Source organism: Salvelinus namaycush, chromosome 22 (assembly GCF_016432855.1).
Source record: "Salvelinus namaycush isolate Seneca chromosome 22, SaNama_1.0, whole genome shotgun sequence".
Classification (NCBI taxonomy): Eukaryota; Metazoa; Chordata; class Actinopteri; order Salmoniformes; family Salmonidae; genus Salvelinus; species Salvelinus namaycush.
This window is the reverse complement of record NC_052328.1, coordinates 19,425,202-19,678,228: the sequence shown is the minus strand read 5'-3', so window position 1 is coordinate 19,678,228 and position 253,027 is coordinate 19,425,202. Positions and strand designations below refer to the sequence as shown.

Below are 253,027 nucleotides of genomic sequence, written 5' to 3'. Positions count from 1 at the left end.
GACAAATTCGTGCCAATGACGTGTCTTTTCCTATGAAATTATGTGTACATTATTTTTAGCCTACGTTTCGTTTCAGGGTTGGGTTTCATTTGAACGGTACCACCCACCAGCTTGGCGTTGTTTATTAATGATAAACACCTGCAAAGTTTGCTAGTCACGACTGAGCTGAGCAATATAATAGATCATCTTTGGCTACACAAATATGGTGAATATATTAAGATAGTTGACTCAGGCTGTTTACTAGGGATGCACGATATATCCGTGAACATATCGGAATCGGACAATATTAGCTAAAAATTCCAACATCGGTATTGTCCGTTGTCTAATTTAACGTCGATGTGAAAAAACGATGTCAAAGCTGACGTGCATACCTATATAATGTGGGTACATGACATAATGACTCCACGTAACATTTTGCACTACACCTGCAACACAGCATTCCTAATGTAACGGATGTGAAATGGCTAGCTAGTTAGCGGTGGTGCGCGCTAATAGCGTTTCAATCGGTTACGTCACTCACTTTGAGACCTTGAAGTAGTGGTTCCCCTTGCTCTGCAAAGGCCGCGGCTTTTGTGGAGCGATGGGTAACGATGCTTCGTGGTGTAATATTTGTGTTGTGGAGAAATGACCAGGCAGGAGACGGGAGTACAGTTAGTTTTCGTTTAGTCGTGCTCTACAGTTCCCGGGCACACTAGTGCGCATGTGCATTTCCTATTAGGTGTAGTAACGTAACACTGCCGTAATACATCTGGACCAGCACAAATCCAGGGGATTATTCTGCCCCGAAGATGGAGTTTGTGTCCTAATAACTAACCCAGGTAATGTCCTTTTTCTTTCCTTTTATCTAGGACATATTAAAGTGTTTGTTTGTTTTACTGTCTGTTACCTTAAACAGCTCAACTCACAGGTCAAGCTTTTGAGGTGCCCTTCGCTGTCGAATAGGATATCTCCGCTCCTCCTGGGCTTCCGGTGGTGGGCCAGGTTCGGGTGGAAGGTCAGGCTCTGTCTCTCCCGTACGTCCACAGTCAGGAGAATAGTCCTGGGGGTCGTTATTGTTCTTGTTCTCTCGGCGTGTCTCTGCTGGGGCGTTGGACCGTAGCAGATGATCCACATGAACGTTGACCTGGCGATGACCAATTTGGACTTGGTAAGTCAAAGGTCCTTTGCGTTGCAAGATCACACCTGAGTTCCACAGGCGCTTGGGGTGTCTGAAATCACGTACCATCACCCTCTCTCCCTCTTTGAATTCTCTGACAGTCTTTGAGTGTCTGTCATGAGCTTTCTTCTGCTGTAGCTGGTGCTTTGCCACAGTGCTTGACAAGTCTGGTTTCAACAATGTCAGGCGGGTACGTGGTTGGCGTCTCAGAAACAGTTCAGCTGGTGTACATTCCGTTACAGTGTGTGGTGTGTTGCGGTAAGTAAACAGGAACCGGGGAAGCCTTTGGTGGGTGGGCACAGACTGAACCTCGAGTCTAGTCCAGGCCTTCTTAAAGGTTTGCACGGCTCTCTCCGCTGCTCCGTTTGATGCCGGATGATAAGGTGGTGACAGGATGTGCCTTACTCCATTGTTCTTGAGAAACATTTCAAAATCATTTGACGTGAAAGGAGGGCCATTGTCCGATACGAGCTCCTTGACTAGTCTAGGATAGGATAAAGTATTCCTTCTGACCCCCCCCCCCCCCCCCCCCCCCTTAAAAGATTTAGATGCACTATTGTAAAGTGGCTGTTCCACTGGATGTCATAAGGTGAATGCACCAATTTGTAAGTCGCTCTGGATAAGAGCGTCTGCTAAATGACTTAAATTTAAATGTAGTCCAAAGGATGCGAACAGGTGTCTGAGAAGATTGATGGTCTTCTCAGCTGTGGTCAATTGAGTAGGGAACACTTCCATCCACTTGGAATGGACATCGACGACAACAAGGAAATGTTGCTTGTCAATCTCGGCGTAATCCACATGGATGTCTTCCCAAGGTGTCGCAGCCCAGGACCATGGATGAAGAGGTGCAGCAGCAGGCTTGTTGCGAACAGCTTCACAAGGTGAGCAGTGGCCTAAATGCTGTTGAATGTCCTGATCCAGTCCAGGCCACCACAGATAACTGCGAGCGAGTGCTTTCATTCGAGTGATCCCTGGATGTCCCTCATGCAGGTCAGATAGAAATTGTGCAAACTCACATGTACTTGCCAGCCTTTTCAAAGCAAGGATGTAGTCAGCCACGGTTTCCCCTTGACTCTGGTGACGTTGGTAAAATCTGAAATGTTCTGCAATGAGAATTGGCTTAGGCTTGAAATGCCTTGAAAGAGTTTCAGTCAGTTCTGCATAGTTCAACTCCACTGCTTTTATTGGTTCAATGAGACCTTTCAGCAATCCATACTCAGTTGGACCCAAAACATTGAGAAATACGTCTGCTTTCTTTTCATCTTTGATTTCATTTGCAGCCAGCCAACGCTCAAAACGCTCCAAATAGGAATCAAAATCCTCTTTTGTAGCCTCAAACTCTGGTACTCGACCAAACTCTGGTACTCGACCAATGGTTGCCATTTTCCTTATTCCAGTTTCCTTATTCCTTGTATTCCTTAATTTTCATCTAATTCTTCACTTCGGAATTTTCTGTAATTACTTCATTCACTGCACTCATTTGTAATAATGTACACACCGTGTTACGTTCCTTCTTCCTTTTTTTATTTTTTTCTTGACAATATTTCTCCACCGAGATCGTCTAATTTCAATGGGTTCAATGACAGTCTTTTTTATTCAACCAGCAGAGGGCAGTGTCGCTATTCTGGACTCCAATAGTCTTGCTACTTGGCAGCTCCTGAACACTGTACCTGCTAGCAGTGCTTAGCCTTTTTTTACTGGCGAAAGAAAATAAAAAATAACTGACGAATTACATAATTATTTTGAGTTTCATTACTCACGCAACATTCTTCCCTTCAAGAAATGTCCGTTAAAGAAGTTTAATCACCTCGTCGCCACTGTAATATTTGTGTTGTGGAGAAATGACCAGGCAGGAGACGGGAGTACAGTTAGTTTTCGTTTAGTCGTGCTCTACAGTTCCCGGGCACACTAGTGCGCATGTGCATTTCCTATTAGGTGTAGTAACGTAACACTGTCGTAATACATCACCGCTTAGTAACAGAATAGTAACTAATATAAACAGATGTAGATCCCAGATACTACACGTGGGTGACTGTTGTTGATGTGTGCAGAGGGTCCCTGGTTCGCGCCTGTGTCAGGGCGAGGGGACGGTCTAAAGTTATACTGTTACACTAACCTAGCCCACAATGTCTGCTGTGTGGATCGAGCAGTCAACAAGTCAAGCAGTCATTTGAAAGAGTAAGAACATTTCAGCGAGACAACTCGAAGCCAAAATCCACTAACGCCAAGATAATAGAATTCATTGACAATCAACCTTTCTCTGTTGTAGGTGATGTTGGCTTTCGCAACAATCGCTTCCATAACATTTGTTTTAGGCTGCCAGCATTAAAGAAACATGTACAATAATACCATTACAAAAATGCACTGCCATTAAACTGCAATAAAACTGCAGTACAATGAAATGCTTTTTTAATTAATGATAACCGTTAGCCTTTTTGTGTGTGCTTCTAATTGTAATATTTTATGTGTTAGCTTATAGCACTGCTTATTGTGCTGCACATTTTATTCTGTTCAACTGAATGCTGTTTTGGAAGTTCTATTATGACTGACTACATTTTTTTTTGTTGATATTTCAATGTCATACTACAATCCACCAGGATTTACAAAACCCAATTTTTAGGTCATTTATTTCCATAAATAATTAGTCAACATTTATTGCACCAATTATGTCTCAGATTCGATTTTCTTGGAAAGCTATTAGTGCTATTATATGATACAATATCAGTACTCCCCAGCTCCTGGTTCATCCTCTCCACCTGCCCGATGGACTGAGGCCGATATCCGGAAGTGAGGCTGACCGTGACCCCGAGCTTCTCCATGAAGGCCCTCCATACTCGTAATGTGAATTGGGGGCTACGGTCAGAGACGATGTCCTCCGGAAGGCCATAATGCCGGATGACCTGCTGGAAGACTGCCTCAGCGACCTGGAGAGCAAATGATGAGACCAGGAAGAGAGATTAAGCGACATGACTTGGAAAATCTATCCACTACCACCAGAATGGTGGTGAAACCATCAGAGGGGAGGAAGATCGGTTACAAAGTCAATGGATAGATGTGACCAAGGTTGCTGAGGCACGGGAAGCGGCAGGAGCTTACCTGCTGGAGCATTCTGGGGGGACTTGGTTTGAGCACATATGGAACAGGAGTTGACATACCGAGTGACATCCTGCACCAAGGTGGGCCACCTGTACTTCTCAGCGATGGAGTGGATGGTGCGAGAAATACCTGGATGTCCAGTAACGACAGCTGTGTGTGCCCATGTCAGCAGCCGATCCCTTATTCCTGTGGGAACGTAGATGCACTCGTGAGAACAATTCCTGGGTGCGAGCTCCCTCTCTAGAGCCTGGCGGATGTCCACATCTACGTCCCAAACCACTGGACCTATGACTCGGGAGGATGGGATTATGGGTTCTCTCTGGAAAGGAACCTCTCCCGAATCATAAATACGGGGAAGGGCAACGGCCTTGATGTTCTTAAAACCTGGGTGATAGGTCAGCATGAAGTTGAATTTGGTGAAGAGAAGTGCCCACCTGGCTTGGCGCGGATTCAGTCTCCTTGCTGTCCGTATGTACTTTAGCTTCCGATGGTCAGTGAGGATGACGAATGGTTCCTTGGCGCCCTTTAGCCAGTGTCTCCACTCCTCTAATGCCAACTTCACCACCAGGAGCTCCCAATCGCCGACGTCATAATTCCTCTCTGCGGAGGACAGTTTCTTGGAGAAAAAAAGCACAAGGATGCAATTTCAATGGGTTACCCTGTCTTTGTGACAAAACTGCCCCAACGCCCACCTCAGATGCGCCTATCTCAACCACAAAAGGTAGCGTGGGATCTGGGTGTTTTAGAAAGGGGCGGAGGTGAAATGACCCTTGAGGATACGAAAGGCCTCGTCAGCTGCTGGAGACCACACCAACCTACGAGGCCCACCCTTGAGGAGAGAGGTGAGTGGGGCGGCGACGGCACTGAAGATCCTGATGAAGAGGAGGTAGAAGTTGTCATTAGAGGTCGGCCGATTATGATTTTTCAACGCCGATACTGATTATTGGAGGACCAAAAAAAAGCCGATACCGATTAAAAAAAAAAAAATACAATAATAATTTATTTGTAATAATGACAATTACAACAATACTGAATGAACACTTATTTTAACTTAATATAATACATCAATATAATCAATTTAGCCTCGAAAAAATAGTGAAACATGTTCAATTTGGTTTAAATAATGCAAAAACAAAGTGTTGGAGAAGAAAGTAAAAGTGCAATATGTGCATATATTTTAAGAAAGGCATTGGTGTTTATGGTTAGGTACACATTGGTGCAACGACAGTGCTTTTTTGCGAATACGCACCGCATCGATTATATGCAACGCAGGACACGCTAGATAAACTAGTAATATCATCAACCATGTGTAGTTAACTAGTGATTATGATTGATTGATTGTTTTTTATAAGATAAGTTTAATGCTAGCTAGCAACTTACCTTGGCTTCTTACTGCATTCGCATAACAGGCAGTCTCCTCGTGGAGTGCAATGTAATCAGGTGGTTAGAGCGTTGGACTAGTTAACTGTAAGGTTGCAAGATTGAATCCCCGAGCTGAAAAGGTAAAAATCTGGCATTCTGCCCATGAACAAGGCATTTAACCCACCGTTCCTAGGCCGTCATTGAAAATAAGAATCTGTTCTTAACTGACTTACCTAGTTAAATAAAGGATAAATAAAGGTGTAAAAAAAAAAACGGCCAAATCGGTGTCCAAAAATACCGATTTCCGATTGTTATGAAAACTTGAAATCGGCCCTAATTAATCGGCCATTCCGATTAATCGGTCGACCTCTAATTGTCATACCCTTGTAACCCCTTGATGGTGGTTGGGACTGGCCATGACCTCATCGCATCTATTTTCTTGTCCTGCATCTTCATTCCCTGCGGGCTGATTTGGTAACCCAAGAAGGATACAACCCCCTGATGGAATTGGCACTTCTCCGTCTTGACAAACAGGTGATTGGCCATTGGTTCCAGGACTGCTCGAACGTGGGTGATGTGATCTTCCAGGTTGGTCGAGAAGATCAGGATGTAATCGACATCACCTGATGTCCGAGCATGTCCCATAACACCTTTTTATTTTATTTAATTTTTTTACATTTTATCCCCCTTTCTCCCCAATTTTCGTGGTATCCAATCGCTAGTAATTTCTATCTTGTCTCATCGCTACAACTCCCGTTCGGGCTCGGGAGAGACGAAGGTCGAAAGCCATGCGTCCTCCGAAGCACAACCCAACCAAGCCGCACTGCTTCTTAACACAGCGCGCCTCCAACCCGGAAGCCAGCCGCACCAATGTGTCGGAGGAAACACTGTGCACCCGCCCCCCTCGGTTAGTGCGCACTGCGCCCGGCCCGCCACAGGAGTTGCTGGAGCGCGATGAGACAAGGATATCCCTACCGGCCAAACCCTCCCTAACCCGGACGACGCTATGCCAATTGTGCGTCGCCCCACGGACCTCCCGGTCGCGGCCGGCTGCGACAGAGCCTGGGCGCGAACCCAGAGACTCTGGTGGCGCAGCTAGCACTGCGATGCAGTGCTCTAGACCACTGCGCCACCCGGGAGGCCCTCCATAACACCTTTTTGATTAATTCCTGAAACACTGACGGAGCATTGGCTAAGCCAAAGGACATAACCGAGTACTCGAAGTGGCTCGAGATCGTGCTGAACGCCGTCTTCCACTCATCCCCCTCCCGGATGCGGATGAGATTGTAAGCACTCCTCAGGTCAAGTTTGATGAAGAACTTGAGCTGCTCGGTAGCACCAACGGGATACTTTGTGGTGATGTCATTGAGTCCCCGATAATTAATATAAGGGCATCCTCCCTCCTTCTTGGCCATGAAGAAGAAACCAGTCGACGCAGAGACGTGGATGTGCGGATGAAACCCTGTTGGAGGGCCTCTTGAATGTAATTCTCCGTGGCCTGGGTCTCAGCCACAGACAGAGGGTAGATGCATCTGCGATAAGGTGTAGCACCGGAAAACAGGTCGATGGCACAGTCCCAGGGGCAATGAGGAGGGAGACAGGTAGCGCGGGTCTTGGAGAATACCTCACTTAGGTCCTGGTATTCCTCTGGGATGTTGGGCTGAAGGTCAACCACAGGACTCTCAACTGACGTGGAACCACAGGGGACAGGGAAGCAGTTCCTCCGGCATTCAGGTGACCAGTCTGATTCTCATCAAGTGAGGCCGAGGATGGTTTTGTGAACTGGTGCACTGGTGATGAAGGGGATGTTCTCCTGGTGATTGGACTCCGTGAGGGTAAGTGGTTGAGTGATGTGTGTGATGGTTCCAGATCCTAATGGTTGACAGTCGAGACTTTGAACCGGAAAAGAAGAGGAGAGCAGGTAGATGCTAATGTTGAGGGAGGAGGCAAGGGTCTGATCCATAAAGTTCCCTGCGGCGCCGAAATCCACTAAAGCTGTAGACACTGTACATCAGGGACAATCAGCCAGAGTGATGGACACCATGAAGAGTCTAGCAGGAAGAGCTGAATCTGGAATACTCACTCCTGGTCCAGGGGATGGAATATCACGTGACCGTACCTCTGCTCTAGTGGATCCCAGATTCTGAAGTACTGGACACTACTGGACCTTGTGCTCTCCTTGCCCACAGTACAGACATAGCCCCAGCTGTATCCGTCTGCGTCGTTCTGCCGCGGAAATGCATGTGACCCCTATCTCCATGGGTTCAGGCTCTGATCCCGAGTGCTCGTCGGAGGGAGAGAAGCGATGAGAATGCCGATGCTCCCGGAAGAAGGGAATCCAGATGGATGTCCATCGCAATGAGTGAGTCCAGGGTGAGGTTATTGTCACGACAGGCCAGTTCCGTCTGGACCTCCTCGCCCAGACCTCTTCTAAATAGCGTGTGAATCGCTGGCTCATTCCATCCACTGGAAGATGCTACTGTCCGGAAGGTGAGCGCATACTCAGCAGCCGTCCGATTCCCCTGCTGTAGCTGAAGCAGACACTCACCTCCCTCTCTGCCCTCTGCGAGATGAGCAAAAATGCATTTAAACAGAGCCATGAACCCTTCATAAGAATCTATCTCCTCCTCGCCTCTCTCCCAGAGAGCCATAGCCCATTCCAATGCTGCCCGGTCAGCAGAGAAATAACTGTGGCAACCTTAGACCTCTCGGTGATGGGGGCTCCCAACTGGTGTGAAAAATAGAGGGAGCACTGAAGGAGGAAGCCACGTCATTTGGATGGTATACCGTCGTATTTCTCCAGGAGGGATAGACGCACACCGCTGATCTGAGCAGGTTGCTGAATGGGCTGTTGCGCTGACTCGCTAGGTAGACGGGCTCTAGAGTATCCTCCGCTGTAACGTCTCTCGGGGGTGTTCGAGACGCTGCAGACTGCGGAGAACCTCTTACATGGCAGTCCCCAGTGTTATGCTGAGTGCAAGTTGCACCTGCAAATCCGGGTCGTGGAACCATTGTAAAAAACGTCATGCTGCTTGCTTAGACATACTGCTCCCTTCCAAACCAGCTCATATCGAGACTCGAACCTCTGCCTCGCAAACACACGTGACCACCGTCCTGAAGGGTTTTAACAGGTCACGCTCCTGAATTTAATAGCGCAAGTGGTGATCCTTCAGGCTGAGGAGTGAGTTTCACATATTCCCATCTGCTACACTTAAAACTAACACAAAACCAACAAACCAAAAGGGGCACAGGAAGTGGTGCAGCCCAGGAGGCACACATCCATTTTTTTCTCACATTTCAGCTTACAAGCTCCATAAGCCATGCTCTCACCAAACAGAGTAGCGAACGTGCTCTGGAAACCAAGGATCCACCATGCCTCTGGACTGCATCACCTCCTGTCGGCAGCCACCTTGAACACAAAATGAAATGGGTTTAAAGTAACAGTCCTATCACGTTTCAGGTAAGACCCAAATGCAGACTGTGTTGAAGTAACAATGTTTATTACAGCAACAGGGGCAGGCAAACGACAGGTCAAGAGGGGCAAACAGGAACAATATGCAAAACAGGAGCAGGGGGGAAAACGCTGGTAAGGTTGATGAACAAAACGAACTGGCACAGACAGACAGAAAACACAGGTATAATGGGGAAGATGGGTGACACCTGGAGGAGGTTGGAGACAAGCACAAGGACAGGTGAAACAGATCAGGGCGTGACAAGTCCAGTGTTTCCAGATATCTATGAAATATGACCTATAATAAATTGCAATATGAGTGAAATATTTTTCCTTCCAAAAAAACGGTAATTTCTTATTTAAAAAAAAGAAGCTTTTCTGTGTTGGAATGGTACGGGTGCACCCTAACAACAGAAAGGTGTGGGCACACACCAGTCATTGAAATATAATGCGAGTAGACCGCTGATTGGCCATCTCATCCTCCTCAGGAGTATGACATCATACTCTATGAGGAAATAGCAAACATTTTTAAATTATATGTTTGAGATACAAGTTTGAGGTAGGGTTTTTGAAGACGTTTTTCTCCTATTTATACTTTGGCCACAAATACGAGTATAGGATGAGTCAACAACATTATTTGGGAAGGAGTTAACAGAATTTGAACTTTAAAAAGTGAGAATTTCACTGGATAGTTACTTAATTGAACGTTAGGGCAAAATGTAGATTTTCTGCGTAAATAGACATGCCCAAAAGTAATTGTTTTTCATGAGATAGCCATAAACAATAACTGGTAATGGTGCATAGTTTTAGAAATTTCTGGAACTCACCATTCTGATAAAAATAGTTATAAATTGCTGAGGTGTACTCACTTTTGAGGACACAAGCTCAAGTACAAAGTAAACATATTATGAAAATATGAAAAATCATATGATTTTTTCCCTATTCAACACATTGGGGCAATAGGGCTTGCAATGACTGAAATGCTTTCTAAACATAGTAACAATCAAATTATATACCACTTACTATACGATTTCACCTTTCTTATAACTGTAAAATAAATATGATCATTCTTAGTGACAGTACAATATTGGCACCATTTCATATAACTGACGACAAAGACTTTTGTGCAAAATAATCAGTTCTAGAAAATAATGTTATATTACAGCTAGATGAAGCTAGATGAAACTGCTATTTTTGAATCCGCTAGACTCTCCCATACCACAGATATGAGGTTCACAGTCTTAGAAAACCTTTCCTTTGTCTGGATAGGCCAGAACATGTGACGCGTTGCTCCCTATGCAAATAGATGATTTCCTGTGTCTGTGAACCTCACAGCTGCGCTTGCAATAGCACAAATGAATCGGGACAACCAGCGCTTTCGGGAGTCTAAACCAATTCATGTTGGGCTGTTCACAGAGTACGCTGTACACAGAAACATTGGTCGGAACTGGTCCAGACCCACTCAAAGTCCCATCTATAGGAGACTTAACATCTATTTGTTAAATACACACTGCTCCAATCTCATGACAAGACAATTGTCCAATAGCAAGGCATATTTTATTGACATGCAAATAAGTCACATCTGTGACATAACGGCAGATCAAATTTAGGCCTAGATTCAATCCGTATCGCGGAAGATCCACGCTATAGCGTGATTAAAATTTTAAGGCGATGTTCCTGCTTTCGCAAAAACTGCATTCACGGTAAAGGCTGCATAGGTTGGCTCAAATGGAAATTACCTTTACATTTCAATCGCACTATAACGCAGATCTTCGACTATATAGATTGAATCTAGTGCTTTTGCTCAAAACAAGTGAGAGGCTCTGAAAACAATATTGTAAACAAGTTATGTGTGTTCACGTGCTGCGTCAACCATAAACTAAAAGTACAGCTATTATGCTCATTAACAAATTAATAGTTAAAAATCCACATTAATAGATTGTCTTTTATAAATAATGTTTTATTGTTGCATTTTCCTGCAGAAAATGCTGTTATCAGGTAATTTCCTTAGTATGTGACGTCAGAGTTCAGAGATGATAGACAAGTTTCCCACTAGTAATTACTAGTTGGAGGGGCGTTCAAGTTCATTTCCCCCAGTCGTATGCTGCTATTTAAGAATTGACCAGTTTTTAGAACGCATGATCAATCCAGTTTTACTGACACCATTTCCAGCTACCATGTAGGTAAAACTTGAAGACAGGGCCCATCTTTTGTAAGCTCCTGCTGGAATATCACCAAGGTGTAGTCTGCAAAACAACAAACCTGTTAGCCTAAATGGAACTAGTGGAAATGAAGGGCAGAAAGAATATATTCCCTAAATGCAGTAATGTCCTGAATTACATTTTTTATTTAACCAGGCAAGTCAGTTAAGAACAAATTCTTGTTTATAAAGACAGCCTACACTGGCCAAACCCTAACAATGCTGGGCCCATTGTGCACCACCCTATGGGACTCCCAGCCTGGAATCAAACCAGGGTCTGTAGTGATGCCTCTAGCACTGAGGTGCAGTGCCTTAGACCGCTGCACCACTCGGAAGCCACTGAACACCCTCGGATTTAGAGAAGGAACAGAATGCGGAGAAGGAGAATTCACAGATATTATCTGTTTCTTATGTAACTCTGGAGAAATCAAGTGGATGTGGTTCAATCATACTCAAATCTCAAATGTTCTATAAAGCACTAAGGATATACCTGTTGAGGCAGCTGCATGTTGCCAAACAAAAAAGAACAAACAAGAAAACATACAAATATCCTTGTCTGTTTTTGATAAGAGCTCACTGCAGGGCTTTTGTTTTTCCCATAAAACTTGCAGCCCACTTTTTTTCTTTTAGGAATGTGGAATGTGGAGCCGGTCAAGTCTGATTGGTCAGAATGCCTGTGATGAAAGGGTTCTGCCCATCCAGACATAGGAGAAGAAGTGTGTGGAAGTTTACAGTCGTGAGTTATTTCGCACTCACTCACACACATACAGTACACTCACTTTCTCACAGTCTTCAGGATGAACCATCCACTGCATTTCACTCTCCTGCTCCTCTCTTTGGGATTTCTGTACTGGACCACCACCAGTGCTGTTCTTATGGACAAACTGGCAAACAGCAAAATCTGTGCAGATGAGGAGTGCTCATGTGAGTACAGATTTTATGCACCTTACCGATCAGAAGACCATTGTTGGAGAGTATGGATTTCTGTTCTCTATTCAGACATTCTGGATTTTTTGAGGGATGTGACAATACCATGCACCCATCAATCAATCCAGTCAATACTGGCTTTATATGTGATTTGACAAAAGAGTGCACAGTCAATGTGTTTTCTTATTTCATATACTGTAGGTCATTTGCTTTCATGTTGTTTTTGTTGTTGTTCCCTCTCAGATGCTCTCTCTATGGCTGTGGCTCTGGATGACTTCACCGCTCCTGACTGCAGATTCATCAACATCAAGAAGGACCAGATGATCTATGTGTACTCCAAACTCACACCAGAGGAGGGCACTGGAGTCTTCTGGTCTGGAAGTGTATGTTCTGTGATGACTGGTTTGTTTCGAGAGTTACAGAAACATTTTCATCACTATTCAAAATATGTTTTTAGAAAATGGTCCATCCAAACCGTTTTTGTCAATTCATGTTGAAATGTAAAGACCCTAGTGACATTTTCCATATGATCAATGTACCAATCAAGTCAGGTGATTCTATGCTCCGTCCAGGTATGAGGTTCATACCTTTTGAGGTGCATTTTGCTGTGCCTGTCACATTGTTTAATCATTTCGAGTTGTGGAATGTGTGAGATTTGGGCAGAAACTCACAGATATATGACTCGATCACACAAATGCATCTATGCTGCTCTTCCTAAACCTGCCCCCTAGATATGAATGTTTCTGTCATGGTGAAACACCTGAGCACATCTATCTAGCACAATGTTCCTCTCTCTGGCAGGTTTACAGTGAGCGTTATGTGGACCAGATGGGCATCCTCGGCTACTTCCCCAGCAACCTGGTGAAGGAGACTACCAAGTTTAAGAAGGATACTGATACTGTGGAGATCCCTACGGCCGTGAGTATTACCTCAACTTCCACACATTCAACACTATAGCTACCAACAACATGTTGTTTGTCTCCATTCATTCTCGCTCAGTAGGTACATTCTCACAGGTAATCAACAGATCCTGAAGTATTACTTATTGTTGTAGTTTTGATCATTGTTACATTTGTTCTCTCTTGCAGGACGTTGACTTCTACTGTTTCTGATTCTCTGGATGATGTAGGTCTCTTTATTGATCAACTGTTTAGCTTTTTTCTGGGAATTACAAAGGAAATATGCGGAAGTAGAGATCCTTATGATCTGCGGGGCAAGGTTTTTATTATTTCAAAGACTTTTATTTTATTTTGATATTGAAAATGTTTCAATAAAACCCCTTTCATCCCAATGTTTGTACGGTACATGTTGTATCTTCTCAAATCAGGGATCAAATTATCAATAATATGACGAAAACAAATGTTCTAAGCTTACTGTAGGCTATATTAAAGTTGTTGGAGTTTGGCTGAGTGGAAATTCTATGTTTCCAAGTACCCAAACATACAACAATATCACAGTGAGGGTAGGATACTGCTGCTGTGTGTTGGAAAGCCTCCTGTATATTTTGGATGTGTTTAGATCCTCAGTAAACAGGATCGCGGAGTAAGCCTGCCAGGGTTATGGGAGTTACCTTGTTTCATAGGATTAGGTGTTATGAAAAGCACCACTGAAAACATTCTGATTAAATGTTAGTGGAAGATAATATCAATTTGATATGCTTGGAAACAGACAGAGGAAGGAGAAAGCGTGTCATTGATTTTGCAGTTGATGAGGCAAAACCTCATCATCTGGCTGGGTATGACACATTTATTAGAAACAACCTAACGACTTGATATTAGGTTATAGAGTAGTAAATACCTCTAGAAGAAATATTATGTGAATATTTGTCAAGAAGATATTTTACTGATAAGCAGTGGAAATAGAAAGATGAGGTTTTTTTGCGTCGTGTGGAGCGTGAACACCAGACAAGTTGTGTATTTATCTGTGGTGATGGAATTTCTCTGGGGATGCATCCTGGTCTGTGGATGTTGAATGGCTGAAAATTGAAGTTAATTATGTTTAAGAGCACATTCTCTTCCTCCTGCTGTAGTGGTATTAATGGTATTACCTCATTTCATTTGTTATCCTGAATGAAACTCTTTGTAGCAGTGTCAAACCTGCATTTACGTAATCAAGCAAAGGTTGTTATAACCCAGAAAAAAGTAAGCATATTGTGTTTTACACAAAATATTTGAGTGTCACAGTGGAAAAATGATTAGGTCACTTTAAAATACAGTAAATATTATTTGTTTCCTCTTCCTTGCCTCTTTCATAAACATTTGCATATTTGCATATATTTTATTAACACAGTGAGAAAGGTAAACACGAAAACCAATTTTCCCAGTATACCCTTACAATGAGGCTAATTCGAAATGTGGTTGCATAGTCTTGTCTCTCGCTCTCTGTCACATGCAAGCATGCACCCACACATGCATGCACCTACAGTGCATTCAGAAAGTATTCAGACCCTTTGACTTTTTCCACATTTTGTTACGTTACAGCCTTATTCTAAAATTAATAAAATAAATAAAATGTGGAACCCGAAGTTTGTAGAGTTATACCCAAGAAGACTGGAGGCTGTAATCGCTGCCAAAGGTGCTTCAACAAACTACTGAGTAAAGGGTCTGAATACTTACATACATGTAATATTTCCGTTTTTTATTATAATAAATTAGCAACATTTTCTAAAAACCTGTTTTTGCTTTGTCATTATTGGGTATTGTGTGTAGATTGATGAGGGTGAAAAACAATTTCATCAATTTTAGAATAAGGCTGAAACGTAACAAAATGTGGAAAAAGCACTGTATGTGTGTGCGTCCGCGCACCATACACGCACGCACACACACAGAGACACACCTACACTCATAAACGCATCAACACACTGATTGTGTTATTCGGTATGAGTGAACATTCACTGTGTGTATGAGTGTGAAGGGTATGTAAAGGTGTTAAAGGCAGTGTAAGGTCATCGGAGATGTGTGGTGAAGGTGAGATACTGAGGTATGGTAATGACCCATCTGCTGCCATGGCAATGGTACTCAGGCCTACATGCTCACCTTGAGAGAGAATGCAGATCAGCTTTGGAATTCTAAACATATGAATTTGAAATGTCATGTTTTTAATTTCCTAATGTTAATGCATTTGCTTATGGGTTGGTAATGACACCCCGAGGAAGGCAGCTTCCGAAACTTTGGTGACTATTAATTAATAATTTGCATCAGAGCAAGAGTGGGTGCCCAAATCCTCTTTTGAATAGTGATTGATAAAGTCCCAATTAATACTAACTGGAAAATGGTGTGTTTTTGATAAACTTGCATCTAATATTTGAGTATTTGATCTATGTTGCTTATACATACTGTACATGTATCCATTAACCATTTGATCAGCATCAACATGATTGGCAAATTGCAACGAACAACTTGAACTGCAGTGTATTAGCGCTAGTTTTCATAAAACAATAGTAACGGGAAATGACATGCACCTGCTTGCTAAAATAGTCTTGATTCCAATGAAAAACACACAACAATTTACGAGTAGATGAACTGATCTCTCATTGTTATGGCTTCTGATACCAGACAACTGATTCTAGGTTCTGCGTCTAGGTTATCTATTTCTGCTACCAATTAAATAACGAACGTTAAGAACATCGAAAATCATCAAAGGCCTGTAATGAATTAATGTAATCATGTAATAATGGAGTATACATAATAAAATGTTTGATGTCAACATAGAATACAATTTTTGTGCAATTTTAATTAAATGTATTAAACCTACAGTATTTATAGGCTAAACAACATGAGTTTTCAATTAATACAATGTGTAGGGTAAATTGCCACAGTAGATTTTAGTGGTAAACGAGGAAATACTTTATTTTAGTTTTACAGAATGACTATCAAATAGATACTGTACATCTGTTCTTAGTCTGCTCAATTAGCAGGTTTTAAGTTAACACTGATCTCGGCTTTAGCGGGAATGGTAATACGGTGGCCAATAGGCCTAATGGTTGCGACTGACATCAGCTGTGTGGCTGGTCATAGCCCGTATTGACAGTTTAACAAGAGATGAACTTGTGGTAATACGTTAGGCCCATAATGGTTGCAATTGGCCTGATAGTTTAAACTATTTTTTAAAACTATACAGTGTTTGTTTACAGTTACATTGTTTACAAACAACGGAGTTAAACACACTTATATTTGGGTTAATGAGGGAGTTGCTCATGAGGCCAACAGGAGTTATAAGTTATATTCTTCAAGAATCAATGTACAGTATACATCATTCATTTAAAAGTAAAAAAATGTAGAAATCACAGATTGCCCCTTAAATGCAACCCTATGCCTTAGAAAATCTGATGATTCAGTTTGGAGCCAGGCCAACAGGAGGGATTTGTGCAGTTATTTCATCATTAAGAAACAAAATACGCTTTTTCTTTTTTGTCCAGGGGCCTCATTACATTTCAAAGGATAAACTCCCACACCGGAGACATCAAGGACGACTCCAATCAAAAATGAGATTAGAAATGAATCAATCATGCAGTTAACTTTAATGTTCAAAAACAAGAAAATTGAGATGCTCGTAGTAGTTTAGACAATGTCTGTTTATTAAGGAACACATCTTCACCCAGTGGGGAATCATTTACATGATGTGAAAGTAACGTGACCAGAGATCGAAATGTCTCCTTTATGAGCTCATTTTAAAGTGATAGCTCAGCGTGACTCACTTTTGAAACATGCACGCACGCACGCACGCACGCACGCACGCACGCACGCACGCACGCACGCACGCACGCACGCACGCACGCACGCACGCACGCACGCACGCACACACACACACACACAAACAAACAAACAAACAAACAAACAAACAAACAAACACACAGAGGTTTTTCAGAGAATACATGCTTTTGCATACAATGGCCTTCATGATTTAACATGCCCTGATATTTCCTTTCTCAGTTAAGACTCCCTCCTCAGGATGTGTGGACATTATTTATCTCTCCTCTCCGTTTGATTGGCTGTGAAACCTCCATGTCCCGCCCTGCGTCATTTCCACCGCCCTGTTACAGCTGGGAAGGAATTAAATTCATCAACGTGTCCATTTTCTTCAGTTTCACTTAAACACTTAAACAACAAAATGTGTTTTATGCTGTCCAAGGCTGTTTATTCCTGATAATTCCAAGATCTGTTAATTTCTTATCCTTTTAGATTTATTAATACATTTTTTTTACTCATTATTCTATTTATTAATTTGACCAGAAGCACATTGGATACTGACGGCTAACCAGTGAAGAAGAGAGCGTTGTCACAAGCAAAAATCAATAGTCTCTCCCTCTCTCTATCTGTCCAGATCAATACAAACCTGTTTATGTTCCCTTCAACTGCAAAATGTCACCAAGGGAAAATATTTATAGCTGCACAGCTATAGCCCATGGCTCTCAAAACTGGAGTATTTGCCCAACAGCATTAGACATTGGAAGATGAAACAGCACTCTCCCATATCCTTTGTTTCTCTTGATAAACATTCATCCTAAAATAAAATCCCTTACTGAAATAGGATGCATTCATTCTGAAACCTCAAACAACCACTTCAGCAGAGTAGGGGGGCGAGTGAAGTACATGGTGTTCTGGGGATATACACTGAGTGTACAAAACATGCTCTTTCCATGACATAGACTGGCCAGGTGAATCCAGCTGAAAGCTTTGATATCTTATTGATGTAATCTGTTAAATCCACTTCAATCAGGGTAGACGAAGGGGAGGAGACAGGTTTAAAAAAACTGTAAGCCTTGAAACAGTTGAGACATGGATTGTGTATGTGTGCCATTCAGAGGGTGAATGGGCAAGACAAAATATTTAAGTGCCTTTGAATGGGGTATGGTAGTAGGTGCCAGGTTTGTGTCAAGAACTGCAATACTGCTGTGTTTTCATGCTCAACAGTTTCCCGTGTGTATCAAGAACAGTCCACCACCCAAAGGACATCCAGCCAACTTGACGCAACTGTGGGAAGCGGTGGAATCAATATGGGACAGCATCCCTGTGGAACGCTTTCAACACCTTGTAGAGTCCATGCCCCGACGAATTGAGGCTGTTCTGAGGGCAAAAGGGGAGGGCGCAACTCAATATTAGGAAAGTGTTCTTAATGTTTTGTACACTCAGTGTACATGTAGTACCAGTGATGTGGTGTAGCATCTGGCTGTGTCTCTTTTCTACCATACTGTCTCTGTATGCCTAAGCCATGAATGACAAAAGCCCGGAATGAAGATCTCCAGCTATGTCCTCAGAAATGGCCGGGGTCCTATTAAGTAGTTATTTTGTTTTTAGAAACCAGGTTCCATATTTTGGCGGTGAATTTGATTGAAGTGTGTAATTCTAGCGACATGTTTTAATAGTGTAACAAATTTGGGGTATAGCCCCGGCCGGGACTCAAACCCAGGTCCAGTGACTGTTAACCCAACACCTTAGAAATTACACCAAGAGATCTTTGTGAGGTCACTAGGTGTTGGGTTAGGGTCGCTACAATATACTTCACCACACCTTTCTGCAAATTGGTCTGAGTTTTTGGAGCCCACAGCACAATTTCACTACAGAACATTTTAATAGACTTTGTCTGGAATAAAGCCAGCACTGTTACAAGTGCAAGTAGTGGCTGTTTTTAATCAGAAACAGTGTGCTCCTTTAGGAATATGTGAACGTTAGTGTTTTTCTGTGCGTGTCTCTCTTGTTTGCGTGTGTGTGTGTGTGTGTGTGTGTGCGTGCGTGCGTGCGTGCGTGCGTGCGTGCGTGCGTGCGTGCGTGCGTGCGTGTGTGCGTGCGTGCGTCTGTGAGTGTGTGTATGTGTGTGCATGCATCCGTGTATGTCAAAGCAAATGTCTCCTCGGGCCCTATGTCTATTCTCCAGTCAGACGACATTAGCTTTGGGGGGTTGCCATGGTGACAGGCAGGGCTGCTGTGACAGAAAGTCATGGGAGAACCTCACTGATTGTGTGTGTGTGTTTCTATGTGTGTACGGGCAGCAACCCTGCTCACACCTGAAACACACACACTCCCATACCCACACCACTACCACCCAATGACTGCAGAGTTTTCCAGATAAATCAATGGATGGCCTCTACTTTGTATAGCATCTGAGTCACTCACTGTGTGACAGGAGGGAAATGAAACATGACTGTGGCTTTTTCATCCCCACATTATGATAACTGCAGTCAGGGAAAGTTATTGATCCTGCCATGTGCAGTAGAGATAAAATAATATCACAAAAATATCACATCAAATATGCAGTGTAATAAAGTGTAAACATCTGGATATTATAACTGTTCCAGATTGTACTAGCAATAATTCAATTTGAGCAAATATTGTTAGACAGATGTTATATGAAACAAGCACTATGGTATTATATTATGCGTGTAAAATAAATTATAGACCATCTTTGCATGTAAACTCATGTAGGACCAAAACTCTGAGCTAGATAACACTTTGAAGGGATAAGTCTCAAAAGGAGGACTCACCTAAGACTACTACAGAGAGTCTCTCAGTACAGTAAAGAGAGGGGAGCAGAACTGACCCACTGGGCACAGACATCAGTTTTGATTTACATTTGGTTGAGTTGACAACTAACATGAATTCAACGTAAAATCAACAAAAAATTGTCACCATGACATGGTTAAAAGATTAAATGCCCTTACGCTGATGACTTTTTGCAAATTCAATCAGTTTTCCACATTGATTCAACGTCATTACATTGATTTTCTGGGGGTTGAAATGACGTATAACAACGTTGATTCAACCAGTTTTTGCCCAGTGGGGAGTCACGTCTTCCACTGATGAAAGCCTAACTTGCTGCAGATTGGATAGAATTGAAGTCGAAATGAGAAAAAGATTAAAGCAGTAGGGCAGAACATTTAAAGTGCAAACACTTTGGTTCCTGGGCCCTAATATGACCGGGGGGTGTTACTGTTGTTGAAACTGTTCATTTTTCTGGACGGGCAAACATCCCAGCCTTTGTCCCAGGAGAGTAGATATTTACTCAGGACAATGGCAAGGAGAGGACTCCATTTGTAGGTTCCCATTGGGTACACGGCTGATAAACTGATTACTAAGTAAGTGTGTGTGTGCTTTGTTTCTCATCTCATCTCTCTCTCTCCACCCCCCTCTCTCTTTCCACTCCCCCACCCTCTCTCTCTCTCTCTCTCTCTCTGTTTGTTTCCCTATCTTGCTTTTCCTGTGTGCGTGTGTGCGTGAATGTGTGTATATTGCCAGTCCTAGTCAGCTCTCCCTTGCATGGATGGCCAGGTATGTCAGCACAAATCTCCTTCAAATACGTCTTCCTCCTAACACCTGCTCCTCAAATAGCTTACCGCATCAATATGGGAGCAACAACACAGAATACAGCGTGGCTAGTATATTATCAGCCAAGTGCTCTGTGAAGATTCAGGTGATTAGATGAAGAAGTTGTTTAAGATAGAGGACCCGGCAGCCTTTTTACTTGGTGTGGCGCAGTAACAGTTCAGATATAGTCGGAGGATCAGGTGCAAAAATATGTGCCATTAATTTTACAGTGATAGTCATGAGAACACTGAATCCAGATATTATTTACAAAATAATGAAAGAAGTGAAGAAAATAGTTGAAAGAAATAATTTATTTGAAAACCAATACATTTACTTTGACAGCAAAAAGACTAAGGCAAAATGCCCATAATCTCACACATCTGAGTATATGGCAGAGTTATAGAGGGGTCGCAGTTGCATCACAAATAAACTAGCAACCACACTAGGCGCCATGTTGGAAGACCAGAGTCAGTCTGGTGGAACTTTGTTGCCCTGTGTCCTCCAATCACCCACATGGCTCGCTGCATTTTGCTACCCCGTGAAGCATAGGGAAAATTGCGCAATATTTCGTTTTCGAAGGACCAAGAAAACAGAGGCAGTGGGAGAACTTTTTCAAGCAACTAAATATATTTTGAAAATGATTTTAAAAAACGATTTATAATTAGCCAGCTAGCTAGCTAACTTTACATACTGTATAGATTTTGGAGGATTTTAGCTCCACAGATAAATTATTAGACTGTATTATTGAGGGGCGGCAGGTAGGCTAATGATAAGAGCGTTGGGCCAGTAACCGAAAGGTTGCTAGATCGAATCCCTGAGCTGACAAGGTAAAAATCTGTCATTCTTCCCCTGAACAAGGCAGTTAACCCACTGTTCCTAGGCTGTCATTGTAAATAAGAATTTGTTCTTAACTGACTTGCCTAGTTAAATAAAGGTTAAATAAATAAATGTAATACTTGGATGGCTCACAACTTCCTCCAGCTTAATCAAGAGAACACCGAGGTACTTATTGTTCGAGTCAAAGAACAGAGTGAGAATCTAGCCGCAAATTTAATTCACAGGCAATTTTTTACCTTTATTTAACTAGGCAAGTCAGGCAAAACACATGTTTTTTGCTTTGCTTTTCCTTAGGGTGCTTTTTTTCCTTCAGTTTGTGTCTGTCACGCCTGATCTGTTTCACCTGTCTTTGTGATCTCCCCCATTATCCCATGTGTATTTATACCTGTGTTCTCTGTTTGTCTGTTGCCAGTTCATCTTGTTTCATCAAGCCTACCAGCGGTTTTTCCCTCTGCTTCTATTCTCTCGATTGTTCCTGTTTTCCCGGTTTTGACTTTTCTGCCCGTCCTGACCCTGCCTGCCGTCCAGTACCTTTGCCACACTACTCTGGATTACTGACCTCTGCCTGACCTTGAGCCTGCCTGCTGTCCTGTACCTTTGCCCCACTACTTTGGATTATTGACCCCTGAACGTCACGACCAAGCATTGGACACTTTGCGGGAGCAATTCCGTGGGTTGTCTTCTAGGCAGCCTACCATGATGGTAACCTCCCAGCCCCTTAGTAATCTGGCTGGTAGCAGCCCCGTCACATCGGTTTCCCGGGAACCCCGCTTACCTCCCCCAGAGCGCTTCGATGGAGAGTCGGGCACCTGTCGGGCGTTTCTCGTCATGGAGCTGCGGCCTTCCTCCTTCCCCTCGGACCGCTCTAAGATAGCATACCTCATCACACTGATGTCCGGGAGGGCCCTCGCCTGGGCTACGGCTGTTTGGGAACAACAGTCGGCCGTATGCTTCAGTCTGGAGGGATTCGTGGCAGAGGTGACAAATGTTTTTGAGACTCCGGTGTCCGGGAGTGAGGCTGCCCGGAAGTTACTCCAGCTTCGGCAGGACTCCCTCAGTGTAGCGGACTATGCGGTGGATTTCTGCACGCTAGCAGCGGATGGTGCCTGGAACCCAGAAGTTCTGTTTGACTCGTTCCTGCACGGATTATCGGAGGACGTAAAGGACGAGCTTGCAGCCCGGGAACTACCGACGGATCTCGACTCACTCATCGCTTTAACCATCCGGATTGATAATCACCTACGGGAACGTAAGAGGGAGAAGGGGTCTGATTGCGGTCCCAATCGCTCACTCAAGGATCCCACCTTGCATCTGATGAACTCCGGAAGTCCCCGGCGTCTATGTCCCCGAGAGGATTCGAACTTACCCAAGTTCCTCCAAGAGCCTCCGAAGATTGCCGATTCACCTCTTCCCGAGCCGATGCAGCTCGGCAAGGCTAGGCTGTTTCCAGCCGAATGTGTACGCAGACTTGACACCCAGAATTGTCTGTATTGCGGTACTGCTGGTCATTATGTGTCTACCTGTCCCTTCAAGAGACCTAGCTCATTCGTTGGAGTGAGTACTCTGGTGGGTCTTAAAGATAATTGTTCTTCTCCCCTTACTCGCCCCCCTCTCCATGCTATCCTGCTGTGGGGCGACCAGTCCAAGTCTCTCCAGGTACTCATCGACTTGGGGGCCGATGTGAGTCTTATGGACGTTACCCTGATATCCGAGCTGGGCATCCCCACTCAACCCCTCTCCATTCCCATGGATGTTAGAGCGCTGGACGGGCGCTCTATAGGCCGGGTCACTCCAACTAAATCAGTGATCAGTGCAGTGAGGTTGGCCACCTCTGGTATTGTCTTTTTTTTGTTCACCTATAATTATGCTTCAGTAATAATAGCCTAGCTACTTGTTACTAAAATGTCAAAACTTTACATATGAGTTACCATACACTTTGAAATGTTATGAAATAAAGTGTTGATTCTTCGAAGTGAAGTGTTTAAACTTGGACAAAGTAGTAGAAGTAGAAACTGATGCTGCTGCAGCGTTGTTCATCTTCACAGTGGGAATCCAGTCGACATGGGTGTCTTGATAGAGGTCAGCTGGTGAACCAACAGTACATAAACAAATGAAAATCACACCTAATGTTAAAATATCACTCCTTCACGACACCTATACCATCAGGGCTCTTGATTGTTTGGTTGTGTTTAATTAATTCAGGAGTTTTAGTGTCATATAAAAATGTAATCTATTGCTGGGCTGGAACAACCAATAGTCGACACAGCAGGTTGTCCTATCCCATTGAGGCCTTTGTCCTATGCTGTAATGTCCATAAATGTTCCCTCCTCTTATGAATAAAGTTCTCAACAAACTATCATTGGGTCAGTGCCACTGGAGAGTTTTTTTGGACAATAATGTCCTCCACCAGGCTAGATGGAGGTCATATTGTACAATTTGTGTCTCCCCTTTTCGTGGACCTAAAGTAGATGGTTGGATTCAAGATGAGGTCGTTTTTATTGATCTGTTTGTCAGTGACAACATAGTAGGCCTAGGCTACCCTGTGATTTGTTGCATAAAAAAAGTATTCTGGTAATGTCTCCAGTCATATAAAGTGTAGTAGAATTGCATGACGTGTTTTTCAAAGGCCACATTTTTTTCCCGTGCAAAGGAAAGAGAAGAAACATATCTGATGTGGCTTATAGGCCTATGCTACTACACGCTCAGCCACGCACAGTGATTATATTGAGCTATATTAATAGCCTAAATTATGATTATCCAATCTACTCATCACATTAGGTATGTTAGGCTTACATTAGTCTGCAAATGCCATGATCGATACATTCAATGCTTTATTATAAAGGTGAATTTGTATGGTGAAAAAAGAGCTTCCCCAAAACGTGAAACTCGTGTGTGCATGTGTGTGCGTGTGTGTGTGTGCCTGTTAAACTGTGCTGGCTAATGTTTCTTTGGCCTTTTCACACTCATTTTGGAGACAAACAGATGGCATTGTCGATGCTGTCATTGTCACGTTCCTGACCTGTTTTTCCTTTTTCTTGTATTTATTTAGTTGGTCAGGGCGTGAGTTGGGGTGGGTTGTCTATGTGTTATTTTCTATGTTGGGGTTTTGTGTTCGGCCTGGTATGATTCTCAATCAGAGGCAGCTGTCAATCGTTGTCCCTGATTGAGAATCATACTTAGGCAGCCTGGGTTTCACGTGTGTTTTGTGGGTGTTTGTATCTCGTGTCAGTGTTCGTGCCACACGGGACTGTTTTCGGTTTGGTCACGTTTGTTGTTTTTGTATGTGTAAGTGTTCAGTTTACGTTCATTAAATAATGACCACTTTCCACTCTGCGTGTTGGTCCGATCCATGCTCCTCCTCGTCTGAGGAGGAGAACGACTATGACGACCGTTACAGTCATGTTATTACCATGGTTTCAACTTCAACTGCAATTTTTATGTGGCTACTCTTGAAAAAGATGAAATCGACTGTGCAAAACATTAGATAAATTGACTGTACAAATGGACGTTATAGTTTATTATCCACTTCCAACATTTTTATAAAGTATTGTGCGTACTTTTCTTTGCAATTCTACGCACCATTTGCTGTCGGGTGTGAAGACCTTTAAAGTGTTTCCCTTCTCGATGAAAAATCACATCTCCTGTGACATCAACACCTAACATTTCTTTCCTTTTCCTGAGTTCGGAAACGTCATAGCTGTCACCATGACGGTAATGATTTATCACCTAGAGTGCATCTATGATGTGAGTGTGTGTGTGTGTGTGTGTGTGTATGTGTGTGTGTGTGTGTGTGTGTGTGTGTGTGTGTGTGTGTGTGTGTGTGTGTGTGTGTGTGTGTGTGTGTGTGTGTGTGTGTGTGTGTGTGTGTGTGTGTGTGTGTGTGTTTAAGGGTTTCAATTGTGTAGTGGCCTTTTCTCATACTAGTCCATCAAATTGGTTTCCATGATGAACAGTGAACTATGTCACACCTGAATAAACTGCATTCAGACAAGAGCCCTTGCTCCCAACCATGCCTTTCTGTTATGAATCATCCCTATGGTTACCATAATGATTCAGGGAATTGGCATCAGGGGGTGTGGTTTAAAGGTGAGTGCTTCGTGAAAAGGAAATGGGTCAGAGTCAGTCAGAGACCAATAACGGAAGGCTCTCCTGCATTCCATTCACAGCCATTAAAGATGTTGGCTATTCAGCCATTAACTCTGGTACACAGCAACAATCCAACTAGCAGTAATGAGGTCACCAAAGGGTCAAAGGTCAAAAGTAATGTGCTGAAAATATAAGACAGTAAGAACAATTGAATGACAACCGGAGGCTACTTGGCCATATAGGCTCTCCATTTGCCTGGAGCAATGGAACAGTGCATTCAATGGGAAACAATAGAGAATAAATCAATATTATAGTGATAAGATAGGCATTTCATAAAATCATTTAAATTAAATTTCAGCCGTATTAACAGTACATCGATCAAAAAAGCTATGAAAGGGTATATTAAACTGGACTCGGTCTTAGTGCTTTGGCTGTTTGAGGTAATCATGCTCTGTTGTAATCTGTCCTCTCTCTCTCCTGAAGGACAGTGTGTGTGACAGGTGAGGAGAAATGACCGCACCTGTCTGTCAATAAGGAGTTTGGTTCAGGAGCGGCGGTGTCCTTTCAAGGTAATACACAAATCACACACAGTCCGTTCAGAATATGGATCACTTGGTTGTTGTTTGTCGGACTCCTGCCTCCCCCAAAGCCCATTCGTTTGCTCTGTAGTGACGCGTGTGAAAGGGCAAAAAGGATGGAACTTTGTGAGGTAAATTTCTCACACCCACGGCAGCCATGTTGTTGTTCTGGTAGCTTCTGGTCATTTGCAGCGCAGTTCCCTCTACATAACACCATCACAAGTAGGAGCAAAGCACCTACGTCATTATGGCGTCCATACAAGACAAAATATACGACTTGCAGAGACCTTTCTCTAACCATAGACACTCCCTGATTATGAACACCTGTTTTTTATGTATATGGATTCATACGTTTTTTTCTGATCCTCTTAGTTTGGGGATGTCTACAGCCCATGTTCAGCAGTGGAAAGGGTTGTATTGAGTGAAAGCCACAATATAATCGTGACAGGCTCCAGATAGATCTTGCGTTTCCAGAGTCTTTGACCTCCGTCTGAAGCAGGTTGTGTAACAAGCATCAGCTGGATGGGCTTTATGGAAAAATAGATGAACTGGTAGATAGAAAAACATCTGACGTTTTTCACTTTCAGAGATTTGATACAAAAATTCATGTAATGCTGTTGTCGTACAACGTACATATTGTGATTATATACTGTAGATACCGCAATTATCTCTGACAAAAACTGCAACAGAACAATATATTCAGAGCCATAGATAAAACCACCTGAATACAACAACAAGAGAAACACCAATAAACTGTCTGTCTCTAAACTCTGTCATAAATGCAGTGTGTTAAAATATGATGTGTGTGTATCTGATCCTTAGAAAGCCTCACAAAGTTCTCGCCTCAGCGAGGCCAGGTGTCTGTGACCCTGAGAAGGTAAAGAAAGCAGGAGGAAGATTGCCATGAAAATACCTATTGTATCTATAGTTCACAGTCTATTCACATAAAGGAAACAGACATCATATAATACATTACTGGCAGTCTGAATAACTGCTCATCCCAGTAGTTGACCTTTACTATACAGTACCACTATCGCCATGGTTACGTACCCTGAGAAAACTATTGCCTACATGAAAGATAGTATGTCAGCAACTGAAATCATATTTTCAGGACAACACCAAAATATGTTGAAACCTTTGTGTAAGGTTAAATGAATGTTAAATTATTTCCGATATCCGATAGTATATTTACATTGACAACTAATATTTCTGCACTCATATGTTACAGTAACAATGGTATTATTTAGATATCATTGGCAGCTGGTTAGCCAGGCAGGTTAAATGTGAATTGACCTCAGGCTCTTTGTACAATTTCCGGGTGACGCTTCAGTCCAGATCTGTACTACAGTGATCACCTGAGCCTGACGTTTCACACCCCCACAATCCCATTTCGGGTCACAATGGACCTGCCATGACCCCAAGTTAATATGGTCTGAGCTACTCAAATACATAGCCATGGCTGTGTGGTCAGGGAATCCTCAGGGAATGTCTATTCCAATTTAATAAACAAGACCACTGATTGTTTGGTTATTAAAGACAAAATCACACAATAATACAGTTTTAAGCAAGGTTAACTTTAGTAGGAATCAGACCTAAATAGCACTTCACCTTGGGCAATGCAAGTCAATCTCTTACCAATCAGACCTATGGAGGGTGGGTTTCTTTAGAGTCAGACCAATCTCTCCTCTAATGTTAACCAGTGCTTCAGCAATCAGAACAGAGGTAGCTAGACTAGAGGTACCTACTGCAGGGCGGAGAGAACAGGCAAAGAGCTGACAGAGACATGCTGAGCAATGTCAGAGAGCAGTTTTCTCTGGGCAATTCAAGATCAAATCAAATCAAATTGTATTTGTCACTTGCGCCGAATACAACAGTAATATGCTTACTTACAAACCCTTAACCAACAATGCAAAAAATGAAAGGAAAATAGAAAAATAAATTATTAAAGAGCATCAATAAAATAACAGTATCAAGCCTATATACAGGGGGGACCGGTACAGAGTAAATATGCGGGGGCAGAGGTTAGTCAAGGCAATTGAGGTAATATGTGGGTAGAGGTAAAGTGACTATGCATAGATAATAAACAGAGAGTAGCAGCAGCGTAAAAATGTGGAGGGGAGGACGACAACAATGCAAATAGTCCGGTTAGCCATTTGATTAGCTGTTCAGGAGTCTTATGGCTTGAGGGTAAAAGCTGTTAAGAAGCCTTTTGGACCTAGACTTGGCGCTCCGGTACCGCTTGCCGTGCGGTAGTAGAGAGAACAGTCTATGATTAGGGTGGCTGGAGTCTTTGGCAATTTGTAGGGCCTTCCTCTAACACCGCCTGGTATAGAGGTCCTGGATGGCAGGGAGCTTGGCCCCAGTGATGTACTGGACCGTATGCACTACCCTCTGTAGGCCGAGCAGTTGCCATACCAGGCGGGGATGCAACCAGTCAGGATGCTCTTGATGGTGCAGCTGTATAACTTTTTGAGGATCTGAGGACCCATGCCAAATCTTTCAGTCTCCTGAGGGGGAATAGGTTAGAGTGTGTTGTGTGTGTGTGTTTGTTTGTGTGTGGGTTTGTGTGTGTATGTGCACATGTTTTCCTACATTATCAGGACCCCAATGTCCTAACATTTCCCCTTAATGTCTGGGAAAGGTAAGAAAACAATAACCTTCTTGAAAAGTCAGGTCCTGAATTTGTTCAAATGCAATTTTAAACTTAAGGTTTAGGGTTTTGGGATTAGGGTTAGGTTTAGGTTTAGGGTTATATTTAGGGTTTTTGGGGTTAGGGATAGGTTAACGGTTAGGGTTAGAGTTAGGGTTAGGTGTAGGGTAGGGGTTAGGGAAAATAGGATTTGTAATGGGAAAAAAAATATACACTCCAAAAAGTCCTGACATTTCACGAAAACACAGCTGTGTATGTGAGAGAGAGAGAGTGAGTGAGAGAGCTAAATAGAGTTGATGTGCATTATCTAAGCAAACTGATGTGTCAGAACAGAGTCAATCCAAATAGCAGCATTTGAAATGAATTTGCCATGTGATGCTCATCACCAGGTTTTTCTTCAGGTTCGAGATGCTGTTCAAGTCAAGATGCAGTGCACTGAGAAGCTAAACGATCAGAATATTTGAAAGACTCCACCAGGCAGTCCTTCTCACATGAAGCACCAATACATTGACATCTCACTTACTTTTTTCTAAAGAGTGATAATAACCCATGAATATGCATGATAGCATTGACACTTTCCCCAATCATTAGGTGGCAGTTTCCCTAGCGTGTGGACTCTCCCCTCCCGCTGAATCTAAACCGTCCCCTCATACGTGACATGAGTCTGAATGTCAAGAGATAGGGCTGTTAGACATGACTGTCTCATTGCGAGTGGAGCGGGGAAGGCTACGGTAGTGCTTCGGTTTTACCCTTTATCCTCGCCATAGCTCCCCCTCAAATCGATTTACAGATTACCGGGAAGACAGGAGAGCAGAAAGAAATAGTTCATAATTTCCATCCATTTAGCTCTGGGGATGTGGCATGTTTCCATCAGAAATCGGCCCTGTCACTCCAGTGGTATTTTGGCTCCTTTTTGGCAATGGTGGTTTTGCAGCACTCTGTACATGTATCGGCTCAGTGTAGGCCTAGTGTTTGTCATGACAACCAATTATCCACTGCACGAGCAGCAAGGCTAAGTAAGGCAATTAAGTGGTGAAACAAAAGTGTATGTGAAAGGAAGGTAGACTAGCAGTTAAGAGCATTGTGCCAGTAACCAAAAGGTCGCTGGTTCAAAACCCCAGGCTGACTAGGTGAAAGATCTGTTGATATGCCCTTGAGCAAGGCACTTAACCCTAATTGCTCCTGCAAATCGCTCTGGATTAAACGTAAATATATAGTGGGTGTGTAGCTGTGACTGTGGCAGTGACTGTGGCAGTGATACAGAGTGAATGATCCAGTGGAATGGTTGAGAGAGCCAAGCCAGTGTACTGTAACCCCTACTGGGAGACAGAACCGGGTGTCAGTGTATCATAATGTAGCCTGCATGGTCAGTATTGTGCACCCTAATTTACCTACATATTACATAATGCACTTTAACGTTCATTACCACTGTTGTGCTTTGTTGCAATGGATATTTAAATTGTAAAAATGCACATGTATATGGAAAAAGTCAGAACTGACTTCATTGTCATTTAAACATTGTTGCATCCGTCATGTTTTTCTCTATATAATCCATAATTAGATTAGCTGGGACATAATTCCTACTCCTCATGGAAATTGATCATGGAAATTGATGTATAGGCGTTCAAAAAACATTAAGATATCTTAACAGAAGCCAGATGTGAGCCTGTTGGTAAAATTGAATAAATGCAGAGTCAGGCGCAGGACACAGTTCTGAGTAATAATCCAAGATTTACTCAATAAAAGGTAAGATTCCAACAAGGAACGTATACAATCAACAAAAGCACGAACAACGAGAACCCACATGACAAACAATAACGCACAAAACAGAGAGGGAAGCCAGAGGGTTTAATAAGGAACATAATTAATGGAATAGAAATCAGGTGTGTATAATGAAGACAAAACCAAACGAAAATGAAACATGGATCGGTGGCGACAAGAAAGCCGGTGACGTCGACCGCCGAACGCCGCCCGAACAAGTAGAGGGACCAACTTCGGCGGAAGTCGTGACACCAGAATTGTACCAATTTAAGTCAAAACCATGAATAAGTTCCATTAGCTCCATATCCTTGTCCAGCAGTGAGATTGTTGCCAGGCTCCCACTCAGAGGTGTCATGCACCAATTATTTAACAGGAGGCACAAAGTATGTGAGGATGGAGGTGGGGTGGTGGGGAATATAGTATTTTTCAAACCCCTGAAACATATTTTGCCTGCAATCTACAGCCATGATCATTATGCCTAATTCTATGTAAAAAATATGTATATTTTTTGGCATAAATTATCTAAGCATATCTCTTTACCTGTTCAATTGTAATTTTTATGAGTCATTCTGACTGTTGTAAATCACACATCTCAATTTACTGCACTAACATGCCAAGGATATTACATCTACATTACAACACAGTACATGGGATCATACCACACATCATCAACACAGGCACATATCATGGGCATCATAATTAACCCATTACAGTCACCAGCAAAGCACTCCCAAACCATCACACCTCCTCCTCCATGCTTCATGGTGGGAACCACACATGGGGAGATCATCCGTTCACCTACTCTGTGTTTCACAAAGACACAGCGATTGGAACCAAAAATCTCAAATTTGGACTCATCAGACCAAAGGACCAATTTCCACCGGTCTAATGTCCATTGCTCGTGTTTCTTGGCCCAAGCAAGTCTCTTCTTCTTATTGGTGTACTTTAGTAGTGGTTTCTTTGTAGCAATTCGACCATGAATGCCTGATTCACACAGTCTCCTCTGAACAGTTGATGTTGAGATGTGTCTGTTACTTGAACACAGTAAAGAATTTATTTTGGCTGCAATTTCTGAGGCTGGTAACTTATCCTCTGCTGGAAAAGTAACTTTGGGTCTTCCTTTCCTGTGGCGATCCTCATGAGAGCCAGTTTCATCATAGCACTTGATGTTTTTTTGTGACTGCACTTGAAGAAACTTTCAAAGTTCTTGACATTTTCTCTATTGACTGCCCATGTCTCAAAGTAATGATGGACTGTCGTTTCTCTTTGCTTATGTAACAATTGCTTAACACTATTATATAACACTAGTATGTTTAAGCTTAAACTCTATTGGACCAGTTAGGTTCACTACTGGAGCAGTAGGGAGAAATGAAAACCGCACATGTGAATAATTTAGGAAAAGAACACCGGCTTGTATTTTGTAAATAAAAATACTTACAAAAAATCATTCACCTTGAGTAAATATTGATATGTGAAATGTGTACAATGAGCTCAATATGAATGAAATACATCAATAGTACAATATACTTAGATATCTGTTACGTGCCTCCTGGACGAGAGGTGCACGTGGTGCACGTGGTAAGCACCAGATCTCCAGTGCTCCCCCACAGCCTGGTTCATCCTGTGTCTCCTCTAAGGACCAGGCCTCCTGTATGTCTCCCCAGCCCGGTGGGCCCTGTGGCAGCCCCACGCACCAGGCTTTCTATACGTCTCCTCCCATCAGTGAGGGTCCCCAGTTCGGAGTCTCCAGCGATGGTCCCCAGTCCGGAGCCTCCAGCGACGGTCTCCAGTCCGGAGCCTCCAGCGACGGTCTCCAGTCCGGAGCCCGCAACGAGGGTGCCCAGTCCGGGGCCCGCAACGAGGGTGCACAGTCCGGGGCCCGCAACAAGGGTGCCCAGTCCGGGGCCCGCAACGAGGGTGCACAGTCCGGGGCCCGCAACGAGGGTGCCCAGTCCGGGGCCCGCAACGAGGGTGCCCAGTCCGGGGCCCGCAACGAGGGTGCCCAGTCCGGGGCCCGCAATGAGGGTGCCCAGACTCGGGGCCCGCAATGAGGGTGCCCAGACTCGGGGCCCGCAATGAGGGTGCCCAGACTCGGGGCCCGCGACGAGGGTCCCCAGTCCGGGGCCCGTGACGAGGTTCCCCAGTCCGGGGTCGGCGACGGAGGTCCCCGCACCAGAGACGCCACCAAAGTGTGGTGAGCCAGAGGTGGAGCGGGGTCTACGTCCCGCACCAGAGCCGCCACCGCGGATAGATGCCCACCCAGACCCTCCCCTATAGGTTCAGGTTTTGCGGCCGGAGTCCGCACCTTTGGGGGGGTACTGTCACGCCCTGACCTTAGAGAGCTTTTTATGTCTCTATTTCGGGTTTGGTCAGGGTGTGATTTGGGTGGGCATTCTATGTTCTATTTTCTATGTTTTTGTATTTCTTTGTTTTGGCCGGGTATGGTTCTCAATCAGGGACAGCTGTCTATTGTTGTCTCTGATTGGGAACCATACTTAGGTAGCCCTTTTCCCTCCTTTCTGTGTGGGAAGTTAACTTTGTCTGTGGCACTAATGCCCTGTAAGCTTCACGATTGTTTCTTTCGTTTGTTGTTTTGTTGGCGACATTTCTAAAATAAAAGGAAAATGTACACTCACCACGCTGCGCTTTGGTCCACTTCCTTTGACGGCCGTGACAACAACGACCGTGAGAAAGAAAACCCTGTGGCGCAAACACGACCCCTAACATAGCAACAACAGCCAATAATCCCGGACAAAGAATAGCAGGCAGCGGAGCCACCGAAATCATAGGACACTGGTGTAAAGAAAAAACAGACAGACACAAACGAAAAGGAAAAATGGATCGGTGGCAGCTAGTAGGCCGGCGACAACGACCGCCGAGCACTGCCCGAACAGGGAGAGGAGCCACCTTCGGTGGAAGTCGTGACAATATCGGCCATATATCCTGCCTACAGTTTACTAGGGTGCACCCAACTCTATCTTAATCTGAGGGTCTCTCAGATTTCAATGTTCAAAGTTCAATAGCAATACAATAAACATGAATCCACAGGAAAAACATTAACCAATTCATAAATACTGACATAAACCAATATGAGATGGAATCAAATGTGAGTGACTGTGCCTATCAATAAACACTACAAGGTGTTTAAGTGTAGCATGTGCTTATAACAATCCCACTGGAATGTATGATGCAATGATGTCTTGCAAGAAAAATCCTACCCCACCGTAGCATGGCAGTGCCAATTCAGTGTCCTCCAAGGAAAATAAATATTTGCATGCAAATCATTTTATCAATGTCCTGGATTCGTGCGGCTCGCCATCCTTGTTGGAACTGAATCCATACTCCAAAAACCTGGTCTGTTTTATTTTCATATAACCATTAATATAGTGCTTAGCTTTAATCTCTTACAGGACTAAGAAAATAAAACCTAGTCAAAATTCTTTACACTTTAACTACAACACTAGGATCATGTGGACTGAACAATAACTAGCCTGGGCAATGCAAAGGACTTTACACAACTACAGCACCAGGCCCACGTGGACTGAACAATAGACTAGCCCGGGCAAATGAAAAGTACTAGTGCTTACACCTACACGTAATTTCTTATAAAGTCATCTAAAACATAACAGTGTACAAAAATGGATTATGATACTAACTAATCACATTTGATAAAAATATGAAAAATAAAATAGTTCGCCATGCATGATTAGCATGATCACTAACGTTTGCTATTTCAATTGATTGATAGCTGAGCTAGCCTAAATGTTAACGGCTTGTGCGTATGCTTGGTTCAGTATGAACACGCACAAAATTCTAGCAATAGCTTAGCTAGCCTAATCACTTGCATTTCGTTCTCCATACGAAAACTCACCAAATCCTGGCGTCAATCTTTCCCCCAATCCCTTTACAGCACATTGGAATAGATACGTGAGTGTTAATATCCAGTTCTCTCTGTTTAGTTCCATTTTATACAACTTCTCAACAATTTGAAACTTTGTTTTTCTTCCATGGAATGGCGGTAGCTCTTCACGTTCCATTCTAGCTCTTTTTCAGCATGTTGGCGCCGACTGGTGTATAACGAAGATGTTGATGCCGACTGGTGAATAACGTGAGGTTAGGAGAGGGACTAAGAGAATATTGAGTTTTGATTGGCTCAAAATAAACTGCTCATCATGCAGCTTCTGACAGCTGATTTGTAATAGCTGTCAACGTAAATATATCAATAGCAATATAGTATAATATGATTGGTTACTGGAATCTCACCAGTAACGATTTTATTCAACATCTAAAGTATTCAACATTAGTTGACCTGCGTTACACTTATTTGAGCTGTTTTTGTCATAATATGGACTTGGTCTTTTACCAAATAGGGCTATCTTCTGTATTCCAAACCTAACTTGTCACAACAGTACTGTTTGGCTCAAACGCATTAAAAAGGAAAGACATTCCACAAATTAACTTTTAACAAGGCACACCTGTCAATTGAAATGCATTCCAGGTGACTACCTCATGAAACTGGTTGAGAGAATGCCAAGAGTGTGCAAAGCTGTCATCAAGGCAAAGGGTGGCTACTTTGAAGAATCTCAAATATAAAATATATTTAGATTTTTGGTTATTACATGATTCCATATGTGTTATTTCATAGTTTTGATGTCTTCATCATTATTCTACAATGTAGAAAATAGTACAAAAAAAGAAAAGAGGGGTCAAAAAAGTAGGCCACACCGTTTGGATGCTACAGATGATCATGGTCTGACAAACATCACTCTAGCTTTGTTACCTTTCACCGCCTAGGCAAAAGTGCTACATCGGCGGATGGGGTGGATGTCGAGAGAATTATGTTCTCAATGTTCATAAACCAATTCAATTAAACTACTCAGTCTGCTAATCAGGATTTGTAAGATACTGATTGAAATGAAACAGACAGAGGACCAGCTAAAATAGTCAATAAGGTTTATTCACGGGAACGTTCTAAAGTCAAGAATACAAAGACATCCATTTTATAGCTACGCACATACATTTGCACACAAACAGTAGGTATCTTACGCCCACACTGTCCTGCTACCCAGCCGACAAAGATTAGGGACCGTGAGAACACCGTGAGAATCACTCCCTGTCCTCTCCCCAATCTCTCAGTGGCTCCTAGCCAAGGTAGGCCCCGAATCTTGCTCAGACAGTCTGTGTTCAAGACACTATAATAGACATATTGTTTGACTGACTAAAATTACACACATCATTATAATTTTATACATTCTAATCAATTCCATACAATTACATGGTTTCAGGGTGGAATATTCTAATCATTCAATTAACAGATAAATCCCATTAACAGTGGATTGAGATGCATCCAATGCAAATAAACAGATACAGTGCATTCGTAAATGTTCAGACCTCTTGACTTTTTCCACATTTTGTTATTTACAGACTTTTTTTAATCAATATACAAACAATACCCCATGATGACAAAGTTCAACAGTAAAAAATTGTAGCAAATTTTTTCACAATTATTAACACTTACATGCTTATTTACATAAGTATTCAGATCCTTTGCTATGAACTCGAAATTGAGCTTAGGTGCATCCTGTTTCCATTGATCATCCTTGGTAAATTCAATTGATTGGACATGATTTGGAAAGGCACACATCTGTCGATGTAAGGTCCCACAGTTGACAATGAATGTCAGAGCAAAAACCAAGCCATGAGGTTGAAAGCATTGTCTGTAGAGCTCCAAGACAGGATTGTGTCGAGGCACATATCTGGGGAAGGGTACCATAAAATGTCTGCAGCATTGAAGGTCCCAAGAACACAGTGGCCTCCATCATTCAACCTCTACAGAATTGGTCCCCCCCCCCCGCGGGACGTTTGAGCTAACGTAGGCTAATGTGATTAGCATGAGGTTGTAAGTAACAAGAACATTTCCCAGGACATAGACATATCTGATATGGGCGGAAAGCTTAAATTCTTGTTAATCTAACTGCACTGTCCAATTTACAGTAGCTTTTAAAGTGAAAGAATACCATGCTATTTCTTGAGGAGGGTGCACAGTTATGAAAGATAAAATGTAATAATTAACCAATTAGGAACATTTGGGCAGCCTTGATACAACATTTTGAACAGAAATGCAATGGTTCATTGAATCAGTGTAAAACTTTGCACATACACTGCTGCCATCCAGTGGCCAAAATCTAAATTACACCTGGGCTGGAATAATAAATGATGGCCTTTCTCTTGCATTTTCAAAGATTATGAAAAAAAACAAAAAAAACAACATGTATTATCTTTTACCAGATCTAATGTGTTATATTCTCCTACATTAATTTCACATTTCCACAAACTTCAGTGTTTCCTTTCAAATGTTATCAAGAATATGCATATCCTTGCTTCAGGTCCTGCGCTACAGGCAGTTAGATTTGGGTATGTAATTTTAGACAGAAATTGGGAAAAAAAGGTCCGATCCTTAAGAGGTTTTAAATGGAAGAAGTTTGAAACCACCAAGACTCTTCCTAGAGCTGGCCGCCCGGCCAAACTGACCAATCGGGGGAGAAGAACCTGGGCAGGGAGGTGACCAAGAACCCGATGGTCACTGACAGAGCTTCAGAGTTCCTCTGTGGATATGGGAGAAACTTCCAGAATGACAACCATCTCTGCAGCTCCCCACCAATCAGGCATTTTATGGTAGAATGGCCAGACAGAAACCACTCCTCAATAAAAGGCACATGACAGCCTGTTTGGAGTTTGCCAAAATGCTGTGGGGATGTTTTTCAGCAGCAGGGGCTGGGAGACTAGTCAGGATCGAGGGAAAGATGAACGGAGCAAAGTACAGGGAGATCCTTGATGAAAACCTGCTCAGGACCTCAGACTAGGACGAAGATTCACCTTCCAACAGGACAACGACCCTAAGCACAAAGCCAAGAAAACACAGGAGTGGCTTTGGGACGAGGCTTTGAATGTCCTTGAGTGGCCCAGCCAGAGCACCGTCTTGAACCCGATCGAACATCTCTGAAGAGACCTGAAAATAGCTGTGCAGCAACGCTCCCCATCCAACCTGACAGAGCTTGAGAGGATCTTCAGAGAAGAATGGGAGAAACTCCCTAAACTACAGGTGTGCCAAGCTTGTTGCGTCCTACTCAAGAAGACTCGCTGCCAAAGGTGCTTCGACAAAGTACTGAGTAAAGCATCTGAATACTCATGTAAATGTGATTTCATTTTGACATTTTAATGAATCAGCAAAAAATCGTTTTGGGATTTTGTGTGTAGATTGATGAGGATTTTTTTTAAAGTAACAAATGGTGAAAAAGTCAACAGGTCCGAATGCACTGTGTAACGGCGTTCCTCCTCCTCTTCATCCGAAGAGGAGGAGCAGGGATTGAACCAAAATGCAGCGTCGTGATATGACATGATTTATTAAAGTAAAGACGAAAAAACACGAAAACACTTTAACAAACTACAAAACAACAAACGACGTAGACGCACCTGAACATAAGAACTTACATGACACGAAGAACGCATGAAACAGGAACAGACTACATAAACCGAACGAACGAACAAACAAACCGAAACAGTCCCGTGTGGCGTAACATACACAGACACTGACACAGGAGACAACCACCCACAACAAACAATGTGAAAACACCTACCTTAATATGGCTCTCAATCAGAGGAAATGAAAACCACCTGCCTCTAATAGAGAACCATATCAGGTCACCCATTAACCAACACGAAACACATAACATAGACTGCCCACCCAAACTCACGCCCTGACCGACTAACACATACAAAATAACAGAAAACAGGTCAGGAACGTGACACACTGTATATCTAGCTTAAACTGACAGATTTTTATGGGGATTTTGGTATTATGCTAATTTGATGTATGCGGGGGCGCAGACATGGACCAAACATGCTGACCAGACCGGACACATCCCGTGCGCGAGCGTTGCAAAATACATTTAGAGATCCATGTTATTAAATTATTATATATCCACACTGCTCGCGCGCACCAACGAGCGTCTGCGTTGCCAAGGGCTAAAATAGAAGTCATTCCTATTTCTGACGCAGATCGCGCTGAAAGTCCTGCCTCTCCCATCTCCTCATTGGTTTATAGAAGCAGGTACCCACGTGCCATCTCCTCATTGGTTACACCCACGTGGGTGATTAAAATACTAAATGTTTTGCCAGTTGTCGTGGTAATACTATGAACGTGTAGATGCCAATCACCATATAAATTCAAAGATGAAAAAGCCTGGAAGGAGGAGAGATGACTAGAAACGATTCGGTTGTACGTTTTATGTGTGGATTAATTATCGGAGTAGAGCACCTTGTGCATTTCAGGTAAAATAACAACCTAATGTTTATATCCCAGGACAAATTAGCTAGCAACAGCAAGCTAGCTAAATGGGACAAATTCGCTAGCAAGTGCAAGCTAACTAGCTAAATTGCCATACATGTTAAATGCTTTTCGACCTGTCCCCAAATTAATGTCATTGGTTCAGAGTTTGTATTGATATTTTAACCTACGTGTTGTGATCGCGTTTGGTGTAGGGGGACAAAATACATTTATGCACGATGGCGCACGCGCGCAGCCGGTTTGAGTTCCGTGTTAGGGTTAATTGAGTAGTATTTGCAACAACTGTTCAATCAGATGTCAACATAAATCCAAATATCAACCAAAATAAGCCGTATTTTTCAAACAATGCTTGCAGTACCACGGTTGTATCACTATGTTTTCCTTATATTTATATTGCATTTTAGTCACCCACTTGCCGTCAAATCCTTGCCTTCTCCATTCTTGTTTCCTCCATTCCTCACCTCTCCTTCAAAGCACATCAGAGGAAGAGGCCCGAGGGGAGGTACCTTCAATCCTCTCCCCCAATGTGCTTTGAGAAGGAGGTGAGGAATGAAGGGAAGAGGAAGCAAGAATTTGACTGTTGTGTCTAGACAGGGCCTGTATATCACAGCTACACTCTCAGGCACTGTCTAAAAATGGTACTAGCAGTCAGACTTTTGTATCACTATGTTTTCTTTATGGTTATATTACACTTTACTCACCCACCCACTTGCTTTGAAATGCTTCCTTCCTGCCCTTGTTTCCTTCATTTCTCACCTCCCTCTCAAAGCACATTGGGGGAGAGGTTTGAAAGTTCCTCCCCGCGGACCTCCTCCTCCAATACACCTTGAGAGTCGAGGAATGTTGGAAACAAGGATGGAGGAAGCGAGGATTTCACCGCTAATGGATGCGTCAAGAAACACTTAAATTTTTGTGACAACTACATCTTAAATATGTAATAGAAATGGAGAAATATCACTTCATCTTGGAATTAATAAATGAATTAATAGCTATTAATAGATGGTAGATGAATACAACGACGTTAAAAGGTTGAACTGTTATTTTGAAGGGACAGGAAGTGTTGGTTGTTCATTTGGCCAATGACAGGCATTCAACATTTAACCCCACCCACTTGTGCAAATTGAAATATTAAGTGTTTCTTTTTCGTTTATATGCAAAAATCGAGAACAAAAAAATACTTTCCTGTTTTTCCGTTTTTGGAATAATAAAACACGTTTTTCCTCTAACTTATTCTGCGCCTCTATGGTACAGTTTCTTATTGCTATCTACAGTATCTATACTGTTAGTCCTTCCATTTCATTTGTTAATATGGACTCTTTTGTTTTAGAGATGAGTACTGAATTGCATGGCCTCTAAAGGCACATTTAAAAGTGTCCTATACAATAAGGGGATCTGCTGTACCTATGTTATGTCGGAAAAAGTAAGTTATAAATTATTTTAGGCTTTGATTAAATTCCTCGCCCACGTGGAAATTCTCCCACCATAACAATAGTCTTGTGTTGCTTGTAGGGTTGATAAATTATTATATATATTTTCAAAGATGCATGAATCATTATTATTTGGACCATATAGGTTAATGATGTCACGTTCTGACCCCAGTTCTTTTGTTATTTCTTTGTTTTATGTGTGGTCAGGGCGTGAGTTGGGTGGGTTATGTATGTTCGTTTGTCTATGTTGGGTTTTTCGTTTGGCCTGGTATGATTCTCAATCAGAGGCAGGTGTCGTTAGTTGTCTCTGATTGAGAATCATACTTAGGTAGCCTTTTTCCACCTGGGTTTCGTGGGTGGTTATTTCCTGTTAGGTGTTTTTGTGATTCACCTCTCAGGACTGTTCGTTTGTCGGTTTATTGTTTTTGTTTCAGTGTTCAGTTTTATTATTAAAACATTATGGATACTTACCACGCTGCATCTTGGTCCTCTTCTTCTCCTCCAGACGACGAACGTTACAGTTGAGCCATATCTGTTTATGGTCCAATAACATATTTAAAATAATGTAAGACCTTGAGGATCTGTTTGGACAATTTGCACATTCGGATAAAAATTGCTGTTTATTAATATCATCACCCCTTTAGAATTGCTTTGCCCATGGGAGAAATGTATTTACCCCCCCCAGTCCTTTTTCCACACAACTTCATCTAAAATTGTTGAATGAGTTTCCGGTAAACAATAGATAGTATATTCCTTCTCTTTTAGCCAGGTAAATACTGATGGTCTTTTCTTATTATCTGCTAAGACATTACAATTACAACTGGCTATTCTTATTTCACCATTTACCTTAATGAGATACGCGTTTCAAATCTATTTATCATAATACATGTTTGTAAACACAGTGCCACCCACAGAACAGAAGCAGATAAACGGTCAAAAGCATCCTCCTTCACTCATGCTGCCAAACTTACCCTAGTAAAACTGACTATCCTACCGATCCTCGACTTTGGCGATGTCATCTACAAAATAGCTTCCAATACTCTACTCAGCAAATTGGATGCAGTCTATCATAGTGCCATCTGTTTTGTTACCAAAGTGCCTTATACCACCACCACTGTGACCTGTATGCTCTAGTCGGCTGGCCCTCGCTTCATATTCGTCGCCAGACCCACTGGCTACAGGTCATCTACACGTCTATGCTAGGTAAAGCTCCGCCTTATCTCAGCTCACTGGTCACGATAACAACCCCCACCCGTAGCACGCGCTCCAGCAGGTATATCTCACTGGTCATCCCCAAAGCCAACACCTGCTTTGGCTGCATTTCCTTCCAGTTCTCTGCTGCCAGTGACTGGAACTAATTGCAAAAATCGCTGAGGCTGGAGACTTACATTTCCCTCACTAACTTTAAACATCAGCTATCTGAGCAGCTTACCGATCGCTGCAGCTGTACATAGTCCATCTGTAAATAGCCCACCCACCCAATCTACCTACCTCATCCCCATATTGTTTTTATTTACTTTGCTGCTCTTTTGCACACCAGTATCACTACTTACACACCATCATCTGCTCATCATCATCTGCTCATCTATCACTCCAGTGTTAATCTGCTAAATTGTAATTACTTTGCTACTATGGCCTATATATTGCCATACCTCCTCATGCCATTTGCACACACTGTATATAGACTTTCTTTTTTTTCTATTGTGTTGACTGTACGCTTGTTTATTCCATGTAACTCTGTGTTGTTTCTGTCGCACTGCTCTGCTTTATCTTGGCCAGGTCGCAGTTGTAAATGAGAACTTGTTCTCAACTTGCTTACCTGGTTAAATAAAGGTGAAATATATATATATTTTTTTAAATCTCCATCGCCCTCACCTCGATTTGCATTATATATAGCTATTTAAAAATATATATATAAAAATTCCATAATTAACAAATAATATGCCTAATAATGTAGGCAGTTCATGCAAATGATTGTTACCTATAACCAGGATTGCATTCATTTTTGGCAAGCAATTATTATTTTAGCAAAGAATTATTGTGATTCATCCAATATCCTACTGATCCTCAACTTCGGCAATGTCATTTACAAAATAGCCTCCAAAACTCTACTCAGCAAACTGGATGCAGTCTATCACAGTGCCATCCATTTTGTCACCAAATCCCCATATACCACCCACCACTGCGACCTGTATGCTCTCGTCGGCTGGCCCTCGCTACATCTTCGTCGCCAGACCCTCTGGCTCCAGGTCATCTACAAGTCTTTGCTAGGTAAAGCTCCACTTTATCTCAGCTCACTGGTCACGATAACAACCCCCACCCGTAGTAGGCGCTCTAGCAGGTATATCTCACTGGTCATCCCCAAAGCCAACACCCCCCTTTGGCCGCCTTTCCTTCCAGTTCTCTGCTGCCAGTGACTGGAACGAATTGCAAAAATTGCTGAAGTTGGAGACTTATATTTCCCTCACTAACTTTAAGCATCAACTATCTGAGCAGCTAACCGATCGCTGCAGCTGTACACAGCCCGTCTGTAAATAGCCCACCCAATCTACCTACCTCATCCCCATATTGTTTTTTTATGTACTTTTCTGCTCTTTTGCACACCAGTATTTCTACTTGCACATCATCATCTGCACATCTATCACTCCAGTGTTAATTTGCTAAATTGTAATTACTTCGCTACTATGGCCTATTTATTGCCTACATCCTCACGCCATTTGCACACACTGTATATAGACTTATTATTATTATTTCTATTGTGTTATTGACCGTACGCGTGTTTATTCCATGTGTAACTCTGTGTTGTTGTTTGTGTCGCACTGCTTTGCTTTATCTTGGCCAGGTCACAGTTGGAAATGAGAACTTGTTCTCAACTAGCTTACCTGGTTAAATAAAGGTGAAAAAAATATATATATTAAAAAAATTGTCCCTATCATCATTGCCCCCTAGCAACAGATGTGGGATGGAGACACACACACACACACACACACACACACACACACACACACACACACACACACACACACACACACACACACACACACACACACACACACACACACACACACACACAACCCCTTTGCCCCACAAACAACCATAAGCGCAGATGCTCAACAGTTGTTCTGTTCCTGAGGCCAACTCAAGAAAGGACTTGATTTACGAATGCATATACTGTACAGTTGCAGCTGTTTGAGAAGGCATGCAAAAATGGGGAGATTTGATTAACCATTGTCAAGTCCTAGGTGAGATCAGATACACCCATATCCCCTGAAACACACACACGCTGGTCCCACCTTGTGACCATTTCCCCAAGCATCTCTGTGCAGTCAGACCTTTGATTATTTTGTGAAACCAGGGCCACAATAATATGCCCCCTCTCTGATTGTCCAAATGTGACCCCCTCCCCATGGGTTACTGCAGCTAGTGTTGCCAGCACTGTCACTACCTGGTGGGGTCACCCCACCAGAATCTACACCAGCTAGGTACAAGGTTGTCAAGGTTTCGTTAGCATCTTTGAGAATTTGGTTTCCATGTTTGATGCCATTCCATTCACTCCATTCCAACCATTATTATGAGCCGTCCTCCACTCAGCAACCTCCTGTGCTGTATCTGTATTTAGACAGTCTATATTAAAACAAGTTGTTTAATTCACCATCTTTTTTAGGTCTTATCAATAGTGAATGTAATCGTACGTATTGACAAAGTTTGGCTAATGCTATGTTTAAAATATTTTTTTTCTTCATATTGAAGCCATGCAATTAGCCTACTTAGAACAATGTGGACTGCAAACATGTTTAACATATTTAGCAAATATGGGATAGGCATACATTTTTTTTTGTTTTTGTTTCTGTAGGCTATTTGTAACAGAATAGCATTTGAATTGGCATTGATATAAAAAAAAAAAAAACAGAAATACACAACTTGAACAACCACATATTTAGCCATGGAGCATCTTCTGAATGGCCACTGAAGTGCCAAGCCTCAGACAACTAATTTATTCATCAAAACGCAGCCCTTTCGCGCCACCGCCAGCTATTGCTATTGCCTCCATGTGAAAATCGCTAAAATATTTCAGACACACCTCTGAGCGTATAGCGCTACCGCCAGCGCTAATATTTACCATTGCTTTAGGTTTGTTAAAATAGAAACCCAAATATTGAAGTGCCCTATAGAATACTATATATCACAATACCATCACCAAACCCCTCCTGTTCCAACTGTATGAGTAAACCAGGATCCTATCTGTGTGTCCCTGGGTATTCTGTTGCTCATTTACAGCCTTCTGCATGGCAGTTTATGGATGAGCTGGGTTTAAGCCTAATGGACCTTGTATTGATTAGTTTGTGTATCCTTCCCCATCGCAGCCAGGGATTGAGCAATGGGATTCTTATTCAACATATCCAGACACAATCCAGACTCTAGTTTTATTGGCCTCCTCGTAATGGATAATGTAGGGTTTGTTTGGAGTGCCGTATATCCCTCTGTGTTTGTGTGTCCGTTTAACAAGGGGACGATGAATCTTAAATAGTCTATTGGATAGATTATCTCTCTGTTCTAACAAATATTAGACAGAATATACCAAATCGAATATACCAAATAAGTTCATTGTTGGTTTATTTTCTCTGTTGCTTGTTTATCTGAACATTGCAGGGTCTATTATATTAAATCAAGGCAACATTACAAAAGGCCTATAAATTGCAGCCTGGGAGATTGGTAAACATTCTCCACACAGAAATGTAAGACTATAAGTAATTTGAAAACCATGGTCAAAATACCTATAGTCGATAGGTAAAACTTTTACAGTGGTATCAGTTCAATAGCACTAAATAAAGTGCATTCGGAAAGTATTCAGACCCGTTGACTTTTTTCACATTTTCCCTTATCAATCTACACACAATATCCCATAATGGCGAAGCAAAAACAGGTTTTTAGAAAATGTTGCTAATTTATATATGTTTTTAATATCACATTTACATTCAGACCCTTTACTCAGTACTTTGTTAAAGCACCTTTGGCAGCAAGCACAGCCCCGAGTCTGGGTATGACGCTACAAGCTTGGCACACCTGTAATTGGGGAGTTTCTCCCATTCATCTCTGCAGATCCTCTCAAGCTCTGTCAGGTCAGATGGGGAGCGTCGCTGCACAGCTATTTTCAGGTCTCTCTAGAGGTGTTCGATCGGGTTCAAGTCCGGATTCTGGCTGGGCCACTCAAGAACATTCAGAGACTTGTCCCAAAGCCACTCCTGCATTGCTCTTGGCTGTGTGCTTAGGGTCGTTGTACGGTTCGAAAGTGAACCTTCGCCCTAGTCTGAGGTCCTGAGCGCTCTGGAGCACGTTTTCATCAAGGATCTCTCTGTACTTTGCTCCGTTCATCTTGCCCTCGATCCTGACTAGTCTCCCAGTCCCTGCCACTAAAAAACATCCCACAACATGATGCTGCCACCACCATGCTTCACCGTAGGGATGGTGCCAGGTTTCCTCCAGATGTGACACTTGGTATTCAGGCCAAAGAGTTCAATTTAGCAGACCAGAAAATCTTGTTTCTCATGGTCTGAGAGTCCTTTAGGTGCCTTTTTTTTTACTGAGGAGTGGCTTCTGTCTGGCCTCTCTACCATAAAGGCCTGATTGGTGGAATGCTGCAGAGATGGTTGTCCTTCTGGAAGGTTCTACCATCTCCACAGAGGAACTTTGGAGCGCTGTCAGTAACCATCGGGTTTTTGGTCACCTCCCTGACCAAGGCCCTTCGACTTGGTGGTTTCAAACTTCTTCCATTTAAGAAATATGGAAGAAGCGACCTTCAATGCTGCAGAAATGTTTTGGTACCCTTCCCCAGATCTGTGCCTCAACACAATACTGTCTCGGAGCTCAACGGACAATTCCTTCGACCTCATGGCTTGGTTTTTGCTCTGACATGCACTGTCATATGTGGGACCTTATATAGACAGGTGTGTGCCTTTCCAAATCATGTCCAATCAATTGAATTTACCACAGGTGGACTCCAATCAAGTTGTAGAAACATCTCAAGGATGATCAATTGAAAGAGGATGCACCTGAGCTCAATTTCGAATCTCATAGAAAAGGGTCTGAATACTTATGTAAATAAGGTATTCCTGTTTATTTTCTAACATTTTTTTTGTCATTATAGGGTATTGTGTGTAGATTGATGAGGAAAAAATTGAATTTAATAATTTTTTGAATAAGACTAATGTAACAAAATATGGAAAAAGTGAATGTGTCTGAATACTTCCCGAAGGCACTGTATATGACTGAAATGAAGAGAAAAGGTAATATATAAAGCCACTATATACATTGGAGAGCTCATTGTGTTTGCTACCATCCAGTGTAGGCAGGCTCTGAGTCACAGAGAGACAGTGACCAGCAGTAATCCAGAGGGGATCAGTGTGTATGTTCTCACCTCTCTGCTAAGAGCCTCTCCTGTTAGTGCACCTTCTGTCTCTCGTTTCCATCAGACCCATGGACAGATGGACAGAGGGTGCTGACTGGAGGCTAAACCCACAATGGGACCATGAGGAATCAGAGAAAGCCAGGGGACACCATGCCATGGAAAAACACACAGTTGCACACACACACACATACACACACAAACACACACACTCACACACCTACAGCAACGCAAGATCTTTCAAGGCGTGTATGAAATCAAAGTGGTGACAGCTCCTCAGATGTAGCTACGTGAGGCACAATGTTTGACTGGTGGCACATACATTATCACATTGTATTATAATTTTTCTCACAGCTGAAATGCAAACGGGATGTTATTTACCTTGCTCTCGTCTTTCTTGCCTCTGTCCACTTTCTAACTTTCCATTTCACCTTTCTATTCCTTCCATCTACATGTTTATCAGTGGTGTTAAAAGCCTGTGTTATCATCATACTTACAGCACCATCACAGACTGTATCCCAGGAGTCTGGTTTAGCCATGTTGACCCTCGATTCTTACCTATGAAAAATACCTGCTGTTTACTTTCCTAATGGACTGTGCTCTGTGGCTGCCTGGCTACTATTTATGTGGCGGTACTGGAGAGAAGATGGAAAGCTTGGAGATACCATTACCATCAGGTCTAATGTCCTTTTAAAAGGGAAAGACCATCAGGGCCCACACACAAACATGCTGCTCTGCGTGCTGCTTTGTGGTGATTGCGTGATGCGGTACTATCGTCATCTCCTTTTGTACAAGGTCAGCTGCCCTCCCGGTTCCTACCTTCGTCAGAGCTCTCTCACATGAGCAATTAGCCACTTGGCAGAATGTACACTGTGCACTGTATATAAGCTTATGATGAGGCGTTGGGTAATGTAAATAGAACATTCCAGACCAAGTGTTTATTTGCCCTTGTTAGCTGTGTAATCATTCTATTAGCCCACTGAATAATATGTCTTTGTGGACTAAGTAGAAGCAGGTGTCGCTTGCTTTGTGGCTTAGGCTGAAAAGCATACACACACACAAATATATATATATGCACACAAACACCTACCTAACCGTCAGGTCTTGACAGGTGGTCTTCAGCTGGTCTTGTGGCATGATTGGAAAAGCTCACACCCATCTGGGAGTGACAGACAGATGTAGCAGTAGACTCCCCAATCTGCCATTAAAATACAGATATAGTGGGTATCATAAGTATTCACCACCTTGGATTTTTTCAAATTCTGTTGGAATAGATTAAATTGTGATTTTTGTTGTTGTCATTGTCCTACACAAAATACGAATAAAATTGAGTAACTAAAATAGAGTTCTTGCATAAAATATTCAATCACCCCCTTTGTTTAGTAAAGCATAAATTAGTTCAGGAGTAAAATGTGGCTTAACAAATTACATAAGTTACATGGACTCCCTCTATGTTAAATAATAGGGGTTGACATGATTTTAAAAAAAATAATAGGGGTTGACATAATTTTTTAATGACTACCCCTTCCTTTGTCCCTCATACATAAAACATCTGAAAGGTCCATCAGTCAAGTATTGAATTTCACGCACAGATTCAACTACAAAGACCAGGACGCCTAATAAAGAAGGGCAGTGATTGGTAGATGGGTAACAATAACAAATCAGACATTGAATATCTCTTTAAGCATGGTCAAGTTAATAATTATGCAGTGGATGATGTATTAAACCAACCAGACACATCAAAGACACAGTCGTCCTTCTGAACTGAGCTGCAGGACAGGAAGGACATTGCTCAGGGATGTCACCATGAGGCAATTGGTGATTTTCAAACAGCTACAGAGTTCAATGGCTGTGATGGGAAAGAACAGAGGATGGATCAACAACATTGTAGTGACTCCACAATAGTGACCTAAAAAAATACAAAACAAAAATATAGTGCCAACAAGGCACTAAAGTAATACTGGGGGGAAAAAACACGGCAAAGGAATACACTTTTTGGCCTAAATGCAGTGTTATGTTTGGCACCAATCTCTGCCTCCTTATTTTCAAGGATGGTGGTGGCTTCATCATGCTATGGGTATGCTTGACATCGGCAAAAACTGGGGAGTTTATAGGCATAAAAAGAAATGGGATGGAGCTAAGCATGGAAAATTCCTAGAGGAAACCTGCTTCAGTCTATTTTACACCAGACACAGGGAGAGGAATTCACCTTTCAGTAGAACAATAACCAACAACACAAGGCCAAATCTACACTGGAGTTGCTTACCAAGAAGCCAGAGGATGTTCCTGATTGGCCAAGTTTATACCCAACACTTTGAGAGCTTGAAGAAATTTGAAAAGAATAATTGACAAATATTGCACAATCCAGGTGTGCAACGCTCTTACAGTAAGCCTTGTTCACATTGACAGTTTGAAGTGACTCAAATCCTATTTGTTTGCATATCTGATTAAAATATTTTTCCTGCAGTCTGAACAGCTAATAAGCACATATAATCAGATACTTCAAGCCTCATTTCATACAAATCCGATTCCTGGCCATGCGACTTGTGTCGAAACAGTCAAATCTGATTTATTTGTCCTCAAGTGGTTTTTAGATTGTTATTTGGCATATCTTGTTGCTTCCAATCTGCTGTGTTGACAGTTTGACATTAACACGTTGTAACGTCCTGACCAGAGTTCTTATGTGTTGTGCTTGTTTTAGTGTTGGTCAGGATGTGAGCTGGGTGGGAATTCTATGTTGTGTGTCTAGTTTGTCTGTTTCTGTGGTCAGCCTAATATGGTTCTCAATCAGAGGCAGCTGTCAATCGTTGTCCCTGATTGAGAATCATATATAGGTGGCTTGTTTTGTGTTGGGGATTGTGGGTGGTTGTCTTCTGTCTTTGTGTTCTGCACCAGATAGGACTGTCTCGGTTTTCACATTTGTTATTTTGTATTTTGTATAGTGTTCACGTTATTGTCTCTTCGTTATTAAATCATGTTGAACACTAGCCGCGCTGCATTTTGGTCCTCTCCTTCACCCCAGGAAGAAAGCCGATACAGAACCACCCACCTAACCCGGACCAAGCAGCGTGGAAACGGGCAGCAGCGACAGCAGCAGCGGTACCAGGAGGAATGGACATGGGAGGAAATCCTAGACGGTAAAGGACCCTGGGAAGAGCCAGAGGAGTGTCGCCGCCCCAAAGCGGAGCTGGAGGCAGCGAAAGCGGAGAGGCGGCATTATGAGGCGCTAGCAAGGCAGAGCGGCTGGAAGCCCGAGAGGCTCACCCCAAAATGTCTTGGGGGGGGGGGGGGGGCTAAAGGGTAGTGTGGCGAAGGCAGGTAAGAAACCTGCGCCCACTTCCCATGCTTACCGTGGAGAGCGGGAGTACGGGCAGACACCGTGTTATGCGGAAGAGCGCACGGTGTCTCCTGTACGTGTGCATAGCCCGGTGCGGGTTATTCCACCTCCCCGCACTGGGCGGGCTAGATTGAGCATTGAGCCAAGTGCCATGAAGCCGGCTCAACATATCTGGCCTCCAGTACGTCTCCTCGGGCCGGTGTACATGGCACCAGCCTTACGAATGGTGTCCCCGGTTCGCCTACACAGCCCAGTGCGTGTTATTCCACCTCCCCGCATTGGTCGGGCTACGGGGAGCATTCAACCAGGTAAGGTTGGGCAGGCTCAGTGCTCAAGGGAGCCAGTACTCCTTCACGGTCCGGTATATCCGGCGCCACCTTCCCGCCCCAGCCCAGTACCACCAGTGCCTACACCGCGCACCAGGCTTCCTGTGCGTCTCCAGAACTCTGTTCCTCCTCCACGCACTCTCCCTATGGTGCGTGTCTCCAACCCAGTACCTCCAGTTCCGGTACCACGCACCAGGCCTACTGTGCGCCTCAGCAGGTCAGAGTCGGCCGTCTGCTCAACGCCGCCCGCACTGCTCGTCTGCTCACCGCCGTCTGAGCTGCCTGCCTGCCCAGTGCCGTCTGAGCCATCCGTCTGCCCAGTGCCGTCTGAGCCATCCGTCTGCCCAGTGCCGTCTGAGCCATCCGTCTGCCCAGTGCCGTCTGAGCCATCCGTCTGCCCAGTGCCGTCTGAGCCATCCGTCTGTCCCGAGCCATTAGAGCCGCCCGTCTGTCCCGAGCCGTTAGAGCCGTTCGTCAGTCAGGAGCCGCTAGAGCCGTCCGTCAGTCAGGAGCTGCCAGAGCCGCCAGCCAGTCAGGAGCTGCCAGAGCCGCCAGCCAGTCAGGAGCTGCCAGAGTCGCCTTCCAGTCATGAGCTGCCTTCCAGTCATGAGCTGCCTTCCAGTCATGAGCTGCCCTTCAGTCATGAGCTGCCCTTCAGTCATGAGCTGCCCTTCAGTCATGAGCTGCCCTTCAGTCATGAGCTGCCCCTCAGTCATGAGCTGCCCCTCAGTCATGAGCTGCCACTCAGTCATGAGCTGCCACTCAGTCAGGAGCTGCCCCTCAGTCAGGAGCTGCCCCTCAGTCAGGAGCTGACACTCAGTCCGGAGCTGCCACTCAGTCCGGAGCGACCATTCTGTCCTGAGTTGCCCCTCTGTCCTGAGCTGCCTCTCTGTCTTGAGCTACCTCTCTGTCCTGAGCTACCTCTCTGTCCTGAGCTACCTCTCTGTCCTGAGCTATCTCCTCTATCTAGGGGGGGCCTTGGTGAAGGTTCCTAGACCAAGGTCGGGGGCGAGGGTCGCCACTCAAAGGACGCTAAGGAGGTGGACAAAGACAATGGTGGAGTGGTGTCCTCGTCCTGCGCCGGAGCCGCCACTGCGGACAGATGCCCACCCAGACCCTCCTCTTGAGTTTTAGGGGTGCGTTCGGAGTCCGCACCTCAGGAGGGGGGTACTGTAACGTCCTGACCAGAGTTCTTATGTGTTGTGCTTGTTTTAGTGTTGGTCAGGACGTGAGCTGGGTGGGAATTCTATGTTGTGTGTCTAGTTTGTCTGTTTCTGTGTTCAGCCTAATATGGTTCTCAATCAGAGGCAGCTGTCAATCGTTGTCCCTGATTGAGAATCATATATAGGTGGCTTGTTTTGTGTTGGGGATTGTGGGTGGTTGTCTTCTGTCTTTGTGTTCTGCACCAGATAGGACTGTCTCGGTTTTCACATTTGTTATTTTGTATAGTGTTCACGTTATTGTCTCTTCGTTATTAAATCATGTTGAACACTAGCCGCGCTGCATTTTGGTCCTCTCCTTCACCCCAGGAAGAAAGCCGTTACACACGTGGTAGCTAACTATTTTGTTAATTGTTTACAAACAAATACATGAATGTACTAGAAAGCTAACAGCTAGCTAGCTAGTTGACTGCTGTGGCTAGCCAATAAGGACTCGTTTTGAAAGTTGGGTCATCTTACCCTTTGAGGCTTTAAAGGTGTTCTTACACTATGATTTTTAACATTCAAAGCAACTAGGAAACATCCATAGCAGGCATTGTTGTCCCTTTAGCTTGCTACTTAACTTCTGAGTGCTAGGAAGCACGATCATCACCACCAATTAGCCTACACCACTGCGCACGCACCCGACATTACTACGACAACTAGCATAGCCATGTCAGAAAATGACTGCTGTCTGAACACACACATTTGATTTTGTCACATTTGATTTGCTGTTTGGACAGTCAGTATTCCAAAACTGATTTAAAACAACAAAACTGATCCGAGCATTACGGCCTGCAGTGTGAAAAAGGCTTTAGAGACGAACCCAAGAAAACTCACAGCTGTAATCGCTGTCAAAGGTGTTTCTAACATATATTGACTCAGGGGGTGAGTAGATTTATCTAATCAAGGTATATTAGTGTTTTATTTTCATTTATCTTTTTACATTCATACTTTTTCTTTGACTTTGACATTATAGACTATTCACTGTAGATCAATGGCAAAAAAATGACAATTAAATCCATTTTAATCACACTTTGTAACAAAATGTGAAGATATCCAAGCGGGGTGAATACTTATGATAGGCGCTGTAGAAGAAAATGAAATATACCTCTCTAACTGACAGTAAATGCTGATATAAAAAATAAAAAAAAGTATATATTTTATATATATATATACATTATTTTTTATATTTTGAAGGGTAAATGAAAGTAATATCTACATTTACTGTCATTATCATGATTCTACATTTTGTGCATGTCAAGCAAGTCAGTGGGGAAAGCCAGAGCAAGCCTCACACCAGAGACCCTGCAGTCATAGGTCAAGTGCACTCTTTCCTGTGACTGTCAAGACATCCCTCATGTGCCATTAAAGGTCGAGACCTCTTCTCGGAAGCCACATAGATACAGGAAGGCTACACATTGACACCTTTCAGCTGGTAATTGGCCAGAAGGGCTAGGATAGGTGTGATTGACCTATGCGTTAACTAGGCAGGTGCTGGAATGGGTGCGTTGGCATGAGAGTGCCTATTTCAGTATCAGAGGACCTCATCCAGCTCATAGAGTAAATTAGAAAAATATTTGGCTAATTAGAGCTGGGCCTGGTATTCAGACTCTGAGGAGCTTGGCAAGCAGGGGCACTCTGTATTCTCCACCGGTAATGGCAATTAAAACAGACCACTAATAACCCAGACGAACTCCCTGTCTGATGACAATGGGTAGCAACACCTTCCACGGTCATTTCACAATGCTTAAATAGTGATTGAATAATATGATAAACATTGATTATAAATGAATGCCAAGGATATAGAGCATTACTGCCCAAACAAGGTTCGTGACAAGGGATCCCCTGTCAAACATTGTAGGCTATATGGATGCCTCTCCACACAGGTTCAATACACCATCTGTACTCAAGTCACAGTGAATCAGCCAAAGTGAATCAAATCTGACGATGAACTGTCTTTAATTGTCAAGCTATAGTAATTTTATTTTATCTTTACTGTCATTCTTCCCATTTCTCTCTCTTCTTTATCGCTGCCTTCTCTGCCTCTCTGTTTCTCTTATTTATCTCTGCCTACTGTCTTTCTCATACTGTCTCTTCTTTATCGCTCTGTGTCTAATCTCTCTCTCTCTCCAGATCCCACTGGGCACAGACGTCAATTCAATGTCTATTCCACGTCATTTCATTGACGTGGAAACAACTTTGATTCAACCAGTGTGTGTGCCCAGTGGGATGACTGATTCATTCCCTCTCTTGATTTGCATGTCAAGGTTTTTTCAGAGGAAGTTAATTCATTAAGGGACACAACGTATTCACCTCTCCCGCTTGTTTCTCCCTTTCCAATTATCCTACATTCGCACTGAGAGTGTGTGTGGAATAACAATGGCAGGATTATATCTCTGTCTCTGTCTTTTTTTGCCACCACCTGTCTTCTTCCTAACTTCCTCTATTTATCTTTTCTCTCCCTCCACACTCTCTCCTGTGTTCCTCCTAGCTCCATCTTTCTCGCTATATCTCCTTTCTTCCTACTCAAACCTCTCCATTTCTCCCTCTCCTTCTCTCTCACTTGTATTTCTTTGTCTACCTCTATATCTCTTACTCTCTCTCTCTCTTTGCCTCTCTCTCTCTCGAACTCTGTCTCTCTCTAACTCTCTCATTCTTTGTCTCCCTCTCTCTCTGTCGGGGGAGAGAGGTTAGGTGAGAACAGCACTGCTGCTGGGATGCGTTGGCGGTTGTTTGCTGGAGATCATTAATAATGGAAATTGTTTGTGAGACGGAGGTTTTCGTTCCAGACGCAGGGCTATATTGATGCTAAGCCTTGGCATGGCAAGAGCCAGTTTACGTTTCATTTACACTGATTTATAGGAAGGCAGGATAGAATGAAGAAACCAATGTGGTGGAGTTTTTCACTCCCAGAAAGGAAAACAGAAGTCATAGAGTTGATCTTGCTACCCGTTGGGGAAAATAAAGCAAGAGTTACAGGCATGTCAGGTGCCTCATATACACTGAGTTTACAAAACATTAGGAACACCTCCCAAATATTGAGTTCTACGCCCTCGTTTGCCCTCAGAATAGTCTCAATTTGTCAGGGCATGGACTCTACAAGGTGTCAAAAGTGTTCCACAGGGATACTTGCCCATGTTGACGCCATTGCTTCCCACAGTTGTGTGAAAATGGATGGATGTCCTGTGGGTGGTGGACCATTCTTGATACACACGGGAAAATGTTCAGCATGAAAAATCCAGTAGCGTTGCAGTTCTTTACACACTCAAACCATTGCGCTTTGCACCTTCTACCATACCCCATTCAAAGGCACTTAAATATTTTGTTTCACACATACACAATCCATGTCTCAATTGTCTCAAGGCTTAAAAATCCTTCTTTAACCTGTCTCCTCCCCTTAATATACACTGTTTGACGTGGATTTAACAGGTGACATCAATAAGGGATCATAGCTTTCACTTGGATTCACCTGGTCAGTCAATGTCATGGAAAGAGCAATTATTCTTAATGTTTTGTACACTCAGTGTATATAAAGCCCATTTACACAGTATTGTTCTCCTTTGGTATCACAATTAGATTCAACATCCATTATTAAACTGTAAAAACAGCAAAATATGAGTATTTTTGTTGCAAAAATATACTTGTTTTGAAGTTTATGGGAAATAGTACATGATGTATTGAACAAATAATTCACAAACAGATTTGGTGACAAAGGGTTTTAGACCGACATTGACTAGATTGCTGCTTTACGGTAAGAGTCATCGGTCTTCAGCAGAATGATCTTCATTGTGAATACAGTAACAAGACATGTCTGTTCAATCCTCACACTAAGGCAATGAAAACATCACAGCAGAGGTGAACATGACAAATTAAGTCCCAGCGGGCTATGACAACAAACCAGCGAATCACCCGCTGGACAAAGGAATCTACCGGCCCTCAGTCTGTCTCTGACCTGCAGTGATGAATATGAATAGCACTTACATGATAGCACAACAATTACGTTTTCAAATAAGAGAGAGAGAGAGGTGGAAAGAGAGAATAAGAAGATTTAAGATAAAAAGAGAGAGTGAGAAAAAGGAGGGGAAGAACAAAGAGAGAAACAGTCAGAGAGAGAGTGAGTGATGGGTTCAATTTACTCTTGTTCAGTGCCTAACTGGGTTCCATTTTAAAGCACAGCAAAGTTAAAATGGGAGTACAATGTCATATATTGTTTTTATTTATAAAACAGTCTAATGTATTTTCAATGCACTTCGTATAATAGCAGAGAAAAATGACCTGGATTGCATAAGATTACAAAAGTACACTGAACAAAAACATAAACGCAACATGTAAAATGTTTCATGAGCTGAAATAAAAAATCCCAACATTTTCCTTAAGCACAAAAAGCGTATTTCTCACAAATGTTGTGCACAAATTTGTTTACATCGCTGTTAGTGAGCATTTCTCCTTTGCCAAGAAAATCCATCCACCTGACAGGTGTGGCATATCAAGAAGCTGATTAAACAGCATGCTCATCACATAGGTGTATTGTGCTGGGGACAATAAAAGGCCACTCTAAGATGTGCAGTTTTGTCACATAACACAATTCCGCAGATGTGTCAAGTTTTGAGGGTGCATGCAATTGGCATGCTGACTGCAGGAATGTCCACCAGAGCTGTTGCCAGAGAACTGAATGTTAATTTCTCTACCTTAAGCAGCCTCCAACATTTGGCAGTACGTCCAACCGGCCTCACATCCGCAAACCACGTGTAACCATGCCAGCCCACGTCCTCCACATCCAGCTTCTTCACCTGTGGGATCTTCTGAGAGAGGAGGGGGGGGGGGGGGGGGGGGGGGGGGGTAGGGTGGTGCTGAGGAGTATTGATGTCTGTAATAAAGACCTTTTGTGGGGAAAAACAAATTCTGATTGGTTGGGACTTGCTTCCAAGTGGGTGGGCCTAGTCATGGCTGTACACCTGCCCAGTCATGTGAAATCCATAGATTAGGAGCTAATGAAGTTATTTTATTTGACTGATTCCCTAATATGAACTGTAACTCAGTAAAATATTTGAAATTGTTGCATGTTGCATTTAAATTTTTGTTCAGTATACTGTACATGGTCTAATTGATCAATGCTGTTCGAGATTCTGCACAGATTATTACAACAGTTGTGACCTGTGATGACCTATGCATGCTATCTTGAACATGCATGCTTTATATGAGTACATAATAACAAATGTATAGTTACAGTAACTTCAAAATGTGGCCATGGATGTGTTGCTCATTGTAGGGTTGAACATTAGTTTGTAAGATAGGCATAACTTCAGGTTATTTACTGTATTAAAAAAGTAATATTATATTGTGTTTGGTTGACAACACAGCCAAATATCAACGTTTTAAAGGATAGGTCGCAACAAAGCATCCTTCAAACATGCTGCCAAACATACCCTCGTAAAACTGACCATCCTACCGATCCTCGACTTTGGCGATGTCATTTACAAAATAGCCTCCAACACTCTACTCAACAAATTGAATGCAGTCTATCACAGTGCCATCTGTTTTGTCACCAAAGCCCCATATACTACCTACCACTGCAACCTGTACGCTCTCGTTGGCTGGCCCTCGCTTCATACTCGCCGCCAAACCCACTGGCTCCAGGTCATCTACAAGTCTCTGCTAGGTAAAGCCCTACCTTATCTCAGCTCACTGGTCACCATAGCAGTACCCACCCGTAGCACGCGCTCCAGCAGGTATATCTCACTGGTCACCCCCAAAGCCAATTCTTCCTTTGGCCGCCTTTCCTTCCAGTTCTCTGCTAGCAATGACTGGAACGAACTGCAAAAATCACTGAAGCTGGAGAATCATATCTCCCTCACTAGCTTTAAGCACCAGCTGTCAGAGCAGCTCACAGATCCCTGCACCTGTACATAGCGCATCTGTAAATAGCTCATCCAACTACCTCATCCCCATGCTGTATTTATTTATTTATCTTGCTCCTTTGCACCCCAGTATCTCTACTTGCACATTCATCTTCTGCACATCTACCATTCCAGTGTCAAATTGCTATATTGTTATTACTTCGCCACCATAGCCTATTTATTGCCCTACCTCCCTTATCCTACCTTATTTGCACACACCGTATACATACTTTTTCTACTGTATTATTGACTGTATGTTTGTTTATTCCATGTGTAACTCTGTGTTTGTTGTATGTGTCAAACTGCTTTGCTTTATCTTGGCCAGGTCGCAGTTGTAAATGAGAACTTGTTCTCAACTAGCCTACCTGGTTAAATAAAGGTGAAATATATATATATATAAAAAAGGTATCTACTGCTTAGATAGTTCTGTCTGAGCCAATGGCTTTATCCCATTATTTAACTTTTATTTTTGGTTGAGTTGGAGACGTGAATCCAACATATCATTTGGTACCTTTTTGACAAGTTAATATGTTATATATTGTATTTCAATAGTGATATTGAATTGTGTTTGGTTTTCAATATGAATCATCAATAACTATCCAAGCAGAAGATACTCCTTCAAATGTTGATATTTACATTTAAATCAACTAGAGCTTGAAACTCTAGGCCTATTGTATTGCCTATCTTTGCCTATTTTTAGTTGAATTCAGGGTTGAAGTGAAACAATAGCTGTTGATGACTTTGCAAATGCTATATAGGCCTAAATAGCATAATTGATTATATATGAGTGACAAAGTATGGACACATTTCTTTATTTTTGATAAGATTATTATTATTTGTGTTTTACAACACATAACATACAACCGACAACATCACACAAACATTGACATCACACCTGCCCAGACCCACATGCTCACATCTCTAGTGCCCACATTACCCTCTGTCATATGGCCTCAAACTGCTCCATTTTGTTTCTCTCCGTCGCCCACACACTTTCAACGCATTGACCTTTCCATTGTGTTAACGACAGAGGATTGGTTGATTTCCAGTTTTAAAGTATACCTTTTTTCAAGATGATTGACGAGAAGAGCATCGTCCAATCCATCAGATATCTCACTTCACCCTTATATGCCATGTCTTGAAATATACAGACAGATGGATTAAATTTAAATTTACATTGTAATACTTTCTAACTCCGCCCATAACTTTTGGACTTTATATAATTCCCAGAAGGCATGGATTATTGAGTCATTGTTCGTTTTACACTTAAGACATGACTCTGGCGTTGTGCTGTAGAATTTGGGAATTTTGTCTCTTGTATTATATATTCTATACGTTAGTTTATACTGGATTAAGCATACATTTTAGTTAACTGTAATTGTATTATTTATGTTCCAACATTCCCTCCATCTTGTGCCAAAATCAGTTATTTTTAAGTCTTGGTTCCAAAAGTTGGTATTTGTTTCTAAGAGATAGTCAGTTGGATAGGCTCTCTGCAAGATTTTGTGTAGCTTACCTATCATATTTAATATCCTTTTCTGACTCAAATAGGATTCCTTTAAGATTGCTCTAATGTCCGAAAGATTTCAAATCGACATTTTGGGATATAACATTTTTAAGTTGCATGTATTTTGAAAATATCTACATTGGTCAATCCAAAATGGCTTATTAATGCTCTCATGGAAATAAATTAATTTCCTATTCCCAAAATTATGGGTGAATTCGGAAATGCTATCCAAGGATTGTTCCATAGGGTTATGTTTAGGGAGTGATATTGGTACTTGTACAATATGTTGGATTTTCTTCCATGTTGTTATAGAGTTCTTAACTATGAAGTTATTCATGTTCTTATCTTTATCCTTTGAAAATAGACACATGAAAACATTCTGGGGATGATCATGTGCATCTTCATTAAATACCCATTGTTCCTCTTTAGTGTATTTAACTATATGTCGCAAGTAAAAGCCTTGGGCGGCGAGTTGATACAATTCCAAGTCTGGAAGGTCACATTTCATTTGCTCTGTTACCTACCCTTTGGAATGATTTTGATAGCAACAGTGAGCAAATACATTTACTTTTAAAGTGGCGATCTCTCAACAATAATTCTCACGCTAGCACATTGGTAATAGTCAGTGACAACCCACTGGGCACACACTGGTTCAATCAACATGGTTTTCACGTCATTCAATGAAATTACGTTGAACCAATGTGGAATAAACGTTGAAATGATACCTGTCACCAGTGGGAAATATCATAGCTAAGCAGGGCTGGGCATGGTTAAAACCCTTGATGGGAGACCAAAGGGTAACTGAAGAGATCAATTCTCCAGTAGGAGGTGCTGCTCAGCTCACTGTTTATTTTCTGGTAGTGGATATAACATTGAAGATCTGACATTGTTTTAAAGGTACGAATTCTCAACATATATTATACAATGTTTGTCGATGTTGAAATTTGGTTACCATGATGGCATAATTCTGTGGTTGAAATTTCACCCTCTCAACAAAAGTATTTTCAAATAAAATGTATTTTCCATTTAGATTCCAGGTCACAAAATGTTGACAAATTACGTTGAAACAACGTTTATTAAAGTGGGCTGTGATTAACCAACACAGTGTGTTTAGAGGCAGATAACCCTGACAACAACACAGGTATTCTTGGATTAACTAAATATGTGCTTTAAAAAAAACGTTGTTGTGATGCTATCACACAGTGATGTGTGCACATACCACTAAACAGAGGATAATGTGAACTTTACCACTGTTAGTGTTCCTTTTTGATCATAGAAGGAAATAAACAGTATTTTTCCCTTCATTCAGATTACATCCTCTGACTTTCAGGTTATTTGAAAATGAAATAATCTCCAAAATATTGTTACTTTTAAAACAAGCAATAGAAAGCTGGTTGCAATTTCAGTTTAATCCACCAGAAAAAAACAGAACAAATATGAGAACAAATATTATGGTTAAACTCAAATATACTAATTGATAATAAAATTGAAAAAAAAAGGGTATAATCTTTCTAAATTATATCATAAATAGACCTGGTGGAGTTAAGTCACAAATGCAGTTAAAAGTTTAATTTAAGGACCCCAAAATGGACAGCTCCACCATACAGCTGGCAAAATAGTTGGGATGAGATTTTTGATGTACCGATTTCATGGCACATGGGTCATGAACTGATACACAAAATGACGCCGGATTCAAAACGTAGAGTTTTTAAAATGTAAATTATTATACAAAATTCTTGCAACCAATATGATGTTATATATATATATATATCTAAAGGCTCCTGTATATATATATATGGGAGATACAACCATCCCAGCTCTGCAGATTTTGCTGCGAAGAGACAGAATCATTAGATCACTTATTTTGGTACTGCCCATATGTAGCTTGTTTTTGGTCGCAGGTTCAGGAATGGCTATTAAAATGCAACGTTTACTTGGAGCTAACTCTGCAATAGCATTGCTGAGTGATTTGATAAGTCACTGTCAATCGATCAATATTATAATAATACTCTTAGCAAAGGTTTTTATCTTTCATTTACAATCTGTAGAAACTATGAGAATAGAAAGGTTCTGAACTTTTGTGAAACATCACAGCACAGTGGAACAATATATGACAGCTAGAAATCAAAACTGTATGGTCTTCAGAGATAGATGGGAGGGGTTGAGGGTAGCTGAAGGCTGGGACTAAAAATGAAACAAAAGGTAACTAATATAAAATACACCGTCAGTGTGTGTAGTATGTATAAGCTGGAAGTCTAAACCTAAGGTTTGATGTCCGTTTATTCCAATTAAGGGAGGGGTGGTAGGGTTAGGGGAAAATAATAAAGAAGGAAAATATATAACAAAAATATATGTTAAATATTATATTGACAAAAATATATATAGGGGATTGAAAATTATGCAGACGATTACATCGACAGAAGCCACAATCTATCTAAAATATTAAAGCTGATCCACCCCTAAAAAATAAATAAATAAATAAATAAAATAAAAAAGAACAGTCTTGGAGAGCTGCAGGCTAGGCAAACAGTTAATCGAGGTCTTTTTGATTTAGCTGAATGAGGTGACCACTGATCTAAAGGCTCCTGTTCTGTTGATGCTCCAGGATACTGTAGTAGTTAATGACTATGTCATTGTCAGATGCAATCTGAGGGGCTTTCCTTCCCACCCTCAAGACGTGTATTGAAATCTCTGACTTTTCCCTATGTCCACAAACCACCGCAAACATCAGATATCTAATCTCACAGAGTCTGAGGCTGTGGTTTCCGAGGGCGAGAAAGAGAGAGAGACAGAGCGAGAGAGAGTGAGAGAGAGCAAAACACCATCGGAATGTGCAATTCCAGTGGCACTTGTGGCCTAGTAATCAATGCATGTGTGATACCCATGATCATCCCCTCTACCCTAACGCCCCCTCGTCTGCTTCACTACCCGACAGACACAAAGAGCAGTTCACACATTGTTTTTTGTTCATCTTTGCTTATGCCTCCTCTCTAGCTGACAGTCATAATGCACTTTCATCTGGGTACTTTTATATTTGGAGGGTTATTCATGGTTTCTCCGGCAACGGAAATGAAATAGTTTGATTATTTTGACTTCTCTTTGGTGTGTTAGGTGCTTTTCACTATGAGTTCAAACAGCAGTCAGTCATGTCTGTATGAAAAGCAGAGAAGCAGAAAACTCATAATATGGGGTGCAGAAGCTATTGGTAAACTTCCATTTAAAATATTTATCCTTTGGGGAAGTCTTAGCGACACCTTGTAGATAGACAGGTAACATTTTAGAGTTATTTGTGATATTGAAACAATATTTTAAGTGTTTGATGGAGTAATGTCTGCTTTTTAAATCACCCATTCAAACTTAATTCTCGATAATCGAGAATTTCAATAAGCATTTCTCTACGGCTAGCCATGCTTTCCACCTGGTTACCCCAACCCCAACCAACAGCTCTGCACCCCCCGCAGCAACTGGCCCAAGCCCCCCCAGCTTCTCCTTCACCCAAATCCAGACAGCTGATGTTCTGAAAGAGATGCAAAATCTGGATCCCTACAAATCAGCTGGGCTAGACAATCTGGACCCTCTCTTCCTAAAATTATCCGCTGCCATTGTTGCAACCCCTATTATTAGTCTGTTCAACCTCTCTTTCGTATCGTCTGAGATTCCTAAAGATTGGAAAGCGGCCGCGGTCATCCACCTCTTCAAAGGGGGAGACACTCTAGACCCAAACTGTTACAGACCTATATCCATCCTGCCCTGCCTTTCTAAAGTCTTTGAAAGCCAAGTGAACAAACAGATCACCGACCATTTCAAATCCCACTGTGCCTTCTCCGCTATGCAATCTGGTTTCCGAGCTGGTTACGGGTGCACCTCAAATACACTCAAGGTCCTAAACAATATCATAACAGCTATCGACAAAAGACAGTACTGTGCAGCCGTCTTCATCGACCTGGCCAAGGCTTTCGACTCTGTCAATCACCGTATTCTATTCGGCAGACTCAACAGCCTTGGTTTCTCTAATGACTGCCTCGCCTGGTTCACTAACTACTTCTAAGATAGAGTTCAGTGTGTCAAATCGGAGGGCTTGTTGTCCGGACCTCTGGCAGTCTATGGGGGTGCCACAGAGTTCAATTCTCAGGCCGACTCGTTTCTCTGTATATATCAATGATGTCGCTCTTGCTGCGGGTGATTCTTTGATCCACCTCTATGCAGATGACGCCATTCTGTATACATCTGGCCCGTCTTTGTACACTGTGTTAACAAACCTCCAAACAAGCTTCAGCGCCATACAACACTCCTTCCGTGGCCTTCAACTGCTCTTAAATGCAAGTAAAACTAAATGCATGCTCTTCAACCGATCGCTGAGATTTGACAAATCAAGCCTGGGAGTTGTTTGGATGTTCTGACTTAGAATATGTGGACAACTACAAATACCTAGGTGTCTGGCTAGATTGTAAACTCTCCTTCCAGACTCACATTAAGCATCTCCAATCTAGAATCGGCTTCTTATTTCGCAACAAAGCGTCCTTCACTCATGCTGCCAAACATACCCTCGTAAAACTGACCATCCTACCGATCCTTGACTTCGGCGATATCATTTACAAAATAGCCTCCAACACTCTACTCAGCAAATTGGATGCAGTCTATCACAGTGCCATCCGTTTTGTCACCAAAGCCCCATAAACTACCCACCACTGCGACCTGTATGCTCTCATTTGCTGGTCCTCGCTACATATTTGTCGCCAAACCCACTGGCTCCAGGTCTTCTATAAGTCTTTGCTAGGTATAGCTCCACCTTATCTCAGCTCACTGGTCACCATAGGAACACCCCCCCCCCCCCCCCCCCCCCCCCCCCCCCCCCCCCCCCCCCCCCCACCCCCCCCCCCCCCCCCCCCCCCCCCCCCGTAGCACGTGCTCCAGCAGGTATATTTCACTGGTCATCCCCAAAGCCAACAACTCCTTTGGCCGCCTTTCCTTCCAGTTCTCTGCTGCCAATGACTGGAACGAATTGCAAAAATCACTGAAGTTGGAGACTTATATCTCCCTCACTAACTTTAAGTGTCAGCTGTCAGAACAGCTTACCGATCGCTGTAAATAGCCCATCCAACCAACTATCTACCTCATCCCCATATTTTGTTTTTGTTTTTCTGCTCTTTTGCACACCAGTATTTCTACTTGCACATCCTCATCTGCACATACTGTATATCACTCCAGTGTAAATTGCTAAATTGTAATTACTTCGCCACTATTGGCCTATTTATTGCCTCACCTCCTTACTTCATTTGCACACACTGTATACAGATTTACCTATTGTGTTTTTGACTGACTACAGGCAGGTGCTGTAACTCTAGCACAAGGGACATTATCCACCATCATGCACTGCCATGCGAGCATAATTTTACATTCATTCAGTCGGATAACAACTCTCCCAGATAGGATACAGTACACAGATAGCACACATGAACATGTGTGACGTATGACTGTAACAATATCATTAATTTAAAAGTAAAAAAATGTGTGTACCAATTGTAGATTGCTCCTTTAAAAAAATTAATGTGTGTACCAATTACAGATTGACCCTTTAAAAACGATCTATAGTCTGTCTGAAAGGTCAAACCTGGAGGGTTCTAGTCTTGAAAACAACAGCAGGGGTTTTGGTGTGTGTGTAGTGTGTTGCAGGTCTGGGGCTCTGCTCTTCCTTACGATCGAAGGCCAGGATTGCCAGGGTGAAACTCCCCCCCCACACACCACAGACGCACGTGCAAACACACACACGCGCACACGCACACACGCACACATACACATACAGCTCCACCAAATACAGCCATGCCCCAGAGCTAGCATCTGAAGTGTTGTTGTGAGGGAAGCCATGCATTTCAATGACATCATACAAGTTGTATGATCTTTTTGGAATGACTTGGGCCGTGTTGAGGCTACACCCAGTTAATAGGCTAGGGTTATAACCTTGCAATGTTCATACGATGCTCTCTAATGGAACAGTAAAAAAGTTATGACTCAGTCATTAGATAGCATTATATGTTCTGCATTATCTTCTCTATGACGACATCGTTGGCATGTTTTATGCATGCTTCATTACGCATAAAACGTCTCTTTGAGGTGGTGAGTTTATTCACAGGACTGAGTTCTTTGGGGAAGGCTGCATTAGCCCCCCAGCTTAGCTGGTCTCTGAAAAAGTATAGCCTTTTGAGACTTAGGGCACGATTCAATCCGTAGAGCTGAAGTTCAGTATTATAGTGCGATTGAAATGTAACGTTGAGCCAAAATATCCAGCGTTTACCGTGAACGCATTCTCCGCTAACGCGGGAAGCCAGGAACATTGCCTTTACATTTCTATTGCGCTGTAGTGCAGCTCTTCAGCGCAATGGATTGAATCAAGCCATTATAGTATATGTAACCATCACACACAGTAAGAGAAAAGCCATTTGGCCTACCTAGAGAAGAGGTCATGGTATACTGAAGTCATCCCCAGAAACAAATGTATTTCCAGAGGTGGCATGAGAAAAGATTTGGGAAAGATGAGAGAACTAGGCTGTCATGTGTTATGTGACTGAGGCTTTGCATCCATGGGGATGACGTCTTATCTTCACCTTGATTAGACATGAATGAACACCCCCACGCAATGTTAATTGAACACTGTATTGTTGTCATTATAATCAAATAGCTTTTTTAATGAATGGATTAAGGGATTTCATTCATCGATTCAGTCTTTTAATGAGAAATAGACTGACATTTTGTGAAACAAAAGAGTCAAAGAGTTGCTATTTCAGACCTACAAAACAGAATGTACTGTACTCTCCCTGGCAGGTTTGTCAACACTGGTTTGCAGCTGCCTAGTGTGCCTAGTGTGTGACCAATAGTACCAGAGGATGTGCCAATCAAAATGAAAGTGAGCATCAATCAATGAGGAAACCAAGCAGGGGGGTTTTTGCCGCAGGAAGAAGTAAGGAGGTGTAACGGGTGCGTACTGGCCGCAGAGAAGTCAGGCGCAGGAGAGCGAAAACTGATTTACAACGGTGTCTTTAATAAACATAAAAAACACCGTAAACAGAACAATCAATGAATTTGTCAAACAAAACCCGGTATCCACCAGCATAACGTACACAAACACTACAAGAAACAATTCCGGACAAGGACATAGGGGGAACAGAGGGTTAAATACACAACATGTAATTGATGGAATTGAAACCAGGTGTGAGGGAAGACAAGACAAAACCAATGGAAAATGAAAGGTGGATCGGCGATGGCTAGAAGGCCGGTGACGTCGACCACCGAACACGGCCCGAACCAGGAGAGGGACCGACTTCGGCGGAAGTCGTGACAGGAGGCTTATCTTGTCTGGCTAAATAAATCATTGTCTCACCAATGTAAAAAGGAAGGTGTGTGGAAGGGAGTCTGCAGGGATGATGGAAACACTGATTAACGGAGAAGATCCTATACTGTATATAAAAAATAAATAAAAATTAGTAGGATCTAGTTCTTTCTCTATGATGATATCAGGCCAGTCTCTGTCTAGGACAATACTGCATAGGTATTCCTTTTCATGATCCATCGCGCCAACCTTTATGTGACATGTTGCTTTTTAATGGTATCTACTGTAATTGCCACAGCTTTACTTTAACCTTTACTTAAAATACCCATCCCGGATCCGGGATCCTCCTCATCAAAAAAGCTGACTAGCATAGCCTAGCCTAACGGGACAGGGATATCATATAATATAATTTTCATGAAATCACAAGTCCAATACAGCAAATGAAAGATAACCATCTTGTGAATCCAGCCATCATTTCCGATTTTTAAAATGTTTTACAGCGAAAACACAATATGTATTTCTATCAGCTAACCACAATAGCCAAACACACAACCGCATATTTTCACCATGTTTCCACCGCATAGGTAGCTTTAACAAAACCGACAAAATAGAGATAAAATTAGTCACTAACCAAGAAACAACTTCATCAGATGACAGTCTTATAACATGTTATACAATACATTTATGTTTTGCTCGAAAATGTGCATATTTGAGGTATAAATCATAGTTTTACATTGCAGCCACAATCACAAATAGCACCAAAGCAGCCAGAATAATTACAGAGAGCAACGTGAAATACCTAAATACTCATCATAAAACATTTATGAAAAATACATGGTGTACAGCAAATGAAAGATAAATATCTTGTGAATCCAGGCAATATTTCCGATTTTTTAAGTGTTTTACAGCGAAAACACAATATATATTTCTATTAGCTCACTACAGTAGCCAAACACACAACGCAATTTACTCCGCGCAAAAAATAGCTTACACAAAACCGACAAAATAGAGATCAAATGAATCACTAACCTTGAACAAATTCATCAGATGACAGTCTTATAACATCATGTTATACAATACAATTATGTTTTGTTCGAAAATGTGCATATTTAGAGCTACAAATCCTGATTATACATTGTGAATACGTAGCATCGATTCACCAGAATCTCCGGAGATATTTTGGACACTCACCTAATCTGACCAAAGAACTCATCATAAACTTTACATAAAAATACTTGTTGTATGGCAAATGAAAGATACACTGGTTCTTAATGCAACCGCTGTGTTAGATTTAAAAAAATAACTGTTATTGCGTTATTGCGAGACAGCGCTCACCAAAACGGCGGAGAATAGGACTCAACGTTTTACACAGAAATACGAAATAACATCATAAATGTTTTCTTACTTTTGATGTTCTTCCATCAGAATGTTGTACAAGGAGTCCTTGGTCCAGAATAAATCGTTGTTTGGTTTTAGAATGTCCATTTCTTCTGTCGAATTCGCACCACAATGCTAGCCAAGGTTGCTAATATTCCCATCCTCTCTTGACGCAAAGAACGGAAAACTCCAAAAGGCCCAATAAACCTTGAATAAACTGATAAAACTCGGTTGAAAAAACCTACTTCATGATGTTATTATCATATGTATCAAATAAAATCAGAGCCGGAGATATTCGCCATGTAAACCGAACGCTTTTCAGAACACAATGTCGAGCTCCGCCGCGCGCCTGAGAAGACAAAGAAAATTCCGGACCTGTCACTCCAAAAGCTCTTGTTCGGCCTCAGATCAAGCTAGACACCCCATTCCACCTTCCACTGCCTGTTGACATCTAGTGGAAGGCGTATGAAGTGCATGCATATCGATAAATAAAAGCCAGTTGAATAGGCAGGCCCTGAAACAGAGCCTCGTTTTCAGATTTTTCACTTCCTATATGGAAGTTTGCTGCAAAATGAGTTCTGTTTTACTCACAGATATAATAACAGTTTTAGAAACTTGAGAGTGTTTTCTATCCAATAGTAATAATAATATGCATATTGTATGATCTAGAAAAGAGTACGAGGCCGTTTCATTTGGGCACGATTTTTTCCAAAGTGAAAACAACGCCCCCCTATTGACAAGAAGTTTTAAGTGATCGATAGAACACCTGTGTGATGATGTAATAGAAAGTCAAAGAAATAAGATTATAGCAGTCCAAGATGACACGTCTGGTTTCCTCTGTATTGATTCTCAGAGAGCCTATACCTTTGGGATGAGGTCACTGTACTTGAGAGAAATACTGCTACAGATATCATGGAATCATTCAATTGAGAATCATGACACACATTTCGGATAGTCCTTATTTAAGATTGTGTCTGCGAATTGTAATGAGAGAAGTAATCATCGAGTAAGCTTGCAGAGCATGAAAACCAATCGCCATTCGGCGTGCGCTCAACTCCAAATATCCCCAAACATGCTCAGCAGATAATGCTCTCTCTTTGAGAAAATCGACTTTTCCATTGGCAGTCACATTGTGAGATGTGGCCAATTATAAAGCAGTGTGGGATGTCGTTGATCTACGGCATGTCGTGTACAACACAGCTCTGGAATAATGTGCAAGATATGGTGAAAAGATTGCTTTGACCGTTTGTTGTGATGTTGCAAGCTCCTTACATTGCCTCCATTCTCCTGTTGATTCCAATGCAAGGCCAAAGGAGCACCATTTTGTCTGCCCTTGGCTATAAAGAGTCAAAAACCTGATATGCTCTATCGACCGACAAGTGTCCTTTCAATGACATGTAATGAAAACAACCACATTTTCATCGCTGGTTTTAGATGATTCACATCATCTTTTCATTGCAATGAATTGTCTACATGGTATTGTGTTATGGACTCAAAGACCTGTACCCTGGTTTGGTTTGGATCCAGACCTACAATCAATGCCCACTTTAGAGTGCCGAATGGCCAGTTGTGGTTCATATCACACAGCAGAAGATATAGCATGGGACCCATCACACAGCAAGCAGAGAGAAAGGGAAATATCATCAGTCTGTATCTGGGAGCCCAATCTCAAACACACATTCACAAATCTCCTCCACACGTACTTGCACTGATATCTACAAAGAACTTTGACACCAGATGGGCTATGTATTTCAAAAAAACAAATGTGATCATATTTTTTTCTTTGTTTCCTTTTGCTTCTCATTGCAGTCTTCTCTTCTCTGTTCCACCATTTTCATTCCTCCCTCTCTGGTGCTCAGCTGCAGGAGAAGCTGTCATATTCCCCTGTTTCTAAGAACCAGCTGCTCACATAGAGACCACAGCCCTTCACCATATTGCAGTAAAATATGCTGTCCATTCAAGTATAGGCTACAGTCTACATCCTTGTGCATAAGACAAATAATTGAGGCACTACCTTTTTTAAAACCAAGGCTACAAAGTCTATATTGGCTGGCCTAGCAGTTAAGAGTGTTGGGATAGTAGCATAGCAGTTAAGAGTGTTGGGATAGTAGCCTAGCAGTTAAGAGTGTTGGGATAGTAGCCTAGCAGTTAAGAGTGTTAGGATAGTAGCCTAGCAGTTAAGAGTGTTGGGATAGTAGCCTAGCAGTTAAGAGTGTTAGGATAGTAGCCTAGCAGTTAAGAGTGTTGGGATAGTAGCCTAGCAGTTAAGAGTGTTGGGATAGTAGCCTAGCAGTTAAGAGTGTTGGGATAGTAGCCTAGCAGTTAAGAGTGTTGGGATAGTAACCTAGCAGTTAAGAGTGTTGGGATAGTAGCCTAGCAGTTAAGAGTGTTGGGATAGTAGCCTAGCAGTTAAGAGTGTTGGGATAGTAGCCTAGCAGTTAAGAGTGTTGGGATAGTAACCTAGCAGTTAAGAGTGTTGGGATAGTAGCCTAGCAGTTAAGAGTGTTAGGATAGTAGCCTAGCAGTTAAGAGTGTTGGGATAGTAGCCTAGCAGTTAAGAGTGTTGGGATAGTAGCCTAGCAGTTAAGAGTGTTAGGATAGTAGCCTAGCAGTTAAGAGGTTTAGGATAGTAGCCTAGCAGTTAAGAGTGTTGGGATAGTAGCCTAGCAGTTAAGAGTGTTGGGATAGTAGCCTAGCAGTTAAGAGGTTTAGGATAGTAGCCTAGCAGTTAAGAGTGTTGGGATAGTAGCCTAGCAGTTAAGAGTGTTGGGATAGTAGCCTAGCAGTTAAGAGGTTTAGGATAGTAGCCTAGCAGTTAAGAGTGTTGGGATAGTAGCCTAGCAGTTAAGAGTGTTGGGATAGTAGCATAGCAGTTAAGAGTGTTGGGATAGTAGCCTAGCAGTTAAGAGTGTTGGGATAGTAGCCTAGCAGTTAAGAGTGTTAGGATAGTAGCCTAGCAGTTAAGAGTGTTAGGATAGTAGCCTAGCAGTTAAGAGTGTTGGGATAGTAGCCTAGCAGTTAAGAGTGTTGGGATAGTAGCCTAGCAGTTAAGAGTGTTGGGATAGTAGCCTAGCAGTTAAGAGTGTTAGGATAGTAGCCTAGTAGTTAAGAGTGTTAGGATAGTAGCCTAGCAGTTAAGAGTGTTGGGATAGTAGCCTAGCAGTTAAGAGTGTTGGGATAGTAGCCTAGCAGTTAAGAGTGTTGGGATAGTAGCCTAGCAGTTAAGAGTGTTGGGATAGTAGCCTAGCAGTTAAGAGTGTTAGGATAGTAGCCTAGCAGTTAAGAGTGTTGGGATAGTAGCCTAGCAGTTAAGAGTGTTGGGATAGTAACCTAGCAGTTAAGAGTGTTGGGATAGTAGCCTAGCAGTTAAGAGTGTTAGGATAGTAGCCTAGCAGTTAAGAGTGTTAGGATAGTAGCCTAGCAGTTAAGAGTGTTAGGATAGTAGCCTAGCAGTTAAGAGTGCTGGGATAGTAGCCTAGCAGTTAAGAGTGTTAGGATAGTAGCCTAGCAGTTAAGAGTGTTAGGATAGTAGCCTAGCAGTTAAGAGTGTTGGGATAGTAGCCTAGCAGTTAAGAATGTTGGGATAGTAGCCTAGCAGTTAAGAGTGTTGGGATAGTAACCGAAATGTCACTGATTCAAATCCCAGTGCCAACTAGGAGAAACATCTGTCGATGTGCCCTTGAGCAAGGCACTTAACTGTAATTGCAGCTGTAAGTCGCTCTGGATAAGAGCGTCTGCTAAATGACTAAAATGCAGCCAATGTTTATGCCTGGCACTGTACTTGGATCTTCTGTACTTGGACACTGGTGTAATTCTCTGCACACCAGGGGTCTAATAAAGCAAGGAATCATACACAAAGTTATTTAAGGAGGACCATGTAGAACCAGTTGCTGTAGGTGTTTCTATTCAGGGATTTCCTACCAGACTTTTCCTACTTAGGTATTCACCACCAAATCTGACCAGAGAAGGAATTCTCCAGTGTCCTGAAAGTGTCCTACTCCTCTCCACTAAGACTCGCTAGAGCTGAGAGAGAGGAAGAGAAGAGGGAGACACACCCGCCGGCGCCGATTGGTGGAACGTCACGCGGAGAGGACCTGAACGGAGGAGCTGATAAATGATAGATGAAGAAGGAGAGAGAGCTGAGGATGCAGGTTTGGTCTGAAACACAACCACCCGTCGACTGGTCTCGTAGCATCGCCCACACAGCAAAGAGACGCTAAAACCCGAAGGACGGTCCAACTTGCACTAGTCAGCAGCCGAGGAGATGTATCCCCAAAAGGTCTGATTCAGACATCTCTTCAGAGGAGCATCCCGCCCGAAGAATTCTCTCCGACAGGCACCCCGATACAAGCCAGACATGATGCTCGGCTCTCTCAGATATGGGACAGCAGTTGGATTGATATTACTAAACTCGCTGGTTCTTGCAACACAAGCCACGGATGAAGGGATCTTTACAAATCATCTCTTGGTTCAATTGCATGAAGGCGCACACGATGAAGCTCACCAACTTGCAACGGAGCACGGGTTTCAAAGCTCCCGGAAGGTAAGTCGTAACGTTAGGCTATTATGTGCAGAAAATTAGCATCATGTAGGCTAGTTCGAATTTCATTGATGAACATGCCCAGTTTTTGTCGCTAAACTCCACTTGAAAAAAATGATATTCTCATTGTTATTTTTCTTTTCTAAATGGCCTAGAATATTCTAAATATTATTTGGGCTATTATTTTAGAAACATAAATACTTGTTTTGACTTCAGTTACATGTTTTTAATATATAGAATATTATTTGAAATATGCCTAGGCCTATTTGTTTTGTTTTTCAGACGACCGTCAATTAAGTTGATCTCGATCATTTATTTTGTTACATAATATCTCGGTTTATGTCGCCTAATCTTCATATTCGATACATAAATATGTCGTGAGCCTAAATGTCTGCTATAATCTAACATTTTCTTCGAATGCTATCACTGAAACTGTCAAACAGTTACATTTGTTCCAAAACTGCCACCATATTGCCAGTACATTTCTTGGTTCCCAGTAATTTTGTAAATTATAAATGTGGCCTGAATAGATTATGTGAATTAGGGCAGGCTAACCATCAGTTCCACTGGGATCATCCTTGAGGACTCTGCCCACTCAAGACATCATTGAAAACGAATTAAGTTAATTGATGACCTGTAGCCTCAGCCTAAAAATATAGTTGTTGTCAGTTCAAAAATATAGGTCTCTGTCAAACACTGTAATCAATCGATCAATCAATCAAATGTATTTATAAAGCCCTTTTTACATCAGCTGATGTCACAAAGTGCTATACAGAAGCCCAGCCTAAAACCCCAAACAGCTAGCAATGCAGATGTAGAAGCACAGTGGCTAGGAAAAAACCCCTAGAAAGGCAGGAACCTAGGAAGAAACCTAGAGAGGAACTAGGCTCTGAGGGGTGGCCAGTCCTCTTCTGGCTGTGCCGGGTGGAGATTTTAACAGTACATGGCCAAGATGTTCAAACGTTCATAGATGGCCAACAGGGTCATATAATAATAATCACAGTGGTTGTAGAGGGTGCTACAGGTCAGTTGCACAACTGAATTCATTTATCTGAAATGTGTCTTCCGCATTTAGACCACCCCATCTGAATCAGAGAGGTGCGGGGTGCTGCCTTAATCGACGTCATCGGCACCCAGGGAGCAGTTGTTGGAGGTTAACTGCCTTGTTCAAGGACAGAAAGTCAGATTTATCCACCTTTTTGTCTCCGGGATTCTAACCAGCAACCTTTTGGTTATGGGCCCAACACTCTAGGCTACCTGAGCTGACACACACCCAAAAAATGTTGTAGAGGTACTGACTAACGGAGGGTAACTATAAAAAGAAAGAAAGAAAGTTTCACGCTCTGAATATGCTTCCAACAATTTAATGGGTACACCTAACCAACGTATCGGCACAGAATGCCTTCTTCAGGGTTGAATAAACATACAGATATAATCTAAGGAATAAACATAAGGATTCTGATGAGGTCACTATGTTTTCACACATGCACACCTGCTAACAGAATATGTAACACTTTTTTGGGATAGTCCATCTGTAGATGCTCTACAGACTATCAGTAACATTTCAACTAACTATCTACTAACCCTAACCTTAACCCTCATCCTAACCCTAAACTTAACCCTTACCCTAACCCTAACCTTAGCCTTTAACCTTATTCTAAACCTAACCCTAACCGTAATCTTAGCAAGCAGTTGCTTATCAAAATATAGTTTCTTGACAGTATGACCATCTGTAGAGCATCTACGTATGGAAAGTCCGGACTATCCAAATAACGTGTGACCACAGAAGATCCTTTCACTTGCTATGTGAAAGCCTGAGTAAGTTCTTGTCCTTGAGCCCATTCATTGAGCTTATATTGCACACACATGTTCAATTGCTTGTGCACTGGTGCTTTGTTTTGGAATACATGCCAAGGTGTCAAGTAGGTCTACACTGCATTTGTGTGTTTGTTCCATACACTTAGACTGAGCATTTTCCGGGTCAGCAAGATGATCTAAATAATAGTCCGTTTATAAAGTCTGTATAATCTTCATACACTTTATCATAAATCAATTCACTGAATTCTCAATGTAGAAAACAATTTGATCAGAAACCAGCAGAATACTTTGTCTTCAGACATGGTGTCACGCGGGACTAGGTGGGCGAAAGAACCAGACGCAGAGAGAGAGCCGCTTGGGAAAAATATTCCTTTTTACTCTTAACCAAAAATGATAAGCCCGAACATCCAGGGCGCAGAGAAACACTTGCCAACAACCCAAAATACACACACGTAACAAAAAACAATCCCGCACAAAACAAGGGCGGGTCAAACTCCTAATTATAGGGAAGCTCATTACGAAACCAAAAACCACAGGTGCAACTAATAAGACAAAACAAACAGACAAACGAAAAAGGGATCGGTGGCGGCTAGTAGGACGGTGACGACGACCGCCGAGCACCGCCCGAACAGGCAGGGGAGTCAACTTCGGCGGAAGTCGTGACACATGGCAGTTTATAATTATAATTTTAGTAATTTAGCAGACACTCTTATCCAGAGCGACTTACAGGAGCAATTAGGGTTAAGTGCCTTGCACAAGGGCACATTTTTCACCTAGTTGGCTCTCTGATTCAAACCAGCGACCTTTTGGTTACTGGCCCAATGCTCTTAAACAGCCCAGTGAATGCAGGCCCTGTCATCACACATCAAACACCTTAAGCAGCCATTGATGTCTCAACAGGAAAAATGATCCCCCTGACTGAGCTGCCTTGTCAGATGTCAGAATAAGAGCGTGGGTGCAATTGGCTGGGGAGCAAGGCACTGAGGCGAAGCATAAAAATCGAGGTTATTGTGGTTTTGTGAATTAAGATTTTCACTTCGGCATTCAAAATAATGGCATGTCCCGCTTGGCTACTGGAGATTTGATGTGTAGTTTGACAGGGATGATTAGATACTGAATGTGTGTTGTTTTGACTGAGGTTTAATGGCAGAATCTCTAACGGGTTTCTGAAAGTGTCTGCTTGCTAGTCTTTCTCCTTGTAGACACTTCCATACAGTAGGCTATCCCCCTCCATCCACTCTTTCACTGCTTCACACATACACCTTCTCTAGATTATGTAATCTCCAGCTATGTTTGTCTCCATAGCACACACACCATTAAACAATATCTGTGCAGTGACACACACACATTAAGCCAATTCCCTAATGTTTACTTTGAATCACCAGCATTTACTGTACATAACATCCTGTGAAAAGGGAAGCCAGGATTTACTCTTGGAACATCCTCTCACATCGGCTATTTACTGCAAGTCTTACTGTATTGTACGATGGCTGAGTGCAGTGGACCCTGGTAACCATACATTACCATAGCTGCATAAACATACTGATTCACATAGATCAGACAGGCACATTAGACTGTGTTTCATTGAAAACTGTGACCTGGCACCCCTGCCTTTATTACAGCGTATGGAGGTCTTTAATCTGACTAGGGAGCCTTAGGCACTGCTCGTACCATGCATCTCATTTCTTCCCTCTGTGATTTATTGTAGTTCATTCCAGCAGTGCACACTTTCTTAAAATAGACCCTGTGATTCCACAGAATGGAGTGATGCTCTCTCTCTCTCTCCCCCTCTTTCCATTCTGCCATTCATTCCATTACTTTCTATATATATATATTTTGGTCCATTGCTTAATCTTTCCTCTCTCACCTGTCTCCTTCCTCCATCATTCTCTGTGCCTCCATCAACCGCTCTCTCTCATTCCCCCATTTTTCTTTCCATCACTTCATCTCTTTCTTTTCCCACTCTCTACCTTTCTTCTCTCTCCAACACTTTCTCACTCAATCCTTCCCTCTCTCTTTCTTTCCTTCTCTTACACAATTATTCTCTCTCTTTTCCAGCTTCCCTTTGGAGAGGGCCTTTTTCACTTCTACCCCCAGGACACCCCTCAGAGGAGAAGCAAACGCAGCCTTCGCCACAGAGAGCGTCTGGAGAAAGACCGCAGGGTAAGTAAAACACACACACGCGCACACACGCACACACACACGCATGCACACACACACACACACAACACACATGCACACACACACACACACACACACACACACACACACACACACACACACACACACACACACACACACACACACACACACACACACACACACACACACACACACACACACACACACACACAGGTTCCCATGGAAACGGGCCTAGTTCCCCCGCCACTCCGAAAACATTATTACAATTTGAGGCTAGCTCCTCAAGGGACATACTAGCCCCAAACAGGTTTAACTATCAAAGTTATTATCTTGTCTTTGCATACAGTGTTATTTTTTAAATCACTCATTCTTTTGCAGTATTAATATGATGATTAGGAGAGGCTTGGGATGTAACAAGCTATGATTAAAACCGATGTTAGTCATGCCACTTGTGTGTTTAGTGCTGAAGTCCATGTGATTTCTTATAGTAGCCCACATAATCACTTCAGAAAGCTACACAGTATTATTCCATCCAGCCCGTGCCACGAGGAAAGTATTAATTCAGTTCTTAAATTAAATATAACACTTAAACATAATGCACTTCTTTTTAATCTCATGTTTCATGTCAAACTGAGAAATTGGTTTTGCACCTTTCTTTCAATCTAGCCACGTTTATTCACATAGATATAAAGGTGAAAAAGGCATAGACAGCCCCTGGTTACTGACTTGGGTATATAATGCCTACAGAAAATAGGCACCAAAAGTAGGTTATACCAAGCATATGGTAATGACCTCAAAACTACTGCAGATTTCAATCAGAAATGTAAAAGAAGAGCAGAATACCAATACTTCTTCATGAATGGGATGCTTTTATCAGGAAGATAGCATGACAATTTTCCATCTTAATATCGCATGAAATTTCTATGTTTATGGGTGAAAGCAATTTTGTCGAAGATGACCCAAATCTAACCACAGAGTTTCTAAACCCAGAGGCGCAACCTCGCAAGATTTCCGGGAACGCTTGAGAGACAAACCAAGCATTTTGGGGGTCGTAGATAGTCTCATCTTTCCATAATAGTTCAGCCAAACTGTTCGGACGCTGCAGACAATTTTGTGAGAAGACCGATTTTTGGGATGTCTTATGGTCTGAGAAACACCGCTCTAGCTCTGTCATCTTTCACCCTAGATGCGGAAGTGCAACCTCTTAAGGATCCGCCCCTTTTTCTTCTTCTTTTTTTCCCCACCTAAAATGACATACCCAAATCTAACTGGCTGTAGCTCAGGACCTGAAGCAAGGATATGCATATTCTTGATACCATTTGAAAGGAAACACTTTAAAGTTTGTGGAAATGTGACATTAATGTAGGAGAATATAACACATTGAATCTGGTATAAGATAATACAAAAATAAAAAAACATGCGTTTTTGTTGTTGTTGTACCATCATCTTTGAAATGCTAGAGAAAGGCCATAATGTATTATTTTGTCCACTAGATGGCAGCAGTATATGTGCAAAGTTTTAGACTGATCCAATGAACCATTGCATATCTGTTCAAAATGTTGTATCAAGATTGCTCAAATGTACATAATTGGTTTATTAATACATTTTCAAGTTCATAATTGTGCACTCTCCTCAAACAATAGTATGGTATTCTTTCACTGTAATAGCTACTGTAAATTGGACAGTGCAGTTAAATTAAGAATATAAGCTTTCTGCCCATATCAGATATGGCTATGTCCTGGGAAATGTTCATGTTACTTACAACCTCATGCTAATCACATTAGCCTACGTTAGCTTAACCGTCCCGTGGGGGACACACTGATCCTATAGACGTTAAACTGACAGATGTATATGGGATTTTGTTATAATGTTAATTAGATTCCCGCAGGGCGGAAATATAGTGTAAAACCCGTAAGCTCTACATCTGGGATGCTCTCTGCTTGACATGCTCATATTTTCAGCTTTCTGTGGTTCTGAAATGGTGGGAGAGGTTAGCTGCACACTGTTGCTGCCTCTGTCTCTTTTAAAGTATTACTAGCTTATTCTCCTGTTGTGCTTTGAGTGTTTCAATACAATGGGTTGTGGAGGATGAACCAGATAGAATCCCCTTCGATTACTTTGAAAGCAATTTTCTATAGCTTTCCTTTTTGCGACTCTTGTGCTAGAGAAGACCACATAAAATTATTTTAGGTTCTAGTTATTATTCTGAATTATAAAAAATGGATACCTAAGAAAGTGCAGTTTTGTTGAATTTATGAGCCTCTGAAAATACATTTACGAAGACATAAGGAGTAATCATGATCTTACAGGTTCCTTAGAAAACCAACAGATTCTCTAGTGGCCCTATTGACTGAAGTAGAGTATTGATTCGATTCTGTTTATGTCCTCGGGTAAAAAGTGGAGGTTGGTTTATACACACAGCTCTGTTATCTCTGAGTTTTCCCTAACCACTGATACAGGATCAGATATTTTTCCATCCCTCTAATAGAAACGATTAGGATTGGGGGTAGGACAATGTTAACCTAGATCTGTGGTTAAGGGCTACTCCTTCCTCAAGCTAACTACAGACAGGTCTGTGACACATGTCTGCTTGTGTCTTCATTTTGACATTATCCCTCTTCCCTGTTCATTCATGTCTTGGTATAAACCTCTCATTTGTTCCACCTGGGGAACATGACCTTTCAGTTATAATCCATAGGGCTATATTTCTGACCATGAATATAAAAGGTGCTCTATCTTTGTACTTTATCCTCTTAAATGTAAAGGACCCTATTTGAATTTTTTTATTCAATTCAGTCTGGTATGAGAACGATCTGCAAAAGCAGGGTGTCTGTGGAAAGCGGAGTATCTTGGCTATTGATTTGTTCCTTAAAATTTTTGGTATGACTTATTAGTATATATGGGTATATGAATGTATAAGAGCAGGCCGAGCCGATGACCTCATTTGAAAATGGCTGCTACCTACATTCCGGTTAGCATTGTGAAGCATACATCAAATCAAATCAAATTGTATTGGTCACATACATATATTTAGCAGGTGTGTAGCGAAATGCTTGTTTTCCTAGCTCCAACAGTGCAGTAGTATCTAACAGTAAAGTAGTATCTAAAAATGATTCACAACAATACACACAAATCTAAAAGTAAAAGAATGGAATTAAGAAAGATATAAACAGTAGATCGAGCAATGTCGGAATGGCATTGACTAATGTACAGTATATTAGAATACAGTATATACATACAGTATCGGTCAAAAGTTTGGACACACATACTCATTCAAGGGATTTTTAAAATGTTGACTATTTTCTACATTATAGAATAATAGTGAAGACATCAAAACTATGAAATAACACATATGGAATTATTTAGTAACCAGAAAAATTTAAAACAAATCTAAATACATTTTATATTTGAGATTCTTAAAAGTATCCACCCTTTGCTTTGATGACAGCTTTGCACACTCTTGGCATTCTCTCAACCAGCTTCACCTGGAATTCTTTTCCAACAGTCTTGAAGGAGTTCCCACATATGCTGAGCACTTGTTGGCTGCTTTTCCTTCACTCTGCGGTCAAACTCATCCCAAACCATCTCATTTGAGTTGAGGTCGGGTGATTGTGGAGGTCATCTGATGCAGCACTCCATCCCTCTCCTTCTTGGTCAAATAGCCCTTAAACAGCCTGGAAGTGTGTTGGGTCATTGTCCTGTTGAAAACAAATGATAGTCCCACTAAGCGCAAACCAGATGGGATGGCGTATCGCTGCAGAATTCTGTGGTAGGCACAGGACGTACCGGACTGGGGACACGCACTTCAGGGAGAGTGCGAGGAGGAGGCACAGGACGTACTGGGCTGTGGAGGCGCACTGGAGACCTGGTGCGTAGAGCTGGCACAGATGGTGCCGGAACGATGACACACTTCGCACAGTGAGTGCGGGGAGCTAGCACAGGACGTACTGGGCTGTGCAGGCGGACTGGAGACCTGGTGCATAGAACCGGCACAACATGTACCAGAACAATGACACACTTCGCACGGCGAGTGCGGGGAGCTAGCACAGGACGTACTGGGCTGTGGAGGCGCACTGGAGACCTGGTGCGTAGAACCGGCACAACTTGTACCGGAACAATGACACACTTCGCACGGCGAGTGCGGGGAGCTAGCACAGGATGTACTGGCTGTGGAGGCGTACATCAGGGCGAGTACGGGGAGCAGACACAGGACGTACCGGACTGGGGACACGTACTTCAGGGCGAGTACGGGGAGCAGGCACAGGACATACGCGTGAAACTGGTGCAGATGACACCAGACTGGTGTCATGCTCCTCAGCACGCCCGCTCTGCAGCACTCTCATCGCCACCACCTCTCTCCGGAATCTTTCGTCGAGTTCCTCCTTCGACTCCCTGACTGTCTCTGGCTCATTCCTCGGCTCCGCCGACCACCCCGTGTTCCCCCCCCCCAAAAAATTTGGGCTGTCTTTTGGGCTTACTCTGTGGCTGTGAACCCCTGCATTGTCGCTGTCCTCCCTTCTCTCCTTGCGTCTCCCGCCAGGGAAGGCGATCCTGTCCTGCTAGGATCTCCTCCCAAGTCCAGGATCCCTTCCCATCCAAAATCTCCTATCAAGTCCATGAAACTTTCTCCACCTGGGCATGCTGCTTGGTCCTGTTGTGGTGGGATCTTCTTTCACGATCGTTTGTAGAATTAACGGACCAAGGCGCAGCGTACGTAGAGTTCCACATGTTTATTCAGATGAAACTCACAAAAACAATAAACAGCAAACGAAACGTGCAGCAAATGCAGTGCTCACAGGCAACTTAACAAAAACAAGATCCCACAAAAACCAGTGGGTTAATGGCTGCCTAAATATGATCCCCAATCAGAGACAATGATAAACAGCTGCCTCTGATTGGGAACCATACCCGGCCAACATAGAAATACTTAACCTAGATAGGAACACCCCCACTAGTCACACCCCGACCTAACCAAAAGAGAGAATAACAAGGCTCTCTATGGTCAGGGCGTGACAAGTAGTAGTTTATTAGCAATAATTCACACAGTCTCCTCTGAACAGTTGATGTTGAGATGTTTCTGTTCCCTGAACTCTTTGAAGCATTTATTTGGCATGGAATGTCTGAGGCTTGGTAACTAATGCACTTATCCTCTGCAGCAGAGATAACTCTGGGTCTTCCTTTCCTGTTGTGGTCCTCATGAGAGCCATTTTCATCATAACGCTTGATGGTTTTTGCGACTTCACTTGAAGAAACTTTCGAAGTTCTTGAAATGTTCTGTATTGACTGACCTTCATGTCTTAAAGTAATGATGGACTGTCATTTCTCTTTGCTTATTTGAGCTGTTCTTGCCATAATATAGACATGGTCTTTTTCCAAATAGGGCTATCTTCTGTATACCACCCATACCTTGTCACAACACAACTGATTGGCTCAAACGCATTAAGAAGAAAATACATTCCACAAATGTACTTTTAACAAGGCTGTTAATTGAAATGCAATTCCAGGTGACTACCTCATGGAGCTAGTTGAGAAAAGGCCAAGATTGTGCAAAGCTGTCATCATGGCATAGGGTGGCTACTTTGAAGAATCTCAAATATTAATTTGTTTAACACTTATTTGGTTACTACATGATTCCATATGTGTTATTTCATAGTTTTGATGTCTTTAGTGTTATTCTACAACATAGAAAATAGTAAAAATAAAGAAAAACCTTGGAATGACATGGTGTGTCCAAAATTTGGACCGGTACTTTTTATACATATAAGATGAATAAAGCATTATGTAAACATTATTAAAACATTAAACTAAATAAACACGGAATACGTTGATTCACACCGAAAGCCTGGACTCCACAGATCATGTGGATGTCTTTTTTGTCTGCCTGTGACCTACCGTTATTCATCACCAGCCCAGAGAGTCAAAATGTTTTCACCAAACAGCAAACATCTTACAAGATAATGTTCGATTTGGTCTGTGTTTGAGCTATAGCTATATGGGGGTGGGGGGTATGAAATTAATCCTTAGGTTGGTAGGAACAAATCTAGCCTATTGCCAGTGTTATCTGATTATGTATATGGCAACATTGAATGTCCACCGAGTGACTATATCTTTGCGCATGAAAAATATGATGAAAACACTTGGATATCCCCTGTATGTCCTCCGACACCACCACAATGTTTGAGAGAGGTTGGTGTTGTGGAAATTTAGTTTTTATAGTTAACAGTAACTTTTTGGCACATCCAGTGTGCAAAAACAGTGCAATTACCACATTCGGACACTTTGGAGAGGTTGTGTCATGTCCTGTGTGTAGGTGGCAGGGAAGTCAGGCTCAGGAGAATCAAACTTGGTATAATGGAGTAGTTTAATAACGTAAAACAAACTCCAAAACCAAAAGTACATAATAAAATAAACGTGGGTACAAGAACCCGTCGCACACCAATCCATAAATCACGAGCATAACAATAAACAATCTCTGACAAGGACATGAGGGAAAACAGAGGGTTAAATACACAACAATAAATTAATGGGATTGGAACCAGGTGTGTAGGAAGACAAGACACAACCAATGGAAAATGAAACCTGGATCAATGATGGCTAGAAGACCGGTGACGTTGACCGCCGAGCACCGCCCGAACAAGGAGAGGCATCGACTTCGGTAGAAGTCGTGACAGGTTGAAAGGACACTTGAATGTACCCTGGATACCCCATAACACCACCACAATTTGAGTGAGGTTGATATGGTAGACATTTTATTTTTATACTGAACAAATAGCATTTAGGGATTACAAATATGTAATAGCACTGGGATGATCTAATTTACATATACATGACACATTGGAGAGGTTTTGGGACACCTGGAATAGTCCCATGACCACACCTGACACCACTTACTAAAACATCATCCCATTTCTAGTCCCATTTCTAGGTCTATCAATCCTATTTTTTTTCTGATGTTATTCACATGTTGTGGCAGCCATCTGATGTGTTTCCAGTTCTGGAGATCAGTTATAGCTTGTCAATGAAAGATTACTTTTAAAATAAAAAAATAATAAAACAGGTATTTTGTGTGTGCTTGATCTTGTGTATTCTGAACTATGTGACGCCTATCGATCGTCTGATAATTTCCTCATAATCTCCCAGATGTTTTCTTTCCATATATACCATGTTTGGCATGTCAGAATTATGTAATTACACATGAATAGCAGTTACTTTTGGGTATATCTATTTAGGCGGAAATCTAAATTTTGCCATTACATCTAAAAATCCCCTCCGTTGTTAGGACAGTACCATGTTGGAAGGGAATTAATCCATCTACATGTGCTGTATCTTGGTGCTCTGAAATAGAGATGATTTAGAGAGAGCGGGAGGGAGAGAAAGATAGAGAAAGATGGAGGACAGCTCAGCCCTTTGAAATGAGGTGGCGTTTGAAGCCTGGCTTGGTGGTGCTTCTAGTAGGCAGGCAGGAACAGGGAGCAGGCAGAGAGCAGGTGGGGAGCAGAGCGCGGGGAGGGTGATTGTGCGCGGGCTCCTTCTGATGATGTGAGTGGGCGACATGAGACACTGGGTCGAGGGCTGTCTCGAGGGGAAACACCAGTGCTAGTCATATAATGGAGGGGACGGATGGAGGGGTATGGAAGGAGGAAGGAAGATAAAGGGAGGGAGGGAGGGAGGAAGGGAGGAAGATGGACTGAGATAGGCGATGGAAGGAGAGAGGGAGAGAGATGAAGGAAGATGGATGGTTCTTTTACGTTCCCTTTTACGTCACCGGGTTTAGATGGTCTATGTGGCTCCATTAAATGGCTATATAGTGCACATTAGTCCATTTTCCATCTATGTTGGACAGTTTAGCAAAAGGGAAAGGTATACAGGATAGATAACACAATGCTCTGAGTCTGAAAATTATTTTGTGACAAAATGCAAAACGTTTTGCTCGCATCTATCTGTAACATAGGATCGTCAGGGGTCCTCACTGACTGCTATATCTGTCGCAGGTACTTAGGCAGTGAAAGAAGAGATGTGTTTTATGGGCTTGGTCCCTTTTAAAGCCAACAATAAGTGTCCTCTAGCCTTGTAAAGAGCATGCTTAATGGCTGATCCCTTATCTATGGTGGTAAAACACATCGGACAATGCCTAGTCCGCTCTCCATCATGTGTGTTTGCACATGTAAGCTCAGGAAGGACTTTCTTTCATTGCATATCTGACTCTATTCAACAAGCATGCAGTTGAAAATAAAATATTGACTCAATATTATGAACTTAACATCAATGTGATAAGTAACCTAGCTGTGGTTGAATTGCTATTTGGCCAAATTGAGCCACTAGCTGCAAGCTGTTATATTTTTAAGTCTGTAAAGGGAGTTGAAAGATTTTGGAAGTCAATAGTAGTGCCGTGATGGAAACTTACCTTGACATTATGCAAAATAATGTAAATTCCATCTGAGGATGAGCTATTAGCTGGAGAGAGGTACATTTATAGAGCTCATCTTAAGACAGCACCGTGTATTACCAGTCATTCTGAGCAAGGAGTTCCAACTAAATTAGTGTCCTTGAGCAGCTAGTGACAAGTAGAGCAAGGTCCTTTACTCTCCCTAATAACTTCCAGATAGAGAGCCCTACTCCAGTCTGGAAATGAGGCTGTAGCCCCAGCTGTAGAGAGAATATAAAGCATTACTGTACAGGCACTTGATTTGGCTCTGGACACTGTCTAAGTCATCTTTCATTGCTATACATTTACATTTACATTTAAGTCATTTAGCAGACGCTCTTATCCAGAGCGACTTACAAGTTGGTGCATTCACCTTATGATATCCAGTGGAACAACCACTTTACAATAGTGCATCTAACTCTTTTAAGGGGGGGGGGGGGGGGTTAGAAGGATTACTTTATCCTATCCTAGGTATTCCTTAAAGAGGTGGTGTTTCAGGTGTTTCCGGAAGGTGGTGATTGACTCCGCTGACCTGGCGTCGTGGGGGAGTTTGTTCCACCATTGGGGTGCCAGAGCAGCGAACAGTTTTGACTGGGCTGAGCGGGAGCTGTACTTCCTCAGAGGTAGGGAGGCGAGCAGGCCAGAGGTGGATGAACGCAGTGCCCTTGTTTGGGTGTAGGGCCTGATCAGAGCCTGAAGGTACGGAGGTGCCGTTCCCCTCACAGCTCCGTAGGCAAGCACCATGGTCTTGTAGCGGATGCGAGCTTCAACTGGAAGCCAGTGGAGAGAGCGGAGGAGCGGGGTGACGTGAGAGAACTTGGGAAGGTTAAACACCAGACGGGCTGCGGCGTTCTGGATGAGTTGTAGGGGTTTAATGGCACAGGCAGGGAGCCCAGCCAACAGCGAGTTGCAGTAGTCCAGACGGGAGATGACAAGTGCCTGGATTAGGACCTGCGCCGCTTCCTGTGTGAGGCAGGGTCGTACTCTGCGAATGTTGTAGAGCATGAACCTACAGGAACGGGTCACCGCCTTGATGTTAGTTGAGAACGACAGCGTGTTGTCCAGGATCACGCCAAGGTTCTTAGCACTCTGGGAGGAGGACACAATGGAGTTGTCAACCGTGATGGCGAGATCATGGAACGGGCAGTCCTTCCCCGGGAGGAAGAGCAGCTCCATCTTGCCGAGGTTCAGCTTGAGGTGGTGATCCGTCATCCACACTGATATGTCTGCCAGACATGCAGAGATGCGATTCGCCACCTGGTTATCAGAAGGGGGAAAGGAGAGATTAATTGTGTGTCGTCTGCATAGCAATGATAGGAGAGACCATGTGAGGATATGACAGAGCCAAGTGACTTGGTGTATAGCGAGAATAGGAGAGGGCCTAGAACAGAGCCCTGGGGGACACCAGTGGTGAGAGCACGTGGTGCGGAGACAGATTCTCGCCACGCCACCTGGTAGGAGCGACCTGTCAGGTAGGACGCAATCCAAGCGTGGGCCGCGCCGGAGATGCCCAACTCGGAGAGGGTGGAGAGGAGGATCTGATGGTTCACTGTATCAAAGGCAGCCGATAGGTCTAGAAGGATGAGAGCAGAGGAGAGAGAGTTAGCTTTAGCAGTGCGGAGCGCCTCCGTGACACAGAGAAGAGCAGTCTCAGTTGAATGACTAGTCTTGAAACCTGACTGATTTGGATCAAGAAGGTCATTCTGAGAGAGATAGCAGGAGAGCTGGCCAAGGACGGCACGTTCAAGAGTTTTGGAGAGAAAAGAAAGAAGGGATACTGGTCTGTAGTTGTTGACATCGGAGGGATCGAGTGTAGGTTTTTTCAGCAGGGGTGCAACTCTCGCTCTCTTGAAGGCGGAAGGGACGTAGCCAGCGGTCAAGGATGAGTTGATGAGCGAGGTGAGGTAAGGGAGAAGGTCTCCGGGAATGGCCTGGAGAAGAGAGGAGGGGATAGGGTCAAGCGGGCAGGTTGTTGGGCGGCCGGCCGTCACAAGACGCGAGATTTCATCTGGAGAGAGAGGGGAGAAAGAGGTCAAAGCACAGGGTAGGGCAGTGTGAGCAGAACCAGCGGTGTCGTTTGACTTAGCAAACGAGGATCGGATGTCGTCGACCTTCTTTTCAAAATGGTTGACGAAGTCATCCGCATAGAGGGAGGAGGAGGGGGGGAGGGGGAGGAGGATTCAGGAGGGAGGAGAAGGTGGCAAAGAGCTTCCTAGGGTTAGAGGCAGATGCTTTGAATTTAGAGTGGTAGAAAGTGGCTTTAGCAGCAGAGACAGAAGAGGAGAATGTAGAGAGGAGGGAGTGAAAGGATGCCAGGTCCGCAGGGAGGCGAGTTTTCCTCCATTTCCGCTCGGCTGCCCGGAGCCCTGTTCTGTGAGCTCGCAATGAGTCGTCGAGCCACGGAGCAGGAGGGGAGGACCGAGCCGGCCTGGAGGATAGGGGACATAGAGAGTTAAAGGATGCAGAAAGGGAGGAGAGGAGGGTTGAGGAGGCAGAATCAGGAGATAGGTTGGAGAAGGTTTGAGCAGAGGGAAGAGATGATAGGATGGAAGAGGAGAGAGTAGCGGGGGAGAGAGAGCGAAGGTTGGGACGGCGCGATACCATCCGAGTAGGGGCAGTGTGGGAAGTGTTGGATGAGAGCGAGAGGGAAAAGGATACAAGGTAGTGGTCGGAGACTTGGAGGGGAGTTGCAATGAGATTAGTGGAAGAACAGCATCTAGTAAAGATGAGGTCAAGCGTATTGCCTGCCTTGTGAGTAGGGGGGGAAGGTGAGAGGGTGAGGTCAAAAGAGGAGAGGAGTGGAAAGAAGGAGGCAGAGAGGAATGAGTCAAAGGTAGACGTGGGGAGGTTAAAGTCACCCAGTACTGTGAGAGGTGAGCCATCCTCAGGAAAGGAACTTATCAAGGCGTCAAGCTCATTGATGAACTCTCCAAGGGAACCTGGGGGGCGATAAATGATAAGGATGTTAAGCTTGAAAGGGCTGGTAACTGTGACAGCATGGAATTCAAAGGAGGCGATAGACAGATGGGTCAGGGGAGAAAGAGAGAATGTCCACTTGGGAGAGATGAGGATCCCAGTGCCACCACCCCGCTGACCAGAAGCTCTCGGGGTGTGCGAGAACACGTGGGCAGACAAGGAGAGAGCAGTAGGAGTAGCAGTGTTATCTGTGGTAATCCATGTTTCCGTCAGTGCCAAGAAGTCGATGGACTGGAGGGAAGCATAGGCTGAGATGAACTCTGCCTTGTTGGCCGCAGATCGGCAGTTCCAGAGGCTGCCGGAGACCTGGAACTCCACGTGGGTCGTGCGCGCTGGGACCACCAGGTTAGAGTGGCGGCGGCCACGCGGTGTGAAGCGTTTGTATGGTCTGTGCAGAGAGGAGAGAAGAGGGATAGACAGACACATAGTTGACAGGCTACAGAAGAGGCTACGCTAATGCAAAGGAGATTGGAATGACAAGTGGACTACACGTCTCGAATGTTCAGAAAGTTAAGCTACGTTGCAAAAAATCTTATTGACTAAAATGATAGTGCTGCTGGCTGGTGGAGTAGGCTAGCTAGCAGTGGCTGCGTTGTTGACTTAGTTTGAAAGTGTAGCTGGCTAGGTAGCCTCGGTAACTGGCTAGGTAACCTTGACAATTACTCTAAACTACACAATTATCTTGGATACAAAGACAGCAAAGACAACTATGTAGCTAGCTAACACTACACTAATCAAGTCGTTCCGTTGTAATGTAATAGTTTCTACAGTGCTGCAATTCGGTAGACGGTAGACGTTGGCTAGCTGCTGGCTTGCTAGCAGTGTTGCCTACGTTAGGACGAAAATAGCTGGCTAGCTAACCTCGGTAATTACGATAATTACTCTAAACTACACAATTACCTTGGATACAAAGACAGCAACGACAACTATGTAGCTAGCTAACACTACACTAATCAAGTCGTTCCGTTGTAATGTAGAAACTAATGTAATAGTTACCTTTACCTTAGTTTAACTGCCTCAGAGTCGCTGAGAATGACAGGGAGAGTGAGAGGATTCAAGGCTTTGATCCATTAGATGATGTCTAATATAATATTCAGCCAGGTCACAATTTCATGTAGCAATATTGGTTATGATATTTTCAGACTCCATTTTATTAACTTGAGCTTTATATTATATTGTGCATTTTGCTGTACAGTAAATGATAGACGAAGCATGTAGATTTTAATACATTTGCCAATGTGGAGATACCTGCTTTTTATGCTTGACTGTTCAATTATTTCCTAATGGGATTTTTGGACTTAAAGCTAGAATCCTTAGTTGCTACATCCATTTTTGGATGTAAAATTAATTTAGTATTTATTTTTATTTTTTATTTCACCTTTATTTAACCAGGTAGGCTAGTTGATAACAAGTTCTCATTTACAACTGCGACCTGGCCAAGATAAAGCATAGCAGTGTGAACAGACAACAACACAGAGTTACACATGGAGTAAACAATAAACAAGTCAATAACACAGTAGGAAAAAAAATGAGTCTATATACATTGTGTGCAAAAGGCATGAGGAGGTAGGCAATAAATAGGCCATAGGAGCGAATAATTACAATTTAGCAGATTAACACTGGAGTGATAAATCATCAGATGATCATGTGCAAGTAGAGATACTGGTGTGCAAAAGAGCAGAAAAGTAAATAAATAAAAACAGTAAGGGGATGAGGTAGGTAAATTGGGTGGGCTGTTTACAGATGGACTATGTACAGCTGCAGCAATCGGTTAGCTGCTCAGATAGCAGATGTTAAAAGTTGGTGAGGGAAATAAAAGTCTCCAACTTCAGCGATTTTTGCAATTCGTTCCAGTCACAGGCAGCAGAGAACTGGAAGGAAAGGCGGCCAAATGAGGTGTTGGCTTTTGGGATGATCAGTGAGATATACCTGCTGGAGCGCGTGCTATGGGTGGGTGTTGTTATCGTGACCAGTGAACTGAGATAAGGCGGAGCTTTACCTAGCATGGACTTATAGATGACCTGGAGCCAGTGGGTCTGGCGACGAATATGTAGCGGGGGCCAGCCGACTAGAGCATACAGGTCGCAGTGGTGGGTGGTATAAGGTGTTTTAGTAACAAAACGGATGGCACTATGATAAACTGCATCTAGGTTGTTGAGTAGAGTATTGGAAGCTATTTTGTAGATGACATCGCCGAAGTCGAGGATCGGTAGGATAGTCAGTTTTACTAGGGTAAGTTTTGCGGCGTGAGTGAAGGAGGCTTTGTTGCGAAATAGAAAGCCGATTCTTCATTTGATTTTGGATTGGAGATGTTTAATATGAGTCTGGAAGGAGAGTTTACAGTCTAGCCAGACACCTAGGTATTTATAGATGTCCACATATTCTAGGTCGGAACCGTCCAGGGTGGTGATGCTAGTCGGGCGGGCGGGTGCAGGCAGCGAACGGTTGAAAAGCATGCATTTGGTTTAACTAGCGTTTAAGAGCAGTTGGAGGCCACGGAAGGAGTGTTGTATGGCATTGAAGCTCGTTTGGAGGTTAGATAGCACAGTGTCCAAGGAAGGGCCAGAAGTATACAGAATGGTGTCATCTGCGTAGAGGTGTATCAGGGAATCGCCCGCAGCAAGAGCAACATCATTGATATATACAGAGAAAAGAGTCAGCCTGAGAATTGAACCCTGTGGTACCCCCATAGAGACTGCCAGAGGACCGGACAACATGCCCTCCCGATTTGACACACTGAACTCTGTCTGCAAAGTAGTTGGAGAACCAGGCAAGGCAGTCATCAGAAAAACCGAGGCTACTGAGTCTGCCGATAAGAATATGTTGATTGACAGAGTCAAAAGCCTTGGCCAGGTCGATGAAGACGGCTGCACAGTACTGTCTTCTATCGATGGCGGTTATGATATCATTTAGTACCTTGAGCGTGGCTGAGGTGCACCCGTGACCGGCTCGGAAACCGGATTGCACAGCGGAGAAGGTACGGTGGGATTCGAGATGGTCAGTGATCTGTTTATTAACTTGGCTTTCGAAGACCTTAGATAGGCAGGGCAGGATGGATATAGGTCTGTAACAGTTTGGGTCCAGGGTGTCTCCCCCTTTGAAGAGGGGGATGACCACGGCAGCTTTCCAATCGTTGGGGATCTCAGACGATATGAAAGAGAGGTTGAACAGGCTGGTAATAGGGGTTGCGACAATGGCGGCGGATAGTTTCAGAAATAGAGGGTTTAGATTGTCAAGCCCAGCTGATTTGTATGGGTCCAGGTTTTGCAGCTCTTTCAGAACATCTGCTATCTGGATTTGGGTAAAGGAGAAGCTGGGGACGCTTGGGCGAGTAGCTGCGGGGGGGCGGAGCTGTTGGCCGAGGTTGGAGTAGCCAGGTGGAAGGCATGGCCAGCCGTTGAGAAATGCTTGTTGAAGTTTTCGATTATCATGGATTTATCGGTGGTGACCGTGTTACCTAGCCTCAGTGCAGTGGGCAGCTGGGAGGAGGTGCTCTTGTTCTCCATGGACTTTACAGTGTCCCAGAACTTTTTGGAGTTAGAGCTACAGGATGCAAATTTCTGCTTGAAAAAGCTAGCCTTTGCTTTCCTGACTGACTGCGTGTATTGGTTCCTGACTTCCCTGAACAGTTGCATATCGCGGGGGCTCTTCGATGCTATTGCAGTTCGCCACAGGATGTTTTTGTGCTGGTCGAGGGCAGTCAGGTCTGGAGTGAACCAAGGGCTATATCTGTTCTTAGTTCTGCATTTCTGGAACGGGGCATGCTTATCTAAGATGTATACCATTGGTTCTTGAAGAATATAACTTCTAAATGCCTCATGAGCTTAGTTCAACTGTCATACCCATCAAAACGCAACGCTTGTTTTACTGCAATGTTTGTAAACAATGTAAATCTGAACAAAGACTATAGCCTCAAAACATGGTTAAAACTTTTTTTGATGGATGGTCGGTCATTGAATCCATAGCTCTGTCTATGAATTTGAGAGTGGTTACACTTCTCCAGGCCCATCCCTCAGCTTCTTACCAAAACAGAGACGAGATGGCCCTTTGTTATTTTTTCAATTAAGGACTCTAGCTTTTATACGAAATAGGCTTAAGTTACATTGCCTCTAGCGAAACACACTGCCCCCTCACTAGATCATTAATGTCTCCCTTTCATCTTGAACACTGTTTGTGTCCACAGTTAGTTTATCTTGATTAGATCAGACCATATAACCCAGATATTAACAAACCACTCCTTTAGAAACACCATTGTAAATCTTTATGAAATCATGAGAAAAAAACACCCTCTGTTGTTGATCCTGTTTTTGCAAAAGTGTCCCTGTTGCAGCAGTAAATTAGCTCTTTAGTCGAAGTGTCTTTGATGATGGAAACAAACACAAGGACTTTTTCAGGCTAATTGGGGAGTTATTTTGTCTGCTAGGGCACCCTCTGAAACAGTCACTTTCAAATTCCCCTGTGTGTGTGTGTGTGTGTGTGTGTGTGTGTGTGTGTGTGTGTGTGTGTGTGTGTGTGTGTGTGTGTGTGTGTGTGTGTGTGTGTGTGTGTGTGTGTGTGTGTGTGTGTGTGTGTGTGTATGTGTGTGTTTTGTGTGGTACTGTAGGGACCCAGCTGCACGGCATGTATGATTCAGATGATTCAGACTGAGACAAATAGAATTAGCCTGTTGATTTATGTGACGCCCCCCTCCATCCCTACACTAGAGACACAGGTGGACGGGGTAGGGCATTATGAATGTACAGTGCCTTCAGAAAGTATTCATACCCCTTCACTTATTCCACACTTTGTTCTGTTACAGCCTAAAATCAAAATGGATTAAACAAAAATATATCCCATACTGACAAAGTGAAAACATGTTTTTAGAAAATGTTGCTAATCTATTGAAAATGAAATACTGAAATATCTAATTTAAATAAGTATTCACATCAATACATGTCAGATCACCTTTAGTAGTGGTTACAGCTGTGAGTCTTTCTTGGTAAGCCTCTAAGAGCTTTTCAGACCTGGATTGTACAATATTTGCACATTATTCTTTTAACAATTCTTCAAGCTCTGTTAAGTTGGTTATTGATCATTGCTAGACGGCCATTTTCAAGTCTTGCCATAGATTTTCAAGCCGATTTAAGTCGAAACTCTAACAAGGCCACTCAGGGACATTCGATGTCGTCTTGGTAAGCAACTCCAGTGTATATTTGGCTTTGTGTTTTAGGGTATTGTCCTGCTGAAAGGGGAATTTGTCTCCCAGTGTCTGTTGGAAAGCAGACTGAACCAGGTTTTACTCAAGGATTTTGCCTGTGCTTAGATGTATTCCATTTCTTTTTATCTTAAAAAACTCCCTAGTCCTTGCCGAAGATAAGCATACCCATAACATGATAAAGCCAACACTATTCTTGAAAATATGAAGAGTGGTACTCAGTGATGTGTTGTGTTGGATTTGCACCAAACATAACACTTTGTATTCAGGACATGCTGTAACATTCATTTCTTTACCACATTCTTTGCAGTTCTACTTTCGTGCCTTACTGCAGGATGCATTTTTAAAAATGTTTTTTATTCTATACAGGCTTCCTTCTTTTCACTCTGTCATTTAAGTTAGTATTGTGGAGTAACTACAATGTTGTTGATCCATCCTCAGTTTTCTCGTATCACAGCCATTGAACTCTGTAGCTGTTTTATAGTCACCATTGGCCTCATTGTAACATCCCTGAGTGGTTTCCTCCTCTCCGGCAACTGAGTTAGGAAGGACACCTGTATCTTTGTAGAAACGGGTGTGCACTGATACAGCATTCCAAAGTCTAATTATTAACTTCGTCGTGCTCAAAGGCATATTCAATGTCAGGTTATTATTATTATACATTTTTTAATATATTTTCTTAGTCTCCCAATCGGTGCCCTTCTTTGCGAGGCAATGGAAAACCTCCCTGGTCTTTGTGGTTTAATCTATGTTTGAAATTCACTACTCGGCTGAGGGACCTTACAGATAATTGTAGAGATGAGGTAGTCATTCAAAAATCATGTTAACCCCCTAGAGTCGATTGCTAGTGTCAATCTAAGTTACATAACAAAAAAATAAAGCTTGTTTTGTGCCTACCCAAAAAAAGGGGTTCATTAAATATGTGTAAAAATATATACTGTATATCTCTTGGATTTAGGACAGGCACTTCAAAACCTTGTTCCTTATGATGTATTTTTTGACTGTCCTTTTTACCATTTATGAATGTATTATTCAATAAGTTTCGATTGGCTTTAGTAGGAAAGGCCAAAATCTATATTTGATCAAAAAAAATGTATTTACAGTACCAGTCAAAGGTTTGGACCCACCTACTCATTCCAGGGTTTTTCTTATTTTTTTACTATTTTGTGCATTGTAGAATAATAGTGAAGACATCAAAACTATGAAATAACACATATGGAATCATGTAGCAACCAGAAAAGTGTTAAACAAATTAATATTTGAGATTCTTCAAAGTATCCACCCTTTGCCTTGATGACAGCTTTGCACACTCTTGGCATTCTCTCAACCAGCATCATGAGGTAGTCACCTGGAATGCATTTCAATTAACAGATGGCCTTGTTAAAAGTTAATTTGTGGAATTTCTTTCCTTCTTAATGCATTTAAGCTAATCAGATAGCCCTATTTGGTAAAAGACCAAGTCCATATTATGGCAAGAACAGCTCAAATAATCAAAGAGAAACGACAGTCCATCATTACTTTAAGACATGAAGGTCAGTCAATCTGGAAAATTTCAAGAACTTTTATAGTTTCTTCATGTGCAGTCGCAAAAACCATCAAGCGCTATGATGAAACTGGCTCTCATGAGGACCACCACAAGAAAGGAAGACCCAGAGATACCTCTGCAGAGGATAAGTTCATTGAGTTACTTGCCTCAGAAATTGAGCCCAAATAAATGCTTAACAGAGTTCAGGTAACAGACACATCTCAACATCAACTGTTCAGAGGAGACTGCGTGAATCAGGCCTTCATGATCAAATTGCTGCAAAGAAACCACTACTAAAGGACACCAACAAGAAGGAGAGACTTGCTTGCAACAAGAACCATGAGCAATGAACATTACAAATCTGTCCTTTGGTCTGATGAGTCCAAATTTGAGATGTTTGGTTTCAATCGCTGTGTCTTTGTGAGATGCAGAGTAGGTGAACGGATGATCTCCAGATGTCTGGTTCCCACCGTGAAGCATGGAGGAGGAGGTGTGGTGGTGTGGGGTTGCTTTGCTGGTGACACTGTCATTGATTTACTTAGAATTCAAGGCACACTTAACCAGCATGGCTACCACAGTATTCTGCAGCGATACGCCATCCCATCTGGTTTGCGCTTAGTGGGACTATCATTTGTTTTTCAACAGGACAATGACCCAACACTCCTTGGCTGTGTAAGGGCTATTTGTTCAAGAATGAGAGTGATGGAGTGCTGCATCAGATGACCTGGCCTCCACAATCACCCGACCTCAACCCAATTGAGATGGTTTAAGATTAGTTGGACTGAAGAGTGAAGGAAAAGCAGCCAACAACTGCTCAGCATATGTGGGATCTCCTTCAAAACGGTTGGAAAAGCATTCCAGGTGAAGCTGGTTGAGATAATGCCAAGAGTGTGCAAAGCTGTCATCAAGGCAAAGGGTGGATACTTTAAAGAATCTAAAATAAAATATATTTTGATTTGTTTAACAATGTTTTGATTCCTCCATGATTCCATATGTGTTATTTCATCATTGTGATGTCTTCAATATTATTTTAGAATGTAGTAAATAGTAAAAAATAAAGAAAAACACTTGAATGAGTAGGTGTGTCCAAACTTTTGACCGGTACTGTATATTTTGTTGATACCTAAAGGGGTCCTAAAATTCAAAATCAAATAGCTAAATAATCTATAGTATGACCTTCTTAAACAATTTCATATGTCAGCTTAGCTAATATTCCCTTTGAATGGATGTTCAGTTCAAACAAATTAAAAGTAGTTCCCTCCAATGTACACTTTGCACAGTTATGCAAATTTCTTATAGGTAAAGTGTTTATGAATGGTTTTCTTGTCTAGTCACCATATACACCTGCAGTACATTGTAATTATACATTTTGACTATATTGATTTAGATTACTATGAATATAAAGGGCTCAGGGTGTAATATTTGCATTTCCTTTCTCAGGTAAAGAATGTGTTGGACCAGGAGGGCTTCGGCCGACAGAAGCGAGGCTACAGAAGCATCAACGAAATTGACGTCAAAATTACCGACCCCCTATTCAGCAAACAGTGGTATCTGGTGAGTAGTCATCTGCCTCCGTTATACTTGTTTACTCACTGACCACTGATCACAGACATATTCACTGCTGCTCCTCCTATGGAGATGAAGTCTTCTCATTAGGCCAGTCAATATTGCCCACACCATCTCATCTCCCTGTGTATGTCAGCTTCCTCCCCCAGTGTTTACCCTAGACTGGCAAGCGTGACTTTCCTTTCCGCCAGGGCCAACGTGCCTTCCTTTGTTCCACTTGTCAGATTAAACGCTCCGCAGTAGGATCCCAGCTAAGTGCCATATCCGTGACATTTACTCCCCCTCCCTCCCTCCCATCCTCCACACCTCATCTCTTCCTCCCCTCTTCCTTAACCCTATCTTCCTCCATGTTGACTAATTATCTAATGGCCGCTCGGCTGGGTGTCCTGCGTCACGGCCTGTCTCCATATTGTTTGTGTGACTGATTAGATCAACACGGGCCAGGCTGATGGGACCCCCGGACTGGACCTCAATGTGGCTGAGGCTTGGGGACTGGGCTACACCGGGAGAGGCATCACCATAGCCATCATGGACGATGGTAGGTACCAGTATAGGCCTTACGGTTGAAGTTGTATCACTATCTATACTTATATATATTTTTTGTTTCACCTTTATTTAACGAGGTAGGCCAGTTGAGAACAAGTTCTCATTAACAACTGCGACCTGGCCAAGATAAAGCAAAGCAGTGCGGCAAAAACAACAACACAGAGTTACACATGGGATAAACAATCGTACAGTCAATAACACAATAGAAAATCTGTATAGAATGTGTGCAAATGAAGTAAGGAGGTAAGGCAATAAACAGCCCAATAGTGGCAAAGTAATTACAATTTAGCAATTAACACTGGAGTGATGGATGTGCAGATGAGGATGTGCAGGTAGAAATACTGGTGTGCAAAAGAGCAGAAAAACAAAAACAAATATGGGGATGAGGTAGGTAGTTTGATGGGTTATTTACAGATGGACTATGTGCAGCTGCAGAGATTGGTAAATTGCTCTGACAGCTGATGCTTAAAGTTAGTGAGGGAGATAAGTCTCCAACTTCAGTGATTTTTGCAATTAGTTCCAGTCATTGGCAGCAGAGAATTGGAAGGAAAGGCGGACAAAGGGGGTGCTGGCTTTAGGGATGACCAGTGAAATATACCTGCTGGAGTGCGTGCTACGGGTGGGTGTTGCTATGGTGACCAGTGAGCTGAGATAAGGCGGAGCTTTACCTAACATAGACTTATAGATAACCTGGAGCCAGTGGGTTTGGCGACGAATATGTAGCGAGGACCAGCCAACGAGAGCATACAGGTAGCAGTGGTAGGTAGTATATGGGGCTTTGCTGACAAAACGGGTGGCACTGTGATAGACTGCATCCAATTTGTTGAGTAGAGTGTTGGAGGCTATTTTGTAAATGACATCGCCGTCAAGGATCGGTAGGATAGTCAGTTTTACAAGGGTATGTTTGGCAGCATGAGTGAAGGAGGCTTTGTTGCGAAATAGGAAGCCGATTCTAGATTTCATTTTGGATTGGAGATGCTTAATATGAGTCTGGAAGGAGAGTTTACAGTCTAGCCAGACACCTAGGTATTTAAAGTTGTCCACATATTCTAAGTCAGAATCGTCCAGAGTAGTATCTTAATAGAGGTCATCACTGGGATTGTAGTTCTGGGCTGGAGCTAAAGCCTTTATACATTCGGCCTCCACCGAGGTCCAGAGGGCCGCTTTGAAAATGTGTTATATTTCCTCACGTCAAAATTTGCAATTAACAAAAAGTCAGCTATCCATGTTTTTGTGGGGATTTTTCGATTCTCTCTGACTGTTTATCTCTCAATCAGGTGACTGTTAGTGAGCTGGACCGAGTGAAGAGAATGTATAATGTCATTTATACACAGTTTCGATTTGGTTTTAATAATTTAAATGTACAGTAGATTGAGGTCTTCTTTTTGTCATACCACCCGCAGGGGCTGTATGTTTGATACCCCTACTTTATACCCTGTAGCCAGTGGTGTTAAGGAACTAAGTAAAAAAAACTTTAAGTATTACTAAAGTAATTTTTTTCTATCTGTACTTTATTTGACTCTTCATATATTTTTTTAACTTTAACTTTTACTCCACTACGTTCCAAAATAAATTCTGTACTTTTTACTCCATAAATTTCCCTGCCAACAAAAAGTACATTTTGCAAGCTCAGACAGGACCGCAATATGGTCCAATTCACGCACCTATCAATATAATGTGTTGTCATCCCTACTGCCTCTGATCTGGCGGACTCACTAAACACAAATACTGTGTTTGTAAAGTATGATTATTGGGTACTTTTTCCACCACTGCCTGTAGCTATTCAGGACCAGAGTTGGTAGCCATTCATAACAGTTGGTGGCCACTACACAGTATGTGTCAATTATAAATACAGATTTAAAGGTATTAGTCATCCACTTATTAATGTGGGTAATTATAGTTCATGACGACAAGGTATCTACACATGGTTAATGAACTAAATACCTTTTGAATAAATGACATGTACAAGTACCGACCAGCTCCACATTGGAATGTAATAAGCACAACGTAAAATAAGTGACAATTTATTGGTTGACATCTTCTTATAAAGGTCAAAACCTCCCGTCAAGACCTAAATTCCTTTGAGGAAAAATGTATAGCATTATCTCACTAATTTATGTTGAAATTATGTTTCAGGGATCGACTATCTACACCCAGATCTTGCATCAAACTACGTAAGTGCTAAATCTTTGTTCTCATTTCACAATCCTCTCCTTTAATTCCCTGTATTGCTGTTTTGACATAAATCAGGCCTTGAAATGGCACTTGTCACAGGTTTGTTGTTGAGTGCCAGTGGCGGTGCCAGGGGCAGGTGTATTCCAAGTTTCCTTCATGGTTGGCAAGTCTCCTTGAATCCTTGGAGGACGGGGAGACAGGCATCCGGCCAGCCAAGCTGTTTAATGTTAATGCGTACAGCACTGTGGCAGGCGGGATGGCAGGCCGATCTGTCACTGGTACAGATAATGCCAGGGTAGCTAGCACCGCATATTGTGATATTCCAACTCCAGAATAGTGATAATAACACCTCAAAAGACTGCCAGTGTTGCTGGCCAGAAACAAGGAAAAGACTAAGGAGTTAAAGTAGGGAACTCACATTACAAAATATATTATTTAACTATTAACACTGCAGTACTAGTGAACATCTACGGACTATGTACTCAATAAGCTCAGTGTTCAGTGTTAAACAGAAATGGCCAACTGCTGAAATTCTGAAATGGCTGTTGTTTTGACTGATAGTGAGAGTTGTGAATGTTATCGGATCTGACAGAAGCGTTTACAGCAGGGTGCCCAATACTGATACCGGAAACCAGTCATGTCTTTTGTAACACAGCACCATCCAGTAATATGTTCTTTCATAGAGACACAGTAATGAACAGTACTGAAAGGCTATGCTGCATCTCTGCTGTGGGATGCAATTAGACACACACAAACACATACACACAGTGCTTTTCCGCCATCCCTTCATCTCTGCTTCTCCTCTCTTCTCTTTCCTCTCATCTTGGAAAGATTTCAGAGCTTCAGAGAAGGTGAAAGATGAGACAGCAGAAGAGGGAGAGAGTGAGAGCGAGGGAGAGAGAGAGATGATTAAATGTAAACTATTTCCTTTCAATCGGAGGATATTGGAAAAAGGGGAATTATTTTAAGATAGGCAAGGAAACTTGATACTGTGTGCAGTTCTGTTCAGCTTTTTGACATAAGCTCTGTGGTTCCTGTGTGATGCCTGTGTGTGTGTGTGTGTATGTTTCTTGCCTGTTAACGGGGATGAGTCTTACCCCAAAAATAGCCTGTCGTGAGCGTGGCAGTCAGGATGATGCAGGACATGCATGCTCTACTGGGCTGATGGATCACGTTGTGTAACGATCTAAAACTGACTTAGTGCTATACACTTCCTGTGTGTGTGTGTGTGTGTGTGTGTGTGTGTGTGTGTGTGTGTGTGTGTGTGTGTGTGTGTGTGTGTGTGTGTGTGTGTGTGTGTGTGTGTGTGTGTGTGTGTGTGTGTGTATATATGTGTGTGCGTGTGTGTGCGCGCGTGTGGGTGTGTGTAGGAGGCTGATAAACTCATTTAGTGCATCTTCACTCTCTTCCAGGGCCGAAGCTGTTGTTGGTTTATGTATTCCTATTTTCCAGAAGACTACAAACACTGCAATCAGCCACTATTGATTGGTCTGCATTAGTATGTGCAAGAGCGCACGATTATACAGTGCATTTGGAAAGTATTCAGACCACTTCCGTTTTTCCACATTTTGTTATGTTACAGCCTTATTCTAAAATGTATAAAATATTTTTTTCCCCTCATCAATCTACACACTGCCCCATAATGACGAAGCAAAAACATTTTTTTTTACATTTTTGCACATTTATCAAAATTTTAAACAGAAATAAGAAATAAAAGGTTATTCAGACCCTTTGCTAAGAGATTCGAAATTGAGCTCAGGTACATCCTGTTTCCATTTATCATCCTTGAGATGTTTCTACAACTTGATTGGAGTCCACCTGTGGTAAATTCAATTGATTGGACATGATTTGGAAAGGCACACCTGTCTATATAAGGTCCCACAGTTGACAGTGTGTGTCAGAGCAAAAAGGAATTGTCCATAGAGCTCCGAGACAGGATTGTGTCGAGGCACAGATCTGGGGAAAAAATATGGCAGCATTGAAGGTCCCCAAGAACATAGTTTCCACCATCATTCTTAAATGGAAGAAGTTTGGAACCACCAAGACTTCCTAGAGCTGGCCACCCGGCCAAACTGAGCAATCGGGGGAGAAGGGCCTTGGTCAGGGAGGTGACCAAGAACCCGATGGTCACTCTGACAGAGCTCCAGAGTTCCTCTGTGGACTTTCCAGAAGGACAACCATCTCTGCAGTACTCTGCCAATCAGGCCTTTGTCCAGATGGAAGCCACTCCTCAGTAAAAGGCACATGACAGCTCACTTGGAGTTTGCCAAAAGGCACCTAAAGGACTCTCAGACCATGAGAAACAAGGTTTTCTGGTCTGATGAAACCAAGATTGAACTCTTTGGCCTGAATGCCAATCTTCACGTCTGGAGGAATCCTGGCACCATCCCTACATTGAAGCATGTGGTGACAGCATCATGCTGTGGGGATGTTTTTCAGTGACAGGGACTGGGAGACCAGTCAGGATCGAGGTAAAGATGAATGAAGCAAAGTACAGAGAGATCCTTAATGAAAACCTGCTCCAGAGCGCTCAGGACCTCAGACTGGGGTGACGGTTCACCTTCCAACAGGACAACAACCCTAAGCACACAGCCAAAACAACCTAGGAGTGGCTTCGGGACAAGTCTCTGAATGTCCTTGAGTGGCCAAGCCAGAGCCCGGACTTGAACCCGATCGGACATCTCTGGAGAAACCTGAAAATAGCTTTGCAGCGACGCTCCCAATCCAACCTGACAGAGCTTGAGAGGATCTGCAGAGAACAATGGGAGAAACTCCCCAAATACAGGTGTTCCAAGCTTATAGCGTCATTCCCAAGAAGACTCTAGGTTTTAATCGCTGCCAAAGGTGCTTCAACAAAGTACTGAGTAAAGGGTCTGAATGCTTATGTAAATGTGATATTTCAGTTTTTAATTTTTAATACATTTGCAAGCATTTCTAAAAACCTGTTTTTGCTTTGTCATTATGGGATGTTGTGTGTAGATTGATGAGGAATGAGGAAACATTTTTAAGCCGTTTTTGAATTAAGGCTGTAACGTAACAAAATGTGGAAAAGTTAAGTGGTCTGAATACTTTCCGAATGCAATGTATGTACAAGTGTGTGTATGTGCGCGTGTGTGTATGGACTCTTCTACGGTGCCGTAGTCATCATTATAATATGATGCCATTATCAAAGGGCAGCAGGTGTCAGGTAAAGCCGGGACAATTTTGTTTAGCGCCTCTTATGCATCGTTCAGACAGACATCCTACTCTTGATAATGTAACTAACTTAAAGCAGTTATCAATGTTATCATCTGAAGGACTTTTGACAATGTGATTTTTCTCCTATCTGGTCTTTGGGAAGTCTCTAGCAAGCTGGAGGTTTGTCAGTGCCCCTATCTGCACTGGGATGTTGCATTGGGATGTTGTTACTGCGTTATTATTGGATGTTGTGTCTTTATATTGTTCAAGGATTACTTTCTTTCCTCCAAGGGAAATTACCATGCCAACGCCCCGTGAAGTCACATAATCACAAGGGTTCATCTCGTACAGTGTGTGTTTTAGTGTGCGTGTGCATGTATTTTAGTAGGTTGTTAAGGGATTCTGAGTCTCTTTTATTGGCAAGTACTGCATGACGAAGATGGCGGGGTAAAGATACTCATGACGTCTGAGTTTAATAAGGAACCAGAGAGAACTCTTTTTATTCACACTTAGAATATCAATTAGTAGGCTATTGATGTATATTAATCTACAACAAATTTCACAGTATGTGTTTCCAAACTGGTATATAAGGACACTCGATATTCAAAAGCTTTGGGCCAAGCTTTGGAATATTTATACTTTTTTAATATCAAACGACCTTCCTTTGTTCATAATGAGAATATCATAAGTGGTACTCTGAGAGGCATGAGAGCATTTCTAGTGCATAGTTAATTTGAGGATGTGGTAATATTCAGTACAGCAGGGGATTGAAAATCTAAGCAGGGCTTTGACCTTATATAATATAAGGGTCCTATTGCAGCGAACATTGGCCAGTGTACTAACACAAGGTAATCTCTCGTTAAAACATGAATACGTGGAAAAATCACCCACACAGCTGATCTCAGTTGCACTACTTTTTGGTGTTGCCTATTCTTATTATATTTTCTAGTTTCCAATTTATGTAACCCATTAATTACATCTTGTCTTTAAAAATAAAGTTGTTGTTGAATAGTATGGTCATTACTTATCAAGCTCGGGGGAAAAAATCCCGGACTGTCCATATTTTAAATGTGTATTAAATCAAGTCAATCATGATGAGTTAGGTCTATATCATCTATTTTATTCAAAGAAAATGCTGTCTAATAAAGTTATTTCAAACAGCACACCTATTATTTTGTCATTTAAGGTGAAACATTTTAATGAAATATAGGCCTACTCCTTCTATATTCTTATACTTGAATAAGTGTACTTTTTTTACAGTTTAAAATACTCCTGATAGGTTGATATTTCATTGTGGGCGGGAGTAGAGAACCTAGACGCAGCTGTCTAGTATCATAATCACTTGACACGGTAACAGCGAGAGATCAACTGATCTCCTTGTTTATTATTGTGGGTGGTTGCAATCAAGTTTGAACACACATGTAATCTCCCATATGTAGCGTTTTAAGAAATCCAGCGGAAGCCTGCACGAGCACATTAAGTTCTGCCTGTCCTAAGTTGGACTTTTTGTGAGTGGTTTGAATACAACCATCAAGTATTTGTATTATGTTGAATGTACATTTTGTGCTGACGTATACTCAAAAGGAACACCTATGTGAGAATGATGTTCATTGACCTACATCTCAGCGTTCAACACCATAGTGCCCACGAAGCTCATCACTAAGCTAAGGACTCTGGGACTAAACACCTCCCTCTGCAACTGGACTCTGGACTTCCTGGCAGGCCGCCCCCAGGTGGTAAGAGTAGGCAACAACACTTCTGTCACGCTGATCCTTAACACTTAACACGCCCCTCAGGGGTGTGTACTTAGTCCCCTCCTGTACTCCCTGTTCACCCATGACTGCGTGGCCAAACACGACTCCAACACCACCATTAAGTTTGCTGACGACATAACAGTGGTAGGCCGGATCACCGACAACGATGAGACGGCCTATAGGGAGGAGGTCAGAGAACTGGCAGTGTGGTGCCAGGACAACAACCTCTCCCTCAATGTGAGCAAGACAAAGGAGCTGATCGTGGACAACAGGAAAAGACGGGCCAAACAGGCCCCCATTAACATTGACTGGGCTGTAGTGGAGCAGGTCGAGAGTTTCAAGTTCTATGGTGTCCACATCACCAATGAACTATCGTGATCCAAACATACCAAGACAGTCGTGAAGAGGGCACGACAAAACCTTTCCCCCCTAAGAAGACTGAAAAGATTTGGCATGGGTCCCCAGATCCTAAAAAGGTTCTACAGCTGCTCCATCGAGAGCATCCTGACCGGTTACATCACCGCCTGGTATGGCAACTGCTCGGCATCTGACCGTAAGGCGCTACAGAGGGTAGTGTGAATGGCCCTGTACATCACTGAGGCCAAGCTTCCTGCCATCCAGGACCTATATAATAGGCGGTGTCAGAGGAAAGCCCATAAAATTGACAGAGACTCCAGTCACTGTTTTCTCTGCTCCAGACTGTTCCAGGCTGTTTTCTCTGCTACTGCACGGCAATCGGTACCGGAGCACCAAGTCTAGGACCAAAAGGCTCCTCAACAGCTTCTACCCCCAAGCCATAAGACTGCTGAACAATTAATAAAATCGCCACCGGACAATTTACATTGACCCCCCCACCCCTCCCTTTTGTACACTGCTGCTACTCGCTGTTTATTATCTATGCATAGTCACTTCACCCCTACCTACATGTACAAATTACATCAACTAACCTGTACCCCCGCACACTGATGCTGTACCGGTGCCCCCTGTATATAGCCTCGTTATTGTTATTCTTATTGTGTTACTTTTTATTATTATTTTTTACTTTAGTCTACTTGGTAAATATTTTCTTAACTCTTCTTGAACTGCACTGTTGGTTAATTGCTTGTAAGTAAGCATTTCACGGTAAGGTCTACACTTGTTGTTTTCGGCGCATGTGACAAAAAAAGTTTGATTTGATTTAACACCAGTAACTTTTTGTTCTAACACCAACCTTCAGCCTCAACCCTCTCTGTATACAGAGCAGTGGAGGCTGATGGTGTCACGCCCTGACCATAGAGAGCTGTTTATTCTCTATGTTGGTTAGGTCGGGGTGTGATTAAGGGTGGGTTATCTAGGGGAATTGTATGTCTATGTTGGCCTGGTGTGGTTCCCAATCAGAGGCAGCTGTTTATCGTTGTCTCTGATTGGGGATCATATTTAGGTAGCCATTTCCCCATTGTGCTTTGTGGGATCTTGTCTATGTATAGTTGACTGTGAGCATTAGATTTAGCTTCACGTTTCGTTTGTTCGCTTTATTGTTTTGTTCTTTGAGTATTCTCTTCCTAATAAAAGGGATGGAAACATATTACGCTGCATCTTGGTCCAATCATTATGACGATCGTGACAGATGGAAGGAAGCTGTAGGAGGACAGGCTCATTGTAATGGCTGGGATGGAATAAATGGAACGGTATCAAACACATCAAACATATGCAAACCAAACGTTTCCATTTATTTCATTCCAGCTATTACAAGGAGACCTTCCTCCTATAGCGCCTCCCACCAGCCTCCACTGATACAGATGTATCAACATTTCCAGACAATCTTACTCACACTACAGCCACGGTGCTGGAAGTCATTCTCTTCACCTTGTTACCACCTTGTTACCTGCTCCACTCGGCTGATACAGCAGAGCAGCAGGGTGCAGTGTTTTGGCATCTCTTTGTCCCTCACTGAGTCATCCCTATATCCTCGCTGGGAAATGTCAGCTGGTATCTTGCTAAGGTCCGATCTGGCCAGTCCACCCGGTAAATGATCTGATGGGTTCAGCTCTATACCTCTAATGATCAACACCACACTTTCACTGCCATCTCCCTCGTGTCTCTGGTGACCGGGCTCACTGCTCTGTAAAAACTCAACAAGTCATAAATGACATTCAGACAGACAAGCTACAAATAGAGAAATGAGGGGGAATGGTGATTAGAACGACGGGGGATTTTGAATGTGACTGAGCTGAAGGAGAGAGGAAGATGAGAGAGACAGGAGTGGAGAGTTAGAGAGAGAGAGACTGTCTAACATAAAAACAGGGGAAACACAGTGACAACCCACTGGGCACAGACATAATTTCAACATTTAGTTTTGATTTGGTTGAGTTGTCACCTAATGTGAATTCAATGGGAAATCAACAAAATCTGTCACCATGTCATTGGATTTAGGTTAAAAGTTGGATGAAAAAAAGATGAAATTCCCTAACATTGATGACTCAGTTTTCCATGTTGATTCAACATCATCAATCTCTCCTTGTCCCAGTCTGTAATCCCAACATGTTTCAAGCTGACCACCATTGTCCCTGTTCCCAAGAACTCCAAGGTAAGGTAACCTGCCTAAATTACTATAGCCCTGTAGCACACAAATCTGTAATTAAGAAGTGCTTTAAAAGGCTGGTCAAGAAACACATCAACACCATCCTCCTAGACACCCTGGACTCACTCCAATTTGCCTACCGTCCCCACAGATCCACAGATGACACCATCGCAATTGCACATCACACTGCCCTTTCCCACCTGGACAAGAGGGGAAATAACTATGTGAGAATGCTGTTCATAGACTACAGCTCAGCGTTCAACACCATAGTCCCCTCAGCTGGGGACCCTGGGACTGAACACCTCTCTCTGCAACTGGATCCTGGACTTCCTGATGGGCGGGTCCCAGGTGGTGACGGTAGGCCACTTTCAGGGGTGCGGTGGGGCCTTTCGATCTGTCGAGTTAAGTGGGGCCTTTCGAGCTGTTTTGTTTCCTGACTCAAAGGGAATGATACTCTGCCATCTCCCTCAGAACATTAAAACGTATTGTATCCTTCACCAGCTCATATCTGTGTGAAGCTAGAATCAGCACTGCTCTTGTCTGCATTAAAACCAAATATCAAACCAGGTTGAATGTGACAGCAGAGATGAGATGCACACTGTTGATCACAGCCCCTGACTTCGAGAAGCTCTGACGTGACATGCATCAAGCATACCCATCTCATTAGTGGTGGTGAGATAATGATGTTTTCAAGACAACTGTAAACTCTAGGTCAAATCATGACATCAGTGATCTTCAGCTCGGAAAGTCTGCGCTTTAGAAAGAGGCCAGAGTTCCCGACTTGAAGTTGGATGACTGTTCAAATCGATTTTTCCCAGTCGGAGTTAGTTTTTTCCCCAAGTTCCAGTTGTCTTGAACGCATTGAAGTCGGAAGTCAGAGATTTACGAGTTCCCAGTTTTCAGTTGTTTTGAATGCAACAGAGACATTATGTCAGACACATTTGCAAATGACTGTCATAGCCCCACATTAAAAAAGTAAACATTGGTTGTTAATTACATAATGGTTTTCACATGGTTGGTGTTGCTAGAATTTTCACATATCAAAATGGGGTCGTGGACTAAAAAAGTTTGGGAACCCCTTGCCTACAGGGTGGAGGTCAGAGACTTGGCAATGTGGAGACATGACAACAACCTCTCCCTCAACGTCAGTAAGACCAAGAAGCTGATCGTGGACTACAGGAGAAAGAGGGGAGAGAACGCCCCCATCCACATCGATGGGGCTGTAGTGGAAGGGTCAAGAGCTTCAAGTTCCTTGGCGTCGACATCACTACAGACTTAACATGGTCCAGACACACCCGCACAGTTGTAAAGAGCAGCACCTCTTCCCACTCAGGAGGCTGAAATTGGCCCTCGGATCCTCAGAAGGTTCTACAGCTGCACCATCATGAGAATCTTGACTGGATGATTGGTATGGCAAATGCACTGCCCTCGACCGCAAAGCGTTACCCAGGACATCACTGGGGCCGAGCTCCCTGCCATCCAGGACCTCTATCAGGCGGTGTCAGAGGAAGGCCCGAAGAATTGCCGAAGACTTCAGCCACCCAAGCCTAGACAGTTAAATTTGCTACCGTCCGCCAAAGCATCAGATCTCAGACTAACAGGCTCCGAAACAGCATCTACCCCAAGCCATAAGACTGCTAAATAGTTAATGAAATGGTTACACGGACTATCTGCATTGACAATATCTTGCACTGACTCTATGCACACTTACAAGACTATACAGTACTGTATATACTGTACACACTCACACACACTACACTGACACAAAACCCATACACATTCACATATACTACATACTGTAAATACGCATACGCACACACACACACACACATAACACACACGAATACCGACAGAACACACACACATCTCCACACAATTGTACACTCATCATATGCTGCTGCTACTCTGTTCTTTCTTCTTACTCATTATTATCTATCCTGATGCCTAGTCACTTTACCATGACTTTATGTACATATCTACCTCAAATACCTCGTACCCCAGCACATTGATCTGGTACTGGTACTCCCTGTGTTACTATTTTAATATTTGTTGGGAAGGGCTCATAAGCAAGCATTTCATGGTAAAGTCGACACCAGTTGTATTCGGGGCACGTAACACATTTGTCTTTTTGATTTTGATCAGATTACATTTTTTGTTGAAGAAAATGACGTGAAAACAACATTGATTCAACCAGTTTTTGCCCAGTGGGAAGAGACTTGAAGGTGACTAGTTGATTGTTTTGGGTTGAGAAGAGTGGAAAAATAGGAAGAGGAAAATGAAAAACAGAGTGGTTTTCAGACAACAAAGTTTGAGAGAGACATCCTTTCAAGGTGGCTTCTGAAATGACAATCTTAAAGGGAAGCAAGTGGTACAGAAAAGAGGGAGGGGTGTAAAGAGAGTGAGAGAGAGAGAATAAATCATGGATAGAGATTCCTGTAATGGTTGGTGGATTTGTAGATTTGTTTGTGTGTGCGTGCCTATGTGAGTGAGTGTGGCTGCAGGGCAGGCCATTTGCTGATTATGCAGCATGGATTGATGACTCTCCGACAGATGTGCTTCTAATGCATCTGTTTTCTCCTGCTTTTCCGCTGTTAATTCCGCTCCTATTACTTTTGGCCACGTGGAATTAAATGGCGGGAATAATTGGTGTGTCAGTGTCTCAGCCGCTGTTCCCTGCTGTGACCATGCATTACCATCATATTAGTACTGTGTGTGTGTGTGTTTGTGCGAGTGCGCGTTTTTGATATTTTCTTCATATTAATCTGTTCCACGTGACATGCTTCCATCAGACTGAAAGGTCTTCATTATAGCATGTTTTTGCATGAGGACATTCTACAAGATAATTCTCGAAGCAATCAACCTTTAATTATTCAGGCAGGTTAAGAACAATTGGACTCAGTGTTGTCCAGAAAAGTGTTTTACTCACATACGTTGCGTAACTGAGAGGAAAATGAATAGAAGAATCTGAAACGTCACAACACAGTGAACCACACCCAATATACAGAGGCAGCAACAACAAGAACATCAGTTGAGTCGTTAGTAAAGCGACACATCCCAGCAGTCTAGGTTGGGTCTGGACAAGACAAGACTAGATTTGAGAAGGTCACTGCACCTCTATTGGATGCTCTGTAGTTTTGTGTTACCGTTACCTTCTTGTTTCTCTCACTCTCTCTTCTTCCTGTTGTGTCTTGTAGCCTGTCTGATTAAACTATTTGTGTTCGGTCTTTTCAGAACGCCGAGGCCAGCTATGACTTCAGCAGCAATGACCCGTACCCATACCCCCGCTACACTGACGACTGGTTTAACAGGTAAAAACCAGCTGGCCAGCCCCTCGCCCCTCTAAAGTAATCTGCCCCATAAGAATTCATCACACAGTTATAGTTTTATTACTGTTTTTCCATTTGTGTGTGTGTTTGTGTGTGTGTGTGTGTGCGCTACCTGTTAGTGTATTAAATTATATGTGTGTGAATGTGTATACTTGTGTGGGTATGTGTGTGCTACCTGTCAGTGTATTCAATTGTGTCTGTGTGTGTGTGTGTGTGTGTGTGTGTGTGTGTGTGTGTGTGTGTGTGTGTGTGTGTGTGTGTGTGTGTGTGTGTGTGTGTGTGTGTGTGTGTGTGTGTGTGTGTGTGTGTGTGTGTGTGTGTGTGTGTGTGTGTGTGTGTGTGTGTGTGTGTGTGTGTGTGTGTGGGAATGCATGAATCTGTGTTTGCAGAGGAGTGAGTTTGAGCTTAGTGTCTGATAAACTCTGTTCTCCTTGGCTTGGCCATGGTATAGCAAGTCCTCTTGTCTGTATTGATTTTGTGCTTCCCTTAACCAGCACAAAAACACCCTGTGGCTTACTGCACTAGCATCGAATAGTCCCCGCGATATGCAACTTTTCAGGGAAGTCAGGAACCAATACACACAGTCAGTTAGGAAAGCAAGGCTAGCTTTTTTAAACAGAAATTTGCATCCTGCAGCACTAATTCCAAAAGGTTTTGGGACACTGTAAAGTCCATGGAGAATAAGAGTACCTCCTCCCAGCTGCCCACTGCACTGAGACTAGGAAACAGTGTCACCACTGATAAATCCATGATAATCGAGAATTTCAATAAGCATTTCTCTACGGCTGGCCATGCTTTCCACCTGGTTACCCCAACCCCGGCCAACAGCTCTGCACCCCCCGCAACAACTGGCCCAAGCCCCCCCAGCTTCTCCTTCACCCAAATCCAGACATCTGATGTTCTGAAAGAGCTGCAAAATCCGGATCCCTACAAATCAGCTGGACTAGACAATATGGACCCTCTCTTACTAAATTTATCTGCTGCCATTGTTGCAACCCCGATTACTAGTCTGTTCAACCTCTTTTTTGTATCGTCTGAGATTCCTAAAGATTGGAAAGCGGCCGCGGTCATCCCCCTCTTCAAAGGGGGAGACACTCTAGACCCAAACTGTTACAGACTTATATCTATCCTGCCCTGCCTTTCTAAAGTCTTTTAAAACCAAGTGAATAAACAGACCACCGACCATTTCGAATTCCACTGTACCTTCTCCGCTATGCAATCTGGTTTCCTAACTGGTCACAGGTGCACCTCAGCCACACTCAAGGTACTAAACGATATCATAACCGCCATCGATAAAAGACAGTACTGTGCAGCCATCTTCATCGACCTGGCCAAGGCTTTCGACTCTGTCAATCACCGTATTCTTATCGGCAGACTCAACAGCCTTGGTTTCTCCAATGACTGCCTCGCCTGGTTCACTAACTACTTCTCAGATAGAGTTCAGTGTGTCAAATCGGAGGGCCTGTTGTCCGGACCTCTGGCAGTCTCTATGGGGGTGCCACAGGGTTCAATTCTCGGGCTGACTCTTTTCTCTGTATATATCAATGATGTTTCTCTTGCTGCGGGGTGATTCTTTGATCCTCCTCTACGCAGACGACGCCATTCTGTATAAATCTGGCCCGTTTTTGTACACTGTGTTAACAAACCTCCAAACGAGATTCAGCGCCATACAACACTCCTTCCGTGGCCTCCAACTGCTCTTAAATGCTAGTAAAACGAAATGCATGCTCTTCAACCGATCGCTGCCCGCACCTGCCCGCCCGACTAGCATTACTACTCTGGACGGTTCTGACATATGTGGACAACTACAAACACCTAGGTGTCTGGTTAGACTGTAAACTCTCCTTCCAGACACACATTAAGCATCTCCAATCCAAAATTAAATCTAGAATCGGCTTCCTATTTCGCAACAAAGCCTCCTTCACTCATGCTGCCAAACTTACCCTCATAAAACTGACTATCCTACTGATCCTTGACTTCGGCAATGTCATTTACAAAATAGCCTCCAACACTACTCAGCAAATTGGATGCAGTCTATCACAGTGCCATCAGTTTTGTCACCAAAGTCCCATATACTACCCACCACTGCTCTCGTTGGCTGGTCGTTGGCTGGTCCTCGCTACATATTCGTTGCCAAACCCACTGGCTCCAGGTCATCTATAAGTCTTTGCTAGGTATAGCTCCGCCTTATCTCAGCTCACTGGTCACCATAGCAGCACCCACCCGTAGCACGCGCTCCAGCAGGTATTTTCCACTCGTCATCCCCAAAGCCAACACCTCACTAACTTTAAGTGTCAGCTGTCAGAGCAGCTTACCGATCACTGCAGCTGTACACAGCCCATCTGTAAATAGCCCATCCAACCAACTACCCACCTCATCCCCATATTTGTTTTTGTTTTTCTGCTCTTTTGCACACCAGTATTTCTACTTGCACATCCTCATCATCACACTCCAGTGTAATTTGTAATAAATTGTAATTAATTCGCCACTATTGGCCTATTTATTGCCTTACCTCCTTCCTTCATTTGCACACACTGTATGCAGCTATTCTATTGTGTTATTGACTGTACGTTTGTTTATCCCATGTGTAACTATGTGTTGTTGTTTTTGCAGCACTGCTTTGCTTTATCTTGGCCAGGTCGCAGTTGTTAATGAGAACTTGTTCTCAACTGGCCTACCTCGTTAAATAAAGGTGAAATAAAAATAATATATAAAAGAATCTCACCACGTCATTAATATCTTTGGGCACTCATAGCTGCTGCATTACTGCAGTCCACAACATATACCGCCCAGACTAGTTATTAAGGAGATATATCATGGGAGGTAGGTACTGTGGGTTAGAAGATATTGTGTGTTGCAATTTATTCCTGCATATCTGTATGAGTGGAAGTGAAGATTGGCTGATAAATTATGGATTAACTTAGTTTGATAGCTTGCCATCTGTAGAATATTTAGACACAGTTTAAATGTACTCTTTATTTGGATGAGTAGGCAACCTTACATTCCAGTGATGTAAATCTACCTAGACAATGCACTCTGTGAGATCTTCTACAGGTATGAGAGATACATAGAGATACGGTGGCTAGATTGGCATTTGTCCACTCTCTCCTGTCTGCAGTGCTCACAGGGGCGACCTTATGTCCGATAGCGTCGTATCTTTCTCCCATCGCCAACTCAGACTTCATGACCCACTGCTGCCGAGGGCACCTCAAGGACTAGACGATTAAACATAGAGAACACCATCCACCGTCACTGCTCTCCTCTCTTCACCACACATATATGTGTGTGTGTGTGTGTGTGTGTGTGTGTGTGTGGTGTAGCGTCGCCGCTGCTGAATTAGTGCAGTGCAGGACTCGGTGGCTAATTAGCTGTTTGTTTATAAATAGCAGACTTTCTGTGGCAAAGCATGCTGGGAAAGCCGAGAGGGCTCACTGCAGCTACCCTGTGGGAAGCCCCCCACACACAAACACACAGACACATAGGCATGTGCACACACACACAACGCAAGTTTGCCTTCGTATGACCTTTTAAAATGCCATCTCCTCAAACAACCATTGGATTTTAATGCAAATCGGAGATTCTACCAATTTCTTAATCTACCATCTTGTGGTAGGAAATGTTGAAGCTAATGTTATCCAGGTGGCGCAATGGGCTGATTCCTCATTCTAATTCTTATTGATTTGTGCCCCAAAATGCCATGGCGCGTCTTCCAACCGGTAATCCTATTCCGGATAGACATAATAGGTTTACACAGAAGTCACAAAGTCTACAATAGGTGGTTAAAGACCTGGTACATTGACCTAATACATCCAACTTTAGCCCGTTCCCCAATCTATCTGTGTGTTTCTGTGTGTAGTCATGGAACAAGGTGTGCTGGTGAGGTGTCTGCAGCAGCCAACAACAACATCTGCGGAGTGGGAGTGGCCTACAACTCTAAGGTGGCAGGTATGTAGACTACTCTAATACTGTGGTAAATAACAGCTGGCTTGGATGTAAAAGTACTAGTGATCACAGTCATTTTTGAAAACTTGTAAAAGTGGCAGTCATAATGACCGGTGCAAAGCATATGGTGGAAGGAAACTTTCTCTCGTTCACACCTATCCAATGCTTTTTAACTTTAGTAGTAGATGTAAGAAGAATCAAGTTGGCTACATAGCCATTTTTACGCCCTTGTAGCTAGTGATAGCTGGTGACAGTGATCAAAGGTTATCTACACAGAGGATACCAAACATTAGGAACACCTTCCTAATATTGAGTTGCACCTTCCCCTTTTGCCCTCAGAACAGCCTCAATTCGTCGGGGCATGGACTCTACAAGGTGTCGAAAGCGTTGCACAAGGATGCTGGCCAATGTTGACTCTAATGCTTCCCACAGTTGTGTCAAGCCTTGCACCTACTACCTTACCACCTTCTGAATGACACACATACACAATCAATGTCTCAATTTTCTAAAGGCTTAAAAATCCTTCTTTAACCTGTCACCTCACCATCATCTATACTGATTGAAGTGGATTTAACAAGTGACATCACTAAGGGACCATAGCTTTCACCTGGATTCACCTGGTCAGTCTATGTCATGGAAAGAGCAGGTGTCCTTAATGTTTTGTAACATCAGTGTATATACTGACAAGATACTGGACTTACTGCTCTAACAATGGGAATAAATGTCTGCAGGCTGAAGCAAAATGACTACAACATCGATAAAGACAATTCCATGCTTCCTCTGCTTCCTCTGCTTATTGAGTTCACCCTATGATTTGGCTCTATAGAGTACAATAAAATAACTTTTCGTGATTTGATTTGTCCTCTATTGTCCAAAACCTGGCATCAGTTCAGTTCGTCGTCTACTGTATCTACAAACTGGCAACACTTTGCTTTGTGTGGAATTACAATTTCCAGTGGAGAGACAACTTCATCATTATGTTGTTATTATAACCTTAAATTCATACATTTCCATAAAGGTTGAAAGGAGAAAGGAAAGCACCCTTATGAAGGCTTTGATGTTAAAATGTATTGTTTTGGAGATTTCATTATGTTAACATCACTTTTCCTCCAAATAGATTAATCAAGTGTGGCTGAATATGTTTTGTACAGTGAAGGCTCCTCAGAGGAGGAAGGGGAGGACCATCCTACTCAGTGAATTTCATAAAAATAAAAATAGATAAAACTATACTAAATATATTCACGTCACCAAATAACTAACTAAAACTCACTGTTTTGCAATGAAGATCTGCAGTAGCCTCAACAACACTCTCTGGGGTAGCACCATGGTGTAACCGGAGGACAGCTAGCTTCCGTCCTCCTCTGGGTACATTGGCTTCAATACAACACCTAGGAGGCTCCTGGTTCTCTCTCCCTTCCATAGACTTACACAGTAATTATGACGACTTCCGGAGGACGTCCGCCAACCTATCAGAACTGAAATGTTGTCCACTCAATCAAAGGTTCAGATAATTAAACTAGTGCTGAAAGCATAAGCTACAGTTAGCTAGCACTGCAGTGCATACAATGTGGTGAGTAGTTGACTCAAAGAGAGGGAAAGACAATAGTTGGTCATTTTTTAACAAATTTATTTATTAAAAAAAATGTAGGAGAAGCCACAGAGAGAGAGACAGAGACAGAGAGAGAGCTATATTTTGTTGTATTTTTTTAACTTTCACTTACTTAGCTAGCTAATGCAGCTAGCTAACTTATCCTACTCAAACACCTGGCTCAAACAGAGAGGAATGCTATTTATGTTAGCTATGTTAGTTATTGTAATTATTATAGTCAAGCCATAAACAAGATTCCCAGCTAGCACATAACTTTCTGAGAACCATATGTTACTTAGAGCTTGATGAGAGTGTGGTTATCTTATGGTTATATTGCATACAACCTTCCAACAACTTTGTGGGAATGGTGCAGGATAGTTGCTTGGCTTTGGGGCATTTTCAGCACATTTTTGGAACCTGACAAAAAAACATTATTTTCTTGGTATTTCATTACGTTTCCTAAAAGGTCAAACATGGTTACATTTCATTTCAATGTTGATAACCTATAATTTCCATTGTTAATAAAACCTTCCAGGAAGACTTTCAATGAACCATAATACACGTTCTCAGAACCTCCCTGCAAACTAAAAAGAAACATTCTCAGAACGTTTAAAAAACATTCCGATTTACCAGTCAGGAAACGTATTGTTTGTTCCCACAACCAATTTGAAACCAAAAACAGGAACCAAATGTGCTAGCTGGGGATATTCAGTCAACAGTGGCTTAGAATTGTATTAGTGTGTACCTTACACTCTCTGTCTCTCCACACCTGCCTACTGTTCTCCTCCTCCCCCAGGTATCCGCATGCTAGACCAACCCTTCATGACGGACATCATCGAGGCATCGTCCATCAGCCACATGCCCCAGGTCATTGACATCTACAGTGCCAGCTGGGGCCCCACCGATGACGGCAAGACAGTAGACGGCCCCCGAGAGCTCACTCTGCAGGCCATGGCTGACGGAGTCAACAAGGTACTTACACACGCACATGCACACACAAACACAAACACAAAAACACTGGTCTGACTGTGGATAGCAGGGTTGTAGAGTACTTTTCTTACTCAGATAACTCAGTTCTTTGAAGAGGCACACAGTATATGAGACTCAAGTCACAAAATAGGAAAATGAACAGCTTTACACAAGAACAGCCTTGCTGTTAGACACTTTCAGAGACACCCTGGAACACACAGTTATTTAGCATACTGCCCATGCCAGTGGCAATTAGCTGCTTGATTAATCATAATACCACATGCAGAGGGGTGGTCTGGTCTGCTCTGACCAGATCTCAAGCAGCGTTGCTGAATAGGTGCAAAATGTGTTCTAAGCCTGGCTAAGATAAGCACAACTAATCAAGCAGTATTTCACTCAGCCTTCTAATATATAATATATATATATATATATTAGAAGGCTGAGTGAAATAGTATATATATACCATTACGTAGGTTAGGCAGGATGTACATTGTAAAACAAAAACAAAAAAGTACCTTATTTTCCACCAACCCAAGATGAGAATCATTCAATTAGCTTTTTTTCCATTGAACAGCCATGCATGTTTCCTCAATTCTCTTCAACAGTTAGGGAACACTTTTCACCCCCACCCTGGTCCAATCACTTCACTCTAAACGAGTCACTTAGTTTGCATCTTGAGCGAGGCGGCTTCGTTTGGCAAATTGACGTGGATAATGGAATCAAATCACACGGAATGTTCCGGTACGGCGCTAGATATATGAGAGTGCTTGTTGGAGCGCCGGAGACAGAAGCCATGCACGTATGTGATCGCACCGTATTTCAAACATTTGCAATGGAAATGGAAAGGGAGGTATAGATGTTGAGAGAGGGACACGTACGTAACTCTGGTGAACCTAGATCCTCCACAAATAAACAGAAGGGATTTGAGATGCAGACACCTCTGGTGCTAATTCTTCAACTGGAGTGGGATACTAAGTGTTTCATATCACCCAACTGGGCACAAACTGGTTGAATCAACATTGTTTCAACGTAATTCGTCAACATGTTGTGATGTGGAATCTAAGTGGAAAATACTGTACATTGGATTTGAAAAAAGTAATCACCGTAAACTTTTGTACCGAGGATGAAATTTAAACCACAGGATTATGTCATTATGGTAACCAAATGTCAACATAGACAAACCTTTTACAACATTTGTTGAATTTGTACCTTTAAACCAGATTTTCTAAATTATATCTCATTCAGAAAATAAACTATAGGCTTGGCATCACCTCCTACTGGATCTATCTACATCTACCCTTTGGTCTCCCATCCAAGGTTTTAACCAAGCCCAACCTTGCTTAGCTATGATATTTGTTACTGACTATTACCAATGTACTATCGTGAGAATGTTTGTTGAGCAATCTCCACTTAAAAAAGAAATAGATTCACTGTTGCTTTCGAAGCCATTCCAAAGGGTAGGTTTAACAGAGCAAATGAAATGTGACCGTACTTTATCACTCATAAATCAATGATACTATTTAGTCCTCTAGCATTTGTAAAGTCATCAACAGCCATCAATTCAACCCAGAATTCAACTAAAAATAGACAATACAATAGGTCTAAGGTTTCAAGCTCTGGTTTACATTTAAAATGTGATCATATTTAGTGATGTTGAATTGTGTGACGTTGTCAACGCAACCAAATATAAATATTTAAAGGATCTGTATCTTCTGCTTGGAAAATTCCATCTGTGCCAATAATTAGCCTGGCTTTAATTCCAGTTTGTCTCCAAATTTAATCATTAGATTCACATCTCCATCTCAACCAAAAATCCAAGTTAAAGAGTAGGACTAAATCAAATCTAACTTTATTTAAAAAGGAATTTAATGTTTGATTTAATTTGATTTAGTCCTATTCTTTTGAGGACTAAGTCAGTGGTTACTGTAACTATACATTTCTTTTTATGTAATCATATAAAGCGTGCATGTTCAGGATAGCATACAAAGATCGTCACAGATCTGTGGATCTTCACAATTGCTGTAATAATCTGTGCAGAATCTTGAACGGCATTGGTCATTTGCACCATGTACTTTTAATGTAATCTCAACTGCAATCCGGGTCATTTGGTTCTTCTATTAGATGAAGCACAGTGATAACATTTTCATCTGTTGTACAAATAAACTAAATATCTGGAATTTGGTTGTGCATTTAGATGGCTGAAAGCATAGTGCTACACATTGTAAATTCAACTAACTTTGGCTGTCTTTTTGAGTGGGTGAGTCTAGGTTGTAATCTCTGTGATAAACGTCTCAACCAAATATTACCCAATTATCCATGTTGAAATGACATAGTGTGCCCAGTGAGAGCCCATTTGTCATCCCAAAACTGTTTTATGATATGGATATGTTGTTTGCTCTTTTCAATTCACATGGTGTATCTGTTTCGTATCTGATTGTTATGGTCGAGAAGAGAGTCGCTATAATAGAGAGAGAGAAACAATAAGATGGTTTGGAACAATATAATACAATGCAATACCTTGTACAGAGAACAGAGAATGCCCTCTTGGAACACTTAGTTCCCTTTTCTTAGCCCCTTTCTCAACGCGTTACTGAAATGACCAACCAGTATGCTAATTCGGATTAGATTGGGATTGGGTTCAACAGGGCTCAATTAGATTTGTAATTTTACACCCATGGACAAATTCCATATTCAATTGCATTAACCGGAAATGGAACTGACCCTGGCTTTGATGCTGAAGGTCAAGCTCAGTGGCTTTTCCGCCACATTACCTCTCTGTATCAACTCCTATGAGCTCAGTGGCTTTTCCACCACATTACCTCTCTGTATTCACTCCTATGAGCTCAGTGGCCATACATGTAAGGAGAGGAGAAAATGAAAGCAATCAAGAAACTAATAGCATCCGACTGGGCATACCACATAATTTCAACCTGGATAATTGGGTAATATTTGGTTGAGACGTTGATCAATGAGATTAAATCAAATCAAATTTTCTTGGTCACATACAGTACACATATTTAGCAGATGTTATTGTGGTTGTAGCGAAATGCTTGTGTTCGTAGCTCAAACAGTGCAGTAGTATCTAACAATTCACAACAATACTCACAAATCTAAAAGTAAAAGAATGGAATTAAGAAATATACTGTATAAATATGAGGACGAGCAATGTCGGCGTGGCATTGACTAAAATACAGTAGAATACAGTATATACATATGAAATGTGTAAAACAGTATGTAAACATTATTAAAGTGTCTAGTGTTCCATTATTAAAATGACCAGTGATTCCATGTCTATGTACATAGGTCATCAGACTCTATGGTGCAAGGATGAGTAACCGGGTGGTAGCCAGCTAATGATGGCTATTTAACAGTCTGATGGCCTTGAGACAGAAGCTGTTTTTCAGCCTCTCGGTCCCAGCTTTGATGGACCTGTATTGACCTCGCCTTCTGGATGATAATGGGGTGAACAGGCCGTGGCTCTGGTGGTTGATGTCCTTGATGATCTTTTTGGCCTTCCTGTGGGTGCTGGGTGCTGTAGGTGTCCTGGAGGGCAGACAGTGTGCCCCCGTTGATGCGTTTGGCAGACCGCATTACCCTCTGGAGAGCCCTGTGGCTGCGGAAGGTGTAGTTGCCGTACCAGGCATTGATACAGCCCGATAGGACGCTCTTAATTGTACATCTGTTGCGCCTTCTTCACCACACTGTCTGTGTTGTGGACAATTTCAGATTATCAGTGATATGTATGCAGAGGAACTTGAAGCTTTTCACCTTTTCCAATGCAGTCCCGTCGATGTGGATAAGGGCTTGCTCCCTCTGCTGTCTCCTCAAGTCCATTATCACCTCCTTCGTTTTGTTGACTTTGAGGGAGAGGTTATTTTCCTGGCAACGCTCCGCCAGGGCCCTCGCCCTCCCGGTACGCTGTCTCGTCATTGTTGGTAATCAGGCCTACTACTGTTCTGTCGTCTGCAAACTTGATGATTGAGTTGGAGGCGTGCGTGGCCATGAACTCATGGGTGAACAGGTAGTACAGGGGGGCTGAGCACCACCCTTGTGAGGCCCCTGTGTTGAGGATCAGCATAGTGGAGGTGTTGTTTCCTACCTTCACCACCTGGGGGCGGCCCGTCTGGAAGTCCAGGACCCAGTTGCACAGGGCAGGGTTCAGACCCAGGGCCCAAAGCTTAATGATTAGCTTGGAGGGTACTATGGTGTTTAAGGCTGAGCTATAGTCAATGAACAGCATTCTTACATAGGTATTCCTCTTGTCCAGATGGGAGAGAGCAGTGTGCAATGCGATGACGATTGCATCGTCTTTGGATCTATTGGGGCGGTAAGCAAATTGAAATGGGTCTAGGGTGACAGGTAAGGTGGAGGTGATATGATCCTTAACTAGCCTTTCAAAGCACTTCATGATGACAGAAGTGAGTGCTACAGGGCAATGGTAATTTAGTTCAGTTACCTTTGCTTTCTTGGCCACAGGAACAATGGTGGACATCTTGAAGCAAGTGGGGACAGCAGACTGGGATAGGTAGAGTATGTCTGTAAACACTCCAGCCAGCTGGTCTGCGCATGCTCCGAGAACATGGCTAGGGATTCCGACTGGGCCTGCAGCCTTTGCGAGGGTTAACACGCTTAAACATCGTACTCACGTCGGCCACGGAGAATGAGAGCCCACAGAAGGTGTTTAGCTTGTCTGGGAGCAAGACGTCAGTGTCCGCGATGTGGCTGGGTTGCCCTATGTAACTCACGATTGTCTGTAGACCCTGCCACATATGCAGTATTTCTTTAGTGCCTTCTTGCAAAGAGGATGCATGTTTTAGAATATTTTTATTCTGTACAGGCTTCCTTCTCTTCACTCTGTCAATTAGTTTAGTATTGTGGAGTAATTACAATGTTGTTGTTCCATCATCAGTTTTCTCCTATCACAGCCAATAAACTCCGTAACTGTTTAAAGTAACCATTGGCCTCCTGGTGGAATCCCTGATGATTTCCTTCCTCTCCAGCAACTGAGTTAGGAAAGACGCCTGCATCTTTGTAGTGACTGGGTGTATTGATACAACATCCAAAGTTTAATTAATAACTTCACCATTCTCAAAGGACAATTCAATGTCTGCCCTTTTTTTACCCATCTACCAATAGGTGCCGATCTTTGCGAGGCATTGGAAAACCTCCCGGGTCTTTGCGGGGTAATCTGTGTTTAAAATACACTGCTCGACTGACCATACAGATTATTGTATGTGTGGGATACAGCGCTGAGGTAGTCATTCAAAAATCATGTTAAACAGTATTATTATACACAGAGTGAGTTCATGCAACTTATGTGACATGTTAAGCCCATTTTTACTCCTGAACTTATTTAGGCTTGCCATAACAAAGGGGTTGAATACTTATTGCCTCAAGATATTTCAGCTTTTCAGGTTGAATTGAAACAATAGCTGTTGATGACTTTGCAAATGTTATATACTGTAGTCCTAAATAAAATCATTGATGATAAACTGTATGAATGATAGGGTATGGTCAGATTTAATTTGCTCTGTTAAACCTACCCTTTGGAATGACTTTGATAGCAATAGTAAACCTATTTAGTTTTTAAGTGGAGATCACTCTAAAATTATTCTCATGCACATTGATAGCACATTGTCCAGTAGGAGGTGATGCCCAGCCTATATACAGTTGATGTCGGAAGTTTACATACAGTGGGGCAAAAAAGTATTTAGTCAGCCACCAATTGTGCAAGTTCTCCCACTTAAAAAGACGAGAGAGGCCTGTAATTTTCATCATAGGTACACTTCAACTATGACAGACAAAATGAGAAAAAAAATCCAGAAAATCACATTGTAGGATTTTTAATGAATTTATTTGCAAATTATGGTGGAAAATAAGTATTGAGATAAACTTTTGTTATTGACCAAATACTTATTTTCCACCATAATTTGCAAATAAATTCATTAAAAATCCTACAATGTGATTTTCTGGATTTTTTTTCCTCATTTTGTCTGTCATAGTTGAAATGTACCTATGATGAAAATTACAGGAGGAAGGAAAATTATGTGGATATATTGAAGCAACATCTCAAGACATCAGTCAGGAAGTTGAAGCTTGGTCGCAAATGGGTCTTCCAAATAGACAATGAACCCAAGCATACTTCCAAAGTTGTGATAAAATGGCTTAAGGACAACAAAGTCAAGGTATTGGAGTGGCCATCACAAAGCCCTGACCTCAATCCCATAGAACATTTGTGGGCAGAACTGAAAAAGCGTGTGCGAGCAAGGAGACCTACAAACCTGACTCAAGTTACACCAGCTCTGTCAAGAGGAAAGGGCCAAAATTCACCCAACTTATTGTGGGAAGCTTGTGGAAGGCTACCCGAACCGTTTGACCCAGGTTAAACAATTTAAAGGCAATGCTACCAAATACTAATTGAGTGTATGTAAACTTCTGTCCCACTGGGAATGTGATGAAAGAAATAAAGGCTGAAATAAATCATTCTCTCTACTATTATTCTGACATTTCACATTCTTAAAATAAAGTGGTGATCCTAACTGACTTAAGACAGGGAATTTTTAGATGTCAGGAATTGTGAAACTGAGTTGAAATGTATTAGGCTAAGGTGTATGTAAACTTCCGACTTCAACTGTATTGTTTTTTTTCTGATAGTGGATATAACGTTGAAGATCTGACGTTGTTTTAAAGGACTAAATTCCACATATTTTATGTAAGGTTTGTGTATGATGACATAATCCGGTGGTAGAAATGTTACCCTTTTTTCAAATTCAATGTATTTCCAACATAAATTCCACGTCACAATACGTTGACAAATTAAGCAATGTTGATTCAACCAGTTTGTTCCCAGTGGGATACAGCTCTGGTATGTTTGTACAACCAGTAATGGCTCCCTCCCACATCTCTCCACATTATTATCTCAACAGCTAGAGCTAATGAGTAAACAATTATAGTGCTTTGACTAAACCTGAGATTTGTTTTGGTTGGTTTGTGACACTAGCACTAAAATACACTTTATCTGTACTGTTGCTGGAGTGAATAAAAGACTGTCTCTCTCTCCCTCTCCAACATTCATATTTTTTTTTCATTTTTTTCATTTTTTTTTTCCATCTGCACGACTCTTCAAACTCCCACCTCTTTCTCGCGTTCTTTATGTAACTGATTGTCAGCAACAGAAGATGAGAGCTATCATAACACAAAGATGTGTCAGGTATTAGAGCTTGAGGAAAATAAACCACAAACTAAAAGCTTGACACTGGTGTTTCTCTACATGATACCGTTATGGATGTCTTTCTGACAAGGTAGCTACAGGTCTTGGTATAAAAAAAATTAAATATGATCATCCAGAGGCGGAAATAACTTAACCCAACTATGGAAGCTGTCAGAGAGCAATAGAACATTGCTTACATCTGCTATGACAGGCTCATTGTCCACCTTCCCTCCCAAATGCCTGGGAGGAATGAGAGATCCTCAGGGTCAGTAGTTTCAGCCTTACATCACACACACATTTATGTTGTCTCCAATTTATATCTATCGCTGTAAAACTACCAAAGAAAGGGCTAATAATAGCCCATATTAATATATGTAGCCTTAGAAATAATGTTAATGAAATCATTAACTTGTTAACATCAGATAACATTAATAAACTTGCCATCTCTGAAAGTCACTTAAATAATTCCCTTGATGATACAGCAGTAGCAATACAAGGATATAACATCTACAGAAAGGAATGCCTATGGGGGAGGTGTTGCTGTATATGTTCAGAGCCTTATTCCTGTGAACTTAGCGAAGATCTCATGTCAAATGTTGAAGTGTTGCAAGTTTACATCTAAAGCCTCTTTTTTGGGGGTGCTGCTATAGGCCACCAAATGCTAACGGTCAGTATTTGGATAAAACTATGTGTGCAATGCTTGATAATGTGTGTGATGTTAACAGAGACGTCTATTTCCTGGATGACCTGAACACTGACTGGTTAGCAACTAGCTGTCCTCTCAAGAGGAAGCTTGTAACTGTGACCCAAGAGGAAGCTGTAATATGACCCAGGTTATCACTCAACCAACTAGAGTGCATACCAATAGTGTTGGATCTGTGACATCCACTTGTATTGATCATATCTTCACTAATGCTGCAGAGCTTTGCTCCAAAGCAAAATACATTTCCATTGGCTGTAGTGACCATAACATTGTGGAAATAACAAGAAAAGCCAAAGTGCCTAAGGTTGGGCCTAAAGTAATTTATAAGAGATCATACAAAATGTTTACTCAGGATTATTTTGATGAAAATGTCAAGTTTGTTGGTCTGATGTGTATGAGGAAGTGAATATAAATGCAGCACTGGAAGTATTTGTAAAATGATTCATACCAATTGTTGACAAGCATGCACCTGTTCAAAAACTAACTGAGAGCTGCTTAAAGAGAAATGCAAAAGAGGTGGCAAACAAGTCAGGCTGCTCAACATACTGTAAATTGAGAAAGGTTGTGACTAAACTTAACAAAAGTTTAAATAAATGATACTACCAAACAAAGATAAATTACATAAAACACAATGGAAAAATACTTTAGATTACTTTAAATTATATCAGCTGCAGAAAACCCAGTTCATCTCTATCATTCGTTGAAGTTGATGGGTTATTTATGTTGCCAATAATTTCAATCATTATTTCACTAATAAAGTAGAAAAGTGAGATGACAACATTGATCATTTAACAATCATATTTTTGTATAAAATATTTACTAATGAAAGAGAAGGATTACTGTTTTGAATATGGTCAAGTTAGAATGGAAGAGGTGGAAAAACTATTGTTATCCATCAATAATGATAAGCCACCAGGTATATACAACCTTGATAGGAAACTATTTAGAATTGTAGCAGACTGTCTTGCCACCCCTATTTGCTATTTATTTAACTGAAGCCTAAAGGAGTGTGTGTGTCCACAGGCGTGTAAGGAAGCTAAAGTAAATCCACTGCCTAAAAATAGGAAAGCACCCTTTGCTGGTTCTAAAAGCCACCCAATCAGTTTGCTGTCAGTTCTTAGTAAACTGAAGAGGATTGTGTTTGGCCAAATACAAAGCAATTTTCACAGAACAAGTTAACTACTGACGTTCAGCATGCATACAGAGAAGGTCACTCAACTTGTACTGCACTGACTTAGATGACTGATGATTGCTTAAAATAAATGCAAAATAAGATGATAGTTGGAGCTGTACTGTTAGATTTCAGTGCAGCCTTTGATATTATTGATCATAAATTGTTATTAAAAAACTCACTTGGTATGGCTTTACATCACCTGCCATCACATGGTTGGAAAGTTATTTATCCAATAGGACCCAGAGAATATTTTTCAATGGAACTTTCTCTAACATCACATATGTACAGTGCGGTGTCCCTCAGGGCATTTTCCTTGGGCCATTACTCTTCTCTATTTTTACAAATGACTTACACAAAGCTAGAATGACTATGTGTGCGGATGATTCCACACTCTACATGTCAGCACCCAAAGCCAGTGAGCTCACTGAAATTCAAAATAAGGAGATACTGTCAGTGTCAGAATGGGTGATTAATAATAAACTGGTCTTAAATATATTTCAAACTAAAAGCATTGTATTTGGTTCAAAACATTCTCTTGAGATCTAAAGCTCAACTGGAGTTGTACATAAAGTGTGTGACCATTGAGCAAGTTGAGGAAGCTAAACTCCTAGGTATAACATTGGATGGTCAATTATCATGGGCAAGTGATATTGACAAAGTTGTTGTGACGATGAGGAGCGATACTGTCATAAAAAGATATTCCAATTTTTTTACACAAAAATCAAAAAAATAGTTGTTCAGGCTCTGGTCTTGTCCCATCTTAGTTTTTTTGTAAATCGCTTTGGTACTATTTTCACAAGTATGTGATATATTTTCACAACTCTTTGTACAAAAGTTCAAACTGGTCATACTTGTAACGCAGCCAGTCTTTCATTCAAAACCTGTCATTGTGCATTCATTTGGATTGTAAACATCTCTCACTACACAACCATTGATTCAAAATATGCATTTATTGTGAAATGTAATGAGAAAATTGTCTTAATCATCTAAATGCAACAATGATATATTTTCAATTTAGTTTTCAGTTAATCAAATAGCAAACAATGCAAGGTACACATTTCAAATTGCCCTTAGAAGTGTTGAAAGTAATATCCTACAGTACTGTACATTTGACCATTTTCACATTAGGCAATACACTTACATTACCCAACAAAATTGACAGAAAATCTATCATTTCCATAATATCTATACAATGGGTAATCAAAGGTGTGGTCAGTGAAGACATCCTCTACAATCATTCATGACAATTTTTATATATATTTTTCAGATAGAATTGCAACATAGGTGTGCTGTCTGTAATCAAATGTAAGAAATTAAATGAATGAAAATAAACGTTTAGCACCATTTATTTGTATCAAATAAGTTCATATTCATTTTAAAACAACACCATACTAATGTTTTAACTTAGGAAGAGTTCAGAAATCAATATTTGGGGGAATAACCCTGATTTTCAATCACAACTTTCATGCGTCTTGGCATGCTCTCCACCAGTCTTTCACATTGATGTTGGGTGACTTTATACCACTCCTGGTGCAAAAAATCAAGCAGCTCGGCTTTGTTTGATGGCTTGTGACCATCCATCTTCCTCTTGATCACATTCCAGAGGTTTTCAATGGGGTTCAGGTCTGGAGATTGGGTTGGCCATGACAGGGTCTTGATCTAGTGGTCCTCCATCCACACCTTGATTGCCCTGGCTGTGTTGCATGAAGCATTGTCCTGCTGGAAAAAACCACTCATCAGAGTTGGGGAACATTGTCAGAGCAGAAGGAAGCAAGTTTTCTTCCAGGACAACCTTGTACTTAACCTTGGCTTGATTCATTCGTCCTTCACAAAGACAAATCTGCCCCCATTCCAGCCTTGCTGAAGCACTCCCAGATCATCCCCGATCCTCCACCAAATTTCACAGTGGGTGCGAGACACTGTGGCTTGTAGGCCTCTCTAGGTCTCGCACCCACTGTGAAATTTGGTGGAGGATCGGTGATGATCTACCTAAACATACTTGGCCCGCAGTTGTTTCACCTGGTCGTTATTTCTCTCAAAAGGCACCAGGTAAATGTGTTTCATAGATACCTGGTGACTCTTCAAAAGGTGGGCAATTGTTGGTAGGTTGAGGGAGGCCACATTGGCAAAGGTAGCCTGCTTTATTTTGGACAGCTGTATGTCATTCCTGGCCCCTACCATTTCCACCACTGCTCACCCCTGCTGGTTGGTCAGCTCACAGCCACCACCATGGGGTCTTCTGTCAATTCTGAGGGTAAAACTGTCAATAGATCATACTGTAAGAATACTGTAACATGTTTTGGGAATTTACATGCATTACAATATGTAATTTACTGTAAATGTAATGGTCAAGCATAGTGCATATCCTGCAGACTTTCCGGTTTTCTTGGATAAATGTTCTCATGATGGAATTTACAGTTAATCTTTTCAGATTGGGGTGCACTCATCTGGCAGCCTCTGACGTGGTAAGGCTTTTGTTAACCACATGGTCAATGACGATGGCCCGGACTTCATTAGATACAACAGTTCCCTGCCATCTGCCTCCCTCTCTCTGATGTCCACCTCTTTGACGGGTCCAATGCCCAACTCTTTGATGGGGCCCATGCCCACCTCGTTGACCTCTTTGATGGGTCCCATGCCCACCTGTTTGATGGGTCCCATGCCCACCTGTTTGATGGGTCCCATGCCCACCTCTCTGACGGGCCTCTTGTCCACGATCTCTTTGATTTCTTCCTCCCTCTTGCTGTCTATCCTGCTCCATGTTGAAAGACATTGCAAGTGTTCACACACACCCTTTTATATGATGACCCATTGTGCTTAGCACAATGTTAAATCAATTAGCAATAACAAGTAGTCATTATGTATGGTAATCATCTATCATACATGTCATTTAGATGTTTATACTTTACAAACACACATTTTATTTCTGTAGTTCTCAATTTCCATTTATAGTAGACACACCAGTTTAAAATCTATAGGTTTACCAAACAGTTAAGTGATTAACCAACCATTAAGCACAGTTGGATTAAGTGACAGTCAAATGTATTTAAACAAATGAGAAGAGAATCATATGAAAAGTGTTGTGAGCGTTGCATTGTGGAAGGCAATTATTTTATATGAAAGTTATTTCTAGATGAAACTCTGATTAGGTTTGCTGAAAAAGTTACTGTATGATGTTGTGTGTTGTACTTAGTCAATGGAAAAGGTGCTTAACGTTTAGAAAAAAACAGACTCTTTGATGATCTGTTTTGAGTTTTGTACTAAGAGTTGTGAAATTTTACCACATACTTGTGAAAATAGTACCAAAGCAAGAAAAAAAAAACAATGAATTACTGTCCGGTAATATGGTCAAGTACAGCAAAGAAAGACCTAGCAAAGCTGCAACTGTCTCAAAACAGAGCAGCACACCTTGCCCTTAACTGCTGTCGTGGAAATGACCACCAGGGACACCTGAAGTCAATATTAAATGAATCATTCTTTATTGACAGCAAGCTGGAGAGGTTCCAACCAACTTAATGCACCATATTACACGTTGGTGGGGAGCTCCGCCGGGGCAGTCCCATTAGTTCTCTTATAAACTGCTTACACAGACAAGTTATATTTGCATGATTTACATTATTCATTATTCATTCAACATTAACTTTTGGATCATGCATGTGACCGACCAATACCTAACGAGGCTTCTTCTCTCAAAGCTGAGACCTTAAAACTGAGATATCCCGTTCCGTTCTCAAAGCAATGTTCTGGACGTACTGCCAAATTACTTGTACTGATAGTGAGGATTCCTCCCATGCACGATCAATCAGTCACTTGCATGAACCCAGTCGAATTGGTTATTAGAAAGCACAAACATAAAATGTTCATTCACACAGCACATACAGAACTAACATCAACAACATGCATGTCAGTCTTTTCTGGTTGAGGGTTGACAAGAGATTAACTTCTCTTTTAGTTTTTATGAGAAATAATACTGTGATGAAAATTCCAGATTGTCTGCATAATCAAATAACATTCAGCCCAGAGTCCCATACATACAGCACATGACAAGACATGCCACCAGGGGTCTTGTCACAGTCCCCAAGTCCAAAATGAATTCACAGCAACTGACATTTTTATGCAGAGCCATGATCGCATGGAACCCCCTTCCATCTCCAATTACTCAAGCAAACAGCAAAATAACCTTTAAAAAACGGATTAAAAAACAACTCATGGAATGGAGGGGACTGTGAGGGGACACACACACACACAAACACACTCTAACACACACACTATGATTTAGTTGTATTGTTTGTATACTTTTTTTGGTTTCATTGTTTGTATATTGTTTTATTTAAAATTTGTGTGACTTTTCTTGTCTATCAGTGTATCAGTGTTTTGTTACTTGTCATGTATTGTGATTTTTGTGGACAACAGGAAGAGTAGCTGCTGCTTGTTTAAAAGCTAATGGGATCCAAATAAACAAATAAGCAATTGCAAATTTTTTGCTGTATTATTTGATAATAGTAGCAGTGGTAATAGTCATAGTAGCAGGTGTAGGGATAGTCAGGCAATGTTTAATTATACTGAACAAAAATATAAACGTTTGCCATATGCACAAAAAGCTTATTTCTCTCAAATGTTGTGCACAAATGTATTACATCCCTGTTAGTGAGCATTTCTCCTTTGCCAAGATAATCCATCCACCTGACAGGTGTCGCATATTAAGAAGCTGATTAAACAGCATGATCATTTCACAGGTGCACCTTGTGCTGGGGACAATAAAAGGTCACTCTAAAATGTGCAGTTTTGTCACACAACCCAATGCCACAGTTTTGAGGGAGCGTGCAATTGTCATGCTGACTGCAGGAATGTCCAACAGAGCTGTTGACAGATAATTTAATGTTAATTTCTCTACCATGTCAGTTTTAGAGAATTTGGCAGTACGTCCAACCGGCCTCACAACCACAGGCCACGTGGGGCTGAGAAGTATTTCTGTCTGTAATTAAGCCCTTTGAGAAAAACTCATTCTGATTGGCTGGTGCTGGCTCCCAAGTGGGTGGGCCTATGTCCTCCCAGGCCCACCCATGGCTGCACCCCTGCCCAGCGATGTGAAATCCATAGATTATGGACTCATTTATTTATTTCTATTGACTGATATCCTTCTAGGAATTGTAACTCAGTAAAATGTTCAAAATTGTTGCATGTTGCGTTTATATCTTTTTTCAGGATAGCATGATTGTAATCATCATTATTAGCAGTTTGTATGATAATTGTTGGAACATTGTAAAATAATGTAACTAGTTTTACTACTACAGCACTACTGCTAATGTACTGCTTCCACTACCACTACCACTGTTTCTACCACTATCACACATCCTGAAGTCAGTTGATGTGTTGTCTCGTAGGGCCGAGGAGGGAAAGGCAGTATCTACGTGTGGGCATCTGGAGACGGCGGTAGCTATGACGACTGTAACTGTGACGGTTACGCCTCCAGCATGTGGACCATCTCCATCAACTCAGCAATCAACGATGGTCGTACGGCTCTGTACGACGAGAGCTGCTCCTCCACCCTCGCATCCACCTTCAGCAATGGGCGCAAGAGGAACCCTGAAGCTGGCGTGGTGAGTGTGTGAGAAAGAGTGTGAAAGACAGAGAGAGAGAAAAAGAAAAAGAGAGCATGTGTGTGTGGTTGACCAAGTTCATCTCATTGTTATCCTCAGTCTGAGTACATTGAGTACACTGAGTGCTCAGATTTATACGATTTCTATCCTTGAATCCGACCCTACAAAGACAAGGTTGCATAATGATATGGTCTTTTCAGACAACTTTCCATTGTTCTGTGTCGTTACGAGACATTAACTATTCACTGAAGACTGAATACCTGTCCTTAGTTGTATGCAGTCTTTCTCTGTGATTGATTGAGGGATTGTTCTATTCTTTCATTTGAACAATCCCCAGAGATGGAAACATGGCACTCAATCTATTCCTTATTTCAATGTATGTCAGCCCATTCAGCAGAAGAAAAACTCTGGGATGAGGCAGGGGAGGTTATAAGCCTGTGATTTCACTGGGGGTGTTGAATATCAGGTGGAGATTGAGGGGGCAGATGTGTGATCAGTTATACATCGCTCTTTCTAACACAGTGTAACAAAGAACATCTGGGGTCCTCGAAGTATCAGGCACTGAGATAGACAGCTCACAATCTAGTGGTGCCTGATTATTGTCTCCTCATGGTCTAGTTTTCATGGATAATAAAAGAAGATAGAAAAGAGGATTGGAAGGAGGGAGATTGTTAAACCCTTTTCATCTCTGCTTACTGTCAAACAGGACATACAAGTATAAAATAGGATTTTACTATAAGGAAGATGTAGACTAGACACAGTACATTTTACTATTGTTCCCCATTTGTAGATTGTATGTGGTCTGGGATTTGTTCAGGTTATTGTTCATTTTAGAATACATAGAAGATATATCGAGAATAAACTCTGTCCCTGAAATGATCTGTGGGTCTAGAAGACAAGCCAGTTGCTCAACAACCCTGTGACTGTTTCATATCTGTCATCAGAGTAGAGGATTGGGACAATGATTAGCAGAGACATATGGGCTACAACTGTCTGCTTTGTTGTTATTTCAGTATTTATCTGGGGAATTGTGTCACGGGCAGAGTTATCACAAGACAATGTGTGAATCATCTGTGCCTTAGATAAATGCTATGATATATATATATATATATATATAGAGAGAGAGATATCTAGAGATAAAAGACCATCTGACTTTGATGGTCATACTACAGTCATTCTGGTCATACTAATCCCTTTCACTCACTCTTTTGAGTTTTCTCTTGCCACTTTGCCACACGGTAGCTTGTTCTTCTGTTGTTTTGTTGTTCTGTAATTCGTAGGCAACTTTTTAAGAAAACACTATATAAATACAATTTCATTAATATGTGTTCAGTCAAGGCTACTCAATCATAGAGAATATTCTGACAAATAAATCCCCCTCTCAGTGTATTGATTTTCAAGAGATGTCTCTCTCCAATATAAGAACCGTATTTGGTATTTTGACTTTCACCAGGAAGCCAATGGCGGTTGAGAGAGACAGGAATTCCCTCGTGTGCTTCTCTCTCTCTCTGACTAATTGTATATAATCTCTGATTATCTGTAATTAAATTACACATTATGAATCACATGTTTACTGAATCATTTGCATTTTTGAAGTCTTCTCTTCTCCACTTTCCCCTCCACTCCTCTCATTGGATGTTGTTATCCCACTGATATGATTACAGTCTTCCATGGTTGTGTTATACCAGGCCACCACGGACCTATATGGAAACTGCACCCTGCGCCACTCTGGAACATCAGCAGCAGCTCCTGAAGCAGCCGGAGTGTTTGCCTTGGCATTGGAGGCCAAGTATGTACACACACACACACACACACACACACACACATTACTGGTCAGTGTCTGAAGGTCTTACAATCAGAGGAGAATATGGCTGTTCTAACTCTGTTAACATGGACGAGATGTGTTTCATAACTTCAGCTCCACACTGACTGAAACCTTGGCTGTGTCATTACATACGACCTATTCCCTTCACTGTCTTTCTCTCCCACTCTCCCCCCTTTGTTTCTATCCTTCTCTCCAGAACACTTCATATCTTCCCTCTTCACAGAATCATTTATTAAACAAAGCTTCCATTAAGCCAACAGACCTACCCCATGAATAAAAGGGAAAGTTGTTTGTTGTCTTGCCCAGTTATTACTAAGTCTCTGTGTTCGTGCCAGGGATACAAATCATATTTGGCCCGGCGTGTGTTCTTTATACCTCGTTACATGGCTGAAACACAAGGTTTCTATTGTAGATTTGGCCCAAAGTGCACGTTCATGTTTTATAAATTACCGAATGGCCCATATACATGAACCAGAGCGACTCAGCGCTAGCTGGTGATGTAAGATGATGGTGGAGTGTTCTCCCAGCATAGCCAGCCGGGACGCGTATGTCACGATGTTGCCGAGTGAACCGGACAAATACCTCAGCCCATTTAGACGATGATAAAATCCATAATTAATAATGCATCGTTTTGTTTTGGGGTTTTATTATGTTCAACAAAGATTACACTGTGGCAACAGCAACATTTACAAGTCTTTCATTTCATACATCATGAATTCACTGCCGATGTGAAAACTTAGCCTAATTTGGTCCTTATGGTCTCGAAAATGTAAAACATATGCTAATGAAGTCAAATGGCACATTTGATCTGAATAATATAATAGATTTGACTTGATAGTTACTTTAGATACTATGGGAGCATGTAGAGTGGAGTCATGCCTCAGACCAGAGTTAGGCCAGGCTCCAGCTGCTCCCGGAAGACCCAAAAAATATATAAAAGTAGTATATTCTGAACATTCTATCTCACGTACAAGATGCAAGTGCAAGGGTTTCTAGACAGGTTTCACCCACTGTCCCCAATCGTTTTCAATCCTTTTAACTCAGACAGCCTTTTTGTCATATTAAGGGCTGGTGTTTTTGTTCTCTATGCCATTAGCCAATGGCACAGACCAGGACTGTGTAAAGAGAAGCTGTTTGCTTAACACACAATAATGATGTTAGTGTCAGGGGCAGCGGATGCTAGCACTGGCTAGAAGTATAAAGCTGGTGTGTGTTATTGAGTGCCGAGACCCTTTTTACTGGCCAAACACACTTGGACTGTGTGGTGTCAGGATTCAGTGAGTCAGCACAGAATAAAACTGTTGTTCCACAGTAGAGATAAGCAGTAGAGACGTGCTGCCAGCCGTCTCAAAGCAGACCCTTTAATGTGCACACATCTGAGGCGTTATCATCAAAGTGTATCAAGAGATCAGACCTTCATTCCAATCATCACTTTTATGACAAAATGCACCAGAATCCATTCAGTCTCTTCTATTGGATGTGTTGATCATTTCCCTTACTTTGTGACCTAGAAGGAGATGTAGCACATGATTTGCTGGATTTGATTTATTTTACCTTTATTTAACTAGGCAAATCAATTAAGAACAAATTATTTTTTTCAATGACGGCCTAGGAACAGTGGGTTATCCGCCTTGTTAAGGGGCAGAACGACAGATTTTTACCTTGTCAGCTCGGGAATTCGATCTTGCAGCCTTTCGGTAAATAGTCCAGCACGCTAACCACTAGGCTACCTGCCGCTCCACTCCATCTGATACTTTCCTGTACTGTGCTGTGCTGTGGATGGGTGGTACTCAAGGTGCATAGAATAGATTCATTAACATGTTATCATCTACTGCCCCTGTCTGTGAAGTACTGTAGTGTTGAACGCGTATATTATAACCATAATGCCTGATCAGACACCTGTGTCCACCTGGTACACACATATAACTCTCCTCTCCCTCCCTCTCCCCTCCACACCCCACAGCCCCAACCTGACATGGAGAGACATGCAGCACCTGTCTGTGCTGACCTCAAAGAGGAACCAGCTTCATGACGAGGTGCACCAGTGGCGGAGGAACGGCGTGGGCCTGGAGTTCAACCACCTGTTTGGTTACGGTGTGCTGGACGCTGGCGGCATGGTCAAGATGGCCAAGGAGTGGAAGACCGTCCCTGAGCGTTTTCACTGCGTGGCTGGATCATTGCAGGATGTCCAGTAAGTGACTGGGTTCTCTTCAGACTAACTAGAATTAGTACTGAGATGTTAGTTTGTTTTGATATGTTTGTTTGTATTTAGCTAAGTCTGCTTCAGTACCTGACTGTGTGGTTCGTCTGCAGTTAGACCCAAATTGTTAGCTCTATCTGTCTGTAGAATAGGCCTGTGTGTTACAAAGTGCTTTGATGCTGATTACAATGGGTTTATCTGGTCTGTGCTGTGGGGTGATAGCCTCAGTGATATGATCCATACCTACCTGTTACAAATGCGTGTCTGCCCTTGGTCTCTCCCTACCTCCCTCTCTCACTCCCCCTCGCTTTCTCATTCACTGTACCCTCTGCATCAGCCCGTTTCCGGAGCTTTGGACTTATGTCCTCCAGTGTCTCCCTGCGTGAGGCTCACAAGCACCCACACACACATACACACACTATAATTAGACCCCAACACATCGCTTGGCACAGCTTGCCCTAGCAACCCTGTCAATAAGACCGAGTAACAGGCGTGGAGGGACATCATGGCTGTCTGTGTGTGTGAAGGTGGATTCTATGTGTGTGTTTGTATGTGTGTGTGTGTGTGTGTGTGTGTGTGTGTGTGTGTGTGTGTGTGTGTGTGTGTGTGTGTGTGTGTGTGCGTGTGACTGCCCACGTCTTCCTATGCTGACCTTTCAATAGAATATCACCCCTCTCATTTTCCTTCCTAATCTGTGGTCCACAGTTGGGACGGCCATGGCAACACAGCAGAATGGCAACCAGAGTGTGTGTGTGTGTGTGTGTGTCTCAGAGGAGCCCAGTCATGGCAGAGTCAGTCGCTGTTGTGTGTGTGAAGATAAGGTGTGTATCTAAGCTCCTGTAATGACAGCCTTTAAGTCCAGTGTAGAGGAGGCTGCTTTTGCACAGCAGGCCTGAAATCTAACTGCCAGTAGCTCAGGAGCTGAAGCAAGGATATGCATGTTCTTGATACTATTTGAAAGGAAACACTTTGAAGTTTGTGGAAATGTGAAATTAATGTAGGAGTATATAGCACATTAGACCTGGTAAACTTGTTTTTTGTTTGTTTTTTGCATCATCTTTGAAATGCAAAATAAAGGCCATACATTGACCTAGGAATCTACTTTAGATGTTGTCCACAAGAGGGTGGCAGTGTGTGTGCAAAGTTTCAGACTGATACATTCAAGAATGAGCGCTCTACATAATATTTTGTATCAAGTCTCCCAGGTGTCCCTCATGAGTTTGCCCAAATGTACCCAAGTGGCCGAATTGGTCAACTGATAAATTCCCAAGTACATAACTATAGAGAACATACAAAAATTCTATGGTAATAAAACAGTTAAGTTTACACACTCCCAGAAATGTAATACATGATGGATCATTAGCTTCGCTACAAAAAAGGTACTTACCTTCACACCTCTAGATGGCCGGGTGGGGTGAGTGTGGAGCCAGAGAGAGCAGAGGGGTCAGACTGGAGAAGCCAGTTCCTACATTTGAATGAGTGGGGGATGGACTTGAATGTGGTGTTGGAAGTTGACTCCCACAAGTCATCTTACTCCCTACCACTATTGAAAAAATCTGTTAGAACACAAGTTTACTGTTACTTATTTTATTTAACCTTTATTTATTTTTTTGCGGGGGGTGAGCACTGCATCAATACATCAAATACACAACACATATCTATAAACATGTATATTATATAGAGTATGGGGAACACAATCACTATAATGAAATATGTGGATCAATAGGCAATAAGATGCATAGACTATACTAATATATTGTATGCCTCAGGTCTATATATTATATAAACATATATAGAAATCAAATACAAATATCTTACATGAATATGAAACCATTTTTAAAAAATGGATTAGCACGAGAAGCAAAAACGTATTTTACTTACCGATCGAAAAAAGTAAGGTTACCTTCTCCTTCCAATCTTTCTTGCGCACAGGACTCCTCATGTCGCTCTCCCGGTCAATTTCTACAATAATCTCATCCAAAAGTGTATACTTGAAGTTCGATTCAGCGTTTATACTCTGAGTAGCCATGTTGTACTTTTTAAGTTTTGAGAAAACTTTGTAGAAGAAAGCGAGTGCTGCCCAATGTAAACTGAATGAATCGCATTGCGCGCAGCCATAAGTCAATGGCCGTTACTCCTACAAAGGGCCATCACATACTCATGTAAAGCCCAGCTCATTGGCTATCTAGCTAGCTATGTTTCAAAATTATAGGTGGTCATTGAACCAAGAGACTGTCAATCAAGTGAACCCCACCCGTCTCATTGGTGCGTAATGATGGCTGTCCTTCGTGAGCTAATAGACGTGTTGTGTAACCAATACGTAATGTAAAATGATGAATCAAAGTTTGGTTGCCTTCTAGAGTGTCTGAGGATTGCACAGAAACCAAACTTGACTGGGTGAAACAAAGTTTAGCCATTTAGAGTTCATAGATTGTTTTGTTGCAAGTTGAAAGAGTCAGAATTCATTCAAAACGCTCTGTACAACATGGATTGTGTTACGGTATAAAAATTGATTTTATTAAACAAAACTACGCTACATTGTATCTCTGGGAACCTCACACAGAACCCAAACCGGCTCTGCGCGTTCGCCATCGTGCGCTATCGTGCATAAATGTATTTTGCCCCCCCACACCAAACGTGATCACGACACGCAGGTTAAAATATCAAAACAAACTCTGAACCAATGACATTAATTTGGGGACAGGTCAAAAAGCATTAAACATGTATGGCAATTTAGCTAGTTAGCTTGCACTTGCTAGCTAACGTTAATTTGTCCTATTTAGCTAGCTTGCTGTTGCTAGCTAATTTGTCCTGGGATATAAACATTGAGTTGTTATTTTACCTGAATTGCACAATGACCTCTACTCCGACAATTAACCCACACATAAAAAGGCCAACCGAATCGTTTCTAGTCATCTCTCCTCCTTCCAGGCTTTTTCATCTTTGAACTTATATGGGGATCGCATCTAAACTTTCATTGTATTACCACGACAACCGGCAACAAAGTTCGTCTTTCAATCACCCACGTGGGTATAACCAATGAGGAGATGGCAAGTGGGTACCTGCTTCTATAAACCAATGAGGAGATGGGAGAGGCAGGACTTGCAGCGCGATCTGCGTCAGAAATAGAAAGGAGTGCTATTTTAGCCCTTGGCGTCGCAGACGCTCGTTGGCGTACGCGAGCAGTGTGCATGCAATAATTGAATAACATGGATTTCTATATTTATTTTGCAACGCTCGCACACGCGACGTGTTCGGTCTGGTCATAATGTCAGGATGACAAATCAGAGCAATATTACTGAATGTACTGTCAGAGGTGAATGTATCAAACCAGTTGCCTTGATAAAAGTGGTTTGTTGTTGTGCACTATCCTCAAACAATTGCATGGTATTTTTTTGCTGTAATAGCTACTGTAAATTAGACACTGCAGTTGAGAGAACACCCCACTGACCATTTTACTCGCACTAGCAGAGCTAGTTAGGCAGTTTTCATGTTATCCAGAGCATTGGTGGCTGTAACTGTGCTGCTGGCAACAATTTCATTACGTTTTTTGCGGACGTTTACCGACACCGGCCATATTCAACGGGTGTTGTGCGCTTATAAATGCATCAGTTATTCTGCGCTCTGGCACACTCAGACGAGTGCTCAACAGATATGGCCAGACTGAATTTACGTATGCATCCGAAATGATACTTGCATAGTGAAGTCTTTTGTTAAATAAGCACAGAGAGATAACACAAAGAGAGTCTGCCCTCACACACGCATCCAAACACACACACCTCTAGTGAATAGACATGTGGGTGGAATGTGCTCTGCTCATACGTGAGTTGTTTGAGTCAAATACAGTGGCATGGCCATCGTTTGAAATGCAGAGGGTCTTTGATCAGAACGTTATTTTGGGCTGATATGAGGTAAGAGGAAAGGGGGGTACCTAGTCAGTTGTACAACTGAATGCATTCAACTGAAATGTGTCTTCCACATTTAACCCAACCCCTCTGAATCAGCACTGCAGCGCAGTACAATCAGGACTCCATCTAGTACCAGTGCTACATCAAAGTGCAGCAGTCCCCATTGTGACAGTGAATGAATTATAATACAAAGCATCAGGACTGGATAGCCCCTCTGATAATGGAGAATGTATCACATCACACACACAGATGCATGCACGCACGCACGCACACAGACACACACACACACACCACTACTTAACATCACTGACTGCTGTGTGCGTTTTGGTCCGGCTACCTGGGTCAGAACTTCTGAATATCAGTCCTGCTGTTGTAGTGGCCTCGGCTCAGCTGGGTTTGGGTTTTATAATCTCGCCTGGTGTCTCATTTCAGAAGCCTCTTCTCTCCTCTATTCTCCTCTCCTCTGTGTATTTGTATTTGTATTTATTATGGATCCCCATTAGCTGCTGCCAAAATTAACGAAGTTATATAATTTCAAAAACATTTCAACAAATTTCACAACATATTAAGTGTGTGCCCTCAGGCCCCTACTCTACTAACACATATCTAAAACACAAAATCCATGTGTATGTGTGTGTATAGTGCGTATGTTATAGTGTGTTTGTTTTGCTTCACAGTCCCCGCTGTTCCATAAGGTGTATTTGTATCTGTTTATTTTAATCTAATTTTACTGTTACTTGATGTGGAATAGAGTTCCATGTAGTCATGGATCTATGAAGTTACTGTGCACCTCCCATAGTCTGTTCTGGGGACTTGGGGACTGTGAAGAGACCTCTGGTGGCATGTCTTGTGGGGTATGCATGGGTGTCCGAGCTCTGTGCCAGTAGTTCAAACAGACAGCTCGGTGCATTCAACATGTCAATACCTCTCACAAATACAAGTAAGTAGTGATGGATTCTATCCACTTTGAGCCAGGATGATATTGACATATTATTAATGCATATTATTAATGTTAGCTCTCTGTGTACCTCCAAGGGCCAGCCGTGCTGCCCTGTTCTGAGCCAATTGCAATTTTCCTAAGTCCCTCTTTGTGGCAACTGACCACACGACTGAACAGTAGTCCAGGTGCGACAAAACTAGGACCTGTAGGACCTGCCTTGTTGATAGTGCTGTTAAGAATGCGTCTAAACACCATTGTTGTCTGAACAGCATCTAAATATTTTTTTGTACTGATGGAAAATAAAGGTCTTAAACTTTATTCCTCAATTTGACCTTTAATTGTAAAAGATAAATGCGAACTTCATTATCCAAGCATTACACAGAAGACATCCACAGCCAAACTCATTCCATAACCTACTTAATCACCCTGCCGGATCCGGGATCCTCCTCATCAGAAACGCTGACTAGCATAGCCTAGCCTAGCGCCACAGGGAATATCATATAATATAATTTCATGAAATCACAAGTCCAATACAGCAAATGAAAGATAAACATCTTGTGAATCCAGCCAACATGTCCGATTTTTTAAAATGTTTTACAGCGAAAACACAACATATATTTATGTTAGCTCATCACAATAGCGCAACACACAACGCCATTTTTTCACAGAGAAAAAAATAGCTTTCACAAAACCCACAAATAGAGATAAAATGAATCACTAACCTTTGAACAACTTCATCAGATGACAGTCTTATGACATCATGTTATACAATACATTTATGTTTTGTTCGAAAATGTGCATATTTATAGCTATAAATCCTGGTTTTACATTGCAGCCATAGTCACAAATGGCACCAAAACAGCCAGAATAATTACAGAGAGCAACGTGAAATACAGAAATACTCATCATAAAACTTTTATGAAAAATACATGTTGTACAGCAAATGAAAGATAAGCATCTTGTGAATCCAGCCAACATGTCTGATTTTTTAAATGTTTTACAGCGAAAACACAACATATATTTATGTTAGCTCACCAAAATAGCCCAAAACACAATGCCATTTTTTCACCGCAAAGATAGCTTTCACAAAACCCACAAATAGAGATAAAATTAATCACTAACCTTTGAACAACTTCATCAGATGACAGTCTTATAACATCATGTTATACAATACATTTATGTTTTGTTCGAAAATGTGCATATTGATAGCTACAAATCCTGTAGCTATCAAAAAATGCTCCAAATTGTCCGGAGAAATTTTGGAGAGTCACGTAATCTAACAGAAAAACTCATCATAAACTTTGCTGAAAAATACATGTTGGACATATAATTAAAGATACACTGGTTCTTAATGCAACCGCTGTATTAGATTTAAAAAAAAATAACTTTAGTAAAAAGCACAGCATACAATAATCTGAGACAGCGCTCAGCCATTCTCCGCCATGTTGGAGTCAACCTATTCAACAAAAATACGAAATAACGTCATAAATATTCTCTTACCTTTGATGAACTTTCATCAGAATGCAGTGCCAGGAGTCCTAGTTCCACAATAAATCGTTGTTTTGTTTTAGAATGTCCATTTCTTCTGTCGAATTAGCAACTTTGGCTAGCATAGTGGGGCTCACGTGTCCATGAAAGTTTGACGCATGGAACGAAAAATTCCAAAAGTCATAATAAAAGTCGAATAAACTGGTCAAACTCAGTTGAAAATCCATCTTTAGGATGTTTTTCCTCATATGTATCCAATAACGTCCCAGACGGAGCATTTCTTCGTGTCTACCTAACGCATTGCAGAAAACTATATGGTGCACCCAGGTGCGCAGCAAAATACTGCCAATATGGCTGACCTGTCACTCCAAAAGCTCTCATTCGGTCCCACATCAGGCTAGACACCTCATTCAACGTTCTACTGCCTGTTGACATCTAGTGGAAGGCGTATGAAGTGCATACATATCCATAAATACAAGGCAATTGAATAGGAGCAGCCCTTCACAGAGACCCATTTCAGAATTTTCACTTCCTGTTTGGAAGTTTGCCTGCCAAATGAGTTCTGTTTTACTCACAGATATAATTCAAACAGTTTTAGAAACTTCAGAGTGTTTTCTATCCAATAGTAATAATAATATGCATATCATATGATCTAGAACAGAGTACGAGGCCATTTAATTTGGGCACTATTTCTTCCCAAAGTGGAAATGGCGCCCCCTATTAAGAAGAAGATAAACCAGTCTAAATAACAGGTTGCACTGACAAAAAAACGAAACATAAGTTAGCGACCTAACAGCTAGACTAGTTTACAATGTACTACATCTCTGGTGAGCACAAGATACTAATATAATGTTGTATAGAAAATAAATATGTGTCAGCTAAGCTAACAGCAGCTAAATTCTTTATGATGGCAGCCATGTTTGTTTACGTTTGACAAGCAAAAACTCCCTAATCTCAGAATTCCATTCACTATAAGACACAAATAAACAAAGTCAAAGACGGCTGCGCTCATTGCCTGAAAAATATGAATTTAGTTTAGCCTCTTTTCAGCATATTACAAATCGTCGATGTACTTGTTCTAAAATCACAAAGCATTCAAATGTTTTCACCTCACAGATCATCACATCAAATACAAGCGTACTGCCTAGCCTAACCGTAGCGCGAAACAAAACAGGAATGAAACCATTTTAGAGCGGTTTATGGGGGGGTTAATTTAATTTGGTGAGAGGGTTTCAAGTCCTTGGAGGGTAGAAATGGGGGAAGATATCGTGGGGGGATATGATGCAGGAAATATTACTATGATGTAGGATTTATCAATAAATGGGGGGCAAACACAATAAGTTTATACGCTAAATAAAAATAAACGTCTGAGCTGGCAACCCTGAGGTACCAAAGGTACAACTGGGAACTCTGGAAAAAATGAGCTCCGACTGGGAAAAATTGTTTTAAATGGTCATCCAACTTGGCATTAACTTTCTAAAGCTCCGAATTTTCGACCTGAAGTTCATTGACGTCATGATTTTACCGATTTCACAGTTGTCTTGAAAGCACCATAAGTCAGTCAAGTGAACTATCCCTTGTTATAACATCTTTGGTCTGACAACGCTTACGTGACAAACAGAATGCATTGTATGATGTCAACAAACATGGCACCACAAATAGCTGGCAAATACCTTAGCATTAGCTCATCATAATCAGTACAGCATTCAAGTATTTTACACACATCATATTTTTTCCAAAAGTTTACTAAGGGTTAGTAACAGGCTGATTGGTCGGCTATTTGAGCCAGTAAAGGGGGCTTTACTATTCTTTGGTATGGAAATAACTTTTACTTCCCTCCAGGCCTGAGAGCACACACTTTCTAGTAGACTTAAATTGAAGATATAGCAAATAGCAATGGCAATATCGTCCGCTATTATTTTCAGTAATTTTCCATCCAAGATGTCAGACCCCGGTGGCTTTTCATTGGTGATAGACAACAATAATTGTTTCACTTCTTCCACACTTACTTTTAAAATTACAATGCTTGTCTTTCATAATTTGGTCAGATATACTTGGATATGTTGTGTCAGTGTTTTTTGCTGGCATGTCAATTAGCTATTAGCTAATCTTGCTCAGGAAAAAATCATTAAAGTAGTCGTCAATATCAGTGGGTTTTGTGATGAATGAGCCATATGATTAAATTAATGGTGGCACAGAGATTGACTTTTTGCCCAAAATGTAATTTAAGTTGTTCCAAAGCTTTTTACTATCATTCTGTCAGGATTTGGCCAGGATTGTTCAGGTTTTGGTCACTAGATGCCCCCATTGTGCTTTTTTGACCCTTTTGTTTTTCCCTTGTTCCAGTTATTATTTGCACCTGTGCCTCATTTCCCTTGTATGTATTTAAACCTTTAGTGTTCCTCAGTTCTTTGCTCTGTGTTTGAATGTTAGCACCCAGCCCCAGCCATGCTGTGAACTTTTGTTTCTCCTGTTGGTCTTTCTTGAGGTACTCTGGTTTTGTTCTTGTTTATTTTTTATTATTCTTTTGAGGTTTGTTTTTTCCCTGCTGTTCTTACCACTTTGTGGATTTTCCTTGTTTCTTGGAGGATTTTCATTTTTTCTCTTGGAATTACTTTTGACGTTGTGGATTTATATTTTTTCCTGAAGATCTTTTCCTTTTTACTTTATTAAATTCACCGTCTCAAGTACTGCTGTTTCTGCCTCTTCTTCTGGGTTCTGCCGACTATCAGTGGCTCAGCTTACTAAGTGACTGTTTCTCATACCGGAGACCCGAGTTCGTAACCGGGTCCTGACACATTCTTTGTCATTTATCTTTCTTATATCATTTATCTTTCATAGTTTAGTTCATTCTTCTTTTTATTCAGTTTACTCACATGATTTCTCAATTTGCAGTACGTTTGCCAATCGGTTGTACAGCCAGACATGGGTGCATGCTTATTAGTAACTGGGATAAGCATTTTCATAAATGTTTCAAGTGCAGCATCTGGTTGCTCCTCATTACACACCACGGACCAACAAATATTATTTACATCAACAACATAGCAATCACTACAAAACGTATTGTATGACCTCTTATACACTATATTAGGTGCAGCCTTTGGAACGTTGGTTTTCCTATAGATATGACTACTATATTGTGATCACTACATTAAATGGATTTGGATACTACTTTCAAACAAATTTCTGCAGAATTAGTAAAGATGTGATCAATACATGTTGATGATTTCATTCCTGTGCTGTTTGCAACTACCCTGGTAGGTTGATTGATAACCTGAAACAGGTTGCAAGCACTAGTTACAGTTTGACACTTTCTCTTGAGGGGACAGCCTAATGAAAGCCAGTCAATATTTAAATCACTCAGAAAATATCACATACATTATCAATCATTTCACACATGTTATCCAGATACTGACTGTTAGCACTTTATGGTCTATAGCAGCTTCCCATCAGAATGGGCTTTAGGTGAGGCAGGTGAACCTGTAGCCATATTACTTCAACAGTATTTAACATGATATCCTCTCTAAGCTTTACAGGAATGTGGTTCTGAATATAAACAGCCACACCTCCACCTTTGGCATTTCTATACTTTCTGTAGATCTTATAAACATGTATTGCTACCACTGTATCATCAAATATATTATCTAAGTGAGTTTCAGAGATTGTCAGAATATGAATGTCATCTGTTGCTAGCTAATTATTGATTTCATGAACCTTGTTTCTTAAGCTACATATGTTAATGTGCGCTATTTGTAACACTTTTCTGGGATTCTTGATAGTTTTTCTTGCTTTACTTGGAAGCTTAGCAGAGGTAGACATGCTCAGGTTATTTATGTTTGTGCAGAGGGAGCTGCACACAGTGGACTTCCTGCTAGCGCACACCACCTCAGTGTTAACAGTATAACTCTGGTTCATAGGCACATGATTACTGCATACAATAGCTGTAGGATCAGCAGAGGCATTCAGGGCAGTAAGAGGGACATAAATTAGGTTACTTACATTGTGTCTTCCAATGTCCCTAGGATAATGTACATTTGCTGAAGCATTATGATAACTCAGCGACACAATGGTAGGGATTCAATTATCTGGACTTGGGTCATTGATAAGTCATTGTCTCAACGCAGCCTTATAATGCTGTGAAAAGATCCAGGAACCCAAATGATCTGGGTAGATCCCATCCTCCTTATAATACAAGCTTTCTTTCCGACAGTGCAGCAGTACCTAACAGGTAATATCTAAAAATTCTTCAACAAAACCTAATATCTAACAAATTCCACAATGGGAATTGTTAGGTTAGATTACTCGTTGGTTATTACTGCATTGTCGGAACTAGAAGCACAAGCATTTCGCTACACTCGCATTAACATCTGCTAACCATGTGTATGTGACAAATAAAATTTGATTTGATTTGATTTGAACCTAATACACACAATCTAGTAAAGGAATGGGATGAGAATATATAAGTATAAAATATTTGGATGAGCAGTGACAGAGCGGCTAAGATGCAATAGATAGTAAAGAATAGATAATGAAGGATACAGTATATAAATATGAGATGAGTAATGCGAGATATGTATTTATTTATTAAAGTGGCCGATGATATCAAGTCTGTAGGTAGGCAGCCACCTCTCTGTGCTAGTGGTGGCTGTTTAACAATCTGATGGCCTTGAGATAGAAGCTGATGTGCCTTCTTCACCACACTGTCTGTGTGCGTGGACCATTTCAGTTTGCCGGTGATATTTACACAGAGGAACTTAAAACGTTCCACCTTCTCCACTGCTGTCCCGTCAATGTGGATAGGGGGGTGCTCCCTTTGCTGTTTCCTGAAGTCCACGATCATCTCTTTTGTTTTGCTGACATTGAGTGAGAGGTTCTTTTCCTGTTACCACACTCCGAGGGCCCTCAACTCCTTCCTGTAGGCTGTCTCGTTATTGTTGGTAATCAAGCCTACCACTGTAGTGTCATGTGCAAACTTGATGATTGAGTTGGAGGCGTAAATGGCCATGCAGTCGTGGGTGAACAGGGAGTACAGGAGAGGGCTGAGAACGCACCCTTGTGGGGCCCCAGTGTTGAGGATCAGCGGAGTGGAGATGTTGTTTCCTACATTCACCACCTGGGGGCGGCCCGTCCGGAAGTCCAGGACCCTGTTGCACAGGGCGGGGTCGAGACCCAGGGTCTCAAGCTTAATGATGAGTTTGGAGGGGACTATGGTGTTGAATGCTGAGCTGTAGTCTATGAACAGCATTCTTACATAGGTATTCCTCTTGTCCAAATGGGATAGGGCAGTGTGCAGTGTGATGGCGATTGCGTCGTCTGTGGACCTATTGGGGCGGTAAGCAAATTGGAGTGGGTCTAGGGTGACAGGTAGGTTGGAGGTGATATGATCCTTGACTAGTCTCTCAAAGCACTTCATGATGACAGAAGTGAGTTCTACGGGGCAATAGTCATTTAGTTCAGTTACCTTTGCTTTCTTGGGAACAGGGTCTGTGCATGCTCTGAGGACGCTAGGGATGCCGTCTGAGCCGACAGCCTTGCGGGGTTAACACGTTTAAGTGTTTTACTCATGTCGGCCACAGAGGAGAGCCCACAGTCTTTGGTAGCGGGCCGTGTCGGTGGCACTGTATTGTCCTCAAAACGCGCAAAGAAGTTGCTTAATTTGTATGGGAGCAAGACGTCGATGTCCGCAACGGGGCTGATTTTCTTTTTGTAATCCATGATTGTCTGTAGACCCTGCCACATACTTCTCATGTTAGAGCCGTTGAATTGCGACTCCACTTTGTCTCTATACTGACGCTTTCCTTGTTTGATTGCCTTCCGGAGGGAATAACTACACTGTTTGTATTCGTTCATGTTTCCAGTCGCCTTGTCATGATTAAATGCAGTGGTACGTGCTTTCAGTTTTGCGCAAATGCTGCCATCAATCCACATTTTCTAGTTAGGGAAGGTTTTATTAGTCACAGTGTGTACAACACCTCCTATACACTTCCTTATAAACTCGCTCACTGAGTCAGCGTATATGTCTATGTTATTGCCTGAGGCTACCTGGAACATATCCCAGTCCACGTGATCAATGCAATCTTGAAGGGTGGAATCCGATTGGTCAGACCAGCATTGGATATACCTAAATACGGGCGCTTCCTGTTTTAGTTTCTGCCTATAGGAGGGGAGCAACAAGATGGAGTCATGGTCAGATTTGCCAAAAGGAGGGTGGGTGAGGGACTTGTATGCATCGCGGAATTTGGAGTAGCAGTGGTCGAGTGTGTTACTCGCTCGTGTACTGCAATCAATATGCTGATAGAATTTAGGTAGCCTTGTTCTCAGATTAGCTTTGTTAAAATCCCTATCTACAATAAATGCAGCCTCAGGATATATGGTTTCCAGTTTGTATAAAGTCCAGTGAAGTTACTTGATGGCCGTCTTGGCATCCGCTTGTGTGGGGAAATACACGGCTGTGACGATAACCGAGGAGAGTTCTCTTGGGAGATAATACGGTCGGCATTTGATTGTGAGGAATTCTAGGTCAGGTATACAAAAGGACTTGAGTTCTTCTATTTTGCTACAATTACACCATGAGTCGTTAATCATGAAACATACACCCCCGCCCTTCTTCTTACCAGAGAGATGTTTGTTCCTGTTGGCGTGATGAACTGCAAATCCCATTGGCTGTACGAACTCTGACAGCATGTTCCCAGCTAGCCATGTCTCCGTGAAACAGAGTATGTTACAATCTCAGATATGTCTTTGGAAAGCAACTCTTGCTTTTGTTGACTAGGGACTGGACATTAGCGTGTAATATACTCGGAAGCTGTGGGTGGTGTGCGCGCATCCAAAGCCTCACTAGAGGACCGTTCCGGCACCCTCTCCTCCTCCGACGGCGTTGTTTTGGGTCGGCTTATGGAATCAGTTCTAATGCCCTGATAGGTGCAGGCAAAGGATCCGCTTTGGGAAAGTCGTATTCATGGTTGTAGTACTGGTTGTGCTGGCAAAGTTGATGTTTCTCTGATATCCAATAGTTCTTCCCGGCTGTATGTAATAACACTTAAGGTTTTCTGGGCTAGCAATGTAAGAAATAATACATAGAAAAAACAAAATGCTGCACAGTTTCCTAAGGACCATCTCTATCGGCGTCATCTTGTTGGTGTCAAGGAGTAGCCCAATCAGTTCTTTTAAATCCATCTTCAGCTGTTCTGAGCTGTCCTTCATAATGTCATTCAACCCCACATGAACCATGACAGTATCAGCCCCAGCTGAATGACGCACAGCCTCGGGAAGCAACCTGGTGATATCCTCAACTTTTGCCCCAAGAAAACACCAAGTATTTGCCCCAGGTACAGATATATGCCTCACCATCAAACTCCTATCACAATCGCCAGAATGATCCGGCATCTACCGTGTCTCGAAGCAGATTGCGAGGCCAGAGCCACAGAACTCACCTGAGAAGAGAGCTGCTGAGACGCCAGCTGCGTGCAGGCCACAACAGCCAAAGGCATCAAGAGAGCACAACCTAGCGGAGGGGGGCCAAGGTGGACCAGGCTGTGCCCAGACAATTGATTGACTAGGACACTGAGAGGTAGCTGGAGGGGCAGCCACAGCCATGGAGGGAACTAAGTCCATGGCAGAAGACAGCTGGTACAGGGGCTCTAAGCGATTTGAAAGTCTTAAGTCCGGACGCAGGGTAAGAAGGCAGGCATGCCGAGAACGATTATTCTACTTCTTTCTGGTTTCGACACGCATCCATTTACGCTCACCTGGAGTCGAACAATGAGCAGTCATTTTCTGGTTCAGGTTAGTAGAGGGGTGCATTGGCGGAAATTGATCATAGTCTAGGAAGGTCCCATTATGATCCTCTTGGATGTTTTGATTGGAAGCATTTAAAGATGCCGATAGTCTCATAGAATCCTTATTCAGTTCAAGGTGCTTGGTCAAATGTTTTATTTTTTCATGAAGAGTAATAATCCTTTCTTTAGCTGCATCAAGTTCAATACATTTTCCCTGTGACAATTACGAACATGTCGCAGATTATACACTTAATAGCATGTGAGTCCCCAGCAGATTCAAAGGAGTTTTCACTGTTGAGCGGCGACAATCAAAGGGAACAAACATTTCCCCAGGTGATGCTACGTCGGTTGTCAGTGGCAGGTCGCCGGCTGTTCCTTGCTACGCACCGGTCCGGCTGCGCGGTAGCGTTTGGTGTAGCCTCTCACAGCTGTGTTGGGCGTGTCCCCAGTGTCTGTAGTCGTGGGGAACACAAAACATACAATTACAGCATGTCCTGGCCAACAATTGTAGTCACACTCACATGTTGGAAATAGTTCTATAGAGAGCGTTTTATGATTTGAGCTCTTGGTAGCCTGGATCGGTTGTTGGTATCCAGGTACTAAAGTAGAATGAAAAAAGTGAAGCGAGGAAAAAACTAAAAGTTGGTAAATGTGTTAAATGCAGAGTTTGGATTAAACGGTTATTAAAAGTAAAAACCGAAAAGTTTGCAGGTACCCAAGACGCATCAAACAGCACAGCAGCACGGAGACAACAAGGAAGTGTGACGTTGTTGTGATGAGGTGTGGGAAGCACTAGTGGTGGGGTTTATGACCGTAGGGAGTCATTATTCTCACACATTATCTGATGAGATTGCTGCACCTGCTGTTCAGGAAAATCATTTTGGTGACAAATTGATTTCTGCACACATTCATGAGCCCCGTCACACACAGAGCAACACATATTATGTACTCGTGCACACACATGCACAGACAGACACACACACATACACACATTCTGCTTTTCAACGATAGGTACTGTCATATCAGTGCAGAATGCAATATCCCTCCTGTCTCAGGATGTGATGTGATCCGGTGACATTTTGGTGGCGGACAGGGGCCACCAATGAGGTTCACAGTTCGACTCATTAACTTCCCAGCTGGGCCACCTGGCTGAAATGCATTCTGGGTTATGGATCTAGAGGATACAGTTACATCAAAGCATCTACATATTACATAGTAGCCTTAAACATGAACTTTTAATTAATTTGTATTTCTATTGTAAAGGTATATTGGAATAAAAAACATGTATGAATCTACACGTATAATGTATTTATTATTATCTATGATAACATCTATGAAAAACAGTTTTGAAGGTATTGTTGATAATCTATCATATGAATTATCAGAAAACAAGAAAAGCTCTCAGCTAATTCACTGTTAAAACTCATTAACTGTAGGTCAGAGCCGTAACAGACTCCATCTGGTTTTCAATGAAACCACATGACAGTGTATTGTACTGAATCCCATTGACCCACTAAATTACCACTAATTTAACCACCTCACCATCAGACCTCAGCACACCTCTCTGCTCAGGATATTATTCTACCAATGTGCTTCCCAGAACATACCTCTCTCCTTCTCCTTCTCTCTTTCTCTTTCTCCCTCTCCCCCCCCCCCTATCTCTCTGTCCTTCTCTCTTGTGTGCTGTGCTAATCTGAGAGAGCTGTAATGGGCCAGAGATTTGGCCCCTGACGCTAATAATGCCATTAGGTCCACTTTACCCCCATCGTCCTCTCCTCAGCTCAGCTTCCCCATCTCTCTATCTACCCAGTGGTCCATCCCTGCCCGAGTGAGCTCTTAACACCCTCACCGCCTCACCACAAAGCAGGGAGTCAGCAGGGTTCCTGTGTGTGCCTCTGAACCAGAGAATAGCAACAGAACATCCCTGCTCCTAAGGCTTTGGCATGGGACCCTCAATCTGGACAAGGCAATCTCCCTGCACCAGCTCTCTGCCATGAGTTGAATAGGAAGGAAGATAATATAATTCTTAGGTGGTCCAATATGACTTTGGGTTGCTATAGTTCCTCCTTTAAAAGTTGTGTCATACTGCGGCACACCTTGCGTGTTGCCGCAGCATTCTGTGGCACGTCATTTCATTTTTAGACATATTTTCTGTTCCTGCTAGTTTGACCACCAGAGGGCATCTTTGAGAAGCATTTGATAGTATTTCGTATTGGTGTTACCAGAGAATACATTTTTTTTTTTTTGTAATAACATAGTATATGGGATTGATTTTAAGAAATTTGGCTTAATTAATTTGATTAATATTATGGTGTGTCTATTCAGAGAAAAACGAAAAATGAAACCCTCAGGGTTTCCGTTAGGAAAATATGGCGCTGTACAATGTGAAGGTCGGGAGTAGGCTACAGGATTGGAGGATTCTAAATTGTTTTCCTTCATTAGACAACTTTGTTCCACTATTTCTGTAAATAAGTGATATTTATTCCCATAGTAATTTGTTATGGATCCATAACTAAATCAACATCTGTATTACATTTTTTTTTGTTTTTATCATTATTTTATGAACAAAATGTGCTTATTTGTTTATTAGGCTACTGTGCAGTCTACAATACATACTGTGTGTAACCGATGTGAAACCGCTAGCTAGTTAGCGGGGGTGCGCGCTAATAGTGTTTCAATTGGTGACGTCACTCGCTTTGAGACCTTGAAGTAGTGGTCCCCCTTGCTCTGCAAGGGCCGCGGCTTTTGTGGAGCGTTGGGTAACGATGCTTCGTGGGTGACTGTTGTTGATGTGTGCAGAGGGTCCCTGGTTCGCGCCCGGGTTGGGGCGAGGGGACGAACTAAAGTTAAACTGTTACATTGATGCTGTTGACCCGGATCACTGGTTGCTGCGGAAAAGGAGGAGGTCGAAAGGGGGGTGAGTGTAACCGATGTGAAATGGCTAGCTAGTTAGCGGTGGTGCGCGCTAATAGCGTTTCAATCGGTGACGTCACTCGCTTTGAGACCTTGAAGTAGTGGTTCGCCTTTGCTCTGCAAGGGCCGCGGCTTTTGTGGAGCGATGGGTAACGATGCTTCGTGGGTGACTGTTGTTGATGTGTGCAGAGGGTCCCTGGTTTGTGCCCGGGTCGGGGCGAGGGGACGGACTACTGTTACACGTGGTAAACATGGGAAAGTGCCTAATTCCTTACATAAGGGAGAGCATGCCATGTCTGTACTACAGAGTGCGGGGCACGCGGGAGACCGGTGGTATTTCATAGTAGTGACGTCTTCACTATTATTCTAAAATGTAGAAAATAGTAAAAATATAGAAAAATCCTGGAATGAGTAGGTGTGTCCAAACTTTTGACTGGTACTTACTTAATTTGATTAATATTATGGTGTTTCTATTCCATGAAAAACCCTCTGTGTTTCCATTAGGATGGAATAGAAATATGGCGCACTCATAAATTCAGTGTTGTCAGATTGTCAGTTTGTAAATTCAGACCGTTACGCTCTCGGAGTGCACACTGGACGTTCGGGTCGAGGAGTAGGGTTGATTTGAGCGTTCTGGCCTTACAACTGCAGTCAAGCACCCAAGCTAACGTTGGCTAGCTTGCTAGCTACTGCAGGCCCTTGTAATCCTGGAGAGATGAACAGTGAAATGCTGTGGGCGTGATTGTGTAGTAGAGCCTGTTTCTTTGGGCAAGATGGAGAAAAAAAATGTTGAAAAGAGTGACATTTAGTTTATGTAAATGTTATTCTGTCCTTTTCTTGTTTAATCTAAGTCCATTTTGAAATACATTAAGTAGTATGCAAGTTCAATATTTGAAAGGAAAATAAACCAGAAGTCTTTTTAATCCTGAACATTACATAGCATAGTAAGAATAAATGGCATGAGCTTGCATGACATGACAAATTATTCTGAATTACATATCATGAAGATGACTGGCAGATTTCTGAAATAGACCTAGATTGTTTATCCATCCATTTATTAATATCTGTTAGAACTACATAGTAGGCAATAGGAGACAGGCTGTCCTAGTATTGTTCTTTCTAGGGTGGTCCTAGTGCCTGTGGCTGGCCTCAGGGCGTCTCCATGGAGTTCTACTGTGCTACACACTTTCTCATTCTCCTCCATTCATTATTCAACACTAGTCATTAACATTTTCATAACAGTTCTTGCTTATTCAAAAAGGGCTAGAATATTAGGTGTATTTTTCAGCCGGTTTCTCTGGGCAAGGGTAATGGTATTGTCTTGGGCACAAACAGTGATGTGTCCTTGAGACAAACATCCTCAAAGCATTTTGAAATGCATGAGTTATTTCAGGTACTAGCTATAGTATTTAAGTTCATACAATTACATAAAAATGACGTAAAAATGCTTTATTTTGATGTATCAAGTGAATCTCAATCTCTAATAATGATCGCCAACTAAGATAGTGGTAGCAGGAAGGTAAGATATTAGTCTAAGTCTAACCAAAAAGCCTGCACGCTTCGGTTTATTCTAATAATTTAATGGCAAAGAAAGCGTTGTTTCTGTCATTGTTGTGTTGCCGTGCGGGAGCAGGATTTGAGGCACCACCAGTGCTCTATCAGGGTCTACTGGGTCTATGCTAAGTAGGTCAGGTAATAGCAGGATATATGAGGGCGGAGGCGTAGACAGAACTAGACAGACTGGGCTATGGTAAATACTCTGCACCCGCAGGCTAAATCTCAGATTGAATTAGATACAGGGACACCAGCTTTCTCAAGGAGCTGACCAGAATACTGATAATGTTACTATTTTTCTCTCTCTCTCTCCTCTCTCTTCCTTAATACATCTTTATATTAGGCTCTTTTCTTGCTACCTCCATCTTCTTCTTTATTTCTTTCTGTCCTGTTTTTCCTTTCTCCATTTCCCGGTGTTTCTCTCATTCTCTGACCCTCCCTTTCCGAACTTTCGTCTTCTTTCTCCCTTTCACAAGTCTTGTTAATCCCTCTTTCCATCTCTCTTTCTGTTGTCCCTTATCATTGTCCTACTTTTATCACTTTCTTATTTCCCTTTGGGTCTCTCTTGACTCTTCTTCTGCCTCCACCTTCCTAATCCTTCTCTGTCCTCTCTCCTCCAACCCTCTCTCCCTGCAGTAAGATCCAGTCGGGTGACAAGCTGATCCTGGCCATCTCCACTGACTCCTGCCAGGGGAAGGACAACTTTGTCCGCTACCTGGAACATGTTCAGGCCGTGATCACCGTCAATGGCAGTCGCCGTGGTGACCTCAACATCAACATGACCTCCCCCATGGGCACCAAGTCCATCCTACTAAGCCGCAGGCCCCGGGACGACGATGCCAAGGTGGGCTTCGACAAGTGGCCCTTCATGACTACCCAAACCTGGGGAGAGGACCCCCGCGGGACCTGGGTCCTGGAGGTGGGCTTCCAGGGAAACGAGCCACAGAGGGGGGTCCTGAAGGAGTGGACCCTCATGCTGCACGGAACACAAAGTGCTCCTTACATAGACCAGATAGTGCGTGACTACCAGTCCAAATTAGCCATGTCCAAAAAGGAGGAGTTGGAGGAAGAGCTGGATGAGGCGGTGGAGAGGAGCCTGAAGAGCCTGCTGAGTAAAAACTAGCTGACGTAGCTAACTAAACACCGTCTGGTCAGGTCAGCATGCCGGGCCACTCTCTCTCTCTCTCTCTCTATTTCTTTCTCTCACTCTCACTCCCCCTCTCTCATCTCTCCTATCTTTCTCTCACTCCCCCTCTCTCATCTCTCCTATCTTTCTCTCACTCCCCCTCTCTCATCTCTCCTATCTTTCTCTCACTCCCCCTCTCTCATCTCTCCTATATTTCTCTCACTTTCCCTTTCTCTCACCAAATAACTTTCTCTCCTCTCCCTCTCTTGCCCTCTCTCACACTTTCTCTCCTCCCTCCCTTTCTCTCCTCTCTCTCATTGTCTTTCTCTCCTTCTCTCCCCTCCCTCCCTTTTCTCTGCTTTTTGTTTTTCTGTGTTTATATTAGCCCTCCACTTTCGATAGATGTTTCTTGTAATCCGATTATGATAAAAGTGTAACCTTCAATTAATCTGTTCTATAGAGAAAACTAAAACATCCCATCTTGCTTTCTGTCTATGTTTTTTACACTTTACTAAAATGTATATAAACAGAATATATCCACTATATGGTGTTCTTGCATTTCCCCGCCCCTCCACCTCTGGTAAAACAACTATTGTACAGTTTGTGACTGTAAACGATTTTCTGTGTCATTCTTAAAGTTGAATATCTTGCAATCAGAGCAGTGATACTTCTTTCTGTTTATATTTTTGTGACAAGCAACTGTTTCTATATAAACAAGACAAGGAACGTGTGATTAATTTTGACACCTGTGCACCTAAAAAGGTATACTATAATAAATCTATTCAGCTGTTTGTTAAAGCACTTGAGTGGTTTGCCTCACTCGGCAATGCACATTCAGGTAGCAGACATGTCTTCAGTCCCTTTGTCATTTGAATAAGGATGAGAAATAAGACCAGCAGAGAGATAGAGGTCAGAATCTGCGTACGTGCCTCTGTATTCCAATTCCACTTTTTAAGGTAAGTCATTTTGCCTTACAATGGTCATTGCCAGTTAACTGAAGCCTATGCGGTAATGGGAAGCCCTTATCTGTTAACTCGAGAGCACAAAGCACAGGGACATTTAGATCACACACTGTGTAAAGAGACTATATAGTATAAAACACTATTAGCTTCTCTTTCTCTCCCCTTTTTGTCTTACTTTTGTCTCTCTGTCACACGCACACACACACACACACTCTCTCTCGTTCTCTTTTTCTCTCTCTTGTCTGTCCCTCTAAGGGAGAGTGGATTATGCAGAGTTCAGAAGTCGCTGTCTGCTCCTCCAGATCACCTCAATGAAACATTGTCTTTCCTTCAGTAGCTGCAGAGTTCAATGTAACACCTTTTACTCTGGGCTGGGAGAGTCCCGATGTTTACTAAACACTGCACTAGCTTACTTAGTGTAGTGTCCTCACTTTGGTGCAATTAATATTCCTCTAGTATCTAAGTCAAACAGGGTGATCAGATATAAACTAGGCATCCATCGCCTCTACCCTTCAATCATGTTTATAAAGTAGGTAAAGAGTGCTTAAATTGCATACAGTACATAGAAAGTACAAATATGAAACATCAGCTGTTATTATTCAAAGAATATAATATGAATCGTTTAATCTTTTTTGGAATTACATGAGATGACGAGAAGGACTGGGGGCGTTTGTTTGTAAAGCAACAGTGTGTCATAAAAGCGGCCTTAACATGAAAACACAAAGACAGTAGAGCATTGTGCTTTTGAAACTTGATAATTGTTTATTATTAAAGCAGTTTTATACACAGCAAGACTGTGTTGAGGGCGGTCAATGGCATCCAATTGAACAAATTAAGTCTTGGGTGGAGGTTTGGGGCAAGGTTTGATTTGGAAGGGTGGCAAACATCCATGAGGGCAGTAGCATGTAATCCATTTTTTTCACACATCAAAGTCATGTTTTTATTCACTTTATATTTTGGGGGGGACGAGGAGGCTTGTGCTGTTGTTTCGATGTTGGTACTTTGAGTTTTCAGACAGTAAAGGCATAAGGTATTGGCGTAGGTAGAAACAACAACAGCAGCATTATGGAACCAGCTAACTCTTGCTGAACACAAAGCCAGAGAGCGTGAGTGAATAGAGGAGCAGTATCAGGAATGTGGAAGGAGTCTTTAGCAGTTTCCTATGTGAGGACTGGCTCTTAGCAGTTGGTCTCATTCACGGTTGAACAGTGTTTTTAGAATGTCTTTAGCAGAGACTCATATTGGTCTCATTGTTTGTTCTTGCTGGCATAAGGTGAGGTGGAACTTGTGAGGAGCCTGTCCAGCTCTTTTGGTCGAAGTCAATCTCCTCAGACTCAGTGCTTCTTCTTGCTGGTCTTCTCAATCATGGTCTCCACCACCATGGCCGTCTCCTCATAGCCCTTGGTCTTGCGGTCGTTGGAGAACTTTTCCACTGACTCCACCATCTCCACCTTCTCGTAGCTCATGGAGTCAGGGGGCATGCTGCTAGCGCCACGGGGGGAGGGCATGGGAGGAAGGCCCCTGCGGCGACTGTCATCTTTACCCCCCTTGGGTCCGGAGGGATTGCTGGGGCATTTGGGGTCTTTGGGGTCAGGGCCTGGAGCTGGGGCAGGGTTGGGCTGTGGGGGGGGAGTAGGATCTACGTCCCTAGATTTCCCCTTCCCACCACCTTTTCCGCCCTTATCGTCACCCTTGCCACCCTCTCCGTCGGAAGGTGGGGTGGGGATACAGGGGCAAGGGGGTGGCATGGGCTGTGGATGAGGGGGGTCAGGGGAGGGGGTGTATGGGCTGAAGGGGTCATAAGGGGAGACCATGCCGTCGCAGATGGTGACAAAGACGTGTCCAGCGGAGGGGCTGGAGGTGTAAAAATGGGGGTGGGGGTAGCTGCCATCACCCGTCACCAGCACATAGCGCCCCTTAGTGTAGAAGTCAGCGATTGGCTCTGGCTTCTTATACTTCCTCATGCGGTCTCTGACGATGTTACAGAGCGTGTCGAAGGCCTTGCTGATCTGAGCTCCGTCTGGGACGTCCTGGGGAGGGACACCTGTGTACAGCGAACTCTGCTTCTCCCTATTCACCTCGTCCTCCTCCTCCGCCATCCCTCGCTTCTCATCCTCCATGTGTTCAGCTCCAACGACTCTTTCGTCCTGGCCACTGTCCATCACGTCTTTGGGACTGATCTCCTTCTTCTTCATGACCTTCTTGGCCAGGTTCTTCTGGCGAGGCTTGACACTGCTGATGTCCTGGATGGCTTGGGTGATGTCTGGCAGATAAACAAAATAAACATGTTATATGAGACAAAACACTTTAAACATTCTACAAATATTATTGAAGGGGGAAAGGACTTCCGCGGGACCTGGATCATCCTAACCTGGATCATGAATAGAACCTTTATATAAGACAAAACACACTTTAAAAATTCAAAACACATTATCGAAGGAGAGGAATCCTGCGGAACCTGGATCATCCTAACCATGATCACCATTATCCATGTATAGACCTCAGGAGGATCCATTGTTTGTTGTTTTAAGTGGGTGGGAATCACATCACTGTGTGGCTGTATTCATTAGGGCTCTAACTAGTGTGGTTATAGCCTATGATGACGATGGGTTGTTACGTGTCTGCTCTGTATGTATGGAGACTATCAGTGTGAAGAAGCTGTGGAATGAGACGTGGCATGTCCTCACCTCTGCCCCTGCTCGACACGGTGGGTGTGTGGGTAAAGCGGTAATTGGTGGTGAACAAGGTAATGGGAGTCCCAATTATCGCTGAATTCAACCTGTGGAAGAGAATGAGGAAGAAACATCAGTTAGGTCACCACCACAGAAGCAGCATGTGATAGTGTATTTGTATGTGTTAGTACTAAACATTATATTAGTAATTCTAATAGGAAAATTCCTTTGTCCTTTTTCTAATTACTTTTCCATTTTTGTATTGTGAGGCTGTAAAGAAAAGATGTATTGATAAAGTAAACAAAAGAAGGATTAGGCCATATTAAAGGGGATTAAATATTACATCAAAAATAAATAACCCTCCTGAAGAGATATTCAACCATGATTGAAGAAATCTGAGGTGGAAAACACACAAATATAATATCCAACACTGCCACCATGTGGCTGACATTTCGCAGAGTTAACACATTGAAGTGCTTCCTAATATCCAGTAGCAGGACACTGGTCACTGTGTGTTGTGGTTAGTAATTACCTGTTGTCCTCATTCTCAATGATCCTCTTGTACCTCTCCAGCTCATTCTCCAGGGAGATCTGGTACATGGCCAGGTGGCGGCACTCGTTGGTGTATTTCTCCAGGGACCTCTCGGCCTCCTCAATGTCCTTCCTCAGAGACTCAATTTGCTCGTTGTACAGCTGGATCTCATCGTCATAGCTCTCCTGGGTGCTCTTGATGGAATTCTCCATCACTGACGTCTGACACAGAGAGAGAGAGAGAGAGAGAGAGAGAGAGATAAATCTGATTATCATTTCAATATAGATGTGGGAAACATTTTATCATATGGTATGCTACTGTACACTGCTTATTAAAAATAAAATAAAAAACAGAATAGATGTCAAATAGAAAAGTTCAACTGAATTTTTTGCCCATCTGATTATTTAAGCGATCGTTGTCATTCCTGCTTGGTCATCGAACTATGCTAATGTGCCAGCTGTCTGACTATAAAAAGACAGAATAAATCAGAACATCATGACTACTGTACTCTCTGAGGATGTTGTGGTGACAACTGTAGTACTACACTGGTGTTCAACCCACGTACGTATTCAACCTTCTTCATGGCAACCTGTCTCCGATTGAATATTGAGCCTTTAGAGTTTTTAGAGAAATATATGATAATTATTTCATTAAAATATTCAGATTTCTTGCAATTATAGTCACACAATTTTAAAAAGTCTGAGTTATAGAATGCCATTTGAAAACATTTTGCTAGGAAACAAAAACAGTCATGAGGTACAGGCTACAGAAAATGAACAAAGTGAAAAGCATAATTTGGGAAGAAAGCAGAGGTAGGGACAAAACAAAACTAAAATGAAGGGATGCTTATTTAAGAAATTATTCAATAGATTCACAACTTTTGGAGAAAATACACATGGACTTATGGATCAGTTTGAGGTAGACATTGAGAGTTGTTTTATCATCCTTCTATGTCTTTTAGTTGTTACTAGTATTTTTCTAAGAGATACACCTGTATTTTCCCGCTTCTCTGTTGCTTGTATCATCTTTACTCACTAATCTAAAGGTGATGACTGGCACCTACTGGTGCCCCTGTGCAACTACAACCAATTTATGTACTGTCCTCCATGGGTACATGTAAACTGTCTACCTCAAGTCAAGTGGCTACCTCATTTCCCTTCCTCACTAATATGCATAGGGAGTAGGGCCTAGGGGTTGATTTGGAATGTGACACTTTCAAACACTTGAGCATGAGATGTTCGCTAAGTTATCATAGTAATGGAGAAAGGAACCTACCTCGGTCTGCAGATGCAGCTTCTGTGCCTGGAGCTGGCAGAGGGCGCTCTTGTACTCCTCCAGCTGGCTTTGCAGGGCTGGAACTCTCCTCTGGGCCAGCTGCTTTTCCTGCTCCTTCACACAGAGACAGTTATAATACACAATGATCACACAGAGACAAGACAGGCCAGTTATAACACATAGAGATCACACAAAGGGACCACAGGCCAGTTATAACACATAGCGATCACACAAAGGGACCACAGGCCAGTTATAACACATAGCGATCACACAAAGGGACCACAGGCCAGTTATAACACATAGAGATCACACAAAGGGACCACAGGCCAGTTATAACACATAGAGATCACACAAAGGGACCACAGGCCAGTTATAACACATAGAGATCACACAAAGGGACCACAGACCAGTTATAACACATAGCGATCACACAAAGGGACCACAGGCCAGTTATAACACATAGAGATCACACAAAGGGACCACAGGGCAGTTATAATACACACTGAACAACTAGACAGGCATTCAACATGTACATTGAGTATACCAAACATTAGGAACTTCCTAATATTGAGTTGCAATTGTCTCTAGGCTTAAAAATACATCTTTAAGCTGTCTCCTGCCCTTTATCTACACTGATTAATGTGGATTTAACAAGTGACATCAATAAGGGATCATAGCTTTCACCTGGATTCACCTGGTCAGTCTGTCATGGAAAGAGCATGTTTTGTATACTCGGTGTACATTATATTACAGTGCTTTACTTGCAACTTCATAGACAGACAAGCAAACAGCTTACAGACTGACAGCATCAACATACTTTCTATAAAGGGACAACATGACACACAGAGCTGGGATTAACTGTCATAATAATAAACAGAAGCATATTATAAAAGGCAGTCACACTTCACAGAAATGTCAGTACACATTAACACATTGGAACACATCACAACACATTTTCCAGTCAAAGACACTTTCAGCTCACATAGGGGGTCTGACACCCCTGGTCTGACTCAGCTGGTTCCCCTGGACACAGAAAGATGCCTGGTGACCTTACCTCAGAGATGCCCACGGCCACGTTGGGCACCAGGGTTATTGTCTGGTTGATCTGATGCAGGATGTTCACGTAGGTCTGGATCTCTGCCAGGTTCTACAGGGAGAGGGTGGTGGGGTGAGAGGAATAGAGGAGATGAGGGGAGGAGATTAGCGGAGGCGAGGAGAGGGGATGAGTTAACATATTTTACGTGAAATGATCTTGTATACATACTGTTGCTGTATCAAATGAAAAATAAACTTTGCCTTTAAAACACAAACATTGCATTTAAGACATTCCCCAAGACAATATTAGATCCTTGTCTATAAAAAATAAAGGGGACTGTCATACAGGGTGGGTGTATTTAATATGGTTGGGATTAGAGTACAGTACACAACGTCTATGTACTCTAATCCTAACTTTATTAAATATACCCACCCTGTATGTCATCCCTTTATTTTCCTCAGTATTACGTGTGCACTGTGTATTTGGAATCCAGGGTCTGTACAGTACACAATATCCATAACCAACTCAGTGGCCGTGTGGTTAGTGTCCGCCCTGATATCGAAAGGTTAGGAGCAGGGCCGGTCCTTGCCATTCTGCCGCCCTAGGTGAGACCAAAAAAAGTCACCCCTACAAAACTAGAATAGTGTATTGTATGTATTTTCCTGATGTAAAAATCAGGCACATTTTGGGTTCTGAATGAAAGTTGAAAATAAGTAATTTATAGACGTCTATGTTTGGGCAAAATCAAGGCTGGTCCAGACCGGACAAAATCTGGACCAAACATACACATGTATGATTGGTTCAGATTTGGTTCGGATCAAAAACCAATGTCCGTGGATGTGGAAATCAAGGCCTGTCAAGACTGCAACAAAAAAAGACATCCAAAAGGCATCAGCGTCGGTGCGTGATTACTGAGCTGTACCCTACAGGGTTGCCTGAAATTGAATTTTCAAAAGTCGATTTGGATAGGGGGGTGCTCCCTCTGCTGTTTCCTGAAGTCCACGATCATCTCCATTGTTTTGTTGATGTTGAGTGTGAGGTTGTTTTCCTGACACCACACTCCGAGGGCACTCACCTCCTCCCTGTAGGCCGTCTCGTCGTTGTTGGTAATCAAGCCTACCACTGTAGTGTCGTCTGCAAACTTGATGATTGAGCTGGAGGCGTGCATGGCCACGCAGTCATGGTTGAACAGGGAGTACAGGAGAGGGCTGAGAACACACCCTTGTGGGGCCCCAGTGTTGAGGATCAGCGGGGTGGAGATGTTGTTTCCTACCCTCACCACCTGGGGGCGGCCCGTCAGAAAGTCCAGGACCCAGTTGCACAGGGCAGGGTCGAGACCCAGGGTCTCGAGCTTAATGACAAGTTTGGAGGGTACTATGGTGTTAAATGCTGAGCTGTTGTCGATGAACAGCATTCTTACATACAGTGGGGAGAACAAGTATTTGATGCACTGCCAATTTTGCAGGTTTCCCTACTTACAAAGCATGTAGAGATCTGTAATTTTTTATCATAGGTACACTTCAACTGTGAGAGACGGAATCTAAAACAAAAATCCAGAAAATCATATTGTATGATTTTTAAGTAATTAATTTGCATTTTATTGCATGACATAAGTATTTGATACATCAGAAAAGCAGAACTTAATATTTGGTACAGAAACCTTTGTTTGCAATTACAGAGATCATACATTTCCTGTAGTTCTTGACCAGGTTTGCACACACTGCAGCAGGGATTTTGGCCCACTCCTCCATACAGACATTCTCCAGATCCTTCAGGTTTCGGGGTTGTCGCTGGGCAATACAGACTTTCAGCTCTCTCCAAAGATTTTCTATTGGGTTCAGGTCTGGAGACTGGCTAGGCCACTCCAGGACCTTGAGATGCTTCTTACGGAGCCACTCCTTAGTTGCCCTGGCTGTGTGTTTCGTCAAATACTTGTTCTCCCCACTGTAGATATTCCTCTTGTCCAGATAGGTTAGGGCAGTGTGCAGTGTGATTGCGATTGTGTCGTCTGTGGACCTATTTAGACGGTGAGCAAATTGTAGTGTGTCTAGGGTGTCAGGTAGGGTGGAGGTGATACGATGCTTGACTCGTCTCTCAAAGCACTTCATGATGACAGAAGTGAGTGCTACGTGGCGATAGTCGTTTAGCTCAGTTACCTTAGCTTTCTTGGGAACAGGAACAATGGTGGCCCTCTTGAAGCATGTGGGAACAGCAGACTGGGATAGTTATTGATTGAATATGTCCGTAAAAACACCAGCCAGCTGGTCTGCGCATGCTCTGAGGACGCGGATAGTAATGCCGCCTGGGCCGGCAGCCTTGCGAGGGTTAACGCGTTTAAATGTTTTACTCGCGTTGGCTGCGGTGAAGGAGAGTCCGCAGGTTTTGGTAGCGCGCCGTGTCGGTGGCACTGTATTGTCCTCAAAGCGAGAGAAGAAGTTGTTTAGTTTGTCTGGGACCAAGACATCGGGGTCCGCGACGGGGCTGGTTTTCTTTTTGTAGTCCGTGATTGACTGTAGACCCTGCCACATTCCTCTCGTGTCTGAGCCGTTGGCATTGCAATCGCCATGCTCTACCAACTGAGCCACACAGGACCAGTTTTTTGTGCCAGAAGGGCATGGGCCGGAATCAAACCCACGCCGACACTGTAGACCTATATGTGGGCGTGGAAGGCAGCAGCCCTAACCGCTAGACCACCCCAGGCCACCATTGAACTAAATGTTGACAGTTCAATCGTAACCTTAATCTACACATGACATTTGTATGTCGTAGCCTAGTGGAGACCAAGATCTAGCTTGTGTCATTAAGCTATATAAAACAATGGTTGTTGATGTGTATGGCTGCATTTCAGATAAATGTTTGTACATTTGAATGTTGCAGTAATAGGACCTAGGCCTAGTGTTTGAGTGAGCGAGAATCTTATTTTGAAAGCAAGTCCTGATCCCAATGACTTGACTTCCCCCGCATGGAGAAAGAGAACTGCTCATTTACAGAGAATCACAAGGCTCATTTGAATTTCCTGATGCACCAGGAAAATGATCTGTGACAAACGAGTGATCAAGTTAAGATCTGACATCTGTAGCCTACTTCAACAAGGTACTTCCATTCGATAAAGGTTTAGCAAAATGTGGTACAGTATGTGGCTAAAGAGGCCGTGGCAATATTGTCTGTTTACAAGGGGCTGTTAATGACCTAGCCAATACCAGCAGCCTCTGTAGCCTCTGTAAATGAGGGCAGTGGTGTGAAGAGTTTGGTAGACCACTGGGCTCATCATTTCAGCCTTAAATGTGTCTAATTGTTTGACTCTCTGAGGTGTTCTGCCTGACTTGCATCAGTATAGGCCTAACCTGATTAAGAATTTAAGAGTAAATATGTGTGCAATTACACATTTAATAGCCTCGTTAAGTATGTTGCCTAAGCAAATAAAATGTGTTTGCAGGGTAAACACCAACGCACTGAGGTGGGTTGTTAAATTCACTAGTCAAAGATTTAGTTTCAGTATTTATTGATTGGATTTATACGGTCCTTCTGGCGGATGTAAACAAAGCATTACGGATGTTTTTTTGTTTTTTTAATATATAAATATACAGATGTGGCATCTTAATTTGATCACAGAAAAATCCAATAATCCTTGTGATTTACCTAAATGCACTGAAAACCTCCAGTTCTCTTTCTCTCTTGCTCGCTCAAACGCTAAAGCACCAGACAGAATAAAAATCCTACTACTGTAGATCCTACTACTGCCACATTCAAATGTAAAAATGTTTACCTGAAATGCCAGCCTGGTTTCATAGACTAGACATAACATAGTACATGTAAACGCGGGACACTTAAATTAGTATGACACAGTATGTTATTTGGTATTGTTACATATGACAGAAGATTACTTAAGGCAAAAACAAAAAACAAAAGTAAGGTTGTTGGTCGGGGTGGAGAGGTGGCGAACGTCTAGCATCCTAAAGGTTGCATGTTTGAATCTCATCACGGACAGCTTTAGCAACTTTGCAACTACTTATTACTTTTTTGCTACTTTGCATCTACTTAGCATGTTAGCTAACCCTTCCCCTAACCTTAACATTTTAACCTAACTCCTAACCTTAACCCTAACCTTAAACCCTAACCCCTAGCCTAGCTAACGTTAGCCACCTAGCTAACGTTAGCGTTAGCCACCTAGCTAACGTTAGACACCACAAAATTGGGATTCATAACATATCATACATTTTGCAAATTTGTAACATACATATTGACAACCGTTGTTTTATATAGCTTAGTAACACAAGACAGATACACTCCTTTCCATATTGTAATGACCCTGGGTTTATAAGCGCGGAAATCGACTCTGCCGCACGAGCATGCTTTTGCGGCAGTCGATAGCGCGCCGGACCTCGGGCTAGAAGGTCGAGGGTTCGAGACCTCCTCTCTGCCTGTTTCATTACATTGGTGTCTGATGTGATCGGACCTTGCATCCACGACAGTGCGTGTGCTTGGCCGGTGAGCGCGTTCCTGTAAGACGTAGAGTCGCAAGCTAGCGCGAGGACGCGCTCTTTGAAAGGAGGGAGTAGTGTAATGACCCTGGGTTTATAAGCGCGGGAATCGACTCTGCCACACGAGCATGCTTTTGCGGCACAGTCGATAGCGCGCCGGACTTCGGGCTAGAAGGTTGAGGGTTCGAGACCTGCTCCCTGCTGTTTCATTACAATATATATGTGACCGACCGGCTCGATTCGGTCTTATGTAGCAAAATTTGAAATTGTAGAGAGCTAGAAAATGGTATATCATACACTACAGTTGAGGAACAATAGGAAAGTAATTCTGCTTTGAAAGTTGATAAACATGTAACCTCACATTTGAGAAAATGGTCGTGAATGTTTTGGTACACCTACTGGAGAGCTCTTCTTTGTCTATACCCATTCAGCATTGTTCACACCCTGTTAAGCTTTAGCCTCACCCATCTCTTTAAGGATTCACATGTGAGTACTAAACAACCAAAGATTTTAAGACTAAAGGCTGGTTTATACTATGGGTGTGTTTGTAAATTTAATCTGGAGTGCCAGAGTGTGTTCTGGGCATTCGTAAACTCAGAGCGTTGTCCGATTGTTCGTTTGTAAATTCAGAGCGTTTTGCTCTTGGAGCATTCAGAGCGCACACTGGAAGTAGTGGCCAAAAGGTTGATCCGAGCATTCTGACCTAACAACAGCAGTCAAGCACCCAAGTTAACTTTCTAAAGTTGGCTAGCTTGTTAGCTACTTCCAGACACAAATGAGAGAACAGCTCACTCTGACCATTTTACTCACCCTAGCAGAGCTGGTTAGGCTGCTTTTATGTTATCCAGAGCGTTGGTGACTGCAACTGTGCTGCTGGCAACAATTTCATTATGCTTTTTTGCCAACATTTACTGACACAGGCCATATTCAACGCGTGTTGAGCATTCGTAAATTCGTCAGTTATTATTCTGCGCTCTGCTACACTCAGACGAGAGTGCACTGAAATCAGAGTAGATAGCCAGAGCGAATTTACCAACTACGTCTATAGACAGTTGTCACAGTGACATCATGAACATTCTATTGAAATGGTTACTTGCGTAGTGGAGTCTTTTGTTTAGACATGTAGCTAATTAGCTAAACAATAAACCATAATACCAACTCATAACGTTACTACCCTGCATGAATCTGCAGGTAGCTAACCAACCAGGTTCAATGTTAGCTAACTAACATTAGGCTACAACGCAATGCAAATGGCTCTGAGAAACAAATAATATTACTACACAGATCATACATGTAAGGTTAGCTAGCGAGCCAGCCAGCTAACGTTAGATAGCTAGCTAACATCGCACTTTAACTTTAAATGAAAATTATTTTGACAAAATTAGAAACGTGTAATATCTGAAAATGTAGCTAGCTAGACTCTCTTACCCGTATAAATGGATGGACGCTTCTCCCTCTCTGTCATGGATGCCATGGTTGCCCTTAGTTTGAAGATGTAATCCGGAAACAGGTGTTTTATACAACAACCTTCTGTGTGTTCTCTTTTCGACTCTGTCTGCATATTTGCAATCAAACACAATTTCCTCCATCTCCTTAGCTATCATACTCTAATTCCACTGATTTCAAAACTCGGTCCTCCAGAAAGTGGAGAGCAACACTTGTGCAGTTCTACTATGTGATATCTTTCAAAACAGCTGGGTTGGAAAGGATAACCTACACATACTGACAGCTCATGTAACAGCTCATGTTATAGACAGAAGCCTGCTACACGGCAGACCAATCCAAACTAGTTTCTCGGCATGTCCAGCCCACTCATTGTCTCAGTTGACTTTTTCCGTGGCTAAACCAACTAGGCTCGTCATTTAACAATTTTATTCGTATTTACAGATATTTTATTCGTATTTACAGCATACAAGCTTGTTATTAAGGCACATGAAAGTTCACATGTTCCAGAAGTCTCTCCTGTGAAGTTGTGACGTGCGAAATATGCCCTAGTTTCCTGAAACTAGTCACATATTTTGACAGTGAGGCTAAAATGTTTAATTTGGCTCTATACGCCAGCATTTTGGATTTGTACTTTGTGATAAAGTCACAGAGGGATAAATATCACAACCCCCCAAAAATGCTAACCTCCCCTGTTATTGGTAATGGTGAGAGGCTAGCATGGTTTGGCAGAATGATCTTTGTACCTCTGTAACTTTCTCACTCATCATTATTCACAATTCATTCATGATTATCCGAAATCATGTTAGCATCCACATGAATGTAGAAGTGTTCAGAAACATATTCTATTCTTATTTACAATAAAAGTGAGTCCAAAATGACACAATACACTATTTATCATTCATTTATATTTGGCACAACATAATCCAAAACCCAACCAAATCTAACTGCAAATGCATCCAACAAGTTTGTAGAGACGCAAGCTTGATGTAGTCATGACGTGCTAGGATTATGGGACCAAATACTACACTTTTGACTACTTTAATACACTATAAGTGAATTTGTCCAAATACTTATGTTACACCTTCAAATGGGGGGTCTAGATACATAAAGTGATCTCAAATCCCAAATGCTGGAGTATAGAGCCAAATTAAAAGTTGTAGCTTCACTGTCTAAATAAATACAGAAGGGAGTGTAATGGTCTCCAGTACGACATGCAAGTGTATCCGAAATGCAGCGCTAGGCAACACCTAATAGCCTACTGTAGCCTATGAAAACTAATATTTTTTATAATCAAATCTTCTTGCTGTAGGATTATGTTACTCCTGTTGCGAGACTGGTCAATTTAAGATCCTACATCTGCAGGTTGAAAGGCGATATGCTATGCACACTGTACCAGTTTCCTTTGCAATAAGTATTTTTTTTAATGATTAGTACACTCCACTGACCTAAAATACTTCCCCCAGAGCCAATTGTATGATTGTACAATATAAAGGCAGAATGAGTTTGTAATAGATTGCAGATGATGTGTAGGTTGTATACCTCTTACCTTCCTGTGTCTGTCTTTGGTGGAGTTGATGTCGTCCTGAAGGAACTGGGAGTGGATCTGAAACTCCAGGTTCCTCAACAGGGCATAGTCAGCTTCCTAGGAGAGGTGAGGAGAGGAGAAAAGGACAAGTGGAGAGGAGAAGAAAAGAAAAGAAGAGAAAATAAAAGAAGAGAAGAAGATGGGAGCAAAAGAGAAGAGAGAGAGAGGCAAGTCGATAGTTAGATATCCACTCCTCATAAAGCCTCACACAGTATTACACTGCGGTTATTATTCATCTGAACACCACACTGAGCCGTTTCTTCACTAGTACATTCCTCCATTATGTCTAAAGCCTCTGATATCACTAACCCAGAAAGACAGCGATATGATAAGACATTTTAATTCAGTTCCATCAGCTCACTGTATTGTCCTGACCTCATAAGCTTTGTCTCTCAGCCCCAAAGTCCTATCAGGATTGCAGTTACACAATATAATTATGATTCTACCACTCTGGACAAAGCTTGTAGATTATTAACCAGACAGATGATATATTACATATTTTTTGTTGTTCCACATTGCAAAGCCCCTTTCATGCACAGGGCTTATGCAGAAAACTTTGCTCACAAGTTGCGTTTTATGGTTAGGGCGCTAATAATGAGGCATGACAGATTAGCAGTTGTATTACAGTTGAACATATTAGGCGGTTTCCCACAAACAGATTAGGCCTAGTCCTGGACTAAAAAGCAAGCCCAATTATTTTTTGTCTGGGACTAGGTTTAATTTAGTTTTTTTACATTCAATTAAACGGGGGAAATTGTCATAGGACTCAAGCACATACCTTGTTGAGTTGTTCCAATGTACCCCGCAGCTGTTCTTGATACTCACATTCATTTCTGTATCTTTGGAGTACAAAAACATAATCACAAAACATACATTCAAGAATTATGTGTGGCCTACCTTGTATTGCTCTGTGATTTACATGAGTTTGTGTATTGAGCACATTGAGAGGATCAACTTTTCTCTATCTGGCTTTACTGACTTTACAATGTCTGTAAAACAACACATTTCACTACACCTATCTTTGTGACAATAAAACATTATTTTTTTCGTTTTTATTAACTCTTAATTTTCCTTAATCAACCTGACTCCCCTTGAGAGCACTTGAAAGGGATGTTTGTTATCTTTTTTCAGCACACAACCATGTGCAGCATTTCTCTTAGTACTGTCTTGGTGTTAGAAGGTAGAAATCCATGACACTTACCATGACTGAACTCACAGCACCTGCCATTTCCATGTCAATAAACCCCTTTATTGAAGACAGACTTTCAACAGGTGGACAATGTATCACAGTCAGATTATCTGGGAAACGAAGCCTTCACCAGCATACAAACAGTTTACTCTGCATCTGGTCTAGAGAAGGGCACCTCACCCCTGCAATGCTTACTCACAGGCGGTGGCCCATCCACACTTTCCTTCTCTCTGACCCACACATCAGTTTAAAAAACACACCACCCTTACTGACGCACACACACAAATACACGCAAGCACACCTTCAAACTCACGGACATCACTTACTTGTTGGTGAACTCGTCCAGCATGCGGCATGAGTCCTTCAGCTCTCGCTCAAGCTTGGCACGGTCAGCGGAGAGCTCGCGGATGCGCTGCTGGTTCAGGCCGATCTGTTCGGTAAAGGCCTCCTCGAGCCCGCTAGCCTCCTCCATCCGCTGCAGCGTCTCTAGCTGCTTCCGGAACACGGCATTGCGCTGCTCCAGCACGCGTGCCCGGTTGATGTAGCGGGCGAAACGGCTGTTGAGTTCCTGCAGGCTCTCCCAGCCCTGGATGGCCGAGGCGCCCGCCGACGCGTCAGGGCCGTAGGGCTCCTCGAAGACATCGGAGCGCTCATACTTCTCCTTGCGCACCTCGTGCATGTAACTGGTCTGGTGCATGGTGGTGGTTGTCGCTCTCCCGCTGTCTCGGTTGGTGTTATCCCCGGAGTGCGTTCTCCCCTTCAACACCTTTAGTGTGTGAAAACTCGGGTGCTCACCCTTGGCTGTCTCATGCTAGACTAAAGGCTGCCCGGCCCCTGCCGGCTGCGAAATAGACCCCCACAAATCTCCTGCTGGCCTGATCCCACGCAAGCCGCGCGCATAGGGCCTTCCAGAGTTTGTTAGCCTTTGTGGCTGACAATACAAAAGCTCTGCCAATGATGATCGAGCAAAAAGACAAAAACAAACGGCAGACAGGCGAAGGGGAATATTGCTGTGTCAAATGGACCATTATCAGAAGCCTCATTGTTTCCAATCAACTGTTTTTCTAGATCTCGGTTTGATTTATGGGGAATTTTGGACTATGGCCTAGGTTTACCACATGACCAAGTGGAAATAGCATGCTGTGCAGGTTTTTGTTACAGGCCATAGACAATTACTAATGTGCCAAAAGTACCCTAGTAACCCCAAAAGCAGATTTTAGCTATTTTGTTCTCCTACTGGTTATTATACCAACTGTTACAAATTGGCAAGCCCTGTCACATTATTCATCACACAAGTGAATTGAATATTCATAGATGTCCGCAAACATTAAATTATTACACACAATAACCCACAGAAAGCATTGGCCAAGATCCAGCACAAATAAGGAAAATGGTCAGTCATACATTATACAAACCGTTCCAATTGCATAAAGATTATATGAAATTACAATCCCACTGATGGGAGTCACAACAATTGACTGACTGTCCCATGGGTAAAAAATACATTTTTATCAACTGCATGAGAAAAATACATATGGGACCAAAGGGCTTGGTCTTAAGTAAACTGCAGACGATCTTGGAATGCTTGGTTTAGCTCCCAACTTGTCTACTGAATATTCTGAATGTATTGACTGTACACAAATCGACAGCCTGCTTCTTTTTCACATATGGGGATTGGTGTTACTGTAAAATGTGTATTCCTCTGTGGGATTGGTGTTACTGTAAAATGTGTATTCCTCTGTGGGATTGGTGTTACTGTAAAATGTGTATTCCTCTGTGAGATTGGTGTTACTGTAAAATGTGTATGCCTCTGTGGGATTGGTGTTACTGTAAAATGTGTATTCCTCTGTGGGATTGGTGTTACTGTAAAATGTGTATTCCTCTGTGGGATTGGTATTACTGTAAAATGTGTATTCCTCTGTGGGATTGGTGTTACTGTAAAATGTGTATTCCTCTGTGGGATTGGTGTTACTGTAAAATGTGTATTCCTCTGTGGGATTGGTGTTACTGTAAAATGTGTATTCCTCTGTGGAATTTGCAAATTCAAGTCCATGAGCAGCCACAGTAACACTAGTATCTGTACAAATGAGCTTGTGTTGCATCCACCCTCACCTCACAACAACACACCAAAAGCCAAAGAGCTCTCTCTCTCTCGTCTAAGTTTATATGAGGATGGTGTTCCCTTCAGGAAAGCTCTCAACCTGAAATACCTCAGAAATTCTGTGAATGTTTACATAAATCGTAAAAATGGCAAATAGAACCCAGACAACAGCTTTTTTTTCAGGGAGGCTCTCTGGACACTGATAATGCTTGTGCCTCAAGCAATGCTATTTAAGCTGTGTCTGGTGGGTGGCATGTTTGACCTCACTTCACATTGCAGCAGACCAGTGTTGGTTGAGTAGCATAGGTTGAGTGCATAAATGACTCATCTTGTTCCAGGGCAATAGCCGTGCTCTGCTATGTACGTTAACATGACTTCATGACCTCAAGACCTAACCCAACTGTGTCAGTTTGTGTGTTGACATATATTGTATTTATATATTGTATGTGTATTTTGTTCATATGGTGTGTGTGTGCATTAGGGCATTGTCCTGTGTGGTGGGTTGTCACACTCGACAGATCTAGAGGGGCTGTCTGCCCGTATAAGGCTGAATGGAGCACAAGCCACAATGTGTTACATCAGCACTTCTGACCCTAGAAAAGCCAGGGATTCAGAGAAAAAAATAGTTATGCAGTGCAGGCAGCTAGAACTGGACATCGGCTCTGAGTTCTGTAAAATATATGTTAGTATTAGTATTACTGAACAAAAATATAAACACAACATTCAACAATTTCAAAGATTTTGAGTTACAGTTCATAGAAGAAAATCAGTAAATTGAAATAAATTCATTAGGCCCTAATCTATGTATTTCACATGACTGGGCAGAGGCTAAGACATGGGTGCACCTGTCAACTGGATGGATTATCTTGGCAAAGGAGACCTTGTCCATTCTATTATTTTGGAAAGAATAATGACAGTAACTTTCATAGAGCCATGTCGATGGATTTTGGCACTGAGAATTCTTACCTTCATCTGCTACAGAATGAGCACCCTGCTTGTCAAAGCACTTCCAAAGGCAGCCTTGAGAGAACATTTACTGTGTGATAATGTCTTGTTTCCAATATGGCCTTTTGCCCCCAGCACAAGGTGCACCTGTGTAATGATCATGCTGTTTAATCAGCTTGTTGATATGCCACACCTGTCAGGTAGATGGATTATCTTGGCAAAGGAGAAATGCTCACTAACAGGGATGTAAACAAATTTGTGCACAAAATTTGAGAGAAATAAGCTTTTTGTGCATATTTATTTAAGCTCATGAAAAATGGAAAGAACACTTTACATGTTGCATTCATATTTTTGTTCAGTAAATATTAATTTGTTATTTATAGATTTTCTAAGTTCAGTGCACTGTAGGCCCCTATTGTTTTACCTTACAATAACACTGTCACGCTGTATGATAGGAGACAAGCGCAGGAATACGTAATAAGGGTTTTTATTTTCTCCACCCAAACAAAAGAGTGAGGTGTAAACCTCTAAATAATACATGGGACGAGACCTGTAAAACAAGTGCACAATAACACGTAGCATGGAAGCCAATACAACACAGGTACTCACAAGACCAATGGACACGATAACAATAACTGACAAGGACAATGGAAACAGAGGGCACATATATACTAATCAGGGGGAATGGGAACCCGGTGTGCGTAATGAAACAAGACAGTCCAGGTACCAATTTGTAAGTCGCTCTGGATAAGAGCGTCTGCTAAATGACTTAAATGTAAATGTAAATGGTTGGTGGTATTTTTTATTTATTTCACCTTTATTTAATGAATCATTTAAATTGACTGATTCCCTTATGTGAACGGTAACACAGTAAAATCTTTGAAATTGCCGTATGTTGCGTTTATATTTTTGTTCAGTATATTTGACAGGACACAGAACGAAGCAGAGAATTTAACGACAACCCACACAGAAACCAATCACACAGTATCAGAGTTCTAAAGTAGCCCTCATTCCAAATTCTGAAAACAATCGCTTCCTCATTCACCAAAGCCTGATAGAGTCAGACATCCCAAAAGTAACTTATTTGCATTCCAATTCATATGACTACTTTTACGCCTCAGTAGAACAAGATAGTTAAGGGAGTGCATGGATGAACTTAAAGCTATGTTATTGTAATTAAATCACTGCAGTAGTCATGATAAGGACATTTTAATAGCTTGTAGCTCGTGTAGAATTTGGTAAACTGGTGCAGGCTATAGATTTGTACATAATTCTACTTAACTACTTAATTAAATTAAACATAAGTTGAAGGTTTCTGCCCCATATATCTACTACTGTCATGTTCCAGCACAACTTGACCTGATATAATGATGGAAGCATTTCCTCGTCACATACAGTACTGTACAGGTGTTGTAACTTTTAATGGGTTACAGAGTTAATGTTTACAGTTAATTCATTGAGCTGTATCTAAATATATTTTCTTTACAGTTATTTACATATGTAATTGTATTAGAATTCATGTGATGGAGATTGAGAGAACTACATACATATTTATGTTGTATTGGTTAGTACTGGATTACGCTATTGACTGCAAGTACCAGAATGCCTTGCGACAGGTAGTAAGAAAAGCGAAGAACGCGGCAGTTATGTACAAGTGATAACTGATTATCCTGACTTTTGTTTGTAGAATCTCAAGTTGTTAAATATAATGTGAACAAGTATTATTACTAAAAGAAGAGTTCACTTCACAACCCGACGTCCAGAGTCATTACTTTGAAGATAGTTATTCTCATCACTGGTACAAAGGAAAACTAATACCCTCACTAACTTGCTTTCCAAACAAGATGCATTCACAAATGAGCTGAACATGTGAAAAATATTCAGCAAAGAGGACAATGGAAGTTGACTTTCAATAGAATAGAATAAAACTTTATTGTCCATCCAGGATGGACATTTTTCTTTGGCATCACCTTCATTAAAAGAATCACATACACACACATTTTCACATCATATACATTGAAATATGCTTATTCATTATCAGATGCATATTCATTATCAAAACTAATGAGTTAAAATGTATATGCTTCATCTGTATATTTTTAAATTTATTCAAACACCAGTGCATGTATTTCTAATGGAAAACAATTTAATTGCTTCCAGGGGTAACATGCAGTCTGGCCATTGACATAACTGATTGCTAAAATGCGAGCTCTAATGCCAAAGTGTTAATTGGAAGGACATCTTGTGATTATACAAACTAGCTAATTTGTTAAAATGTCACTTAGAGAATAGAAATGTCACCCATTAGGCCTATGAATAGTCTTGAATTTGTCTTTTAGAAATGTATTAAACAGTGTGGCCCCATGAGTGAGCGAACTGTGAACTCTGCCAAGATACTGGCAAATCTCCCCATTGAGTAGACTATAACGTTATAACAGGTGCAACACAATTCAATTAGCAAAGCCAGTGATGTCATTTGTGGTGGTTAATTTCTTTACTATCAAAGGAGAGACAAACTTATCACGCAAGTCAGAGTTATACTTAAACTAAATCTTTAATCACTTATTAATAAGGGAACAGGTCAATACAACACACACATATAAAGTGAATCGATTGAGTGCTCTCAGGTAATGATGGCTGGTCGACGATTCACACTCAGATGATTCGTTGAGAGCCCCGAGACAAAAGTACAAAGGTCTTTTATAGCCAAGATACACCCCTTTCAACCTACATGACGAACAACAGATATATAGAATGGGTCACAAGGTTAAGATTTGTATGAAAGATACCTATAATACATAGCAGACAGTATCTGCTGTGTCAACAGTTTTCATTGTATAGAGACCAGTGTCTGGCGCTCCGACTCCAAACTGGAACCATCTCTCCCTGGTACGGTATAGAACAAAAACATGAACTCATGCTCTGGAATGCTCTTTAGGTTTTATCTCCTGTCAGTGCTATCTCCCAGAGGCCCTTCCTCAGTAGAACACACACACAATAGTTAAGAATACTCTATTCTGTTGCATAAAACAACCATTTGATGCAATAAAAGTATTATAACATAGTCTTGCAATTTTCCACCATACATGCTAGCTGTCAATACAGGGAACAGGACAAGCCGTATCCAACTAGTGACTAAGTGAACAACATCACACATACATTACACTCACCCCGCATTCAAGACTTGAGACAGGACACCTTTATAAAACACCTTCTCAGCTAGAGCGGAAGCCTCTCTGCTAGAAAGGAAGAAACAGTATGTGTCACATTGCCAGAAGAGGGAGAGGAGGAGGAAGCATATTTTTTTATTCTCTAGGAGCACGTTGGTGGAGAGGAGAGAACAGCAGGAAGGACAGGAGCGACAGTGCATTTGGAGTGATGAAGAGGAGAGGACCTGTTGTTTTCTTACAATAGCCTACAGAAAGTAATTGCCTGGGGACGTGGGCTAGACTACATGTTAAATACATGAACTGCTCAAGATGAGATTGATAATGCGAAAAGACAACAATTCCTGGGATCTTCTGAAAGCAAGTCAGTATTCTGGATATATTTTCAGTTTCTCATGTATCAAAGTGGTGGTCTTTTTGAGAGACAAGTTTAAATGTTACTTTCCACAACGGTAAATCTTTGCAAAATGTAATTTACACTGCGTTGTTGAATAATGTACCCACAGTGACGGATTTCTTTGGTTTTCTCTAGCCCATGTCCACTTGCTTATTTCATTCAAAGAGGTTTAATGGAATGGAATCCATTTCACATGTTGAAAACACTTGTAGAAAAATACCTTGTGCGTGCGTAGTCGTGTGTTTGTAGCATATCAGTCAGGATAACTCTTCACAACACAGTGGTGCAGCTTCAGCTCATTAAATATTATATAGGCCAATAACATTTTTAAAGTTAAAGCTTTAATCTTAAAATGTCTGTGTGATGCTTAATTGAACAGTGCATAAGTCCTAATTCATATTGTTTTCCATTGGTGTGAGAGAAAGATGGGATGTTTTCTGCACTTGATAATTCAACATAGCCTAACAGTCTAATCATGGAAGAGCACAGATGTAAATTGAGTCAGCTGGAACTCCAAAGGTGACAGGTATGCCATGGTTCATTATAAAGTAGGGCTAAATGATCTAGTCCCAGTGGTTTGGTAAATAGAGACGAGCTGGTTTGTATAAGAAACCATTTAATGCAATATTCCACCTCCTCATTTTTTCAAGGTGCAATTAGCGAACTCAGTTTGCATTTAATTGCAACAAGTGATTATTTAATTTGTTGATTTGCATATGTGTGCATGATTGTTGCTTTATTTTCCCAACAGCTTTAAATTGTATTATTTGCGTCATTGTACTCTCTCTCTCTTCCTCTTTCTCTCTCTCTCTCTCTCTTTCTTTCTTTCTTTCTTTCTTTCTCTCTCTCTCTCTCTCTTGCTCTATCTATCTATCTATCTATCTATCTATCTATTTCATACAAGTTATATTTCTTCCCCCAACCACTCTGTCACTTGCTTCCTGTCCTCCGCCCTCCACACACACTCTCTCTCCCTTACCAAGAGTGTTGATGTTGTTTGTGGAGGGCTTGTCTATTGAGTCAGTGTTAAGCCTTTTTTCTGAGTGTTTCATAACACTCTATTGTGTGTTGGATGGTGTCCAGGTTATTACAGCTGGCTCTTATTCCACGTTATTATTCTAACAATGAGAGTAAATTGGCTAATTCTCTTTCAGCTTTGTCACTCTGACGTAATGTCCATTCATGTGGATTGAAGTGAATAATTTTACAACATACTTGTTAGGTACTTAACCCAGGGTTTCTCTTCAATAGAGAGCAGACTGGGAGCAAGAATCTGTGTCATTGACCAATAATAAAACTGATGAACAGAAAATAAATTGTCATAGCGGTTTTCATGATTATTTTACCAGCTCTGCAATGTCAACAGCGGCACCCACAGGAAGCTACATTTATTCATGCTTATTTGATCCGGGGAGCATGTTTGCTTCTGAAATCAATGTTTAATGAATTTTCACACATTCTCTGGTCTCTCTGTGAGTCTAAGTTGAGAACAACTGTGTTGCAGGTCAGTCGAAGATGTTCTCTTGGCTGTCTAAGTGACAAGTGGGATCTTTTCTACACTCCAAAAGACCCTCCCTCATCCACCTCCATAGTTCCTGCAAGACAGTGACACCATGACCCAAACACCTTCTGAAATGGTTCCTGGAAGACACTGAAATAATTTAGAAAGAAAACACAAATTAAAACAAGAAACCTAAAACTTATTGGGAATTCACCATGGGAGATCCCAACATCAGCCAGCTGGCTGCGGTGTACGCTGAGACCCCTGGCCACGTGCTGGGAGGAAGTGAGCTGGACCCGTTTACGGATAACTACGACACAGACTATGGTATTCCCGACAACGAGATTCCCGACACTACGCAGGGCACGGCCTTCTTCGTTGCCACCATCGTCATCGCCATGGTGCTCATCTGCATTATGCTCGTCTGTGGTGTTGGCAACTTCCTGTTTATCGCTACTTTGGCACGGTACAAGAAGCTACGTAACCTCACTAACCTGCTCATAGCTAACCTGGCTATATCAGACTTCATAGTGTCAGTGGTGTGCTGCCCGTTCCTGGTGGATTACTATGTGGTGAAGCAGTTGTCCTGGGACCATGGCCTGGTGCTGTGTGCCTCCGTCAACTACATCAGGACTGTGTCTCTCTACGTGTCCACTAACGCACTGCTGGCTATCGCTGCAGACAGGTGGGTCAGTGCCTTATCCCCATTTATTGGTGTCTTTCAATGATAGGTGTGTGTGTGTGTGTGTGTGCGTGTGTCCACAAATTGCCTTGCACTTCTCAGGAGTTTTATCTTGTTGAAGGCACCTTGCCCCTTGTTTCAGCCTTGTAGCAATCAATAAGTGACTTAGCTAGCATAGTCTGCCATCAAAGTCAGTGGCAATGTCTCTAAATTGTCCCCTGTAAGTGTCTTCCTTCCTTTTTTGCAGCTTCATTAAATAGTACCCGCAAAACACCAGTCTCAACGTCAACAGTGAAGAGGCGACTCCGGGATGCTGGCCTTCTAGGCAGAGTTCCTCTGTCCAGTGTCTGTGTTCTTTTGCCCATCTTAATATTGTATTTTTATTGGCCAGTCTGAGATATGGCTTTTTCTTTGCAACTCTGCCTAGAAGGCCAGCATCCCGGAGTCGCCTCTTCACTGTTGACGTTGAGACTGGTGTTTTGCAGGTACTATTTAATAAAGCTGACAGCTGAGGACTTGTGAGGCGTCTGTTTCTCAAACTAGACTCTCTAACGTTCTTGTCCTCATGCTCAGTTGTGGACCGGGTCTCCCACTCCTCTTTCTATTTTGGTTAGAGACAGTTTGCTCTGTTCTGTGAAAGGAGTAATACACAGTGTTGTACGAGATCTTCAGTTTCTTGGCAATTTCTGCAATGGAAAAGCCTTCATTTCTCAGAACAAGAATAGACTGACGAGTTTCAGAATAAAGGTCTTTGTTTCTGGCCATTTTGAGCCTGTAATCGAACCTACAAATGCTGATGCTCCAGATACTCAATTAGTCTAAAGAAGGCCAGTTTTATTGCTTCTTTAATCAGAACAACTGTCACGTATACTCCCTCTCCGGCCTCTATGTCATCAGGCTGCTGATTATCCCGCACACCTGCCACCATCGTCAAGCGCACCAGCACCACATGACACTCACCTGGACTCCATTACCTCCTTGATTATCTTCCCTATATCTGTCACTCCCCTTGGTTCTTTCTTCAGGTGTTTTTGACTCTGTTTCATGTCGGTGCGTTTGTGTTTTGTGTTTATTGTTTTCTTTACTTACTAAAACACTCACTCCCTGTACTTGCTTCTCGAGTCTCAGCGCACTCATTACAGAATAACACCTCACCTAAGAGAAGCATCAGGGAGTGGTTTTTTTGTGACAGTGTAAATGACTTTGGGTCCGGGAGCCGTTACAGGCTATCATGCCTCAGCCAGATCGCCAGGCTCCCCTGCCTCAGCCGGCTCATCGGGCTTTCATGCCTCCGCCGGATCGCCAGCCTCCCCTGCTTCCACCAGCTCGTCAGGCTTTCATGCCTCAGCCGGATCGCCAGGCTCCCCTGCCTCAGCTGGTCTGGCAGGTTCCCGCGCCTCAGCCGGTGTGACAGGGTCCCATGCTTCAGCAGGGGTGACCGGTCCACTCCTGATCCCCGGGTTCGTCCCCTTTGTCGGCGTCCTGCGGCATGAGCCGCGTGTCGGGGAGGGGGTACTGTCACGTATACACTCTCCGGCCTCAAGTTCATCAGGCTGCTGTTTATCCCGCACACCTGTCACCATCGTCAAGCACAACAGCGCCTCATGACACTCACCTGGACTCTATCACCTCCTTGATTATCTTCCCTAAATCTGTCACTCCCCTTGGTTCTTTCCTCAGGTGTTATTGACTCTGTTTCATGTCGGTGCGTTTGTGTTTCGTGTTTGTGTTTCGTGTTTAAAACACTCACTCCCTGTACTTGCTTCCCGACTCTCAGCGCACTCGTTACAACAACAGTTTTCAGCTATGCTAAAATAATTGCAAAAGGGTTTTCTAATGATCGTTTAGCCTTTTCAAATGATAAACTTGGATTAGCTAACACAACGTGCCATTGGAACACAGGAGTGATGGTTGCTGAAAATAGGCTTCTGTACGCCTATGTAGATATTCCATAAAAAATCTGCCGTTTCCAGCTACAATAGTCATTTACAACATTTAACAATGTCTACACTGTATTTCTGATCAATTTGATGTTATTTTAATGGACAAAAAATTTAGCTTTTCTTTAAAAAACGAAGACATTTCTAATTGACCCCAAACTTTTGAACGGTAGTGTACACACTTTCCACAAACCCACAGCTTGGTTTGATGGAGTTTCTTACATAGTTTACACCTTTCAAATATTTTCTAAACAAACTAAAAGAGGAGGAAAGTAAGCTATTAATAAAAGATCAGCCTGCTGTACAGAAAATAAACTACCCTCAAGCGGCATTTAGCTGCTTTATTTGTTCCTCATCAAAAAGACCAGTCTCATGTTTTCTTTGCTTGAACACCATACTTTAAGTCCAAAACTGTATCAAAACGGTATTATGAAAGAAAAATGCTGTATAAAATGCTGTTAATGTCAATGGCTTGTGTCTATATTCATAGTCCTCTGAATTAGCCACAGCAGCAACCATTGCAAATTCAATTTTAGCCCTTTTTCTTTTTACCCCCTTCGATGTACTTTGAACATTTCATGACTCTAGGACCAACAAAATGTCTTTAAAATAGCTTCTGAAGTTTCATAATTGGCCTTGCAAAGAAGGGCATGTATTGGTAGATGGGAAAAAACAAAGGAGACATTTAATATCCCTTTGAGCATGGTGAAGTTATGAACTACACTTTGGATGTTGTATCAATATACCCAGTCACTACAAAGATACAGGCATCCTTCCGAACTCAGTTGCTGGAGAGGAAGGAAAATGCTAAGCGATTTCACCATGAGGCCAATGGTGACTTTAAAACAGTTACAGAGTTTAATTGTAGTTACTCCACAATACTAACCTAATTGAAATATTGAAAAAATTAAGCCTGTACAGAGTACAAATATTCCAAAACATGCATCCTGTTTGCAACAAGGCACTAAAGTAATACTGCAAAAAAAGATGACAAAGCAATTGTCTTTTTTGTCCTGAATACAAAGTGTTATGTTTGGGGCAAATCCAATGTAACACATTACTGAGTATGACACTCCATATTTTCAAGCACTGTGGTGGCTGCATCAGTTAGGTTATGCTTGTAATCGTTAAGGACTGGGGAGTTTTTCAGGTTAAAAAACACAAGGAATGGAGCTGAGCACAGGCAAAATCGTAAAGGAAAACCTGGTTCAGTCTGCTTTCCACCAGACACTGGGAGATGAATTCCCTTTTCAGCAGGACAATAATCAAAAACACAAGGCCAGATCTACACTGGAGTTGCTTACCAAAAAGGCAGTGAATGTTCCTTAGTGGCCAAGTAACAGTTTTGACTTAAATCTGCTTGAAAATCTATGGCAAGACCGGAAAATGGTTTTCTAGCAATGATCAACAACCAATTTTATAGAGCTTGAACAATTTTGAAAATAATAATGGGCAAATGTTGCAGAATCCAGGTGTGGAAAGCTCTTAGAGACTTACCCAGAAAGACATACAGCTGTAATCACTGCCAAAGGTGATTCAAACATGGGTGTTGAATTTCTATCTAATCAAGATATAGTAGTGTTTTAGTCTTCAATTATTATTTTTTACAAATGTTAGGATAGGATTAGGATAGTTAGGATGTTTCTTCCACTTTGACATTAGAGTATTTTGTGTAGATCATTGACAAAAAAGACAATTAAATCCATTTGAATCCCACTTTTTAACACAACAGAATGTGGAAAAAGTCAAGGGATTTGAACACTTTCTGAAGGCCCTGTATCTTACAAGAGACCACTGCTGGGGAGTAGTGAACTATATGTAGTGCAACTAGTAATATAACTAGTCTCTTGGTGGTAGTTGAACTAAATTCAAATGTATGTAGTGTTTTAAATACGTATTGTTTTGCCATGTAGCGGTGTAGATAACTACTGGAACAACACACTACATTTTTTGCTAAAATAAAATATGGATGAAGTAGGCAATCATTTCCTTTCTTTTTTGGCATCAGACCTGCCTAATTCTCACTTGAAATATCGATTTTGTGTTTAATAGGCTAAATTACAATATTATGTTAACATATGACCCCAAAGTGATCTGTCTTGCAATTTGTAGTCATTGACATTTCAGATTTACATATGACAATTTTTCAAAGTAACTTTGGTTAAGTCACCTATATTTTTCTAAAGGGTAGCTTAACTTCTTTCATTGTAAAGTAGCTGGTAGCTTGGTAAGCTATAATTTTAGAGTAGCTTCCCAAACACTTCAAGAGACTAAGTCAAAGGTCACACCACAGGGCTGAGAAAAACATTTGTTTATATTTGCCATCGACTCAACAAGGGATGTTGTACAATTGGCATTTTGGCAGTAGGCTGTTTTCAATCAAGTGTGATGCAAGCTCTTGAACATATCTGAGAGCAGTATTTGTGGAAATTGCTTTTGAAATAAGAATTGAGTGAATGCCAAGGGTGTATTATTCAACCAACAATCAGATTTCCATCTGGAATCTGGAGTACTCCTTGGAGATCCACAACAATGCAATAATTACCTAGAACTGTTTCTGGGAACATGTTGTGCATGTCTACACCCAGTCTGCAGTCGACTAGACATAAATGACCATGTGTGCTGCGATTCAGCCCTCTTAATGTATAATGTTAATTAGAATCACGCTCAGCATCGTGTACATATTGACTTCAGTTGATAACACGTTGTCCATTTGTTGAATGGATTCTGATTTCTACAGCTACCAATTCAAGGACCAGGGCTTTGACTGAACACTGTATGAGAAGTATATAACACACTGTTATTGCTTATACTCTTACGGTAATAGTAGCTTTACTTAAGTTTCGTCATATTTTGGTTGTGACTGCATCCTCCACTATATCACAACAACTTTGAAGCCACTGTGAGTCTAAATGATTTTACCAGCTCTGCTCACCATGGACAGTGCAGCTAGGGATAGCACATTTGGGAGTGACCCTACTCTATAGAGGGCTTGCAGTTGATGTACATCACCTCCTGGCAGCCATGTTGGAAGACCATCACCTCCTGGCAGCCATGTTGGAAGACCATCGCATTAATGAAAACAGTGCCTAAAACTCGTTGATTCATCACCACGGTCATTTTCTGTGCAGTATTTGGCTGCTCTAACAAGTCAGGAAATCATGAAACACATTTGGAGGTTCCGGACTGTGGCCCGTCGTTGGAGGTTCCGGACTGTGGCCCGTCGTTTGAGGTTCCGGACTGTGGCCCGTCGTTGGAGGTTCCGGACTGTGGCCCGTCGTTGGAGGTTCCGGTCTGTGAACTGTCGCCGGACGCTCTGGACTGGGTACTGTCGCCGGACGCTCTGGACTGGGTACTGTCGCCGGACGCTCTGGACTGGGTACTGTCGCCGGACGCTCTGGACTGGGTACTGTCGCCGGACGCTCTGGACTGGGTACTGTCGCCGGACGCTCTGGACTGGGTACTGTCGCCGGACGCTCTGGACTGGGTACTGTCGCCGGACGCTCTGGACTGGGTACTGTCGCCGGACGCTCTGGACTGGGTACTGTCGCCGGACGCTCTGGACTGCCGAGGCGCACTATAGGCCTGGTGCGTGGTGCCGGAACTGGTGGTACTGGGCTGAGGACACGCACGTCAGGGCGAGTGCGGGGAGCAGGCACAGGATGTACTGGACTGTGCAGACTCACCGGAGACACAGTACGCAAAGCCGGTGCAGGATATCCTAGAGACCAGGAGGTACACTAGAGACCAGGAGCGCTGAGCCGGCACCCTCATTCCTGGCTGGATGCCCATTCTAGCCCGGCCAATGCGAGGAGCTGGAATAGAGCGCACCGGGCTAGAATAGCGCACTGGAGACACCGTGTGCTCCACCGCATAACACGGTGCCTGACCAGTAACACACTCCCCACAGTAAGCACGAGGAGTTGGCTCAGGTCTCCGACCTGACTCATGCAATCTTCTCGTGTGCCTCCCCCCCAAAAAATCTTGGGGCTGCCTCTCGGGCTTTCGTGCCAGCCGTGTACCCTCATATTGTCGCCGTTCCTCCTGTGCTATCTCCACCTCCTTCCATGGCAGGGTCTTGTCCCCTGCCATTACCTCCTCCCAGGTCCAGGATGTCTTCCACTCCTCTTTCTCCCGGGTCCAAGATGTCCACTCCTCTTTACCACGCTGCTTGGTCCTTTTTTGGTGGGTTCTTCTATCTCGTTCATCGTATTGATGAGACCAAGGCGCAGCGTGATTAGAATACATTCTTCTTTAATAAACGAAATAAACACTAAACAAACTAACAAAACAAACGTGAAGCTATATGGCTAGTGCAGAACAGGCAACTAAACATAGAATAACAACCCACAAAATACCCAAGGAATATGGCTACCTAAATATGGTCCCCAATCAGAGACAACGGTAAACAGCTGGGCAACCATAGACATATAAACACCTAGACTAGAAAACCCCTAGACATACAAAAACCCCTAGACAATACAAAAACTAAACAAACCACCCTTGTCACACCCTGACCTAACCAAATAATAAAGAAAACAAAGATAACTAAGGTCAGGGCGTGACAGTATGTTGCTGTCTTTCGGATGCGACGTTAAATGGGTGTCCTGACTCTCTGTGGTTACTAAAGATACCATGGCACTTATCGTAAGAGTAGGGGTGTTAACCCCAGTGTCCTGGCTAAATTCCCAATCTGGCCCTCATACCATCATGGCTACCAAATCATCCCCAGCTTCAAATTGGCTCATTCATCCCCCTCCTCTCCCCTGCAACTATTCCCCAGGTCTTTGCTGTAAATGTGAATGTGTTCTCAGTCAACTTACCTGGTAAAATAAGGGTAAAATAAAAATAAATAAGACACTAAAACACCTGAATGAATTAAGCACAACCAAACAATTAGGAGCCCTGATGGTATAGGTAACCTGAAGAAGTGATATTCTAAAATCAGGTGTGCTTTTCATTTGTTTATGTACTGTAGGTTTACCAACTGTCATCTATCAAGACACCCATGTCGACTGGATTCCCACTGTGAAGATGAACAATGTTGCAGCAGCATCAGTTTCTACTTCTACTACTTCGTTCTTTTCCAGATATGAAGGAGACATCCCTCAGTTATACAATATGGTTGTCATATGCTGTGCTTTGGTCAATCTGAATGATTCTGTTGTGCCATTTGAGTAGAGATCACCTTCACCTTGTTGTCATGACAAAAAAATGGTATGAATCCAGTATTTTCATGTAATTTGGAACAACATGTAAAAGATTATTGTTTGATGTTGTAAATATATTTGAATAGTTGGCTATATTGTTGAATGGGTGATACCATTCTACTTATTCTGCTCCAGCCATTACCACGTGCCCGTTCTCCCCAATTAAGGTGCCACCAACCTCCTGTGGTCCACGTGCCACTCAGACCTCTTGGGAAAAAAGTATCTCACATTGAACTTAGTGGTAGTAGTAGTTGTATGCATGTTTTAAGATAAGGATCCCATCTCTCCTGTTTCCAGACATTTCACCACCTAGACTACACGGGTTGGATTTGCACAAAACAATTTCATGTCAGCACAAGGCATGTGCAACATCTAGTATAATGATAAGCCACATTGTCTACTGCAGTGGTTCCCAAACCTTTTATAGTCCCGTACCCCTTCAAACATTCAACGTCCAGCTGCGTACCCCCTCTAGCACCAGGGTCAGCGTACTCTCAAAAGTAGTTTTTTGCCATCATTGTAAGCCTGCCGCACACTATACGATACATTTATTAAACATAAGAATTAGTGTGTTTTTGGCACAACCCGGCTCGTGGGACGTGACAAAGTGCTCTTATAGGACCAGGGCACAAATAATAATATATTAATAATCAATCATTTTGCTCTTTATTTAACCATCTTACATATAAAACTGTGAAAATTGTGAATAACTCACCACAGGTTACTGAGAAGGGTGTGCTTGAAAGGACGCACATAACTCAATGTTGGGTTGTATTGGAGAGAGTCTCAGTCTTAAATCATTTTCCACACACAGTCTGTGCCTGTATTTTGTTTCCATGCTAGTGAGGGCCGAGAATCCACTCTCACATAGGTATGTGGTTGCAAAGGGCATCAGTGTCTTAACAGCGCAATTTGCCAAGGCAGGATACTCTGAGCGCAGCCCAAACCAGAAATCTGGCAGTCGCTTCTGATTACATTTTCACAGAACCGCTTGCTGCAATTTTGATGAGTCTCTCTTGTTCAGGTATCGGTAAGTGGACTGGAGGCAGGGCATGAAAGGGATAAGGAATCCAGTTGTTTTTGTCATCCGTCTCGGGAAAGTACCTGCGTTATTGCGCACCCAACTCACACAGGTGCTTCGCTATATCACATTTGACATTGTCTGTAAGCTTGAGTTCATTTGCACACAAAAAAATCATACAATGATGGAAAGACATGTGTGTTGTCCTTGTTAATGCAGATAGAGAAGAGTTCCAACTTCTTAATAATAGCCTCAATTTTGTCCCGCACATTAAATATAGTTGCGGTGAGTCCTTGTAATCCTCGATTCAGATCATTCAGGCGAGAAAAACATCACCCAGATAGAGCAGTTGTGTTAGAAACTCGTCATCATGCAAGCGGTCAGACAGGTGAAAATTATGGTCAGTAAAGAAAACTTTAAGCTCGTTTCTCAATTTAAAAAATGTGTCAATACTTTGCCCCCCAGCGCACTTCTGTAAAAGTGTTACATGGTCGCTTCCCATATTATTGCATTCAGCAGAAAATACACGAGAGTTCAGGGGCCTTCACTGTAGTGTCTAAAATGTCTTGCAAGCTGTCAGACATTGCTTTGGCAGTAAGAGCCTCTCGGTGGATGCTGCAGTGTACCCAAGTGGCGTCAGGAGCAACTGCTTTAACGAGCGTTACCACTCCACTAGGACTCCCTGCTTTTGCGGCATCAGTACAGATACCAACACATCTTGACCACCAAAGTCCATTTGATGTCACAAAACTGTCCAGTACTTTATTAAAAATATCTTCTCCTGTTGTCCTGGTTCCCAGTGGTTGGCAGAAGAGGATGTCTTCCTTAATCGACCCCCCATAAACGTAACGGACATATAACAAGAGCTGTGCCAGGCCCACCACGTCTGTTGACTCATCCAGCTGTAACGCATATAATTCACTGGCTTGTATGCGAAGCAGTAATTGTTTCAAAACATCTCCTACCATGTCACTGATGTGTCATGAAACAGTGTTGTTTGATGAAGACATTGTCTCTATAGTTTTTTGCGCCTTTTCCCCCAGCATTGTCCCAGCCATATCCGCGGCAGCAGGAAGAATTAAGACAGGGGCTTCCCTGTCCTAGCCACTCGGTAGCTCAACATATAAGATGCTTCAAGCCCCTTCTTATTAATGGTATCTGTTGCTTTTATACATGTCTTACTACTTGAAAGTAATCTTAATTCTTGCTCAAAAAACTCCCGTGGCTTATTTTTCAAATTGGCATGTTTTGTTTCTAAATGTCTGCGCAAGAGTGAAGGTTTCATCGAGTTGTGAGACAGTACTTTTGCACATATAACACACTGTGGCTGAGGAAAGGCACTACTCTAATATAAGTGAACCCCAAATCAATGTAGTTCTCATCATATTTGCGTCTCTTCGATGGTCCAACTTCCATGTCTGTTGTTCAGTGCTTTCCAGGGTAAGGGGGCAGTAACTCTTCAGCTGCATCAGATTCACAACTGTCAGAGTCCATGCTAGCTGGGCTAACAACAAATGTACAATTACTGATGCTAGCATTGGATGTGTTCGTGGAAGAAGAACAACTTGTGTCGTCGACAAGTGCAGGTGTAGTACTGCTGGTAGTAAGAGTACTTCCAGTAGAGCTGGTATGTGTCTCTATGGACGCAGGTCTTACTTTTTTTAACCATTTATCAATTTTCGAGCAAACGGAATGCGCAGCAGCTACGTTTGGCTACATACGGACCATTAGTGGAATTCCCGCAAGAGAGTAACGGTTAATGTGATTGGATGTTAATTATTTAACTAGGCTTCCTGTATTTGACATTGTTGTTGTTTTGCTGAACACTAGATGGTTTCATTTTATTTTTGGCAGTGAAATGAGGCTACTCAGGCGAGAAAAAAACCTCACCCAAATGTATAGCCCCGTTGGAAAATATAAATGGACTGTTTGAAAATGTGAGATTTAAAAATATATATTGTCAGTCACTGTCACACCCTGACCTTAGAGAGCCTTTTTTTCTATGTGTTCTATTTCTTTGTTGGCCGGGTATGGTTCCCAATCAGAGGCAGCTGTCTATCGTTGTCTCTGATTGGGGATCATACTTAGGCAGTCCTGTGCCAGCTCTATGCACCCAGCCTCCAGTGATGGTCCATGGCACGAAGCCTCTAGTGATGATCCATGGCCTGAAGCCTCCAGTGATGATCCATGGCACGAAGCCTCCAGTGATGATCCATGACACGAAGCCTCCAGTGATGATCCATGGCCCGGAGCCTCCAGTGATGATCCATGGCCCGAAGCCTCCAGTGATGATGCATGGCCCGAAGCCTCCAGTGATGATCCATGGCCCGGAGCCTCCAGTAATGATCCATGGCCCGGAGCCTCCAGTGATGATCCATGGCCCGTGGGGTGTGACTTGGGTGGGGAAATCTAATCAGAGGCAGCTGTCTATCGTTGTCTCTGATTGGGGATCATACTTAGGCAGCATGTTTTCCACCTGAGTTTGGGGGATCTTGTTTTTGCATAGTTACTGTGTAGCCTGCAGAACTTTACGTTCGTTAATATATATATATATATTTTTGGTGTTCATTTAAATAAAGAAAGATGTACGCTTACCACGCTGCGCCTTGGTCTCATTCCAACAACGGACGTGACAGTCACATTTTTATTTGGTGTACCCCCTACAGCTACTGCCCCATTACGCATACTCCGGTTTGGGAATACCTGGTCTACTGGTATCGTTTTAAAAATGAGAACATGTATCTCAACAAAATGTTAACAATGTATGAGTTAAGCTATTCTCTGCTTCAGATGCACAATGTCAAGGGGTGCATTGCAAATGCCCATAAGGCTAATCTCACGGTTTCCTAAACTCAGTCCTCGAAGGGGTGCACATTTTGGCTTTTGCCTTAGCACTACAGAGCTGAGCTGATTCAAATAATCAACTAATCATCAATCAATCAAATCTATTTATAAAGCCGTTTTTACATCGGCATATGTCACAAAATCCTGTACAGAAACCCACTCTAAAACCCCAACCAGCAAGCAATGCAGATGTAGAAGCAGGCTAGGAAAAACTCCCTAGAAAGGGGGGGGGGGGGGGGGGCAGTCCTCTTCTGGCTGTGCTGGGTGGAGATTATAAGAGTACATGGTAATTTAAGGCAAGATTGTTCTTCAAGAGGTGCAAACGTTCATAGATGACTAGCAGGATCAAATAATAATCAGTGTAGAGGGTGCAACAGGTCAGTACCTCAGGAGTAAATGTCAGTTGGCTTTTTATAGCCGAGCATTCAGAGGTCGAGACAGCAGGTGCGGTGGAGAGAGATCAAGCTTGGATAATTTGAATCAGCTGGGTAGTGTTAGTGCAAAAACCAAAACGTGCACCCCCTGGAGTCCCGAGGACAGAGTTTGGGAAACTCTGCGCTAATGCAATCATACTGTAGGGCCAGTGGTCCGGTCCTCACGTACCCCCAACAGTACACAGTTTATTGTTTTCCCAGACAAGCATACCTGATTCAACTTGTCAACTAATCATCAGACGCTCAATGAGTTGAATCAGGCATGTTTGTCTGGGCCTGCAACACAAATGTGCTGTTGAGGTACTAAAGGACTGGAGAACCACTGCTGTAGGCTTATGGCCGTATTGGCATTGCACGCCATTATCTGCTGCAAAATGGGTTAACATGGCTGATATCCTGAAAAAAGAGTGACAATCAAATAAAACTATTAGGAGAGTTTACAACTATACAAAAAGTGAGTTAATGTTACTTTGCGAATACAACACAGACATTAGTGGCAGATTCCCTTACCCGCTTTACTGTAGAATTGTGAGCTGTGATTAATCAACATTGACGCTGTTCACCTTGAATAATAGTTTTAAGTTAACAAATTAAACAAGAAAACACTTCAGAATCAACACTTTCTTATGATTTCAAAGTGTACAAGTAATCTAACTAACATGTAAAGGTTATACATAAGTTACAAGTAGGCTAAAACATTACTAAGAACTAATTTCAGGTGAACATAAAAAAGTTAATACCGGAGGTGGCCAACCCCACCCCACTGATTCCCGATCTATTGGATGAGCAGACTTGTTCTAGCCAAGCAGTAGCACACTTGATTATTAACTAATTAGGTTTGATAAATTGAATCAGGTGTGGTCTGCTCCAGTTGTAATAGGTTTATACATTGACTTTTAAACTGTATTTTGTTTACTAAATATGCTAACATACTGTAGGTGCACATATAATCTATGGTATACAAGGATTTACCCTTGTTCTCTTGGGACATTCATTGGGACCTCTTCATCTGCAGACAGTGTTTCACGGCTCTGTATCTGAAGACAGAAAACATCAAAGAAACAGGCTGCATAATTCTCAAATTAAACAGCACTGAATATTATGTTGCCATATTCAGTGGTGTGAAGTACTTAAGTAAAATTACTTTAAAGTACTACTTAAGTAGTTTTTTTGGTGTCTGTACATTCATTTACTATTAATATTTTTGCCAACTTTTACTTTTTCTTCAATACATCCCAAAAGAAAATAATTCACTTTTATATTTTACGTGACACTCAAAAGTACTCGTTACATTTTGAATGCTTAGCAGGACAGGACAAGGGTCCAATTCACACACGTATCAAGAGAACATCGCAGGTCATCCCTACTGCCTCTGATCTAGCGGACTTACTAAACATAAATGCTTAGTTTGTAAATTATGTCTAACGGTTGGAGTGTGCCCCTGGCTATCCGTAAATTATCCAAGATGGCATAGCAGTCAGACGTCCTTTGTCCTCGTCTTGTCTTGTCCCGTGTATATATATATATTTAACATTTTTCTTCGCATATCTTTTTTATATATTTTTTTCTAAAAACTCAACTTCAAAACACTCTCCTGCAACCCGCCTCACCAATTAAAAAAAAAACGTATTATTCACCTCAAATCTGAAATCCACAACAGAAGCTAGCCAGAAGTTAGCCAGTTCACTTTACGTAAAAAGCACACCATGCAATAATCTGAGACGGCGCTCAGATTTAACAACATTTCTCCGCTATGTTGGAGTCAACAGAAGTACGAAATTACATCATAAATATTCCCTTACCTTTGATCATCTTAATCAGAATGCACTCCAAGGAATCCTAGTTCCACAATAAATCGTTATTTTGTTCGATAATGTCCATTACTTATGTCCAAGTAGCTACTTTTGCTAGCATGTGTAGTACACGTGTCCAAACGCTCACGCAGATGCAGGCAAACGTCGGACGAAAACTTCAAAAAGTTATATTACACGTTGAATAATCTGGTCAAAGTAAGTAGAGAATCAATCTTCAGGATGTTGTTATCATATATATCCAATAACGTTCCAACCGGAGCATTCCTTCATGTCTGTAGAAGTTATGGAACGCAAGGCGATATCATGAGGAAAGCGCGTGACCAGGAACTGGCAATCTGCCAGACCACTGACTCATTCCCCTCTCATCCGGTCCCACAACACAGTATAAACTTCATTCATTCATGTTCTACCGACTGTTGACATCTAGTGGAAGGCGTAGGAAGTGCAAACAGATCCATATATCACAGGGATTTGAATAGGCGATGAGTTTAACATCAACCAGCCTCAGAATTCTCACTTCCTGTTTGGATTTTTTCTCAGGTTTTTGCCTGCCATATGAGTTCTGTTATACTCACAGACATCATTCAAACAGTTTTAGAAACTTCAGAGTGTTTTCTATCCAATAGTAATAATAATATGCATATATTAGCATCTGGGACAGAGTAGGAGGCAGTTCACTATGGGCACGCAATTCATCCAAAAGTGAAAATGCTGCCCCCTATATCAAAGAAGTTAACACCCCAGCCATCCTACAATCTAAGCTTGATGCCCTCAATCTCACACAAATTATCAATGAACCTACCAGGTACCACCCCAAAGCCGTAAACACGGGCACCCTCATAGATATCATCCTAACCAACTTGCCCTCTAAATACACCTCTGCTGTTTTCAACCGAGATCTCAGCGATCACTGCCTCATTGCCTGCATCCGTAATGGGTCAGCAGTCAAACGACCTCCACTCATCACTGTCAAACGCTCCCTGAAACACTTCAGCGAGCAGGCCTTTCTAATTGACCTGGCCCGGGTATCCTGGAAGGATATTGACCTCATCCCGTCAGTAGAGGATGCCTGGTTTTTTAAAATAAATGCCTTCCTCACCATCTTAAATAAGCATGCCCCATTCAAGAAATTTAGAACCAGGAACAGATATAGCCCTTGGTTCTCTCCAGACCTGACTGCCCTTAACCAACACAAAAACATCCTGTGGCGTTCTGCACTAGCATCGAACAGCCCCCGTGATATGCAACTTTTCAGGGAAGTTAGAAACCAATATACACAGGCAGTTAGAAAAGCCAAGGCTAGCTTTTTCAAGCAGAAATTTGCTTCCTACAACACAAACTCCAAAAAGTTCTGGGACACTGTAAAGTCCATGGAGAATAAGAACACCTCCTCCCAGCTGCCCACTGCACTGAGTATAGGAAACTCTGTCACCACAGATAAATCCACTATAATTGAGAATTTCAATAAGCATTTTTCTACGGCTGGCCATGCTTTCCACCTGGCTACCCCTACCCCGGTCAACAGCACTGCACACCCCACAGCAACTCGCCCAAGCCTTCCTCATTTCTCCTTCTCCCAAATCCATTTAGCTGATGTTCTGAAAGAGCTGCAAAACCTGGACCCGTACAAATCAGCTGGGCTAGACAATCTGGAGCAAAGTTTATTTTTGGTTGGGCCAAAAAAATAATAATTACAATTTAAAAAACTATTGGCCTATAGCAAATGCTATACCAGCCTGTTCAACCTCTTACCAGCCTGTTCAACCTATTACCAGCCTGTTCAACCTCTCTTTCGTATCGTCCGAGATCCCTAAAGATTGGAAAGCTACCGCGGTCATCCCCCTCTTCAAAGGGGGTGACACCCTAGACCCAAAGTGTTGCAGACCTATATCCATCCTGCCCTGCCTATCTAAAGTCTTCGAAAGCCAAGTTAATGAACAGATCACTGACCATTTCGAATTCCACCGTACATTCTCCGCTGTGTAATCCGGCTTCCGAGCCGGTCACGGATGCACCTCAGCCACGCTCAAGGTACTAAACGATATCATAACCGCCACCGATAAAAGAGACAGAGTTTGCAGACAGAGTTCAGTGTGTCAAATCGGAGGGCATGTTGTCCGGGTTGAACCACAGGGTTCAATTCTCGGGCCGACTCTTTTCTCTGTATATATCAATGATGTCGCTCTTGCTGCGGGCGATTCCCTGATCCACCTCTATGCAGACGACACCATTCTGTATACTTCTGGCCCTTCCTTGGACACTGTGCTAACTAACCTCCAAACAAGCTTCAATGCCATACAACACTCCTTCCGTGGCCTCCATCCCTTTAGCGGGATAATTTCTGTAAACAACCGCTGAATTACAGAGCGCCAAATTAAAAAAAAATAAGGATAATATTTATAATCATGAAATCACAAGTGAAATATACCAAATCACAGTATAGCTTGTTGTTAATCCACCTATCGTGTCAGATTTTGAAAATATGCTTTACAGCGAAAGCAATCCAAGCGTTTGTGAGTTTATCAATCACTAGACAAAACAGTAAGAACAGCTAGCCACAAATTAGCTTGGTCACGAATGTCAGAAAATCTGCTCTTAAACGCTAGTAAAACCAAATGCATGCTTTTCAACCGTTCGCTGCCCGCACCCGCCCGCCCGACTAGCACCACCACCCTGGACGGTTCCGACCTAGAATATGTGGACAACTATAAATACCTAGGTGTCTGGCTAGACTGTAAACTCTCCTTCCGGACTCATATTAAACATCTCCAATCCAAAATCAAATCTAGAATCGGCTTTCTATTTCACCACAAAGCCTCCTTCACTCACGCCGCCAAACTTACCCTAGTAAAACTGACTATCCTACCGATCCTCGACTTCGGTGATGTCATCTACAAAATAGCTTCCAATACTCTACTCAGCAAACTGGATGCAGTCTATCACAGTGCCATCCGTTTTGTTACCAAATCACCTTATACCACCCAACACTGTGACCTGTATGCTCTAGTCGGCTGGCCCTCGCTACATATTCGTCGCCAGACCCACTGGCTCCAGGTCATCCAGAAGTCTATGCTAGGTAAAGCTCCGCCTTATCTCAGTTCACTGGTCACGATAACAACACCCACCCGTAGCACACGTTCCAGCAGGTATATCTCACTGATCATCCCCAAAGCCAACACCTCAGTTGGTCGCCTTTCCTTCCAGTTCTTTGCTGCCAGTGACTGGAACGAATTGCAAAAATCGATGAAGTTGGAAACTTTTATTTCCCTCACCAACTTTAAACATGAACTATCTGAGCAGCTAACCGATCGCTGCAGCTGTACATAGTCCATCTGTAAATAGCCCACCCAATCTACCTACCTCATCCCCATACTGTTATTATTTTATTTACTTTTCTGCTCTTTTGCACACCAGTATCTATACTTGCACATCATCATCTGCTCATTTATCACTACAGTGTTAATCTGCTAAATTGTAATTATTCGCTGCTATAGCCTATTTATTGCCTACCTCCTCATGCCTTTTGCACACACTGTATATAGACTTTCTTTTTTCTACTGTGTCATTGACTTGTTTATTGTGTTATTAGCTTGTTTATTGTTTATTCCATGTGTAACTCTGTGTTGTTGTCTTTGTCACACTGCTTTGCTTTATCTTGGCCAGGTCGCAGCTGCAAAGGAGAACTTGTTCCCAACTAGCCTACCTGGTTAAATAAAGGTGAAATAAAAAATGTTAAAATAAAAAGACCACCATAGTCCCTGTGCCCAAGAACACAAAGGCAACCTGCCTAAATGACTACAGAGTCGTAGCACTCACGTCTGTAGCCATGAAACTGCTTTGAAAGGTTGGTAATGGCTCATCAACACCATTATCCCAGAAACCCTAGACCCACTCCAATTTGCATAACGCCCAAACAGATCCACAGATGATGCAATCTCTATTGCACTCCACACTGCCCTTTCCCACCTCGACAAAAGGAACACTTATGTGAGAATGCTATTCATTGACTACAGCTCAGCGTTCAACACCATAGTACCGTCAAAGATCATCACTAGGCTAAGGATCCTGGGACTAAACACCTCCCTCTGCAACTGGATCCTGGACTTCCTGACTGGCCGCCCCCAGGTGGTGAGGGTAGGTAGCAACACATCTGCCACGCTGATCCTCAACACTGGTGCTCCCCAGGGGTGCATGCTCAGTCCCCTCCTGTACTCCCTGTTCACCCACGACTGCATGGCCAGGCATGACTCCAGCACCATCATTAAGTTTGCAGACGACACAACAGTGGTAGGCCTGATCACCGACAACGACGAGACAGCCTATAGGGAGGAAGTCAGAGACCTGGTCGGGTGGTGCCAGAATAACAACCTATCCCTCAATGTAACCAAGACTAAGGAGATTATTGTGGACTACAGGAAAAGGAGGACCGAGCACGCCCCCATTCTCCTTTACGGGGCTGTAGTGGAGCAGGTTGAGAGCTTCAAGTTCCTTGGTGTCCACATCAACAACAAACTAGAATGGTTCAAACACACCAAGACAGTCGTGAAGAGGGCATGACAAAGCCTAATCCCCCTCAGGAAATTAAAAAGATTTGGCATGGGTCCTGAGAACCTCAAAAGGTTCTACAGCTGCAACATCGAGAGCATCCTGACTGGTTGCATCACTGCCTGGTACGGCAACTGCTCGGCCTCTGACCGCAAGGCACTACAGAGGGTAGTGCGTACGGCCCAGTACATCACTGGGACTAAGCTGACTGCCATCCAGGACCTCTACACCAGGCGGTGTCAGAGGAAGGCTCTAAAAATGGTCAAAAACCCCAGCCACCCTAGTCATAGACTGTTCTCTCTACTACCACATGGCAAGCGGTACCGGAGTGCCAAGTCTAGGACAAAAAGGCTTCTCAACAGTTTTAACCCCCAAGCCATAAGACTCCTGAACAGGTAATCAAATGGCTACCCTGACTATTTGCTTTGTGTGCCCACCCAACCATGTACATTCATGTACATTCATGTACATACAACCTCAATTGGCCCGACCAACCAGTGCTCCCGCACATTGGCTAACCAGGCTATCTGCATTGTGTCCCACCACACGCCAACCCCTCTTTTACGCTACTGCTACTCTCTGTTCATCAAAAATGCGTAGTCACTTTAATCATATCTACATGTACATACTACCTCAATCAGCCTGACTAACCGGTGTCTGTATGTAGCCTCGCTACTGTATATAGCCTGTCTTTTTACTGTTGTTTAATTTTTTACCTACCTATTGTTCACCGAATATCTTTTTCGCACCATTGGTTAGATCCTGTAAGTAAGCATTTCACTGTAAGGACTACACCTGTTGTATTCAGCGCACGTGACAAATAAACTTTGATTTGATCTAATAAAGATATTCAACCACTCTACATGGAACATGGAAAACTGTTTCTATATTTTCATTGGAATTTTGGTTTGTTCCTACTAGAGCAGCTAAAAAGTGTTTGTAGATCCCATTAGGATTGGTTCGCTCATAATGTCATGCACCTTGGTTAAATTGCAAGGACTAGCAAGAGTATATTTTTCATTTGCATGTGTCCTAGTAGCCTGATGAAAATATATACTGACAAAAATGTAATTTTTGCTAGTTTTTATGTACCTTAATACACCCTCTCCTCTGTCCTCAGGTACATGGCCATCGTCCATCCTCTGAGGCCTCGTATGAAGTACCAGACGGCCTACTGTCTGATCACTGGTGTCTGGGTCGTACCCATCCTCATCTCCATCCCTTCTGCGTACTTTGCCTCCGAGACCATGTACCCTCATGGTGGTGCCAGCACCTCTCAGAACACCCACAAGACCTTTTGTGCCCAGATCTGGCCTGTGGACCAGCAGGCCTACTACCGCTCCTACTTCCTGTTTATATTTGCCCTGGAGTTCCTTGGGCCCGTTTTTGTCATGGCGATATGTTACGCACGGATCTCCCGTGAGCTCTGGTTCAAGAGTGTCCCGGGCTTCCAGACGGAGCAGATCCGGAAGAGGTTGCGTTGTCGGCGGAAGACAGTCATGGTCCTGATCGGCATCCTGACAGCATACATTCTGTGCTGGGCACCATATTATGGCTTCACCATCCTACGCGACTTCCACCCGACGCTCATCTCCCGCCAGAGGAACTCCCTGGTGGCCTTCTACATTATTGAGTGCATTGCCATGAGCAACAGCATGATGAACACCTTCTGCTTTGTCAGTGTCAAGAACAACACGGTCAAGTACCTGAAAAGGATTGTGCTGCTGCGCTGGAGGTCCACCTATGCTCCCAGTAAGACTGTGGACGAGACAGACATCCGGACGTCCTCCATGCCGGTGACCGAGGAGGTCGAATGCATTCACCTGAGATGAACGAGGAGACGCCATTTTGAAACATTCAGATCTTGTGATGTTGTCAGGGAGATGTCTCTGTTGGTGTTTTGGCACAACAGAAACTTTTACAGAAACAACAGAAACTAATATTAATATTGTTTTATGACATCCTCACACCATCTCAGTGATAACATACACAGTACTGTTGAAAAGGGACATTTCACTTCCTGTTTTGGCAGCATGCAGTGAACACGAGTCGGCGAGTCGGCCAGCTGCTCTTAACAAACATATATTTCACTTCAAATGTAAGAAGAAAAACTATGTCTTCTCCTTTATTCTGCTCAAAATTGCAGCAATTAATCTACTGATCAAATAGCCTACAAGCCATCAGTGCATTTCCTGAAAATGAATAACACACTTCAGGGTTGATTTTCTCTAAACAGGCGATCAGTGACACTTCTGTTTGAACAAGCTCTGCTGCACTAAATTCTGAGATTGGTTGCACACGTTGGATATTATTGCAAAGCTCAGAATCTCCTCTTTTCAACAATATACTGATGAGTCCAATATACATTACCAGTAAAAAGTTAAGACATACCTACTTATTCACAGGTTTTTCTTTATTTTGACTATTTTCTACATTGTAGAATAATAGTGAAGACATCAAAACTATGAAATAACACATATGGAATCATGTAGTAATCAAAAAAGTGTTAAACAAATCAAAATACATTTTATATTTGAGATTCTTCAAAGTAGCCACCCTTTGCCTTGATGAGAGCTTTGCACAGTCTTGGTATTCTCTCAACCAGCTTCATGAGGTAGTCACCTGGAATGTATTTCAATTAACAGGTGTGCCTTGTTAAAAGTTAATTTGTGGAATTTATTTCCTTCTTAATGCGTTGAGCCAATCAGTTGTGTTGTGACAAGGTAGGGGTGGTTTATAGAAGATAGCCCTATTTGCTATAAGACCAAATCCATATTATGGCAAGAGCAGCTCAAATAAGCAAAGAGAAACAATATACCATCATTACTTTAAGACACGAAGGTCAGTTTCTTCAAGTGCAGTCACAAAAATCATCAAGTGCTATGATTAAACTGGCAATCATAAAGACCGCCACAGGAAAGGAAGAAGCAGAGTTACCTCTGCTGCAGAGGATAAGTTCCTTAGAGTAACCAGCCTCAGAAATCGGCAATTAATTGCACCTCAGATTGCAGCCCAAATAAGCAACAGACACATCTCAACATCAACTGTTCAGAGGAGACTGTGTGAATCAGGCCTTCATGGTCGAATTGCTGCAAGGAAACCAATACTAAAGGACACCAATAAGAATAAGAGACCTGCTTGGCCCAAGAAACACGAGCAATGGACATTAGACCGGTGGAAATATGTCTTTTGGTCTGATGAGTCCAAATTTGAGACAGCATTCTGCAGCGATATGCCATCCCATCTGGTTTTCGTATGTGTTATTTCATAGTTTTGATGTCTTCACTATAACTCTACATTGTAGAAAATAGTCAAAACAAAGAAAAACCCTTGAATGAGTAGGTGTGTCCAAACTTTTGACTGGTACTGTATATGTCATCGTCCATGCGACTGACAAGGATGGAGCAAGTCACATATAAGGTTGTATGACCACAGGACGGATCATGGTCAGGTGGTAAGATTCCTTTTCAATTTGCTCATTTGCTGTTGATCAATGATCAATGGAATGGGAATGAACTCAAAAAGCCAGTTTTTTCACTCTTATTTTCCTTGAATATGCTGTTTCACCCTTCAATTTGATATTTAATTAAGCCAAGCGTCTTTTGATATGACACTTCGTAAGAAAACAAGTGACAAATGAATAGCCCAAGATTGACACAACACTTGGTCATAATGATTTTGTTATTACAAAGAATATAGCGCTCACATTTAACTGAAATACTGAAATAACATGATTTAGTTTTTTTAATCTATGAAGGGTGTTTTTCCTTCTGTCTTCCTTTCCTTTTAATTTTAAGTGTTTCTCTACACTGCATTATCCAAGATATTGACCGCTAATCTCCTTACTCATTGTATATTAAATTAGGAGATAGATGGTAAGCAGCTCGCTATGCTGCAGCCCTGCATCTGTCCAGGGTGGGACCAATGATGTATATAAACCCTGGATTGCGGATGCTATGTATTGGCCATTGAGAGGCTTTGAAGCCACCGGTCGGCCATATTGGCAGTCCTAATTAGGAGCAGTCCTCCATAGAAATAAATGGAATTCTACAGTATTTCAATTAAATACGACACAATTGTATTTAAGTATTTTTGTGTTGTAGTGGGGACAATAAAATTAGTAATCTCAAAAAATTATACTTTAAGGAAAATGTTTCAGTATATTTTTTCCATTCTTATTTGTATGTTAAACTGACATAATACAATTGATAAGTAATTTATAAGTATGCATTAAGGTGTCTGTGATAGAAATATGGCAAAAACAACAGAGCTTATGCCCATATCTACCTTCAATCCTGTCACGTTCTGACCATAGTTCTTGTGTGTTTTACTTGTTTTAGTGTTGGTCAGGACGTGAGCTGGGTGGGCATTCTATGTTGTGTGTCTAGTTTGTCTGTTTCTATGTTTGGCCTAATATGGTTCTCAATCAGAGGCAGGTGTTTTGTGTTGTCTCTGATTGGGAATCATATTTAGGTGGCTTGTTTTGTGTTGGGGTTTGTGGGTGGTTGTCTTCTGTCTTTGTGTTCTGCACCAGGTAGGACTGTCTCGGTTTTCACGTTTGTTATTTTGTATAGTGTTCACGTTATCGTCTCTTTGTTTATTAAACATGTTGAACACTAGCCGCGCTGCATTTTGGTCCTCTCCTTCACCAACGGAAGAAAACCGTTACAAATCCCAAATCTTTACAAGACCAATTCAAATGGAAATGGTCTATGAAGAGTATTAAGTACACTCTTAGAAAACGGGTTCCAAAAGGTTTCTTTGGCTGTCCCCATAGGAGAATCATTTTTGGTTTTGATAGAACTCTCTGTAGAAAGGGTTCTACAAGGTTCTAAATAGTACCTTTTTTCTAAGAGTGTACTTAGGAATTTTATACCAAGTAATGTAAATGATTGAAAAGGTTACCAATGAGTTGACAAGAATATACTTACTTCCTATTTATCTTATAAGCAGAGTTAATGTCATCAAAATATCAATATCACCAACATTTCTTTATTTGTTTCAGAATCTTCCAACTTCACATCCAGGTCCTGTATCATCCATATAAGGCGGGTGGTCTGAATTTATCTAACGTATAGCTTTACTATTGGACAGCACAACTCGCCCAAGTTAAGCAATGGTTTTCAACCTGACTATGTTATTGGGCAAGAGTAGAATCCTTTGACATCTTCCCATATGAGTTGAAATATCTGCACTCCTTTGGTTTGTAAGACGTAAAGGAGATGACTAATTACCCAGTCATTTTGAAGTCGACAAGTTTGGAAGGCATTTCGTAAATTACTGGGTTACAATGTAGCTCTCTTCTTTCTAGCGCCAATATTTTGAGATCCCTGCTTCTCATCTTGTTTTAGGGATGATGCATTTAAATCCGGGTTTGATAAAGGAATAAGGGAAATTAACCATGTCTTCCAGGATGGTACTTTTTTTTCTTTCAACCAAGTACGTAAGAAATTCAGTATTCTGTTGACCTATTTGTTTAGATTTTTTCAAGTCGGACATATGGTCCAGTTGAAACAGTGTTCTCTTATGGAACTAACATCCTCTTAACTAGATGTATTGCTGAACAATGGTGAAAAAACTGTGAAGTGTATTTCTAAGGTTCATTAATTGTTATTAGATCACATGCCAATAGAGACAGATGTTACTAGACACAAATGGGAACAAGAATTATAGGTGGTAATAAACAGGGAAGACTGGTCTTACATACAGTTGAAGTCGGAAGTTTACATACACTTAGGTTGGAGTCATTAAAACTAATTTTTCAACCACTCGACAAATTTCTTGTTAACAAACTATAGTTTTGCCAAGTCGGTTAGGACATCTACTTTGTGCATGACACAAGTCATTTTTCCAACAATTGTTTACAGACAGATTTTCACTTATAATTCACTGTATCACAATTCCAGTGGGTCAGAAGTTTACATACACTAAGTTGACTGTGCCTTTACACAGCTTGGAAAATTCCCGAAAATTATGTCATGGCTTTAGAAGCTTATAATAGGCTAATTGACATAATTTGAGTCAGTTGGAGGTGTACCTGTGGATCTATTTCATGGCCTACCATCAAACTCAGTGTCTCTTTGCTTGACATCATGGGAAAATCTTAATAAAGCAGCCAAGACCTCAGAAAAAAAATGTAGAACTCCATAAGTCTGATTCATCCTTGGGAGCAATTTCCAAATGCCTGAAGGTACCACGTTCATCTGTACAAACAATAGTACGCAAGTATAAACACCATGGGACCACGCAGCCGTCATACCGCTCAGGAAGGAGATGCGTTCTGTCTCCGAGAGATGAACATACTTTGGTGCGAAAAGTGCAAATCATTCCCAGAACAACAGCAAAGTGGCAGCATCATGTTGTGGGGGTGCTTTGCTACAGGAGGGACTGGTGTACTTCACAAAATAGATGGCATCATGAGGATGGAAAATGATGTGGATATATTGAAGCAACATCTCAAGACATCAGTCAGGAAGTTCAAGCTTGATCGCAAATGGGTCTTCCAAATGAACAATGACCCCAAGCATACTTCCAAAGTTGTGGCAAAATGGCTTAAGGACAACAAAGTCAAGGTATTGGAGTGGCCATCACAAAGCCCTGACCTCAATCCTATAGAAAATGTGTGGGCAGAACTGAAAAAGCGTGTGCAAGCAAGGAGGCCTACAAACCTGACTCAAGTTACACCAGCTCTGTCAGGAGGAATGGGCTAAAATTCACCCAACATTTTGTGGGAAGCTTGTGGAAGGCTACCCAAAACGTTTGACCGAAGTTAAACAGTTTAAACAGCAATGCTACCAAATACTAATTGAGTGTATGTAAACTTCTGACCCACTGGGAATGTGATGAAAGAAATAAAAGCTGAAATAAATTATTCTCTCTACTATTATTCTGACATTTCACATTCTTAAAATAAAGTGGTGATCCTAACTGACCTAAGACAGGGAATTTTTACTAGGATTAAATGTCAGGAATTGTGAAAAACTGAGTTTAAATGTATTTGGCTAAGGTGCATGTAAACTTCCGACTTCAACTGTACTATGTGTTTGAAAGCCCACAAATGCTCATATAACCAAACTCTGCAAATGTAAATCCATTCACAGAGTTCACTATACAACAGAAAACATCATTAACAAAATTAATGTTGAAATATCATTTCTGTGCCAGAGCTGTAATTGGCAAAATGGTAGTGTTTTGGACATGCAATTTTATCTCGATGTTTTGGAAATCAGCGATCGATACAATTTCATTATGTTCACAGATTTACTGTTTATGCCCCTCTTGCCTCGCTTGTGTCAGTTTGGCACTAGTGACTGTTGTAGATCCATGGAATACGTATTAGAAAAAAATATTCCAAGATCTCAATCAAAGGCAGACCAGATTAATACACAAGTATTTTGCATTCCTATTTCCAATTCATGGCAATAAGAGCAAATCAATAATAATGGTTGACACTTCAATTGCTTGTTGTTTTTATTTTGGGTTGTTTGATTGTTTCTCTATATGTATTGTTGCACATTTTGGTACTGTACATATGTGTATTTGTAAACTTGTAAATGTAGCAACTCATGGGGAGTGAAAAAGAATGGAAAAATGTGATTGTTGATGCAATTAACTGTATTGTGATTTAATTGTTTCTTCTTCTTTTACAAATGCAAATAAACACATACATGAGTGACATTTCTATTGTATATCTGATCTGAATGTACAAAAGCAGCTTCTATAAAGGTTGTTCTGTTAAAATGTTACCCATGTATGATGTATTTTTTAGTGGCATTGTACCATTTGTACTGTTATGCTACTTGAACTAACTTTAAATCTGTAGATTTTGCTGTATGCTCCAAGGTCAGATCTGAATCTGTGAATAAGTTATCTTATATTGCTGTTCACTGTATTGTATGCGTAAGTAGTTGATAAAACGTTTGCTTTTTATGTTTTGTAGTGGTACTTGATCTGATTGAAATGAATTCCCAAGAGTTTCAAAATAATTTATGAGCTCAAACAAACGTCTCTCACCAATAGTCTGTAATGTGAACAAGCATATGTGTCCTGAATTGAACATCTTTCAATATTTTGTATTTATTATCCCTCTCACATTAGTTGCTAACAAACAGACCACAGGACTTAGCTGTTTTCTTTGAAGAACAGGTCGATGGAGACTCACAGCACCAACAGTTGTAATACTTTTGGAAAACCAACTAGCTCACAGTCTCACGTCAGAATTAGACATTCATTCATGTTCCTCATACGTCAAATTTCGAATTTGTTACAGACGTAAAATTTCTAAGCATTTAAGGTTAAGTTTAGGCATTGACTCCAAAATCTTAAGGTTAGGCATTCATTCCGAATAGTTAAGTTCAAATCAAATATATTTATATAGCCCTTCTTACATCAGCTGATATCTCAAAGTGCTGTACAGAAACCCAGCCTAAAACCCCAAACAGAAAGCAATGCAGGTGTAGAAGCACGGTGGCTAGGAAAAACTCCCTAGAAAGGCCAAAACTTAGGAAGAAATCTAGAGAGGAACCAGGCTATGAGGGGTGGCCAGTCCTCTTCTGGCTGTGCCGGGTGGAGATTAAAACAGAACAGAAGTTAAGGGTTAAGGTTTGGGATAGGCTTAAATAAAAAAAACAATCGCTGGATTTGAAGTTGCCAGCTTTGGAATCAGAAGCGGATGCTCATGAAATGCTTACACCATCCACCATCCCCGTACACAAAACCGAAGCCTAATTGAACGGAACTGCGCTCACTGTTGCCCCTAGTGGCCAGTTTCCACATAATCTCCCAACATCCTCAGACATGGATGGACATCAAATACTGACTTGTATTAGGGGTGACCTGGCTGTGGAAAACACAAGGGCATACCACTTGGAGGATAGAAACATTTGATCCTTTTAAAATTGGAAAATGGGTTCATTGTTTTTGTTGTTGTTGTGTTTTTGTTATAGGGAATATATATATTTGTGCTTGTTTTCTTGTCTGTGAGTGCATGTACAGTTAATAAAACAAAAGGGTAAAAAAAATCGGTTTCCTTATTTTACACTGGTGAGTTGTGATTATTTGTGCTCTTGATTGGATTCTATGATCCATGGAGATCTGACACAACTATGTACCCAGTTTATTTCAACCATACTCTAGGGAGAAAGATTGACAGGAAAGATGGCTTGCTCACTTCCTCAACACCCAGTGCATAGTTTATCCAAAATCAAAAATGGATACCACCCTCCATCCCACTGCTGGCTTGCTTCTGAAGCTAAGCAGGGTTGGTCATGGTCAGTCCCTGGATGGGGAGACCAGATGCTGCTGGAAGTGGTGTTGGAGGGCCTGTAGGAGGCACCCTTTCCTCTGGTCTAAAAAAGAAAATCCCAATGCCCCAGGGCAGTGATTGGGGACATTGTCTTGTGTAGGGTGCTGTCTTTCAGATGGGATGTTAAACAGGTGTCCTTACTCTCTGTGGTCACTGAACATCCCATGGCACTTGTAAGAGTAGCGGTATTAAGCCTGGTGTCCTGGCTAAATTCACAATCTGGCCTTTATACCATCATAGACATCTAATCATCCCCAGCTTACAATTGGCTCATTCATCCCCCTTCCTCTCCCCTGCAACTATTCCCCAGGTCATTGATGTAAATGACAATATGTTCTGTCGTGGTAATTTCCTGTATTACTCAATAAAGAGAGCGAGAGAGCCAACCACACACAAGTCAGAGTTAAATTATATATTCCATCTTTAATATATATACAAGCTTCACCAAAGCCCTTTAATGACTCTCAGATCAATTCAGTGTCTATAAATGAATTCTCTGAGAGTCCTTTACAAAACAATTCTTAGTTTCATTTATAGCCAAGATACACCCCTCTCAACTTACAAAGAATCCTTTACCCGAAAGAAGAGTATCCTATCGCTAGACAGCATCAGCTATAAGTCATCGTTCAGTTTGATCTCCCAAGACAAGGTTTAAATCTCATGCTTGATACTTCACTGTCTACCAAAACATTACCTCATCCAATGGCATATATCAATTGTCATTTCTAGATACTCCCAAACCTGGACAAACTCAAAATCAGACAGTGAGCCCCTTAGGTCAAATACTAGGCCAAGATAAGGGCAACCTCAGAGGGGACATACAATGGTTCCAAACACGGCCAAACTCCTTCCCCCTATGAGAAAAGTAGGGAGTGACTGGCGTACAGACATTATATGAGATAACTAACTGGTTCCCCAATTAATAACTCCATCCCATGGTTTAGGAATAGTTACAAACAACGTTCCCATAAGAAACCAACGTTCCACTCTGTCCTCCCCCCCTTCTAATATTCTACTTAGCACCACATGGTTTAACAGATACATTGACATATGAAGACAAGCCTGACCTCTCCCGTCTCTGGCCCCAAGTTACCAATCCCTAGCTCAGAAGATTCTAATGACAAGTATCTCACAAGCATATGATGAAAATAACATCTTATCTATCTATGTTACTTAGCTAAATCTGATTCTGCCACGACAGTTCTCAGTCATCTTACCTAATAAAAAATTACATACACAGAAAAACTACAAACAAGCATTGGTGGAGGACCATACAGTAAGTTCATACTAAAGTTGAAGGTACAGCACAGCTACCATCATGATAAAGAAAATTAAGTAATGAACATTAACAATTCTATGTGTATCAGCATGCTAGATGTGTGCACTAATAATGAACAACTAGACTGTACTGTGTGAGCCAGTTCAAATTAGTGATTAAAAACTGTTGTGATTTTCATACACATGGAAAACAGTTCCATACAAAAAGTAAAAGGGAACCTCAGAGCAAACGTAGCCTATACATAGCAGCCATTTCACATTCTCTTGACATGTACAACCATTTCATCCATCTTTCACTCAAGTTGTTGTTAAATGAAAAAAAATCCTGCAGGGTTCACCACCGCAAATACAATTGGGCTCAACGAAGATTGACACACGCAAACGAGTCCCTCCAAGAATAGGTTCTCTGTACAAGAGGCAGCTATTCTCTGTATAAGTGTTAATAATATTACCCTAACCCTAAATAAAATACTTTGTTAATAATATTAATCATGCACAGTTTGACTCAATCCGAAAGCGAAGGGAAAAGGTGAGAGGAGGAGAGCGCGTATATGTGAGAAATAATTATACAATGAGCAAAGAGATGATGCTGTTTGTATATGGCTGCTATGAAAATGAACTCTGTGTGCGAGTGAACAGGGGTGTATTCCATCCGCGGATTCTGTTGAATAACTTTTTTTTAACCGGAAGCAATAGAATCTGGGATAGACGTATCGGAATTTGTCCAAATCAAATTGTATTGGTCACACGTTTTTAGAAGATGTTATTGCGAGTGAAATGTGAAAAGCTTGTGTTTCTAGCTCCAATAGTGCAGTAATATCTAACAAGTAATATCTAACAATTTCCCAACAATACACACAATACACACAAATCTAAGTAAAGGAAAGGAATTAAGAATATATAAATATATGGATGAGCAATGTCAGAGCGGCATAGACAAACATACAGTAGAATAGAACAGAATACAGTATATACATATGAGATGAGCAATGCAAAATATGTAAACAATATTAAAGTGACTAGTGTTCCATTTATTAAACAGGGATTTCAAGTCTGTGTATATAGGCAGCAGACTCTAATGTGCTAGTGATGACTATTTCAGAGTCTGATGGCCTTCAGAGAGAAGCTGTTTTTCACTCTCTCGGTCCCAGCTTTGATGCATCTGTACTGACCTCAACTTATGGATGATAGCGAGGTGAACAGGTAGTGGCTCTGGTGGTTGTTGTCCTTTATGATTTTTTTGGCCTTCCTGTGACATCGGGTCTGAGGTGTCCTGGAGGGCAGGTAGTTTGCCCCCGGTGATGCGTTGTACATTCCGGGCCACCCTCTGGTTTGCCCTGCGGTTGTGTGCGGTGCAGTTGCTCAGTTCAGCCTTCTGAGTTTGAACAGGCGCTATTGCGCCTTCTTCGCCACACTGTCTGTGTTGGTGGACAATTTCAGTTTGCCAGTGATGTTCCCCCGATGAACTTGAAGCTTTCCACCTTCTCCACTGCGGTCCCGTCGATGTGGATACGGGGTGTGCTCCCTCTGCTGTTTCCTGGAGTCCACAAGCATCTCCTTTGTTTTGTTGACGTTGAGTGAGATGTTATTTTCCTGGCACCACACCCCCAGAGCCCTCACCTTCTCCCTGTAGTCTGTCTCGTCATTGTTGGTAATCAAGCCTACTACCGCTTTGTCGTCTGCAAACTTGATGATTGAGTTGGAGGTGTGCGTGGCCACGTAGTCATGGGTGAAAAGGAAGTACAGGAGAGGGCTGAGCACGCACCCTGGGGTCCCAGTGTTGAGGATCAGCGAAGCGGAGGTGTTGTTTCCTACCTTCATCAACTGTGGCGGCCCGTCAGGAAGTCCAGGACCCAGTTGCACAGAGCGGGGTTCAGACCCAGGGCCTCAAGCTTAATGATGAGCTTGGAGGGTACTATGGTTTTGAATGCTGAGCTATAGTCAATGAACAGCATTCTTACATAGGTATTCCTCTTGTCCAGATGGGATAGTGTAATGTGCAGTGTGATGGCAATTACATCGTCTGTGGATCTATTGGGGTGGTAAGCAAATTGTGTGGGTTTAGGGTGTCAGGTAAGGTGGAGGTGATATGATCCTTGATAGTCTCTCAAAACACTTCATGATGACAGAAGTGAGTGTTACGGGGTGATAGTCATTCAATTCAGTTACCTTTGCTTTCTTTGGTACAGGAACAATGGTGGCCATCTTGAAGCATGTGGGGACAGCAGACTGAGATAGGGAGAGATTGAATATGTCAGTAAACACACCAGCCAGCTGGTCTGCGCATGCTCTGAGGATGCGGCTAGGGATGCCGTCTTTGCCAGCAGCCTTGCGAGGGTTAACACGCTAAAATGTCTTACTCACGTCGGCTATGGAGAAGGAGCCCACAGTCCTTGGTATCGAGCCACGTTGGTGGCACTGTGTTATCCTCAAAGCAGGTGAAGAAGGTTTTTAGCTTGTCCGGAAGCAAGACGTCGGTGTCCACGACATGGCAGGTTTTCCTTTTGTAGTCCGTGATTGCCTGTAGACCCTGCCACATATACGTCTCGTGTCTGAGCCATTGAATTGTGACTCCACGTTGTCTCTCTATACTGATGTTTGCCTGTTTGATTGCCTTAAGGAGGGAATAACTACACTGTTTGTATTCTGCCATATTCCCAGTCACCTTGCCATGGTTAAATGTGGTGGTTCGCTCTCAGTTTTGCTCGAATGCTGCCATCTATCCACGGTTTCGGGTTAGGGCTTTTAAGCTCTACGGGATGGGTGTCCTTAAACCGGGACGGTTGTTGCTAACGTGCTCTAATGTGACTAGAATGACGTTGTATACAACAGCAAACTTTCCGAGACATAGACATGTCTTATATGTGCAGAAAGCTTAAATTCTTGTTAATCTAACTGCGGTATCCAAGTAACAGTAGCTATTACAGTGAAAAAATATCATGCTATTGTTTGAGGAGAGTGCACAACAACAAAAACTTGTATTACGGCAACTGGTTTGATACATTCACCTCTGAAGGTAAATAATGTACTTACATTCAGTAATCTTGCTCTGATTTGTCATCCTGAGGTTCTCAGAGATAAAATGTAGCGTCGTTAAAAAAAAGAAGATCCATTGTTATGTTCAAATGTAGGAACTGGGGTCTACAGTTTGACCTCAATGCTGTTTCTGGCTCCACACCCACCCTGCCTGGCCATCTAGGTGTCTGAAGATGTGTGTATAAGCCAATGATCCATCATGTATGACAGTTCTGTGAGTGTGTACCTACAATTTTTTAATACCATAGCATGTTTGTATGTTCTCTATAGGTATGTACTTGAAAATGTATTAATTGACCACATTTGGGCAAACTCCTGACAGACTTGATACAAAATCTTGTGCAGTAATATAATTCTTCACTGGATCAGTCTGAAACTTTGCACACACACTGCTGCCATCTGGTGGACAAAATATAATTACACCTAGACTCCTATCTGAAAGTATGGCCTTTCTCTTGCATTTTAAAGATGATGGGTAAAAAAAAATCATGTTTTTTTGTTTGTATTATCTTTTACCAGATCTAATGTGTTATAATCTCCTAATTTCACATTTCCACAAACTTCAAAGTAATTCCTTTCAAATGGTATCAAGAACATATCCCAGTCAGCGTGATCAAAACAATCTTGAAGCGTGGATTCCGATTGGTCAGACCAGCGTTAAATAGTCCTTAGCACGGGTACTTCCTGTTTGAGTTTCTGCCTATAGGAAGGGAGGAGTAAAATGAATTTGTGATCAGATTTGCTGAAGGGAGGGCAGGTGAGGGTCTTGTAGGCATCCCGGAAGATGGAATAGCAGTGATCCAGTGTTTTAGCAGTGCAAGTACTGCAGTCAATATGTAGCGTTACCTCAAATTGGCTTTGTTAAAATCCCCAGCTACAATAAATGTTGCCTCAGGATATGTGGTTTCCAGTTTGCATTATGTCTAGTAAAGTTCTTTGAGGGCCGTCATGGTATCGACTTGATGGGGAATATACACGGCTGTGATTAAAACCAAAGAGAATTGCCTTGGTAGGTAATACTAGTCTTGTTTTGGTTGGAACATTTTGCAACCAATTATACAAATCATTACACCCTATAGCAGCTAGATGCAGGCAAGAGTGTGCAAGGTGTTGAATGTGTCACTGTCTGTCACCTTGATCAACATGTGCACCTACGATATAAACTTTCATTTGTAGGCTAGTTAGTAAGAACCTCATGATGGGTATAGGGAAGATTTGAGTATCAAGTAGTAGCCTAAACCTATCAATGCTATATTGAGCTATGTGAATGGAATATAAATGACAGTCATCCAATATGCTGTAAAATTATTAAGGCCATGCTCATAAAAAATGATTGTCCTCCCCAATCTTAAATGGCACTGACCGCCAGTTTTATGCAAGTATGAACTACACATTGAAACGTCCAGCACAAAGTTTAAAAAAATACTTATGCCTCCTGAGTGGCGCAGTGGTCTAAGGCTAGCTGTGCTGTCCAGGCTATGGCGCAGCCGGCCGCGGCCGAGAGACCCATGGGCTGACGCCCAATTGGCCCAGCGTCGTCCGGATTAGGGGAGGGTTTGTCCGGCAGGGATATTCTTGTTCCATCGCGCAATAGCGACTCCTGTGGCGGGCCGGGGGCAATGCACACTGACACGGTCACCAGGTATATGGTGTTTCCTCCGACTCATTGGTGCGTCTGGCTTCTGGGTTAAGCGGGCATTGTGTCAAGAAGCAGTGCAGCTTGGCTGGGTTTCAGAGGATGCACGGCTCTCGACCTTCGGCTCTCCCGAGTCCGTACGGGAGTTGCAGTGATGGGACAAGACTGTAAATACCAATTGAATACCACGAAAAAGGGGCCAATTTTTTAAAACAAAAATAAATTATAATAATAAAACAATTTAAAAATAAATACTAAAAATTTCCGAAGCATGTTTTTAAATGTCCACAATGTAAGCAATTTCTCAAATTACACCAGAAAATTGACCTTTTCTAACTTACACTGAACAAAAATATAAACGCAACATGTAAAGTGTTGGTCCCACGTTTCATGAGCTGAAATAAAAGATCCTGTAAGTTTTCCATACGCACAAAAAGCTTATTTAACTCAAATTCCGTGCACAAATTTTCTACATCCCTGTTAGTGAGCATTTCTCCTTTGCTAAGATAATCCATCCACCTGACAGGTGTGGTATATCAAGAAGCTGATGAAACAGCATGATAATTACACAGGTGCACCTTGTGCTGGGGACAATAAAAGGCCACTAAAATGTGCCGTTTTGTCATACAACACAATACCACAGATGTCTCAAGTTTTGAGTGAGCGTGCAATTGGCATGCTGACTGCAGGAATTTCTTATAGCCTAATTTTTAGACGACACTGCAGAACACCCGCCAAACACACACATACTCGGCTGTGGGTCTTACAAGATCTGAATTTCATATAATTTTCTAGACTCAATGTAGCAGCAGAACAAATATCACAATATTGGAATATAACTTCAAATAAAATAAATCAATGTAGGCTACAACAGAACACACATATGAGAATATATAGACTTTCTGCCTATGTGATAATATGAAGCACATATTCAGATTACAATCTTTTTCCCGTGATGTGAAGGTAAAGGAAAAAAGATGTCCTACCTTAGTTTTCAAAACCTCCCACAGTGACTCTCCCCATGTACTCCAGAGAATCAACTTCTTGCTCAAAACCATGACCGGCATGTGCTGTGATGTTTAGCCTCCTTCTAAGCCTGTTCTGAAGACTGGCTGTAGTGTCAATTATTATTTTTTTGTTTTGTTTTGTTACCCTGGGTGTCCTCTTTAGCCTTGTCTACAATGCTTGCTGCCACCAAATGCGACTTGGTTCAGGCAAAACCTTTTTTCTGAGTTTTTTTTTTATACATCTGATGCATAGGATGTTAATTTACTGTACATTCCACCCACTCTTGCTAGTTTAATCCCTCCAGTTGTTTCTAGAGTGTAGACCGAAGCTCCCTACTTTTTTTGCATGTTGTACAGCACAACTTTGAATTCTGCATGACAAGCCAGGGGTTATATGTTTCCTTGTTCTTGCACCTGCCCCCTCCCCCCGAGCACCCCGTCTCCCTCTTCCGCTGAGTCTGACTCACTAGTTGGCCTACTAGCTAGTGGAAGTGCTGGTGGTGATGCTGAACTGGCGGGATTAGCATCGCCATCAGGAACAGTTTGCCCCTCACTCCTCTCCTCCGGCACAGTTATCTGGCTCGTTCTGGGTTCGATTCACCATCTTTCTCTTGATTGCCATTTTTTATTAAAAAAATGTATTTGGCTTTCCCACGATTTTAATTCAGTAGGGAGACGACTAGACTAGGCTATGTGACGTGATTACGTAGGGACCTATTCACTACCTGCCCACCACTACCAAAACCTGTGTCAAGATCAGTTACTTATCCCTTCCTACTGGTCCTCCCCATAACCTCAAATAAGAGAGCAGGTCTGGAATTAGTGCGGCAGGATAGGATGATTATATGGAAGGATCACTGTGCTTTTACATGATGGTCTTTCTGGGGTGCGGGAGAAATAACGAGAAGGCAACTTGATTTAATGCTGATCGCTTTAATTAGAATGTCTACAGTGCGAACAGTGAAATAATTAATAATTCATGCCGTGACAGGTACCAGATCTTGGCAAATAGGTACCGGAACAAACTAAGTCAAATCTGAGAGGTGCCAGGATTAGCACTGCTAATTCCCTTATATGAATTGTCACTCAGTAAAATCTTTGAAATTATTGCATGTGTTTATATTTTTGTTCAGTATGTATTAAGAACACTGGTTGATGAATGTGGAGCTCAATACTATTCTGACCATGGCCCATTCTGCAGTCGTATCCTGTTTTTAAGGTCTAATAGGACATTTAACTTAATATTGTCAGTGTGAATCAAGGCTGTGTTAAATTTTACTCACAAGGACATAACTCAATGACTCCCACTCTATTTCTCTCTTGATTGTCTCAGTTTATGCACAAGCTCATTAGACGTCAGTTGTTACACTCTGATCTACAAGCTGACTGAAATACAATAATGCAATATTAGCTGCTTAATGCCTTAAGCACTGCCTTATTAAAGTAGAGCTTAAGAATATATGCATGTGCACAATCTAAGCAGACATATTTCATAACATAATAACCCAGCTAGTGCATTTGGTTACTTCAAAGTTGTGGGAATGATTGTTTTTGGTTTCAGATTGGTTCTGGGAGTGAAGCCCTTAAATGGCAACAGAACGCAAACAAAATTACTCTGGTTAAAATTCTGCCTTTGTGGTATTGATATTAGTCAGAAACATCAAACCTCCCCCAAAGAAATTGGGGTCATAAAGTTAGTATATTCCAAAACAAAGTTTTGTGAAACTGAGGTCTTCACAATTTACACAAGGGTTTGGTTTGGATTGTAATCATGCCACTTGCCCACTAACATGGGATTGTAAAGCCTAGGGAGAATTGTCATGCACGGAGAAGCAGCTTCTCTGATTGCACTCTATCCAATCATAGAATCAGAACCTCCAGACAGTGAGACAGACCTGCCCATTACACAGCGCCTCAGACTCAGACTTGTTTACATAAGACAACACGTCACCAATGTTATGTTGAAAGTACACTTGACCCCTAAGCCCACTTGCTAACATGTTTGATAGTGATCACTCAAATCTGCCACTGCTTTACACCTTGCCCAAACCGGCTGCGCGCGTGCGCTATCGTGCATAAATGTATTTTGCCCCCCCACACCAAACGCGATCACGACACGCAGGTTAAAATATCAAAACAAACTCTGAACCAATGACATTAATTTGGGGACAGGTCAAAAAGCATTAAACATGTATGGTCATTTGGCTAGTTAGCTTGCACTTGCTAGCTAACGTTAATTTGTCCTATTTAGCTAGCTTGCTGTTGCTAGCTAATTTTTCCTGGGATATAAACATTGAGTTGTTATTTTACCTGAAATGCACAAGGATCTCTACTCCGACAATTAATCCACACATAAAACGGCCAACTGAATCGTTTCTAGTCATCTCTCCTCCTTCCAGGCTTTTTCATCGTTTAAATTATATGGTGATCGCATCTAAACGTTTATTGTATTACCACGACTACCGGCAAAACAGTTCGTCTTTCTATCACCCACGTGGGTATAACCAATGAGGAGATGGCACGTGGGTACCTGCTTCTATAAACCAATGAGGAGATGGCACGTGGGTACCTGCTTCTATAAACCAATGAGGAGATGGCACGTGGGTACCTGCTTCTATAAACCAATGAGGAGATGGGAGAGGCAGGACTTGCAGCGTGATCTGCGTCAGAAATAGGAATGAGTTCTATTTTAGCCCTTGGCGTCGCAGACGCTCGTTGGCACGCGCGAGCAGTGTGGGTGCAATAATTGAATAACATGGATTTCTACATTTATTTTGCGACGCTTGCGCACGCGACGTGTCCGGTCTGGTCAGCATGTTAGGGAAAATGAGAACTGAGACAATGCACACCTGCATCCCAACTGCCACTTGTCAATATTCCAAAATTCAAAACCCATTCACGAGCATTGTATCCCACCCGACCTGTTTTGTAACATGATTCACTATGAAACACTGCTAGACATATTCACACTCTGGTAATAGATAGTAAAAAATGTGTAAAAACAAAACACACACGTTGCCACTCACCAGTGATTTAGCTAACATGGCCTGCCTCCTCAATGTTCCTGCTAGCTACTACTAGCTAGCTTCATTGACAAACACAGAGATGGAGCTTTAGTCCCATGCGAAACTGCCATGTCAGTAATTTTTACTAGGCAGGAAGGTTATTATCCCAGCACTAAAAATCATTGTGCCAATGAATAGATAAATTGCCAAATATATCAGATAGTTAAATGTCTGCATCGGTTACAGTTCATGGTTCTTATTGACATGCATTATTTTTTAAACTTTCTCTGAAGGCAATTAGGCCAATATTAGGCTATGCCTAGACATTTGAAACATCTTCATCTTGAACGGCTACACCGTGCTCTTCAGACTAGGAAATGAGAACCAATCAGACAAAAACTAAATGGATCTTCCCTACAATTGTCACGTTCTGACCATAGTTCCTTTTTTATGTCTTTATTTTGGTTTAGTCAGGGCGTGAGTTGGGGTGGGCATTCTATGTTGTTTTTCTATGTTTTCCATTTCTGTGTTTAGCCTGGTATGGTTCTCAATCAGAGGCAGCTGTCGATCGTTGTCTCTGATTGAGAATCATACTTAGGTAGCCTGTTTTCCCCATTTTGGTTGTGGGTGATTGTTTTCTGTTTTGTGCGTATTCCTTACAGAACTGTTTCGTTTTCGCTCTTTATTATTTCAGTGGCTAAGTCATTTCAGTGTTCAGTTTATTTTGTTTAGTAAAATGAACACTTACCACGCTGCACCTTGGTCCTCTTCTCCTTCACCAGACGAAAGCCGTTACAGAATCACCCACCAAAAAAGGACCAAGCAGTGTGGTAACCAGGAGCAGAGGGTTCTGGACTCCTGGACTTGGGAGGAGATACTAGACGGTAAGGGACCCTGGGCACAGACTGGGGAATATCGCCGCCCCAAGGAAGAACTGGAGGCAGCGAAAGCTGAGAGGCGGCGATATGAGGAGTTAGCACGGCAGCGCGACAGGCACGAGAGGCAGCCCCAATTTTTTGGGGGGGTGGCACACGGGGAGATTGGCGGAGTCAGGCGATAGACCTGAGCCAACTCCCTGTGCTTACCGGAAGAAGCGCATTACTGGTCAGGCACCGTGTTATGCGGTCAAGCGCACGGTGTTGCCAGTACGCGCTCATAGCCCGGTGCGCTATAGGCCAGCCCCCCGCAAGTGCCATGCAAGTGTGGGCATCCAGCCAGGGCGTATTGTGCCGGGCCAGCGTGTTTGGTCTCCGGTACGTCGTTTCGGCCCAGGGTATCCTGCGCCGGCTCTGCGTGCTGTGTCTCCGGGGCGCTGGGAGGGTGCAGTGCGTCCTATGCCTGCGCTCCGCCCGTGCAGGGCGAATGTGGGCGTTGAGCCTAAGGGAGAGGTGCAAGTGCTATGCACCAGATCTCCAGTGCTCCCTCACAGCTCGGTTCAACCTGTGCCTGCACTCTGGAAGGTCTGGGCTAAAGTGGTCATCCAGCCTGGAGGAGTGATGCCAAGGCTGCGCACCAGAGCTCCAGTGCTCCCCCACAGCCCGGTCCATCCGGTGCCTCCTCCACGCACTAGGCCTCCTGTAGGTCTCCGCAGCCTGGTGGGTCCTGTGGCAGCCCCACGCACCAGGCTGTCTCTCCGTCTCCTCCCTCCAGGTTCGCCCGTCTGTCTTGAGCTGCCAGAGCCGCCCATCTGTCCTGAGCTGCCAGAGCCGCCCATCAGTCATGAGCTGCCAGAGCCGCCCGTCAGTCAGGAGCTGCCAGAGCCGCCCGTCAGTCAGGAGCTGCCAGGGCCGCCCGTCAGTCAGGAGCTGCCAGAGCCGCCCGTCAGTCAGGAGCTGTCAGAGCCGCCACTGCGGTGAAATGCCCACCCAGACCCTCCCCTATAGGTTCAGGTTTTGCGGCCGGGGTCCGCTCCTTTGGGGGGGGGGGGTACTGTCACGTTCCTACCATAGTTCCTTTTTCAAAGATGAGAGAGATTTGATAATGATGTGAGGTTGCTTAGCTGCCTCTGGTGCTGGGGTCCAAAACTGTGTGTCTGTAATAAAATATACTTGGCAAAAATGAATGCATTTCTTTAGCTTGTGGAGGAGTACAAAAATGGCTACTCAGTGGCTTCAAAACAGCACACCCTGGCAGTTAGGGGTTAGACCCAAACACCAATTGTATGAATCATATGTACATTTACAGTACCAGTTAAAAGTTTGAACACACCTACTCATTCAAGGGTTTTTCTTTATGTTTTACTATGTTCTACATTGTAGAATAATAGTGAAGACATCAAAACTATGAAATAACACATATGGAATCATGTAGTAACCAAAAAGGTGTAGCCACCCTTTGCCTTGATGACAGCTTTGCACAATCTTGAAATTCTCTCAACCAGCTTCAATTGGAATGCTTTTCCAACATTCTTGAAGGAGTTCCCACATATGCTGCTTTTCTTTCACACAGCGGTCCAACTCATCCCAAACCATCTCAATTGTGTTGAGTTTGGGTGATTGTGGAGGCCAGGTCAGCACTCCATCACTCTCCTTCTTGGTCAAATAGCCCTTACACAGCCTGGATGTGTGTTGGGTTATTGTCCTGTTGAAAAACAAATGATAGTCCCACTAAGCGCATACCAGATGGGATGGCGTATTGCTGCAGAATGCTTTGGTAGCCATGCTGGTTAAGTGTGCCTTGAATTCTAAATAAATCACAGACAGTGTCACCAGGAAAGCACCATCACACCTCCACCACGCTTCACGCTGGGAACCACACATGCAGGGATCATCCATTCATCTCCTCTGTGTCTCACAAAAACACGGCGGTTGGAACCAAAAATCTCATATTTGGACAGATTTCGACCGGTCTAATGTCCATTGTTCATGTTTCTTGGCCCAAGCAAGTCTCTCCTTCTTGTTGGTGTCCTTTAGTAGTGGTTTCTTCGCTGCAATTCGACCATGAAGGCCTTATTCACGCAGTCTCCTGTCAAAAGTTGATGTTGAGATGTGTCTGTTACTGGAATTCTGTGAACCATTTATTTGGCCTGCAATTTCTGAGGCTGGAAAATCTAATGAACTTATCCTCTGCAGCAGAGGTAACTCTGGGTCTTCCGTTCCTGTGGCGGTCCTCATGAGAGCTAGTTTCATCATAGCGCTTGATGGGTTTGCGACTGCACTTGAAGAAACTTTAAAAGTTTTAGAAATGTTCAGCATTGACTGACCTTCATGTCTTATGTAATGATGGACTGCCATTTCTCTTTGCTTATTTGAGCTGTTCTTGCCATGATATGGACTTGGTCTTTTACCAAATAGGGCTATTTTCTGTATACCAACTCTACCTTGTCACAACACAACTGATTGGCTCAAACGCATTAAAAAAGGAAAGAAATTCCACAAATGAACTTTTAACAAGCCACACGTGTTAATTGAAATGCATTCCAGGGCCCAGATTCACAAAACACTTGCAAAAATGTAAGTTCAAAAGATAGTTAATAAGTGCAATTCCTCAACAATATCTTAATATTTATTATTTTCTTACTAACTTCTCAAATATCTTCTTACAAATCCTCTTATGTTTGTTGCTAGGCAACCATTTAGCTAGCTATCTACAGTGGCAAGAAAAAGTATGTGAACCCTTTGGAATTACCTGGATTAAATTGGTCATCAAATTTGATCTGATCTTCTTCTAAGTCACAACAATAGACAAACATAATGTGCTTAAACTAATAACACACAAATTATTGTATTTTTCTTGTCTATATTGAATACATAATTTAAACATCCACAGTGTAGGTTGGAAAAAGTTTGTGAACTCCTAGGCTAATGACTTCTCCAAAAGCTAATTGGAGTCAGGAGTCAGCTAACTTGGATTTCAATCAATGAGACGAGATTGGAGACGTTGGTTAGAGCTGCCTTGCCCTATAAAAAAACACTCACAAAATTTGAGTTTGCTATTCACAAGAAGCATTGCCTGATGTGAACCATGCCTTGAACAAAAGAGATCTCAGAAGACCTAAGATTAAGAATTGTTGACTTGCATAAAGCTGGAAAGTGTTACAAAAGTATCTCTAAAAGCCTCGATGTTCATTGTAATATGTGTTGTGGAGAAATGACCAGGCAGGAGACGGGAGTACAGTTAGTTTTCGTTTAGTCAAAACCTCTCGTGCTCTACAGTTCCCGGGCACGCTAGCGCACATGTGCATTTCCTATTAGGTGTAGTAACGTAACACTGTCGTAATACATCACTGCTTAGTAACAGCATAGTAACTAATATAAACAGATGTAGATCCCAGATACTACACTCCTCCCCCATAGTGTTTAACTCCCAGAGAACAAGGTAAATATGTTAGGGAACTACTAATGCAATATCTGAACAATGCATTCTTAACATTTTTCAACTACTGGGTTGAAGCAGACTTTTCAGAGCCCAGCACAAATCCAGGGGATTATTCTGCCCCGAAGATGGAGTTTGTGTCCTAATAATTAACCCAGGTAATGTCCGTTTTCTTTCCTTTTATCTAGGACATATTAAAGTGTTTGTTTGTTTTACTGTCTGTTACCTTAAACAGCTCAACTCACAGGTCAAGCTTTTGAGGTGCCCTTCGCTGTCGAATAGGATATCTCCGCTCCTCCTGGGCTTCCCGTAGTGGGCCAGGTTCGGGTGGAAGGTCAGGCTCTGTCTCTCCCGTACGTCCACAGTCAGGAGAATAGTCCTGGGGGTCGTTATTGTTCTTGTTCTCTCGGCGTGTCTCTGCTGGGGCGTTGGACCGTAGCAGATGATCCACATGAACGTTGACCTGGCGATGACCAATTTGGACTTGGTAAGTCAAAGGTCCTTTGCGTTGCAAGATCACACCTGAGTTCCACAGGCTCTTGGGGTGTCTGAAATCTAGTACCATCACCTTCTCTCCCTCTTTGAATTCTCTGACAGTCTTTGAGTGTCTGTCATGAGCTTTCTTCTGCTGTAGCTGGTGCTTTGCCACAGTGCTTGACAAGTCTGGTTTCAACAATGTCAGGCGGGTACGTGGTTGGCGTCTCAGAAACAATTCAGCTGGTGTACATTCCGTTACTGTGTGTGGTGTGTTACGGTAAGTAAACAGGAACCGGGGAAGCCTTTGGTGGGTGGGCACAGACTGAACCTCGAGTCTAGTCCAGGCCTTCTTAAAGGTTTGCACGGCTCTCTCCGCTGCTCCGTTTGATGCCGGATGGTAAGGTGGTGACCGGATGTGCCTTACTCCATTGTTCTTGAGAAACATTTCAAAATCGTTTAACGTGAAAGGAGGGCCATTGTCCGATACGAGCTCCTTGACTAGTCCAAAAGATGCGAACAGGTGTCTGAGAAGATTGATGGTCTTCTCAGCTGTGGTCAGTTGAGTAGGGAACACTTCCATCCACTTGGAATGGACATCGACGACAACAAGGAAATGTTGCTTGTCAATCTCGGCGTAATCCACATGGATGCGTTCCCAAGGTGTAGCAGCCCAGGACCATGGATGAAGAGGTGCAGCAGCAGGCTTGTTGCGAACAGCTTCACAAGGTGAGCAGTGGCCTACATGCTGTTGAATGTCCTGATCCAGTCCAGGCCACCACAGATAACTGCGAGCGAGTGCTTTCATTCGAGTGATCCCTGGATGTCCCTCATGCAGGTCAGATAGCAGTCTCCTCTGGAATTTGTGAGGTACCACCACCCTTGATCCCCACAGAACACATCCTTGATCAGTGGACAACTGGTCTTTCTTGTCGATGAATGGACGAAGGTTATCGTCATTTACGAAGTTTGGCCAACCTCCTAATGTTAACCTGTTTGGCGTGCAAGCCCGACGTCGGTACACTTATGACAACAGCCAGCTCAAAGTGCAGGGCGCGAAATTCAAAAGATATATTTTTTTAAATATTTAACTTTCACACATTAACCTGTCTCACTCCCCCGTTCCGCTAGCGGAACTCCTCCCACATTCCACTGAAAAGGCAGAGCGCGAAATTCAAAAAATATTTTTTTAGAAATATTTAACTTTCACACATTAACAAGTCCAATACAGCTAATGAAAGATACAGATCTTGTGAATCCAGCCAACATGTCCGATTTTTTAAATGTTTTACAGGGAAAACACAATATATATTTATGTTAGCTCACCAACAAATAGAAAAAAGCACAGACATTTTTCACAGCACAGGTAGCAAAATCAAAATCAACCAAACTAACCTAGAACAAACCAAAGAAACCAAGAAACAACTTAATCAGATGACAGTCTTATAACATGTTATACAATAAATCTATGTTTTGTTCGAAAAATGTGCATATTTCAGGTATAAATCATAGTTTACATTGCGGCTACAATCAGAAATTGCACCGAAAGCAGCCAGAATAATTACAGACACCAACGTGACATACCGAAAAACTCATCATAAAACATTTCAGAACAATATATGGTGGATAGCTAATGAAAGAGAAAGATCTTGTGAATAGAGACAATATTTCCGATTTTTGAAGTGTTTTACAGCGAAAACACCACATATATTTATGTTAGTTCACCACCAAATACAAAAGACAGACAGACATTTTTCACAGCAACGGTAGCATGCAAGTAGCATGCACAAAGCTAACCTAACTAACCTAGAACCAACCTAAATAACCTAGAAAAAACTCCCTCAGATGACAGTCCTATAACATGTTACACAATAAATCTATGTTTTGTTCGAAAAATGTGCATATTTTAGCTATAAATCAGTTTTACATTACTGCTACCATCATAGCTACCATCATAGCTACAGTCAGAAATCGCATGGGAGTAGCCAGAGTAAATACAGACACCAACGTCAACTACCTAATTACTCATCATAAAACATTTCAGAAAAATATATGGTGGATAGCTAATGAGACAAATATCTTGCGAATACAGCCAATATTTCCGATTTTTGAAGTGTTTTACAGCGAAAACACAATATATCGTTATATTAGCTTACTACAATAGCTAACACACAGCAGCATTGATTCTAGTCAAACGCTAGCGATAGCACAGTTCGACAGATATATGAAATAGTATCCCAAATTGGGTCCTTATCTTTGTTGATCTTCCATCAGAATGTTCTCCAAGGGGTCCTTTGTTCAGAACCGTCTTTATTTGGAACCAGAACGAACGATTTCCCTCTTGAATTAGCAAGCACACAGGCCGTGCTGTGCTAACCTCTCCGTCTTGACAAAATTCTTGCGTCGCATCACGTCTAAAGTCCAGAATACATTTCAATAATATAATTAAAGTATATTGAAAAAACATACTTTAGGATGATATTGTGACATGTATCAAATAAAATCGAAGCCAGAGATCATATTCACCTATAACGACGGTTTTCCAGGAGGCTACTCCAGATCCAACTTCGCGCCTTCCAAAAAAAATAAAGTGCGCACTTCTCACTCCAAGAGGTTGTATACAATCCCTGACCGAGATAATCAAGTGATTTCTTCTCTCACTTCCGCATGACACCCAGGGGAAGGCGTATGACGTGTTTCTACAGTCATAAGTGACATGCCCTTTTATAGACAAGCTCTTGAAGAGAGAGTTCGCTTTTGGAAATCTCACTTCCGGTTAGGAAATGGTCTGTAAAAAGAGTTCTGTTTCACTTAGAGAAATAATTCAAACGTTTTTAGAAACTAGAGACTGTTTTCTATCCAATAGTAATAATAATATGCATATTGTACGAGCAAGAATTGAGTACGAGGCCGTTTAAATATCATACGATTTTCCCCAAAAGTGAAAATAGCACCCCCTGGTCCTCATCAGGTTAACAAGTCAAATACAGCATATGAAAGGTACACATCTTGTGAATCAAGCCAACATGTCCGATTTTTTAAATGTTTTACAGGGAGGACACAATATGTAAATCTATTAGCTAACCACGTTAGCAAAAGACACCACTTTTCTTACTCCATCAGTTTTTTACTCCATCAGTAGCTATCACAAATTCGACCAAATAAAGATATAAATAGCCACTAACCAAGAAACAACTTCATCAGATGACAGTCTGATAACATATTTATTGTATAGCATATGTTTTGTTAGAAAAATGTGCATATTTCAGGTATAAATCATAGTTTACATTGCAGCTACAGTCAGAAATTGCACCGAAAGCAGACAGAAAAATTACAGACACCAACACCAAATAACTAAATACTCATCATAAAACATTTCTGAAAAATACATAGTGTACAGCAATTGAAAGACAGGCATCTTGTGATTCCAGACAATATTTCCGATTTATCAAGTGTTTTACAGCGAAAACACAATATAGCGTTATATTAGCGTAGCCACAATAGCCAGAAACACTTGGGCGCCGACGACCAGTTCACATGCACGACAGATATTAGAAATAGCATCATAAAATGTTTCTTACTTTTGGTGATCTTCCGTCAGAATGTTGGACAAGGTGTCCTTTGTCCAGAACAGTCGTTGTTTGGATCTGGAACGGCAAATTTCCCTCTTGATTTAGCATGGGCACTTGCCAAGTGGCACGGATCTCTCCAACGTCAACAAAGTCAGAGAACGGAACACGGCAAAACTCCCGAAAAAATTTCAATAATCTGATTAAACTATATTGAAAAAACATACTTTACGATGATATGGTCACATGTATCAAATAAAATCTAAACCGGAGATGTTAGTCGTCCATAACGACAGCTAAACAGAAGGCAAATCCATGTCCCCTTTCGCGCGCTCCAGAAACAGGAAATGGACGGTCACGTCATACAAAGAGCTTTAATTCCACCTCAGACCAAGATAAACACGAAATTTCTTCTCTCACCGCCTCTTGACAACCAGGGGAAGGTGTATGAAGTGTACGTAGACTCTTACGTATCATGCCCATGTATAGGCAGGAAGTTGAACAGAGCATTGATTTCTGACATTCCACTTCCTGGTCAGGAAATGTGCTGCAGAATGAGTTCTGTTTCACTCAGAGAAATAATTCAAACGGTTTTAGAAACTAGAGAGTGTTTTCTATCCAATAGTAATAATAATATGCATATTGTACGAGCAAGAATTGAGTACGAGGCCGTTTGAAATGGGCACGATTTAACTGGCTACTCAATACTGCCCCTTGCAGCCATAAGAAGTTAAGTCCAAGACTTTGGAAAGCACTGGATCTTTCCTTGTTTCCTCTGCTATGTCTGAAGCAGATATGGGCAGTTCGTCAATGAGAGAGATCTGGAAGACTGCTCTATCATCTTCACTGTCGGAGTCACTATTGCATGGTAGTCTTGATAGTGCATCTGCATTTGCGTGATCACTGGATCGTCTGTACTCAATCTCGTAGTCGTAGGCTAACAATATCAGAGCCCAACGTTGCATTTGAAGTGCAGCAAGGGTTGGTATAGCTGATTTTGGTCCAAGGATGGCCAACAGAGGCTTGTGATCTGTCAGCAGTTGGAACTTCCTTCCGTACAGGTATTTGTGAAACTTCTTCACTCCGAATATTATGCTCAGGGCTTCCTTCTCAATTTGAGCATAATTTTTCTCACTTGGTGACAGAGTCCGTGATGCAAATGCAATAGGGTGTTCTTCACCTGACGATAGAACATGTGAGATGACGGCTCCTACTCCGTATGGAGATGCATCACACGCGAATCTCAGCTTCATCTCTGTGTTGTAGTGGGCAAGCCACTTGCTCTTTAGCAGACGCTGTTTGCAAGTCTTGAATGCTTCTTCGCATTGTGGGGACCAATTCCACTTTGTATCGGCCTGCAGCAGTTGGTGAAGCGGATGCAACAATGTGGACAAGTTTGCCACAAACTTTCCGTAATAGTTCAGGAGCCCCAAAAATGACCTCAGCTCTGAGATATTTGTGGGTGCTGGTGCGTTTACGATTGCTTCCACCTTGCTGTTGGTTGGGTGCAGGCCTTGTGCATCAATCTTGTATCCGAGATACTCCACTGAGTCCTGGAGGAACTCCCACTTGCTGCGTTTCATTCTCACTCCGTATTTCTCCAGTCTTGACATCACTTTGTCCAGCACTACAAGGTGCTCTCCAATGGTTGGTGCTGACACGAGGATGTCGTCCATGAAGCACACAACGTTGTCTATACCGTCCAAGATCTGATCCATTGTGTGTTGGAATATCGCTGGAGCTGTCGAGATTCCATAGGCCAAGCGATTGAATCTGAATAGCCCCTTGTGTGTATTGATGGTCAGATACTGTTCTGACTCCGGATCCAGCTTCAGTTGCTGATAAGCGAATGCCAGGTCCAGCTTACTGAAAACCTTCCCACCAGCTAGAGTGGCAAACAGATCTTCAGCGTTTGGTAGTGGATATTCCTCTGGTAGTATGCAGCGATTTACTGTGACCTTGTAGTCACCGCACATTCTGACAGTCTTGTCTTTCTTTGGGACTACAACAATCGGAGCGGCCCAGTCGCTCCTCGCTACTTTCGTGATTATGTTATTCTTCTGTAGGCGGTCCAGTTCCTTCTCTACTGCTTCCTTAAGAGCATAGGGAACTGGACGTGGTTTGTGAAAGATAGGATAAAGCAGGGTTCCTTCTTGAACTCTGACTTTTGCTGTGAAGTCTTGTATTTTGCCGTAGCCATCTTTGAAAAGTTCTTTTTGCTTCTCCAGCATGTTAGTGAGTGTAGCCTGACTCACTGGTTTGTCCTTTCTCAGACTGAAGATTTCTCTCCAGTTCAACTTGATCTTTTGTAGCCAGTTTCTGCCTAGCAAGGCTGATTTTTCTCCTTTAACAATGACAAGCGGTAGCGTCCACTCCTTCCCCTCATACCGGACTGGTACCTGGATCTGCCCTAAGACAGGAATAGTGTCACCAGTGTATGAAGAAAGGCGGATGGATGCTGGCTGAAGAGGGCACTCTTTCAGTTTTTCTTTGTAGAGTCTCTCTGGAACCAGAGATACAGACGCTCCGGTGTCCAGCTGCATTTTTACCGGTTTTCCCGCTAACTCCATGTTGAGATAGATTCCATCTTGTTGTTGTTGAGCTGTGTACACTGTGGACAGTTCCAATACTGTTTCAGTTGTACCTTCCTCTTCTTGTGCTGCGTCTGACACTTTGTGCGCTCTTGCTGTGCGTTTTGAGGCTTTACACACTTTCTGTAAATGTCCAACCTTTCCACAATTATGGCACTTTACATTTTGGAATCGACATTCACTGTGCTGATGATTATCTCCCCCACATCTGTAGCAACTTGGCTTAGACCTTTGAGATGTGGGCTGCTTTGTTCTTGTGTAACCTTGAGGACGGGACTGAGAAAAGTGTGACTTTTGTGAGCCTTTTTCACCACGTGCATCACTGACCTTGTGAACACCTTTCTGACGTTCTGCATATCCCGATAGCTCAATAGTATCCCTGTGGGCAAGCTCGAGTCCAAGTGCGATATCACAGGCTTTCCGAAAGGTCAGGTCCTTCTCTGACAGAAGCCTTCTGTGATATGCTTCACCTGTGAGACCACATACAAACTTGTCTCGAAGAGCATCATCAAGAAATTGTGCAAACTCACATGTACTTGCCAGCCTTTTCAAAGCAAGGATGTAGTCAGCCACGGTTTCCCCTTGACTCTGGTGACGTTGGTAAAATCTGAAACGTTCTGCAATGAGAATTGGCTTAGGCTTGAAATGCCTTGAGAGTTTCAGTCAGTTCTGCATAGTTCTCCACTCCACTAACTCCACTGCTTTTATTGGTTCAATGAGACCTTTCAGCAATCCATACTCAGTTGGACCCAAAACACTGAGAAATACGGCTGCTTTCTTTTCATCCTTGATTTCATTTGCAGCCAGCCAACGCTCAAACCGCTCCAAATAGGAATCACAATCCTCTTTTGTAGCCTCAAACTCTGGTACTCGACCAATGGTTGCCATTTTCCTTATTCCAGTTTCCTTATTCCTTGTATTCCTTAATTTTCATCTAATTCTTCACTTCAGAAGTTTCTGCAATTACTTAATTCACTGCACTCATTTGTAATAATGTACACACCGTGTTACGTTCCTTCTTCCTTTTTTTCTTTTTCTTGACAATATTTCTCCACCGAGATCGCCTAATTTCAATGGGTTCAATGACAGTGTTTTATTTAACCACCAGAGGGCAGTGTCGCTATTCTGTACTCCAATAGTCTTGCTACTTGGCAGCTCCTGAACACTGTACCTGCTAGCAGTGCTTAGCCTTTTTTTACTGGCGAAAGAAAATAAAAAATAACTGACGAATTACATAATTATTTTGAGTTTCATTACTCACGCAACATTCTTCCCTTCAAGCAATGTCCGTTAAAGAAGTTTAATCACCTCGTCGCCACTGTAATATTTGTGTTGTGGAGAAATGACCAGGCAGGAGACGGGAGTACAGTTTTTGTTTAGTCAAAACCTCTCGTGCTCTACAGTTCCCGGGCACACTAGTGTGCATGTGCATTTCCTATTAGGTGTAGTAACGTAACACTGTCGTAATACATCACTGCTTAGTAACAGTATAGTAACTAATATAAACAGATGTAGATCCCAGATACTACATTCATCAGTCCACAGTAAGACAAATTGTCTATAAATGGAGAAAGTTCAGCGCTGTTGCTACTCTCCCTAGGAGTGGCCATCCTGCAAAGATGACTGCAAGAGCACAGCGCAGAATAAATAACATGCTAACATCTCTGTTGACGAGCCTACGATACGTAAAACATGAAACAAGAATGGTGTTCATGGGAGGACACCATGGATGAAACCACTGCTGTACGTCTGAAGTTTGCGAAAGTGCAGCTGGATGTTCCACAGCGCTACTGGCAAAATATTCTGTGGACAGATGAAACTACAGTTGAGATGTTTGGAAGGAACACACAACACTATCTGTGAAGAAAAAAAGGCACAGCACACTAACATCAAAACCTCATCCCATCTGTAATGTATGGTGGAGGGAGCATCATGGTTTGGGGCTGCTTTGCTGCCTCAGATCCTGAACATCTTGCTATCATCGACGGAAAAATGAATTCCCAAGTTTATCATGACATTTTGCAGGAGAATGTGAGGCTGTCTGTCCGCCAATTGAAGCTCAACAGAAGTTGGGTGATGCAACAGGACAACGACCCAAAACACAGAAGTAAATCAACAACAGAATGGCTTCAACAGAAGAAAATATGCCTTCTGGAGTGGCTCAGTCAGAGTCCTGACCTTAACCCGATTGAGATGTTGTGGCATGACCTCGAGAGCAGTTCACACCAGTCATCCCAAAGTATGTGAGGGTTCACATACTTTTTCCACTCTGCACTGTGAATGTTTAGTGTGCTCAATAAAGACATGAAAACTTAGAATTGTTTGTATGTTATTAGTTTATGTTGTATGTTTGTCTATTGTTGTGACCTAGATGAAGGTCAGATCAAATTTTATGACCAATTTATGCAGAAATCCAGGTATTTCCAAAGGGTTCACATACTTTTTCTTTCCACTGTAGCTAGCAATGGCAATCATGTTAGCAATATTCTTACTGAGATTACTGCTCTAAAATATATTCTTCGGTTTAAAATAATCAATACTGAAATTTTCAAATTACATTTGTGAGGGAATTAGCATGTTCAATTGCTTCCATGAGCTTTTTCTTTCACTGCTCTGAGGTTAAAGACAAGGGTTGAGCTACTGTTGACTAACCCCATTCCGTACAAATTTGCACAACCACGGCATTCAAACGAGGCTACAATGAAAACTAATGGGACTGTAGGGACTGTGTTGGCATCAAAATCTGGGGTGTGAACTATGTTTCTATTCAAGTGTTGATTGACATAGTAATGGACCGATAGTATTGGAGAAAAGTTGAAAAACCTGACCCCTTTGACACTGCACGTTAAATTGTGACGTGTCATGGCGTAACGTACAGCACGCATAATGCAACTCATCCTGTGTCGTACAGCCTCTCTCCACCAGGTGTAGCGATTCTCTCGCAGTTTGAAAACAAGAAAGGGACAGGGACAGGGTAAGGGTAAGGGTAAGGGGGGATACCTAGTCAATTGTACAACTGAATGCATTCATTTTTTGCATCATCACTGCAAGCCATCATGACTCTCAAAAGCCTAGACAGCCGCTGTTTACTTCTGAAGATAACCAGATTCAAATTCGACAAAAACCTTCAAATAAGTATGTAATGACACATTATCTAAGCTCTTTATAGTGTTTTATTTACATTTTAGAGGTGTTAAATTGGACAGATTGGGTGAAAAAAGCAGTTCAAAGAACATTTCCAAGAACTTTATTTTCAAGAATCAAATTTCTTCTTAACTTTTTGCTTAAGGAGAAACATAAGAAATAGCACAATAACATTTCCAATAACCTTTTTGAGGAATAGCAACTTTTGCTTAACGTTCTTCTTCAGTCTATAGTTAAGGAAAAAATGGCAGTTAAGAAGACATTTATTTTGTGAATCTGGGCCCTCATGAAGCTGGTTTAGAGAATGCCAAGAGTGTGCAAAGCTGTCATCAAGTCAAAGGGTGGCTACTTTGATTAATCTCAAAAATAAAATATATTTTAATTTGTTAAACACTTTTTTGCTTACTATATGATAGTTTTGATGTCTTCACTATTATTCTACAATGTAGAAAATAGTAAAAATAAAGAAAACCCCTGGAATGAGTAGGTAGGTGTGTCCAAACTTTTGACTGGTACTGTACACATCCATCTCTTTCTTACTGTGAAAAAAAACAATATTTTATTTAAGTAAATTCACTGCAATATCCAGTCTAACATGGCTATATTTTTTATCAAGTACAGAATAATTTAAATTCATAATATACAGTTGAAGTCGGAAGTTTACATACACCTTAGCCAAATACATTTAAACATAGTTTTTCACAATTCTTGACATTCAATCCTTGTGAAAATTCCCTGTCTTAGGTCAGTTAGGATCACCACTTTATTTTAATAATATGAAATGTCAGAATAATAGTAGAGAGAATTATTTATTTCAGCTTTTATTTCTTTCATCACATTCCCAGTGGGTCAGAAGTTTACATACACTCAATTAGTATTTGGTATCATTGCCTTTAAATTGTTTAACATGGGTCAAACGTTTTGGGTAGCCTCCCACAAGCTTCCCACAAAAAGTTGGGTGAATTTTGGCCCATTCCTTCTGACAGAGCTGGTGTAACTGAGTCGTGTTTGTAGGCCTCCTCGCTCGCACAAGCTTTTTCAGTTCTGCCCACAAAGGTTCTATAAGATTGAGTTCAGGGCTTTGTGATGGCCACTCCAGTACCTTGACTTTGTTGTCCTTAAGCCATTTTGCCACAACTTGGGGTCATTGTCCATTTGGGAGACCCATTTGTGACCAAGCTTGAACTTCCTGACTGATGTCTTGAGATGTTGCTTCAATATATCCACATAAAGCACCCCCACAAAGCAAAGCACCCCCACAACATGATGCTGCCACCCCCGTGCTTCACGGTTGGCATGTTGTTCTTCGGGTTGCAAGCCTCCCCTTTTTTCCTCCAAACATAACGATGGTCATTATGGCCAAACAGTTCTATTTTTGTTTCATCAGACGAGAGGACATTTCTCCAAAAAGTATGATCTTCGTCCCCATGTGCAGTTGCAAACCGTAGTCTGGCTTTTTTATGGCGGTTTTTGAGCAGTGGCTTCTTCTTTGCTGAACGGCCTTTCAGGTTATGTCGATATAGGACTCGTTTTACTGTGGGTATAGATACTTTTGTACATGTTTCTTCCAGAATCTTCACAAGGTCCTTTGCTGTTGTTCTGGGATTGATTTGCACTTTTCACACCAAAGTACGTTCATCTCTAGGAGACAGAACGCATCTCCTTCCTGAGCGGTATGACGGCTGCGTGGTCCCATGGTGTTTATACTTGGAAATTGCTCCCAAGAATGAACCAGACTTGTGGAGGTCTGCAATGTTTTGTCTGAGGTCTTAGCTTATTTATTTAGATTTTCCCATGATGTCAAGCAAAGAGACACTGAGTTTGAAGGTAGGCTTTGAAATACATCCAGTATTCCTCCAATTGACTCAAATGATGTCAATTAGCCTATCAGAGGCTTCTAAAGCCATGACATCATTTTGTGAAATTTTCCAAGCTGTTTAAAGGCACAGTCAACTTAGTGTATGGAAACTTCTGACCCACTGGAATTGTGATACTGTGAATTATAAATGTAATATTCTGTCTGTAAACAATTGTTGTAAAAATTACTTGTGTCATGCACAAAGTACATGTCCTAACCGACTTGCCAAAACTATAGTTTGTTAATAATTAACAAGAAATTTGTGGAGTGGTTGAAAAACGAGTTTTAATGGCTCCAACCTGTGTATGTAAACTTCCGACTTCAACTGTAAATGCTGTAATCCTGTATCTTTGACAGGACATACTCTTTTCCATCGAGAGAAAAAAAGAAAAGACTTAAAATAAATATAGCCTTTATAAAATTGATATATTCTAAAACAAAATAAGCATAACTATCCTGGGGGCTATATGGGTCTTTGCAAGTTTACATTTGCACAGTAAGGTTTCCAATCTTTCAATAGTACTGGGGTGCCAGATTAACTGGTACAACTCATGTCTATCATTCCGGGATGATGTACTGCCAACTAACTGCTCATCGTTACTCTGCATCAAACCAGAGCAACAGTATAGCTGACATCTCTTGCCAGCTTGACATCTCTGCTGCAGCATTTGATTGCACAGTACAGCTTCCTCATAAATACAAACAACCACTTATCCACCATAACATGAAAAAATAGTGCTGAGCAGAAGTAGAAAGCTATCTCTGAAGGTAGTATAATTAACATACATTTTTATATTACCTTATTCGAATGCCGAGTAAACAGTGACCTCAGGCCTCCATCCACAGTACTTGTCCCTTGAGTTTTTCAATGAGCTTAGCCGTGATGCTACTTGTCAGTCTATGGATGATCATTTAGCATGTTGGCAGCTAATGGCGCTTGTCACTTGCTATGCTGATCAGCTGCAGGACCTTTGTGGGAGCTGTTTATTTACCATTATCAGAGGTGCTGCTTATTGGTGACATAAGTCTCCTTGCCACAGCCCCTTTAGGTGGGCTGTCAGTTAGCTGCACCGGAGCTAAAGATCACTGACTGTCCTCCTCTCTCTCCCTGAGTGCCCAGCCTTTTGCACCTACAGACACACATTGTTGTCTGTACTGCCAATTTTCAAAAAATTTCACAGCTTTGATTTGGCCCATTTATAGGGGGAAGGCAATCTTTCCACACCATCAAATTTCTCAAAATAGACAAAATGTCCTCACACAGCGTCCTCTCACGCTATTGTGCATCACCTGCTTGTTAAGTCATGACTTGACACTCACGTACTCTCATCACTTGTAAAGTGTGAGCCATTCATTATTGTAGATAGAGTGTTACATGTGGTCTAACAATTGGCATTACATATAACATTTAAAACGGAAACACTAACACAGAAGGGCATCCCCACTCCTGTGTCTGACTTTAAGTGAAATGGAAAACATTTCATATCTACTTGGATCATCCCAGTGGATCTGGCCCCAGGTGTTACTTTGATGCAAGTGTGTCCCATAGCACTGACTGATTCCCAGAGGCAGCGGTGGGACTGTGTCTTGACCTGCCCTGTCTGACCTGAGTTTGACCTGTAAATGGAACTAGCCCCAGCAGGACAGGCCTACTGGTCATCGGACACAGCTTCTCCTTGTACCATATGTGTGTCGGTTTAGTCTCTCTCTCTCGCTCTCTCTATCTGTGTGTTCCCAGTGGGGCCTGCTGGGTGGAGGTACAGGAGGACAGGCTCATCATACACAGTGGAAATATTATGGTTCTAAATAGTACCAGATAGGAGTTATTTGGCTTGTAACCATTGCAAAAACATTTTTGGTTCCACAAAATACCCTTTTTTGAAGGTTCAATAAAGAACCATGCTTATAAGGTTCTAAATGGAACCTGTATGGTGCTGTAAAGAACCCTTTCCTAAAGTTCTATAAAGAGCCATTATGGTTACAACCCTTTTTGGGGCTATTTAGAACCCTTTTTATGGTTCTTTACAAAATCTTTATGGAGAACGGTGCTATAAAGAACCTTTCTCATTCTAAAGATCCCTTTGAAGAATCACACAGGGATTTTTATTCTGGTCAGCCGTATTATACTGTATTATTAAAATTCCATAGGTTTTCCTATTGTGTTAATTGACAAGTTGAATCAAGTGAGCTACAGTGCTGTGAAAAAGTATTTCACCATTATGTCTGGTGAAAACCCAAACACTGCATTCCACAGTAAGAACCTTATACCAACGGTCAAGCATGGTGGTGGTAGTGTGACGGTTTGAGGATGCTTTGCTGCCTCAGGGCCCTGCGACTTGCCTTAATAGAAGGAACCATGAATTCTGCTCTGTATCAGAGAATTCTATAGGAGAATGTCAGACCATCCGTCTGTGAGCTGAAGCTGAAGCACAGCTGGGTCATGCAGCAAGACAATGATCCAAAACACAAAATCAACTCTACATGAAAATGGTTGAAAAGCAACAAATTCGAAGTTTTGGAATAGCCTAGTCAAAATCCAGACCGAATCCCAATTGAGATGTTGTGGAAGGACCTCAAACGAGCAGTTCATGCTTGAAAACTCACAAATGTCCCTGATTTAAAGCAGTTCTGCTTGCAAGAGTGGGCCAAAATTCTTCCACAGTGATGTGAGCGACTGATCAACAACTACAGGAAGAATTTGGTTGCAGTCATTGCAGCTAAAGGTGGCACAACCAGTTATTGTGTATACAGTAAGGGGGCAATTACTTATTTACACAGAGGAATTGGGTGTTGCATAGCTTTGTTCGTTAAATAAAAAACAACTGTTTTAAATTGTTGTTATGACGAGACCGACCTTCTATATCGCCGCCCACCAGCCTCCTCTGGTGTATCAGTGTGTGTGTGCATGTGACAGCAAATTTGTGTGTATTTATTGAACGCATCACTTGTCTCAACAGTGTGTTGTCTATATAAAACATTATACAATCGGTGATAATTGTTCTTGGAGTTAACTAAACTATTCATCACAATAAAGCGTTTTAAGACAGTGGAGAAGAACTCAACACTGAAATATTATTTGACTGGAGTCTGGAGTCCTTTATGGACCAGATGCACTCTTCCAATTAAATGCTCACTATGTGGGGGAAATTGTTCCTTCCTCTCCAAACCAATGTGAAGCCACAAGTGGGTGTGTGTCCTTTAATAAAGAAAGTGGCAATATGACTCATGTTTACAAGAGTAATCGGCACAAGTAAAACCAGGCATGTTGAGGGCACTGGTCGCCTGCTGCCTGATTAATTAAATGTTTGGGTGCGTCTACGCACTCGTAGCCTGCAGGTTTTTAGGGACAGATACGTTTTGGGACAACAAATCAATGGCTGGTGATGAATAATGGTACTGATTTCAGGCTCATTTAGTGCTCACCGGCGAATAATTTGATCAATTCTGTTTTTTCAACAGCTTAAATGAGGAACTGCCTATTTGTCATCATTATAAGGGAGAAGCATTAGGCCACAGTGCATGTAGAGATTACATTGAACCTTCACTTTTGAGTAAAGAGAACCAGGGTGATGTAATTATGTATGTATGCAAATGTAATATTTTCATTCCATTCTCTATTTCATCATGAGACATTTTCCACATTTTTCTGTCAGTCTCTCTTTATTAATTATCCTTCATTGATTCCTCTCTGTCTGCTTCTCCTCAGAATGTACCTGCAGTGTGTCTCATCTTGAACAACCACCATCTTAAAACCTTTCTCAAGATGAACTCTACTTGGCTCTCTTTTTCAGCAAATGGGTTCAATTGACATAATTCTATTCAGTGTGAAATTGTTTTGAAATTCCAATTCATATAACAGTCATAGTTATTAACATACTCTCTTTTATTGACCAATAAGGTACTGAGACATAGGGGAACCCAACAGTCACTGCAGCAAATCAGTTGTCGGAGTCAATAACACTGGAGTTGATAGGTACTACAGATCGGGAGTTTATACTTTGACATATGTGTTCTAACAGCTTCTGAAAGTCCAGCAATGGCTCTCTAATTACTGTAAATCTGGTACAGTATAAAGTGTAGATTTGCCAAAGGTCAAAGTTAACATCTGTCTTTTCTGACTGTACATTATCCTGTTATGTATGCTAAGGGAGGTCAACAGCTGTGGTTAATGCTTTCTGTTGACATGAATTGCTTATTTAGCAGAGTGGCAGATAATTATTATGACCTTTACAGGCACTTAAAACTTCTTATGGCTGAGATCCCGTTAACGGGATCGACTTGACAACAGCCAGTGAAAGTGCAGGGCGCCAAATTCAAACAACAGAAATCTCATAATTAAAATTCCTCAAACATACACGTATTTTACACCATTTTAAAGATAAACTTGTTGTAAATCCAGCCACAGTGTCCAATTTCAAAAAGGCTTTACGACGAAAGCACACCAAACGATTATGTTAGGTCAGTTTCTACTCACAGAAAAACACAGCCATTTTTACAGCCAAAGAGAGGAGTCACAAAAAGCAGAAATAAAGATAAAATGTATCACTAACCTTTGATGATCTTCATCAGATGACACTCATAGGACTTCATGTTAAACAATACATGTATGTTTTGTTCGATAAAGTTCATATTTATATCCAAATATCTCAGTTTACATTGGCGCGTTATGTTCAGTAATATTTTGCCTCCAAAACATCCAGTGATTTTGCAGAGAGCCACATCAATTTACAGAAATACTCAGAATAAAAATTGATAAAAGATACAAGTATTAGACATGGAACTTTAGATAAATGTCTCCTTAATGCAACCGCTGTGTCAGATTTCAAAAAAACTTTACGGAAAAAGCACACCATGCTATAATCTGAGTACAGCGCTCAGAGCCCAAACAAGCCATACAGACATCCGCCATGTTGTGGAGTCAACAGACGTCAGAAATAGTATTATAAATATTCCCTTACCTTTGATGATCTTCATCAGAATGCACTCCCAGGAATCCCAGTTCCACAATAAATGTTTGTTTTGTTCGATAACGTCCATAATTTATGTCCAAATACCTCCTTTTTGTTTGCACATTTAGTTCCAAATTCCAAATTGATGACGCGCTGGTCAGAAGAAAAGTCAGAAAATTCAATTACAGTTCGTAGAAACATGTCAAACGATTTATAGAATCAATCTTTAGGATGTTTTTAACTTCTTATGGCTGCAAGCCCGAAGTCGGGCACAATATGACAACAGCCACTTCAAGTGCAGGGCGCGAAATTCAAAATATATTTTTTAGAAATATTTAACTTTCACACATTAACAAGTCCAATACAGCATTTGAAAGATAAACATCTTGTGAATCCAGCCAACATGTCCGATTTTTAAAATGTTTTACAGCGAAAACACCACGTATATTTATGTTAGCTCACCACCAAATACAAAAAAGGACAGACATTTTTCACAGCACAGGTAGCATGCACAAAACCAACCTAACTAACGAAGAAGCAACCAAACTAACCAAGAAACAACTTCATCAGATGACAGTCTTATAACATGTTATTCAATAAATCTATGTTTTGTTCGAAAAATGTGCATATTTGAGCTATAAATCAGTTTTACATTGCAGCTACCATCACAGCTACCGTCAGAAATGGCACCGAAGCAGCCAGAGTAATTACAGACACCAACGTCAAATACCTAAATACTCATCATAAAACATTTCTGAAAAATACATGGTGTACAGCAAATGAAAGACAGGCATCTTGTGATTCCAGCCAATATTTCCGATTTCTTAAGTGTTTTACAGCGAAAACACAATATAGCATTATATTAGCTTACCACAATAGCCAGAAACACAAGCCATTCCCCAGCAGCAAAAGTTAGCGATCGTAACAAACCAGCAAAAGATATATCATTTTTGACTAACCTTGATAAGCTTCATCAGATGACAGTCCTATAACATCAGGTTATACATACACTTATGTTTTGTTCGAAAATGTGCATATTTAGAGCTGAAATCAGTGGTTATACATTGTGCTAACGTAGCTTCTTTTTCCCACAACGTCCGGATATTTTTCTGACACTCACATATTCTGACCAAATAACTATTCATAAACATAACTAAAAAATACATGTTGTATAGGAAATGATAGATACACTAGTTCTTAATGCAATCGCCGTGTTAGAATTCTAAAAATAACTTCATTACGATATGCAGTTTACGTTATGGCGAGAGCGTGCCCAAAACCTGGCCGCAAACTACTAGTTCACATGTATGACAGATATATGAAATAACATCATAAAATGGGTCCTACTTTTGATGATCTTCCATCAGAATGTTGTACAAGGGGTCCTTTGTCCAGAACAATCGTTGTTTGGATTTAGAATGTCCTCTTCTCCAGTCAATTAGCACGGAAAGCTAGCAAAGTGGCGCAAAGCTCTCCTTCCTGAACATACGCAGACAAAGCAACACGCCTAACGTCCCGAAAAAATTTCAATAATCTAATAAAACTATATTGAAAAAACATACTTTACGATGATATTGTCACATGTATCAAATAAAATCAAAGCCGGAGATATTAGTCGTCTATAACGACAGCTGTACAGAAGGCAAAACCAGGTCCCTTCACGCGCTCTCCAGAAAACAGGAAACTGGTGACACGTCATACAAAGAGCTTTTATTCGACCCCAGATCAAGTTATACACTCCATTTCTTCTCTCACTGCCTGTCGACATCTAGTGGAAGACGTATGAAGTGCATGTATACTGATATATATCAAGGACATTTATAGGCAGCCCCTAGAAGAGAGCATCGATCTCAGATTTACCACTTCCTGTCAGGAAGTTTGCTACAAAATGAGTTCTGTTTACTCACAGATATAATTCAAACGGTTTTAGAAACTAGAGAGTGTTTTCTATCCAATAGTAATAATAATATGCATATTGTACGAGCAAGAATTGAGTACGAGGCCGTTTGAAATGGGCACCTTTTATCCGGCTACTCAATACTGCCCCTGCAGCCCAAACAGGTTAACCTTGCGCAATACCCTAGTTGCAGTTGCACCCCTAAAAACTAAAAACATTTGTCATAAGAAACTAGCTCCCTGGTATACAGAAAATAACCGAGCTCTGAAGCAAGCTTCCAGAAAATTGGAACGGAAATAGCGCCACACCGAATTGGAAGTCTTCCGACTAGCTTGGAAAGACAGTACCATGCAGTATCGAAGAGCCCTCACTGCTGCTCGATCATCCTATTTTTCCAACTTAATTGAGGAAAATAAGAACAATCCGAAATTTCTTTTTGATACTGTCGCAAAGCTAACTAAAAAGCAGCATTCCCCAAGTGAGGATGGCTTTCACTTCAGCAGTAATAAATTCATGAACTTCTTTGAGGAAAAGATCATGATCATTAGAAAGCAAATTACGGACTCCTCTTTAAATCTGCGTATTCCTCCAAAGCTCAGCTGTCCTGAGTCTGCACAACTCTGCCAGGACCTAGGATCAAGAGAGACACTTAAGTGTTTTAGTACTATATCTCTTGACACAATGATGAAAATAATCATGGCCTCTAAACCTTCAAGCTGCATACTGGACCCTATTCCAACTAAACTCCTTAAAGAGCTGCTTCATGTGCTTGGCCCTCCTATGTTGAACATAATAAATGGCTCTCTATCCATCGGATGTGTACCAAACTCACTAAAAGTGGCAGTAATAAAGCCTCTCTTGAAAAAGCCAAACCTTTACCCAGAAAATATAAACAACTATCGGCCTATATCGAATCTTCCATTCCTCTCAAAAAATGTAGAAAAAGTTGTTGCGCAGCAACTCACTACCTTCCTGAAGACAAATAATGTATACGAAATGCTTCAGTCTGGTTTTAGACCCCATAATAGCACTGAGACTGCACTTGTGAAGGTGGTAAATTACCTTTTAATGGCGTCAGACTGAGGCTCAGCATCTGTCCTCGTGCTACTAGACCTTAGTGCTGCCTTTGATACCATCGATCACCACATTCTTTTGGAGAGATTGGAAACCCAAATTGGTCTACACGGACAAGTTCTGGCCTGGTTTAGATCTTATCTGTCGGAAAGATATCAGTTTGTCTCTGTGAATGGTTTGTCCTCTGACAAATCAACTGTACATTTCGGTGTTCCTCAAGGTTCCGTTTTAGGACCACTATTGTTTTCACTATATATTTTACCTCTTGGGGATGTCATTCGAAAACATAATGTTAACTTTCACTGTTATGCAGATGACACACAGCTGTACATTTCAATGAAACATGGTGAAGCCCCAAAATTGCCCTCGCTAGAAGCCTGTGTTTCAGACATAAGGAAGTGGATGGCTGAAAACGTTCTACAGTTAAACTCGGACAAAACAGAGATGCTTGTTCTAGGTCCCAAGAAACAAAGAGATCTTCTGTTGAATCTGACAATTAATCTAGATGGTTGTAAAGTCGTCTCAAATACAACTGTGAAGGACCTCGGCGTTACTCTGGACCCTGATCTCTCTTTTGACGAACATATCAAGACTGTTTCAAGGACATCTTTTTTCCATCTACGTAACATTGCAAAAATCAGAAATTTTCTGTCCAAAAATGATGCAGAAAAATGTATCCATGCTTTTGTTACTTCTAGGTTAGACTACTGCAATGCTCTACTTTCCGGCTACCCGGATGAAGCACTAAATAAACTTCAGTTAGTGCTAAATACGGCTGCTAGAATCCTGACTAGAACCATATTACTCCAGTGCTAGCCTCCCTACACTGGCTTCCTGTTAAGGCAAGGGCTGATTTCAAGGTTTTACTGTTAACCTACAAAGCGTTACATGGGCTTGCTCCTACCTATCTTTCCGATTTGGTCCTGCCGTACATACCTACACGTACGCTACGGTCATAAGACGCAGGCCTCCTAATTGTCCCTAGAATTTCTAAGCAAACAGCTGGAGGCAGGGCTTTCTCCTATAGAGCTCCATTTTTATGGAATGGTCTGCCTACCCATGTGAGAGACGCAGACTCGGTCTCAACCTTTAAGTCTTTACTGAAGACTCATCTCTTCAGTGTGTCATATGATTGAGTGTAGTCTGGCCCTGGAGTGTGAAGGTGAACGGAAAGGCTCTGGAGCAACGAACCACCCTTGCTGTCTCTGCCTGTCCGGTTCCCCTCTCTCCACTGGGATTCTCTGCCTCTAACCCTATTACAGGGGCTGAGTCACTGGCTTACTGGTGCTCTTTCATGCCGTCCCTAGGAGGGGTGCGTCACTTGAGTGGGTTGAGTCACTGACGTGATCTTCCTGTCTGGGTTGGCGCCCCCCCTTGGGTTGTGCCGTGGCGGAGATCTTTGTGGGCTATACTCGGCCTTGTCTCAGGATGGTAAGTTGGTGGTTGAAGATATCCCTCTAGTGGTGTGGGGGCTGTGCTTTGGCAAAGTGGGTGGGGATATATCCTTCCTGTTTGGCCCTGTCTGGGGGTATCATCGGATGGGGCCACAGTGTCTCCTGACCCCTCCTGTCTCAGCCTCCAGTATTTATGCTGCAGTAGTTTGTGTCTGGGGGCTAGGGTCAGTTTGTTATATCTGGAGTACTTCTCCTGTCTTATCCGGTGTCCTGTGTGATTTTAAGTATGCTCTCTCTAATTCTCTCTTTCTTGGAGGACCTGAGCCCAAGGATCATACCTCAGGACGACCTGGCATGATGACTCCTTGCTGTCCCCAGTCCACCTGGCCGTGCTGCTGCTCCAGTTTCGACTGTTCTACCTGTGGCTATGGAACCCTGACCTGTTCACCAGACGTGCTACCTGTCCCAGACCTGCTGTTTTCTACTCTCTAGAGACCGCAGGAGCGGTAGAGATACTCTTAATGATCGGCTATGAAAAGCCAACTGACATTTACTCCTGAGGAGCTGACTTGCTGCACCCTCGACAACTACTGTGATTATTATTATTTGACCATGCTGATAATTTATGAACATTTGAACATCTTGGCCATGTTCATGTTCATGTTTTTCCTAGCCACCGTGCTTCTACACCTGCATTGCTTGCTGTTTGGGGTTTTAGGCTGGGTTACTGTACAGCACTTTGAGATATCAGCTGATGTACGAAGGGCTATATAAATACATTTGATTTATACCCCACAAGATTGATCCCATCTCATTTGTGGCCTGCAATGATAAATCAACAGTTGGTCCTTCTCTCTTTCTCCCCCTCTCTCACCTCTCAGTTTCTCTCTCTCTCTGATTTATCTTACTCAAGCTTTATTTGTAGTTATTCTGTATACAGTATTTTGCAGAAAGATAAATTGCCAAAGACTGCACATTTGATGAGAAGTTAATTAATTATGCACATAAAGTACATCAGATAAATAATGTCATGATTGGCCGGATGAAAATTTGACGTTAACTTTCCAAATGTCGACAAAACAAAATAATAATAATAGACAAGGTGAGATATTTTTGTGTTTGTAATATTAATTATGCGAGAAATGTCGGTGGAAACGCTTTTATGCGCAAATATTGATATAATAACCATCATATCTAAGTAAATTTGGAGTCACGCAATGAAATATTATGCGGTCCTCCCACTACGACTCCTCGGGAAAGCATGCAGTTTATTAGGTTACGGATGAAATAAGTTTTGATGAACTTCACAGGGTGGTGAAAGTGCAAGGTGATGAGCTTGATGCACCTTTCCAATAAATATTAAGGGTCTTATTCTGGTGATGTGATTATCGATGCTTGGCTGCAATTTGACAAATAAAATTATCTTGCTGTTTTATCCATAATAATATCATCATGTAGGCTATACCTGCTATTGGCTAGAGTGCCAGTGCCAATATCAGAGTGGGCACACTCGTTATAACACGACCTTTGTTGTGATTAAACCATCAGTACAGTTGAAAATGCGATGGAAACCCATTTAACTAGTATTTTTTATTTGGTACTTGGGATTTAAACCTGCAACAAGTCAATTTGATGGAAACACATCTCTGGTGAAAATGTGCATATTGTTTTTATGTGTATTTTAGCATATTCACATAAAAATCTGTCGCCAATTGGATAGAAACCTAGCTATTGAGGCTAATGTAGTTCAGGCCAGCCTCAGACCAAAGCTCAGGACCCGGGACTCGTCGGGAAAGCAAGATCAGAGGGACGACAAATGACTGTCATGAATCAGACAAAACCTGGTTATTCCCCTCCCTCTGGACTATCTGAACAGACCAATGTATTATCCCACACTCTCGTAAACTGCTGAGAAGATGACCTGTGCTGTGCAACATACTTATATTTCAATTGAGTAAATCAATTTCATCAAGCTGTCCTTTTTTATGTTATTGCCCATCAGTTATGAAGGAAATGGGCTCCTTCTCTCCCTTTAGTGCAGAATGAGATTGCCGGGGCAAGGCACCATCTGTCCTAACACTCAATTAATTTGTATACCTGAGGGATGATGTTTTACAGGGTTGCTCGTGTATTCTGCTCTGAATTTGGTTTGTGTCTCCCATTGCTAGTCAGCAGGGCTTAAAATAAATCTCTAACCTTTCCTGGCATTACCACTGTAGTGTACGAGAAGCCTGCTTTTATTATGGTATTACCTCTGATCAGGGCAGCCCTGTGTTGGTGTAAGGACATAATACCCCTAAAGTGAAGATTTTAGTGAAACTTTTTTCTCCCCCGGTCCCTCAGACTGATACAATCTGCAGTTTAGATAAGGGCAGGAAAATGCTTTGGCATAAAATAAAGAAATATAAATACCTTCTATCTGTAGCTCTTAAGGCAGAGATGATGAAATGGTTGATGTGGGTTGGCTTGTGGTGAAAGTACCACATGGTGTACTCACTCTGAGAGAATCTTCAAGACCATGATAAAGTCAAGCGTTTAGTGTTTATGTCCATAAAGGGAAGGGATGACTTTCTTAAATGTCACTTATAGAACCATTTGGCCAACTTGATAGGGTTCTGAATAGAGTGGCTTCATAACAACACTGAGAGCCATACAACGGAAGAAAGAGAATAGCACTAATGGAATGAAGGTAGGAATCTGAAAGACTGTCAATGTGAAGTTAGGCCTACATGAGGAACACACTCATCTTGAATCTGGGATATTTTTAGTACATCTGATGTTAATGAGGCTGTAGCGATACTATGGTTTTATACATTTATAATACCCTAATGATTACTGCAATTATTTCTGATTACATTTCGCAACTGGGAAATTACCTGACAGCTATAATGAGGTTAACCCTTTACACTCATGGGAATTGGCCTATTTGGATAGTGTCACATCTGCTCCTGCAACGCCCTCTACTGCTCATCCTGTGTCTCCTTGACCTGCCGCCACTTCCCCAGTACTCTCTCCCTCTCTCTGTGTGTGTGATTGTGTGGGCGGAGACAGGTGTGCTGGAGTCAGAGCAGATCCCCACCAGCTGCAACCTGTTCCATAATCAAGACCTCTACAAATACTCAGCCCTGCCACTTCCATGCTGCCAGATTCTGCTCTCTGCTCAGCCAGTCTATGGTTCTAGCCATTTGTTCCTGTTTAGATCCTGTTGTCCCTGTTTTCCCTTGACTGACGCTGTTTTCCTCTCCACTACAGTTCTGCCCACTCTGACTCTGGTCCCTGTCTCCAGTCCCGCACCTCGTCATCCTGCTACTCTGTTCTGGATTCCCCACTCTACTACTCCCTTCGATTCCCCTCCGGACCTGCTTACCCTGTCCCAACCCGTCTCGCTCAGCCTCAGCCTCCGCACCTGGTTTCTTGCAACCCGCCCAAGCTTCCCTTGGCCTGCACTCCATCTTCCCCCTGTATTTCAATAAATACCTTGGTTTCTTCATCCCAGTCTCCTCATCTGAGTCTTCTCTTGGGTTCCCCTGTTCCACTCTGTGTAACAGATAGGGCTAAATTGAAATGTTTCTTACAGAAGAAATATGAAAAGCATACACATAAGCATGGTTTCAATTGAAAGGGAACAGTTTGGAGACTACGGGAAAATTATTAGACCAAAGTTGAGGACACAACAGTTCACCTGACACGACTGCATCCACACATTACACTGTAGATTTTATGTGCATTTTACATGTACTGTACTTCTCTCTGCATTTGTTGATAACAAAATCTGAAAACAATTTGGATACATTCAGTAACAATAATTTTTCTGGAAAATGTGGGGTAGGTGCAACATAAGACAAAAAAATGCAAAGTGTCTGAGTAAAAGGACTAACTGGTGTTTTCAAGTGGCCACACAGCTCAGTAATTTCAATGCACCTTTATGACTCAAAGAAGAGTCTTTAACTATAAAGGGATTTTTTTTAGCTTTCCTAGCTGTGCCATTGAGGAACTAGAGCAAGCACACTTGTAGTTGTTTTGTTTGGAACACAGCCCTGCATCCCCCCATTACACAATTACTGTTGTTATGCAATCCAAAATCGGCCCATTATAAATTGCAATCGGGGTCAGGTAGGCATCATTTGAAAGCTTGTTCTATTGTCAACATGAATAGCTAAGTTTTAAAATGCGATCTTACAGTGTTAGGGTTTCACAGGGTTATTCAGAGAACCGGATCGTCATTTTGGTGCGCAAAGAAATGAGTCATGCATGCATTCAGGTATGTGTTCCTCAGTGAATTTTCTTCAAAATAGACAGACAGGCTCATTCTGTTCAGAACAACCCAGGGTATGACACCATGTAATCTTGTAACTAAATCAAACACAGTGATCATAAACTTTGTCACTGTATATGACATGGAATGTGAAGTGCACATTTGGACTCAAGGGTGTTTGGTTTGCTTGTATGACATAAAGCGGTGTTTATTATAATACTCCACGTCTCATATTTCCAAATACATTGAATCCTCTTAATTTACAGCATTTCCCTCACTCAGACATGATTTTTTAAGCAAAATTGCACAATTAGCGGGAGGGGTGGGGGCAACTTCTTGTCGCATGGGGTGCTCAAGTTCAGAACGGCAACTGTCAATAAAAACCCATACAGCGCTGTGAATCGCAGAGCCTTGACAGGCACTGCATTCCCATATTTAGGCATTATTTTCAGCCCGTATACGGGTACGAGTGTAAAGGGCTACGACACTGAATGGTCATTTGTATAAGTCTATTTACTATTCACATTTTAGATGGAGCATGCATGGGTACAGACTGCAGAGTAGCAGCATCACCACTAGGCTCTTCTCAAGCGGTTCCCAAACTACCCCCATGTGGGGTTGCTTGATATGAATATGGGGTTGTGAGAGAATCACCAAAAGCCTGGTAAATGTCTTTATTTTTATTTAATAAATAATTATAATATCCTCTTTGTATCTCAAAATCATTGTAATATGGTTTACCCAAAAATTATAAATTATAATGATTGTCACGCCCTGACCTGAGATATCTCTGTTTTCTTTATATTTTGGTTAGGTCAGGGTGTGAATATGGTGGATTACGCTAGTTTTTGTATTGTCTAGGGGTTTTGTATTGTCTAGGGTTTTTGTATGTCTAGAGTTTTACAGGTCTATGTATTTGTATGTTTATGGTGGCCTGATATGGTTCCCAATCAGAGGCAGCTGTTTATCGTTGTCTCTGATTGGGGATCATATTTTAGGTAGCCATTTCCCCTTTGGTGTTTGTGGGTTCTTGTTCTATGTTTAGTTGCCTGTCTGCACTATCCATATAGCTTCATGGTTCGTTTTGTTATTTTGTTAGTTTGTTCAGTGTTCATTCGTTAAAATAAGTAAGAATGTACGCATACCATGCTGCACCTTGGTCCGATTCATACGACGAACATCTCATATTTGAAATTCAACCATTGAGGGCAAAATGGTATGCAGCATAATCTAGATATGTGTGCAAAACAAGTTCAACATGCACCTTCTGCTACCATTTCTGTCAAGCCATCATACAATTTGATGCATATGTTGGAACGTATGCACCACACAGTGCGCCATGCAACTGCCTCTGCAATGCAATGCTGCAAGGAAAACGCATAGTTCCATTGGAAATGAATGTACTTCTTGTGTACCAAAAAGCAATGACGCTATAGCTATGATCGATGTTTAAGCAACAGGTACAATTTAAAAAGGCCATGACTGTTTCTGAGAGAGCCCAGAAAGCATAGTTTGAGGTTAGCTATTGTATAGTACAGGACAAGCCATACACTATTGCAGAGATTTGATATTTGCGCCTGCAGCTTGATATAGTAAAACCAATGTATGGGGAGGCAAAGGCACATATCAATACCTTTGTGAAATAACACTGTGAAACATAGGATTGATGCTATTGCTATCACTCAAGAGGAAACACTGACTGAACGACTCAGAAATTCCCCAGTTTATGCTCTCCAAATGGACGTGCTCTGTGCGGGCCGAGATGCCCCTGCATTGACTTCTGTTCGGTACATGTCCGGAGATGCTATTCACCAGGACATATTGTTGAGTCTCACGCTTCCCAAGCTTGAAACGGCACAGGGTTCAGTGCGCTGCGTGGCTATATTGATGAAAAACAGATTTTATGGGATCGAATAGTGGGCTTTACATTGCTTTTTTCACATGGTTGGGGTCGTGAGAATTTTTACATTAATTGGGTAGTTTGTCCTACACAATTAGTCTCTAATGCGAGACTTCGGGTAGGCCTGGGGAGATTACCCAATAGTAAATACACTTTTAGCAGTGTGCAACAATACAACAATGGAAAAAATAGGACTCGAAATAGAACTCGAAATTTGTGGTAGAAAGATTCAGTTAGAGACTGTTTTTATGTTCTGGAATGAGCCCTAGAGAGAGTTTGGGAAACTTTAGGGCGAGACACCATTGTTTTTCACATTCTGTGTTGTGAATTACCATTCAGTGTTTCTCTTCTCAACAATTCTCAATTATTTCACCCTGTCTTGAAAACGTCCAACTCTGGATTTCTCCATTCTACACTCAAAAAATTATTTGGATCTAGATAAAGGGATACTTGGGGATTTTGGCAATGATGCCCTTTATCTACTTCCCCAGAGTCAGATGAACTTGTGGATACCATGTTTATGTCTCTGTGTCCAGTATGAAGGAAGTTAGAGGAAGTTACACAATCCAATGTTAACTAGCACTAGCACTGTGTATCTGCTAGCATGTTACAGTAACATTGGCCTGCAAAACTACCTCTAACTTTCTTCATACTCGACACATTCATCACCAGAATGCTGAAGTATCCCATTAAGATAACACACCTTCATCTAGGTATTCCCATCTGTTCGGGCGGTGCTCGGTGGTCGTCATCACCGGTCTACTAGCTGCCACCGATCCTTTTTTCCTTTCTGTTTGTTTTGTCTTGATTGTTTTCACCTGTTGCTCATTTTGGTTCATTATTTGGTCTATTTAAACTTATAGTGCTTGCTTGCTGTTGTGCGGGCTTATCCTTACTGTCAGTGATGCTGTTTTTTTCGCCTGCGTATTATGTTATTTCCCTGTTTTGGAGACATACGTGTTCTATGGGCATTGCCTGTTTGTTTGGCTAGACCACGTGCAATAAATGCATTTCTTTGGAAGTTTGCTCTCTGCGCCTGACTCTACACCCACCACTCCTAGAAATCTGTGACAGAAGCCCGCACCACATCATGGAGTTAGCAGGAGCAGCCGCGCCCCCCCTCCCCTCCATGGAAGAGCGTGTCCTCCATCACACAGCCATCCCACACCGGATTGGGACGGCGATGGATCAGATGATGGAGAGAATGGAGAGATGGGAAAGGAGCGGCCTCCCTACTTCGTCTCCAGCTCCTCCTCAGCCTGCTCTATCTACTTCTGCGTCGGCGTCCGGACCCAGCGCTCTTCGGCTCGCGCTCCCAAGGGAGTACGATGGAACGGCTGCTGGGTGTAAGGGGTTCTTGCTCCAGCTGGAGCTTTACCTGGCTACCGTTCGCCCAACTTTACCTGGCTACCGTTCGCCCAGACTGTGAGCGTCCTCATCTCCTGCCTAACGGGCAGAGCCCTGGAGTGGGCCAACGTGGTCTGGGAGGGTCCAGACTCAGCGAGGGACCATTATCCAGAGTTCACCCGCCGTTTCCGGACTGTGTTCGACCACCCACCGGAGGGTCGAGCGGCGGGTGAATGGCTGTTCCACCTTAGGCAGGAGATGAGGAGCGCGCACGACTTTGCGCTGGAGTTTCGGACCCTGGCCGCTGGAGCGGGGTGGAACGACAGGGCCCTGATGGACCACTACCGGTGTAGCCTCCGGGAGGATGTCCGCAGAGAGCTAGCTTGTCCGCAGATACCACCCTCACACTGGACGAACTAATCGACATGTCAATCCGGCTGGACAACCTGCTAGCTGCTTGCGGGTGTCCAGAACTGGTTCTGTTGTTTCCACCCCCCAGCACTCCCGCTCCAACACCCATGGAGTTAGGGGGTGCTGCGTCCAGGGCGACCGGAGGAGGAGGTTCCTCCTGCACCAGTTGTGGTCGGAGAGGACACACTGCCGACCGGTGCGGGAGGAGCTCGTCTGAGAGTCGAGAGGGCAGGCAGAACACTGCTCGGACACCCCAGGTGAGTCAGCACCAGACTCACTCAGAGCCCCCTGTTGGTCATATGTTTGTACTAATCTCTTTTCCTGAGTTTTCCCCGTCTTCCCAGCATAAGGCGCTAGTCGATTCAGGTGCAGCTGGGAGTTTTATGGACCACTGTTTAGCTCATAGGTTAGGGATTCCGTTGGTACAGATAGGCCAACCCTTCCCCGTGCACTCCCTAGATAGTCGACCGTTAGGGTCAGGGCTGGTCAGGGAGGCCACGGTTCCACTGGACATGGTAACGCAGGGGGGTCATAAGGAGCGGATTTGTCTCTTCCTCATTGATTCTCCTGCGTTTCCAGTGGTGCTGGGGATTCCCTGGTTGGCTATTCACAACCCCAAGATTTCATGGAAACAGGGGGCTCTAGAGGGGTGGTCAGAGGAGTGTTCAGGTAGGTGTATAGGAGTTTCCATCGGTGCAACGACGGTGGAGAGTCCAGAACAGGTTTCCACTGTGCGCATTCCCTCAGAATATGCCGATTTGGCTATCGCTTTCTGTAAAAAGAGGGCGACCCAATTATCACCTCATCGACAATGGGATTGTGCGATAAACCTCCAGGTAAACGCAGCACTTCCCAGGAGTCACGTGTACCCGCTGTCACAGGAGGAAACGGTGGCTATGGAGACATATGTCACAGAATCTCTGGGACAGGGGTACATTCGGCACTCCACGTCACCCGTCTCCTCGAGTTTCTTTTTTGTGAAAAAGAAGGAGGGAGGTCTGCATCCGTGCATTGATTATCGAGGTCTAAATTCCATCACAGTAGGGTTTAGTTACCCGCTACCTCTCATCGCTACGGCAGTGGAATCATTTCACGGAGCACGCTTTTTCACAAAACTGGATCTCAGGAGCGCGTATAACTTGGTGCGTATCCGGGGGGGAGATGAGTGGAAGACCGCGTTTAGTACCACATCTGGCCATTATGAGTACCTCGTCATGCCTTATGGGTTGAAGAATGCTCCAGCCATCTTTCAATCCTTTGTAGACGAGATTCTCAGGGACTTGCACGGGCAGGGTGTGGTGGTTTATATCGATGACATACTGATCTACTCTGCCACACGCGCCGCACATGTGTCTCTGGTGCGCAAAGTACTTGGGCGACTGTTGGAGCATGACCTGTACGTCAAGGCTGAGAAATGTGTGTTCTCCAAGCAAGCCATCTCTTTCCTGGGGTATCGCATTTCCACATCTGGGGTGGTAATGGAGTGTGACCGCGTTACAGCCGTGCGTAATTGGCCGACTCCGACCACGGTAAAGGAGGTGCAGCGGTTTTTAGGGTTTGCCAATTACTACCGGAGGTTTATCCGGGGTTTTGGTCAGGTGGCTGCTCCCATTACCTCACTGCTGAAGGGGGGGCCGGTGCGTTTGCGGTGGTCAGCGGAGGCGAACACAGCGTTTAGTCGTCTGAAGGCACCGTTTACCGATGCTCCCGTATTGGCTCATCAGGACCCTTCTTTGGCATTCATGGTGGAGGTGGACGCGTCCGAGGCTGGGGTTGGAGCCGTGCTATCTCAGCACTCGGGTACGCCACCGAAGCTTCGCCCCTACGCTTTCTTTTCAAGGAAGCTCAGTCCGACAGGAGCGAAACTATGACGTGGGGGACCGGGAGTTGCTGGCTGTGGTTAAAGCTCTGAAGGTGTGGAGACATTGGCTTGAGGGGGCTAAACACCCTTTTCTCATCTGGACTGACCACCGTAATCTGGAGTACATCTGGGCAGCGAGGAGACTGAATCCTCGCCAGGCAAGTTGGGCCATGTTTTTCACTAGATTTCGTTTTACCATCTCTTATAGACCAGGTTCCCGTAACACTAAAGCCGACGCACTGTCCCGTCTTTATGATACCGAGGAGCGGTCCATCAATCCTACTCCCATACTCCCGGCCTCATGTCTGGTGGCACCGGTGGTAGGGGAGGTGGACGCGGACATCGAGCAGGCGTCACGGTTAGAACCCACGCCACCACAGTGTCCAGCTTGGTGTAAGTACGTGCCGCTTGGTGTTCGTGACAAATTGATCCGGTGGGCCCACACGCTACCCTCCTCGGGTCATCCGGGTATTGAGAGGACGGTGCGAGGTCCTAGGGGGAAGTACTGGTGGCCCACTTTAGCTAAGGACGTGAGGCTTTATGTCTCCTCCTGTTCGGTGTGCGCTCAGAGTAAGGCTCCTAGACACCTGCCTAGAGGGAAGTTACAGCCCCTCCCCGTTCCACAATGGCCTTGGTCACATGTAACTGGACTTCCTCACCGACCTTCCCCTGTCTCAGGGGAACACCACGATCCTGGTTGTTGTGGATCGGTTTTCGAAGTCCTGCCGTCTCCTCCCGTTGCCCGGTCTCCCTACGGCCCTGCAGACTGTGGAGGCCTTATTTACCCACGTCTTCCGGCACTACGGGGTGCCTGAGGACATAGTTTCTGATCGGGGTCACAAGTTCACGTCCCGGGTTTGGAGGGCGTTCATGGAGCATCTGGGGGTCTCGATCAGCCTGACCTCAGGTTTTCACCCCGAGATTAATGGGCAGGTGGAGAGAGTGAACCAGGATGTGGGTATGTTTCTGCGGTCGTATTGCCAGGACCTGCCAGGAGAATGGGCGAGGTACGTCCCATGGGCGGAGGTGGCCCAAAACTCACACCGCCACTCCTCCACGAACCTGTCGCCTTTCCAGTGCGTGTTGGGCTACCAGCCGGTCCTGGCACCTTGGCATCAGACCCAGACCGAGGCTCCTGCGGTGGAGGAATGGGTGCAGCGCTCAAAGGAGACCTGGAGAGCCGTCCAGCAATCACTAAAACGGGCTGGTGGGCGGCAGAAGGTGAGCGCTGACCGCCACCGCAGTGAGGCCCCCGTGTTCGCACCGGACGACTGGGTCTGGCTCTCGACCCGAAACCTGCCCCTCCGCCTGCCCTGCCGGAAGCTGGGGCCGCGTTGTGTGGGGCCATTTAAAGTCCTGAGGAGGATAAACGAGGTGTGTTATAGGTTACAGCTCCCCCCTTACTATCGCATTAACCCCTCGTTTCATGTGTCTCTCCTCAGGCCGGTGGTAGCTGGTCCCCTGCAGGAAGGTGAGGTACCAGAGGTCCCTCCGCCCCCTCTGGACATCGAGGGGCCTCCGGCGTACACGGTACGTGCCATCTTGGACTCTAGACGCCGGGTGAGGGGCCTGCAGTACCTCGTGGATTGGGAGGGGTACGGTCCGGAGGAGAGGTGCTGGGTACCGGTGGAGGGCATCTTAGATCCAGCACTGCTGAGTGATTTCCACCACCTCCATCCGTATCGCCCTGCGCCTCACCCCCCGGGTCGTCCTTGAGGCCGTTGTCGGCAGCGCGCCGGGGGGGGGGGGGGGGGGTACTGTTACGACTTCCACCGAAAGTGGCTCCTCTCCCTGTTCGGGCGGTGCTCGGCAGTCATCGTCACCCGTCTACTAGCTGCCACTGATCCCTTTTTCCTTTGTTTGTTTTGTCTTGATCGTTTTCACCTGTTGCTCATTTTGGTTCATTATTTGGTCTATTTAAACTTCTAGTGCTTGCTTGCTGTTGTGCGGGCTTATCCTTACTGTCAGTGGTGCTGTTGTTTTTTTCGCCTGTGTATTATGTTCTTTCCCTGTTTTGGAGACATACGTGTTCTATGGGCATTGCCTGTTTGTTTGGCTAGACCATGCGCAATAAACGCATTTCTTTGGAAGTTTGCTCTCTGCGCCTGACTTGCTCTCTGCGCCAAAATCCCAAAGTATCCCTTTAATTTTATTTTGGACAGTAGTTACATCTAATGGAAACAGGCTATTTTTACATTAAATTATTAATACAGATCTACTTAATATAATTGTATTATTGAAACACTACTGAATTGAGAAATAATAATTATAAATAATTTTGTCCGATTGACAAAATCTATTTAGGTAATCAAGTTTCAACTCAATTAGATCAGGTACCTCCCAAAGTAATTTACATTCATCCTAACTACAAACTTAAAAAAATTATTTTGTTACATTCAGCAGTTTTATTTCCAATTAATCACAGAATAGTGAAGATTTCAGGAGCTTTGTGCTACCAGCTGCTTCTTGCTCATTCATGAGGTTCTCTGATAGCTCCTAAACCAGCGGAATTTAAGAGACAATCAACTAACCAACAGATCAGTATAACTAAGATTACATTCTCAGTAACGGTTACATACACTTTTTACATGTGGTTGTTTGACTACCTTAGTTGAATGCACTGACTCAAGTCGCTTTCAATAAAAATGTCTGCTAAATGAATAAAATGTAGAAATGTATGGTTCCAATGCATTCTGGATATTATGGAATCTGGTGCAGATCAAGTTCCACCATGCAGAAATGCTCTGCCAT

The 253,027-nt window shown here is 42.4% G+C and overlaps 4 protein-coding genes across 4 annotated transcripts; 3 read left to right on the top strand and 1 right to left on the bottom strand.

The window, feature by feature from the left end:
• The first annotated feature begins 11,995 nt into the window (after positions 1–11,995).
• On the top strand, positions 11,996–13,483 carry LOC120066964 (otoraplin-like). Its single transcript, XM_039018302.1, has 4 exons — positions 11,996–12,189; positions 12,436–12,575; positions 12,994–13,110; positions 13,281–13,483. Exons 1-4 carry the CDS (start codon positions 12,063–12,065, stop codon positions 13,302–13,304), a joined length of 408 nt encoding a protein of 135 aa, XP_038874230.1. The 5' UTR covers positions 11,996–12,062; the 3' UTR covers positions 13,305–13,483.
• Positions 13,484–71,709: 58,226 nt separating this feature from the next.
• pcsk2 (proprotein convertase subtilisin/kexin type 2) lies at positions 71,710–154,321 on the top strand. Its single transcript, XM_038960884.1, has 12 exons — positions 71,710–72,094; positions 75,968–76,072; positions 95,612–95,725; positions 96,167–96,275; positions 98,420–98,457; positions 109,181–109,257; positions 113,132–113,220; positions 115,602–115,777; positions 130,246–130,461; positions 132,150–132,250; positions 134,250–134,477; positions 153,704–154,321. The coding sequence occupies exons 1-12, from the start codon at positions 71,909–71,911 to the stop codon at positions 154,188–154,190; spliced, it is 1,926 nt and encodes a 641-aa protein (XP_038816812.1). The 5' UTR covers positions 71,710–71,908; the 3' UTR covers positions 154,191–154,321.
• Positions 154,322–155,920: 1,599 nt separating this feature from the next.
• LOC120017641 (filensin) lies at positions 155,921–171,566 on the bottom strand. Its single transcript, XM_038960545.1, has 8 exons — positions 169,698–171,566; positions 168,961–169,021; positions 168,144–168,239; positions 160,689–160,781; positions 159,635–159,748; positions 158,360–158,580; positions 157,843–157,934; positions 155,921–157,418 (listed from the first exon to the last, which is right to left on the bottom strand). Exons 1-8 carry the CDS (start codon positions 170,066–170,068, stop codon positions 156,490–156,492), a joined length of 1,977 nt encoding a protein of 658 aa, XP_038816473.1. The 5' UTR covers positions 170,069–171,566; the 3' UTR covers positions 155,921–156,489.
• A 6,131-nt stretch (positions 171,567–177,697) lies between these two features.
• prokr1b (prokineticin receptor 1b) lies at positions 177,698–197,804 on the top strand. Its single transcript, XM_038960948.1, has 2 exons — positions 177,698–178,167; positions 197,093–197,804. Exons 1-2 carry the CDS (start codon positions 177,698–177,700, stop codon positions 197,802–197,804), a joined length of 1,182 nt encoding a protein of 393 aa, XP_038816876.1.
• The last annotated feature ends 55,223 nt before the right edge of the window (positions 197,805–253,027 follow it).

What these genes read in the sequence shown, in the direction of transcription:
- prokr1b (XM_038960948.1), top strand. Translation starts at nt 177,698, where the DNA reads ATGGGAGATCCCAACATCAGCCAGCTGGCTGCGGTGTACGCTGAGACC. An exon ending in CTGGCTATCGCTGCAGACAG is followed by an intron (nt 178,168 to 197,092) that starts GTGGGTCAGTGC and finishes CTCTGTCCTCAG; the next exon opens with GTACATGGCCATCGTCCATC.
- pcsk2 (XM_038960884.1), top strand. Translation starts at nt 71,909, where the DNA reads ATGATGCTCGGCTCTCTCAGATATGGGACAGCAGTTGGATTGATATTA. An exon ending in CAGATCTTGCATCAAACTAC is followed by an intron (nt 98,458 to 109,180) that starts GTAAGTGCTAAA and finishes CGGTCTTTTCAG; the next exon opens with AACGCCGAGGCCAGCTATGA. An exon ending in CTACAACTCTAAGGTGGCAG is followed by an intron (nt 113,221 to 115,601) that starts GTATGTAGACTA and finishes CTCCTCCCCCAG; the next exon opens with GTATCCGCATGCTAGACCAA.
- LOC120017641 (XM_038960545.1), bottom strand. Translation starts at nt 170,068, where the DNA reads ATGCACCAGACCAGTTACATGCACGAGGTGCGCAAGGAGAAGTATGAG. An exon ending in TGGCCGTGGGCATCTCTGAG is followed by an intron (nt 159,749 to 160,688) that starts GTAAGGTCACCA and finishes CTCTGTGTGAAG; the next exon opens with GAGCAGGAAAAGCAGCTGGC. An exon ending in CGTGTCGAGCAGGGGCAGAG is followed by an intron (nt 157,419 to 157,842) that starts GTGAGGACATGC and finishes TTTATCTGCCAG; the next exon opens with ACATCACCCAAGCCATCCAG.
- LOC120066964 (XM_039018302.1), top strand. Translation starts at nt 12,063, where the DNA reads ATGAACCATCCACTGCATTTCACTCTCCTGCTCCTCTCTTTGGGATTT. An exon ending in TGCAGATGAGGAGTGCTCAT is followed by an intron (nt 12,190 to 12,435) that starts GTGAGTACAGAT and finishes GTTCCCTCTCAG; the next exon opens with ATGCTCTCTCTATGGCTGTG. An exon ending in CTGTGGAGATCCCTACGGCC is followed by an intron (nt 13,111 to 13,280) that starts GTGAGTATTACC and finishes TCTCTCTTGCAG; the next exon opens with GACGTTGACTTCTACTGTTT.